Source organism: Epinephelus fuscoguttatus, linkage group LG2 (genome assembly GCF_011397635.1).
Source record: "Epinephelus fuscoguttatus linkage group LG2, E.fuscoguttatus.final_Chr_v1".
NCBI classification, from domain to species: Eukaryota; Metazoa; Chordata; class Actinopteri; order Perciformes; family Serranidae; genus Epinephelus; species Epinephelus fuscoguttatus.
This window is the reverse complement of record NC_064753.1, coordinates 25537699-25759802: the sequence shown is the minus strand read 5'-3', so window position 1 is coordinate 25759802 and position 222104 is coordinate 25537699. Positions and strand designations below refer to the sequence as shown.

Genomic DNA, 222104 nt, shown 5'->3' with positions numbered 1-222104 from the left:
ATCTGGAAAAAGCATCCGTGGGGATCTTTTCTTGTACGAAGTCTTTAAACTACAACTTCAACACTTTTACTTTACAGTTTGTGATGTTTTGTCTTTGCATAAATATCCTGTTTGAATGTAACTTTGTGTCACATTGCTGATGCAGGTCTCTCTTCAGATTGAAACCCAGTATCTCAACAAGAAAACCTGTAATGTTTCTGTAGTAAAGATTAGTTTTTACTGGTTGGGGCTGGTTGTCCATGTTAGCAAACACAACAAAAATGGTGCCTAACAGTACCTACAGTACCCAAAAGCTTTTCTTTGGCTCACAATTATAGGGGAACCTATTTTGGTGCTTTATGGTCTCCATCTTTTAAAGGGACAATACAGTGCCTTTGTCAAATAGTGCTATGTAGAATCACTGAAGATGCCATGTAGCACCATATTGTTTTTAAATTTTGAGCCAGGGCCCTTGAATTAAGCCAGATAACACCATTGACGAGTCAACATACTTCCAATACCACATTAGGCCACTTAAAATACACTGCTCACTGCTTTAATGTGTTAACCTCTGGAAATACTCTGTTTGTAGACTATTATAATGTAGTGTTGTTCTTCTTTCCCAGTTAACTAAATTAAACTGGAGAACCAGTTTAGAACTTCTGAGGAGCAATACAGGGACTATACTGTCCTCGCAATGAGTCCTCATACAGAGCTAGACAATTAGCGAACAGTCTTGTTCTCCAATAACCACAAGGCGTGACTTTTCTTGAAAATTTAATGGAGACCAGTTACTGTCAAACTGCAACAAAAATACAAAATGCAAACACAAATCAGATTCTGAGTAGTTATCACACTGACATGACTATATCTGAAATATCGTTAGCCAGTTAGCAAAGTTAGGCTACAGGTCATTTGAGCTGAATTTACAGCAAAACAAATGTACAGAAAACATATTGTGCATGTCATATCTATAAAATGTTAACCCAAAATATTCACGGACAAATAGTGTCCAAGGCAACAACGCTGAAGACAAAACTGCAGCAGGAGAAGCGGTCACCATATGCTCTTCACCATGTGCTCGTTGACTCTGAGGGAAATTCTCTGCTCTACAGCTACTGCTATTGAGTAACCAAAAGGGCCACTGCAGTCCACAAAACCTATTTAAATATTATATGCGCTCAAATGGAGGGCAGAACAGGGACATTAAAGGTTCTCTACAGGTTCCTCAGCTTAGTTTACTTTAGAGGAGAAAGAACCAGTATAGAGAACCTCTAAAGAACCACACAGGGCCCAAAATGTTCTGTGTGGCAGCGGTGCCAAAAAGCTGTGGTTCCCAACTGGTGCAGCCACAGGGTTCATGTTTCTCCTTAGTAAGTAGTTCAAGGTCCACACAGTTTAAAATATCCAGCGTCATACTTGCATTTGGTCATGTCACCGAGCGAATTTGCTGTCTCTGTTGAGTAGCTGTCTGTTAGTCACTCAATCTATAGTGAAAAACACCACTTAAAAATAAAAGCTCTGTGCTGGAAAATCATTGTACTTAAAAATAAATGTGATTTTTACAAACTGTGTTTGCGATTCACTTGCAGTCCATTCAGAATGGACTCTTCACCCACTTTTGGACTGCAACCCACCAGCTGGGAACCGCTGCTATATATCACCTTAACCCAACTGAAAGCACTGCTGAAGAACCAACAGTTTTCTGTGTATATGCTCAACACTTCTCATTTCTCATCCGGGCCAGGGATCGGCTGTGGCGGAGTTCAGATAAAGATTAAACAATCAAACAAACATTATTAAAATAATGAATATCTTGAACCTTGAACCAACATCGGGTAATAAAGCAAAAATTACTTTAAGCCTCTTATTAGTGTAGTTATTACTGTGCTGTAATAAAATAATAAAAACAGCACAAGTCACATTAATTCAGTTCAATTCAACTTTATTTATCCCTGCAAGGAAATTGCAGTGGCTCACCACACAGGTCAACAAATACACCCACAAAAAGTACAAAGAAGAAACAAACAAACAAACAAACAAAAACATTGATAATCACAAAGCTAAAATCAATAATAGACTTTAAGCTTTAAAACTATTTGTGCAATGGTAATATGTAAATCATAAATGAATAGAAATACACAAAAAAGTAATGACAAAAAGTAATGAAGTTTTACAAAAGCCTTAAAAAGGATTTATGAAGAATAGAGAAGACATGTATATTTTAATATTGCCAAGCAAAGCTGTAGTTACAAACCAATTTCCACACAGCTGACCAACTTCATTAAGTTAAATAATAGTTGAACTGAGTTTAAAGGAGAGTGTGATTTTGGTTTGACTTTAGTTCACCTGGTTAAATAGGACAGTGTTGTTGGTCACTCATGCTTTGCTTTAAAAGGAGGATCTGCTGTTATGTAACTGTCTTGGTAAGACAATGATTAAAGCTGGTGTGCTGTGCTTACAGTATTTTCCCCATCTCATCATTTTGAAAGTCAGATGACAGACTCAGAGAAGGAAGAGAAAGCAGCTAGGTGATCAGCATTTTCCCTGTGGTCAGTGATCCACAGCACGATACAGCACTAAAACACTTGTCACCATCATTCACAGATCACAAGCTACTTCTCAGAAGAATACAATGAAAAATAAAGGTCAGAGGTAAACTAAAAATGGTCAGATGCCACCGTGCATTGCTATGCATGCATTATCAAAATATAGCCCTCAGCATTATTTATTTATTTTATTTTACCTTTTCTTTACTGGGAAGTTCCATCGAGATCAAAAATCTTTGTTCAAAGTTCTCCCACAAAACACAACCCATAGACGTGCAGATTATAAGACAGTGGGCCCCTGGGCACAGACAAGCAGAGGGACCCTTCCCTTAGGAAGAAATTACATTTCATTTTTACAGTTTTGATCACAGCACTAACTTGAAAGTGATTGAGTTGCACAGGGGCAGTGCTGCCTTTCCTGATGATGATGGGAGTGAGAAGAAAGACATCAGAGCAATACAGACAGCAGACTTTGATTTGAATTATCTGGAATCACTTATCCTTGTCCAGTACATCCCTGACAGGCTGCTTAACTATCACAGGGCTGACAAACAGAGACAGGCAACCATTCATGCTCACATTCACAGTCAACAGTTAACCTAACCTACTGTGAGGAAGCTGGAGAACATGCAAATTCCACACAGAGCACCCAGAACCGTCTTGCTGGAAGGTGAAAGCACTAACCACTTCACCACTGTTCCACAATGGGTGTATGAGACAATGGGCCCCTGGGCCCAGACATGCAGAAGGCCCCACCACCTCTCCTACACAGCAGCAACACACACAGACTCTATAGATAGCCTCTGTTTTTGATAATGTTTTGTGTCACTGTGTAGTCCTTACATATCTCTCTGTGATTATGTGTCTCTTTGTGGTCATTCTTTGTCCAATAGTTGTCCAATAGACCAATAGTTGCTTTGCAACTCTATGTAGCCATTCTAAATTCCTTTATGATCATTTCTAATGTTTTTGTAGTTGCTTTGCATCTCTGTAGTCATTTTGTGTCTCTTTGTAATCATTTAATCATTTTGTGGTTCTTTGTAGATATTTGTGTCTCTTAGTTATTGTAAGTCTTGTTGTGGTCATTTTGTGTCTCATTGTAATCAATTTATGTTCCTTTGCAGTCATTGTGAGCCTTGTTGTAGTCATTTTGTGTGTCATTGTAGTCATTTTGAGTCTTGTTTTAGTCATTTTGTGTCTCTTTGTAGTCATTTTGTGTCCCTTTATGGTTATTTTAAATCTCTTTGTAGTTGCTTTTTGTCTTTGTAGTCATTTTGTCTCTTTGTAGTCCTGTGTCTCTTTGTAGTTCTTTTGTGTATATTTGTAGTCATTTTGTGTCTCTTTGTGGTCATTTTGTGTCTCTTTGTAGTCCTTTTGTGTCTCTTTGTAGTCCTTTTGTGTATATTTGTAGTCCTTCTGTGTCTCTTTGTAGTCCTTTTGCACATATTTGTAGTCATTTTGTGTCTCTTTGCAGTTACTTTGTGTCTCTTTGTAGTTGTTACATATCTGTCTGTAACAGTAATTTTTGTCTACCGTAGTTGCTCTGCAACACTTTATAGCCATTCTATATTCCTCTGTGGTCATTTTGAATCTTGTCATAGTCGTGTTGCGTCTCTTTTTGATTGTTTTGCCCCTTTCTGTAATAGCTGAAGCTCTTTGTGTTCCTTTTCAGCTGTTTTGCATCTCTTTGTAGCTGTTTTATGTCTCTTTGTGTTGTATTTCCTGGTCAGTGCGTGTCTCTTCAAGTGAAATTTTGCAGGTGAAGGCTGTGGAGGGGCCCTGAAACTTCAGGCGCCTTAGCCTGTGCCCAGTAGGCCTGTTCAGTAATCCATCCATGTGTGCTATCATTATATCAAAGGTTATTTTTGATGATAATCATAAAATATAACTTACAATGACAACAACAGTTACGTTGCAGTATTCTCATACAAAAATAAATACCCCAAACATTTTGTTCTGTACATTGAGGACAAAGTGGTGATAGAGAGGGTGAGTTTAGCATCACCTAGTGTTCAGACTGAAGAGGTGGAGATCCACTACACCACACTCTGTCATTGTTGGTGTGTTTTTACTGGTTAAATCCAGATTCAGACGGCTGTCTGGCTTTAAAGACCACATTTATGATTGTATTAACCACCACACCCACAGACTGGACGAAAAAAGGAAGAGTTTGCGGTGACGGTTTGGTTTCGTTACAGATCACATGAGCTGCATTCATGTGACCAGCTCACGTGCTCTCACACGTAAATATGAGCGGAGGACCGTTTCTCAATCACACTGTTGATTAGTCCCGTGTAGAGACAGGAGGGGGAAACTGGAGCTGAAGATTTAAAGTTCACACCAACAGCTGACAAACAAGCCTCAGGTAAATGATTCATTTTTGTCGCTTTGTCCTCAGTTTATCAGTTTCCGGTTATCAGACGTTAGTTAGAGAGTGTTTACACGGTGAGTTAGCAGTTAACAGCTAGCCTAGCTAAATCTGGCACACTTAACTCAACGTTACACACAAACTAAAGGAAACACGTCAAACTGTGTGCTCAGTTAATGTTTTTGTACCGACTAATAATACAAAAAGCAGTTTAAGTCATGTTTGTTTTTATAGCTCAAACGGTGGTTGTTGTTACTGACTGTGACCCATTTCAGGCTTCATGGTCAGAGGTGATAAGATAAACGTTGGAAAGCAGTTGGAGCTGATTTGATAAGAACACGGAAACTATATGTGAAACCAGGTGTAGGCAGCACCTCAGTTAAAGTAAGAAAATAACCTAAAACCTGAAGTTAAAGTGAATATGAAACATAATACTAAACAATGATACAACAGAGAAATGGAAAGTGAAACTATCTTTTTATGAGGGTGGGAGGCAGCCATTCTGTCCTTTGCTTTAACCAGACAAAGGAAAGGAGCTTTTATAGAGTTATAAACATGTCTGTGACACAATCAGAGAGTCACAGCAGAGCTAAATGAACCGGAACAGATTGGTCTTCATGTGTAAAATGACTGTAGAGTCACTACAGCACCATTTCCAGTCCACACTCAAAAGAAAGGCAAAAAAATATGAAAAAGTGAAGTCTGTACATTTGCAGTTATAGAGTAAATCAAGCATGGACTTCCTTCCTGTCAGCAGTTCTTCGGCAATGCGACAGGAATGAGGAAATGACTTGATTTACAGTCAGGGATTGTAGATTTATCAGATAGTGTGTGTCCTTGGTGATACATGTTTGCAGGCAAGATATAAAAGGTATGTGTGTGGTACTTTTCATGTTCAAGAAATTCAATACTTGTTCAGTATGTTAGCAGTTTCCTCCAGGTCTTTGTGCTGGATACACAGACATAGCTTGAGAAAGAACATTACAGAATGTTGTTTGCCCCACCTGCAGTTAAGCACTTTATTAAAAACTGGATTCTTGTTGTTTGGCAAACAAGGCTTGAGTTCTGCATCTTTCTCACCAGGTGAAGATGACATATGCATACTGATAGGCGTTGTCCTGTTTAGTGTAGATGTGAAAACATTAAGTATCCCAAGAGGAGACAAAGTAGCTCAACAACAGTATTTGAAGGTCTCCTCCAGTTGAACTCAACCCACTGTTATAGGACTAAGGTGAACATCATTTGCTCCACTTAAATAAGGAGGAGGTGATAGTGAAGTTGCTTTAAAGCTGACTTGTCTGTTTCCATCTTGATCTTAAATCTCCCACACAGGGGAACATATTACCAACCACTTAGCCTTCAAAAAAACGTTGGTTAGCACCAGCTAGGCACTGAGCTAAATGCAGGGCTGTTTTGACATTTTGAAGATGCAAGAGTTCTGCTGAAGAAAGGCCTGACAGCCCTCCCACGCTATGACTCAGCAAGATAATGTAACCTCCGTGAGTCTTGCTCTGTGGTAACCGTATTGAATGTAATTGACATGAGACTGATTCCTTTCGGGCAGGTCAGCAGGCTGAAGTTTCACTTCCCCAAACCACTTTCATATCACAACATTGTGTCATCTACAAGGCTGCGTGTGCTTGTGTTTGTGGGATTGGTTAAACCACAAACTGAATAAGCTGAATCGTTTTTATATTTAGTTTTTATATGTTACACACAGTTTACAGCTTGTACAACATGTAGCTGGTTCACAGTTATAGAGCATGGTCTAGAATAGAAAGAAATACCTGCCAAAACACCTTATAAACCACCTGTCCATGTTTAAACTTATATTATTATTGCAGACATAAACTAAGGACAATATGTAAACTGGGTGCTTTTTTGAGTAAACTTCTGCCCCTCTTTAAGTGACTCAAGTTTGTGCTAATGATCTATTCTGGTTGTTCACTTTTGTATTGATGTCTTGTTCTGTGTTTGTACCTCATACCACAATTTGTGATCCAGAGAAAACACATCTGAATATGAATCAGAAATCATATAAAGTTGTTTACAGCACATGCAGTAGAATAAAAGCTAACCCATTCACCCCCAACAGCTGAACAACCCATTCAACTCTTTTTACAACCACAACCTAGTAGCTGAGAATACAGTAATGACCAGCCAAGGACATCACTGTTCACTTTTCTTACAATATACAGAATATGACAGAACAGTTCTTTAAATTGTGTTATTAAAAAGTTGAGCGCTGGTTTAGATTTTTTTTTTTATTAAAAGTGAGTGGAGTATGTTTAGTGTGATTTCATAAAACAGATGTCATTGTATGAAGGGGAAATTTCTTCTCTTACTTCCCCTTGTGTACTTTTTGCTCATGACATTACGCTGGCCTCAGTCATGTGATATCAACCGATTTCAGTGGAATTCATATTTTCCCTCCCTCCCTCTGACAGTTTTCATTGGGTCCTCTTCTGCTTTCTCAGTCACAGAAACGGGACATGCCTTAACAGGTGTGCTGATGTTACAGGTGACTAACAAGACGGGCTCTTGTTCTCCAGAGCAGATTTGTTTGGCAATGAGCCACTGTACACAAGTCTAATGAGCTCCTACGCAGGCCTGTGTAAAATTGTGTTTGGCAACAGTAGTCTTTATTGAAATGCATAAAAATAGCAACAGAATCTTTTGAATGTTTATAAAGAAAAAGTCAACATTTTCTGTGTCTTTTTGTCAAAAGGCTTTTGTTCTCCACTCCTGCTGTTCAGGTTTTAAGATTAGGTAACCTGTCGTCCTCTATGAGAGTTTGAAGCTGCATGCTGGTTCATCCTACAAATTTATGAAGAAGCACAGTGTCTGCACTGGTATTGATTTTACTGGACTTAGAGCGTCCTGCTTATCCTGAGCACAATCCATGCCTCTATTTAATAGGCTACATTATGGTCTCTAATGGGTCCCTGTCTGTAGCTGATATCAACTCTCACCAGTACATTTCATCTCTGATATGGTGTTCTCATGTACCATCTGAGAGCGTGGGAGCATTTGAGGCTTGCTTTTACCTAAAACTGCATATTCTGCATCATTTTTTAAAATGATGCAGCTTTTTAAATGGGAACTGAAACCCAGTCCATCTTGGATCGAAAGTCCGAAGTCATATTCTAGATTAAATCTAAGGTACTGGCTGAAATCATAGTACCCTTTGTTGTAGGTATGTGCCTGTTGATACAGCATGTTAAACCACTGGAAAGACCACTGGGCATGACTGAAGATAAAGAGGTTTTCTCCACTTTGTGTATGCATGCTCCACTTGTAGTTGCAACCAGAGTGATGTCTAGTCAGCTATGAACATTTTCTTATCAACACCTAGTTTCAGGACTCCAGTTTAAGAAGTATAGGCAAGTGTTTTTAAGCACATCTTTGCATTGCCTCAGGTTTGTATTGATTTATGAATGTGGAAGACGTAGCTTTCGTTGTGAGACATTGTTATCCAGTCAGTCTTCAGCACTTAAAGTTGAGGGAAATCAAAATACACATTTTGCCTGGAGTTGAAATAGTCGGTGTTTAATTTAGGGTTGCGTAATCGTGCTTAGGTTTAGTGGTTGAATCAGAATTTATGCAATGAAATTACCATGGCTCATGTTTCATTTTCTAATGTGAATAACAAATAAATTTCTCCTCTTCATTTTGTATTTTTCAGTTAAAATGTGGCGTGCAGCCCTCCTGTTATTGGCTGCCAGCTTGTCAGTGAGCCTGGCCAGACCCCACCTCAAACCACTGTCCGGTGACATGGTGAACTACATCAATAAGCTCAACACTACCTGGAGGGTGAGTTGTTGCTTTTGTCTTACAGTGGACTTTTGTGTGTGGTTCTATGCGACTAAATTTCTCTCCTCCCCTGCAGGCTGGTCACAACTTCAAAAATGTCGACTACAGTTACGTCCAGAAACTCTGCGGCACGATGCTGAAGGGACCCAAACTGCCAGTCTTGTGAGTCTCACTCATGACACACCAGAAATGCACTTCAGATTAGTTTTCCATCATGCGTATAGAACAGTGAGAGTGAGTATATGCAGTGTTGCACATCCCCCTATTATACATGGACCGTATACATTTATATGTAGAAAAACTTGCAGTGGTTTCAGTGTCCTGGATCAAGCCTTGTCAAGTCTAGGTAGTAATACTTGACTCTGTTTACTACTCTAGGGTTCAGTATTCTGGAGACATGAAGCTGCCTAAAAACTTTGACTCAAGAGAGCAGTGGCCCAACTGTCCCACTCTGAAGGAGATCAGAGACCAGGGCTCCTGTGGATCCTGCTGGGTGAGAGAAAAACTCACTGCTCAAAAGATGTGACCACATTTCACTGGGGCTGAGCATTAATATTTTAAGAAACAAATTATCTAGGGACTTTTGTTAATGATTGTGAATTTGATTGTGGTTAGTAATGTGTCACACATTCCGGGACTCAAAATATCATGTGCATTTGCATGCTAAATTTGAGCTGTGCATGTAATTCTCAGCTCTACATCCACCGGTGCACATCACTTACAGAAAATATGTTGTGCAGGGCTCTCAAGCAATGACCGTGAGACTCTCACAATTTATACTTTTCAAACACTCACCTCATTTTCTCACATAGTGAAAAACAAATTTATAACGTTGTGGCTCAAAAATTGGATGCAGACAGACAAGACAGAGCAGCAATGCAACAGCAGCACAGTGTAAAACCTGATTTTTTTTTTTTTTTTTTTTTTTTTTTTTGATGCGCATCAATTTGTGCTGTTACAGGACCAGTAAGGATACCGTAACTTTATCCTTACCATAACTGGGAAAGATGAAGAAACATTGCAGCAATTAGTATTATATGTCATATACAATTATAAGTATTGTTGAATATGTGATGTCTGCAATGAAATCCTAGTATGATAAAAACATTTCCATAATAGCTTTGCCGAGTGCATTAGATTTCTGCTCAAAATGTTCCAGACTGTGACTATATAACCTTAAAGTATTATTACCGTACAACATAAAATTCAGTGATAGTGTAACACATTAAAAATGGCCACAATTTTAAACGCCCATAAATTCAATGCGTTGCTGTTCAGAGGTTTACTTACATTTTTAATGTAGTCTTGTTCTTGTTGAGGTTCAGGTTCAGTCTCTTTCATGACCCTGATTATGGCCATGTAAAATTTGAAGTAATGTTACTGTACAGTTATTGAGAAAATTAAAAGGAAAGTCAGCTCAAATGACATTGTAACAATCTGACCAGTTCCTCATTTCCGACTTGTCATTAAAAAGAAAATGTTGCAGCGGGTGTTTTTTGTTTTTGTTTTTGTTTTTTTTGTTGTGACAAAGGTGTTGGCAAATAAATACACAAAAAATTGTTTTGGTGCAGGTAAAAAAAAATTGATGCATGTAAGTTTAAATGCAGCATGGCCCAGCACATAGACAGTACACAGAAAAAGGTTTTCGATTTGGAGCCCTGCACACACACGGACCCATGCTAAATATAGGTATTCACACTCACAACTGATAGTTTAGTTAATTTTATTTACACTGTGCACCGCCCTAAATTACAAACGTGTTTCAAAGGGCTTTGCAGTCTATACAGTAAACAACACCCTCTGTCCTTTTAACCCTCAGTTCAGATGAGGAAAAACTCACACTGAATTGTATTTATGTGTCTGAGGCATGTTTTGGTTCTTCTGCCCACAGGCATTTGGTGCTGCAGAGGCCATCTCTGACCGTTTGTGTATCCACAGCAATGGCAAAGTCAGTGTGGAGATCTCCTCTGAGGATCTGCTGACCTGCTGCGACAGCTGTGGCATGGGGTGAGAGGCAGGAATGTGTGAAAATGTTGCTACTGTGTTGTGAACAAATTTTCCTGAGTAGATGATTTCAGTGGACTATCAAGCAGAGCTCAGTAGTAAACTGCATGGTTTCAAGTTTGAATAACTGAGTATTTAATGTGAGGAGAAAATGAATTGGCTCCAAAAGAAGCTCTCCAGTGAATGATCTGATAAGAACATAGACTGATAATTTACAGGAATGTACCGAACCAATACGGAGAATTAGCATCTGCGCCAAAACTGAAATTATTAAGCAGATCAGGTATCAGCTGTGACATGACTGATCCACAGGAAGTACAGTCGTCTCAATGTAACCTTACATAAAGATGAGTGAGATCCACGCAGAGAGGTAAACTAATTTGAAAGTGCTAATGAATGAGTTCTTGATCAGTTGATACAGCACTAAGAAGTGGGATTCAGAGTTGCTACTGGGAAAGGAAAAAGTTGGATCAGTGCCTCCCTGATGTTGTACAGTGCGACCTTGTGGAGTTGAAGGCAGGGAGTGTGTAGTGGTTGTCTGTAAAAGTGGAAAACAAATTAACTTTCCTTGTTTTCTGTCTGTCTTTTTAGATGTAACGGTGGCTACCCTTCAGCTGCCTGGGACTTCTGGACCAATGTGGGACTGGTCTCTGGTGGTCTCTATGACTCTCACATTGGTGAGTTTTGTGTGTGGCACTCTCACAGTGATTCGCACGTGTGGTATCTACAGTTCTGAGACCTCGTTTTTAAAACAGTGCATCAGAACCATACTAAAAGGGCACGTGCAGACAAAAGCTGTGTACCCAATCACGACAGTCAGTGGTATCCATACCCTGGGATGTTATTTGGAGATCAAAGTTTGATAGGTGAACACAAAAAGTTTTGTAATGGTGATCTTGGCCTGCATTATGATTAGGAATCATATTGAGGATAAAGTGGCTCTACAAGTAGCGTGATATTAAGTTAAATTAAATATGTGAACGCAAGCCTTTATTTCTACAATCTGGCGTACACCACCTCACCCTCTGTGTCGCCATTTCCCCTGTCTCCAAAATGTTCGTACACATGGGTCAGAGATCCCATACGGGTGTGCACATTCTCGTATTAAGGTTGTTTTTTTATATACGTCACATCTTTTATGTGGGAAGTGGTGTATGACTCTTAAAGGCCTCATTTTGTGGCATATTCTAATGAGACCCCTGACCTGTTTTTACTCTTTGTGTCTCCAGGTTGTCGGCCCTACACCATCCCTCCCTGTGAACATCATGTGAATGGCACTAGACCCCCCTGCACTGGAGAGGGTGGAGACACACCCCAATGCGTCCTGCAGTGTGAACCTGGATACACACCTAGCTACAAAGCAGACAAGCACTATGGTAAGACAGCAGGAAAAAACTACTTCCATAAATGAGCTCTGTAGGAGTTAGTGTAAGTCCAGACCTCACCTGCAGCTGTGCCCGGGAACCTCCCAAACACAGCAAAATGGTGAAGAGAATATATTTTAGTTTATTTAGAATTCCTGTCACTCTACCAGTTATAGTCTTAGGTTTTATTAAATCTAGAATCATACATAGTATTTGTTAGATCTTTGATAAAGTCTAATTGTTTCATCTATTTATCAAGTCATGCTCCATTATAACTCTTCTATGTGCCATAAGAACAGTGTTTATGTCTCACACACACAGCACAGGGTCCTAACTCAAAGTGCGTTGCAGGTAAAACGTCCTACAGTGTGCTGTCAGACGAGGAGCAGATCCAGAGTGAGATATACAAGAACGGTCCAGTAGAGGGAGCCTTCATCGTCTATGAAGACTTCTTGCTGTACAAGACTGGTAAGCACTTGAGCACCATCAACAGACAAATGTAGCATAAACATGTGGAATACTGAGCACTTGTACACTCACAACCTGTTGAGCACAGGATGAACTCTGACTGCACATTTTGCTCAGTGGTTCTGTAAAATGTTGTTTCTGACAGTCTCTTGAACTCAAACTCTTGCTTGACCCTCCCCTCTATTGCCTTGTTTTATTTTTCTTGTCTCCAGGTGTGTATCAGCACATGACTGGGTCTGCTGTTGGTGGCCATGCCATCAAGGTCCTGGGCTGGGGCGAGGAGGGTGGTGTTCCCTACTGGCTCTGTGCCAACTCCTGGAACACTGACTGGGGTGATAACGGTGAGCAGAGGCACACATTTACCACTTATGATCTTTATAACTAACATTCAAACAACAATAAATGTTAGCTCTCCTATTTACATTTATTAAGGAAATGGAATATTAGAAACCCTTCAGTGTAAAACAGTCTAATATAACACACTGAAGCCTCGAATGAACACGTTCAGTCAACATCCCGATTATGTCACAAACTTTTCATACCTATTCAAAGCCTGGATTCCCATGCACATTTTAGCTGAGACTATTTTTTCATAGTGGTATTGTGGAGTTGAATGAGATTATATAACTACTTGTCGGCAACAAGTTAAATACCAGTAAATCAACTAGTCCATCATGCTTTGCTATGTAAAACTCCTTGTACTGTATATACTTGACAGCTGCTATGAATTTGAAACCCAAATGCACATGCCATATGTTCTCACACTTAAAGCTACAGTTGGTAACATTTATAAGTTATAACTATCTCTGTATTTACACAGCACTAAATGAGACTGATAATATGTGAAAGAAAATTATACTCCTCTGCCTACTCTATTGCCTTGTAACATTTCTAATGGCCTTATTGCACATGATCGATACAACCAATCAAAGCCGAGGACTTTCAAAAGCAGCTGTCACAGTTCATGACCTGCTGTCAGACTGTCAAACTAGGCAGTGCTGATCAAATGTGAATCAAGATTGTGTTACTGCATTGTGTATTTCCCACCTCAAATGTTTTCAGAAACATATTTCAGTGTACTGTTTAGCTGTAATATGAGAGTTTGTGACCTGGCCACAATGTTGAAACCAGTTGGTAACAGTTAAATGTATACTAGAATATGTTTCCGAAAACATTTTAGGAGAGAAATGGACAACGCAGTAACAAAATCTTGATTCATATTTAATCAGCACTGCCTGTGTGACAACTTGACCACAGTTCAAGGAGTGATTGACATGACTCCGCAGCTGCATTAGGGTCTTGACTGCGACTGGTACTGTGGTCTGACTCTAGCGAATACCATTTTAGAGTCAGTAGGAAGAACAGGAGGGGCATGATTATTTTCACACACTGTTTCATGGTCTTCTCTCAGAATGTAGTGACAGTATGGCACAAAGTTATTTTCATAAATGTTACCAACTGCATTTTTAAGATATGATGGTATTTTATACTTCCAAACAGACAATGACTGGTGTTTGGTCAAAGCTATTCTCTTTCAGTTTGTTAAACTGCCCTCTGGTTTGTCTCTGGTCTTCAGGTTTCTTTAAGATCCTGCGTGGATCAGATCACTGTGGTATTGAGTCTGAGATTGTGGCGGGGATTCCCAAATAAGCTCAAAGGTAAGACAACAAAACAACTTGTAATGGCAATATAAATTATTGACATCAAACAAATCTGTTTACTGTGTCCCTGTAAAGTATAACACTGCTATTCTGTTGTAACCTCCCAAATGTAATGTCATAAACCAAACTAGAGTGCATATACTTGTATTTGTGGACAATCCACATGGCTTTGAATTAACTGTCGGCTAAGTACCACCATAGTAGCTTCCATTTTAAGTCTAAGAAGCGGTTGTCTTTTTTTTTTTTTTTTTTTTTTTTTTTTTGGTGAATCTTCAACAAAAGTTGGATTTAACATGAACTTTAACATGAAGTCTGTGATTCTCTGATTCTCTTGCAGGTTTTGAGCTGCGGTGACGATTACATAATCACTAGAGGGCGACACACTCAACTTGCCTGCTCAAGAACTCATTTAACAGCTTTTAGTCATTTTTTGTTCCAGCCCACTGATCATGTTGCACACATGGTGTGTGTTTTCTTTTGACAGCAGACAGAAAAAACTCAAACGCGAATGATCTGTTGCAAGGTCTCGTTCCTTCACCTCTTAAAGCGGGGTCAATCAAAAGGTTGCACAGGAGGAAAAAAATGTTCTGAAGACACGCATGTGCATTTCATTTTATCTGAGGTGATTTGAAACAAACTGTCACTGCTGAATTTCATTTGGTCCCCTGTCCTCACCTCCTTTTTCTGCACCAGTGGAAAGTATAGGCCTTTTTTTTAGTAATACAGCCCATTATTGAAAGACATTGAAAGACTCTGCCCAGTGCAGCACAGGACAGTTTGTCTGAATGTGTCTAATTTTTAATGGTCACAGCTTTCATATTTGATGTTTTCATTATTTCTCAGTGCCACTCTATGATGTCAGGATGTACTCATTGTGATTGATGTCTGTTAGTGTTTTTCAATTTCGAGTGTCAGATTAGAAATGAATGTTTTTTTTAAATTTGTTATGACTGTCTGCCTGTATTAATCAAAATACTGACTGCAGCTTTTATGTTCTGAATAAATAAAACAGTATTTGGTTCCCAACATGGTGTTGTTACTCTTGAATGGGCGTGCTGGCATTTTAAATAAATTTGCATTTTATCTGACTGGTATGTAAACCTGATGGGACTGACTCCCCAAGAAAATGTGGGTCAGTGTGATAAGTACATGAAAACGTAGATGTGAGCCACAACTATTGTGATGAAAGTTGATAAAATTTGTTACAGGATTTTTCTGCATCTAATTTTTAAATCCAAAAGGAGTAATAAAAAGTAACTCCAACTCACTCCAACTTACAAACTCCAACAAGCAGTTAGCTTTCCTACCTGTTTTATGTGTGCAAGACCAACTAGAAACCTTGGGTCTTATGCAAGACACTATATACAAACCCATTTTCTGTTACTTTTGTTAGTATCCACAATTTGCTCTTATTTTGTTAGTGCCCAATGATTTATGGGAGTCACTAATAATTTCTTATTTTTCTCTTCTCTTAGAGAGAGAGCACTCTTACTCATAAGAATCCTAAGGTACTAAGATAAGACAAAAAACATCTAATTTCCAGTCCAGAAATGTGAGGACAATTTAAAAACATGCATGAATGTGATAAGAAAATTCAGATTACTATGTTTGAGAGAAATTGGATTAATACATTTCAAGGATAAAGAAATACTACTATACTTGGTCCACTGATTGCAGCTTCTATCAGTTACTGTGCGCCTTCTGCTGACCTGTGATGGAACATAACTAAGTACATTTACTCAAAAATTACTGAACTAAAATACAAGTGTGAGTATCTCAATCTCATGTCACCTCCTCTGCCTCACCACATTTCAGAGGTAATTATTGTACTTTTTAAACCACTAAAAGTATTTGATAACTTTAGTTTCTAGCTACTTTACAAGTTAAGATTTTGTACTCGCACTTGTACTCGTATTCGTCGTCCTCCGCTTATCCGGGTTCGGGTCGCGGGGGCAGCAGCCTCAGCAAAGAAGCCCAGACAGTCCTCTCCCCAGCCACATCCGTCAGCTCTTCCGCGGGAACCCCGAGGCGTTCCCAGGCCAGCCGGGTGATGTAGTCCCTCCAGCGTGTTTTGGGGCGGCCCCGAGGTCTCCTCCCGGTTGGACATGCCCGAAACACCTCCCAAGGGAGGCGTCCGGAAGGCATCCTTGCCAGATGCCCGAACCACCTCAACTGGCTCCTCTTGATGTGGAGGAGCAGCGGCTCTACTCCCGAGTCCCTCCCGGATGTCTGAGCTCCTCACCCTATCCCTAAGGTTGAGCCCAGCCACCCTGCGGAGGAAACTCATTTCGGCCGCTTGTACTCGCGATCTCATTCTTTCGGTCACTACCCAGAGCTCATGACCATAGGTGAGGGTTGGAACGTAGATTGACTGGTAAATTGAAAGCTTCGCTTTCTGGCTAAGCTCCCTCTTCACCACAACGGACCGGTTAAGCGCCTGCATTACTGCTGACGCCGCCCCAATCCACCTGTCAATCTCCCACTCCATCCTACCCTCACTTGTGAACAAGACCCCGAGATACTTAAACTCCTCCACCTGAGGAAGGACCTCCCCCCTGACCTGGAGTGGGCAATCCACCCTTTTCCGGTTGAGGACCATGGCCTCAGACTTGGAGGTGCTGATTCTCATCCCAGCTGCTTCACACTCGGCTGCGAACCGCCCCAGCGAGAGCTGGAGGTCACTGTTCAATGGAGCTAGGAGGACCACGTCATCCGCAAAAAGCAGGGACGAGATCCTCCCGTCACTAAACCTGACACCCTCCACCACTCGGCTGCGCCTAGAAATTCTGTCCATAAAAGTTATGAACAGAACCGGTGACAAAGGGCAGCCCTGGCGGAGTCCAACCCTCACCGGGAACAGGTCTGACTTACTGCCGGCCACACGAACCAGACTCATGCTCCTTCGGTACAGGGACTGGATGGCCCTTAGCAAGGGGCCACCAACCCCATACTCCCGGAGCACCCCCCACGGGATGCCCCTGGGGACACGGTCGTAAGCCTTCTCCAAATCCACAAAACACATGTGGACTGGTTGGGCAAACTCCCATGCCCCCTCCAGCACCCTGGCGAGGGTAAAGGGCTGGTCCACGGTTCTGCGTCCGGGACGAAAACCACATTGCTCCTCCTCAATCTGAGGTTCAACTATCGACCGGACCCTCTTCTCCAGCACCCTGGAGTAGACCTTACCGGGTAGGCTGAGGAGTGTGATCCCCCTGTAGTTGGAACACACCCTCTGGTCCCCTTTCTTGAAGATGGGGACCACCACCGGTCTGCCACTCCAGAGGCACTGCCCCGATGTCACGCAATGTTGCAGAGGCGTGTCAACCAGGACAGCCCTACAACATCCAGAGTCTTGAGATATCCAGGACGAATCTCATCCACCCCCGGGGCTCCGCCGCCTCGGAGTTGTTTCACTACCTCAGCAACTTCTGCCCCAGAAATTGGATGACCCGCCCCCGAGACTCCCATCTCTGCTTCCTCACTGGAATACGTGTTGGTGGGATTGAGGAGCCCCTCAAAGTATTCCTTCCACCGCCCGACAATGTGCCCAGTTGACGTCAGTAGCTCCCTGCCCCCACTGTAAACAGTGTGAGCAAGTTGCCGCCTCCCCCCCCTGAGGCGCCGGATGGTTTGCCAGAACCTCTTTGGAGCCGATCGGTAGTCTTCCTCCATGGCCTCACCGAACTCCTCCCACGACCGAGTTTTTGCCTCCGTGACTGCCACCGCTGCGCTCCGCTTGGCCAGCCGGTACCCGTCAGCTGCTTCCGGAGACCCACAGACCAACCATGCCCTGTAGGCCTCCTTCTTCAGCCTGATGGCTCCCCTCACCTCTGGTGACCACCAGCGGGTTCAGGGATTACCGCCACGACTGGCCCCAGCGGCCTTGCGGCCACAGCTCGCCACAGCCGCCTCGACAATGGCAGAGTGGAACAAGGCCCATTCGGACTCAATGTCCCTCTCTGCCCTCGGGACGCGGTCGAAGCTCTCCCGGAGGTGGGAGTTGAAGATCATCTGGACAGGTTCTTCCGCCAGGCGTTCCCAGCAGACCCTCACTGTTCGTTTGGGCCTGCCAGGTCTGCGCGGCGTCTTCCCCCACCATCTGATCCAACTCACCACCAGGTGGTGATCAGTTGACAGCTCTGCTCCTCTCTTCACCCGAGTGTCCAAAACATATGGCCGCAGGTCAAATGATACGACTACAAAGTCGATCATTGACCTGCGACCTAGGCTGTCCTGGTGCCACGTGCACCGATGGACATCCTTATGTTTGAACATGGTGTTAGTTATGGCCAAACAGTGACCCGCACAGAAGTCCAGTAACTGAACACCACTCGGGTTCAGATCGGGCAGGCCGTTCCTCCCAATCACGCCCCTCCAGGTCCCGCTGTCATTGCCCACGTGAGCGTTGAAGTCCCCCAGCAGAACAATGGACTCCTCGGTCGGGGCACTGTCCAGCACCCGTCCCAGGGACTTCAAAAAGGGTGGGTACTCTGAACTGTTGTTCGGTGCATAAGCACAGACAACAGTCAGGACCCGTTCCCCGACCCGAAGGCGCAGGGAAGCAACCCTTTCATCTACCGGGGTAAACCCCAATGTACAGGCAGAGAGTCTGGGGGCTATCAGAAAGCCCACCCCGGCCCTCCACCTCTCACCCGGAGCAACTCCAGCGAAGGAGAGAGTCCAACCCCTCTCAAGGACTAGGGTTCCAGAGCCGGAACTATGTGTCGAGGTGAGGCCGACTATATCTAGCCGGTAGCGCTCAACCTCTTCCACAAGCTGCGGCTCCTTCCCCGCCAGAGAGGTGACATTCCATGTCCCAAGAGCCAACTTCTGTAACCGAGGATTGGACCACCAAGGCCCCTGCCTTGGTCTGCTGCCCAATCCACAATGCACCGAACCCTTCTGGATCCCTCTGCGGGTGGTGGGCCTGCAGGGGGACGAGCCCATGTAGCTGATTTGGGTTGGGCCCGGCTGGACCCCATGGGCGAAGGCCCGACCACCAGGTGCTCGCCCACGGGCCCCAACCTCAGGCCTGGCTCCAGGGGGGGGCCCCGGTAACCCTCCGGGCTGGGTACATGTGTCCTTGTTTGTATCCATCATGAAGGGTCTTCTGAACCGTTCTTCATCTGACCCTTCACCCAGAACCAATCTGCCATGGGAAACCCTACCAGGGGCAAAATGCCCCCGACCGCATAGCTCCTAGGGGCATTATGGCACTCAAACTCCTCCACCACGATAAGGTGACGGTTCTCGGAGAAGATTTTGTACATAAACCAAAAATATTATGATAAAAAAGTGCAGCTGAAAAGATAAGTCGATTGATTGGACAATTCAGTGGCAACCATTTTGAGTCATTTTCCATGCAAAACCATTTTATGGTTCCAGCTTCTCAAACATGAGGATGTGCTGCTTTTCCTTTTCAATAGTTAAATTGTTTTTAATTTATTAAATTTAAACTTATTTACACTTATCTGTATGAGTACTTTTAATACTTAAATACATTTTCCTTACTTTTATTTAAGAAACATTTTCAGTCCAGGGCTTTTACTAGTAAAAGAGTTTTTATAGTGAGGTATTAGTACTTTTAAAGTAAAGGATCAGACTATTTCCGTCACCGCTGCTGCTGACATGGCACATGTTTTGCTATTGCTGAGTTTTTGATTTTGCTTTACTACTACCAGTACTGACACTGTGGAAAATCACATTAACTCTGTTTAAGTTTGTTTACAAGTCACCTCTGCTGAAGTTTTCCCTCTTACAGCCTTTTTTTTTTTTTTTTGGGTGACATCTCTTCAATGCTCGGGTATGTACCTGAGTATTTACATACAACACCACACTTGCCACCACACTAGGGGGCATTACCTATGCTAATATGAGACTCATGATCAAGTGGGATTCTTCATTCAGCATATCTGGGTCAGAGCAGATTTGGATGGAGTTGACTTCTCTTATTTTTTTTCTCTTAACTAAAAATAAATAGAAGATAAAAGAGAAATTTAAGAGAATGTTTCTGCATGAGGCCCATTGTTTCTAGTTTCTGGACAAACTGCTGTGTTAATGATAAAAGTTTTTTGTCTTCACAGTTAAAATGTGTGCTCTTATTTTTGTCACTTCCGCCTTGTTGTCAGCAAAAACAAACACTCCCCCTTCGTAGTAGACTAAAGGTTGTTTGATTTGAGCACAGGCGTCCACCTGTTATCCAACATGGACAGCCATGCTTGGGTTTAACTTTACATAAAACACTTTGAAGAAGCCTCCTTTACAAGAATATAAAGAAAGTGGTTGTCTTAAGAGGCTGAAACGCGGTTAAAGTGGTTATGTTTTGAATCAATAGCTGAATAAATACCGGAATATAGCTGAATAGAATCCAGGATTCTGCTTTCAGTTACCGTACATCCGGGACACTCCGGCTCCTAAAACAAACAGACATCCCAAAGCACGGCTTTTTACTGGTCGGGCGGAAAGTGCTTATTCATTACTGACAGAGGGAGCCACGGCAGCGAGGACAACGAGAGATGGAGAGAGGAGGCAGGGCTTCGTGGATGAAATATGGGCCTGTTGTGTCCCTGCTCGTGGTTCTTTTGGCCGTGTGGTTCCGGTCACCCCAGGATGCAGTGCTGGACGACCGGCTGGACACCGTCCTGTCCTCTCTGCTCCGGGCGGAGAGCAAAGTCGGCATCAATGGCGTCGCCAGACCCAAAGTAGCCATCGGTAAGTGCAAGTAGTGTGAGCTAGCTAACCTTGCCTAGCTTAACCTACATTTAGGAGCGTTTCTGGGTTAATAAATGATTCAGTCTGAGATGATTTTCATCCGTAATAACTGGCATTGAATCTAGAAATATGCTCCAGATGGAAAAATGCATGAAGTGCTCCGACTCGCTAACGAACAGAAGACTGAATTTAATTGCTAACTGGAATTGGCTTCATTCAGCTAAAACATAATTAAGTGGACTTTTAAAAGGCACAGTGACAACTTTATTTCTGTGAACTAACAATAACCTCAGTCAACTTTGCTATACCTTCCCCTTTTTCACTGAATATCAGTAAATGACTGACCGAGTAAAAGCAGTGCAGTGCAGTGAAGTGCAGTGGAGCATGAACTGAAAGAGGGAGGTCAATCAGGGGTGACTGTGAATGATTTGCACAGTCATCAGATCTCAGTCAGGAGTTAAGTTGTTAGCAGAGACCCTCCATCAACCAGCAGAGCACCACAGACACCCAGTGAAGGGCAAAGACTGCTGTAATGGAAGGGCAGGGTGGTGCTGATATTTGCACCATGAATATGGGTTAACTTTATTTAAGTAACTAATGTCTCCCTTATGTCACTTGCACAGATGGTAGCCTCAGTGTGACATATCTATTATAACACGTGGATGCATGGTATTGGATTTTCGCCGATATCCAACATACTGATGTAGATATATCCCTTTTTATCCCTACCTAATTTGACTCATCATCAAGTCTCTTCTGTAGTGGAATTAACAACATATTATGCATGCATACTCATATCATGATGGCCCTCCAGCAGATGAGGACATGAAATACAATGCTTTTCAGTGTATGTAATATTCATTTATTGTGCAAAATAAGAAAAAGCATTTTGGCCAATTGTGAAAGTTCATTTTAAAGCCAATACTGGCCGAAATTATCATGCATACCTAATACAAAATATACAGGATAAATGGCAAAAGCAGGTGTTGAATGTTAGGGATTCACTAAACACTGTTGCTGTAGTTTAAAAACAACCCTATAGGTTTCAGGTTGGGTTCAGTATGCTGACAGCAATTTAATAACACCAGTGTGCCACAAGAGAAAAGCACAACTGGCAGTTTGTGGTCTCCGTCTTGCGTTGAAACTGTGGGCACAAGGGGATTAGCAGTACTACAGGGTGGAATTTATTATCTGATAAACTGCGTCAGACAGGTTTCAGCAAACAACATAATTAGCATCACTGACAGGTGTTTTGGCCCTCATGATCTAATCCTAAAATCTTGTCCTTTGAGCCTTGTTAGAAGCAACGCAACAAAGGTAATCGCTCTATCTGTCCAACCTTTACCCAGTTAATCAACAGGCTCAGCCACGCAGTCAGACCTGTTGTATTGTTGTTGTTCAGCATCAGATATAATAAGATCACATGTCAGCCTTGTTATACAATATTATAATTTGATCTAATCCTTGTGTGTTGATATTAGGTGCTTCAGATGGTGAACTATAATTAAACACTGCAATACAATGACAAACACTGCCCTGCTGACTCTCAGGCAAAAGCACCACTGCTGCTGATGATATGACCAAATATACACATTAATTTTTCTCTTCTTTACAGTAAATTGTCAGAAGAAATTTGTAGATGGCTGCCTGAGAGCTTTGAAAAACAAATTGCAAAAATAGCAGCTTGAAGTCAAGCTACTGTCAGACTAAGTTAAATATTCAAAACTAATTCAAATTTAAATTCAAATCTGCAACAAACATGCCTTTTAGCTTCTCTAACAGGTTGCCTACACAGGAAGGCCCTCAGGGCTTCCTGCAAAGCATGCTGACCTATGTTCAGACTTGAAGGAAAATGTTTGTAGATGAAAGCTATGCACTGATGATGTTTGGCCCTGCAGCTGAAACTCTATTGAGGTATCGGATCATTGACCAGCCACGGTGGCAGATAGATTACACTGCATGTTTCACAGCAGCTGCATGTTGTGTGGATTTCACTGTGCTAAGTTTACTAAAGCTGCACACCAGCATTGCCTTTTTCTTTGCTGTGTTTGTACTGTAAAATTTGACTGTAGTGTCTTTCCCCCGGTGGCCATCTCTTAATCTTCTCCTCCTTGCTGGCCACAGATTTTAAGTCGTATACCTGCCTCTGGGCATGATTGTTTTCACATATTTATCTCTGTCTTCTCTCTCTGCCCCTCTCCCTCATCCACAGGTTTTGGAGGATGTGTTGACCTGATAGTGGACGGGGTATCGTTGCTTAATAAGATTGGCCTCCCACCCACAGACCAGCCCCTACATCATGACTACATAGAAAATGAAGTGCAGCTGGCCCAGAGCTTTGCCTATTTCTTTGCACCGGGAGCTGCTGCAGAGTAAGTGTTACGTGTGTGTGTTCGTGTGAATAAGAGTTGACTATTAGATAGTTGTGTTCTAGTTAATACATCCTGAATTCACAGTGTGGTTTTATAAATACATGCGTGAGTGAAAGAGTGCGCATGCAAATACTTGATTATGTTTGTCTTTTCTGTGCTGTGACTGGTTCGAGGAGTCTTTCTGTGTATATGCAAGGTGTGTCAAAGTCACTATTTCTTTTTATATGCAGGGTGTGTTCAAGTATGTTTTTGTGATTGAATAAGAGGGGAGACATAAAGTAGATAGTGTGCAAGTCTTGAGACCAACCACGAGCAAATTTTTCCCAGTTGCGCGCCTAAGGCTATTGTGATCCTGGCTCAGTCCATCCCCTTACACGCTCTTTCTCACACACACATGGATTCCACTACGAATGTGTCACAAAATAAACAACCTAAGTGAAAACTTCGGGGTTTTTTTGTTTTTTTTTTAAAAATAGTTTGGTCAGTGCTTATCTGTATTTTTCTATCTCTGTTGCTGTTCATCAGTTACTAACTCGTCTTCCCTCTCTTTTCATTCACCGGCAGCTGCTCTTGTTCTGGCTCTGGCGCCTGGCTCTGAGCCCTTGTTCTTTGTCTGGAACTAGCACCTAAAGGCAGCATGCTTACAAAATCACCATGGACAGAAAGGGCAAGGGAATGTGTGTGAGAGACTGAAAAAGAAAAGCAAATGTTATCTAACTCTTAATTAGACATAGAAACCAGGTCTTTTTCAGCTCAGCATTTAGATTTATTGCTCTTGCGTCTTTCTCGCCTGTTTTTTTTTTTTTCTTTTGGGGGGGGGGGGGTTGTAAAAGCCATAATTCGGATGCACTTCAGCCAAAAAAAGATGAAAAGTTAACAGCAAAGTGATATGTGTGAAGAACAGAAGAAATTATTGGGTGTCTCTGCCAAAAGTAGCCCGGGTCAAACCATATATGTAATAAGTTTATTTTTCTCAGTGTGTTTTGCTTTCAGTTCGGTTTCTCCTCCATTCCCGTCCAAGCTTATCCCATAAAATAGCATACCTTCCACAGGCCACGTGTACCGGGAGCCTTCCTGTGTAAAATTCTGGCTTCTTTTTATCTTTTTATCTACGGCTTCACTTGTAGAAGTACCAGACATTTTAGAAGACATTAGGTTGTCTTTTTTGGCTTTCCAACACCTCTACTTGTGTACATTTCTTTCTTCCTTTTCTTTAGTTTTGTTCTTGCCTCCCACTTCCTTTCTCTTAAATTTTGACACCCTTGATATGCTTGACAAGTGAATTTTTTTCAGCAAACTCAGAGAAGAGAAACGCTCTGTTTAACAGTACTTCCGTCTAATATTTACAAAGAGACTGGCTGGACAAGTCTCTCGGGTTTAACTACAGTGGTTTATGCCTAGTTCAAACAACACAACTTTAGCCCTGATTACCCTGCTTGGCGACAGTTTTTAGAGTTCCCTAAAATAAAAAGCCCCAGATCAAAGGCAAATCAGTGTTGGCTTGTTGGTCGCGAATCTGCGCTCAAGCGCAATGTGTAAACTGTTCAAAGACATGAGCTTGATGAATCACAGACGCTGCCAGGGCTTCATATCTGGACAGTGCATGTACAAACAGAACTGGATACAGCGATGGAAGCATGGCCCTGTTCATTCCTATGAAAGTTGCTCAGTGGTGCGTGAAGCCCAAAAAGTTAAACTTCCTAGATATAAAGTTAGCCAGATCTTCTGCATCATTGGGCACATAGAGTAAGTGCACTAGAGACCTAGCTAGTCGGTTTGTATCGTTTGTATGTATCCACTGACTTACAGCTGTCTCTTTCCCAATGTAAGTCTATGGGAAAAAGTGTTTTCGGAACCCATGGCATCACGTGACAGACCTGGAAGTTGTAGGAACATGGTTTGCCCACCATGTTTGTCCTGTTCAACACATACTCATCCTCCTTGTGAAAGATCTTCTTGTGTGTGACCCTTGTCATTGGTTGGTCACGTAGTGAAGGGAAAAAAAGACAACTTCAAGACTCTTGATTACAAGACAGCTACTGGTGTCATCTGAACAGTACAGCAATCTGATGACTTTGAAATTCATGTAGTATGAACTTATCTTAAGGAAGTGAAAGGCACTGTGGCAGTACAAACTACAACAGTATGACAAGACAGAAAGAAGGCATGTTTAGAGGAAAATGAAAACTGAGTTTTAACATAGTTTCACTTTTTTTTTATTTCTTTTTGTCTTGCAGGCGTTTCATGTTGAATGATACTCTATTCAGTGAGCTGGTGGAAGCATCCCGTGACTTACCTGGAAACAGATGGGCAATAGGCGGCAACGCCCCTGCAATGGCTGGTCGCATGGCAACTGAAGGGTGTGATATATTGCTCGGGGGAAGTTTTAGCACCGATTATACAGATGTTCTGTCTGAGCACATTACAGGTACAAATACACACACAAGCACATACTGGCACATCCACCTCCAGCTCCTCTGCCTTCTGTATATCTCCCCACCCCTGTCCTTGTCACCTCCATTCCCCTGTGCTAACCAATCTCTGTCTCTCCAGTGGCAGGTAACATAGTTGAAGAGCCAGACATTCATCTGATCCTGGAGTATCCAGCTGGGGCTAGCTGGGGTCAGTATACTGCTCGTAGAGCCAACAGGTAAGTGTTAATTGAGCATTTGGTAGATATTTTGAGAATCTTGACAGGGCAGTAAGGCTAACTGTCAATGTGTGTGTGCTAGAGCCAGAGAGAAATTTTCCCATCATGCACAGTCAGCTGGATTTAATGAATGGTGTGAGTGATTAGAAGCACTGTGTGTGTACATACATGTTGTCATGGTATTTGTATCTGACTGGCTGACTTGGCTTTATAGGTATATCATCCACAGTGATGACCATAACCCCTACCTGGACTCCATGGAGCACTTTGCTGAGAAACTTGAAGACTTTAAACCAGATCTGCTGGTGGTGGGTGGACTGCAAATGATGGATAACTTCCCCTTCCAGTCAGGTAAGAGGACACTGGTGACAACCTTGTTAGTAGTCGTTGATTTGGAACCTCTAGCAGCAGTGTTTGCTGCGTTGTGTCGCACAAGTGAAATGTGATGGTGCTGAACATTTGTCAGTTGCGTCTACATTTTGTCTGAATTTCCTCTCTTCTCTTTCCACCTCTTCCTTTCATCATTAAAGGGGAGCGAGATGCTCTCCTCTCCCGCCTGGCCAACCTGCTGTCCTCGTCGTCTCCACAAATTGGAGTCCATTTCGAGATGGCCAGCTTTGTAGAAGAGAGTATAATGGAGGACCTACTTCACTACGTCATTCCACATGTATGTATGACTTAACAGTTACATCAATCAACAAATTTAATCACATGCTAGGGCAATTACACAAACACAGGAGTTAAAAAAACAAAATGTTCCTCCCAGAAAAATAGAGTGAAAAGGTACAAGATGTGTGACAAAGCATAGCAGGGAGATTGAAAGTAGATTTGTTTAGTTAAATGTGTTGAATGTAGTTCTGAACAAAACAGTGCGTGACTGCATTTGCCTTCCACAGTTTGAATAGTTTCTTTTTGTCGCATCTGTTTTATATCTACATGTTAAAACATGGAAGCTTCACACCTGCAGCAGCACAGAAGATCAATACAATCAATCTGCTGAATTGCAGGCTATGACATACAATGCAATAGCTTCCCATACTGAGTGAGCAAGGAAGCTGCACAGGTTATTACTTCTACAGCTGTGAAGCACAACATAAAGGGTCACGCTTTTTAAATAACCTTAAGTTCTGTTGGCACTATATTGGGGTGTGTCTGTGTGTGTGTTTGCCAGCCGCTAGGTTGCTCACCTGGCAGCTATAACTCTTCCGCTAGTTTCTGCTTAGTCTTAGTTTTCTGCTCTTTACGCCATCATGGTCAGAGCTGGAGGACACATCACACAGGTGAGGCTTCTGCTGCCACAACTCGAGAAGGTTTTACTCGAAACATTTCTTTTAACATGTTTTGCCTCCATGGCGAGCTGCTATCCATCTGTTTGTTTTGGATTAGCGCTCATGCATCATTTCATGCTGCATTTCTGTTGGTTAGTTAGTTGATGCAGGTCTTGGCAGCAGTCACACTGTGAGATCATCACAAATTTCTGACACTGTCTGAATATTATCCCAGGCTGACTTTGATCGCAAAACTGTGACAATGGTCATCATTGAACCTTTATCTGTGAAACATAGGACCACCATTTTAGAGCCATGACCAAAGATATCGTCACGTTTCATTCATGATGGTCAGCTTTTGTCCGGGACAACCCAAAATCGCACAGTGTATACCAGGCTTTACACAGAGGTGTTTTAGAGATCAAACTGTAGCCTTTTTCAGAATAAACTACACACGCCATATTGATCACAATGAAAGAATATGTTACTCAATACAATTTTATTGCTTCTGTTTGTTTTTATGAAGATGCACAGCTCAGATAAAGGGATGTCCTTAGTTTAATTACTCTTCCTGATTCTTTTTTCTCAGGCGGACTCTTTAGGGATGAATGAACAGGAGCTTCCCAACCTGCTTAGCCTGCTCAAAGGCTCCAACATTAAAGTGCTGTCGGACCCAAACCCTCGTGTAGCCACTGTCCTTGACCAGATGAGGGAGGTCTATCGCATTTTAAACCAGCGCTACAGGGACGCCACTGCAGAAGATGACACATACAGTGCTAAAGCTAAGCCGCTGACTCGACTCCACGTCCACACTCTGGCCTTTCAGGCCATGATTGTGACCCGCGGCTCCCAGTGGAAGAACACCATGTCAGCCACCGCCAAGGCCTCTCTCACAGCTAACCGCCACGTCTGTGGCTCCAATGACATTGACCTCAGCAAGGCACGGCTCATCATGGACGACTCCTTCTCTGTTAGCCGGCGGGAAGGCAGCCAGCGTATCCCTCTGCAGGAGACCCGGCCTGTCAGCTGCTGGGATGAGGACGACTACGAGATTTGCGTAGCACCAGTGCTGGTATGCACTGAGGTTTACCAAACTGCAGGTGGAGGGGATAATATCTCAGCTGCTGGCTTGGTGCTGCAGATCTAAAGAGGGACACTTAATGGTTTATCTGTGTCTAGTGCTCACTACATGTTCCTAAACAATGTGACTCTGGAAACATGATCTAGGTGTGATGCAGTGTGCCTCGCTACCGATTATATCAGGCTAATGTTGACGCCCTGGCACTTCATGGACCAGGTGGACCATAAGGAAAACTGATCATCAGTGGTAGGAGTCAGGTGATGGGGGGCAGTGGTTATTAATCAGGTTACATCAGCAGGTTTTAAATATATGGGCTCAGACTTGATTTTTGAGGTAGATGCAGTAAAACACAGGTAAAGTCTATTGTAACCAGACTTCCTGCAGTTAATTCTCAGTTAGGTGTGCTTGTTTTTACATTGGGATGGAGGGCTGAATCACTAATTTCATGCCTCTTTCTTTAATGCTGGTACATATAATAATATGTATCTATGCAATCTCGACCTGATTGCAAAGCTCTTTTGCATCAATTTTTTTAAATTTCTAGAACCAGACCATTGAAAGAGACACTGCCCTGATCTGTACTACTGTGATTCAACACAGTCGACATCTTTACCAAATCATTGTCACCCATCATCTGACTCCTGTTCTCCTCTACTTCTCCAAGGCCTTACAAGACTTGGCCTTCAGTCAGGATTAGATAAAGAGGGATGAGGTCTGGATAAGGTCCATTTGTACCAATTTTTTTAGGTTAGAAGCCGACAGAGCCGCACAACTTCAGCTGTATGATTAATTCTCTTTGTGTCTTTGTGACTCCACTATGCAGCAGCCTTATCCAGAGTTTTTTTTTTATTTTTTTGGAAGCATGCTTATCAGGTGCCACCTACTTAAATCTTAATTTTGAGTAACTATACAGGGCTAAGACCACCCCTGCCTTGCAGCAAATGCATATTCAACCTAAGGCTGAAAGGTAGTTAACATAGCCGTTTTAAAAGATCACATCTGAAGCCTTTTTTAATGCGACGGCTCTATCCTGCCTCTTCCCTCTCCTATCTCATTCTCAGAGGCAAAGACGGATTTTAAGTAGATAGCTAGTGAGATTATTGCCTCCACTCTTCCTAATGTGAAAAATGTGCATACTGGTTCAGGTGTGTTTGTTTTAAATTTGTCATTCCTCTGTGGGTCTGTTGCAGTGCAATAATGCAAAAACAATGTTAATGAGATCTCTGTCGGTAGCTGGATATGATGTCAAAAACTTCCTCTCTACCTCCATGCACTGTTTGTTTCTCCTCTTTTCCTCCTTTACTCATCTCTATGTTCCTTTGTCAAGCTTTATTATTATCTGTTGTATCTATTCTTGTGTTTTTATGGCTCTTTAAGGACCAAATAACCAGTGTGGACTGCCCATTGCTGCAAAGAAGTTACTGGCAGTCAGTTGTAATGTTCTCATGTGATATGGCTGCAAACAGTGGAACACAGTCTCATCACTAGTTTTAAGGGGAAGCTGTGGTGTTACTCACTATGAATCCCCTTCATCCGTGGAACACAAAGTAGATATCATACTTGAGTCTTGTTAGTGAAAATGGGGCCCTGCCTCTAATTGGCCATTACTCCCATTTTTCTCTTTTCAGGGTTTAAATCACCTTTGTTTGAAGCTTTATGGAAAATGTTTTTCTCACTATGTATGAAACAAACATTCCACCTGAGAGCCAGCTTCAGTTATTTTTTCAATAGAACATACACGTATGTTTGACAAGTGCATTTTTTTTTCTTGATTAGACATTTCAATTTCTTAAAACATGTTCTCCAAATCCCCTTTCCTCACAGGGACACAGGTATTCATGTTCATGAATCAACGTAACAAGTATGAACTAAGGAAATCCCTTTAAGTCTTTCCTCTGTGTATCGAGACTGTACTGACATAATAATGTTTGATTATGCTGGAGGTAAATGAGCCTTATTCTGTTTTGTCTTTTAGTGTTTAGTGAAAAGGGAGTGTTTAATACAAACTTTTTTTCTATTACTGTAGACTTATGTTTTATTCTCTGATGTCTTTGTCTTACACAGTGTTTGGAAGACGAGCAACGGGTCATATTTATACTGTGAAGTGAACTTCAGCATGCATTCATGGTCGGATAGAGAACTGCTTGTGTTTGCTGCCATATCATGTACTTATCTAAGATTTAGATAAATCATGTCATCCACGTTCCAAAGCTGTGTTTACCTGTTCCATGCATGTTTACTATTCAATGCAGAATCACCTAAGATAAAATACTATGCTGATAAAGCAATCATTGCTTGGGGTCATTTATTGGTAAGGGTCACTGCTTTCATGGCTTCAAACTGCAGTTTTTAAGCTGATTCTTTGGACAAGTATGTGCTTTCTTGATTTAGTCCTCTGAACTCATTAATTCTTCAAGGTGAGTGCTATGGCACACACATCATGGATTGTTTGTCACAGCAATATCATTCTGCCATAATGGATGTTGTTTCCTGCCTTCACACTCCCAACACATTTCATTTTTTATTTTCCCTTTTTGTCCGTTAGCTGCATGTACTGTCTTGTCTTGTCTTGTAAATGAATAACCAAATTATGTCTCATTTTTTATTCCATCACTGGGCCCAGATATGATCAGCAAACAAGATGTATTCTCATTAGAGTTTCTCCGACGTCAGACGTCGGATTACTTTTAACTTTTCAGATTTTATATCGGCAAGCTTGTACTGCAGCTTAAGGAGGATTGGACTAATACTTTTAAATTACATTAGGAGCTTATTTTATTACTGCTGCATGTAGTCTGTACAGTATCTGCAGGGGTCCTTGACTGACTTAAATTATTCTTAGTGATTTTGTTAAGAAATCAGCCCTCTGAGAAGTCCTGTTTCATTTGCACAATAGTACCCTACAGTTTTGTGATGTTTTCATTGGTTCAAACGCAGTGTCGAAGTACTTGAGATCAGTCTTGGTCTCAAGATGAGCTTCAAGACCACTCTTTGAAACTCACAGTTTTGTCGTGGACTTGACACATTTTTACTTGGTCTTGTCACAGTCAAAGAAAGACCGTTACATTGATTCCACATAATTTGTTTTGTGTGTTGTGCAGTCTGGTTTTGGTCTCAACTTTGTCTTGTCCTGTCTTGGTCTTGGTCTTAACCCCTCAAAGTCTTGGTCTTGTCTCGTTCATGATACACTCTGCCCTCGGTCAGGACTTGGTCTTGGTTTAGGTGGTCTTGACAACAACCGTGGTCCTAACCCTAAGTAAGCCTTTGAGTAGACATCAGAGAGGGATCATAAATATAGCTAACAGCCACATGACCCTGATCTGCTTGGGTTTCTAATCTCAAATCTTCCGTACACAGGATTAAAAATGAACATTTTCCATGTAAAACAAGCCTAAACTTCCTCATGCTGCTGCAAAGTTTATAAGGAGCCTGTGCTATTTGAGGACCCAGCACTAGGCCTCAGACTCTATTTTGTATCCAGGTTCTGGGGTTGTGTCAGCAGCAACCTCCCTTTCTTACACACACAAACAATTTTGCATGAGCAGTCACACCTGAGTAGATCAGTTGTGTGTAATGACCATGACAGTGATTTTTAACTTAATCTACATGTAGAAAGTAGACTGTATCATGTACTTTAAAACTGAATGTTTGTGGAAAACATGTCAGAACATCTCTGTAACATGTCAGACTTGGAAATATGGAAAGTGAGGTTAGGTACTACATGTAAATGGATGGGAGCATAAAACTACTGCATGTTTTACAAAAAATAATTAACGACTCCTGCCCTGATACATTTTCCCATGTCTGCCAGTTTGCTAATACAACTTTATCTGAACTGAAAGACAATTCTGGAAACACAGAGTCAGGATTGAGACATGTACATTAATTTATTATACCATATCAGACCTCCAGGCCCACAATAACACATGCAGACACAAACACAAACAAACATAGACTTGTGTGCTTCGAATATTTCTCAACAACGCACACTATGACACTGACTACATTTCAGGGTCGATGGTCAGCTGGCTAATTATGTCTTCGTAATAGATGAGGTTATTCTCTTTGTCAGCAAATGCTGTCAGCATTTCCTCCATCTCCTCCTGAGTGAAGGGGTCACCTGATATAAGCACAACCATGAACAAACAAAACACAGCCATGTTTAAAATGTACGTTGTTTTATCAAAGTATGGATGGGTCTGTCGATTGGTACTTGACACTTTTAAAGTATCGACCAAAATAACCCAGTACAAAGTAGTATGGAAACAACTCCAGTCAAATTATACATTTGATCCTATTTTGCGCCAGGTGTCTGATCAGCAAACTTTCTGTTGCTGCCTTCTCCAGAGCTGCTCTCCTCCCGGCAAATGGTTAGCTCAATGTCTGCCTGGTTAGCAGGAGCTACAACAGCAGCAGCCGTTTACATCCAACACTGAGTGGTTAAACAGTCCCAATTAACTCACACTGACATGGAAATGGCTTGACTGTTGTTAAACCCGTCTATAACTGTTAGGTAACGTCAGCCGTGTGATGCTAACAGTTTGCCCTGACACTGTCAATTGCAGTATATTTGAAAGGGCAGTTCAGTGTGCTGAAATGCCACCAGAACGTTCAAAGGTTTGGCTATATTACACGCCACTCCATTCACATTATGTGTATGAAGCACTAATGGTGTCACTATCACTCTAAGGGCAGTAGTATAGAGTGCCCCAGGAATATGTCCTAAAACCCAGAAATGAGTTAGCATTTCTGCACTCCTGGTTCCCTCGTCTCGAAGTCAGAGGGTTTGAATGAATGGGAGAATAGATGGATGAGGTTTTTTGAATGGGATTTTGGTGAGATGCCTAAAATATGATGTGGAGTTTATTTTATTACTACTGCATGAGTCTATTTTCTGCAATAATCCAAAATCCAATGGAATAATCCCATTTGGCTTTATGACAAAGGAGCCAGGGTGATGGTAACTTCTACGTCGCTCTACAGAAAAACCCTAGAGCACTCTATTAATACTGGTATCGTAATCTTTTTAAACAATGCCCAGCCCTAAGCAAGAGAAATGATACACACACACAAACATATCTATGAGATTATCTACTTTTCACCACACAAATACATTTCTCTTCACATCACAAAGTAAAAACTGAAAGCTTCTGCTTTACCTTCCTGTGTCATGTACTTTGTCAGCTCCTCAGGCTCCAGGTATCCTTTCTTTCCTTTGTCTAGAACCTGGAAACAGTGTTATTGCCTTCATACTTTAACAAATATCAGTAAATAACACTGTGATATTAGTGTCACTCTGCTGACAGTATGATATCTACAGAGGCTGAAACTCAGACTAAATTTAGATACTGTGCAGTTGCTGGTACAACTGCAATAATGGAGAATATGACGAAACAGAAGCTGATCTCACCTCAAAGGCCTGAAGCAGAATGTCCTCAGGGATGGGAGGGAACCTAACACACACACACACACACACACACACACACACACACACACACACACACACCACTATTTGTGTCTGTTGCCAGTTTGGTAGAACCGCCCTGATAGCATTGACATGACATACAAAAATTCTGTGATCAAACATGGTATCATTAACATAGCTTCTTTTAGTAATTTCCAAGCTCAGTTTACACCCCAGGCTGAACTATACTGTGTTCATTTTATCAAAGAGGATCCTAAGGTACTATAAAATCTGAAAACTCGTACCAGCAACAGGTGCTCCCTCAGTAACATCTAGTTGAAAGTCATGCTGTATAATAGATTGTTTGCTTCAACAGGAGCACCCATTTGCATGATGAAATGGCCTTCTCTTCTTCTCATCCTCTAAATTTAGCATTTTTATTCATTTAGTTAGACATAATAAAAAAAAAGCACTGAGTCAAAAGTACACATCGGAGATAACAGAGCTGTCTTACTTGTGCTCCAGCAGCACTTTGGACATGACTGGAAGGAACTTGTCCAAATGGATATATCCTGCATGGTCCTCTTCAACCTGTTTGAACGGGACAAGGCTGCTAAGTTCTGGTCTTTTAACAACAAGCTGAGAATTTTCAAACAAAACTCTTCATAATATCATCTTACAGTAAGTAGTAGCAATTTCTAGCTCGTAAAAAAACTAATACAAGGTGGCATATTTTAATAACATGATGAAATATCTCCACACGTGTAATAAAGATTGTTGCATACATAAAAAGTGAACATCCCTATTTAAGACTGCACACCTGAGGAAAGCCTCAGATGATTAGTCTGACCGGTTGTTTAATTAATCCAAAATATAAGCAAAATATAAGTAAACACTGTCCTGACCTCAGCTATTAGGTCATGTAGGTCTGCCTGGGTGGGGAAGCAACCCAGGGAATACATGATGGTGCTCAGCTCCCTGAAAAACAAACAATCATGATAAACCACGCCACATGTGAAGACTCAGTATAATGGTGATGTTCTTCCTGAGAGATGTATTATGGCATGTTTTATTCACCTAGCTCAGGGGTCAGCAACCTTTACTATCAAAAGAGACATTTGTGGCCCCCAAAAAATTAAAAAATCTATGTCTCAAATCTGTAATCTAAATTAGCCTATACATTTTCCTAATAGGTCTAAATAAGCATTCATTTTACAGCAATGTAGCTGCTCTGCAATGGGCTGTTTATGAGTATTTGGTACTTGAACTTTGCAGCATTAGTGGTGAAAGCAAACAAATCGGTCCACTCATATGGGGTGCCGTTTGTAAAGTGTCTCACGCTGAAAATAACATCAACATTTTGCCACATTTAGCTTCAAACAATGTTTAAAAAAGTATTGTGATTTTTTTAATGTCACCTTTTACCACATTTACAGCAATATGTGTTAACTTAGAAATATATTAAATAGTTAAATCTAAATATTAAATGTGGCACCTAAATGTTAGATGTTAAATCTAAATATTAAATCTAAATGCTAAATCTAAATCTAAATGTTAAATCTAAATGCTAAATATAAATATAAATGTTAAATCTAAATATTAAATCTAAATCTAAATCTAAATGTTAAATGTTAAATCTAAATGTTTTGGGTGAAACTAAATATTTAGCTAATATGCAAATTCACACTGCCGGTCACCGGAAGTACCAAAATAAAAGCTCGAGATGGTCAGACTGTTTATAGAATCAAATAACGAATTAAAACCAACTTATCGGGGGAAATGGACACTTGAACATACATTAGCGTGATAATAACTACCTAAAATAACAAGAAACGTGTTTGGAGAGATTTTATTTGATGTGTACTTTGAGCTGTTAGTGTCCCTTCTGAGGGAATCACCTTGTTGTTTACAAATACTTCCAGGTAGAAAGGAATCAAAGGAGTTTAGCAACATATATATATGCACATCTCACGTTTTTCACGTCACTGTATCACCGTTTAGACTAATCTGGTGTTTGTAAAGCCTATAAACACTATGACTGAACAAACATTACTATCACGGTCTGAAATTAATAACATGGTTATCGAGATTAGCGGGCTACTGTTAGCTGTTGACTCACTAACTCTAAACGGTCCGTGAAGAAAATATTTTTTCCAGCGGATGTCTTAGTTACAACATGATTGAGCTAACTGGAGTAGTTTAATGTCGTATCCGCCAATGGGAGACATTTAACAGATGACGTCTTGATAGCTTTGCTGCTGCTGCGGCCACTGGTGCTTTCTAGACATCATGATTTCCCAAAACTGAATAAATACCACACATCGCAACACAAAACTGCTTTGCTAGCTCAATCATGTTGTAACTAAGACATCCGCTGGAAAAAATATTTTTTTCACGGACCGTTTAAGAGTTAATGAGTCATTACAGACACTGCTAACGGGGCTAAGAACTGACGGTTGTTAGCTTAGCTTAGGTTGTTAATCCCTCCGAAGGGACACTAACAACTCAAAGTACACGTCAAATAAAATTTCTCCAAACACGTTTCTTGTTATTTTAGGTAGTTATTATCACGCTAATGTATGTTCAAGTGTCCATTTCCCCCGATAAGTTGGTTTTAATTCGTTATTTGATTCTATAAACAGTCTGACCATCTCGAGCTTTTATTTTGGTACTTCCGGTGACCGGCAGTGTGAATTTGCATATTAGCTAAATATTTAGTTTCACCCAAAACATTTAGAGTTAACATTTAGATTTAGATTTAGATTTAACATTTATATTTATATTTAGCATTTAGATTTAACATTTAGATTTAGATTTAGATTTAGATTTAATATTTAGATTTAGATTTAGCATTTAGATTTAGATTTAATATTTAGATTTAACATTTAGATTTAGATTTAGCATTTAGATTTAACATTTAGATTTAGATTTAGCATTTAGATTTAACATTTAACATTTAGGTGCCACATTTAATATTTAGATTTAACTATTTAATATATTTCTAATTTAACAAATATTGCTGTAAATGTGGTAAAAGATGACGTTAAAAAAATCACAATACTTTTTTAAACATTGTTTGAAGCTAAATGTGGCAAAATGTTGATGTTATTTTCAGCGTGAGACACTTTACAAACCGCACCCCATACACTCACTGTGAAATTCTCCATTTTCCTCCGAGACATTTTCTCTTTTTGGATTTGGAATCAATAGCTACCCTCGCTAAGGAGATTCAGGACTAGCCATCACTACTGAGATTCACAAATTTTAGGTAAAGGCACCAGGCTGTAAACTTGATACACACTGTTGATGAGATGCTAAACATTTGTTTTTATTTACTGTTTACACATTTATACAAATGGAAAATGTAAGAATCACTTTAGATCTACAACAAAATAAAAATGAAAATGCTGAAAAGTAACTGTTATTCATTTCCATCTATTCTATTGTCAAAGCCACATGAAGCCACTGGAGAAGGACTAAAGAGCTGCATGTGGCTCCTGAGCAACAAGTTGCCTGATCCTGACCTGGCTCTACCAGAGCCCACCATCTCAAACACCCGCCACAGTAAGAGGCAAAATAAGGTATTTCCTTAAAACAAAACAAAACAAAACAAACAAAAACTACAGGGCCAGGTGGGTGTTCCCCTCATAAACTATAATAAATTCTAAATAGGCATAAACACAAACTATCTTTGATGGTGTGAGATCATGAGGTTCAAGCCCACCACATAGGAAAGACTGTATAAGTTAACAGTAGAAACAAATGAACTATCATCACCTGAGTCTGTACCGCTGGAGCTCACCTGACATCCACTGTGTTGTTAGACTCCTGGTCAAACACTTCAAAAGCTGCTTTAATCTTCTTGTGGACATCTAACACCACAGCCTCTGATAACAGAGAGGAAAACCAGGTACAGAAGCGAGAGCTTATTACTGGAGCAACAACTCAAACATTAACTCTTAACATATAACTTTAAACTCCTGAACGACAGTTACAAAAGCAAGATTATCATGGCGCTTTTACTGTTGTCTGAACACGAGAATTCAAACTGTTAGACAGACGGTACAGTGGTTAACTGGCTAATTCACAAACCCGTAGTTTGCTTCATCTCCGCCATGCTGTCCCGGTTGTTAGTCTGTTGCCTAGTAACCCACTGGTCATGTCAAAGAGCAGCTAGCTAGCTAAGCTAGGTTGATGACCGGAAGTGTAGTCTCAGACTCCGCAAACACCCACAGACATAATTTTAAAAAGGTAAGTGCATTTTAAAATACTGACACTATCTTTGTACTTAAAAACATAGCATACCACATCTTTTTTACTGTAGTGTACAGAGCTTTTGGCAAGAGCTACTCATAATAGTTTAATACACTTTAACTTAAGAACATATAACGTTAACCTACGTTTTTTGTCATTCACTGCATTGCCAACTGTTATATTTTAATGTCAAACTGAAATCTTCACAAGTTAAATTCTGAATCCTCAGCTGTTGCCTGTTTGCTACTTTTTCATGACCAATATGTCGCTTGTATTATACGTTGTATGGAGAAAAACCTTAAGAAGACGTTCCCCAAAGGTTCTCAGAAAACCTATAAGTAACCTTCAGAGAACCTCAGAGGTGTGGAGTTAAGTCAGACTCTAGTTCAGTCAATATAAGTCAAATCAAATAAGACTTACATCTCCATTTGGGCTTTAACACCAATGACTTGTGACTTCACTTGGACTTGACACATTATCTTAATTTACGGGAGTGTTTATTTTTTCTTCTACTGAGGAGGACAATCTATCTATCTATCTATCTATTTTAAGAGCCAGTTGCCCTTTTTAACAAATAATTACCAATATTACATTTTTTTAGCACATTTAAAATGGCCTTTTGGTGAGGAACACATTATGACTTGTTTAGGACTTTTGCTTAATGTTGATGATTTTGGACATGACACGGGACTTGTCAGTCTTTGACTTGATTTGGGACTTGCCTGTCTTGACTTGGGACTTTAGTGCAAAGACTAGAGATTTACTTGTGACATGCAAAAAAAATACTTGGTCCCCTATCTGGACAAACTTCAGGGAATGTTCCCTAAAGGTTAAATAACCTCACTGTCTAGATCAATATTATGGAAACAGAAACAAGGCCTGAAGTGATGATAAATAAGCAACTGACTTAAAGTTAGGTGAAAGACAAGTTTTACGTTTTAAGGATGACAGATCACTGAAACAATCCATATGTTGGCAAAAATATATAAATAGCCCACGTTGACTTTACAGAAAGGAAAAAAATTGTAAGCATTGGGGAGCAAACCAGAAAGTTTATAGTGACACTGGGAGTCCAGTCATCATTTATCATTGATATGTTGAGACTATGATATGATGTCATGATATATTTTCTGCATCTTACTGTCATCTTTTGAACTGTGTCAAACACTTATGAGAAACTCATATGGGCTCTACCTACCTGCTGAGGACAATATAAGGGTTACCACACGTTATAGAAATACATGATCAGTTTCTTCTGACAAATCAAAAAAAATCTTAGAAACAGAAGACAGAATTAAAGGCAGGGGGACAAAAAAAATTGCTTTATTTTCTCCAGCTGTGTAAATGCAGAAATGGTTAAAAAGGGTAAACAAACAAAAATAATAACAAAAATAATAACACATAGTAAACCCTTTCATACTGTAAACACATTCAAGTTTGCAGATAAAGACTGAATTAAATGATATATTAAATAACATGTTATTTCAATGGGGGCTTCCTGAGAATCCTCATCAAAATAAATGCATGGTAGATCTTATACAAGTGTATCGAAAGAAATAAAGACTTTTCTCTGAATAACCTCATTTTATTCAGTAAATGAATTAAGTCACTGAATAGTCTGAGGAAATAATAAAGGAAGACCAAATGTAATTTCATGGCTAAACCGACTCGTCTGTAAAAGAGACCAGTTAATTAAATAACAGTCCTGGTGCATAACTGCTGGATGCAAATCCTAAAACCTAGAGTGGGTCAGACACAATAAGGCCAAGCATTGTGTACATGAAACAGTCTCTACATAGAATGACACAAATACATGAAAAATGTTGATTTTTTTTTTAATAACAAAACAGTCTAAATAAATACAATTAAAGCAAATAAAATGTACATCTTACACTTTTCAAATCATGAGATGATCGACTGTTTCATTTGCTGGGAAAAGAAAGAAATATTCAAAAGTACTAATCCATATTAAGGATGGCTTTGTTTTATCAATATGAGTAATATTGCATTTTGAATTCAGGACTTTTGTCCTCTTACAGCTCAAGAAAATGTTGCATTTGTAATTATAACCAACAGTTACTGGTTGTAGAAAAAGTTTCAACATACAGTGACAGGATACTTTCAATACATTCATCTTCTCACCAAATTAAATGGTAAAATCTCAATCAAGGGAAAGATCATTTGTGGGGATGAAGATTAAGAAGTCCTCTTAGTGGTATTTTTATCTCTATCATCAGTCTTTTGCTGACTCTAGAGAAATAATAATGTGAACCAGTATGTGTGTGTGTGCATTCACATCTCTGGTTGCCCCTGATGAACAGGGACATGGTGGTCCTGCACATGTTCCGCTGCTGGGGCTTCTGGGATATGTTGTCCATACTGTTCATCTATTTGATTTATGGCCTCCTCTTCCTCTGTCTTTACTTCGTGTTGAAGTTGCTCTGCCTCTTGATGCTGCAGCTCTTCATGAACCTGCTCTCTCTCCTCTGCTGCTCCTACCTTCTCCTCGTCAGTGATGGGGTTTGACAGCTTCTCCTCTGCGGCCACCTCCTGCTCCTGGTGAGGTGCGTTGTTGTTGCTGGAGTCCTGTGTTGGGAAAAGTGACAACCATAAATGAAACTGAGAATAAAATTAGGTACAGCTCCTCTTTTTGGAACCACTGTGGCGTCGGTAAAGATTTTGCTTTCAGTCACGCTTGCTGTTGCTGTGGATAACACTATGACGTCATTAAGTCTAAATATCACAATTATCACAATAGGAATGTTTCATATCATATTAATAAAAATTATACTGGTATTATCATGAACAAGGTGATATGGCACACCCCTACTTAAAGGCAATAATTACTTTACATCAGAAACAAGTGTGTAAGTGTACAGTACCTGTGTGTGAGGTAATGCTGGAGACAGCAGCTCAGATGGGGCCAACAGGCCGTCCTGGTTCAGATCCTGAGTCTGGAGTAAAAAATCTACCATAGACACCACCTGGATTCAGAAAACACCAACACACACAGATAAACACACGTATTTTCAAGTCAGACCAACAGACCAAACAGTGTTGCAAAGTGTGGTGTATGTACAAGTAGACAGCCTCTCCTCCTCACCAGCTCATTGGCTTGTGTTCCAGGTGTATGATGGGAGTTGTAGTCTGAAAGCAGCTTCATCATTTCCAAACCATCCAGGAGACCACTGCGGTCGAAGTCATAGAGACGAAACAGGAAGAACACCTCTGACACAAAGCAGGAGAAGACTGACATGTTTAATACCAAACACATTTGATACACTGCTGGAGTATGACTGCAGATGATGTAAAATATAACACTCCTATACACACACACACACACAGTAATATTAACAAATGATTGTTTGGGACACTTAAAGGAACCTCTGGTCATCAGATATAAAGTAAAATTAGAATTACAGCCTCGCAGTTGTACATCTACGCGAACTGTCAAGTTGCAGTGGCAGTTTAAATCCATGTCTGTCCATGCTCATATGTAGCCATGACAGCAGACAATGCTTCAAATATGAATGTCGCTGTTAAGAAGCTACAACTTCGGGGTGTCGGTGGCTTAGTGGATAGAGCAGGCGCCCCATCCCACTGAGCAAGCAACGTCTGTGGACGTGATATCAACTAGACTTGGACGTCCACAAACGTTTCTTGCTCAGTGGGATGTACAAGGCTGTTGCCGCAGCGGCCCAGGTTCGACTCCAGCCTGTGGCCCTTTGCTGCATGTCACTCCCTCTCTCTCGCCCCTTTCACATTTGTCTGTCCTATACATTAAAGGCTAAAAATGGCCAAAAAATATCTTAAAAAAAAAAAAGCTACAACTTCACATACTTCACACACATCTTCAACCTGGCAGCGCAGAAGATCTATACAAATAGCGCAGTTTGAAGATTAATGTAACCAATTCAGTGTCAGACCAAAACTCTCTTCTGAATGGGATTGATGGACAAAATGGTAATGGTAGCTGAAGGGACAGCCCTGTGTCAGAGTGTGAAGTCTACCTTGCTCCGAGGTACTGATTTCTGGTCCTTCTTGGCCATCCTTCAGACTGGATTGAATGAAACTCTGCCGCAATCTGTCGTATACACAACACAGAGTGGATATCACATAATCAATAAAACATTTAGAGCTAAGAATTTACGCTTAAGTGTCAGGTTTGTTCAGCCCTGTGACAACTTAGTTATGTTTTGCTATCTTACTGTATCAAAACTGACTTGCACTGTGGGTGCAGTCGAGAGTCTGTATTATTTTCAGCCACAAGAGGGCGACTTTGTTGCCACTTAGAATAACTGACTCAGCTCCAGGAGGAGGTGCCACCTCATCAAAAAGCATTGTGTTCAGAGGAAGGTTATACCTGTATTTGCTGATTTTCCAGTTTGCCTCATTGTCTTGGAAAGCTCGAATCACATCTTACATAAAGTAGATAGAAAGGTGACACACATGGGGCAACAGTGAAACTCAGAGCCTGTGAAACAGTGGCTAAAATAGCAGGTTTCAGACCACTCTGTTGACCAAAGGTTATATCAGGAGCTTTCAGTCCTTTTCTGTCTTGTCTTTTAGAGTCTGTCTGTCTTGATCTTGAGATGCATTTTTCATCCAATGCACAGACCTTACATTAGGTTGTGCTCACATCCCTGGCATCATGGTTGAAATACTGCAATACTCATTAAAAAGTTAACATTTCTAAACAAGAACTGCCTTAGTTGCCATCCAGTCAGCTCCTCGGCCTCCTGTGAATCAGTGCGCATTGTTTGTGTAGGGAGGTGCACATACCATCAACTGCCTAACATATTTGTGTTCATAGCTAACATGATAACAGAGTCGTGTATACATCTCTCCATCTTATCAGCCAGGGATAAGACGCTTGCAGCTACACTGTCACCAACAACATACTCTATTACAGTGCGTCCACAAATAAAAGTGGTTGTTTTCTCATTTTGTTCCCTGAAGAAATTAAACCTGTGATTCATCATGGGCGAGTTCACACGACTGTACAGTAACAGAGACGTGAGTGAGGTGAGATACAAAGTGTGAGACACTGTATTTGCAGTATATTTGAGGATAGCCTATATTTTTTCTGTGTAAAGGAAAAATATCACTAATCGCAACATGTAGCAGTGTTATTGCACATGTAATCTTATCAGTTTATGGTGCAGGCAACATCATTAGCACAACACAGCAGCCAAAGTCCACAGAGTAACCAGACAGCAGCTGCTTAGTCAACTCAAACAGACTGCAGGTTGACAGTAAATCAGCATAATCCATATTCTGTCATCCTCTGAGAAAAAGATTAGACTTTCAAGCTGCATTTAGAGAGCTATGTTTGAGCACACAGAGATAGGACTGCACCAATCTTCCTCTTTTTGAGGAAGCAATAAAGAGCAAATTCATAGTTTAAAATGAGCTGCATGCATAACAACAGCACATCATCATCATCATGTGTCATTCACCTGCGGTCCTCTTCTCCAGAGCCAAAGGGATTGGCTAGCGCTGCTAAAGCGGGGCGGGCATCAACTGATTCCTCCCTGAGAGATAAACAAATAAGAATGCAAATGATGGAAATTTTTCAGTATTTACTTTTATTTATGTTCTTCCCTTTTTCCATTAAGCCAATACAACAGAGAACGCTTGATTCCTCTGCTGGCAATAACAGAGCTGTACCCTCCATACATGTGGCATACTTCATTTACTATGTTTTACAAGATCTGCATCAAATATCCAGTGTTATATGTAAATCTTGTCCATTCTGATATCACAGCCCTTAGTCACATGTTAATTGTCAAATTAATTTATGGCTATAAAAAAGTGTTAATTATGCCCAAACAATCTTGCAGTATATTTGGTTAATAATGGTATATCTTGGGGAACATGGGAGTAAGGAGGTAGAGTTACCTTTGTGATCCAGGTAGACCTGGTGCAGCCTGGCACAACTGTATAAACAGGTACAGGGACAGAACACATGGGACCGACCTGCCCAGGTGAGACTCCATGAACACACCTACAAGCACACAGCCATGTTATAGCCTCATATCACATATGCACAAAATTATTTGATAGGATGACAGAATTTATCTGCCCAAATGTCGTAGATTTACAGAGGAATTATGACCAGCATGTGTCTTTAAAAGGTTGTAAAATAATAAGTATACAAATACTCTCTCTTTGGGACACAGGAGAGTTTCACAGGTGATGGTTTGTGGTTTTATACAAAGTGGAATATCCCCTTGGCTACCGCCTCAGAGCATTTGCCTAGATACATTGAAAAGCTCATGTTCTGTCATGGATGGATTACTGAACAGGCCTAGCAGGTGCAAATCTGCATTTCCTAGGATGCCGAAGGCATGACTGGCCCTGCTCTCCCTCTGACTGGCTAGTCCTCATTGCTTTGTAGGTTGGATTTAAGTTTAGGCAAGAGGAGTGAGATTGTTTAGGGTTAGGTAAAAAAGTCAGGGTAAGCCAATCAGAGACAAATTAAGGCAGAGTTGGGTGGATCATGTCTTTGCTATCCTAGGAAATTATACTTTGCCTACAAGGCACAGTGAAGGCCAGGGCCCCCCTGACACTTTGGGCCCCTGGCCTTCGCTTGGAAAATGTCACTCAAATTAAGTATCCACCAGTTTGTCAAAATGAGCACAAAGAGATGGAAAGATCTGAAGAGACATGAAATAACTACAAAGCAACAAAAAACAACAACAAGGAGACATGAGATGATTACGGAGTGACACAAAACAGCAACAAAAAAGACACAAAATTACATGAAAAAAGTGCAAAATTAGCCCAGAGACACCTAAACTACTACATAAAGATACAAAACAGACACAAGAAATCATAAAATGACAACAAAGCAACAAAAAAACAACCACAAGGAGACACAAAATGATTACAGAGCAGCACAGAACAACCACAGACACAAAATAATCTCAAAGAGAAACAAAATTATCTTAATAAAGCACAAAATTAGCCCAGAGACACCCAAACTACCACACAAAGATGCAAAACAACCACAAGAAGACATAAAATGACTTCAAAGTGAGTCACAAGATGACTACGGAGTGACACAAAATGACCACACGAAACACAAAAGTACCTCAAAGAATAAAGCTCAGAATTAGCCCAACAACCACAAAACCACAAGAAGCTGCATAATGACTAAAAAGAGAAGCAAAAGCACCACATAAATCTGTGTGTCTTGCTCCTGTGTAAGAGAGGTGATGGGGCCCTTTGCATATCTGTGCCCAGGGGCCCATTGTCACATAATCAGCCCATGAACCTGGCAGTCAATTGTAATATTATATTATCATATAGTCTATCTATGTGTAACACCTGCACCCTGCAAACAAAAACAATCACTGTATAAATTTAACTGTGCTGCAATCCTGCAGCCTTTGTAAGTCGCACAGATGGTGGCCCTTATGGCCCATTTGGCAAAATCAATTAAAACCTTTATATCTATTTATAGCTCAGCACAGTCTGTCAGTGAAGATGTCCACGTGCCTCCACTGTTGGCTGTAAATGTTACACACAGATTCAGCTGCTGGCTTTGGGATAGATACAGTATGCAGTACAGTGAATAAACTAGCTAACCTTGCTGCAGCTTCCCCATGTGGAGTAGCAGCGATGCTAACCGCGCAGCTCACAGAGCCAAACATGACCCACGACTCACACCAACTCACTGCAGCATTATGAGCACACACATTATAAACACTGGTGGTGTCTGATAAAGTCAAACTGTCTCCATGCTCTGATATTACAGTCCTGTATTCAAACTAAATTAAATGACAGGATGACTAGCTGTAGCCAGAACTACTTTAGCCTTCTGACTGCGCATTTATAAAGCTATAAATTAAATATGTATGTGAACGGAAGTAAGACACATAAACCCTGAGTGAGCTCTGGATAAATACACGCTGTCACCACTAACTCTGTACTCACAGATGTAATTAACCTACCTGTCTGCATAGTTGACGTGTGGACAGTAAAAGGCTTTAATTCGGGCAGGTTAGCGTTTTAACTTTCACATCTGGAGAGCACCTCTGCCCCGCACCGCCCTGCTGCTCGCGCCTCCCGGTCTGCACTGCGCAACGGCGGCGGCACGCGCGCTCCCTCCCTGCCTGCCACGGAGACCGGAGTGTTTTGGTCAATGACAGGGTCCACGTGGAAGAGCAGAGCTGCCGTCGTGTCAGCGAGTTTGCGCAGGCAGCCTCTCTTTGTGCTCCTCGCTCCTGGTTTTCCGCCACGTCCGCACCAGCAGACGGATTCCGGTAGTGCGGGAGGAATCTGCTCGCATTTCATATTCAGGCTCAGCTTCAGACCAGCTGCACCGCAGTGGACCAGTATGTGTAGGGATCTCTATATAGTGTTACATTATGTATTATTATTATTGTTGTTATTATTGATATATGACAGTACAGTTACAGGGGTCATGATTTTAGTCACCATGGTACAGTGTGGTAATTGAAAGAAAAGATTTTGCACACTTACACCCATGCTCTGATGAAGGTCTATTAGACCAAAAGTTCAAAAATAAAGTGAAACGCTGCATAGATGTGTGCAGAAATCTTTTCCACAAATTTTGACTTACTAATGTTTCCAGCACCTTGCCAACACCAAGCTGGGTGGAGCGGTGGGTGCTCTGCAGTCGTGGTACAGTGTAAAGTCCAACATAATGAGAAGCAGCTTCTCTCAGTCCCACCCAACACTCACACCCTTCAGTGTACAAAGTGTTTTATGTTTTATCCTGGTTTTATCTAATCCAGCTGGTCACGGGTCCATTCTGAATGGACCAAAGTGACTCACAAACATGTCAAGCTTGTAAAAAACAAACTTTATTTTTAATTACAGTGAATTTGCAGCACAGACTTTACATTTTGAGGTGCTGTTTCCTGCTGTAGAGTGAGTCACTAACAGACAGCTACTTGACAGAGATAGCAAACTAGCCTTCAGCAGTAATGCACCCTAAAGAACAACATGTAGTAATAAAAAGTATACAATTTGCAAATAAATGTGCCAAACTGGAAAACCCAGTGTGTGAAGCAAAGTATTTGCATCTGTCTTTTACAAACTAAAGCAGGACTCAGTAATGCCAGAGGTTTGTACTACACTCATTTGACCACAAGATGTCACACTAACTCTTTACAGTAATTGACTTGCTTCATTTTAGGCATTGTATAGTAAGTTGTGTCATACTTGCATCTGCAGAACATTGATTAAGATGATAAAGAATGTTAATAATTAGATCACAACTGCATTGGAAAAAATGCCAGTGTGGTATCATTGTAATTTCAGGAGGAGACATGTGTGACATTTCAATAGTTTCATGGTTCATTTGTTTAGTTTCAACAGTTTAATTAAAGAAAAAGAAAAATAATGTTCAGAAATACTGCAAATACACGCACGCACACACACACACACACACACACACACACACACACACACACACACACACACACACACACACACACACACAGGTCAAGGTAAGTTACCCAGTATATTATGTCATAGCCGTGCAGTGTAATCAATATGCTGATCTTCCACTGGCTCCCTGGGGTGTGTGATCTGTTTTCTGTGCATCACATGGCTTGATACATGCTCAGTGGACAAAATTCAGATCTTTTCAGTGGCCACAAAGGGAACATTTTTCGTAAACACACCTGTGCTGCTGTCTCCAAAAACTGAAAAAGCAGAAAATTAAGGATCTCATAGAGAGAGAAAAAAAAACAGTTTTATTACCATTTTTGTCATCTGGCAGTTGAGTTTTGACAGGTTAATTTTCTGTTCTCACCTTAAAAACAAAGATGTGTACCTCTGTAAGAAAATGTCACCATGGAGTTTCATGTAGGGATTCTATATATGATGATAAAAATGCCAGGGCTGTTATCTGACTGGAGTTTCTTGGCCTAAAATGGACAACATGTCATATACAAGAAGCATCCCTCAAAGTTCAGCAGAGTTCAGTGTGTCATCTGCAGACGTTGTTGTGCCTCTAAGCAGCCACTAGGAGGCAGACAGACTACAGAAAGATGCACCAGTGAGTGACTGTTAATGAATCTGTGAGGATCTGAGCATTTAAGACTGAAGGCACATTGGATGGGAGACCATTAATAGTTGCTTTGGCTTTGGGACATCTCAGTATGCATGCTGCATACAGTTCAAAGTCAGAGCTCAAACACTCACTGTCCTTTTTATCATCAGTGAAGTCACTATAAATATGGCCTCTTCTACACAGATTACATTCTTGGTTCTCTGGATAAACTGAGGAACTTAAGATTCAACACCATCATCTACACATCTGCATGCTTCAAGATAAAAGTCCTAAACTATTTTGATGAATTGTTTCTTTTAGGTCTCAAACTCAGGATAACATAGCAACATTTTGAAGATAAAACAAAGTAATATATTATTTCCCGTGTTTTATTTGATAGATTTGTTTAGATTTTATTTTTTCCATCCTTCTCTCTCCACCTCTCATCCACCCTTTACCCTCTCTAGTAATGCTAGGCCTTACACTCAAACTGCTAAAAATAGAAAAACTCTGGAGATGTCAGCGCAGCAGCATGGCGAACACATACGCACACATGCAGTACTTAAGTTTTTAGCCTTACTGCAGTTTTTCAGGATTGGACTGAATGAGTAAAGCAGTGCTGAGAGGGAGGGTAAGTAAACTGCACGGGATACATAAAATAAAGGTCTGAGAGATTGAAAGAAGGGAGGTGCATAGGGAAAAAGATGAAAGGTGAAGAAATAGAAATTGAGTCAGGACAGCAGAGAAAGACACTCTTTCCCATCCACACTGTCCAGTCTGTATGAGCTGAGTGTGACAGGAGGTCAGTTTAAACAGTGTACCACTGATGTCATCATTTTGGGATATTTGTTGATCCCAAAGGAGAAATCCATCTTTGTGAGATCTGGGCTGTGTGGTTGAAGGACAGGATCTCTACTAACGAACCTGCTGCCATGTCGCCTCAAATCAGTGTGATGAGACAGCTCAGTGGCCAGAGTTTTAATCAAGGCGGGTTTTACACTTTGGTTTCTAGTGACTGTGGTCAAAAGTGCCACTGACGTCCATCTGAAATATTGTCCAAATCAGGGCCGTAATCACCTATTTAACATTTGGAGGGTGGACCAACCCTTGAGTGGGGTCTCGGGTGAATTCCTTCCAGCAGAAGAGCTAAACTGATCATTTCAGAGCAAAACCTTAGATTGGGGTTTCTCCAAGTTTTGATGACTGAGTTTTATTTTATGGAGCCAACATATATTTGAAGGCCATGTATGAAACGTGCACACACTTTTTGACTCCATGACCTTTTCATGAAAACACACAAATAAAAATGCACACTCATACATACAGAAGTTGTACACACATTTATAAGGGTCAATGAGGGCGGTGTTTTGCGATCCACTGGAAACTTTGAGAGAGCCCAGTCAACACTTTATAACCACACATGAATTGGTTATAGTCATATAGACATACTTATGCATGACTCACTGAGTGACTTGGCACTGTATGGGCTCATTATTCCACAGCAGGTTGGTGCACGGACATCCTATAGGATGTATACTGCACTGTGCTGACACTCACTTACAGGAAGGGAGATTAACATGTAATTGGTAACATGAGTTGCTGCACAGTGTGTGTGTGTGTGTGTGTGTGTGTGTGTGTGTGTCATGGCAATTTAATAAACACTTTTTATACCCACAAGACACTGGAGTAACCAGCACTGATAGGCTAAGGGTGCTGTGGGATGATGTGGCTTCCAGTCACAGATTGTGGTGTGCTGTCAGAACTGTAACTCTGACCCCTTGAAATTACATTTGTATATTATGGAACTGCATTCATAACTATGTTGTGGTGACAAAGTAATGCTGGACTTGCAGATAGGTTGTTTAGCAGTGGTGTAATGTAATGAAGTAATAATACTAGTACATAAGTATTTTTTGAGAGTTTCTGTACTTTCCTCAAGTTTTTATATTTCTGTCAACTCACTTTTACTCCACTACATTTCTATTTATTGGAGTAAAGTATTTTACTGCAGTTTTACTACAGTAGCCAATTCCATGTATGTGTACGTCCTAAGTGTTTTTGTTTCTTTGTTACTACGAACTAAAGTCAGAAGGTTGGCGCATCAGTATAAGTTGAATCAAAGGTTTATCATGTGAGGGAAAGTGCAAACAATGTCAGATTCGATGCTACATACTACCATTACATTCCTCTCGACTATGAGACCGACTTATGATGGAAGCAGGAATGGCTAAATGGTTAAATGTTGAACGTTAATCAAAACAGTAATATTAAGAATATATATATGTATGTAATGCTTTAGTCACTACAGTGTATTGTGAGATTGATGAAATATGTCGTCAGCAAACATTTTGCTTAAACATTTGGTGTTCAAATTTTTGAAACTTGCTGGGTATGTTAATCAACAACAACCCCAACTTGTGTATATTAATTGTGAAATTACCAGAATACACACCAAAGAAGGGTGTCATGCCTGAAACATCTGTGTGGCCATATCAGGATTAAGAATCCAGCACCCAGTCTTTCATCATGAGTGGAGTGCACTGTGTCTTATTTTTCACTCATATTTATTTTCATGAATACCTTAATAGCGTCACACTTTAAATGTTGCTGCATGAACTGTTGGACAACATTTTCTCCTTTCCTTTCATAAAGAATGGTCCAGTGTACTCCATGCTAAAGGAGATAAGAAAAGAAGCACCTCTCCTTTGCATTTAGAGAATTCAATCAGCTCTTATCGTGGCTGCAAGTTTGATACAACCAGGTCATGGCACTCAGTGGGGACTTTCTAAGTAAAAAAGATTATTCATCTATAGCCCAGGTATTTTTTTATGTTGGCTCAGTGTCACACTGTTGTGGCTTGTTAGGACACTTGAACAGAACAAAGCCATCATTAATGTTTTTAGTGACACCTGTGCTAAAAGGCCCGGTAACACCACCTGAGTGTTCTACTAATAATAACCCTCTTCTTTCTAATGTAACACTCGACTGACCTCCTCTGGACTCTCAGCTCTTGCTTCAAGTTAAATTAAAAAAAAATTTGGACCTCTCCATCTTTTGGAAAAGATGGAGAGGGGAAAATAAGGGTGAAGAGTTGTAACCTATATCTGAGGTAAACAAACACACCTGTAAGACCAGCAACAGGAGTGGATGCATTATTAATCAGAAATTAAAATGTAGACCATAAAGGCATGTCAATAGCTTTGGATTTTCAGATACAGAACTGCCTCCTCACAATAATGTCTCAGGTTCCCTCCCAAAAGCAGATTTCTGTGTGGAAATGCAGGTGAGTAAGACACTGAACTAAGCTGCGTTTGTGTTTTTAAGAGTTTTGACCTCAATTATTGTAAAATGTTCCCATCAGGTCAGTCAGTAGTACTGTTAAATTATTAAACAAAGAGCCAAAATGCATCAACCCTCCAACTTTAGAGAGCAAGAGCAATGTTCCAAGATGCATCATCCCTCTAGGTGGAGAAGCTCATCTCTAAAATCCAGCTCCTGCACATATTCTCAAGCATGGCAGACAATTATTAGATGTGGAGATACTGCACATTACAGATATTTAATTTGCCTGTACGCAGACCAGCAACATGTAAAATATTTTTGAGTGTATATTCTCTTTCTAAAATTTGACAAAACAACTTGCTGTTTACTACAAACTGTGTTTTCTGATGGCTGTTCCCGCTTCCCAGCACCATGTCACGCAACTCCATGGCTCTGTTTGTCTTTAGCATAGCCCAAGTGCATTCACATGCATACTCACACAAGCCTGTACACTAGGGGAACCCCCAACCCCCAACCCCCAGCACACACACACACACACACACACACACACACACACACACACACAGGTCCTATACTGAAGCCCTCAACTAAGTTATGTAACATGGATTAGGTTCCACTATTTCCTGGCCCCTACAATCAAAACTACGTGAGCTATTTTTAACCCTGGACCCCAATATAATATCAACACACTCTTACCATAATAATGACAATACTAAAGGTCATAGCTGCTCATGTGGTCATGTCCTCCAAACATTGATATCCACTGCATGGGCCTCCTGTGACAACACCAACAGCCAGTGTCACTTCATCGACACATCTGAGGTCACAGCTCACAGCTTTGGGTCTGGGACTATTTTAAGGCCATCAGTGAGTCTGTTTTTACTTTTTGGAGACAATGCTTGTTGCTAAGACGTGTTAATCAATCAACTCTAGCATACTGAACTGTAGAGGGTGTTGAGCAGTAGTGGCATTAGTGCTACAGATGCTCATTTCACCTTAGCTTGCATTTTAAAGGTCCCATGTTATGCTGATATTCAGGTTCATGCTTGTGTTTTGGGTTTCTATTTGAACATGTTTACATGCTTTAATGTTCATAAAACACATTATTTTTAATTTTTTGTAAAAGGTATTTTTTTGGGGGATTTTTGCCACTATAGATGGGACAGTTAAGCGTGAAGGGGGTGAGAGAGAGGGGTGGGACATGCAGCAAAGGGCCACAGGCTGGAGTCGAAACCCAGGCTGCTGCAGCAACAGCCTTGTACATGGGGCGCCTGCTCTATCCACTAAGCCACCAACGCCCCATAAAACACATTATTTTTTGCATACTGTCACCATGGAGATACCTGTATTAACCCTCTGTCTAAAACTTTCCATTTTCGCACCTGTCTCTTTAAACCCCCCTCCTGAAAAAGCCCCATCTGCTCTGATTGGTCAGTGTTTCAGGGTCTTCCACATCTGTGTTCTTGATGTCTCTGCACTGTCATTGCAGCCGTGGGAATGACTGTAATGGCACTGTAGCAGCACTGTCTGTCTTTAGAGACTGTTTCACTGGAATTGCATTGTAAGACAACAATTTGGGTCCATGTTTACTTCCTGTCAGCTGGTTTCATTCACATACACTGCAAAATATTCCAACAAGAAATATATAGTGACCAAATCTGGGGTATTTTCATGTATCAAGTTTAAAACAGTGATGACTCATTTAAAGCAAGCAGAAACCTTTGGGGCTGAAAAATGAAGCCAACGCTGAAGTGCCAAAAACTGCAGTTCCTTGAATGGCCACTTGAGGCTGGCTCCAGAAGCCAGTAAAATGCCCAACTGTACAGCAGAAATAAATATAAATAAAATATATAATATAAAATAAAAATTATTTTGGTCTCTGTAGTCAATTTCCCTGTTCATGACAACAGTACAGGGGGGTGAATTTTATATGATATATTATATTTACATTTGATAAAGGCTTAAAGTTATGCGTGACGGGCTGTCTGCAGATGGTGTCCTCAGCTTCTCATTCAGATACTGCCCTCGTTCCTCCACATCTCCAATCTCTCATCCAAATTTGGCCACTTCTTGCTCCAAAAAACTAAGATGGCATCAGCCAAAATACCAAACAGTTCACCAAAATGGGTGACTTCATGGTCGCTACATTCTTAATTTTATACAATCTATAGTTTAAAGGCACTGTATCTGAATGTGCATTTCCCTGTGGATTGAGCATTTTGATACTTGTAGTGTATTTATATATGACACCTACACCTGCTTTATAATAAAAAGACGTGGAAATCTTACTATTTACAATATATGAACGTCATTTTGGGAAGTGAGAGCATTGTTGCGAGGTGACTTAAAGCAAAAATGGACATTAGATGGATGGACACTGACTGCTAATACCTGTTGCTTAAAACCTGTGCGAGAAGGAGAAAATATCTAAAAAATATTAAAACACTGTAGACTCAGATTGGGACAAAGTTTGCGGGTCCTAAGAGCCAAGGGTTTTGTGTGACTGACCTGCAACGTACGTACCCACACATACCCACACACACACACACACACACACACACACACACAGGACAGTCCCATGCTATGAGTTTGTTTGAAATAGTTGCTGTCACATTCCACAAGCTAATTCCTCTGGGGTACAGGTCATTACAACGGGAAAACCAGAGGAAGCACTAATTCTCTTACAGTGGTTTCATACACACACACACACACACACACACACACACACACAGACACAGTGTTGAGTTTCTATCCTAGTCAGACTCACATGAGGAGGATGTTTCTCTTGCACACTGGCAACACATACTGTACTTGCGCGCGCACACACACACACACACACACACACACACACACACACACACACACAGAGGGCAGTTCCGCTTCATGGGCATTTAATTGCAGGCTTGTGTCCAGCCAGGACACGATGTCCCAGGGTTATTTCTCCACAGGCATCTGAGGGGGCACCATCACACTGTCAGGACCAATCACCTGTAAGAGTAACTCTACTGCTCAGATACACCTGCATATTCTGCACACATATGTGCACACACACATTTACTGTGCTGTGGAGTGCTCGCACACACTGTCACACTCACACACACACACACACACAGACACACACACAGACACACACAGACACAGACACAGACACACAGACACAGACACACACACACACACAACACATGTAGCCTACATTCAAAGTCACGTACAGATGCACTAACAAGGGATTCAGTAGTGGTGGAAAATTCTAAGGAACTTTTTGCGGTAATTAAAATGGTAATGGTCGTGTTGTCATGGTAATGTCAGAAAAGGTCAGGGGGTTCACAGTTTTCCACAACAGTTCAGGTTTTCCTCCCTGGGTCTCGAGTGTGTATCTTCTTAATTCAGGCCTCTGGGCAGCTTTTTACTTAGTACTGTAATGGCACTTTTTTAATACCTCCCTCTAATTCCATCCACCAGTTTCTTTTTGCTTTTGCCTGCTTTGCATACACTCATCTTTTTTTAAAATTAAGTAATACTGTAAAACGCAATTTAAACATCTGAAAACTTGTTGTGAGCACAGAAGAGGAGCTCAATTGTCAAAGCTCTAAAAAGCCTGTCAGTCTATGAAAATGTTGTGAGTCATATTCACTTAATGAGTGGAAGGTGTAAGTCATTATTCCCCAATTAAGCGTGTTTTACTTTGGGTAAAGATAGACACTGTATGAACGAGACAATAATGATTGATAAATGAATATAAATACAGCTGCACACATTTAAAAATCACCACTGGTGCGTGACCACACAAGTCAGCTGTTGTTGTTTTTCTTTGCTTGATTCATAATTAAATGTCTACACGATACCCCGGGTTTCATGATCCCCAGAACTGTAAAACTAATATGCTGTTTCAAATCAGCGGAGCACACATTGTTATGAATTCTTATTGAAACAAGGTTTCATTCCATAGCACAGAAGCATTTGTGGGGGGTTTTCTACCCATCAGACAGACTGCTGCATAACACTGATAACAAATGATGGAAAATAAGCTGAAACGAGTCTTCTATATTTGGTCAATGCAGAGTAAATTGACTGTGACTAAGTATCAGCATCACTGATTATCATACACCAGACTGACTGCTATCATTAGGCAATCAGTTTCTAAATTAGCTGTTGTAACACCAGACACTAAGATATACAGACACACAGGCACGTAATATACAACTGAAATAATATTTCTGTCAAGTGTTAGTCATCACTATTTTTTTTTGCTCAGAGGACCACCCTGTGGGGAGCAGACAGATAACAATATGGAAATATGCTCATACTAGATGCATTTGAATTGGCATAAAGTGCTTAAATTTCAACTAAACAATGTCAGAATTCAGTCAGTGAGTTAACGCGAGAGATTAGATTATCAGGACATGAGATCTTAAAGGGACAGTTCACCCCAAAATCAAAAATACATATTTTTTCCCTCTAACCTGTATTGCTATTTATCAGTCTAGATTGTTTTGGTGTCAGTTGCTAAGTGTTGGAAATATCGGTAGTAAAATTGTCTGCCTTCTCTCAAATATAATAGAACTAGATGAAACTCAAGATAATCCACAGACCTTGTTGTGAGCTGTTTCATGTAGGACAAAGTGTGCATCTACTTGACACTGTTAGCTCCCCTGAGCTAGCTAGCGTTACAGCTCAACTGAGGAGGACGCCATAAATGTTTACATCTTGTACTGTCATGAGCCTCTTGTCCATGAGTAGATGCACACGTCCCTCTGCACCTTAATAAAGTTGGACAGTGTAGTTTGGTAGAAGGAAAATAGTTCCGACATAAAACTGTTCACAACAAGGTCTGTGGATTATCTTGAGTAACCAAGTCATGATTTCTGAAAAGGGACATTTGAGTTTCTCAAATTTTTCAGAGCTTTGAGCACCACAAGCCGAGTGCCATCTAGTTCCATTATATTTGAGAGAAGACAGACATCTCTACGGTTGATTTCAACAACACTCAGCAACTGACACGAAAACAATCTAGTCTGATACATAGCACTACAGGTTAGAGGAAAAATATGTATTTTTGATTTGGGGGTGAACCGTCCCTTTAAATTACAAGCTGACTGTTATGACTATGCAATGAAAAACAAAGAGACACCAGATCGAGGAGATGCACACATCATTAACAACCTGGGCACAGAAAAATGTTGTTTCCTCAGCGCTTCTTTGGCGTGGGTAGAGGTGCTAAATAGCACCACTGGCAAATACAGAACTTTCTTTGTATGGTTCTTTACAGGTTCTCTACTGGTTCCTCATGATTAGTTTACTTTAGTTTAGTTTAGTTAACTGGGGAAAGAATAAAAACAGTATATTAAAATAGCCTACAAACATAGAGGATAATACATTGAAACAGTGGCTCTTAATGTTTTAGCACGTGCATGAAATTAGTACAGTTTTGAAGAGGTAATATATTGTGTTTCTCAGTGAGCATGCAGTACAAGATTCTGAATCTTTTAAGCCACATTTTGTAAGAAGTTAGTAAGAATCATCATCATTTTTTTTTTTTAAAGTAAAGGTGTTATTTAGAAGCATATTTACTCATCCATGGTATTATCTGGCATCATTCAAGGAGCCCAGGCTAAAAAATTTAAAAACAATGTAGTACTATATGTCACCTCTAATGGTTCTAGCACTGTATAGCACCTTTAAATATGGGTGACATGACTCAAACAGGTTTTCAAGTATTTTTAAACCTTAAACTGTAAAATGAACTCAACAATGGTCAGATAAAGGTAAAGTAACGTGTATAAATACCTTCTTTAATATGGCCTACTACAATATATCATCAAACATCAGGGCATCATTAAGTTTATGTTGAACTGAACAGCACGATCTGCACGCTGTAAGAGAGCTGGGACAAATCTGGGCTGTATGTCTGCCCACGCCAAGCAGTAGGTGTTTGGACAAATTTAGACAGGTGAGGCGAGACTCTCATTATGCACGCGCACGCACACACACACACACACACACACACACACACACACAAACTGTATGTGCATGTTGTAAGCATGAAACTTGCACATAAATACACATCACAACCCACCCACACACACACTCAGTCAGACACAAACAGCCACACACACAGTGTCTATCTTTAGCTGCATAAATAGGCGTGTAATTAATGTTTAGATGTTGGAGTCATGAGGTGGAAACGTCAACATTTAAACTGCTATTAATTTCTCATCAGGGGCTGAGAGACATCGAGACGGAGCATGGATGGAAAGAGAAAGAAGGAGAGCGAAACCGGTGGAGCGTGAGAGATGAATGATACCAGATCAGTGTTCATAATGAGGGCGGCTACTCAGGAGGTGGAGTGGCCGTCAGCTCATCAGAGGGTTGGTGGTTGGATCCCTGGCCCCTGTACTTCACATGTCCAAGTGTCCTTGGGCAAGATACTGAACTCCAAACTGAGTGTGTGTGAAAGGGTGAATGCTGGCTTGTGTTGTACAGCACCTTGAGTGGTTTCTTAATGCTGCAAGCAACATAGCAACAGGCTACAGGTCATTTTCAATGGAAGCTGGTGACATGAGGCGGCAAACTGACCCCCAACACTTGTTGCTGCAGATGCGGATGATGCACCACAAATCAAAGTTGAGCTGGCACAACTTTTTCAGCGCTCCAATGACAAATGGAAGTGTCAGCCAATCATATGTTTTTGTTTCTGGCTGTGGTACTGTGTTATTCAGCTTAGTTAGCTGACTCTGCTCTGGCTTTATGTGCATTGCAGCGCACACAGAGATGCAGTGGGGGGGTGGTGAGGATAAAAGGGGCTTAAAACATTGATCAAAAGCATACAGTAGATATTTCACTGACCTAATACAAACTTTATATGACATTCAGTAGGGGTGCTTTGTGGCAAATAGCAGGCACACACACACAGCCCTGATGACGTAACAACGTAGCAAAACTTCAGCGGTGACTCTGTGATATTGTAGCTGGTCATGTTGTGGTGTGAACACAGCATAACACAAGGAAAGCACTATGTAAATTTAGTCTATTTACCATATTGATTGTCAGCTCATAAAAAGCAAGTTTGTTAGTAGTATTGAACACTGTGTAGACCACCCATTTTAATCCTGCCTCAACATCTCCAGGGCCTTCATTAGTCTAAACATCAGGCTGTGATTCATCCATTTGACTGTTCTGATCACCAGCACACACATTACTCCACAATCTTTAGCTCAACAAGTTGCCAACTTTGGTTTCAATCAAAGGGTGCACGCCAAACTTAAGACTGATTGCCTGTAGCTTCTCAAACAGCTGCCACTTTTCACTGCTAAATCTTACTTTAAGACAACATTTATAGTCTCCCTTTAGATTTACCTAACATGATGAGCTTATTTCTGCATATTTGATCACCTCATTCAACCTGGTTTAGTCCCTTCTTGCCTCCCTTCTTGTCTTCTCTGTAGAAACTACAACAGAAATAAGCATGTGTGTGACACTAATTAACTTCCGAGCTGAGACGGCTGAACAGCTGAATGAGTGGTTGACTGATTGTTTTTCTTTCAATCATGTTGATGCCTATGTCAACTTCCCAAACACCCCCACACATGAAAGTGATTATTTTCCTCTGTCTTACAGTTTTAATTTCAAGGAGCTGATTGTAAGGAACAAAACATTTTCTGGTAACAGGCCTTCTCAAGTTTAGAGGAGATATGTTGGTACCCAGAGAACCCACTTTCATTCAGATATTTTGAGGTGAGAGTTCAATGAACCTTTTTGAAAATGCCCATGCCAGCTGTTCCCTCGCCAAAATTAACCTAAATCTGAGGTGTTATTCAGCCCACAACCTTACAGGCTATGCCAACACAGTTGATACTAATGTATTGGTAGTTTCACAAGATACCACTAAGTTTGCTGGCTTAAAGAAAGTGCCACAACCTCTCCCTTCACCTTTCAAAATAAGAAGTCTGGTTTGAAGTCAAGACCATGGTAATATAGGTCAACATCCTCGAGCAAATAAGATGTGTTTGATTGTATAATATATATAAAAAAATTATATGAAAATATTAGGGGTGGGAATCATCAGAGGTGATTGATATCATGAAACTTAAGTCACGATACAATATAATTAAGTAGTTAAAGGTAAAGCTGTTTACACCTTCAGCAAAATAGACAGTCAAGTGTCAGGTGACTCATTATAATTGTCTCAGTCCAAAAAGGTTTAAGACTGAGAATACAGCAGAAGCACCTGGGCCTCTATAAAATACCGAGAGACCTGTATCACTGCCCTCCTCTATGGGGTATAGTAGTAGCAGACTTATGGCCAAATGATCACTTACCTCTAGACATGCAGTAATGTGTCAGCAGAAGTTGATGGGGACTTCTGAAACTCGGTAAACGTCCTCCCTCTCGGTGTGAGAAGCACCTCCCTGTGTCCTGCACCTCCACCCCTCCCTCCTCTCTCCACCCCTCTCGGTGTTATCCCACCGCTCCACCGGTGCGCTCAAAAGCGGGAGCGCAGACTGAGCAGAGTGGATGCGTGAGAGCTGACAGAGGAGCAGGAGACAGACCAGAGCAAGCTCTTTGCAGTGGCATGTGGATGCAATAAAAAGTAGCCTTCTAGTGCCCCATCAGTGTCCGATCAGAAGATACAAGTATAGAGGAGAGGAGCGGAAGGAAAACGGAGCTCCTGTTCGTCCCCCCGCTTCAGCACCGCAGGGAGGAGACACGCAGAGGAGGAAAGATTCCCCTAAACGCAGTGAAAGCGTCGGATGAGGAGAAGAGGAGAGCGGAGGGCATTGGATAGGTAACAACAAGGAGTGAGTACACACTTACACACAGAAGTTGCTCTCAAACTTATGTCGCAGTTTAAGATTCACCACAGCTGCTCACACTTCAACCTAACATCATTCTGTAAAAAATGTTTTCCATGTCACATTAAAAACACACAACTCAGTAAATATTACATGACATTTTGAAGCTCGTGCAATTTCAGGGCCGGCCCTAGACTTTTGGGGGGCTTTAGCAGGATTTGATTTGGGGTCCCCTCCTCAGTGAAATGTGTTCTCATGGCACTGAACCAACTTGTGAATTGTAAGTATTAGTTAACATGGTTAGTTGTAAATTACCATAGAACTTCAGTTAAAAGCCTAGTCCAAATTAAATGCCTAGTCCCTTTTACTATACATTTTGACAAATAAACGCCTGTCTCAATTAGACGCCTGCTCTGGTTGCCAAGCAGCTCATTTTTTTCCCTATAGAAGTTCTTCGGATGTGTAAAACTGGGTTGTTGGCTACCTCAAATTATGTGTCCATTCCTTGATTACCCTGTAAGTTATTCATATTCCTTTGGTCCATAAGAGTCCTCAGATCAAAAGGGTTTTTCATAAGAATTAATCCAAGTGTGAGTGTGTTTTAACAGGGTAAATTAGTGGTGTGTGTGTGTGTGTGTGTGTGTGTGTGTGTGTGCCAGGTGCTGTAATCCTCGAGTGTTGTAACTCACTCTCTCTGATGTGCTGTCTGTCGGAGCTAGATCAAATGAATGATTCATAATTGATATATTACCTGGAGCCTCATTTTGAAACAAGTAATATGCATACTGGTTTAAATAAACAATTTGATTGTAGTTCCTGATCTTTGCCGAGCAACTGTTTTGTGTGAGAGGAATTAAAGGCCTGTCCCATATACAGGTCTGTTGGTTTCAGTGATTTAAGCAAATAATAGCCTGGGCTATTAATTGAAGTTTTACAGTATGTGTGCTCAAAGGCTAAAGTGAGACCTATTAGCATTTATACTATCATTAAATAGACTCCTCAGAGTGCTCGTTTTGTAAAGGGTGTAAATTATTTACTTAGCCTACCTAAATTGTCCATTTCGCCCGCCTTTAAGCTTTTTGTTTTGTCACAATTTGTCGGCAAAAATGGCACGAAATATTGACGGGTTTCGTTTGGAAGTTCAGTTTTGATTTTGTCTCTTGTTCATTAAAAAAAGTCTGTATAAGAGCAACTGATTACGTTGCTTAATAGGTGCTGGCGGCTCTATGAAAGCTGCTCCACTTGACTCTCCAACTGGTGAGAGCTGAAGGTGTGTGTGTGTGTGTGTTGCTGCATAGTGTGTGTGCGTGAGTGTGTGTGTATGATAGAGAGAGATTGTCTCTGACTCCAGCACCTCTGCTTTCTGCACAGCTGCACCGACTGCATGTTTGTTTCAATCCATTAAATATTTATGCAGCTAAAATATTTCAGCTCGTCACACAGCCAACATAAACAGTTCTTTACAACACCTAAACATCTGTTTCAGTTGTTACACTAACTTATTCTGATATTCTGGTACAAAACTAAATCCATCTCATCTCAGTTTCCTCTGAGATGTGTGTTGTTGTGAGCGAACACAAAAGGAGGTGGAGTGCTTCTATAAGATGACCCTAATCAACGATTATTTCATTTAGGTCACCAGCACATACTCTGTATGTTTTGGTCAAACCCTCATGTGGAAGCTTATCAGCTTGAGTGCTTTCAGTCTTTTTTCATTCTCATCCTAATAGCATTTTGTATGTCCAGTATAAAGGCTGAATCTTTTGAAGAAACAGACATACAGTAAATCAATGCTCGTTGTGGTTTATGTCAGTTTGTGGGTACAGCGTCACCTGTGACCTTGTCGTACAGCAACAGGAATATATTGTGGACTACAGAATTATTTGGAGGGCATATTATTTAGCATAATTTATTTTAATGAGGGGAAAAAAATCACAGTTTTACAATATAATTTGGTGGACCCCAGAAAGATTAGCGGTGCTTTAGGGCACAGATTCAAATTTTCACATCTCTCCTCTGCTCTACTGTCTGAGTGATCATGAACAGACTCCGCCTCCTGACCCTCCTCACCTCCTCTCTGCTGCTCTTTTCTCTCTCCCTCCTCACATACACACATACACACAAGCACACTCATGCACACATAGAAACACACATCCATACTCTGGGCCACAAGGGTGTCCAGGGGTGCCAGTAATATGTGGCTGATTTGTTATCATTACATAAAAAAATCAAACAAACAAGTAGCCCACTTACTAATGTTGTTGGCAAAATTTAAATTTAATTTTTAATCAGTTATTAGCCCCTGTTGTGGAGCACCTGGCACAATCTACTGCAGTAGGGTGTAATACTACGCACACCCAAAGTTAGCAGCTACGTGCCGTCATCTTCACCTTACTGAGATGACACCTTACTGCTCTGGGCTGTTTTAGTTTTGAAAACATAGTTATATGTAGACATTTATATGTTTATGGAAAATATTCATGCACATTTTTACCTGTCATGTAGCAGGAATATGGCTGTGTATGTTCATATACATGGACATACACAGCTGTAAGGAGCACAGTATTTTTTGTTGATAATGTAGAGTTAATCCTTTGTTTACACCGTGGCTCAGAGAAGTGTCTGCTCAGTAATGAAAACGCACTGCAATCAATATACAATAATCATATTATCATTTCAATTTTTCGGCCTAATTTGGCACACAAATCACATTCTCTGCACCTCAGCTCTCTTATGAGCACAGCTGGCGTGTAGCTCACAGCCAGGCCATGTTTCCATATACGAAACACAGCCGTTTATGGGCTTAATGAGTGAATGAATTAATTAAATATTAGAGTAATTTTTGGTATAGGTGTATTTAATAAATAGTTTAATTTAAAACCAATACAGAAGCTACATAAGATATGGAATTAAAAACGTATTTGTCCTTAAAATAAGCTGGTTTATTTTCATAAGAGTGTTCTTGTGTTTCTAGCAAAACCATGTGATAAAAATCATTGTGGCATGTCTTAAGTAACCTTACAGTGAACATGTCATAAATGAATAAAAATAATATACAGGGTCTTCTGATTCTTAATTAGTCTACAAAAGTTCTGCTCAGTCATGATTGTGGTGATTAGCACTGCCCCTTCACAGCAAGAGGGGTCCTGGTTGGATCCCAGGAGGGAGCCCTTCTGTGCGGAGTTTGCATGTGCTCCCTGTGTCAGCGTGGGTTTTCTCCAGGTACTCCAGCTTCCTCCCACAGTCCAAAGACATGCAGGTTAATTGGTGACTCTAAATTGCCCGAAGGTGTGAATGTGAGTTAAAAAAAAAAAGGTGTGAATGTGAGCATGAATGGTTGTCTGTCTCTATGTGTCAGCCCTGTGATAGTCTGGCAACCCGTCCAGGGTGTACCCTGCCTCTTGCCCAATGTCAGCTAATTCTCCTTTACAATGATTCACCACATGATTCTTGCAATCAATTTCAATTTCAATTTATTTGAAGAGGACCATGCATATTAATGAATGATTGGTACAAATACATGACGTCATGTAAATATGCCAGATTTAGCTAGAAGCGTATTTCCATCCGTAGTCCTCACATTAAAAGACAGACAGACATACCATAACAGTTAAATCAACAACATGTAAAGTGCACAACAATATTAGCAGCAGTTATACAGTAGATTCAACAAGGGGCTACAGTAGAGAACTGTATGAGAGGGCTGATCAATAATTCATTCATGGGTGCAGATTTGATGAGTCAATAGCCATCCTTTAAGCTGTTTTTGTTAAAAGTAGTGCGAGTGGGACTGTCTCTGATTGAGGTTGGGAGACCGTTCCAGCCTGCACCGCCCTTTATAGTAAGGGAATTTTGACCTATAGAGGTTCGTCTGGACTGCACCTCGCAGTCCCCTCTGGAGGCAGATCTGGTACTGAGCGTGTTGTCTCTCTGTTTAAAAAAATCCTAGGCACACTCATTCTGCAATTCATTCATTTATTTTCTGTAACTGCTTATCCTGTCATGGGTCGCAGGTGTGCTGGGGCCCATCCCAGCTGACATTGGCTGAGAGGCAGGGTACAGCCTGGACAGGTCACCAGACTATCACAGGGCTGACACATAGAGGAAGCTGGACTACCTGGAGGAAACCCATGCTGATGCAGGGAAAACATGCAAACTCCGCACAGGGGATTCCCCATTCTGGGTTCAAACTAGGAACCCTCTTGCTGTGAGGTGACAATGTTAACCACTGCTCCACCCCTGATGTATATTCTCCGTACATATCCTCTCCATACTTACAGTAACATCAGTCTGATTTCAATGAAACAACCTTTATTGGCAAGGATGTGTATGACAATATTCCCAAAACAAATAAAATTGAGTCTAGAATGAAGACAATCAACGTTCAAGAGAAACTGTCTCCACTAAGATGTCTGTCGTCCCCTCTCTTTGACTGGACACAAATTACATCAGGACTGAATGACAAATGTAAAGCTGGGTTGTCTAATTTTCTTTGGTCATAAAACCTACCAACCTACCTACCACTTGACCTAGTAAACAGAATTTTCATTATAAAACAAAAACCATACCACACTTCCTACACTCGCCTGCTTAAAAGGAATGTAGAGGTAAAATAAGTTCATTCACAAACTACAACACTTCATCGCCCTCGTTCTTTATCCCTCACTGTCTCACCAGACAGATCAACCAGCTCCGTCTTCCTTATTCACCCCTGCTTCCTTATTTTCTTGTCTTTCAAACCACATCCATCCACTTACATTAAAGATGCATAAAACTCTCGTGGCCCTCTTTTCAGTGTACCTTTTATGCTCAGCTACTTACTGTATCTTATAAAAGCACGCACACACATTACACGCCCAAGTGTTGCAGCATGAACGGGAGAAAATGCCTGAGGACTAAATGCTGCTGCTTGATTCATGCTCTCACCAGTGTCAGGATTTAGAGGCCATTTCAAGGCCTCGTCTGTGATTTATTTATAAGGACTTCTAAAATTAACAGCTGAAAGTGTTTGACTGGAGTAAGATCGCAGAGACAGGGAGGGGGAACGTCGTGGAGAAGAAACCTCTCAATGCCATTTTCCCGTTTTTCTCTCACAGTGGCAGCTCCAGACTTATTGGACCCTAAATCCGCCACTCACAACACCAAGCCCCGCCTCTCCTTCTCCACAAAGCCAATCACACTGACTCCCCGGGAGGAGAGTGAGGTGAGAGAAAAAAGAGCCAAGTCCAGATTTTAAAAGTAACTCTTTAAATCTATTTATCCACAAGCTGGTTTTTCCACAGTGGTTGTTTCAGGAGACCTCCTGTATGTATGTGGGTTGATTGCTCAGTTGTAGTGTTTACGTAGGTGGTTGCCACAGTGATGAAATGGAAGACGGTGTCAGCCATCTTTCTTTTGGTGGTTCTGTACCTGGTGATTGGAGCAGCAGTCTTCAGATCCCTGGAGCAGCCTCATGAGAGGTAGGCAGGTTCAATTAATCACTTCCTGTCTGTTTGCCTCACGACCATGAAAGCCATCTATCCATCATCTATTCATCCAGTCATCCATTTATTAGTCCCTCCTCTGTTTCCTCTGAGACATTTCTTCATTGCCCCTGTAACCAGCATGTTTTTAGCTCAGTGTGAGGCAATATGGACGATTTATTATTATATCATTATTGACCACTTTTAAATCTTTATTTTATTGTGAAAATATTGAGAATCTTGTCTTTATTTAGGTTTTTAAGTGTAAATTGATTTGATTTTTAATTGCAATTTTTCACTTCTAAATCTAAAAACCCTTTGACAAAGGTACACAGTTACTAAATGACAATGATTTGTCTAAATACTTTATAAGGAAAAATATTAGTCCACGTGCTGGTGGATTGTGGAGTCAAAAGTATTATAGCCTTCTCTGAACGTATAAAAATGTTTAATGTAAAAATATATTCAAATGTGTGAATGTAAAAATGTTTTCATCAATTAAAATGTTTAAATGTGTAAAAAATATGTGAACAAATAGATTTAATCTTTGAATCCATGAGGCCCTGTGTCCACACAGCATTTTTCTTTAGCAGAAAAGTGCTGGCAGGGCGCTGGGGAGCACTTCATCCCAGCATGTCATTGAAAAAAGTGCTGGTAGCACTTTTTTAATGACATGCTGCACGTGGGTTTTGTTTCTAAGACAATATCTTGAGGCTAACATTAGCCAGGTAGCTAATGCTATATTAACAGAGGGTTGACCACACAGTCAACTTCAAGCTTACAAACCGAACAGTGATAACCAAACACATGCAGTTTAACTAAAACAGCTCAAACTAATTTCCTCATGTGTATGTGTGCGTATGATTCATAGGTACAACTCGTTCGAAATTTGGTTCAGTATTGAGGGAGGCGGATGCAACCGGGAGTCGCGAAACGAGCCAAAACGGTAATGGGGGCAAATGTGTCCCGTATAAGTTTGTGCATTAAAAGTGCTTTTTTTCGCCACTGACCGGTTCAGATCGCCAGTGCTATCTCTGTAAATAGCATACTAAGCATTTCCCTTACCTCTGGGCTGTGTGATGTCACGAGCTTTGCTCCACTGTGCCTGTAGCTCTCTCTACTCGTGGGACAGCCGTTTTCTTGAGGAAGAGGTGTTTTGGGATTGGATGTCTTCTCTTCTTCGGCTGGCAATAGTCATCTTGGGAGAAGCGAGCACTGCAGACCTGATGGTCTGCAAGGCGCAGTGTCTGTGGATCCATTTGTAGCACAACTAGCCACAGCTTCAGCATCTCGCCGTCCGACAAAGGCAGCCTATGAAAGCTGTACGGGGTGTTGCGCGACATCCTGTTCTACCAATTTTAGAACAAGTTGTACCTATGAATCATACGCACACATACACATGGGGAAATAGAGCCCAGGTTGAAAAATACCGAAGTTATCCTTTAACTATCTCTTTAAAACCAGACCAATATTAAGGTTCTCTTTTGAAAGTGCTTATGTTTGGGAAGTACTGAGCATTCCACTGGATAAACGATACTTGGATTTTACTGCACAGGATGTGTCAGAGTTTATGAATACGTAAATATGTTTTCCGTGGAGGCATGTGAGAAAAACAGTGTTTTCTTCAAGAACTGTAGATAACACAAAATAATTTATTGATTCACAAATGGTCCTTTTTGGGGGGAAGTTTTCATTTAAGTAATACCACTGTAGTAGAAAAAACAAACATTGAACTCCACTGCAGTATAGACGTGAACCTGCTAGTTTGCTTTCACTGAATGTCTTAAAGCCAAAATTTCACACGTCTAGTACTTTTCACACAATTTAAACAAAATCAGCACTTTTAAGTGAAGGAGAATTTTCTGTACAGCCATCAATTATTGACACTAACTGTTTTGAATTATGAGTTTTGAGAAGGGAGGACTGTATCACAGTTAAGCCTCACATACTTCATCTCCTTTCTCTCTCCTAGCGCCCAGCGTTTGGCCATCCTGTCCCAGAAGCTGGAGTTCCTATCTAGACACTCCTGTGTCAACCAGACCCAGCTGGAGGAGCTGGTTAAGGTGAGCCTTATTTCATATCCATGGGTGGTTTATGAGACAATGGGCCCCTGGGCACAGACATGCAAAGGGCCCCACCACCTCTCCTACAAAGGAGGAAGATACTCAGACTTGGTGGTAGTTTTGCATCTCTTTGTCATCATTTTGTGTCTCCTTGTGGTTGTTTTGTGTTTTTTTGTTGTCATTTATGTCTCTTTTGAGTGGTTTTGTGTCTTGGTGCAGTGGTTCCCAACTGTTGGCTCAGTCCAAAAGTGGGTCACGGGTTCATTCTGAATGCAAGTGACTCACAAACATGTCAAGTTTTTAAAAAAACACACTTTATTTTTAAGTACAGTGAATTTCCAGCACAGAGCTTTTATTTTGAAGTGCCACGTCCTGCTGTAGAGTGAGTGAATAATGGACAGCTACTTGACAGAGACACAAAACTAGCTTGACAATATGGCCAAATGCAAGTATGACACTGAATGTATTAAACTGCATGGGCTTTGAACTAATGACCAAGAAGAAATCTGGACCCTTTGGCTGGACCAGCTGGGAACCACTGTATTAGTGGTTGTGTTGCCCATTTTCGTGGTTATTTTTTGTGTCTTTTTGTGGTTCCTTTGCATCGCTTTGTGGTTATTTTGACATTTTGAATCAGCACACTAAGCACGAACTACACACTGAGAGTATAAATGAAACACACTTGCTTTTTCTCTTACAGGGCACAGCAGTTTGCCATATGGTTTTGTCATACATGTAGTAAACACTTATACACACAGGTATCCAAATGTGTAAAGTATAGATGTTTATTCCAACATAACACACTATCAATACAAATAATGTAAGTAAACTCATTATTTTTCACATGTTATTAGTATGGAAAGGTAATTAGCAAAATGGTGTAGCAATGTAGAGATCAATGCTCACAGTTTTGCTAGAAGTTTGTTATCAAACTGCAAACTGAGTGTGAAGCAGAGAACGTGCATTCCGTGCGGCACGCTTGGTACGTGCGTTGGCTGCAAATGTTATGTAATGGTTTCAGAGACAGTGCTTTAATAATTACTGTAAGTGTATAAGCACTCAGGAAAAACTTTGAGTAATGTGTGTAGTGTACTCAGTTGTAATTGAGCTCAGCGGCGGTGCTTTCAGCACCATGGACAGCTCATGCTGCTTCACAGAAGTAGAAGGAAGAACTGTGGCTGTCTTTGTTTTTGTTAGTCTGGTCCTGCTCCCATTCCTGAACTGTAAAACCCTTCAGGGACTCGTGCATTCACCTTAATGCACTCTCTTTGACAGCACCCGATTTTCACCTCGCACACAGTCGTCTTAAGTTTTAAATATTTTCATCTTTAATTCATGAGACAGGCAGGCACACAAACACACATTCCTGCCTGCACTGCCAGAAGAAACACAAGGCTCCAAAGCACCTGCTTAAATGTTTCATAGTAATGTTATTTACTGCAGCAAGAAAGTTACAATGTGTGTGTTTTAACCAGAATTTAAGAGTGTCTGCTGGCTTTGATAACTGTTAATCTGAGCACAAATCTCTCTCCCCCCCTCCAGCAAGTTGTGTCTGCTATCCGTTCAGGAGTGAACCCTGCAGGGACGCTGACCAACCACAGCAGCCTGTGGGACCTGAGCTCTGCCTTCTTCTTCGCTGGGACTGTCATCACCACCATCGGTAGGACACACACACACTAAAAGTTTGCAGCTTTAACATTGCACTTGATAAGAGCATGGATGTGAATGACATGCTACATTTGGCTGTCATAGTAAGATCCTGTGATTTGACTCTGAAGGAGGATATAGCCAAAGTTTTTATGAAGCAATTTGAGGAGCATTTGAGGATTGACATTATATCGATATGGCACACTGATTAACAAGAACATCAAAAAATGTCACTTCATATCAAAAGGGTGCCGACCCCTGATTTAGACCATCATAAGTACAGGCAAATTAGATTTTCTGGTGTGAATGTTTATTTGTCTGATGTGTCACCCTCCTAATTATGTTTAATGACATAAATTCAAATAATTTCAAGTCATTTCAGGTTAGTAAATGTTTATGTATGCACACACTCCTCAGAATAAACCTGTAATAGCCACTTATGTAACCTGCTGCTGTGAGAAGTGGAGCGGTCACTGACTCTGTGTCTCCTTCCTGGATATAATCAAACTAGTACTCAGTTATGTTTCCATTCATTTACAGTGTGTGCATGATTTGATTATAAAAGTTACGTAACACATATAAACACAAGCAGACAAACAGTGTTTCATCTCACCTGTTGCTTTGTTATATTCGAGTATGTGATCACATGGCTTACTTTGCTGTGGACACTGAATTATTAATCGGTAGTTTCATTAACTACGATGAATGTTTTCACTGTTGTGGGGGTATAAAATGATGATATATATGTTCTCAGTCTCATAGGTGTAGATTTTGGGGGTGGTAGTTGGACACGTCCCTCTCAATATTAGAATATATGCTTTTGACCCCCAGTATAGCAGCATTAAAGTAGCAGAGGTCTTTCATTCTGACAAAAGTGAAGACATTCGCATCATAAGTTGATGTGACAAAAGGAGCAAATTGGTGCATAAAGCTGGAAATTAAGTGTTTAATGCTCAACTTTTTCTGGCAGAGGAGCCCCAACCCTGTTTCATATGCCTCCTCTCTGTCACTGAAACAAAATCTACACCCTTGCTCAGTCTGTTATTTCTTTCTGTCCTCTCTGCAGGTTTTGGGAACATCTCTCCCCACACAGAATGTGGAAGGATCTTTTGTATCATCTATGCGTTGCTGGGGATACCTCTGTTCGGCTTCCTGTTGGCTGGTGTAGGAGATCAGTTCGGCACCATATTCGGCAAGGGAATCGCCAGAGTGGAGAAAATGTTTGTGGTGAGTCTGGAGTAACATACAAACACGTAGGGTGAACAGATGCGCAGATACTTCACCTCACAGGAGAAGTCATATAAGTTTATAGTCTGCAGGCGGAGAGTCTGTATAAGCTCCCCTGAATAATTTACATCAAAGCACTCTGGACAGTTTCCTCACCCACAGCTTTTAGATCATATTTACAAAAGGCAGACATCTGATTTAACTACCAGGTTATGTACTGATCCTGCTTAATTTTCTGGTGGGAAATCATTTGAGTTGTTTATTAGAGAAATCAATTCAATTCAAGCCATGAAAAAAAACACCTGCTACAAAACGCAAAAAACCCCCATTGTAACCCACCTGTTTTCACTTGCTTTTAATTCAGTCTAAGGCTGCTCTGTGGATTTTGTAAAGTCTCCCCTTAAATAATTTCTAATGTCCTCTCACTGTTTTTTAAAAATCTGTTGTCGCCTTTAAAGCTGGTTGTAAAGCCACACAACAGTAGGCTGGTCTTTAATCAGCTGACGTCAGGACTCAAACAGAGCGTATAAAGTCTCTCAGTCTTGGGTCCAAACTCAATGATGCTGTTGTTGAACGATGCATTTTCAGGTTGATTTATTTATTTGTCAAACTGTCTGAATCTTTCGTTAAAGACAGTATAACGAAGATGAGATGGATCAGGCTAAAGGTGAGGCCCCAGTATTAACGCGTTGTAACGAGCCTCCAGATCCTAATAAGAGAGACAAAGTTTGTTAGTTCTTAAAGCCGAAGCTGCTGTGATTACTTTGCTTACTAGTCTTGAATGAAAGGAGCAGAAATCTGAATCCAGACTGTGTAATTCAGAATGATTTGCTCGTCGAGCCGCTCTCAGGGCACCCAAGGGACTCTGTAATGAATATTATGATTACGGCTGAGGACAGAGGACAAAAGTTCATTGTGTAATTTTGTGTTTGTGTGCATGTTTGTCAAAGCCTTATTGCTCTGTGCCCAGACCGTGTGGCACGGCAGCATTATCCTCACTGAATACTGTAAACGTCTTTTCTTTTCAACTGCACCCAGGGGACCAATTTGTGGAATAATGCTATTACGGCCTGCAGCATCTGTCTGTTTTACCATTTCACTTCAGAAACAGTTGTCGGTCATTCTTCCACTTTGGGCCAGACTGAAATATCTCAATGACTATTGGATGGATTGCTTTAGAATTTGTGCAAACGTTCGTGCTCCTGAGAGGATTAATACTACTGATTTTGGTGATACTCTGATGTTTTCTTTGTGTTTTGAGTTAAATGTCTGAACAATTATTGGATGAAAATTTGGCAAGTCCATCTTAGGATGAACTTGATTATAATCACTTTGGTGACCCTCTTGACCTTTCAGTTAGCGCCATTTAGTGTGGTGATTTGATTATCAGATCAAATAGCAAAACTCATGACATTCAAATCTGTCTCAGCTATACTTTGTGTTTAATGCTAAATAGCAAATGTTAGCATGCTAAAGCAGGATGGTGAAAATGTTAAACATTATACCTGCTAAACATAATTATGTTAGCATTGTAAGTTAGTATTCTGATATTAGCAATCCTCACAGAGCCGTTAGCATGACTGTAAACTCTTGGACCCACACACATGCCACATCTCTTACCATCTGGAAAATGTGGGTGCTGCTCTTGTGCCAGGTTGAGGGAGTTCCAGGGGTCCTCAGAAACATGAGGAATAGTTTATTTCCACAATTCAATTCATTATAGAAGTGAGCCTGATGTGAGTAAGAGTTGTAAGAGTGACTATTCTGATCAAAGGTTTCACTTCCTCCACAGCCATCTCCTCAATTGTAGTTGACAATGGTCTTTATCATATCTAACAACCAAAATCTTTTCAGGTGGATGTGCCTGAAGCAAAATTTTATCAAGTGGAGTCAGACGGATCTAATGTGCATCAATTTAGTCGTTCTTGACATGAAAAAGGTTGAGTACCATAGGAATGACCCCAGCAAGGGACGTATTTTGGCATAAAAATATATATTGGATCTGGTTTCTCTATGCCAAAGAGGCAAATAATTAGGCTTTACAGTACAGCTTTGTCCCACTCACATCCAAAGATCTTTAACAAATGATAAACACTGAGGACAAAAGCTTCATGTACGTTTGCAATGATGGCAAACAGACCAAACAGATCAGATCTCTATAGAAGTTGTAAAGGTGCCTGTTGCATCATATTACTCATTTCATCTTCCCCTCTCTGTCTCCTGCAGCACTGGAACATCACTCAGACAAAGATCCGGGTCATCTCCACCCTTCTGTTTGTGCTGTTCGGCTGCCTGCTGTTTGTGGCGCTCCCAGCAGCCATCTTTAAACACATCGAGGGCTGGTCTGCGCTGGAGTCTCTGTACTTTGTGGTCATCACCCTGACCACCATAGGATTTGGAGACTTTGTGGCAGGTACAAACACAAAGCCGGTGATTGAATGTGAGCACAGACGGACATGTTAAACCTGTTTGTCTCTCTGCGTCATGCCTGTACGTCTCACCCAGTCACTGTTTCTGTCTCCGTGTGTATAGGTGGCTCAGAAATAGAGTACTTAGATTACTATAAACCAGTTGTATGGTTCTGGATTCTGGTGGGACTTGCCTACTTTGCTGCCATCCTCAGCATGATAGGAGACTGGTTCAGAGTCATCTCCAAGAGGACGAAAGAAGAGGTATGAGACTCCTTCATTCATCGCCTCCTTCGTATTTTCTTTTGCAACGTCCTTTTGTCACTTGTCGCTTTTTCTCCCGACCTGTTAATCTATCAGTGCAAACGTTTCCACCCTCTCTGTCTCTTTAAGTACAGTGACACACAGGTTATTCCTCCTACCCGGTTGCAGTGCCATGCCTCTGCCTCAACTTTTGCCCTCAGCTTAACTTCATTTCAATGATAAGACTGTTTTCTAATCCAATCCACCGTCTGCCGCCCAAACACATAAACACTTAAGTCTTATGCCATTACCATGAGCATCTCCAGAGGGAGCGTGAGAAAGAGGTCATTTGGACGATGTGTGATGATGTCCCTATCAGAAAATCTATCTAGGAGTGTGTGTGCTCTGAATATAGCACAAGTTATGCAAATACATTGTTTCTAGGGGGGAACATCTGTGAGTTTTCGCAGGCACTCTTAATTGAAACTCTGGCAGAATAATACAGGTGATACTTTCCTTGTAAGTAGAGTTCACAGGTGTTTATGTTTTAGTGAGAGGTGAATGTGAATAAAGATTCAGTCACAGTTCTTAACTAAGAAACACTTTCTCATAGAAGAGCTTCAGGGAACAAGGTTTGACAAGAACAGGCTGACATGACATGGTGTGCCCGTTAGTTAAACATAATTAGTTGAGTGATATTGGTTTGCAACTGCTCAGTGATGGTGTATGATGCATTGTATGCTTGTGTGTGTGTGTGTGTGTGTGTGTGTGTGTGTGTGTGTGTGTGTGTGTGTGTTCATCAGTGCTCCCCATGCGTTCTCTTGCTGAAGTCCTGCTGTGATACCTCATCATCTTACTGGCCTGTAAAAGTGTGTGTGTGTGTGTGTGTGTGTGTGTGTGTGTGTGTGTGTGTGGTTATCGTGAGGCAGAACTAGAGGCAATATTTGAAGTGTGTTTTCATCGCACTGAGTCCTTTGTTGCCCTGAGGTGAGACCTGAATGGCTGCTGTCCCATTTTAATGAGATATAGACCCAAAACTGAAGCATGTGTCCCATTGAGTCATTTAATTATCCTGGTCAACAGGTTTTTTGCTTCAGCTCTTCCTTTCTGTGTGTCAGTCTGCCTTTTTCTTTTTTGTCCCCGTGCTCATCTGCTAGTGGTTTGTCAGCCTGCTGTTATTGTGGTTTTTAGAGGAAGACGTGGATTTACTTGCTGTTTCATTAGGAATTAAATCAGAAGCAATACTGGGAAACCTGACTGTATTCATTAGTAGTAACTGGTCTGTCATTGTGCCCTAGGTGTCTTTATACTGTTTTTAACATTCGTAGAAAAGGTACAAACCATACTGTACAGTTCGCCTTCAGCTGTTCTCTCCTGTTACCTGTACTTAAAATGTCAGGGGTAAAAACATTTAGTGATAACGCAGATCCTTTTTATTGAGGCGTTTCATAGCCTTGCGTCACAGTTGTTAAACTGAGTAAAAAACAATACAATGTAGGGAGTAAAACTGTTTTCACTGAGTGAGGTGTTTCATTCATTTAGATTCAGTGTGACAGGACACTCAGTTCCTGAAGAATATAGAGTTGTCTACCTAAGGTCATTTTTAATATTCAAATATTTCAGTTTTCAGATGATTAATAAGCATCAATGAGCTCTCTTCAACATAATGAACGTCTCTGCTGTACATACTAATGCTATTTTGTTGTTTTAAGGTGTACTCAGCTGTGTGTGAGTGTGAGGGTGTGTGTGTGTGCGTCACATTTTCCATGGCTGATTAATACTCTGTGCAGTCCTGTCTAGTTGCAGATACATTGTTTCAATGTAATTGAGTTGACTTCCTGGTCAGTGACGTCCTCACTCCCTGTTTCTCTCTCGCTCGATATTTTCTCTTTCAAACAAAAAAATGTCACAAACTGGTTCACTGAATGTGACAAGCAGGGAGTCCACACAAAATATTAACTTAAAACAACCATAGTTTATCAAACTATGACTAACTCAAGTGAACAATGGAGAGTGTAGATCAGCAAAGTCAGTAATGAAAGCATGGATCATGCATGGATGTGTGTCAGGTGTGCTGAGGAGGTGTTAAATGTTCAAAACCAAAAAGGCAATGATGCAGGGTACATGTCTGCTGCAGCAAAGGAGAGCAAGTTAACACATGGGGAAGCTTTCATAGCTGGCAAGGCCTAGGTGAGCTTAATCAAGCCAATGATCCCCCCATGTTAGCAGCACCGTGATGCAAACACACGAGGCCCCTCAGCAGCTAACCCAGAGTGGGCCCCTTCCTGCAGCACACTGCAGGTGATACTTATCATCTTTCATAGTGAGGATACTCATCATTTTACACGCACAACGATCACTTTAGATCACTGGACACAGATCACTGTGCTGAGTAACTGTTGGAGCTTTTTAAACATGACAAACTATAAAGTGTCACAACTGCTGTTAAGCTGTCAGGAGCACACCAGGTCTCCTTTACCTGATGCTGAAGCTGTTGGGGCACATGGTGGTCTCTCTTTAATCTGATGTTAACAGTACTGTGGTCTTTGCCTTATATAGCCCATTCTTCCTGTCGATCACTGTCTTTACAATCCCTGTTTTATTTCATTTCATGTTACTGACAGTGTCATGAAAACAGGAATTATTTGCTCAGCAGTGTGTAAGACAGTTTCAAGAATCCAACCTGCCATCCATGTGTATCCTCTGTGCTCTCTGCTTACTTCACTCTCTGTGCCTGTCATTGCAGGTAGGAGAGATCCGAGCTCATGCTGCAGAGTGGACGGCCAACGTCTCAGCAGAGTTCAAAGAAACACGGCGACGTGTTAGTGTTGAGATCTACGATAAGTTCCAGCGTGCCACCTCGATTAAACGCAAACTGTCCTCTGACTTGGGATCCAGTCCTGGCCCTGAGCTCACTCTGCCGAAGAGGACCGTGTTGGTCAATTTCAACGATGAACGAGACAGAAACGAGAGGGAGGCTGGGCAGCAGGGCCTTGTGACATCTCCGTCTAGAAATGGCGGTTTGCTCATCAACGGTTTGGACCCAGAGAGAGGAGACAACTCAGTCACTGAACACCTCAAGTAGAAAGAAGACAATCAACACCTCTCAAGATCTTTCCAGTCGTCATCATAGGAGGCATCAGTGCTGAGAATTAAGTTTTTTATTCACAAAGGAAATAATAATGAGAACATGGTACTTTGTGACCCCAGCAGGGACACCATCACCCTGCAGGGATGTAAGCCTTGTTAAAAAATACCTTGGATTTTTGACAACGGGACACTTGTCACCACCCTCACCCTGCCAGTGAAACAAAGAGCAAGAAGAAGAACATCCAGAATATGAACTGTTCTTGTTGAAAAAATGCATTTACTGGGTGTCTGTCAACTAAACCTCACTCAGATCTTGGAGTAAAGCAAAGTCATCCATAGATGAAGATTCAGGATCGGTTAAAAATGTTCTGAAGGTCAAAGGAAATTGACATTTCCACACACTGCATACATAAAATTACAGCATTCGGTGAACTAATATGCTCATAGTGCCTGTCTGTGTTTGCAGCAACCCTGTATTTTACATTTTAGACAATTTATGATACATATTATGACACAGATTTACAACTTATGAACAGTTTTCTTTTAATTTAATTTTCTTTCTTGATTAGACAGTTGATAGTATAGAGGCAGACAAGAGCCATGGGGGGCCATAGAGAAAGAGGGGGATGTGGCATGTAACAGAGGTCCTCGGCTGTGATCAAACCTTGGACGGTGCAGTTATATGGTGTTTGGCTTTACCCCTCAGCCATGTTTTTAAGAAAGACATCGCTGTCTGCCTTTTGAATGCAGAATGACACTGACAATCACAGAAGACTGAACTGAAACAATAAATGACATGTAAGAGATGATACTTGTATGGTTTACAGATCCTCGTACTCAATGGTTCCATCAAATTAGCACCCACGGATGTTGTAACATACTTAATGTTAAGTTACATAGGTTAGGTTTTGGAAAGTAGTTACATAGGTAATGGTTAGGAAAAGAAACATGGTGATGGCTGAGCTTAATTTAAAACACTTTTGACTTGGTTTCACTTGGGACACAAACACTGCTCTCCTGGGGGAAAGTCCTGTGTTGTTTGACCACATCCACCATCCCAATCTGCATCCTTACACAGAATTTTTGTCTTTAAATGACTTCCTTCTTTACTCCTGTGAGCACATTAGTCACGTGATTGCAGCATTGACGATTACGTTGGTTTAAAAGATGATTTTTTTTGGCTTTTTGCCTTTATTAGATAAGACAGTCTAAGTGCGACGGGGGAGAGAGGGGTGATGGCATGCAGCAGGGGGACACAGACTGGAATTGAGCCTGCATGTGTGCCGCTGTAGCAAGGACATTGCCTTAGTATATGGGACACCTACTCTACCCACTAAGCACCCCGATTATATGGGTTTTAGATGAATTACTGGCTTGTGATTACGTGGGTTATATACAAATTGTGGCGCAGTACTTTTCGTAGGAATACATACAAAGAGTGCATGACAACAGCCTGACATGGAGGGATGTGATATCAGATTTGTAAAAATTACAGAAGATGATGAACTTCAAGATGGAGGCCTTTGAAGCAGAGAGACGGATATTATGCTACATGACTGTTAAGAATGTAAAGACGTTGAGATGGTGAGATATGATTGTTGTTTGAACTACATGAGATGAAGCAGTGTGCTACTGAACTACAAAGATGGAGGACTGTGATGTTGATCAATATGCAAACTCTGAACAAAGTGAATCTCTACATTGAGCTCATATTCAAGACATATTTATCTGATTTCCAACCTGGGAGAAGTTGATAACTTACCAGAGAGAAATTTCACTCATGAACCAAAACTGTAATCAACTGAATGTATTCTGGAATCTAGAGGGTTTCTTTCTGGTTTCGTGATGCCCATTTTAGAGAGTAACTTAAAGATACACTATGCAGGACTTTCCTAAAAAAGTGTATGAACTCACACGGAAGTGATCCCTCTCAGTCATCACTCATGACCCACTACAGGAGTGTGGCGGTGTGTTGTTATGCCCACTGTCTGTACTTTCCTTATTTTCTTCTTACCTTCTGTGTTAGGAAAACTTATGGGCGTGTTCTCCCATAGCACTCGGGTGCAGCTGGGGCTTTGTAAACAGGTAGCAATCAGGCATACAGGGCACAGCCCCCCTCAATATCAACAACATGTGCATTGGTAACATGAAATTAACAGGATGCACCAGGATGCTGGAAATTTAGTGTTTGATGTATCATATGTCATATGTCTCTACCTTGTCTTTAAACAGGAGGATGTGTAGCTTCTGATCAGAGCCAATGATTTAAAGAGTTTGACCAATGTGGTTTCCAGTCATGTTGGTCCTACAGTCCTGTTGTTTGGACTGTAGTTAAGTCTTTACTCTAAGTTTCTTTAGATTTTTTTTTACTATGTCTTCATCACATCATTTTGGTTTTGAATGCCACCAGCTTTTCTTATTTTTACAGAAGAGGAATGAGTGTGTCAGTCTGACTCTGGATGTAGTTTACAAAGAAATTGTGCTGAATGTCATTTTATGAGGAGATGTGTCAAACCATTGCTGTGCCTTAAACTCTTTACTCCGCCAAGCACAACACACTGTGAGGTGGACAGCTGATGTAACAAGTGTTCATGCTTATTCATGTGTTATCAGTGACAATGTTGTTTACTTACACTGCTGAAAACTCGGTGTGCTGGGGTTTATCCTGGTTAACAAACTTAAGTTAGCTGTCCCACTGGCCTGGCTGTATTTTCTATAGTAATATAATTTATATGGCTCAGTGGATTAAATAAGAAAACTTGATTCTAGGTTCGACTGTTTTATCTGTTTTAGTGGCTGAGGGCTCATGTTCACATATTGTGTTTCTATTTACTCTCTGCTGACAAACCTGAAGCTGCTATTCTCTAGTAGCACAATGAGGTGTGACGTATATTCATTTTACAGATTTCATGTCTATTTACTTCCGGTCAGCTCTACAGTAATGTAACATTCGCCTCCGACCTTAGTGATCATATTGACAATAATGTTTTTAAATAAAGCGGTTACCCAGTTAGCAAGCTTAACTGGCTACTAAAATGAAGAGAGCATCATTAAGTTTACTAGGTGGGCAGTCAACTCTGTAGAGCTTTGGTGCTCACTTTTGCATAACAGAGTATGTCCATAAATTTAAATTTAAAGTGCAGAGTGTAAAAAAGAGCCATAGCTGCCTAATGTTAGCTTAACTCCAAAAATCGGGCTAGGTTTGTTACTCTGAATGACTGACGTAACGGTTACCTTCTCAGACACTGAGATGATTATCGAGATGATCAAAATCACTTTACAAAAACAAACAGTAAATATGTTATTGAAATACTAATTGACTGACATACAACGTCTTTCAAAAGCCAGCAGTAAACTCCATAGAGCTGACCGCCCAGCGTTTAGGCAATGGTTTTATTTTACACACGGTGCTTTAAAGAGCTGAAAAAAAAAAAGATTGACTGACGTACACTGTCTTGAGAGAGCGAACAGTAAAGCTCCACGGGACAGAGTTTATCTAAGTTAAGGATGAAATAGAACTGTGATCACTAAGGTTAGAGGTGAAGATAACCTTACTGTAGAGTTGACAAGAAGTAAACAGACATTACGTTCGTAAAAGGTATACATCACACCATATTGTGCAAGTAGAGAATAATGTAACGCAATGAATTCCTTCTCTGTGTGATGCTGGCAAATGAAATGTATCTAAACTCTATAGATGGATAATGCCATCCCAATCTTAGGTGTCACCGTGGATGCTTAATGCCCACCCTCTGGTTCCCCCCAGGGTTAATGCCATTAGCTCAGTCAGCACTGTTGCCGTTGTTTGCACTGTTTGTGCTGTTACCAGCGTCAGCTGCTAGCCGCTGGCTCAGCCACATCCATGTTGAAAGCCGTGTGCAAACAATCGTGGACTCTGAATCATAGATATACTCTGAATGTTGTTTACAGCTCCTTTAAGAGTACGAGTGGAAACATCATTCCTTTGTGTTTACATCGTTGATGGTTTGAGTTACAGATGTGAATTTGCACATTGACATGTCAGTATATTGATGTTATACAATATAAATTCAGTTTGACTGCATAGCTTTCACTCCCTCTCGGTCTGTCTCTCACATACTCACACAATGAGGGTTATCTTCCATTTGCGTACGCCTGCCATTGAAAATGCACTTTGATTTAAAAGCCTTTGAACAAAACAACATGCCATCCACTCCATCCAATCCTAAGGCGTTGACTTAGTTGTTGGTATGGCATCAACAACAACTACACAGTTTAACACACAAACCTTTCTCTCTAATGATCTAAGCAAGAGAATTTAACCCTCAGAGTGTTACCCACATACACAAGGAGTATGTACCATTTTATATCTGATGGCTAGACCAGGTCAACAACTTAACGAAATGAGTCACAATGAGAATTTACAAAGAGGGTTTTGAAGCAATGTAGTGGATATAATGACAAAGAAAACTAGAAATATGTCTATGGCGCAGCTTGTAGTTTGACACCAACAATACAACAGCAGGTTGAGAACAGCAGGTAAAAATCACAATGAATCAGAAAACTTGCTGCAAGAATTCAGTACAGATTCAATTATTTGATCTTTTTCCAGTTCTGATCGACTTGTATCTGTGAGAAATTACGCTTTACTTCTACTGGATGCTCTGATGGGTCTTTAAGGACCCCACTGGACGTTAAAAAGGGTGATGGTGCAGCAGGAGAGTCCTGTAGATGTTTTTGACTTGTACCATGGCAGACTATAGCAGTCTGTATGAGTCAGTACTAACACTGAATGGAAACAGTAGTGGCGTTACACTGTGTAGTAGCTCGTTGGTCTTTGCCTTCTTCCTGTTAGCAAACATATGACATTGTTACACAATCATCCTTTTTTAGCTGTGCTAAAATGAAACTAACTTTTTTTTTCTGTTAGTGTGCTGAATATGTTGATGCTTTTTATGATGATGAAAGCTGTATTTTTCTAAACTGTATGTTTGTGCTTACAGATGTGAGTCTGGCAGAACACATTGTAATAATAATAATACTGTCTGTAGAGCTAATCCAAACACAATGTAACAAAGACTTTTGTACGATATCTGACTTTAAAATATACAAGATTTTAATAATTTCTCTGTTTGCTGTGTTATTCAAAGTGTTCGACCTCTGCTGTTGGTTCTGTATATCCAGAGGAAGAATACACGTCTTATGATCAGTCAGTAATGTCAGTCAGTAACTGCTGCCGTCCTCACAGAAATTCCCAAACAAAATATAACAGAAGCTCTTCCATCTCCATAACACAAAAGTTTAAACTTAATAGGTGTTGTATTACATCATGTTTCAGCCATGATAGAAAACTTTCTAAATTACTCATATAGTACAGTATGTACATCACTTAATGCGTCAGTGCTGCAGAATTACTGCTAACATGTGCAACACCTGCAGGGGAACACTACCTAAATAAAGAATTCCAATATGTTATTGTTGTTGGCAGAGGAATGTTCAATTAATATTTGTGAACATGAGCTATTCTCTCACTCTATCTAGCCAGAAACCAGAGAAGTAAGTCTCAAAATTATGATGTCATAGGGTATAAAATCTGGAGCTGCTCCATGGACAGTGAATGGGAAACTGATTTTGTGGACACACAGAATGTTTGTTTTCTTTTTTTATATTATTTTCCCCTATGACATCACAAAATTTTAGCAGCAGTTTTGGGATTTGTGAGAGTTGTTCATGTTTACTAACATTTTTGGACAGTCTCAGACCATAGGAATAACGTGCATGAATTTTGAAAATGAGTATAGTTTCCCATTTAATTCATTAACACCAGATTAAAAGCAATGTTTGATTACTGGTTTAAAGTTTCAATTCTGTTGTAACTCTAAGTCCACCCAGCATTACTGATGGGTTGTACATGTATAACCCACCCAACGGTGATGTCACAGTGTACAGAAACATCCTGGAGTACACTTCTACATCACTGAAGCAAAGGGAGTAGTTGAAAGAAAATCAAATTGTTCAATTGACTGTTCAATTGCTCTAAGAGACATGAATGAATTACTGAATGGGCCTACTAGACACAGGCCCAGGGGCCCAAAGTGTCAGAGGGCCACGTGGCCTTCATTTGCAAAATGTCACTCAAATTAACAAATACAGACCAAGTACAGTCAAAATGACCACAAAGAGATGCAAAGGAACTGCAAAGATGCACAAAATAACTACAAAAACAGGCAAAAACAACCACAAAGGGACACAAAATTACCTCAAAGACAGCAGCTATAAAGAGATTCAAAACTACCACAGAGTCTGTGTGTCTTGCTCCTATGTAGGAGAGATGGTGGGGCCCTTTGCATCTCTGTGCCCAGGGGCCCATAGACTTATAATCCGCCCATGCTTAGAGATGTAAGGCAGGCAGACATACTGCGTGCAGTGAGAGGGACAGGTGCATGTTGATGTTCTGAAAAAAAAAACTGGAAGTTCATTACTGTGGCCTGATTCGGCGTGGTCAACAGTTTGAGCTGCAGCAGAGGCTGTGACACACACCCAACATAGGCAATTTAGATTTTAAATCTTTTGAGCAGCTATTTGCTGCAATTTGTGTAAAACTGGCACTACTTATCTTGATGCCCATTCTTAATAAACTCCCATAAATCCACCTAGAAATCATAGGAAAAAAAGTTGCTCCTTGCAACTCCAGAACTGACCTGTTTTGAAGTTTTCTTTAGCATCAAAGTAATGTAGTGATAGCTGCCTCCATGGGCAAAGATGTCTGTATTTCTTTTATCTCTGTGCTGGAAAAAGGTGATGCAATGCATCTTTGTGCAGAAATCGGGAGGTATTAACATAAAAATTTGAAGGGTCGTTTGGTCATTGTTATTCAAATCTTAGCAAACCACACCCAAATGAATAATAACTAACACCATTTTGTCCTTTAACCTTGCATGTTTCTTATTTAGTCATGAATATTTAGAGTTAAATGATAAAGAAAAAATTCCAGGGGCTTAAATATTTCTTTCAGACATGTAATGACAAACTTATTCTCACCACTGCCATCATAACTCTGTTTTATTAGATATTTGGAAGCACATTAATCAGCATCCTCTCTCACACAGTTCACTCTGGTGAACCACTGAGTAATTATGAGTGTTTAAACTTCCTGGTTGATAGAGTGGTCTGATGAGTGTGGCTGGCCAGTGGCAGCAGGTCTTATGATGCGTGAGGTGAAGTTATCAAAGCAGGAAGTACATACCAGAATCAACAGCACACAGTCAGACAGATACAGTACGCTGGCTCATTTCACCATGACATTTTCTCCATTGTAAGAGCCCAGCTCGACAGCCAAGGTCGGCTCACCTAAAACTATCCACAGTTAAATAAGCCTCAGCAGCTGAGATGTTAAAATCTGGGTGAATTGGCCCCGTAAGAAGCATGACCCCTGTGGAACAACCTCACTGACTCCTCGTCCATCCTGCCACACCAAGATATGCTTCAAAGCTTCATGGAGCAGAGAGCACTGGTGTTTATCTTCTTTTGCCTTTTTGCCACAGCTCTATATTTGCACCACAAGTCTTTGAAAGTAATTTCCCTGAGGGTAGTTAATGTTTGAAAACATTGTAACTACAGATGAACTGAAGCGTCCAGTGGCTTTTATGTTGGTCTCATTCTGGTTTCTATTTTTAGTTCAGTGCATGTTGAGGCCATTCTTTACTAGAATGGTGCTGTGAAAAATACCTGGGGACATCAGTTATTAAAAATAGCCCCTTCTGTGTGTGTGTGTGTGTGTGTGTGTGTGTGTGTGTGTGTAATTGAACATTATATCTCCATCCAAGAGGAGACGATGAGTGCAGGGAGGCAATCCTATGAGAGTTAGACATGCTTTAGCTTCAGTGTGAATTCAATCCAACATGCTCCTTTATTTCTCTCTTAAAAAAAAGCATTTGCAAGAATTAATTTCCAGTTTACTCACTTACTAGTTCTTTTTCCATCTGAGATCCTTTCTCGTCTTCTCTTCCTCTCTCTGGCCTTACTGTCTCTTCTCATAGACACCTCAGACATGTTGGCAAGTTGCCGTGACAGCAGACAGACAGCACAAACTGATTCACACAGACTTTGATTCCTATAACTCCAACGGGACATGTGCTTCATTTAACCTGCCACAGATGCCACGCTGTAACTTCACTTTACAGACGCATCAGATGGTACCTAGAATGAGACAGAGGAGAGGTATGCACCAGATTGAATAAGAAGAGATGGGGGGGGGAAAGGGAAGAGAGGATGAAGGAATGTTGGTAGGGATGAGGTAGGGAGGATGATGGATGAAGGGAAGGGAAAGGGAGGGTGGGTCTAGAAATCTGAGACAAATAGAGCAGAAAGGGTTGACCAGGTATAAGTAGGCTTTGCAGGTGATCAGAGGTGTGGTTGAGACGTGGCCCTGCTCCCGAACCTAAGTTAACAAGTTAACTTCATCATGCCAACCCATCACATATTAAGACCATAAAGACGATAGTGGTGGTTTGCCATGTTTCTTTGTAGATTTTGTTGGGCTTTATGTGAAGACTTGGTTCACTTTAAAGGGCCACTTCACCATTTTTTTTTTATCTACTTGTCACAAAGAACCTGTGAAATCAACTGTTTGAAGTTTTCTGTATTTATAGAGGACCATTGTCAAGTCTGAGAAAATGACCCAGGTGATTTTCCTTTGAGAAATCTCAGTCTGGACTGGGAGGTGACAGTTTTAAGGAAAAGTCTGTGATACAAACAGGTTGCATGGGGTTTGAAAGAGTTTATCAGGTGGGGAGGGTGGAACAAAAGGTTGCAGGTTGCATTATTGAAAAACTTGGAACTTGAGTCATACTAGGGAGCGAAAGTCTGTCTCTTGTCTCCCATTTTGAAGCCTTGAGTTTTGCATCATAGCTATCACCATCTTGGGTTTTTTCGATCTGCTTGCTCTTGACTTAAGCGGTTTATTTACTTTCTCCTCTTGTGCACTGAGTTGAACTGCCAAACAGAGTAATTTCATTCACCAACGGGCTTAACCATAGTTGATACACCATGCCGAATGGCCCCAGAAAAGCCGACAAGGATGACTAGTGTCAGCGGTGTGGGACACTGCAAAGTCTGGGGGCTGCTCAGGGTACCAAAAAAGTTTATCTTGGGTGCATCATTGTTCATTTGGATATGTTCTGCCATCATACATTTGTGTTTGAGGATGTTGTGAATAGTACAATACTCAATGGACAGGTCATTGTGATTTAGTGTCAGGCCTCTGCTCCTCAGAGTTGATCTCATCTAATTAGTGGTGTCAGCTAACTGATTCATCACCTGGTCGTAATCTGTCTGTGTCTATATCTGTTCTGTGAAGCACTCATGTCAGTAGCACTGATGGTAGTCAAGGACTGAAACATTTGCTGCTGTTTTTATTCACTTTTTTTTTTTATTAGTTTTTGCATGGCTGTTCTAAATATATTGACTTTTTTTTTTTTTTTTTGCATCAATCTCAACCTGTGAACCTTTTTTGTGGCTGTCCAGCCCAGTAGCTGAAGGCCTGACATTGACTAGTCTTTTATTAGTGTCAGCTATTTTTCTCACTGCCTTATTCAGAGTTTGTTGTGATAACTCACCTTTTTATTGAGAATTTATAGAGGTTTACTTGTGCCTTTATTAACTGTAAATAAATATCTTAATAATGCTTTAAATGTCAGTGAAGACCTGTCAAATAAGCATTGCTTTTGCTGGTTAAACACTCTGTCTGATAGCTAAAAAGCTGACAGGGTTTTTTGCAAACCTGGCAACCCAGGTTTCCTATTGATAGATAATAATGATCTATAAAGCCTTAGTAAAATATTCATTAACCATTAATAAAGCCAGTGGTTACAACTTTTAAGCCCTCCATAAAGTGTGACTTGAAAGTGGTATCCATGTGCTACATTGCTGCGTACATTTGTCTCAGTCCCTCTAAAAAAAAAAAGCTACCTGTGTTTTATATTTTAACACTGTAGATTACATAACTTAGTTTCTAAAGTAATTTATATGCACTACGTGAGTTAAACTCCTCTTTTTGTCTCTTCCCCTCCGTCCTGTTCATACAAACTGGTTGACACTTCCTGTCGGTGACTCTCCTCTGGCCCTGAGAACTGCTGCTTACACAGTGTTGCCGGGTGAAGAATGGGACAAATCATGCATACAGCAGGGGGATCGACGGTCAGTCAGTCTGTCAGGTTTAAAGACAGACACACACACACACACACACATGCATACACAAACACACACTCTCCAGTCTGAGTGCCAGTGATAACACAGCTCAGCGCACCCATCTCCTCATTTCCCGTGTCCTCGTCCAGAGTTGGTTCTGGCACTGCAGCTTCCGCTAACAGCTCCAGCCAGAGACATCAGAGTAGGACGGTATCCGCTCTGAGGTGTGTGACTGTGCCGTCTCCTCTCTGTTCCCATAACCCAGCACGCCCTGCTGCCCCTTCACCCACTGCCAGGCAGTGAAGACAGGAAATACACAAGTGAATGAGCAAACCAGGTGAATGTGAAACCTCAGTGACGCTCTAGCAGGAATCTGATAAACATCTATTGTGTCCCATCTTAATGTGTCCTTGCATGTCGTCAGGAAAACAAGAGGTCAAAAGGTCGGCACACATCAATACCTTCAATGCTAAAATCAGAGGAGCAAATCAATGTTATTGATCCAAAGCAGTGCTCCTTAGATGTGTCGTAAAGGTTCACCCAAAGAGGTGCCACTCATCATTTCTGACACAGTTCCCATGTGTTTGTATTGTCACAGTCAGTCAGCATGAAGGACACTTAATGGTTTAAGTTGTGGGACGCTGACATGCAATAAGCTGCTGTTAATTAAAAGGTGAATATCTGAAGTAAACCCCAAAATTTAGAAAAGGGAGTTAAGACAAGAACACGTGGTGTTGACTTCAGCTGTTTTTCTCTTTAGTTGTTTAAATGCTTTTTGTTTTTACTGTTTCAACAGCTGTTCTTACATTTCAGTTGTTTTAATGTGTCTGTAAAGTTGCAAAGTTGTACTGTAAAACTCAATCTAAATACAGTGGCTGTGGCTGATGCAGCAGTCCTGAGACCAGCCCGTCACTTATCATTTTAATATCACAGACGACCTCATAAAGCCAAACAGAATTACCGTATGATTACCAAACTTCATCACAGGGAAATTTGCTTCCTAATCATCTTTTGTAATATTACACAATACACTTCCTTGTGTCCTTCATGAGCAAATGCTAATTTGGTGCGCTTTAAAATTGGTGTGTGAATGAGGAGGTGCATTATTTAAAAGGCTGAGAACAGCTGGTGTATCCTGATCAACATGTGGACTTTAACCAGATCTGGAGGGAGCCCTCTGTGGCCTAGACTCACAAGTCAAGTCAAGATCTCTGATTGTCTGGTGGCGAGACTATCTGTGGCCTGACATCCTGCAGGGTGTGAAGTAAGGAAAGGTGCACTGGAAAATGATATGTTGACTCTAAAATTCAAAATGAAGATCTGATTGCGTAAACAACACATCCATCAGTGTACAGCACAACACTTCCCTGAATGTAACGGTTTTTAAAACATTATCTTGAAAAGTAAGTTCTTGACCAAATTTAAACCAGATTTTTTGATAAATCATCTTTTTCTTATTAAAGCACTGCAGGTAAGTGTAAAGGTATGTAGTATATGTGTGGTCCTGTGCAGAGGTAGTTTTCATGTGGGAACTTGGTTATTAGAGTCAGGTAGGTTCATCTGCATTTTGCCAATAGGTTAAGTGCAAGTAACAAGACAGTGTTAGGTTTAAAAATTTGTAACATCAGAAATGTGGACTTCACACAGACGATAGGATTTCCACTGTCATGGAAAATCTAAATTGGCATCGTACACTATTATCATCATCTTTGGAGCAAAAATAACCAAAACTTAACATTTCTTTCACACATTAAATGCACAGTCGCTTGAGCTGAATTTATCCTTCACTGCTTTCTGTCCTTAAGAATGTCTTATAAGATTCTTTTTCCTGCACTTGGCAGATGAAGATGTGTCCTGCACCAACTGCCACACTCACAAATCACACTGCTCTACATTCAAACAGCTTCCCTCCACATGGCTCAGGTTCTCCACCCTGTGGTGGCAGAGTGTACCTGTATTACAGCTGCATGTTCACGTGTTAATACTCTCATGTGCTTCCCGTGACTTCCTGTATGTTTTCAAGTTATCAAATTATAGCAACAAAGTTAAGACGCCCGTGTATTTGTAACAAAGAGACCACACAAGCAGTTATGAAGCAGTTAAGGTTTAGTATTAAAAAAGGGGGGAAATGAGCTATGAGGCATCATTAACTATTTACAATGATCAGTAACTACATAAAAAACAAACGTATAAAATGCAGATCTGGTTTGAACATTTGCTGCAAAAATTAAAAAATAAAAAAGTTTAACAAAACTTTTTTTGACTTTATCTATAAAAAAATCTCGAGTATAAAAGACAGAGCAGAAAAATCTATAAAAACTGAGTTAGCTGCCATTAGCGATCAGGCGATATATTACAGGAGTGACAGATGGATGATGCATAGCTGTTATATATCATCTACTATGTACAAAGTTCAGGACATTTCTCACACATGTGAAGAACAAGAACAGAACAAAAGAAAATATAGTACAACCTGTGGAAAAGACAAAGTGTGACATAGTGAAGACATGACAATGGAGGAACAAACAAACCAGCTGGGTTTACATTCAGAGGAATCACAAAACAATCATAGTTTCATTCGTTCTAAAACACTCAGAAAAATAATGCATCTGACACAGTTACATTAAAATCACCAAAGATAGCACGATAAAAGGTAGTGGTAGAGTTTCCTCTTTAACCTGCCTCTTCATCTTTCTTTGGGTAGTGGTTTATTTCTCATGAGTTTAACTTTTAAACCAACATAAAATGAAGAGAATGACAGGTGGACTGCAGCTGTGTCTTTTGCAGTCCAGGAAGAAAGTGATATGGGAAACAAAACCAAGTCACACATCCACACACACGTCCAGCTAACTTCCCACCCCCAGGTAGACAGAGAAGGTGCATCTTAAGTGACTGACTTTACTTTAAAGGGGAACACCACTGAAAAGAAGAATTCCAATGTTATATAGCTGTCTAGTTTGCTCCTTTTAAAATACATGTATTTACTTTAAAGTTCACTGTGTAAAAAGTGAAGTGTGATTTGTGTATCTATAAGTGTGGAAGTGTACATTTCTACAAATAAATCACAAGTACAAGACTGTATGTGTGTGTGCATGTGTGTACATCAATCTACTGGACATGACAGTTGTCTGCTTGTTCTTTCTCCCCGCCACTTGGGGAGAGACATTTCCTGTTGGAGCTGTCTGCAGAGGGACTCTGGAGGGGTATGGGCCCCAAAGCCTGTGGAGGAAGAGCAAGATGAAACAGACGAGAATATTAAGAGAGTGAGAGTAAAACCACAACCAGATTAGAGGTGACCTTCTGGATTAAACACATGCAAAGGGACACAGTCATCAGTGTGGGTCGGTCCTCTTGAGTTTTGACCAGAAACCTCTACATTCTCTACAACTAAATCACCCAAGTTTCACTTCATCGCACTACTCTTCCACTCCTCAAACTGTGAAAGCAGCAGTGGTAGGCGAGGTGCGAGGACAGATCCAGTACTTTTACATATTTAAACATGTCTGGAGGGAAGCTTTTATATTTCAGCTTGGTCTCTGGGTCATCTGATATTTTCCTCAATATGGAGGGCAATGTCAGTTTAAACACACAAACAAGAAGAAACAGCGATACTAACATTACTGCAGGCACAGTCTTGAAGGAAAACAACTTAATGAAGCTGATTCGCTGCATTCAAGAGCTCGCCATTTCTGTTGACTAGTGAGTGTATGTTCATTTTGTGTTGCTGGCTGCTGGGGATAGACGGCACAGGTGGAATACTTTACTCTGTGTGTGTGTGACAGAAAGAGATGGTTGCTGCTGCTCACCTTGCCGTCAGGTGCAGTCTGTCTGGCAGCCAGTCGAGGACTGCAGCGCTTCACTGTGGTTCTCCTCATGATGAATGGACTGGCCTCGCCCACAGGAATATCAGCAAAACCTGAGAGTACAATAGATGAGTTCAAACAAACTGGCACCAACACTGAAATGGCTCGACTCTGTTATTAAACCTGTTAGGTAACCTGAGCTATATGATGCTAACAGTTAGCAAACACCACAACCCATACAGTCTGTGGTGTGGTGAAGTCGACAGTGTATTTGATGGAGCTGGACGTTTAGCGTGTTATAACATCTGAAAGTATGGCTGTATTACACGCACCACTCCATTCACATTATGGGTATCAAATGAAGTACTCTCTTTTAAATATTACCCCTGCCTAAGAGTCATACAGTAATTCAAACCAATAGAAATTAAGGCAGAGCATTTTAACAGTGCAAGTTCCCTAACATGAGAGGGTGTACTACTAAAACTAGGACTCACACTGGAACTCACTGGCACAGAAAACTACAGGTGCCTTTTTTCCAGTATTGGTAACTTGTGACACAGTTGTAGCTACATTACATTAACAGCCAACACGTACCTCTCTGCACCAGCTCAGGAAGTCCCTCTGGTCTGAACTCCTCATCTTCCTGTTCAGCTCTTGGCTTGGGTGTCGTCACTGCGTTGGCTTTGATCTTCTTTGTCAGGTTGTGCAGGGCCTCCTGGGCACTGTCCTTATCACTGATGTCACCGTGACCCCGTTTCCCTGACAATGACCCCTGAGGAGACCTCTGAGGTGTTGAAGGAGCCATGTTCTCAGTGTTGTCATCCAGTTTCTCTTCCAGATGTTTAGAGGTAGACTTCCTTCCTGAGCGCCGGGGGCGAGTACTGTCAGTGCTGCTGGAGTGGATGTTAGCTTCTTTAGGACACTGGTTAGCAGTGAGCTGCGTCAGCTGTGTCTTCAGTGCATCATTGGTCTCTTCCAGCTTGTGGACTTTAACCATCAGGCTGCAGTATTTATCCATGCTCTCGTCTGCCTCCATACTTTTCTCCTCCAGGAGTTTGTTTAGTTCATCCAGCTCACTCTTCATCTCCTCCAGCTCTCCGTTTCTCTCTTCTAACTCCTTCTTCCTTCCCTCGAGAGCAGCCTCAAGTTCTTCCACCTCTTTAGTTTTTTCTTCTGCCTCCACCTTCTTCTGCTGCAGGGCAGTCTTCAGGTCTTCCACTTTCTTCTCTCTCTTCTCAGCCTCCATCTTCAGCTGGTTCACCTCAGACTGCACCTCCTCGCTGCTCTTTCCGTCAGCTGTAAAACAAATGTGACCCATGTTTACGAAATAATTCAGCTGCACCTTTTAAAGAGTCAATCTTTATGTTTTCAGGCAGTGAAGGTCGGAGCATTTAAGTCTGTAATCCTTCGTCAGATATTTTTAATTTTAAGACAATCAGCCCTCATCTTTCAAATCATAATTAGCATCATATAATAAAACAGAATTATTCCATCATCTATATTTTTCATATTACTGGCCTTTGTCTGTAATTTATTTTGTAAACTGAGAACGGACCAAAAGATCTAATTAATTCAACTGCCCTCGCAATGGAAACCTCAGGGCTACTTAAATAAAGCAGAGTATCGTCTGCGTATAGCGAAATTGTATGCTTCACAGGACCCACCTCTAATTTTGATTTACTTAAAAACACAACTGATGTCTGTCTCCAGATTGAGAATTCTAGTCTGTCCTGATTACTACCAAAAGCTTTTTAAATGACACAAAACAATTTTTTAGATGTGTTGTCACACCTGGGCTGTTTAACATCTCTTGCTTCTCCTGCTCCAGCTGTTTGCAGGTCTTCATCCAAAGACTCATCTTGCTCAGGGCGGAGTCTCTTTCTTTAGACAGACGAGCAGCCTGAGATGTTAGCTCGGACACCTGAAATGGGTGGACATAAAGTTTAAAGATTTAGTCATGTGGAAAATAAATACATACATAAATAAAACAAGATGTCATTCTCACTTATATCTTGTGTGTAGGGTCATTTCACTAATTTTTTGATACATGCCGAGTGGTTGGACAGTCACAGAGGCCATACAATTTCTTAAAAGACACCAGTGTAGTTTTATTTTACTTTTCCCACTGAAGCCTGTGAATGCATCACCTCACTCGTGTCTCATTCAAGGCTATTTTAAGGATGATTTAAGAACAGCTGGTGGAAACTGCTGCTCTGACATTATGAACCTGTTGTTTTGAACAGTGCATGTACTTAAGTGACCCATTCTGAAATTGTTGGATTCAAATTTTTTTTATAGGACTGAAGGTGACACAAACAGGTAAAAGTAAACTAGTGATTATGCTTTAAATCGACGTGGTGAATGGATTATTTGTGTGTGTACCTGCTCGTTGAGCTGTGCTGCAGACAGCTTGCATGTTTCTAACTCCTTCTCCAGAGAGGACACTGTAGACTGAAGAGTCTCTTTCTCTTCTCTGAGTTTCTCTTTCTCTTCTTCTGCTCTTTGCTTCTCTTGTTCCAGTGAAGAAAGAGCTGCAGAGAGGTTATTTTTCTCCATTTCAATCACAGAAAGGGATGACTGCCATTCCTGTTTTTCAGCCTCTAACTTCTGGTTCTTCTCCTCTATATTTTCCTTCTCTTCCTTTAGTGAAGACAGAGTTTGTTGCATGTCACTCTTCTCCTTTTCTACCAAGGAGAGGCTCGACTGAAGCTTCTCTGTCTGATCAGCTAACGCCTCCCTGTCTTGCTCTAGTCGGCCTTTCTTTTCTTCTACAGATGCAAGAGTGCACTGCAGATTATCTCTCTCTTGTTCCACTGAAAACAGGGTTGAGTGCAGTTTCTCTTTTTCCTCTGCCAGCCGTCTATTTTCTTCTTCTATCTGTTCTTTCTCAGCCATAACAGACGAGATGGATTTTTCTGAGGCATGTCTGTGCTCTGCCTCCTTCTGTAGCAGTTCCCTCTCTTCCTCTTTTACTTTTATGAGTGTTTTAAGCTCCTTAATTTCTTCCTCCAAGGCCTCAATATTATTCCTCAGATTATTTCTCTCTTTCTCCCACTCCGCTCCCTGAGAACGGAGCCCCTCTCCTTCCGTCTGCCAAGCCTCCAAAGAGGACTGCAGACACGTTTTCTCTCTCTCCATCTCTACCAGCAGAGACTGCATTCTCTCTTTCTCCCCTTCAGCTTCTGCACTCTTTTGTTCAAGGCTGATCTCTCTCTGCCTCGAGGCTTCCAGCTGTGCCTGGAGGCCATCCACTCGTCTCGTTTGCCTCTCCGCTTCCTCTCTCATTCCTTTCTCCAGCTCTTCTACCCTGAATTTCTGTCTTTCCTCTTCTTCTCTTCTGTCCACCTCTGCCTTCTCCAACCCTCTCTCCAGCTCCTCCTTGGCGATCTTCAGTTCTTCTATCTCTCTGTTTTTTGCCTCCAGCTCTCTCTCCATGCGTTCTTTCTCAGATCTCAGGTTGTCCAGCGTGGCTGAGAGCTTGGATAGTTCTTCACTGAGCTCGCTCTTCTCCTCCTCCACCTGAGGGTCAGGAGGTGGTGAGGGTTGAGGGCAGAGCAGCAGAAAGTTTGTAAAAGGAAACACACCAAGGGTGGAGGAGAAAATCAGGATGGAAAAGAAAAGAGCAGCATGAGAGAAGGGAAGATTAAACCTGATTAATACATTGCTTAGTTTATGACAGTCATGTTTATTATGATTAGAACATTAAGAAAACCATCATAGACACACAGCAAAAGGCATCAGATAATATGAATATGAATATACCTTTCTCCTTTCCTCCTCCAGATCAGCTTTGTCTGTTTCGGCCTGTGTAAGAGAATAAAATATCTATCTTTAATACTAAGTGAGCAAATGTTGAGCATTTATTTAACCCCCACATGTGAATTTTATCCAGGCAAGGCAGATGTAGTGGTTGTTTCTTTTGACAAAGCCATGTTTACAACAGAATACCTGTAGCACAGCGTCCTCTAGACTTTGCTCTACATCTTCCTTCTCACGCTCTAGGGCATCAATGCGATCCTGCAGGGAGTCAGACTTCCTCTGGGCAGCTAGAGAGGTAGAGAGTCATATTTAGGTCAACACCTCACAAAAGCCAAGATTATGTGCAACTTCATATGATAGTAAGAGTCACCTTTGAGCAGCTCTCCCATCTTCTTTTTCTTCCTCTCGTCCGACTCAATGCGGACCTGGAGCTTTTCAATGCCAGTCTTCATCTGCCGGACCTCATCTTGTGTGGAGTTCAGACGAGAGGCAATCTCTCCTTTTTCCAGTAAAGAGGACTCCAAAGACTGTGAAAGACGGCACACTTCTCCCTTTAGAGCCTTGAGGAAAAACAGGACAGCAATAAAGAGGATGAGAAATTGAACCGCATCTGAACTTTCTGAGGGTTTATTAGTCCACGCACTCCGTACTAAAGGCTTGCCAATGCTCTGTAAAACACAAAACGTTTTATATTGACTTTAACTGACTGGATAGAGAGCAAGCTTTGAGAAAACATGTTCTCTCATTAAATTTTAACACCCTCACCTCTATAGTGCCGACCATGGACTCAGTGCTGTGATTGGCTGAGGTGTGGTTTTCTTTGATCTTGTCAAGCTGCCCAATAAGTTCCTCTCTCTCTCCACTCTGTTGGGATATTGCCTGCTCCAGTGTCTTAATCTGCTCCAACAGCTGTAATGAAAGAAGGTAATGGAATGAAACATCAAAAATCAGCAACAGAAGAAACCAGGTATTTTAACTGACAAAGGATTGTGCGCTGGTCCCAAACTCTTTAATGTTTCATGTACATACCTGTTGCCTCTCTGTCTTCAGTTTCTCCATGCTGCTTTGCAGGGCTTCATACTCCTTCCTCCCTGCTCTGATGTCGTCCTCCAGGATGGAAATTAGGTTTCTGGTGTCACAGTTAGTCTTCTCCAGATTGTGAACTTTTTCTCTCCATTGGCTCAAAGACTGGTTCAGATCATCTCGCTCCTCGGTGCAGGACACAAGTTCAGACCTTAGCTGGGTTGTCTGAATGAATAGAAAGATTTAAAAGACTGATCAGTAAGCTTAAAAAAAACACAGCATGTTCAATCATGTCTTGCTTTAATTGATAGTTTTCCCATATATGCACATAAACTTAGCCCTTATACATAGTAGTTTGATGTTTTAGCATGTAAGCTTTTGGTGCTCACCTCTGTCATGAGTGTCTCTATCTGCTGCTCCATGCCAGAACAAGTCCTCCTCTGTGTCTCCAACTCAGCCCCCAGTTTGGTCCTCTCCCCCTGGAAGGTCTCCAGCTCAGACTCCATGCCCAGGATGTGCTGCTCCAGGTTGGCTTTCTCTGAGCGAACTCTCTTCAGCTCACTCTCCTGCTGAAGGAATTTCTCATCCCATCCACCTACAGAAACAAGAAAATATCAAATCAATACAAATGTCCAATAACACAATACAGACGACAAAGACTGCATATTCCTTTATTAAACATGTTGTTCAATTTAGGGTCCAAAATTAGAACTCACCAAATGTGAGTAAAAATACACAGTGGTGAATAAGACAAATGAGGTCAACCACTATTGAAGGGTTGCTGAAATAAAACTACTTCACTACAACTGACCACGTTTGTTTTTGCATCAACACCGAACTCTGAAGGTGGCATGCAATGTATGACTAATATTTATATCACAATGCTTTGACTGATCCTTGATGTCCACTGTTGCATGGTTAAATTGCGTTTGCTTTATGTAGCTCGCTACTCAGCTTGATTACCATTGGTGCTGTTTGGGTACCACAGAGGAGAATTTTTGTGAACCATAAAGGGTCTGCAAGTATGTGTTGGCACATTGCTGGAGTAGATCAGCACGGTCAAGTACAGTCCAAAGTAATTTTACTGAGAAGTGGTGCTTCACAGATGAGGGGGTGACACACAGCCAACACAACAAGCTGCAGTTTTTGACACAGATAGGGCAGGAAGGGGATGATAAACTGTAATCTGAAAAGGAGGAAAATATAGGAAAATATTTACCTTTGGTCATCTCCAGTCCCTCCAACATCTCCATAACATCAGCCAGCTGGAATTTAGCTGTTTGCAGCTGCAGAGTTAATGTCTCCTTCTCTTCTGACAGCTGGGCCAGCTAAAAAATGAGCACACAGCATCAGTCAGTGTAAAATTATATTTATTACCGATATGTAAGTGGTATTGGGCTTTCTGCAAGTTATTCCTCCTACCTGTTTAGCAACGTCTTTCTTTTCCTCCAAAACGATGTTCAGCTTATGTGCCGTACCCTGTGCCTGCTCCTCTGCTGCGTGAACTTTCTCCTCTAAGTTCTGAACCTGGACTTCCAGTTCGGAGGTCAGCTCCATTCTGAGTGCAAGGTCAGACCTCAGCAGGTCAAACTCTGAGCGCAGGGTCAGGAGCTCTTGTTTTGGGATCATTTCCGTGAAGTGGTCTTGTGTCTGGAATGCCTCTGTATCTGACAGACATCATTACTCAAATTTTGAGCAAATATTTCATAGTGTGTATCAGACTGCATCTTGATCAGTGTTCACTGTCAAGCCTAAGTCCCTGGAAGTTTAAAATGGGTTGTAACATTTATCTTGGCCTGAGCAAGAGCCCAAAGCTTTACTTTTTTAAGTTTCAAAAAATTGGATCCCCTTCACAAGTTGAATTACCACCATTTTTGCAGAAAATGCTGAAATCATGAGTCTAAAGTGGCAGTGTGAAACAAAGTCAATAACCCAAGAAAACACCCAATTATTGAAACTGCAGTCATAAGCACCATTTAATTACTCACCAGAGAATTCTGACTCTCTTGTCTCAACAATGGAGGATGATGGCAGAGAAAGCTCAGTGATTTCAGGTTTACTTCCAAGGAAATCTCTGGTGTTACCGCTGTCTTCAGGGAGCTGCAAGAAAGAAGACAAAATTAAAACTCTATGCACAACATTCCTTTCTAATAGAGAAATCAGTAGCAACTATCTGATTACATTTATGATAAAGCAAATATTTCCAAACATAACCCCATGCCAGCGTCAGGGCTAAAGGACATGAAGTATTACCTGCTCTGAGGACTGCTGCTCCTCGTTACTAGTTGTTTCCTCCCGCTCCTCGTGCAGTTGTTCCTGGATCATCTCTTGCTCACTGATGTCCTCCTTCAACACCAGTTTTGCCTCACTAGCAGGGTCAAGGGAGGTCAGATTAATACATCATGTAATAAAGCACATACATTGTGCTTTTTCTCATCATACAGCTCATTGTACCTGAAGGCTTCATCAGACTGGAAGGAAAGTTCACCCAGTTCAGATATCATGGTGCTCAGCTGTTCCTTTACTGGAATGGACTCAGAGTTGGTGCTTGTATCAAGTGTTGGCTCAACATCAGTCTGTCCTGATGCCTCAGCTGGGAAACGTTAAAGATCATTTAATAGAAATGTATGTATTCAAATTGAAGCAGCAGCTGTGGTTCATGAAAACCTTTAATCTAGTTTTGGTTTATGCTCACCAACAGTTTCTGTCTCCTCAGACTCCATGTAGCTGATTGCATCTCCCAGCTTCTGGGTTCCCTGCAACTCTGAGAGCTGCTGTATGAGGCCCTGTTGTTGGCCCACCTGTTCCAGCAGTGAGTCGTACTGCTGCTTGAACACAGTCATGTCTGTCTGTAAGGCCGCCAACTTCTGGTGCAGTTCTGCCTGCTCCGTCTCAAACTGTTGGCTCCTGTAATACAATATGAAAGTGATGCTATTATTACTCCAGCTAAAGTTAGTAGAAAACAAAACATTTAATTAGGCACAAAAACATACATACATACATACATACTGACAATTTTAACTCTAGTGACTTCTAAAGATACACGTACCTTTCTCTGTTCTCCTCCTCGGTCTTCTTGTCCCTCATTTCAAGCTGCTGTTTAAGTGAAGCCACTTCAGCTTCATGCTTCTCCATGCTATCCTGTAACTGCAACTTCTCCTCAGATAATTGGTTCATACTAGACTGTAGTTTGATATTCTCATCGGTCAGTTGATTGTAGTTCACTTCCAGCTGAAGCTTTTCCTCAACTACTCGATTCAAGTTAGCAACAGAGTTGTCTTTCTCGGAGGTTAGCTCACTTAGTTTTGCCTCCAGTTGGGCTTTCTCCTCGTTCATCAGATTAAGTGCAACATCTAGTTGGGCTTTCTCCTCGATGACCTGTTTAAGGGTCGATTCAGCTTCTTGTTTCTGCACAATCATTGCATCGATGTTCTGCTTTTCCTCTGTTAATTTCTGAATGCTGGTCTGCAGTTGTTTGTTCTCCTCAGATAGCTTGCATAAGCTGGCTTCCAGCTGTTTCTTTGCTGCATTTACTTGAATCATTTCAGTTTCCACTTGCTCTTTGTCCTCTGTTACCTGCTTCAGCGTAGTCTCAAGGTTGTTTTTCTCTTGTTGTAACTGGTTAAGATCATTGTCTTTGCCCTCAGTTATCTGCCTGAGAGTTTTCTCTAACTTGACATTTTCCTCTGTGGTCTGGCTGAGTTTAGACTCTAAAGCAGCAATGCTCTCCTCCAGCTGTTTTTGATTGACAGCCTCCTCTTCCAGGCGTGTTATTTCACAGCTCCTCTCCATCAGCTCCTCCCTGGCTGTGACATACTGTGTCTCCAGCACCGAGTTCTGGGACTGGACTTCCTCTAACCGGGTTTCCAAGACAGAGACCTGAAAAAATTAGAGTTTAAATCCAATTAGGGATGAGACACATTTAAATTAAGTGATTTTGATATGACTTTTGTGGAAGATGGTGGCTGTACCTGGGCTTTGCTGTCCTCCAGTCTGGCCTCCATGTCAGACATCTGGGTTTGGTTGTGAGCCAGCTGAGCCTCCAGTGATTCTATGGTTCCCTTCAGCTCCTCCACCTTACTGTCAAAAGAGGTCATGGCAGTCTCGTTGTCCTCCAGGTCCATTTGCAGCATCTCCAGCTGCACCTTTATGACATAAAAAAAGCAACAAGATTTCCAACACATTCATTTACCAACACCACGTTATCAGCATTTGTTGCCACATATAGAGTTTTATTTTTGGAGCTGGACTGTTCATCAGGAGCTCTGTTGGAATAAACACCTTTTAGTTATACATACAACAGAGCGTACTTTGGATACAGAGAGAACAGCAGAATGCCAGGTGGAGTGATAGTACAGCAGCACTCTCATTTTTGTCCAACTTTTTTCAACCGACTTTACTCCCATTTTTTTGGGAAGATGACCTCTTCTGATTTACCCATTTGTTACAATACTCCAGGCAAAACTAACATATCACTGTTTCCTCTCTATGTATAAAGATTGTGGACACATAACATAACCAATCAGTAACCAACCTTGATTTTGTTCATGGCAACCACCTTCTCCTTCAGAAGATTCGAAGTTTTGGTCTGCTCTGCCTGTGCTTCATTGAGCTTCTCCTTCAGACTCTTTATCGTGCCGTCTCTCTCTTCTATGCCGCGCGAAGCAGCCTTCAGAGTCGTCTTCATGGTCCTGATCTCCTCCCGTCGAGAACTGGCTTCTGTTTTAGCAGCAGCTGCTGATTTCTTAGCGGCTTCGAGCTTCTCTTTGAGGATCTTTTCTTTGTTGAGGAAGCTTTCAACCTCCAAGGCATGACTCTCAGACTCTTTGCTCATCTTCTCTGTGAGCTCTTTGACTTCTCTCTCCAAAGTACAGATCAGATTGATTTTCTCTGTGAGGGTGTTCTCCAAGTTAGACTTGATTTGAAGAGTGGAGGAGTGACTTGTCTCGAGAGCTTCTAGACTCTTCTTAAGGTCAGCGAGGGACTGGTTGGCCACATCCAGTTCATTCTTCAAGACTGGAACCTTCTCTGCTGCATCTTTGCTTGCAGTCAGCTCTTCTTCTAAGGAAGATATCTGCTCCAGAAGGTTGTTGATCTTCTCAGTAAGAGCCTGCTGGAGGTTCTTCAGAAGAAATAGATTTAAGTTTATTATTCGTAAGCACAGAACATTGTATATATGTAAAAATCTACTACTAAACATAATACATTTTTGAAATAGTACAATAATTTACCTCCACCTCTTTCTTGGTCTCTTGAATTACATTTTCCAGCTCAGCCTTTTCCGTCTCTAGAGACAAAATCTGAGCTTCAGCCTCTCTGAGCTGCCTCTCCTTCTCTTTTGTGTCGCTCTGCAGATCCTTCAGCTCCTCTTCTAACTGCTTGAGCTCTTCTGTTTTCTTCTCATACATCTGTTTGTGTTCCTCATCACTGTCTGACAGTGTCTTAATTTGTCTCTGCAGCTCAGCTCCCAGCTGCTCCTGGACCTTCAGGAGCTGATCTGTCGAGCTCACCTGAAACATGAAGAGAAGATTTAACTATATGGCTTTTCATGGGTAAGACAAAGGAAAGGAAGAAGTACCCAACATAATGTAAAAGCACAGAGCATTGTAAGGTCAACACTGCCGAATGTATAAAAAGGATGAATAACTGGTAATCTGTTTAAAATAATTTCTGTTGCATTCCACTTCAAGCACACCTGATTTTTGGTGAGCAGCAGCTCTTGCTGAGTCTCCTCCAGCTGCAGCTTGAGCTGCTCAGCCTCTTCAGCCTTTGCTGAAACACTCTCCTCACACTGTTTCAGCAGGGCAGCCTTCTCCTCTGCCAACCTGAAGTTAGACACCAAAAACAGAGATGATGCATGTTAAAAGCAAGATACAGTTAAAGTTTCCCCAAAGTATTCAATGGAGGTACAGTTTTTATATCATACTTGTATGATAAGACACTAATTCACTCCTAAGTATTTATTTGTGGCTGTATTATACTTTGAAACCCTGCTATCTTATGTTGCACAGTGACACAGGGCAGCAATAACTCCTCTTAGACGTAGTCTCAGCAAAAACTAAACTTTAGAAAGTTTGTAAATGGTAGGATGTTGTACTGGAAAAAGTGTTAATTAAAATTATTAACTAAACAACAACAACAACAACAACAACAACAACAACAAATGAACCTCCCACCTGGCAGTTTGCTCCTCTTGCTGTGCAGTGGCCTGAACTAGGCTCTCTCTCAGCTGGCTGATCTCTGCTTGTCCCAACTCGACCAGCTGGTCTTTGGAGCGAAGCAGGTCGCAGGCTGTCTGGTGCTCTTCCTGCAGCTCTGTATTGGTCCTCTCAGCCTGCTCTGCTCGAGTTATTTCCTTCTGCAACCGCAACTCCAGACTTTTGACCTGCACAGGGGGAAAAGTAAACACCAGATTAAACTACTCAACAACTATCAGTTCTATTGTTTGAGGTCCGGTCAACTTTTTTTTTTTTTATAAATATATTGGGTATCCTGTGCTGCTACCAAGACCAAAATCTCAATAACACTACAGTGTAATTCAGTGACGCAGAAAAGTAGTTTATCGTCTAATTCCATTACAAAACAAGAAGGAGGAATTCCATGTTTTTCAATTAACACATTCAACATTTCACATGTACAATTAATACAAATAAAATACAAATAAACCAAATACAATGAATCACCTGTGCTTCAAGCTGAGCCACTTGCACTGCGACATTCTCCAGGTCTTTGGTGTGCTTCTGTCCAGCCTCAGAGAATTTAGACTGGAGCTCGTTGTAGTGATGCTCTCTCTCCTCCAACTCTGTGCTCTTGTTGAGGAGTTCTCCCTTCAGTGAATCGATGTGAGCAGACAGACTGGCCTTTTCTCCCTCTGCACTCAAGAGCTGCTTCTACAATAGTGAGCAGAAATGTATTCAGCCCACAGAATCTCCAAAGCAAGCGGTAATTAAAAGCAATAATACAACACATCCGAAATGCAGTGGGCAACACGGGTTAAAGTTTTTTTTTTAATCAAATGGACTTAAAGGAACAAATTGTCATCTTTAGTTATGATTTTCTGTGCAACTAGAATCATTCAAGGTTTTGTAAACCCAACATTTAACAGGTTTTGGGGTGGGCAGCTAAACAAACAGGTTATTTCACTATATGTCTGTGTGCAAAAAATGACAACCTATGTTCAGTACACAGGCTTAGCAATTTGATAAACTGTGTGATTTATCTTTCCTAATAACTTAAGTAAATATATTAGGAACCACGGCACCTTACCTTAACTTCATCATTAGCTTCATTCAGCGAGACGAGACTTTTCTCCAAGTTGCCAATTTTGTCGGTGAGGTCTTTTTGCACAGCCTCAGTTTCATTAATCAAGGTCTCCTTTTCTTTCTTCCACTCCAGCAGAGCTTCATGTTCTTGTTTCAGTTCCTTACTCTCACTCTGACTTGCAGTGAGATTGGATTTCAGCTCTTGGCACTCCTTCTCCGTTACTGTCAGCCTGTTGGTCAGCCTCTCCGTCTCTTGCTTATGTTTCTGCAGTTCATTCTGAGATCTACAGTGAGATAAATACATTTATGATGATTGAGGAGCATGTTAGATGTAGCACAGTTTGCTTTTTACTCTTTCACAAAGCGTGACTCAGCATTGTTCTTTTCTACCGTAAAACTATGCTTACTTGTCATTTTTGGTCTCTGCATCAGAAAGTGTCTTCTTAATGTTTTCCAGCTCTCTGGATGAAGCCTGAGTCAGCTGCTCCAGTTTGGACTGAAGTCTCTTCAGCTCGTCCGCCTGTCCTTCAGATTTTGCTAAAGAGCAAAAACAAACAAATTAAAAACTGAGATTCTCTGAAATAACTGCTACCATTACAATTCCTACAAGGAATATACCTTTGAGGTCATCTAGTAATCCCTGGGTATGTTTGAGGCTCTGGTCTGCGCTCTTCTTCTCTTCCTCCAGCTGACTCAAGCGCCTGCTGCTCTGATCCAACTGAACAGTCACACTGTTCTTTTCTCTCTGCAGCTCCTGAAGGGAGGAAGACATGTAGAGAAAACATGAGTGGTAGCAAAGAATGATTGATTAAATTTCCCCTCAGGGGGATTAATAAAGTATATTTCAAAAAAAAAAAAGAAAAAAGATGCTGACATAGTGGGGAAGAGTGTGAGAAAAAAGGTGGAAGGAGACGTAAAGAAAAACTGAGAAAAATAATGTTAAATAGGTAAGACCTATTTGTAGTGTTAAAATGAACACATACTGAAACCTTTAAATTTTAACATTAGGTGGATATTCTACTGAAAGCAACCCACCTCCATTTTCTTGCGGAGGTCCTGTTCTTTGGTCTGGCTGGCCTGGAGGCTCTGCTCTGACCTCAGCAGTCTCTGTTTATGCTCCTCCACTTCCTTCTCCATCTGGCTTTTCTGGAAGCACATCTATAAAGGGGCAAGAGCAGAGAAGACTTAAGATGAGAAGGCAGACGTACATCCAGGGGCAGAAAGTCTGAGAAGTGTGACACAAATGCCAGGTACAAATGCCCTTAACCCTTCAATAGACAGAAGTTGATGTAAACAGCTGAGACTACAACTGAATTTCCTTTTTTTAAGCATTCAAACATTTCAGAAAATGTGATCTGAAAAGGTTAAAGTCAGCGTTCTCTGCATTGCCTGCAGTTTGCAGACCTTGCATACAAACATAAATAGTTAATACTGCATCAGACAGGCTCTCAGAGGTGAAGCACAGGACACAAGTGGAGCGACAGAAAACATAGTAAATGCATCTAACACTACCACACCCCGAACTGTATTCCACTCCGCCTAAACTGAGTCTCATACTCAGCCATTCTTGTAGCCAACACCAAAATAAATTTGGACATTAGCAGCATCACTGAGGCAGCCAATCATATTAGCTACACATCACAAAGACTAGAAGCTTATATACAACCCTCAGAGAGGGTTCAGTGACTTCCAGCTTATCCAAGTTGTTGGCTGTGTGAAGAAAGAGTGAATCAGAGTAGATGAAGGAAGAGCAGATCGGATACGTGCCAAATTACCTTCTCCATGTCAACCTGCAGTACATTGTGGTCTTTTTTGGACTGTTGGATCTCTTGTGTTAGCTTGGTTCTGGTCTGGTCCAGCTGCTGTTCCAAAGCCTTGTGAGACGTCTGCAGCTGGGCTAGCTCCTATACGAAATATAACAGAGACAGATTCAAATTTTAAGATACATTTCTATTTATGATATTTAGTAAAACCTACAAGCATTAAAGGTCTGATACTGATGTTCTGACTCCAGGTTGTCGTACCTTTTGACTGTCTTTCTCTTGGTCCTTGAGTTTCTGCTCCAGGGCTCGTTTGCAGCTCTCAGCGTTGTGCCTCTGACAGCTCATCTCCTCTGAGACTTGCTTCAGCTTCTGCTCAACTGATGAACACTAAGAACAATAAGCAGAATCTCTGTCAGTCATTTGCATGTTTTCTTGTCTTCATCTGTCTTAGCACCTATAAACTTAGTTATCAAGCAGAAATAGGACACAAACAATAAGTATCCCGTGTTAATAAAGTGTCAATGTACTCATCATCGAAGCCTACCTTGGCTACAACCTGCTGGTGTCTGTCTGTGGCCTGAGTCAGCTCATGGCTGGTCTTAGCCAGGTCTCTTTCCCGTTCAGTGAGGTCTTTGCGGGCCTGGTTCAGTTGGGTTTGTAGTTCCTGCAGTTTGGAGGCCTGGTTACGAATTTCCTTCTCCTGAGTGGACAGATTCCTCTCCAGCTCTGACACACGGCCACGCAGCTCTGATGAAGAAAGAGTAAAAATTTAAGTCCTGTTGCTGGACATGATCAGGGTATTCAACTCCAAACAAACCAGCTACATTCTTCAGCGGTAGTAGATGCACAAAATAATAGGCTCCCCAATATTTCACGTAAAACACACTATAAAAGATGTTATACCAAAACAAATTATAAATAGTCCACCTTGGTTGATGCTCTTCAGCTGCTCCATCTGCTGGGAGGATCCACCCGGACTCTGTACTGCTCTGGTAGAGCTCATCCTCTGGCTGGTTTTAATAGGCGTCTCCTCGTGGGCGTCCCACAGGGATGTTCCCCGCCTCTTCAGAGGTGTTTCCATTTCCATTCCGTGAGACTGGCGGCTCTGGCCCTGATCCTGCTGTTGCCATGGGAATATGGAAGATCCAGTTTGGCGGGCAGCAATGTCCTTGTGGCTCACACTGACTGAGGACTGACTTAACAGCTAGAAGAGAAGAGACGAGTCAACATCATGAACTCCAAAACACAAACAAACATGATAAATATATTTTAAAAATGTACTCACTTTGACCTGCAGGACTTTGACTTCAGTCTCCAGTCTTTTTCTTTCTTCCACCTCTTGGCTGTATTTCTCCTGAAGCTCTTCTAGTCTGTTATCTAAGGAACACAAATACAAACATCATGTTAGGGCAAAATGACAAACTCATCCTGAGTCACTCAGACACGAATCAATGACTCATATACAAAAACCCCAAGTAGATGACAAGGGGAAATATGATTAACATTTGCATTAATACCAGCCTGACAGGTGAAAAGAAGAAAAATCTAATAACATGAATTTATAAAATACATATAGCAGGAACTTGAAACAGAATAAATACAAACTGAAATACCCTGCTTTCCGTAGGCTGGGACAGGAGCTGGGGTAGCAAAAGTTTTCTGTGGAGTATTGTAGGGTTGAAGGTCAGAGGAGGAGGATGACAAGGAGGAAGAGCCAGCAGGTTGCGAACGATCCAGTTCATTTTTGTACCTGAGCAGATGGAAAGACAACAAAACAAGCATTAACAGTCAATCAGGAGTCATAATTTCAGTGCTGTCCAATAAGTCAAATAGTTCATGATCCATTCATATTAAGCATGACTAACTCAGGACTTGACGAAGCAACATGTCACAGGAGCTACGTTATAAAGTCTCCCTCTCTTCTTACATAAAAATGCCTATCAACAGACACTGAACTCACTTCTTGAGCTCCTGCTCCAGTCGCTCTATGGTCTTCCTGCAGGAATTCAGCTGACCATCCAGGTAGTTCACCTGGGTTCAGAAACAGGAATTAGATATGTTTTTTCTTCCAATACATCTGATTTTATAAATACATCATTTGTTGGCTTCAAGAGTATCTATAGAATGTGAATATTGGCTGTTGATTATCAGTGATCTAATTATTGAATAGCAATAAACTGCAGCAGATATTTCTTGCTTTCTCTCATACGTAACTGACCTGCTGCTCTTTGACTCCGAGGTCATGGACAGCCTTTTGACGAGCTTTCTCCAGAGAATCACAGGACTCTACTAAAGACTGGTTCTCTCTTTTCAAAGCAGAGGTCTCATTACGTTCACTGTCCGCCTGGAGAGGGAGAAACAAGGACAATTAAAAAATTGTGTGTCAGAAACAGAGAGGAAGACTTATTGCCCCAAAAAGGCATTCACTTCCATGAGCACTGTTGGTTTGAGGGATACCAGTAGCGCTGCTGACACCTTTTTCCCCCCATAAATTTTTTGTGTGTCTGTGCATTTTTTTCAGGTAAAATTTCCACTTCTGTTAGGACATGTTAACTGTGCAATATCCACACTTCCATCAGTAAAAAGTGTCAAATCAGCCATTCAGTCTGTCTCTGTATTACATTCTGCTTCTTTTTGATGCTTACTTATTATATTGCTTTGTGTTGCACAGTTTACTTATTTTACATACTTATACATTGTTTTGAACTTGCTTCCCGTTTGCACTATCCCTCTGCTGCTGTAATGTGCACATTTCCGCTGTGGGACAAATAAAAGATTATCTTATCTTACTCTGCAACAGTAATTTCCCCAAGGAATTAAATGCTGTTTAAATCATCTGCACTTATGCAATTAACCTATGATCAGTCCACTCATCTGTTCCTCTTGAACACTGACCTTCTGTTTCTGTTTCTGCAGGGCAGCCTCCAGGGAATCCAGCTGAAACTGTTTCTGGTTCCTGTCCTTCTTCAGTTTGTCCAGCTGGCTTTCCATCTCCTGGATCTTCTGCAGGGCTTTCCCTGGAAGTCCATCCTTCCACTCCTCCACCGCCCAGCTCATGGTCTAAACCTGACTACACGCACATCAATTTATTTGAAGGGGGAAAGACAATATTGCTCTGCACAGTGCCTGAGCAGCTTGTTAATGACACCTATATGACCAATGAGTAACGTTAGTGTGATAACATGAAGTATAAAGCATATGATGACAACCAATGTTTTTGTCCTAACAAGAGTACAACAATGGCCTGAGAGTTCAGAGGTAAATCACATTTTCTATAGTTTTAATGCCAAAAAACCTTGGTATTATTAGACACAGGTGAATTTGTAATCGGTTAACGTTACTAGAAATAACAAAAACACTGTTTGGCTTCCTAAGCCTGGTGTTGATGCATAACACCGACACTTAGTTTGTAAAAACATACGTAACAGTAACGTTAACGTTTACTTTGAGACTAAGTATGCTAACGTTAGCCACCGTTATTGGTTATATCAAAGCGTTATCTTTAACCAACGATACAAACCAACCATTGTGAATTTAGCATAACGAACTCAATTTAGCGTCAATTTGAAACGCTACGTTAACAACAACTGTTTCTGCTGAACTAACGTTATTCCTAATATCCTAATGTTAGCTGGGTTAACGTTAACGTCACGGGGCTGATCGTGGTTTTGACAAACAGTAAATTTTACGCAAAGTTCGACCAGTTAACGGTTGGAGATAATAAATGTGTTGTGAACTGACACGTGTTAACTTTAGTTTTCACTCAAATTAATTAATACAAAAGTTAAAATTAAAGAGAGCTGTACTTACTTTGGGCGCGAGGTGTCTTTATCGTTCTCGGACTGTTTGGGTTGTTCTCGTTGGAAAATTCAAACTCCACGCGAGTCACTCAGCTGCATGCCCATTGGCTAGTGTGTGTGACGTCAGTCAACGTCCTCTTTTTCTTCTGTGGGTCTTATGGCGGATTGCAATACCAGCTTTTAGGTGCATACCGCCACCCAGCGTATTGGAGTATACAAAACACTATCTGGTTTAGCAAATAAAATAAAACAAAATAAAATAAAATAAAAAATAATGTTTGTTTTTTTATTTCCATACATTTCCACTGCTGTGTAGTAATGATGGCATCACCACACCAAACTACAATGGAATATATAAAGGAAGCATCTTAACTTACACTGTGCTTTACAAATTATTTACAAATCTATAGCTTTAGTGCCTTAGCAATAGGGTTCGACCATAGTCTTAATATATAAGTCTGATACAGATTTTTTTTTTGTGCTGAAGCTGCTGAATGTCAAGATATTTGCACAGTGTGAAATTTCTATAAATCTGACCACACTAAGTAGCTGATGTATTGTTTTTTTTAGAGAACGGTATTCTAGTCAGGGTGGAAAAGCCCCTTAACTGTCATTTTAAATGAAGTAGGCTCATCACTGTTTAGCTTGTCTCTGAAACCTGGCACCTCTTATCCTTTACAAGTGAATCAATATTAGATGTGTAAAGTCATCCAGTGGGCTGGACTAGACCCTTTGGTGGACTGCCAGTGGGCTGTAGTTTGACACCCCTAGGTTAGGAAGATGTCATCCACAGAGAGACATAATTTGAAATGCAAACTCTTACTCACTTACTTGTTACTTCCTGCATTATAGGGTGTGGTCAGAGTTTAAATAAACTTTATGTTGGGACGACTAGTTCATGAGACATGCGTGAGACTGCATTTCATATTGGAGCTAAAATATTCAAGATCCTCACCTTGAAGATACATAAAATTTGCACGGCTGACTAATGAAAAGGGTTATCCTTTTAATTACCTCACAAAATGGTCTGCCTGGTATGATGACACAGTACTTACAATGTAGCAGTACAGCTACCTGGTGACAGTAACAGTTCCCTGGAGTTAAATCATTTTACAGATGCTTTATAATCGAATCAACTGGTTGTAGAGAGGCAGGAGGTTATGATGTCTACTAAACTGACTGTAATCTATTCACCTAAACAACTGCTGTTTCTAGGTTTAGACCTAGAGCACACCTTTGACTGGGTTGACTCAAAGAAGTGTACCACAAACAACAATGGAATATCTCTGAAACACAAACAGTGGTGGCTCAGGACCAAAAAGGCTTTAAGGGTCAAATATGTACCCATGACAATAGCACCGAGAAGCTTGTGATATCCACCTTACACTGCCATTTTGTTCAAACCTCTCTTGTAAAGGGTAAAATGTATCTCAAGAGACTTACTGATTGAATAAAAAAATAAAATGAGTATATTTATCAAAGCAAGTGCCATACTGCCATTTATTGAGTTCCACTGACATGGTGCAGAATGAATCAGAGGCTCAGATTTTAGTTATGCATTCCAGTAGAATAACATTCATGCCTGGTAAAGTAACAGCTCAATACAGAAACAGCAGAAAACATCTGGGTGGCCTTTCATCTGGTTTTATACGTGCAGCATGAGTATGGGTTTTACTGTTTTAAAGCTCGTGTCAGTTTTTTTTTTTTTATCATGACATCACAGAGAAAGGAAAACAAATCGTATGCATGTTCTGAGAGTCCAGCCAGAGATAAAATGATGTCCTCAAATCTGGCAAACAGAGGGTTTGGGTGGCTTGTGCTAAACAGCCTGAAAACCCTCTTTTCAATGTCCATCCTTTGTAAAAAAGAAAAAAAGTGGAACAAAGTTGTTGAAATGGTGCTTTTGGATTACCTATGCAGGACTGTAAGGCAGGCACCTTCTAGATGCATCTTTGCAGGTGACAGAAAGAGTCTCCACTGCAGGAGTTGCTACAAATACAGGCACCGACCACAGGCAACTCATAATAATGCTATTTCTAACCCTCAGTAACCCACATTCATGTGGAGCATGAATCTGCATCCATAGTAAACAAGGAGAAGCTACAGGTGTTAAAAAGAATAAAGGAATTAGATCTGTGACTGTAGCTCCTCTGGCGGTGCACGGCATGAAGACTGCAGGCAGGCCAACTGTCCACTAACAGAAACTGATACAAAGGAAATAACATGTGCTTACAGGTTTGCCTTTTTGACATCATTTTGTCACAAAAATTGTACAAAATTCGAGTGCAACAAGAACCCTTAAATAAGGCCCTGGTGATACTCTTGGCATTGCCTCATCTTTTTAAAGCCTCCTTGACACACAGCATGCTAAGTCTTATTTTTATATAATGATTCAGTCAAATCTACAGCAGAGAAATCTACACTTTTAAGACCTGCAACTGTTCCTTCTCATAATTTTAGGGTCAGGGTCGTTTAAAACCATCACACACAGGCAACACTTGTTGTCAACTCAATTTCTGACATAGATTTTATGAGATTTGTGTAGTCAAGGTAATATTGCCTTAAAAAGTTGCCATGTTGGTACAGTTTATGTGTTGTGGTTTAAATTGTCTCAGTCTCTTTAGCTTATAGAGTGCAAAATGAACACTGCACTAAAGCAGAGATTAAAGGGAGATGCAATTCCCTTTTTAAAAAAATATTTCAGTCACTCTTTTTGATTATAAAATTAAAGGTCCCATGTGTAGCATTTAGGGGCATCTATTGGCAAAAATATTGAGAACTATGTTTTCATTACTTTACAGTCACCTGAAACTAAGAATCATTGTGTTTTGTTACCTTAGAATGAGTCATTTATATCTACATATGGAGTAAGTCCTCCGCCATGTTCTACAGTAGCCCAGAACAGAAAAATCAAACACTGGCTCTAGATGGGGCCATTTGCATTTTCATGTTAGCCACCATAGTTCTCCTGTACACAAGAGAAGTTTCAGCTCTGCATCTGCTGGATGCCACTAAATCCTACACACTGAAACTGTACAAATGAACGGTGAGGATGATATTCCTCCTTCATCACGTGCATGTAAAATGTATATTCTACAAAGTTATAATGCATGCTAATATTCTGCCCACTGCTGCTAAAGTGATTTCATTCCCCAGGCAATGACAATCCGGATTCACAATGCTTTTGAGAAAACACTAAAAAAGGTAAAATAATGCATCTCTTGACAAAAGGCAACAAAAGCTACAGAGTTGCGCCTTTTTTCCTGAGAGCAACGGGGGCTCCGATCCAGGGTCATTGGTCAGGTCATAGAACCAATGTCTCTACTGTGACATAAAAAGCAACCTGACCTCAGATCACCGCCCCTCTTTAGATATACACTGTGAATAGAGAATTGAAGCTGGTTCCTTGTCAATTAAACCTGTGGCCACTTTGGTCAACAAGCCTCGTATGAAAAAAACAACAACACACAACATAAACAATAAAACATGCAACACTTTTCTGGTTCTTTAAAACGAGCACAACATACTGTAAGACAAGCCAAACCACTGGGTGTTCATTCAGGAATAGATCTTTGCATCTCCTCTCCTTTGCTACAGAGTACCTGATGCATGGTCAGTCATTATTTTTTCACAGTTTAAACAAAAAACACTGAAGCCCAAAACTCTGATAGAACAAAATACATTGGCTGGGAATAAGTAGTAATGCCCTTCATAACAACTACGAACCAGTTTGTACAGAAGTCCTAATCCTTAAACAACTCTTGTAGAGCACAACTGTGCGACTAAAACTACTGTCAAAGACGTAAATGGTGCTCAAACTGTCTGCTGATGGATCTACAGAACACAGTGAGTGACTTCAGACTCACAAAGACAGAAAAATTGGACATTCCACATCAGAAAATGGAGTTCTATAGCCGCTATATGAAAGCTTTGTTTCCCCTGAAAGACAGCTTTAAAGGCAGTCTTACAGTTTGTCCACTGAGTGATCCTTTGTGTGTTACAGTATGGGTGTTGGATGTGTGTAATGAGCTTCAGCACACAGTCAGTATTTCAGTCACTTTTTTCATTCCAAACATTTTAACTCTAATTCGTCTGTTTTAAACTCCAGGTCCGACGGGCAGTAGAGAGCTGCAGGTACAAAACGTGGTCATCCTCAGCCAGAATATGTTGACAGTAAAAAAGAAACCCCGCCTACAAAAAGGCATGAAAAACAAGAGAGTGGGCGACGAGGAAAGGAGAGGTATAAGATGCACGGCATGCAGTTGTGATGTGTGTTTGCTGCTTTCAGAGAGGATCCTCCTTGTTTACTTCTGCTCCTCGATTTCTCGTTTGACTTCCGCTACATAATGGTGATCCTTCCCGTGAGCCACCTCCATGATGGCAACCGCCTGGAGACAGACAAAAAAACATTTTAAAATAACTCAAGGACACAGCATCCACTCACTTTGCCACTTATTAATATGTAAACATGCCTTCTTCAGAGCTCTGACTCCTTGTTTCTTTTTCTCCAGCCCCAAATAGAGACGTCCCAGTTTCAGATACATAGACGCCACATTCAGAGAATAGGCCGGGTAGTGAACACTGCAGAGAGAATATAATTTATACATCAAGCTGAGCAGTGAATACAAGAGGAAACAAGATATCGTCTATAATTAATGTTACAATGGGTTTTGTTGTAGTGCTACAAAAGTTTAAAACATATAAAGCCGAGAGAGAACAACAATAAAAAATAAAAGATGTGGTAGATGTGTGTGTTGTTAACCACGGAGGGAAAATATGCTGAGTGTGAAGAAAAGGAACACAATATAACATGTGTTGTTGTGTATATATTGTAGGTGGGACAAAGAACATTTCATGGGAAAGTAAGTTATAAGTCAATAAAACATTAATGGGATGATTCTGAGTTAAAACAAATGATTAAAAGACTAAAAGAGGGATTGAAATCCTCATTCTTACAAGAACTTTGTCTTGACAAACTCAGAGGTCTGGAGAAAATCTCATTACACAACTGGGGTGACTTTTCTACAGGGCTTTATTATCTGCATGTGGACTGAGACTGACAGTAGTGCTGCTGGTACAACTGACTGACTTCACTGCATTACTGCCTCCCTGCAGAGGCCTCACAGATCAGTTTACCTGTATGGCTGAATGATCTTCTCTCCGTAGCTCATAGCTCCGTCCCAGTCCTGCATGTAGAGACAGACACCCATGGCCTGATACATCATGTGCAGCATGTAGACGTTTGTGTCTGCAAATATAGCTCCCATCTTCTCCAGGCTGAGCTCACACATCTCCAGCAGCTCACTGGGGGGTGCCAGAGAGTCAAGGAATGATGAAACACACAATGTGGAGAGGGATGACAAGGCTGGCAAGTGAAAGACTGTCCTCGATAAAGACAGAAGATAAACTGACATGCTGAGAGGGAAAAGACTTCAGAGAGAAAAACGTAAACAGGAGAGTGAAAAAAAAATGTGGGAAAGAGAAATACAGCTATAAACAGAGGAAAGGATATTCTTGTAGTGTTTTGCTCTCCTGAACTCCTCGATGACATTCTTGGCATAACGGACCATGGATTGGATTTCCCCTGGTTCTGGTGGAGAACTCAGCTTCCTGATCTCCATTTTTGCTTTGTCCTAGAAAGAGATGCAGAGAATTTATGTTCCTGTGTTCGGCAGATGTGGACAGTAGAGCTAAATTATATTTCATTCTCAAACTCATCCAAATCACCAAGGTGACACATTTCAGTCCTTGGCTGGGACTGAATTAAAAGCATCAACCTTCCATAGCCTTTGGTAAATATGAAGTGCATATGATGTACATAATAGTATGTCGTATAGAACTGGGATGCAGCTTCTCACTTTTCTTCACAGTGTATAATACAAATTCAAAGACAGGCAGACTCTCTTACAAGACCAGTGAGGACATGAACAAGGCATGAACCTGCTCTCTCTCCAGCAGACAGCAGAAACTGAGGCACGTGAGACACTTTCTAGGAAATTCCTCTGGTCAACAATGCAAAAATGTTCTGCATTCTGTATATTAAGACAGAATTTTTGTGAGGATGGGGACCTCAGGACATGCTGATTTGGCTTGGACAATAATGAATTAAATGATGCCAGTCAAACAAATCGGTTCTGACAGGATACTTTAATCTCCAGTGCAGGGAAATTACAACAGTGAATGTATGTGGTTCTGAAAATTAACAAAAGAAAAATATATTTAAACACAGTTCTTCCAAATATATGAATTTACTAGGCCCGGACAGTATCAAAGTATTAGGGTATAACGGGTTATTAAGAAATTCCGAACAGAAGCTCCTCTTTCTATTAAACTGATACAGAGATGCTGTATTGAGGAGATGTAGTACAAAGCACATGCCACCAGAGGTCAGTCTCTATTGTGGAACAGGAAACTGAAGAAATGAGAGTGGTGGGGTTTAACCCAGAAATGCATCTGCCTCTGCTTTGGAGTATTGCCACATACAACTTTATCCTAAGATAACTTCTTGCAACAAGTGTCACCAGGTCTTCCAGCAAAAAGGATGCTCATTTCCTATCTATCTATTTATTTATTCTTTGGGTCACAGGTATTTAAAGACAGTAAAACATGTCTAAGTAGGCTAATTGCATATTAGAAACACAGCGTTGTAGACTAGACAATGACATACATGCTACAATGACTTCTATCACCAGTAGCTCAGCTTATGATTTTTTTTTTTTTTTTTTTACACAAATATCTTCATGTACTTTAAACCCCAGTGAAATACAGGGAAGATATAAAGGTAAGAAAAATAGATCGCCCAAGCCAAAAATTTACAATCATAAATTTAGGCTAGCCTATCTTTTCACTCAGGAATCATTTTATAAACTCAAACTGGGAAAAAAAAATGCAAAATTAAATGGTAATTGGACCTGCACTTGAATAGTGGCATTCTAGACTTTCAACCACTCAAAGCGCTTTTACACCATGAGTCACATTCACCCATTCACACACACATTCATCCATTCACACACACATTCATACTGAGGCTACTATACAAAGTGCCATCTGCTACTCAGCATTTAACACACTGACACTGATGAAACAGCCACCAGGAGCAAATTGGGGCTCAGTAACTTGCTCAAGGATACTTCGGTATGCAGGCTAGAGGAGCCGGGGATCAAACAGCTGAACTTCCAATTAGTGGAACTGCTCTACCTCTGAGACACTGTCAAGTATGCATGTTAACATAAAATAAACTTGCTGAGCTGATTTTCACTTTACTCACTCATGCACACAAATCCTGAGGGAGAAGTTAAAAGGGGTTAATGGTCTCTGCAGAGCTTAACTGAACTGTCTGTCACTGTTCTGAGGCTGCCGCTGGAAATGTGTGTCTCGACGTTCACACCAGTCATCAGTGAGCGTGCAAAGGTGCTTTTGTACAAATATGAAAAACTTAATAAAGTAATGGTACCTTGGACTTGGTGGTGCACTCAGTACACTGGCATGCGAAGAAGTAGGAATCTAACAACCTCTCTTTCCTGTCCTCTGTTGGATAGAGCAGGTCTATGTAGCTGTTAAAGACCTACAAAGGGAGAGAGGAAGAGATGAAAACAAAATCCTGCGTCAGTCAAAACAAAGACTGTAATAAGAGTCTGTATTTCTTCATGATTGCCTGTGGTCTTTAACAGCTGCTGTCACTAAGAACTATGGGGGTTTGCTAGATGAGTGCAGTGTTTACTCACCTCGTCTCCAGGGTTTATCTCTTGAACAGCTCTGACCTCAGCCACTGTGCCTTTATAGGTCACTATGACATTAGGACTACAGCTGTGATTCATCAGTGCTACACTACAAGGACAAAAAGGAGGAGAGGCATAGAGGTTAAAAAATGATTATGAAATCAGAGAGTTGTGATCAAATTATCACATTTAACAGCTTCATGATGTTGGGATTACATTGTGGTATATGTATATAGTATGTATGCCTCCACCAACTAGTCAAGTTGCAGTTTACATCTGTCTGTTCAGACGTAAATAATGTATGTAGTGAAGACTTTAACAGAATTAAATAAACTGTATTAAGAGTATATTTGATGAAATGAGAGTCATCACTACAATGACATCTGGTGATTAATTTCCAGTGAGAAACATGCTGTCTTCCCTCAGAGACTATTTTTACAGAGGACTGATATAGAGCTTCGTCACATGGCGCAACGACAATCACGTGAACACGAGTGACCTCATGGTGAACTAACAGAGGAACAGGAGAGAACAGAAAATTGGAGCTATGACAGTAGAAAATGCTTCAAATATGGATGTTGTTGCAAAGAAGCTCGAGGTGATCTTGAGGTATCGCATTCAAAAGAATGTGATGTACATATGGACAACCCAAAAACATATTGTCTCTGGCTGACGCCAGCGCAAAAGCATAAAAACTAATATAACTGAGTGAATCAGGAGCAGCTGAGACATACACAGATTGAAACTGCACAATAATGAGAGAGTAGGAAAGGAAGGGCACTGAGGTGGAGACTGAGTTCACATGTAAGGAGACGGAGTGCGGAAAGAAGCAGGAAAAGATCATTTGACTTCATTTGTAACATGCTGACAAACACTGTCCTTTCCAACTTAATTGGTAGAGTGAAATACACTGACAAATGGATGGGCTGTTAAATGATGATGAAGTACTGACACAGCCTGCTTACTCAGGAAAAACAGCTGATCCCAAATGGGAGAGCTCCTCGTCCTCTATGGTGAAACCATTACAGTTAACCTAGAGACAGAAAGACAGAAAAGAAAGATGTGAAGACACCAACAAACAGGTGGAGACAGAGAACAGCAGGGTGAGTAGTATGATAAAACAACTTGCATCACCCACGACTCACATGTGCTGTAACACCCCCCTCCACTGAGGAGGAGGAAACCCAGTAGTAGAGATTAAATGTAGCTGTGAAATAAGAGGCCAAAGAGGCTGTCTGTGTAGCTTGGAGTAAGAAGGAGACAGCAGCACTGACAGACGGATCAAATTAAAGCTAACCGCTGTCGAGTTTAACAGACAGGACCTGTGTCTATGTATGATACAAATCCTGGTTTCACCTCAACATGTGCTTCAGTGTGTATTCGCTAACAAGAAAAGGACAACATGAGGGGAGGAAGATATAAAAGGTGTGTGAGCACAAGGATTAAGCACGTATGAGTACAAGTAGAGCACACATGTAAACACACTATATTTGCACACTGTGTGTCTTAATCTTTTGTGTATGTTGGTATTCAGCAGCGAGAAAGGTTAACAGCTGCCTATGTGTCAGCAAAAACATGTGATGCTCTCCTAACAAATCACACGACAGTAATAAAACACACCCAACCCAAATCCTGGATCATTTCGGGAACTCAAGGTTCTTTTAAAGGCCGACTCCATCTGTGCTCTTTTATGAGTTTTTCAAATGGCAACACCCAACGCCAGAAGAAATAGGCAGAAAAACATTGAGATTTGATATAATAATGTATTTATAATGTATATTAGTGTTGTCTAAAATATTGATTTATCAATACATATCAATTCTGAATATTTAAAATGGTTCCGATACTTATTTTCTGCAGTGTGAAACACTGGTACCAGCTGTTCTTTCTGGCTCTCTCTTATTGTTAGTGTTAAGTCATTCTTATATTCTCTGCTACTAACCAAGGAAATAAAAGTCTTCATTGTCATATTCATCTTTTACAGAAACATTCAATTTTATGCCCTCAATGTCAATTTTTCCACACGATATTAAAATATTGAATAAATATTATAGATATTATTATATCGAAGTTAGAAATTATGACAACAATACTGTAAATATCAGCTAATGTGCTAATTCAGCATTTACACTGTTGTGATCAAAATCATCATAATTTTTAATCTGTACATTTTTCGGTTGCTAACTACTGCATTCTTTCACCTACATAAACCATCCAAATATCACAATATTCAGCTCTTCAAGGACATTTCTGCTTAGACTAAACATTTTTCTACTTCTTCTACTTTTTAAAATATTCAGCTTTCAACCAAACAAATGTAGTGCTACAGCAGTACACTGCTCAGCTTCTGTGCCATTACTTCTGTCTGCTTTTCCAAACTGGGAGATCAATAACACATAATTCTCAAAGAAGGCTTGGCTCAGTATCAAAGATGCACATTAAGTGGCCCAGGGGGGTTATTAGAGTTGTTTTGAAAAAATGGAACCACCCTTTAAATCAGTGTATTTCTTGTTGGGGTGGATTTAGTGTTATCTAATTTTACCTGTGCAAATAGCTCAGTGAGGGCCTGTTTGTCTGGAAGGTCACTGATGTGTCTGGAGTAGAAGTGGTGCAGCGCTGCTATGTCTGTCTGGTTCATCTCGTCCTTCTCACTGTCCATCTTATCTAAATCTGGAAAAGGCACAAAACACGGACAGAAAAAGATCAAGAGAGACAATAAAGATAGACAGGATGAAAAGTAAGAACAAAGACAAAAAGGGACAGAGAGAGAACAAAAGAGTTCAGCTGGTTGTGTTGAACACTGGAGCCTAATTGGGCCACTAGCTGGACTTAAGATTTGCAATGTTCTTAAAGGGACAGTTCACCCCAAAATCAAATGCATGTCTTCCCTCTTACCTGTAGTGCTTCAATCTGGATTGTTTTTGTGCGCACTGATTGATTTAACGTGAACTGGTACTCTGTAGTAATGACATAATTTGGTTGGTGCCCTTAAAAATTACAGAGTTCGGTACCCAAACCTACTTTCTATACCTGCCAATCGTATCACCATGCACAAGGGAGTGTACATCTACTCATGGACGAGATGCTCGTGTATGTGACAGCCTAACGTATACAGTAATGGCATCCTCCTTGACTGAGCTGTAATGTTACTGTGCTGTGACATTAGCTAGCTCAGTTGTGCTAAGTGAGCTAGCAGTAGATGCATGCACCTTCTGCGTGGTGATACAGTTAGCAGGTGTAGTTTAGTAGAAAGATAAATTCCAACATGACACTGCTCACAACAAGGTCTTTAGAGCATTTTGAGTAATGGTCATGATTTCTGGAGAGAGACATTGCTGTTGAATTTTTCAAATGTATTTTTTTTTTCTTTGAGCAATACAAATTTCCAACACTCTGCAACTCACAACCACAACAATCTAAATTGATAAATAGCTCTACAGGTAAGAGGATAAATATGTATTTTTGATTTTGGGTTGAACTGTCCCTTTAAGTGTTTGAGGAAGTGCTTTCATTTGAAAGAAGACGAATTACTAAACAGGAAAATGAAGACCACGCTGGTATGAAAAAACAAAACAAACAAACAAAAAAAAACCCCACACACATAATAAAGGCAAGACATAAAAAATAAAGTGTACTATTCATTCAGAATTTTATCAGTATGTGTTTTGTGGTTGTTGCTCCACATAGGAATCACTCAGTGTTACAAGGTGTAGAATGTCCCACTGCTGTAGGCCATGTGTCATTGTCAGTCACACACACACAGACACACCCACACCCACACAGACACACACCCACACCCACACCCACACCCACACACAGACAGACAGACTGGTGGCAGCAGGCAGCAGCTGGCCACTGATTTGCTTTGTGTGCATGAGAGACAGGTGTGAAGGTTAATTCTGTGACAATCCTCTGATGACACATCTGAGCCTGCAACAACCGCTCAGACTAAATGATAATACCAGGTGGAGCAGACAAGACAGTTTGTGAGCACTTACATGCAACAAAGTCTCGTCTTGAGTGTCTAACAAATACGCTCTTTTATCAAGTTACAGTGTTTGATGATGCCACAAAGCTCAGCTTCCTCTGTTGTATTTAAGTAAGGGCTGACATAACGGAGCACATATGTTAACATGTTAGAGCTTCTCAGCCACAGTCTACCAGAGAAGAGGGTTGAGTACCTTGCTCAAGGGCACAGTGGCAATAGTTTTTAAAGGAGGGTAGAGAACATGAAATTACAGCACCCAGAATCTTGGGATTTAAATCCCCGAGCTCTGCAGACTTAAAGTGAATAAAAAGAGACAGAACCAGGACTGGAGGCTACAGCAGAGGATATTAATAGACACACTGCTACAACTGCAGAGACACAGGAAAAAAAAAAAAAAAAAAAAAATCACACCATGTGTAACTAAAAGTGCACACAAATGTAACTAAACATACACGCTCATGTATTCACACACACACACACACACACACACACACACACACACTTACTTACGGGCTTCAAATTCACTGAGCAGTAGCAGCCTTTCTGAAGGGGTGCGCTCTGTTGTGACTTTCTGCAAGTAAATTGTTTTTGGTCAAAAATGGGCAAAATCATGACAATAAAATACCAAATAATCTATTTTTCTTTCCTCAATGTTTATGCTTTATTATAGCTAATGGCTTTGTTAGAGACTTTCAGGCCAATTAAGAAGACATTAAAACACAATAAAACGCCAGCTGAGCACAAATGGCTTCAGGAACTGTGGTGTTCAGTGGCATCAACACAGAGGTAACATTACAACGCAGCAAGGCTATGTTCACATGGTAAGAGTACAGTTTGCTTTGATGTGACTCACAGAGTGTGTTTAATGTGATCAAAGCTGATGTCACCTTTCTGAACTGCAGTACTTGAATAGCAAAGCCTGACAGTGGTGATGCTTCTGTGACATGACTCATGCAAAAGTATACAAATGAAACTGATGAGTTAAGTCATTGCTTTGCTGCTCCAGCGGCTCACGGCTGGTTTATTGCATTAAATATGTTCTAGCTCATAACATTTACTTATTATCAGGCCAGCCACTGCATATTATTTGACTCTTTATCTTCTTTTAATGTATCTTAAACTAAGGTTTTAAACTGTGTTGACTTTTGGTCACAACCTCACACAAATCCTTTTAGCCATCCGCTCTCAAATACTGGCTGGTCCTTTTGAGTTTTCTTTGCACTTCAGACGACAGGAAAATCACATATAACTAATAACATTACTGCTGCTTCATTCCCTTCAGAAGTGCTGGTGAGTCAGACACAGTAGTACACCAACTTTCAAGGGGAGGAGGCAGGTTGGACTTGCCTGGGTCCAGACCTGCCAATCTACCCACTCCACCAAGTTGGCTGATTCTTCTGGCATTGTGACATGAGACAGCAGTTTCTCAGTTAAAAAAAAAGATCCAATGAGTGCGCCGGAGGGGGACTAATGACATTGTCAAGCTGTTGTCAAACGGTGCACTGGAACCAGTGAGGAGAAAAAACATAGATAGATGCTGCTATTTAGGCTGCTCTAAATCAAACTGTCTTCACATTATCAAACATTGTAGTTTGCTTTTACTTCGCTCCAACCCACTTTTGAAACTTTGGCAAAACCAGTATGTTACCCATCAGTGTGGACTTAAAATTACATTATATTTAGGTGGATTTGTTTGGTTCTAATGATCGGTTAGGGAAAATTGATTCCCCCTTCCTGAGGTTAGAGCAAACACAATGTCAGACTGAAGATAGAAATGAAGTGTAACAATTCTGTTTAATATCAGACAAAAGTCGTGCCTGACGTTGCTAAGTGACCACAACCTTCTTACCAAAAATCCCAACTTCGTGCGCCATGCTTAGAAGCCAATTTTCGTAGTAGCCAAACAGTGAAATAACAACTTCTGGGACTTTTTCCCATAGACTTACATTGCGAAAAAGATGTCTGTAAATTCAGTGGAGAGATTTTTTAGCGTCACAACCCCTGGAAAATGACTTGTTAGGGATTTGGTCTGATAACATTAAGAAAGTCTAGGAGAGCTGCACAATTACATCATTTTATTCCCATTCAAGTTAGCAGAGGGCTAAATCGGAACTTGACTAGTTGTTTATCTCATAGTGCAGCCATAGTGCCCTGAAAAACATGCGCTCGGGAACAGTTGCCCATCACTCTTGCTTTTAAGGCTGCCTTTTAAGTTATTATTAACTTTAAAAAATTATTAATTTTTGCTTTCATCTTTGTTCTAGTTTTGTTTTCAGTATCATACGCATTAATAACCAAAGACTGAAATTTCAAAATGCGTTTTCTCACATTTCTGTCTGTGTCAGCTCCTCACAGTATTGATTATAAACTGAGGAGGATCATGTATAATTTCACATAGATCTCTTTTCTCCCTTTGCTTGCAGTTATGTTTAACATTCCCTGGGAAAATATCCATGTTGCTCCAAATAAAAAAAGTCATCTCTGAATGTTAAATGTTCCTGCTCCACTTTTTATTACTTTACCTGTTTCATGATGATTCGAGCCACCAGTCTGACAGTCTCTGATGGACACCAGTTTTCCCCATAGGCACACATAGCTACACACTCCGGCTTATGCATGGACCAATCGCCTCTCTGCATAAATACACACACAGAAAAAGACAGAAATAGCAACAGTTAGTGACCCCTCATTATTACAGTGAGTAATCCCACTCAACAGGACACCACATGTGAGACAAAAGGCAGAAATGTGAGAGAAAAAGAGAGAATTAAATTAACACAATGGATGATTTTATTATCACAAAGCAAATTATCCATCTATCGATCTCTCCTCTCTGTCATAAACGAAAACTCCCCAGTTTTACTGCAGTGCACAGAGTGTGTTTTGTGCCATGAAACTATAAGTAGACAGAGGCAGAGGGAGGACAGACCAAATCGTCATAGCAACAGCAGCGTGACCGTGTGCTCTCTCCGTCTCTTGCTGCCTGCTTGGAGCTGTGCTGGAGCCGCTCTCACTGTGTAGTCCAAGGTCTCAGGGTGAATCACAAAAATTATAAAAGAAGTTCTTTCAAATTTACTCTACGTCATTGGTGCCGGTGAAGCAAAATGCTCATCCTTTGGTAATACGTGAATGTGCACAAAGGGATTGAAAAATAAGTCACCTGCTCGATTGGTACATTTCTGACAACAATAAATGGCTTGGTCTCTGCCTTTTCTCGTTCTCTTTGTCTTTCTATTTGAAAAATGAAGACTAAAACGGGTATTTGTAGTTAGTACCACAAAAATTACTGTGTTCGGCGTAAAATGTAGTCACGATCAGTTCCTGTAGTTAACTGTGGAAACTGGGACACATCAATCGCACACAGAAACAAGAGGCCCTCCTTGTAAATGCAAAAAAGGAAAAGAGAACATTCTTACCTGACAGTCAATGTTGCAGTAGTAGGCCTGCTTACATTTGCCACACTTAAAAAGGTCTTCTCTCCTGTAATGACATAAAGACACAACACGTTACTCCACTACAGCTGTAAAATAACACACCTCATCTGGGACACATGATGCTTCTAATTGTAATGCAGTGTTAAAAGACTTTTGACTAATATAGTTTTTACCCCATGACATTTAAATACTTGGTATATTCACTGCTGAAGGTAGATAATACAGAAATTTTCAGTTGCTGTTAAACATGCTCGTCAGTGACAGTGAAAGCTAACCCCAGAATCACTCTCATTTTGGAATGAGCTTTTTTGGCTTGGCAGTTTCGCCTCACTGTATTTGCAATTTTTCAGCGCTGTGTCCATGATTTTTTTGAGGTCATGCACCTGGTTGCAACCCTTTCATAAAAGCTGACCTCACCTGTGCCCAGGAACTTCCCAAATACAGCAAAATAAAAATAAAATATGAATATATAGGCAGAGTCTCTGCAGATAAACACACTGCAACACACTTTTAGTGGGTCATAAGTGATGATTGAGAGGGATTACTTTTGTATGAGCGTATTAGGGCTGAATATTATATAAAAATTTTTTACCAGTACCAATACCAATACCAGTGCCCTTAAAGTGATACCAATACCAATAGTGCTTTTTTTATATATATATATTTTTTGTCTACTTCATTTGATAACCATCATGTGAATGGAAACATTCAGTTGCATGAAAGGCCACCTAGGCATGTAGTATAGCCATTCTTGTGGATGTTTTGGTGGCATCTTGGCACGTTGAAGCCAACTCCGTCTACTGGCCACGACTTCACCACACTACAGACTATATAGGTTGTAACTGCTGCAGTAGTGGACTAATCACATGTTGCATTCAATTAAAGATTGTCTGCGAGCAATACCATACAAATACTATTTTTTTCTAGATCTGGATACAAAAAGGGTCAAATGTAGGTTTCGTTTGGGGAAGTTTTGTTACTGCTATGTAGTGGGTTATTTCTGTCACTACTTTTGAGGTATTGAGTACCAATACCCAGGCAGAGAGTCTATACATTGGATTTAATAAAAATCCTTTATAGCATACCTTTAAACTAGCGGTGAGTAAGACAATCTTGCAGGTTTGTTTTAGCACTGTAACAAAACGTGGGATGCACAGATGCTCAACACATAAGCCCAAATACCAAGAGAATTAGTTGCATAAACTTGAGTGTTATTCATAAAATTTCCAGTTACATTCATAGCCATTTCTACAGACATTTCCAGCTTATGTTCATGCAAAAAGAAGTCATTTTGTAAAACAACAGGTATCAAAGATCACTATTACAGCAAGACACATACTCATTCAGAGTGTTTCTGACTGTATAGGAGCAAATACACACACACACACACGCACCCTGGCCTTCTCATTCATTGCTTGGCTCCTCCTCTCTGGGGACACATGGACAACTATATTTAGCACCCTAACCTTTTACTGCTCTACAAACCTTGATGGCAGCCTGGGTAGGACGCATGTGTGAACGAAAGTGTGAGGGTGAGGGTGAGAGTTCATTTAACTCTTAGAAGTCTCATAAAGAGTGCCATCAGATCTCAAACAGGACAAGTAGGCAAGATAAAGGGCTGAACTTTGAAGGTGCTGTGCACTGCAGTTTAACCTGATTTGATGTTTTTGACACAGTATGCCTACACACACCCACACATGTCAATACTCTGTACATGTTGTAGGCTGCACTTTCCAGCCACTCCACAGCCTACACGGTTACTGGAGCAGGAGACTACAATAAATGACTGAAATTCATGTTCAGCTGATGAGTGAGTGAAACTTTGAAGCTAAGAATAACAAAGGCAGATTCTGATATCATGAAAACTGCAGGTTGGCTTGCTACGGCTTGGCTTTCAGGTGCATATAGGCATGTGTGAGATTTGTAGTTTAATAGAGGGTGCTGTTTAAGGAGCAAAGATGGGTAAAAGTGCACACTGTGACATAATGGACAGGTTGAAAAGTAGTGAAATGCTCCTTAAAGTGAGCATACTACCTGTGATTATCTTATTAAGGACTATATGATAGCATATAAATAGACCCATTGAGAGTACAGGAAAGTAGACACACTAAATTCTGGCTTTAAAACTACCAGAACTGTTGTTGTACGTGAATGTTAGTGTCGATTTCAGATTCTCCTGACTCTGCAGTGCTACAAACAAATGCTGCAGTGTCAGTCAGGTGAGCTGCCTCACCGCACTGACCCATTTAAGTCTGCACCAGCTCGGTAGGTGTCCAGAGGTTCACAAGCTAACCTAGCTTAGTAAAGAGGTTAGCCAGCGTTCAACTGGACACACCACGCGCTGTGTTTCTGTTTCAAGCTAGGCTAAAAATAAACACCAGCCTGGAGGTAACTGTCGCTGAGGTGTTTTATCAGCTGTTTTCTAGAGGTAAGATGTTACCTGGTGAAGCAGTGCTCACAGTGCGCTCCCCTCTCATTCACTGTCAGCACGTACGAGTAGGCAGGGCAGGCGAACACCAGCTCCCCCACCGCGAAGTGCCTCACCGCCCGCAGGCCTCTGCCGCGGTCCGGGCTCAGGAACCTCTCCGTCCCCTCTATACCTTCGTTCTTCATGGTTTCTTCTGTTTACGGTTCTCCTGTCAGAGCCTACCGACCACCACCTGTGTGTGCTGACTGCTGTCTCTAATCAGCTTCTGCCAGAGACCCGTCTTCTTCCCCGGTCCCCTGTGTGTGTCCCGTGTGGCTCTCATCGCCCCCTGCTGGAGAGGCGACGGCACAGGCCGGCAACTAGTGTCCACCTAGGTTATTAAAATTAAATATAACTAAACTAAAAAGCAAAACTAGACGTGAAAAAACATTTAAAAAAATAAATACAATAAATAAATAAAATAGAATTAAATATTTAAAATTAGACTGAACCAACGGAAACTATTTTGGGTATTAATAAAACTAGGTAAAATAAAAAATAAAATAAATATTTATATTAGTAGTTAGACCCTGCAGGTATACAAGACATATCTCTAATTTTAGTCTGTTAATTTGTCATAGGTGCATATCTTTATTAAGACTGGGATGTCTACATGGCTGTTGCCTGCTCAGGGTATTGTGTTTCTATAGTAATACCTATGCTGATTTCTTATTTCTTAAATCTTGCCCCTGCCCCATATTATAATAAAAAAAATAAACAAAACTGATACTAAAATTCACAAAAGAGTAATAATCAGTCGATACACTAATCCATGAGGCTGTAAAAAATGTGTATCTACCCAAGCATTATTATTGTTATTAACCTATATTATTTTCAGTTATTTTATTATTTTACTATACTGTTGTACCTACATGTCAGTGTCAAAAATTATTTAAAATTTAAAAGATTTAATTGAAAAAAAAAAAAAAAACTCTCAACACTAAACTAAAAATAAACATTTTTAAACAATGAAAATAGACTGAAATGAGAAACCCACTCTGGGAACTAACTGAAACTAAACTAAATTGAAAACAAATATTTAAAATGAAATAAAAATAAAAAACAAATGAAAAATACATAACTACAATAACTTTGGTGTGCAGTATACAGTATGTGTAAATTTCAGTAATGAACAACATGAACTGAAGGCAGTGATGGAAAGTACCATGTGCAATTTTGCAGTCCTTGTACATTACCACAGTATTTCTATGTTACACTACTCGTCTACATTTTAGATGCAAATAATTTACTTTTCACTCCACTACATTTATTAACAGCTGTAGTTACTCTGCAAATTTAAATTCAGAAAATATAATCAACAGATAAATTATTATATGTTATGATGGATTAAGCAACCCGGCAGTTTATGCACTAGTTAAAATCAACCCACATTTACCTGCTGCAACACCAAATAGATGTACACTAATGCATCAGGTAGTAGAAAACAATTATGATTCTAAGATGGGCCATTTTACATAATGAGTACTTTTATTTTTGGTACTTTCCTTAAATTTTGTTTTGCTTTCATCACTGACTGATGGACTCTGTGGTGAACAGATGCGCTGTAGCTGTCTGCTCTGATAATCATTCTTAATTTCAGTCATAAATTATATACTTGCTTGTCTGCTCTCATTTGTTCAGCTTTTTGTCTTTGTGAGATCATGTCCCCTCTGGTTTGACCTATTCTGTTTTCTCTAATGTTACATGATGTCATGTTATCACTGCCTGCACTGACAGTCTGTTTAACATTGAACATGTCCTATGCTTTACATGATGCTTGCCTTACTCCTCCTCACAGTATCATCCAACATCAGTGTCTAACCACAGTGCACCTGCGACTGAATGCGTGCAAATCTCTGCAGCCGCGTTTCAAAGTTTTTTGGAAAACCTTTCTACAATCACATGTAGTGGTGTTCACACGCTTTTCTTTTTCATGTTGAGGAATCTCAGAAGAACAAAATGACTCCGTTCAGAACCACAACTGTGTTCTCCAGTTCTTATAAAATATAATTTAGACGTCTTCTTGTCCCAAATGCCTCAAGTGTGTGTCCATATCACGCACATTGCATTATAAATGTGTCACCACATCAACCTTATTGCTTTTGGCCCAGTAACCTGCCTCTGCCGGAGGGATTATTACCCATCTGCATTGTTCTGAAATTTGAGGGTTAGCAGACATGTAGACTTTAAAAAGGAATCCACTGGTTAAACTTTAAAAAATTAAGGTAAAAAATTGCATGCATCATTTTAAGTAGTTCCAATCCAAATAAATAAGTAAATCCTGTGAGTTTTTTTTACAATCAGACAAATCCAATTAGCTTAGTTCAACCAACATGATTTGCTTTGACCCCAAAAATCTTTATCAAATGGAATCAATTCAATATTTATCCAAAAGTTGTGGTGATACTTGGTGGTCAACTATTTTATTTAAGATATTCTAACTCATTTATTTCAGTTCAAAGAACACCTGCTGTGACTGGCTGTGAGCAAAACCATATACCATAGATATATTCATTTTTTAGATCTGGACACAAAAAGGATTGAATGCAGGTACCCAGTCCTGGAGTCTATACGTTGGTTTTTATACATAAAAGAAAGATATTCTGACTAACTTATTTCGATTCCATACTACTCAAAAGTGTCAAATGTGTTTTAGATTTTGATCAGCTTATTAAAACAAATTGTCAGTTAATGAAACAAACATTATTTTATGCTGAAAAAGTTCTTCGTTTTAAGCGTATCCACTAACCCCATGATTCACTTTTTAGTGTAGATTAGTTCTACAGGACATTTGTACCACATATTGTGTGATTATTGGGACTACAACATGTAATTAATTCATTAAATGTGCAGTATTTGACTGTTTCAATTATACATTCTTTTTGCAGTTCTTACCTATTCTACTTTTGCATTTATATTGAGTACACTCATAGTAGGATGCACATATTGGTACATATTTTATATATTTCTATTTCTTACACAATATATCCTCCTTCCTTATATACATATTTATATATTGTAGTGCACTGCCCTTTTCAGTTTGTTTCTTGCACACTTCTTATGTCTACTTCTATTTTCTTATAATTTCTCTAGTATAAGACCAACTGTAATGTCTCCCAACTTCCCCTCAGGGATCAAAAAAGTATTCTGAATCTCAGAAAGGTCTACAAGGACTTTTATTGCAATTATTCCGCCCAAAATGCTGCCTTTTTGCACAGCAGATGGATGGTTTCACTCAATATAAGACCCAAACCAGAGTGGTAACATTCGACTGATGGATGGAAAAAGCTCCTTCTTTAAATATTTACGTGTCAGAACACATATAAAAACAATGTCCATCCTTGAACAGTGAAGGTTCCTGCAGTTAGGTCCAGTCCCACAGCTGCATAAATGTGGAGACTGCAATGGAATGGTCAGTATACTCTGACTGTTTGTGTTGGTGCTAACTGTATCTGTTGTGAGCTCTTACCATTGAACCCTGAAGCGAACCAAAATATTCGACACCGTTTAGTTTATATATATATAAATGCATTTATTTAAGTTAATCATTTCTCCTCATTCAAAGTTGAATTTCTGCAGTATCTATAAAACAGGGGACAGTTAGAAGCGCTGTACAGTCTGACAACAAAACTAGGAACCGCGGCTGAGTACACTGTGTATATATGTACATACTGTACACACACTGATGTAGGTATATACAAAAATATACACTTTTACATGTGTGACCCCTTCGTGCCATGTCACCCACCACTTTCATTCAATAAAGCCACACTCCTATTAGAAAGCACGTCATCATCCCAAATAGTTCATTGATTACCAGTTCACCTTTTATCTCTCATTTCTGGCTGATGAGAAATTTGTCTTATGTGCGCATTAAACCCCTCTGACGCCCTGACTCACACACACACACACACACACACACACACACACACACACACCGACTGTCACTCGTAGCGAAAGATGGAGGAGCTTAAGCAGTCCTGAGCTGGATGTCTCAGCAGGGCTTTTCACATATAAGAGAGGGCTCTTCTTCGGTTAATCCTAAGAGGGGATTTGAGGTGGGCTGAAGGGGGAAGACATCCCTCTTGTTAGGACAAATCACGGCATAACTCTGCTCCCTGTTTGAGGGAAAAGCTGAGAGAACACAAAGCTTGACCTTTTGTACCTCCTCTCTTGTTAAACGCCATCAGATAAAGCTGTTGATTGTTTCCCTTCAAAACACAGTGAGTATGAATAAAGTCCTACTGGCTCAGTGGGGAAGACGGTCATGTGCGGTGACTGGTGTTCAGTTATATGCCCCCCTTTTAATGCTAATAAAGATGCCTGCAAGATTGACAATATTCATCTCTTTGAGGAGATGTTTTGCAGACAATTTTAAGACATCAAATAAGGAAACTGTCAACTTTGTACCCCATGTTTGTCACAAGACTGACACCAGATCAGCAGCTAAGAGACGTCCTCCCCCCAGCGTGCCCTGCAGGTTTAACTAAGACTGGGAAGAAGAATCAGATACACAACATATACTATATGCAAATGTGCAATGATTTCTCTGTTGCGACTCATTCTGCATTTCGAAAGACTTTTACCCCTTCTCATTCTTCCTCACACAGAGAAAACAGGAAGGAAAACTTTGGCACATTGTGCTAAAGATGTAAACATTTAATCATCCAATCAAAATGAGGCGCTGGACTACTTAATTATTACAGTCATTTTCCTCTGTGTATAACATAAAAATAATAAAAAATAAAATAGCAATCTTCTCATCTTCACAAGAATAAGACTGGTTTTAAAAGAAAAGGCTATGAAGAACATATCTGAACCGGTGTAGCAGACAGCATTGCCATGGTCACTCAGGTGTGTGCAGCGTGGTGCTCATGTCTTTTCACTTTGTACTGCCTGGTCGAATCAGCAGTTTATTAACAACAGAAAGAATCAAAGGTAAAAGAAAATGTCTGACCGTGCATCAGAAGTTTACAACCTAGAGTCCTTCTTTCCTGTTCTGGTTCTGTACTTGTTGCCCACAAGAAGTGTGACAATAGAGGGCGCTATACACCACTGAAAATAACATCGTGTCATCTTCACTCACCCATGGACAAGGGCCAAATGCTCTGAAAATGACGACCTCTTAATTTGACAGACAACATGTAAGCATTGAGACACGTTTATATGTGAGGATTGCCACACACATTTTGATGACAGAAAAAAAAAGGCCACAACATTTGTGGATCCACTCCATCACCAGAGCAAGACCTCACACACTCCTATCAAACTTATGAAGAAGATGTTAAGTAACAATTAAAAATAATTACCTAAAATGATAGTACCTGCACCCAGTTTATCTGAAGACTTGTGACTTCTCATCAACTTTAAACCCGTCAGGCTCAAAGTTTGATCTACAACTCAACGTGAGGAGAGATGTGTCACGTGCTGTACTCCACCAAAGCCTCTGATGTGACTGCAGATACTGTTTGGGTGCACAATTACAGGAAAATTAACAACTTAAATTCCAATCAGGTATTCAGTTTTACAATTATTGATCTGCAACATTCTTAAGAAATTAAGACACAGCTGAGAATGGTCAAAAATTAAATCACATTTCCAGTACTTAACCGTACATCAACCTGCTGCTTAACATTGAAATCCAACAGAAACCTCAAAGGAATATTTCTCCCACAAAATGACCATTTGAATATCAGTTAGTCATGCTGCGTTACCTTAAATGCATGAAGAAATGCTTGTTTTTCCTCATGTCTCTGCAGAAAATGGTGAACATATTGATTTGGTAGTTGTTTCCGGACTAGGTTTGACAGAATACAAACTCTCACACACAACTTAAGCAGTGTAAGTCTCATTTATCCAGTCATGTGCTAAGTACTTCCCAAACACATGCACTTTCCCTAAAAAACTACTGTAAAAAACAGTATTGGTGTCTGGCTTTGAAGAGAGCATACATATGTTTCACTTTACACTTTAAATATTAAGGTTGTGGCAAAAATGGATGTGTTTGGGAAGTACTGAGCATAGGGCTAGATAAATGAGACTTGGATTTTACTGCATGATTTGTGTGAGAGTTTGTAAACGAATGTTTTGGTATAGTTTTTCTGTTGTTAAACGTGGTCCCCAATCAATCAACAACTCAATATATTTGCCGCTTTCCATGGAGGCATGCGAGAAAAAAGTTTTCTTTACGAATTCAAGGTAACACGGCATGACTAACTGATATATATATGGTCGCTTGTGGGTGAAGTGTTCCTTTGAATCAGATTTGGGCCCTTGAGTCTAGTCACCATGGCAACAGATAACTTTCCTCAAATCTAGGCTCACCCTTGGGGTCTGGCCTCATACCCGCAGGTCCTGTGCATGGCAGCACAATGCAGCAACCTATCAAGTCAAAGGATAGGCTTTTCAGCCAGCTGCAGTTTCAGCTGACCTTCTCAGCTCCTCTCACTCTGCTTACAGTCGCGTGGATGTATAAGACAAAGGCAAATGTCAGGTACAAGGAACAAAATGGCAGAAAACAAAGTGGTGGGACAGAGGATGGAAAAGCATCAGACAACACAGCAATCGTGACCAGCTGTCTTTGTCAGATTTGGTAACACAGTACAAGAAAAACAAAACGCAAAAATCAACATTGACAAGTAATGATGTGAATGTGAGCGAGAAAGAGCAATATAAAGAAAGATTTGACACATTTCAGGCTGCGACTTCGCTCTAAAATAAACTAGGAGACGAGATGTGATTTTTATAGGCCATTTCTGTTTTACAGTATATCTGTTCAAAGATGTTTAATGCTGTTGCCTTGAAGCTGCCAGGGGATGAGACGCTCCAAATTTAATCAAAACCAATTTCCCCAAACTGTACCATCATTACTCATCAGTGACTAACAGCACAGAGGATCATAGCAGTTAAGATGAACCCACGCTGCACCCAGGAAAGACTCGTGTTGCAGAGATGCACAGCAGGCATCAGGTAATGGACTAGCAAACAGATACATGTACTGTCAATGGCATCAGTAACACTATCAGGTAACAAAAAAAAATGCTGTTAGGTGACACTGAAATCTTGTTCTATAGAATAAAGTAGCTTGCCAAAATAAATAAAAAGTGTTCTTATTAGTACTTCGTATCAGCAAAAACTGAGCGGTCCTGCTTGTGCAATCAGAAAAATCTGCTCACCTCCAGCAGAAACAGAGTGAGGACAAACAGTAAAACCTTGTTTATTGCAGTTTCAAACTTCCGAACAGATGGCACATCTAACAGGCACAATGAAGGAGAAAAAAAAAGCATATTGATGGAAACCACTACTGACCGAGTGTAAGTGTGGGAGCTGGTTGGTGAAACATGCAGCTGGAAGGAGCTCTTCAGAACACATGTGCATGCACGTTTTATACAGGAGAACATTTTCTTTCTGAACGACATCTGTTGTCAGACTGGAATAAGCAAGGTTTTACTCTGTCAGCAAAAACGAGGGACCTGTGATGTCAAGTCTAAAAACGTGGTGTCTGGTGTTTCCCTCTACTGCTGTGCAGGAGCAGGCAGGTGTGTGTTGAAAGCACAGAAACAAACATCTCAATCATGTTCAGGTTTCTTGTCATAGTGATATTATAAATGTCACTGTTATCCTCTCTCAGCCAACACCTGTTATCGCTAGAGAAAAAGCTGCAACGTTAAATCCAGTTTGGGTGTTATTAATAGACAATAACCTTCCTACAATGGCAATATTAGAAAGAAAGGCAAAGAAAATTATCTGTGCAGGAGAAGAAGATGTATAAACTGAGCCGCTCCACAGGGAGCAGTTAGAGAGCAGCGAGAGTATGTAAAGAAAACTCTTTTAATCGCTCCTCTGGTATTCCTGAAACATAAAAACATCCATTCGAAATTTGGTTCCTTTTTTGACAAAAGTAAACAAATAAAACTGTTAAGAGATTTTTTTTTTCTGTGTATTGTTTCTTTAGAGACATGATGGTGTAGAAGTGAAGATGCTGTGGCAGCCAGTGCTACGGCTTGACGACAAACAGTAAATCCTGAGGGGTGGCTTCAAGACACTTCCTGGTTTCAGGAACTGCACTTCCGGCCAGAGCAAACCGGCGTCATGCCCCATCCAACGCAGAGAGGCTCCTCCCCGAACCCCCTCCCCGAGACATAATCTGTAGGAAAGACTGTGTAGCAATCAGCACAGAGCACACAGCGTTCTTCTCCCCACTTTGCCTCTCTTTTCTCTGTTGATCCTGTGAACCAATGAGAGTAAACGAGAGGAAAAGCTCAAGGAATCGAGTCCATTTCCTCCCTTCACATCACTCTACACCCAAACCACAACCTGAAGCCTCCATCTGCCGCTACAGGCTCCAGCTCAGGGTGGTGAAACAAAGACAGAGAGAGCACTGGAGAGGAGAAACACCAACATCCCATTCTTTCAAGAACGAAAAAAAGCTCCTGCGAAACCTCTGTGGAGAGTTAACAGCAAGAAATAAAAAATATTAATAAGAAAATAATAAAATTACAAAGTAAAAAGAGTTCTACCTCACCAGCATTAAAGAAAGTAAAAGAACAAAATTTGCCTCTGGAACCATCAATGAAAAAACACTGAGGTATGTAGTTTGGATGGAAAGCCTCTTCATCGTTTTTATCCTCATCATGATCATCACTGTCACCATCCATCCACCAAATACAGTCAGTTTCCTGTTTACTCATTTATGGTCTACAACCCCCTCCCCCGGTGGGTGTGGCTCTTTGTTTTTATGGGAGGGGTGAGGGCGGGGGAGAGGTGTATAGATGTGACTGGCTGCACCTCTGAGGAGGAGGAGGAGGAGGAGTGAGAGGGATCCATTTACCCATCAAGTTCATCTTACTCCTTGAGTCTGTTTCCATCTCTTCATCCAGGTCTCAGAGTCTGTTGGTGTGTCTATCCAATATCCAGCTCTTCCCAGGGTCGGTAGCGCCCCCTATGATTGTAGATTGAGGGTGAACTTCCACTGTTGGTTGAGGCTCGGGCTGCAGACCTCCACAGTGAGTCCGCCCATCCTGGCACTGCGGCTATCCAGACAAAGGTTACTGCCCACGTGACGAAGCTTCGAGTTGGACTCAATCTGCTCCCATTTCTGGTGAGACACAACAAAGCCAAGACATAAAACACAAGAAGTATAGAAGTGTGCACTGGTATCTATGGAAGCCCATGTCCTGCAGTGTGATGAAAAAAAAAAGTTACTGTTATGACATAATGAGAAACTTTCTTGAATTAATGAGGTTTTTTTTCTCAAAAAAAAAAAAACAAAAAAAACCAAACTTACTTATTGTCTCAAAATAATGACGTTCTTAAAATAATGCGGAACTTTCTCAAAACCCTCTCAAAAAATGACCTCATATCTCATACTCAAGATACTCATCTTAAAGTAATGACTTCATATCTTAAAATAATGACGGTGTCTCAAAGTAATGACTTACTTTCTTAAAATAATGAGAAACTTTATAAAAAACCATCTCAAAAAAGTGACCTTCTATCTCAAAATAATAACTCTGTGTCTTAAGTAATGACTTAATATCTCAAAATGAGAAACTTTCTCAAAATAATTACTTAGTATCTCAAAGTAATGATTCAGTATTTCAAAATGAGACACCTACTTAGAATAATGACTTAGTATCTGAAAATAATGACTTAGTGTCTTATACAGTCATGACTTGATATTTAAAAATGAGAAACTTATCATCTTAAAATAATGAGAAACTTTCTTAAAATGACTAAGTATCTCAAAATAATGAGAAACTTTCTTAAAATAATGACTTGGTATCTCTAAATGAGAAACTTTCTTAAAATAATGACTTAGTATCTCAAATAATGAGAAACTCTTAAAGTAATGACTTAGTATCTCAAAATAATGAGAAATGTTCTTAAAATAATGACTTAGTGTCTTGAAATAATTACTAAGTATCTCAACATAATAAAAAACATTCTTAAAATAATGACTTAGTATCTCAAAATAATGAGAAACTTTCTGAAGATAATGACTTAGTGTCTTGAAATAATGACTAAGTATCTTAAAATAATGACTTAGTGTCTTGAAATAATGACTTAGTGTCTTGAAATAATTACTAAGTATCTCAACATAATAAAAAACGTTCTTAAAATAATGACTTAGTATCTCAAAATAATGAGAAACTTTCTGAAGATAATGACTTAGTGTCTTGAAATAATGACTAAGTATCTTAAAATAATGACTTAGTATCTTGAAATAATAACTTGAATAACTTGAAATAATGAGAAACTTTCTGACTTATTATCATTTCTTTCCTTCTTTTCCTAAAATTTAAATCAAACTGGCAGAAACAGGCTTCCATATTTATTTGTTCTGATTGATAAGTGAGGGTGCAGCTCTGGCAAACAGTCCAACCCAAGTGGACATCTTTACCTGTCTGCTGTCGTTCTCTCGACAGCCTTGTAGTTTGATGAGGGAGCCGGCTGTTCTGTCCACCACAGTCAGACACAAGTCCATGTGTTTGACTGACTTATCCTTGGTCAATGCCCACTCCTTTACATGAACAGATAACATGTAAAAATATTAGCATCAACGCACCTCTGCATGCACACATACCGTTAGGGTAAGGGATGTTCCAAGTCTTTTCTTTATATGGAGCTGTGTCTAATATCATGTCCTGATCTGAGGTCTTATTTTACAACATAAAGAGTGAGAGCTGAATATTTGTTCAAAGAGAAAAAACTGCATCCCAGCTTCTGTTTGTATTTGTCATTCTATTTTTTACTACAAAGAAAATACATAAACTCTTTTCAGCTTTCAAGTTGAACTTTTTCACTTGACTACGAGACTGAGAGTAACGCTGGCGTTAAATTGGGCTTAAATCAAACAGAGGACGTCTTCATCAGATGTGTTGATCCAATACGTCTTAGATTAAAAAGAAGACCATTTTTCCCCCCTCTTTACATAAACACATAAAAAGGAATACTGTTGCTCTATTTAAGTTTGTTCCACACTAATTTAACAAACTGCAACAGATAATCGTGGCGGGGTTGAGTGACCTCATTTCAGTATCTGTGTTGTATCACACTCTACAGTATTACTGACACCCACGAGAGGAAATATTAATGTGCATCAAGACGTGCCCCCTCAAAGCACGCTGCCTAAAGAGCCGTTATGCCATTTACATTTACATAATTAAATAAGAGCGTCAGTTAATTTCAAGCTTGATTTGAGAGCGTTAAATTTGGTTTTAAACATGAAAAAATCTACTCAAGTGGCAAGTTTTGCAATTCTGCAAAATGATGTACAGTCAGTGGTTATTAACTCTATGTGACACCAGTTTCTCCAGTAAAACCACTACACCTGTTGTTCTATTTTAGGAGGGAACTATTTAGGAAAGTACAGACCTAAACACACTGGTATAAGCTTATGCACACACACGCACGCACGCAATACTCAGTGCAATGCAGTACAATTATTTAACTGAAATTTTCTTTTCAGTATCCTAATTTATTCTTACATATGCACATACATATATTTTTTTCATACTTACTTCTACTTTCTTACATTCTTCACATTTAATGTGCTCCAAGATATTTGCACTTTGTCCAAGAATATTGTTGAATTTTTCCATGTAAATATATTCTGTATAGAAGCTGAGGCTTCAGTTTACAAATAATTTTGCAGCAAGATTTGCATATAGACTCTGTGCACTGACTGTAAAAACATTCACTACATACTCACTTTTTACTTACTACAGGTTAAGGATGACACAAGGATGGCTTTAAGTCTCGTCTGACCTTTGTTTGAAAGTATGTTTTCTCTTTTTAGCAACTGCAGACTCGCTAAAAAACCCCAAAAACCTAACATTGTGCAACATTTGACCTTTATCAGCCGAATCCTGCAACATACCCCCTGTGCTCTCACCACCACGAGTGCCACCGCTTGCCACCAAGGTGTCTTTAGAGCAAAGGATTTAACAAGCTGACCTGTGTGTGTCGTCGCTGTAACGCTACCTGGTTTCCCCCGGCGTTGTGGCATTCATAGACACCCACCACCCCATCAGCAAAATGACCCAGGGTGTCCAGACAGTTTCCTCCCTGCTGCAGCGCTCCAAATGCTATGTCCTGGTGGTCTGGGACTCTGAACACACCGAACACACTTCTGTTAAATGTATTGACGTTATTATGACCGCATCAAAGATATTAAAGGTCCTGTGTGTAGGATTTAGAGGAATATATTTACAAAATTGGAATATAATAAGTTTGTTTTCTTAATGTATATAGTGAAAATAGTGAAAATAAGAATTGTTGTGTTTTTGTTACCTTAGCATGAGACATTTCTATCTACATAGGGAGCGGATCTTTGTCTACAGAGATCGCCATGTTGCACTGCCATGTTTCTACAGTAGCCCAGATCGGACACCAAATATCGGCTTTAGGGCCATTCATGTTTTCGCATTGGCCACTGTAGTTACAAGACCCCCCACGATGGGAAGTTTCAGAAAACACAGATTTTTTAATGTGAAACTATAGTGTGTTTTTACTAGTTTAAATCCCCAGCTCTGTTTGTTTCGGAGAGGAAGAGACCTCTGTGGATAGTTCAACTCCTGGTAAAAACCTCCTGAACGTCTGGATCAGAAAACAGGTGAGCACACATTAGAAGGTGCAGGACGAGCGACCCATCTGTGATGTGCTGTACAGTGTAGGAGTAACACTGATTTGTAGCTTTATTCAGTGTTTTTTTAAATCACATAGTCTGTTTGTTTTGGAGAGAAAGAGACCTCTGCAGGTAATTCAGGTCACAGTTAAAACATCCCAAACAATGAACACTGAAGAAATTCTAATCGGGAGAAATTTCAGCTAGTTGTAATCTGCAATCTTCACCACTAGATGCCACTAAATCCCCCGAAATCTTACACACTGGACCTTTAAGGCTTCATTATTCAATAGTAATTAGTAAAAAGTAACATTAAACATGAAAGAAAAGGGTGAGCTAAATAAAAGAACAAAGTTTTTGTACCAGTTTCTTCTGATAATAAGGAAAATATCACCTTATGAGATCTGAAATTATTCAAATTTAGATATCTGTTATATTTAGGGGCTGTACCAAATAGCTTCAAAGCTTTTTTCACAATGTTGACATTTGAATTCTAGATCAACATTCGAATGCTCCGCAGGCTCTACAAATATCATTAGTATGATACTATTTGTAAAATTAGTCTCCAGTGGTGGCTGCGTGAGATTCTTTGTGGTCATAGTCAAAAAACTATTTGCTCTCCCATTTGCTGTGCACAAAGGGAAGCACGCATCTGTATTAACAGGGCGGTCCAGCAGCAATCTAATAGCACCATAAATTACATTTATATAACCACAATAACAAAAATTTAATTTGGCTCTAACACTATTACAGTAAATTACTTCAGTCGTTACACAAAAAAAAGGGGTCATTATGCATCTGCATTCACTTGGCGCTCCATCATCACTTTCATACCAACTGTAGGAAACAACTGTTGAAAATTAATTAATTTGAGATGTTCTGATTTATTTTATTGCCATTTCTGTCGCAGCATAATGATGCTATGAGCATAAGGGTGTGATCATTATTTCATCTATATTTTATGTCTTTATTGGATTAACCTGCTGCCTACATGCATTTACGTTGATGAAAAAAAGTTGATTTAATAAAAGCAGTATGACTCATTGAATCCGATGAATCACTGTGGTCAAATTGAGGATGTTGTTCAAGGATTTTGTATTATTTTTAGGGTGATTACGTCATAAAATATGACGCCAGACTTCCCTCGAAAACCTCAACAGAAGCTCTAAATGTAAAAAAAAAAAAATTCGGTACAGCCTTAGTTACATTTCTACATTATTAATCTCACTCATGTAGGTGACAAATTGCAAACCCTCTAATATTTAATAATGTGCCTGAGTCATAATTGCCAGTACAGGTTAGTCATTAGTGTCACCACAGTCATTAAGCAAGTCTTATTAAAGTATAAAACATTAGATCCCAGCACACAGGAGATCACAGTCATACTGACACGAGCTGAGCTCTCTTACAAACCCAGTCCTTGTAACACTGAAACTGAAACTCAGCTGGGAGGTTTTCCTATATGTAATTTAAGTCTAATAACATACTGTATCATACCATGTACCCTATCATATCACATAAAACGCTTTAATTTTCTTACCGCAGTTCAGGGTAGACATTCTCCAGGTACCATTTGAATGGCTTACATCCTAATCTCTTCTTCATCTCCAAACGACTCTGGATGCTGAGACAGAGCGACAGAGACAGTGAGAGAATTAAAGGGTGGATCACTTGTGGTTCCTTAAACGTTTCCCAACACTGATTAAATTATAGGCATTCTGGGAGGGCAGATAGTAGAGGCCGAGGGCAGGTTTAAGGCTGCACGGTCTGGGGAAAATAACTGTTTAGGCTGGCACTGGAGGGAGATGCTATGAACTGTTCCCACAAGGTCACATAATGAGCATTTTTATCTTTGTCCAGCTTCTATATAAGGATGTGAGAGCCTTTACTGTTGTGGAGCCTACTGTGAGAAAAGTGGAAGTGTGAATAGTCATGAAGCAGGTAACAGAAAACACACACACAACATACAAGGATCCAAGAACAGAACCTTTTACAGTTTAAACAATGATGATGCACGGGCTGGATGTAAACAGAAGTGTGGCCGAGTATAGCAGCTTGTCAAGCTATACAGGGCATTAACCACCAAAGATCGCAAATGCTACCTTAACAAACTGACTTTGATAAATGGTGACTGACTTCCAGATCGCTGTAGATTTGAAATAGATAAAAGGAAAAGTGACAGATAATAGAGAATCTAATCGTGCATGGACAGAATTGTTTGCTTTCATCCCAAATGCTGCAAAATTAAAGTTCCAAATAATTATAAATAGCCCACTGCAAAGCTGCCACTTTGTGGTAAAACATGTAAATGAATGCTAATGTAGATTTAATAAGCTGTGTTACCATCATTGTAAGATTTAAATTTGTTTGGTGGCTCCAGACAGATTTTTTAAAAATTAAAAATGTCTCTTTTAGTAGTAAAGGTTGCTGACCTCTGTTCTAGCTGATTACAATTACGTCAAATATAACGACTGACTCAGAGTTTTGTGTCTTGAAATCATAAATCCTCCTTATCCAAAGACAAGCCCCGCTAGATCAGTGGTTCCCAGCTGGTCCAGCAACAGCGTCCAGATTTCAGATTTCTCCTTGGTCATTAGTTCAAGGTCCACACAGTTTAATATATTCAGAGTCATACTTGCGTTTGGCCATGTCGTCGAGCTAGTTTGCTGTCTATGTCAAGCAGCTGTTCATCAGTGACTAACTCTACAGCAGGAAACGGACAGTAATTCACTGTACTTTAAAAATAAAGCGTGTTTTTTTACAAACCTGACACATTTGCAAGTCACTTGTGGTCCATTCAAAATTTTGGACCACAACCCACTAGTTGGGAACCACTGCACTAGACCACTATGAGGTTTGGGTTAAACAAACCAGAAGACTACGTCCTATCAAGGAACTGTATCTAAATAGCAGGGTGCTGTTGGCTTGCTAGCTCAGATAGTTCAAAGCTCTGTAATATAGTTGTCATGCAAACATGAATTCTGCTTCTGTAATGTACCATGAGAACTTTTGATCGTATCCTCAGTCCAGTGGCAGTCAACACAGCTTGCAGCCAAACACGCCACCAGAAATTCGGTTTAACAAGTGTCCGTGTTAACTGGTTCATTTGAGCTGAGTGTTTAATGGTTGCTTGTAGAAACTTAGTGTAAATGGTTGTTGTAGATTATAAACACAGATGAGTGTGTATTTCTTGGCCAAAAAGAGACTGGTCTCTGCCACATTCTTCTTGACTGTGCTTGACTGTAGGGATGTATTATATATGAGTGCACCCTCCCAGTGTTTGCATGCTCTAGACTCTGTGTACCATGTTGCATCGAGATTTATTACCAACTGTAGGCCACTACCTCATGCCTTTAAAATTTCGTCGAATTTTCATTGGAATACCAATGAAAAGAGAATACTCTTGTGTACATAGCTATTCTTGGCCTACTTCCAACATAACTATGTGTGTACATTAAGCGAAAAATTGAAAATGGCTATGCTCTCCGTTTTCAGGACATGTGTTTACTGTCTGCACCAAGGGTACGTACAGAGTTTGGCAAGCAAGCATTTATGTATGCAGCTCCTTATATGTGGAATCTTCTGCAGAAGGACTAAAAGTTGCACTCTTGGTTTCTGTTCTATGTTGTGTGTCTGTAACTTATGTTGCTGCCTGTCTTCGCCAGGACACTCTGGAAAAAGATTCTTAATCTGAAGAGGTTTTTTTAGTTAAATAAAAGGTTGAATAAAATGAATTAAAAAAAAAAATGTTATAAGTCAAATTGAAGGCTTTTACGAGGACAAATACATGTTTTGCCGTCACTGTGAACAACCACAACACACTCAGCTGAGTCACCAGTTAACATGATCCCTCTTTAAAGCGAAACACCTGTTGCTCTGAAACAGTCGTGATCCTGTTGAGATTCTGTAGAGCTTCAGTCCGCTGTTGGAATATCAATTCTGACAACAGAACACGCAACTCCCAGACATTGTGGTGCTGGTAACAGTCTTAATTAAATGTTTAAAGTTCTCTAACTCGTCTGGATTGCTGAGGCAAAACGCCACTTTCATTGCCAACATGTGCACGCATACTTTTGATGCATGCTATACTAGTAAGGCTTCTGTATGGCCTATCCATCGCTCCTCTTTACCAATGCCTTCTGTGTCCGTCATGTTCTCTTGCTTTGGCATCTGCTGTCATAATTTAACACTAATCCCTTCAGCCTGTCAAATAATACAGCAGTCAGTCTTTTGACTTTCTGCCCTCTTTTAAGCCAAATTAACTGCCTCATTTCACTTCACTAAAAGGGTTAACTGACTTATTTTACAGCTGACATGCTGCTAATTGACAATCCAATTAATATGCCCATACACGTGGCTGGCTTTGTAATTTTATGATCCAGCTACATTATTCTGTCTGACTCCTGCAGGGCTCATACTTCATGGTACTTACTTTCCATAGGGGACGTTTCTCGCTGAGGGGACAGCAGCGTAGTAGAAGTTTTTATACTCATCCATCCACACCTCAGCTGCTCTCCTTGTGTTCCTGAGAGAGAGGTGAGAGAAGGAAAATGAGGCAAGGGTGTCGAACAGGGAGGATACATCTCCACAGACATAAGACAGCACAGTGCCACTGGCTAAACGGAAATGTGAGTGTGTTTTTATTTTTCTAGTTACTGCTTCACTGGTCAGTGTGTGTCTGTGTGTTGTCATGATGTCCAATGACATTTTGTCAAATCTCCATTTTTTCGATGCTGTATCACAGTACCGCCAGACCCTGTGTCAGCTGGAGTCAAAGTAAAACGCAACTTGATCATATATTCTTTATAAAACAGGGGCTCGCAGTCTGACACTGAGATGAGACGAGGCTGGATCACTTTGATGCTGAAGAAAACTTCATGAAACGTGAAGATTCTCAGGCAACTTCTGGAGTTACATGGAGCTTCTTTATTTTATATTCAGGATGGGATGTGCTGAATATAAAAATATGTGTATGTTAAGCATTTAATTAAAAAACTGTTATTTTCTTTTTCATTCTTTTGCTGCGATTTTAGAATTTTGTAATTTATGCATTTCCTTTGTTTGTCTCCTGCACAGAGAAACAGGTTGGAGAAAAGGTTGTTGCATCAATGCTCAAAAAACCACAGAGACACTATTGGTATGTATGTGTTTGTTTGACAATAGCACAAACAATGATCTACGACCTACCGCAAGTTAAGTACTTATGTAGCGCACAGCCGCGGTGTTACACAAGCAGCAGGAACGATCCTCATAGATTCACTCATTCATGTCGTTTAATTTGTGAGACAGCACTGTGTTCCATTAGATTTCATTCACGTAATGTGGTAATGTGTGGCTGATCGCCAAGTTGATTATTTATAAGATGTTGTTTATTTGTTTGCCGGCTTATTGGCTTGATAGCGTCAATGATATTTCAGAGGTTATGTGTGAATGAAATGATTTTAAGTCATGATTTGGGTTTATTTATGGAAGTATTTGATTAAGATTTGATTACTTTTAATAACTTACAGTATCTGTTTGAAGACAGGGTCACCTCTAAAGCTCGGTCGATTGTCTCAGACTCTCAACATCCCCTCTATTTTGAGTGTCAGATGCTTCCATCAAGGTGGAGGTTTTGCCTCCCTAAATGTAGCACTCAGCGTTACAAATCATCCTTTGTCCTGTCTGCTATCCCTTTTCTAAACCAGCGGTGACCACTAATTGTCCATGATTTATTCCTGACAGTGTGTAATACTGCATTCTGTGTGTTCTGTATTGTACTGTCTGTTTTGTTTTATTTATGACAACTGTCTATATCCCAAATTGCACCCTTTCCTTTATCTGTCTGAGTGAGAAAGTGCGATAGTTTATATAAGCCAGACTGTTAGAAACACATATATTAAGGCACGCTATCACTTGCATGCAGACCACATGGAACCACACATGTTTTGAAGTTGCCTGCAGGGTGCCACAGGAGTATCATTTGAAGCGGGTCAAATGAGGCATGTCAATTAGTGCCTCTGGGCATCAGTATTTGATCAAGATTCTCCTCGCTGCCAGAAAGAAGGCTATCACAGAGAACTAGTTCAAGATTGTTGCACCAGATTAGAAATGATGGCTGACCATTACAGATGATATCCTGGTGACGGAGAATCTCACACTAAAATTAAAAGGAAGATTTTTTTTGCAAAAGGCTGAGGGAAACAGTTAATATGTGAATTTAGGAAAGGCATAAAGAGTAATGTTGTCTAAAAAGACTGCAGACTTGTTCCTCCCTTTAGGCTTTGTTCAACTTTTTTTGTATTTTCTTTCCTTTTCACCTTCTATAATTACACTCTAAAAAGAAAGCAATAAAGATAAAGTAAAAAAAAGAAATGTATGCAAATTTGCTGCAGCTGCACTATTTTATATGCTGTACCTGAGGTCTGTCTCATGAAGTAGGATTATTGAGTTGGCATAACTGAGTAAAAACCAGAACAGACATTCAGTCTATATGTTCCACATTTGGAGCGAGAATATTCACTTTTGGTTTCACCCTGCAGTCATTGAGCTAAATGCATTAGAGCTGAAATGGCTTGTTTCAACTGATCAACACTAAATGTTCATCAGCAGCCATTTGGATAATTGTTTCAGTTGTTCCTATGTTGTTGTATTTAAGCAAAATCACCAAACATTTCCTCCTTGCAGCTTCTTCTTTTGTCTCTAGTGATAATAAACTGAACGTCTTTGGGTTTTGGACTGTCAGTCGAACAAAACAAGCAATACGGAGACGTCACCTTGTGACAGGCATTTCCTATGAGGCTTGACAATTTTCTTTTAAGACCAAATGATTAATCAAGATTAATCAACGGTGAATACAACTGTTAGTTGCAGCTCTAAACTTTATTAATAGTGCACCATGAGACAGCTGACTGTCACAAAACATCTGAAGAAACTGTGACAGCAAAAACTGACAGACTGACTTATGACAGCTATGTTCCCTTCCAGACGGGTACAGAACTTGTACCTGTGAATCTTAAAAGTGGCACCGTGGTGACTCAGGTTTAGAGAAGCTGCCTTCTTTGCTTTTGTCTGGGAAACTGGACAAATACCTGACTACGGTATATTCTATATGTTAATTCTCACAAACAAGCCAGCAAGGCTGGTGCTCAGACAGGATGGAGTGATGCATTAACACAGTGAACCTCTGCTACAGTGAATGTCTCAAACACTGTTTTGCCTGCATGAGGCTTCTGCTATGTCCAAATGCATCTACTGGACTAAAAGCTCCCAAAACCACCAACACTGGCAACTGAAGATCAGTGAACTTCAACTTCTCGTGGTGGAGGTGACACCAGACAGTGTTTCAGTATTTTTCACTACAGCTATTTTCAACATGCAGCTATATTTGTCTTCTGCAGAAATCTTTCATCCTGATCCACCTGCACCCCAGCTACATACTGCAGACAGCGCACTCCGAGGGAACTTCATATGGGGTCTTCACATTGATTCTAAGTTGGTACTGTCTCCACATGTCAAGTATATGCAATGTGGACCCTGTTTACACTTGGTTTTAAAATGCCCCTTGGGCAATCTCAAGCGGACAGCGCTAAATCCGACCTCATAGCATTGTGATCTGATCATTCAAACCACTTGCCAAGTTGGTCTGCGACACACTTGACCGCCAATCTTTTGTTGTGTAGCGCTAATGCATCCCGATGCTTCCCCCACCAGGACATAACAGGAAATACTTCATCAGTGCAGGATGTGGTTATTGTTTTGCTGACAGTGTGCCAACGCTCGAGGTCATTGCAAGTCACAAATGACTTTGTCCTGCCAAACGGTTGGAACAGATGGTACATGTATAATGGGTGTTAACATTTAGTACTTTTTTTTTTAGCCAGCCGGGGTGAAACAGATCTGGCACTTGTCTGGCAACAGACTGATGTAATAACTGTGCGCTGGGCCCTTTGACCTTCTAGTAGAAGTGATCGTAGGCAGTAACGAAATCTAAGCAATAGCTGGACACCTCAGAGACATCTGATGGACACAGGTGTGAATGGCAATGTGTCTCGGTTGTCCACTTCTGTTCAAATCACTGAAACACATTTTAAAACCAAGTGTAAACAGGGTCTTGGATATTTGGGAAATGCTACTCTCAGAGCAATTATAAAGCCGTCCAAACAGACAAAACAGTTGCTGTCTCGTCGCTCCCCAGGGTCACCGCCAGCAGACACAGGGAGGGTGTCTGGGGTTTCATTTAAGACTGAAGGGCAGCACAATGAACTGAAGCAGCCTCAAAGCACAGACGAAGCCGTTCTGCATGGGGAGTATCCATTCATGAGGCTGATACACGAGAACATCACTGCAGCCATCGATAAATAAACTATATTTTTTAAATGTCAGACAGGGTTATGCAACTACTTTTGGAACTGCAGAATAGTGGTTGTCATGGAGTCTAATTTCTCCATCCCTGATATGTAATTTCCTTGAGCTAACTTTGGTATGTATGCTGAGAGGAAGGTGAAGATTTGTCTCGCCCATCTGATCAACATTTAAATGAGCCAGGAACTTGTCATGTTTTGTGCACACTTCCCATTTAAAATGTCAATATTAAATATTTACTTGTTTATCAGTTTCACTGTGTATGATCTGATAATGCCTCTTGTGAGGGTTAATTTGATTAATATTTTTGTCAAAGTATAATTAAGTGCCATTTAGCTCCAAATGAGGGGAGACTGATGCCACTTGGGCCAAAGTGGCACTAATTCCAGAAATCCTCCCTGACTGGCCACAGATAGCAGGTGACAGGGTATGAAAGGTTTTTTCGAGACAGCAAACATGTTGGTCTGTTTTTTACTCACTAGGTGGATGGAGGAGGGCCAGTGTATTGTGTACTGTGATTATTTTTCCTACTAATTTAGTTGCTTCCTGTGTTCGGGGGGAGTGAACATGTGGCCATCTTGTTGAGCTGGAGCCTATCCCTGCTGACATTGGGCAAGAGACGAGGTACACCCTGGAAAAGTCGCCCGACTATCATAACACATAGAGACAGACAACCATTGACGCTCACATTCACACCTACAGCCAATCTAAAGTCACCAATTAACCTGCATGTCTTTGGACTGTGGGAGGAAGCCGTAGTAATTTTTATTCTTATTCTTATCATTATTATTATTATTATTGTTATTTATTGCCGTCTCTTGTATTTTTGTACTTGCATGCCTAGTTATCTAATTTTTTTAAGTTTAATTTTGAAATCTTTAATCTGACTCTTTTTCCTTGACTGCTGTAACACTGGAATTTCTCAATTATGGGATCAATAAAGGTGTATCTTATCTTATCTTAGTATCCGGAGAAAACCCACACTGACACAGGGAGAACATGCAAACTCCACACAGAGGAACTCCTCCACCCTATGGTTCAAACCAGGAACTTCTTGATGTAAGGCGACAGTGCTAACCACTGCACAACAGAACAACTGTACCCAAAACTACAGTTAAATCATTCCACAACCAGAAACCATGGGTTAACAGAACTACCCTGCAGCCAACAACTTAAGAAGAGCTGAAAAAGGACTGAATTGCGGTGCACAAGCTGAAGGAGCTGACACAATCACATTTCACCGGAGTTGTACCTGTTACGATTTCATGTGAGAAATTAATGAGTCAATGATTGATGATCTTAATTCTCCTGGTCGGTGATGGCAATCAAGAAACATTTAGTCATTTTCATCTGCAGCTAACATCACAAGTATCACTCAGTATCTCTGAGTGGCCATTTCAGAATTCAACTTAAGATAGGGATGAGCTCATTCTGAAGACACGCCACACTGTTGGTCTATTACGCCCTTCACTTCTTGTTGTTTTTCCTCCATAGTGCTGCACATCACTGGGAGGACCAGAGAAACCTCAACCACTTCAAATTCCCTGTTATCTATTTGTTGCAGTTGTTAATCAGGGCCGTGAGGGTTTGTCGGGCTCGTTTCCAGGGCCTGTTACTTGTGGTTGGCGACAGTTTCAAAGCAGAGATCCATATCTTTCCGTGTATCCTGTTTCTCATTCTTGATCTCCGCTGATTATGTTGTCACATTTATCAGAGCTCTAAAGGGAAGCCCATGCAAAAACAGATCTTCTATATTTAAGAAGTGCATTCTTTCTAAATCTGAAGCCAATTTTCCCTGTGATTACTTTTTTATTGTTTTTTAATTGCTGGTGCTTGGTTTTAATTATGCCTCACTGGTTTAATTCTCAAAGCTATAGTAAAATGCAATAATGTAGGTTTCAGTGTTTACAACAGCGCTTGATAAAAGAGGCAAGGGTACCAAACAATGTTAGTATTAAGTCTGAAGAGTGCTGTATGGGGGGAAAAAGAAAATAATACCCCCCAAAAAACTGGATCTTTTGCAGTTGTATCACATGATTTTCCTCAGCAGATGAGGATTGCCCAATAGGCATGTTCAGATTTAGGGACAGTTTCAAATTTTGGGAAATTCATTTAATTGCTTCAATGTGGACAAGAGGAGGAGGGGATCAAACCACCAACCCTGAAATTAGTAGACATTCATTAATAATACGGTTAAATCACGACTTAAGAGTCCTCCTCCACTCAATAATGTGTTTTTCTTCTGTTTATGTCCCCGAAAATGTCTGAGCTTGATTATATGGACTTGTGTCTGTGCAAAGTTTGCCACTAGAGAGGTGTTTTCACATTCCTCTACTGAAGGGGGTGACATCTGTACACGTTGGATTAGGTACGACACTAACATGAAAGCTAACTACTGTCTAATACAGGAAACACGTATTGAAGGGAGAACAGACTTCAGCACAATACCAACAAAGAAATCTGAAAACCCCAGCACAGTGTCAGTACAGAGAGCAGAGTTAGCATTAGCATAGTCAAAGTTTTAACAGCAAACATTCCGGTGTGTGCAGTTTGTTGTCGTAAACCTAGAGCTTTCTTCTGCTATCTATGATAAACCCCATTGTAGCAGATATTATTGTCTGTTTCACAACCACTAACGCAGTGTCAGCCACTGCCAGTTAGCCTTTAAGCTAATAAACAACATAAACGAATAAAACATGCTGACTACATTTATTAATCTGATACATCTGGTAGTCGCTGATTTTGGTGCACAACACACTCCTCATCTGTGTCTGACTGAAGCTCAAACATATTTGGCTGAATCTCTCCCATGTCTCCTCTCATGCTAACGCTAGTCATCTTGATGTGCCAACCTAGTGCAAGCAGCAGTAATGGGTGCAGCAGAAGCCAGATCCCGAATTTCTCAAGGAGGGAGAAAGAGCGGATCTGCTTGCAGTGCCTTTTCAGTTGTTTTAAATATTATGTGGAATCATGCTGAACAAAATAACAGTATACTTGAAAACATGTCTGAAGGAGGACTTCAGTGGCTCATAAAGAGAGGCACAAGATATCCAGTATAGATTAAACAAGTGGCAGCAGTGTGTCGTGTGTGTATGGATAATATTGTTCTTCAGTAAATCGATGAATGAGCGTGATGGGAGGAGCTTGGATGGTTAATAAGTGTTCAACCCTCTTGTGTGTGCATGTGTGTGTGTGTGTGTGTGTGTGTGTGTGTGTGTGTGTGTGTGTGTGTGTGTGTGTGTGGCAACCCAGTCTCACTCCCTACTCTTCAAATACCGACGCGTGGTCAGTGGCCCTCAGCATCAGACACTGATGTACCAAGGCATCTACCATAGTATAAAAAGCAAGAAAGTCTGCATAGGGCGAGGAGAAGGGGAAGCTGATGGGTCAAACAAACTCTGGACTTTCACCCAGGAGTCTGTTATTCATGTCCTGTGTGCAATCAAAAGTCAATCAAGTTATTTTATTAACATAGTGTGCTGGTATGTGTACTGTAGCACACAGTGCTGATGACATATGATGTTACATTACGTTCGTAGAAAATGCACCTATTTTAAGTCAAACCACAATTTTTTTTTTAAAACTTAACCACTTTTTGCTGCCTAAACCTTATAACACAGTGTTTTACCAACATTCTAAGTTTATTTTAAAAAGACTACATGCATTTAACGAACTGAAACTGTCCACTTCCTGTGAAAACTGATGGTTTTATGAAGAGACATAATACATGTAACAGGTGGCGACTAAAGTAGATACAGGTAGGGTACCTTGCGCGTCATATTTTAACGCTGATGGCAACTGACTGAGCATTGGTATTTGATGAGTTGGGAGTTAGAAGGTGTGTGTGTGAGAGTTACCTTGCAAACACAGTCCCACTCCCGCCGGGGAAAGTGTATGGATGTTGCTTTCTGAAGACATGGCCAACTCTGCTACAGGGTATGATCTCCAGGCTACCACCACACTGCCACACTCGAAATGAGATCTCTGAAACACACAAACACAAGCGCACACACACAAACACACAAGGTTACCTTTGTTCTGACAAATTGTTTCCATAAAAATACTACAGCTGATTATTATAAGCAGAGCGTAAGAAGTCTTGTGGTGTCGTTAACTCAGGACGTCTGCACCTCATTAATGTTTTCAGTGTGTTGATGTTGTCATGTTCCCTCTCCAGCACTGTCTGCATTTGAATAAGTCTAAACGAGCACACAAGTAAATCAGTATCTGAATTGTCAATCCATCTCCGAATCATTGCACCGTCTCGAGAAAACATGAATCATTCTGTTTATTCGCGATGATTTCCCAGCTGAATTCAGACAAAGGCAACAGGGAGACACAGCTGTTATTATCTCATTGTGCTGTTTGCAAATGATCTCCATTGTGTACACTATGGTTATTTTCACTCAATACCGACTGTAATCATTATCACATTAACACTGTAATTTTCTGAGATCAAATGCAGTCTGGAAGACTCTCTTAGCCAGATATGGCCACCAAATTACTGAAGGATTTTCTGCTCCTTTTCATGATCCTGGCACGGAAACCAAAAAATGAGCTCATGAGTTGATCGCACCGTGAGAATCATCACTGGTGCGAGACAGTGCAGAGTTTACACGTGAGCAAAGCTCTGTTTTTCAGAACAAAAGCATTTAGAATAAACCAAAAATACAAATATTTACCTGTTTAAGGCTTAAAGGAATAATTTGACATTTTGGGAAATACAATAATTTGCCTTCTTGAAGTATGATACCACCCACATCTGTACTTCGACTATGAAGCTGCAGCATTTAGTTGGTTTAACTTAGAAGACTGAAAACAGAGGGAAGCAGCTACCCTGACTCTGTCCAAAAGGTAAGACAGTCCACCTACCAGCCCCAAAACACAAATTGTTATTTTTACATTTTACTTTATGTTCCGATTAAACAAATGAGACATAACACTTTTTGAAAGCAATTTCACTATCGTCTGTATAAATTTTATCTCAGTTGGTGTGCACTCCTGTGATCCTGATCGTTCAGTGTAAGCATGGGCAGATTATGAGACAGTGGGCCCCTGGATACAGAAATGCAAAGGGCTCCACCACCTCTCCTACATGGGAGGAAGACACACAGACTTTGTGGAGGTTTTGCATCTCTTTTGGTCACTATGCATCTTTTTGTGTGTATTTGTCTTCTTGTGGTCATCTTAAGTCTCTTTCTGGTCTGTATATGTTGATTTGGCATTTAAGATTTTAAAGATGAAGCCAAGGGGGCCCCCTGACACTGTGGGTCCCTTGGCCTGTGCCTGATAGGCCCGTTCAATAATCCATCCCTTGGTGAAAGGTGGTCATTCAACTCAGTCCGAGCTGTCTTGCGTCAGTCTTTTCCTTGTTTGTACGTTCCAAAAAAGGCAATCACACTTATAGTATCTAACTTTTTAGTCCTGGCTAATGCAAATACTTCAGTGTAGTTCAATGACATGAACACTGTCAACATCCAAAAGCTTCACCTAAATAAGAAGCAGCACAGTAAACATGAACGAGTCTCTGTGGAGGCACAAGAGTGTGAACAAGTTTCGGTTTTCTTGTGGCGTGAACAAGAGTCTGTGTTTAAGTCTGCGTGTATCCAAAAACAGGGACTTATTTTAGTGAGAAATTTTAACTTTTGAAAACTGTAATCTTCTCATTCCTACAGTCTCCTCTCACTCAAATAGCGCAGCTAGCTAACCTTCGGAGGCTGGTAGCAAGTTGAGGTGACATATCCAGAATGTACGAAATTCTTGGTGCGAAATTGTATGAAAATACAGTAGGAAAAGACTATTATTAAATTGATGCCAAACTGACAAGAATGCTGTTGACATATGACACCTTTCATCTTGAATTTCTAGAGTTATGTGCTTTTGTGGACATGTGAGGAGTTGTTAATATGTCTCATATCTTTAAGTGAGTTTGGTGTCATATTTTACACTTGGAGCAGGATGGGTAATGATCTGAAAAGGAATCCAGTTGCAGTCTTGCAAATATTGACCCTGCAAGATGTCCAGCCTGTGCTAAATCTTAAAGAGAGTGACTGAAAACTGAAAGCATTGTTTTTAGATGTGAGAGACTTTAGTCTTTCAAAGGTATTTATCCTTTCAAAGTCTCCTAGTGTATGGTAGGCATTAGAGGTGCTGGTAGGCAGACTTTATGACTGTTAGACAAAGACATGCTGGCGGTTTCCCCCATTCCCAATCTTCGTGCGAGGCTAAGCTAACTGGCTGCAGCTTCATATGTGCTCACAGACATCTCTGGTATCAATCTTCTTATCTGAGTCTCACAAGAAAGCTAATAACTGCATTTCCCAAAATGTCAAACTATTTCTTTAATGCCTCTGGCAAAACTTCTGACACGCCTGTCACCTCTAGAGGCTGATATTTGGGGAATGAGACAGTCTGGGTGTAACACATTACAGCAGCGAAGTGTATTGATGGTAAATGTTGACAGCTTATTTTCTCTACCTGCCACTTTACTTTCCACTCTTAATCACACACACCACTATTTGTTTTCTCCTTTCTTTCACTCACCTAGATTTTCTATTCCTCTGACATCCAATTACTGTGTCGTACTTTCATCTCCCAACCACCATCATCTGTTTACTGTGATTCTACTGACTCCATGCTCCACCGTGACTCTACTGAATTAGCATTTGCACTTTTTAGCAGCACTTACCGAGGTTCTCTCCTCCCCACACATCCATCATCATGTCATACTTTCCCAGCAGCTCAAAGTACTCCTTATCCATGACAAATAAACCTCCTGCTATCATCGGAGTCCTGCAGGAGGGGAGAGAAAGAGGGCAGGAGGATGGGGCGAGGAAATGGGCAAGATTAGTAGTAGGTGGAAACTGGCACACAAAAGTGAGTCAAACATGTATGATGACTTCAGTAGATGTGCGAGTGTGTCTGTCTTACTTTATAGGGGCGATTGGGTTGCCTTGTCTGGATCGTCTCTGATCCAGGGTCATGTAGTCCCATTTAAACACCAAATTCCAGTCAAAACCTGCCAACACACACACACACACACACACACACACACACACACACACACACACACACACACACAAACAGAGGATGAAAGGACAATGTCAGTATGACCATTAGCTGGGATTAAGTAGAGGTCTGGTTATCTAATTAGATTTGGCAGGTTCAGATCAGTTGACTGGATACATCTGCAGCTGCCTGATCTCACATGTCTGTCTGTGTTCATGTGTCAGCACAGAGAGAACAGCTCATAAATCTGACCATGTGCATGGCTGTGTCCTAGTTTTACTCTATACAGTAATACTAGAAAGCAGAGGAGGAGACATAAAAGTCAGTTTATCTGTATGAGTGTACTACATACTCAAAATGCAGTAGGAAATAGTATCTAAAAAGTACCACAGTAGACCACATATTGGGCCATGGCCTGAGGAAAAAAAATTACATACACACTAAAAGACGAACAAGAAAGCTTTCAAACCATCTGGGGCCCATTTATAAATTGCCTTCAGGACTAGTGTTGTAAAAATATCTATGTATCAATACACTTTCTGCAACAGAGGTCATTTAAAGGGAAATTTTGGTTTATTTCAACCTGTCTCCTAACATCCTAAATTTGTTTATATTATTATTTGTCTATATGTTCTCTGACATTTATCCTAACAACATGAGGTGGTCTTTGTGGAAAAAAGCTTGTTTAGTGGACTAACTTTGCACTTGAAGGTATGCCCTTTCACTTACGTTTTAACAGGTCTGACGCTACTATGCGCCCCGGCTGTATCTAGGCTAACGGCTAACATGCTAACTATTATTTTTATGTCACTAGTCACTTGAAACAAATTTAGGACGATAGGAGACAGGTTGAAATAAACCGAAATTTCCCTTTAAGCCATTATTGTAGATGAATGTGCAGCAATATCTGTGTTGACTTATACTGACTTATATATATATAATTACTGTCAATATTATTATTATTATTTCACCATTTATGTAATATAATTTATGTAATAAATCATTGTAATTTATGTAATAAAAATGTTTATATTACAGTGAAAACCACTTACAGTAATGATGGTTACAGTCCGAAAGGATTAAAAAAGCTTCGGACAGAATCATTCACATACAAATGCTGTTTAAATAATTTATAGTGATCAAGTAATCCTCTTACAGTTTCCATTTTGAGTTTTGTCATACATGACAAAATATGGAAACAGTGAAAAATGCAGTCTCCTTGAAGCTTATGGCTGAGGGAGACAGAAGATGAATGCACACAGGGACAGCACCTGTGGCTGAAACCATCCTTGTGAAGTGAATCTATAACACCCCTTTAATGCCAATGTAATAAAACAGCCGTACTGTATTGTGAAACAGTCAGTAACATTAAGTAAATAGTGAAGCTGTCCGATTCATCACCTTATACTCATGTAATACCTACAACATAAATGTCTGACAGGCAGTCGGAAAGGAATGCAGATGAGATTCTTCAGGTGCATTTCTTTAAGTACCATCATTAGCAAATTAACATGATATGCTAACAGTCAATTTTTCGTATCACAGTATACAATTTACATTATATATTTATAATTATTTATATATATATTTATACAACAGTGCACCACTGCAACCCTGTTTGTAGAAAAAAGGAATCAGTATGCAGTGTGGAGGGCACAGTTTATGTCCGGTAAGCTGTTAAACTAAACATGCACTGCGTGTGTGTACACAACCAAAGTGTTTGTCTTGGGCGTGAGAAAAAGTCACAGCAGCCTTACGTGAAAACTGCTTAAGAGCACAGGATCTCAAAACACCAGGTATTAACACTGCTGAACTGACACACAGGACATCGTGTGTGTGTGTGTGTGTGTGTGTGTGTAGCTCTCTACTTGTGTACCGTACCTCCTTTCAGATCAGCCGACGCTCCGACATACTGGAAGTTGTCCATGTTGATTACATCAATGATGGGAGAAACTACTCTGGTCTTGTCCTGAGAAGGAAGCACAGAGACAAAATATTTCATCAGAGCGTTTTCAACAGACTTTGGATGGTAATAACAGAAAGTGTGGTGCATTGATAAAAAAATGAACTAAAAGTCTAAGATGACCATATTTTTTGTCATTTTCGAGCAGACGTAAATATTTCCCTCAGCACCAGTGACTCATGTTGTTTAGTTTATGCTCTGCATTTAGTTTATCACTGTGTTTATGAAGTGTAACTGAAAGTAAAGCTGCTCTGTCTCTTCCACACTAAATCACTCCCACAGAGCCACATCACGCAGGAGTTTGGAGACAGAATTGCTCAAGTGGCCACAATGACAACAACAGAACAAGCCTCCAGGTACTGACTGAGTTTATTTATTTTGGGTTGAAACCTTTTGATATGACACACGAGGTTTCACCCACACAGACGGCACTTCTTCTGATTTCTGCTTTGTATTGCGTGATTCATTATTTAGAAGTGCAACTAAAGCAAAGAAAAGCAAAGTCAATTACTTTGACAGCAAAATGTTTCAGATTTGGCTCCGGGTGCTTATTAACTGGGGAATGACAAAACACCACGTTTGGGAGGATCAAATGCAGAATCAGACTATTTTCAGACACATCAGATAAATATTTAACAAACAACCTCCATTTTACACAAAGTGCCCCACTTCTGAGGTTACGTTTAATCAAGAAGTTCCCTCTCAAGTCATTACTAAGAGACTTCACTTTAAATATCAACACGCTGTTAATCTGTAATAGAGTTTATTCTGCTTAAGGATTTTCCTTTTACAGCTCGCAGTGGTTAGAGAAGAGGGAAACATAAACCTGAGAGAGGTCTGTCATTTTAAATCAAATAAACCTGCATCTCTATCCAACTGCTCTGACACTGGACTGTTACTATCCCAAAGGATAAATCGCATCTCGCCAACTAAAAGAGACATCCAGGGCACCTATTTAACACAAATTGCGACCCGACCCTCGGGAGACAATTTGAAAACTTAACAACTAAATTGACCACTTTAGAGCATTCTGAAACACACATCTTAGTCATCAAAACTTTTAAAACCTCCGATCTGGGAGTTCTTTCATTCCTGTTCTGTTTGGTTTGGTTCAATTGAACTCAAGTTCGTTTGCCCGCTAAGTGCGGTTCATTTGGGCAGGTGTGAACACAGCAATCGCACTCGGGTGTGCAACACAGCAACCGGAGTGAGACCTTCTTGAAGAGGTGGTCTCGGTTCAGTTACAAACGAACTCTGGTGTGGTTCATTTGTGGTAAGAATGTGTTCCGACCACGCTGGTTCAACAAGCATGAGCATGTTACAGTCCTGGAGGATTATTAATGTGCACCTCCTCCTGTACTGCCTTAAAATGCACATTCAGCACATCCAATGCATCAAAACACTGTTTTCTAGTTGGAGCCGCACTTCGTTTTCAAACTGCATGGTTTGACTAAAATGAACAATGACGGCAATATAGTACACGATGAGCAGCGCTAAAATCAACCCTCGTAGTTGTCCCTCCATTGTGACATTAGAAAGTGTCGCAGTTATCTTGCCAAGGGTACTCTTCTTCAACGTTTTGTTTACTTCCTGGATTTTTCCCACATGGAAAATTCTGACCAATCAAGAGCAGCTTTCTCACACAAGATATTTATATATAACACGAACCAACTCTAGGCAATTATGCAACTTTGTAACAAAATCAGTCGCTGATTTGGACCAAAGCAAGACAACTTTAGGTCTGAAAGCACTCTGAGTGCCATTTTTGGGGGCTAGCATATAATTGAGAGCCTCAAGGAAAAAGTGTACATACACTTCGACATTTTCATGACATACTATAATAATTTATGAGATTGTATGACATACTATACTATGACTTTTTTTATGACATTTGTTTTGAGATATTTCATTTCTTTTATATTCTATATTTGGCAGCAGCTCAGTCCATAGGAACTCTGGTTGGGAACTTGAGGGTCGCCAGTACAAGTCCCCGTCCAGACCAAATATGGAGCATGGACTGGTAGCTGTGGAGGTGCCAATTAACTTCCTGGGCACTGCAGAGATGCCCTTGAGCAAGGCACAGAACCCCCACCTGCTTGGGGCACCTGTCCAGGGCAGCCCCCTCGCTCTGACATCTCCCCATTTAATGCATGTATAGGTCCTGTTTGTACATGTGTGTGTATTTCGGGTCTGTGTGTGTATGACAACAGGGTGAAAAACTGAATTTCCCCTCAGGAGTTAATTAGTATAATTAAAAGATTGAAAATGAATTTCATTTTTTGTTTTACTGTCCTTTGTATCACGACCATAGGCAAAGGCTTTTCTGTAATATTTTATCTGAAGATGGACCGGATTTGTTTTTAATGTCTGATGAAGGCAGACTCCACTATTTATTTTCAGAAAAGGTATTCCTATTAGCTAAGTTCATCCAAAATGCATACGAGCAGCGTAGGAGTACACTATATGTGTGAAACACTATTACCACCTAACATTAATATGTATGTAGGTGAGAAATGTCCATGGGTATATATATATGTATGTATGTATATACATACATACATACATACATACATATATACATATATGTATGTATGTATATGTGTGTAGGTGGGTGGATGCATATATGAAAGCATCATTTCCTGTGCTTTCCTTTTGGTTATGTTGTACGGCTCCTTCATGTCGATTTAAGTGTCTTGTAAGCCCATGAGGGCTGGACACCTTTGGTGTATGACACTTGGAAATAAAAAACAAACAAACAACAAAACAACAAGTATATAAACTTACAAAAAAAATAAATAAATTAAAAATTAAAAAAAAACCCTACTGATTCACTGTCTTATAAAGCTGTGAAAATGTGCTTTTATACTGAAAGAGTCCAAACATTCCTGTGTTACTGAAGTCACGCGCTCCTCGTTTTTCCACATGAATGTTAACGAGACACTGACTGACGGACCAGCAGCTCCGGGGGTGCTGCTCTGTAGCTGACCTCTGGCCTCTTTGTAAAAGAGGGAAGGAAAAAACTGGCTCCCCTATAAATATTAATGACAGCATCAGTACTGTGAATGTATGTTAAGCACTGTAATACAGCACATCTTTAAAATACTGACACAGACTCCTCAGAAGCCTTCTACTCTGAGACGTTACAGTTTTGTGGTTGGGTTGTTTTTTCCCCCTTTTCTTACATGATGACACATTGTCTGAAAACATGGTTACAATGGAACTATAAAGTGCACACGCCCTGCTGATGGAGAATGAGCATGCCAAAAAATATAACTGAAATCAATGCAGTTTATTAACAGTAATATATTAATGCTTTACATCCAAATATAAACAGCTGAGGACTGGTGCCATGTATTTTAGCTGTCACTTTTAAAAGACACCTGACAAGCAGTGTTTAGAGAAAAAAGGAGGTCAAAGCCAGAGCGACTTACAGAGTGTGTGCGTGTGTGTTAATCTTTGAGCCTCAACAATCTTTCAAACAAAAATGTGTCTTATCCTTTGTTTTTCTGGTTGGACTTGTTCAACTTTTACTTTCTTTATATGTATGATAATGTTTCTTACTGATGTACAGGGGTGTGTGTGTGTGTGTGTGTGTGTGTGTGTGTGTGTGTGTGTGTGTGTGTGTGCTTACCTCAGCCACTCTCTCCAGTAGCGGCTCTAGCCAGTGGTCATTACATTCACAGTGAGAGTCCAAGAAGGTGAGGACGGGTGCCGTGGCGGCGTCTGCACCACGAACCCTCGAACGCATCAGTCCTGAGAGAAACATCAGTCACAAAAAACCCCATTTTGAATGATTCAACCCTCAAATCATAAACATGGAGTGAATAATTGCATTCATAAAACAGCACTGAGATGTTCCTTTGAATAAAATAAAACTTCTTTTCTTCTTCTTCTAACTACCTTCTCTGCGGTCGTTTCTCAGCACACGCACTTTTTCAATCTTCCCCAGCAGTGCTCCATCCTCCGCTGAAACACACACAAAGCATGCATTTATACACTGATTTTATTTGGCTTGTTTGTTTGTACAATTTGTTTGCGTGCATTACTCACGGTTATCACTGTAGTCGTCGACCAGAATGATTTCTTTGACCAAGTGAGAAGGGCTTTTCTTCAGGACACTGAAAGAGGGGAGAGGGAGAGAGAGAGAGAGAGAGAGAGAATTTATAGGAAGATAAAACGAATTAAAAAAAAGTCCGTAAATCAAAATAGAGAAGGTTTTCTTTTTTTGAAGTGAATAGCACACGCTATTGACCTACCTGACCACAGTGCGCAGCAGTGCAGAGCGAGCCTCATTGTGAAAGGTGATGACAACGCTGGAGGCCGGCAGGTCTGACTTCCATTGTTTATGTCTGCAACTACACATACACACAAGAAATAATCAACACGAGGAATAAAAACACAGAAAAATGCACAAAAGCATAAATTCATACATGTGTACAGACAAATGCACACATGCACAAACACTCCTACGCACAAAAGCACACAGCTGAATGTGTGAGCAAAGCTGCAAGCTGGAACTGCTCCCTGAACACAGTCTGGATACAAGAACACAATAAATAGGCTTCAGCACACACAGAGGTGCACGTGCGCACACACACACACACACACACACCCTCAGAGAGTAATGCTCTGTTGAAGCTGGGATTGACAGGGTGTTTTGCAGACCACAGGGCAAAAATCCCATGAGATCATGTATATGTGTGTGTGTGTGTGTCCAACAGAGACAAATCCTGCCCCGACTTAAAAGTGAGGAACATGGGTGATAGGACGCTACATGAGTGAAGGAGCCGGGGGGGGGGGGAGTGAAGAAATTCTGTTGCAATGCTCTGTACATGCTATATATACATCACATGAACAGATGTGTGTGTGTGCATGTGAGTTCCTGTTTCAAGAAATTAACTTTCACATATAAATTTAAAGACTGCCAGCACAGAGTTTGGCCTTAGAGGCTTAAATACATAACAGATGCACAGTACTGTTTAAAGGGACAGTTCACTCCAAATTCAAAAATACATATATTTCCTCTTCCCTGTAGCGCTATCCATCAATCTAGCTTGTTTTAGTGTGAGTTACAGAGTGATGGAGATATCGGCCCTAGAGGTGTCTGCCTTCTCTCAAATATAATAGAACTAGACGGCACCCAGATTGTGGTGCTCAAAGCGCCAAAAAATACATTTGAAAAACTCAACACTAATGTCTCCTTCCAGAAGTCATGACTTGGTTACTCAAGATAATCCACAGACCTTGTTGTGAGCAGTTTCATGTAGGAACTATTTTCTTTCTACCAAACTACACCAATCAACCATATCCACGCCGAAGGAAGAGTGCATCTACTCATGGACGAGAGGCTCGTGCAGCGTGCTCATGACAGCTCAAGATGTAAACATTAATGGCGTCCTCCTCAGATGAGCTGTAATGTTAGCTAGCTCAGTGGTGCTAGGTGAGCTAGCAGTAGATGCACGATACACGCAGTGATAGGGTTGGTGGGTGTAGTTCGGATTATCTTGAGTAACCGAGTCATGATTCCTGAAAAGAGACATTGCTGTTGAGTTCTTCAAAAATATATTTTTGGCAGTCTGAGCACCACATGCTGAGTGCTGTCTAGCTCCATTATAATTGAGAGAAGGCAGACATCTCTACGGCTGATACCTCCACACTTTACAAGTCACACTAAAACAGTCTTAATTCATAAATAGCCTTAGAGATAAGAGGAAAAATATGTATTTCTGATCTGGGGGTGAACTGTCCCTTCAAAGAGACCAGTACATGTTGAATGTACAGTTGAGTTGTCTGTGTGCATGATGTGTGCGGTCCTTTTGTCCCTCCACCACATCTGTCAGAGCAGCCCTGGTTTTAAAACACTGCATTTAACATGCAGCTGCACCAATCTTTAGCTGACATCCTTTTGAACACTGCTGGTGCTGCTGTGTGTTAAATAGCTGTAGAAGTTCTTTTGATCTTGTGTTGAAAGCACTGATGAAGCGGCCCTGGCCTGAAAAACAAATACATAAAAAAACCAGCTAGGCTGTTTCTTTTTTTTTTTTTTTCTGGGAAAACCTTCACAATCAGTTCTGCTGCGTGCTGTGCAAACGACACATCACTGCCAGATCAATAGGAGACACATCCCCGCTCTTTTAGCAGGCTAATGGCTCTGGCTGTCTCAGTTAGGTCAATATATCTGTGTGGCCAGACCACTGCCTTTATAAAAATAGTCTTTGAATCACACAGTGTGCATCCAGACAGACACTGCAGGAATAAAGATCACAAATTGAATACGATGTTGTGCGGGCACAGTCTGAGCCGCGTGCTCTTTTCTTTGTGTCTCAGGTAAATTTGCAGCTCTATTAGTTTCATTCACAAAAATGTAGAAAACAATATAAATTCTCCAATAGTTTTTCTGTATTTTGGTATCACATTTAAACTCCTAATTCATTTTGAGTGAGGCATTAAGATTCCAGTCACATCTGTGTTTTTCCCGTGTGTCTGTTAAAGACTTGTGCGACAGGTGACTTGGGAATTTTGTTAATTTACCTGAAGAAAAAATTGGTGAATGCCACAAATTCTCTTCAATAGCTTCTACGTGCCACTTGAGAACAATTCTGTTTGTACAAGTGGCTCTTGCATGAGACCCGTATTGTTTGTTTAACAGACGCAAGCAAGTATGTTCAGTATCGCATCAAAAATAGGCATTAAATGTATTACAACTTGCTAGAAACTAAAAACAGCAATTGCAGTGCGACTAATCCTCCTGCTCAACATTAAAGTGATCAATGTTTATTTGTATCTTCAAAGAAAATTACTTTAAACACCCTAAAAATTATCCTTGAGATGAAAAACTTTCCATGGTGCCTCTTAAGAACAGGTTGAGGCACAGCCAGAAAACAAAGCCTGTTAGAGTGAGGACGTGTCCCTCTTACTCAAAACAGGTTCAGTGTGTTTTGGCTCAACAGATGAGTCAACCAGTCAATGCACTTAGAACAGAGTTCACACACAGACCCACACACCAAATTCACTTCACTTTCCATGACTTTTTGACTTGACCTTTTTTTTTTTGTTTGGTGAAATTACACGGCTCGAAATAAACATGTCTGGATTACACCTCAAAATGAGCTGATATCAGTTGCATTCACAAACATTTAGGAGAGCTCTCCGAGAGCTCCTAACTTGGCATAAAACATTCTAGTAGCAGGGAGTCCAAGCTAAGGAGTGATTAGGAAACTCTGAGCAAGAAAGGGACAGAAACTTTTATCTTAGTGCGGAGGTGTGGTTGACACTGTTGCTAGGTATGAGGCATCCTCTTAAAGGGTGTGACTGATTGCCCTCTCGTGAGCCTGTAAGGTGTGGACACCCGGTGGAAATGAACTGCGTCACAATATGAGGCTGTGAAAAAGCTGTTACCGTCAGTGTGATCACTCTGCTGATGGAAGGCTGCAACAGACTCAAGTCATCAGTGCTGCACTGCTGCCAAATATCTGAGTGTGGTCATCACTTTCATCTTAGCATTACGGCGTTATTGCAGTGGGTTGGAGATGTGATCCTTCTCTAATGAGATCGACCACAAACATTATCCCTGCACAATCTAATCTGCAGCATTTCATTATCTCGCTGTCATTCTCCCACATCTTTGTCTTTACACCATTTTCTCCTCTGCTGAAGAAACTCTGAAGCATTTTAAAAAGTCCTCCACATTACTTCTAACAGTTTTTAAACTTGGGAGCTCTCTTAAAACTGCAGTTGGTAACTTTTATGAAAATAACTGTCATATTTGCGGCAACTGTCACAATAGTCTGAAAAATAATCATGTCCCTTCTCCTCTTCCCACTGCCTCTAATGGCGCCCACTAGAGTCAGACAGCATGTCAATCACTGCTCGTGAACTGCAGTCAAACTGTCAAACTAGGCAGTGCTGATCAAATATGAATCAAGATTCTGTCACTGCATTGCCTTTTTCTCACCTCAAATGTTTTCAGAGACATAATTTATTGTACTGTTTAGCTGTAAAATGAGAACGTTTGTGACCTGGCTGCCATGTAGGAAACGGTCAAGTGCAACACTCACCTAGGAGACCTACTTTTTCATTTAACAGCTAAACAGTAAACTAAAATTCATTCATTTTCTGAAACCACTTATCCTGTAAGGGATCACGGGGTGGCTGGAGCCTAACCCAGCTGACACTGGGAAAGAGGCGGGGTACACCCTGGACAGGTTGCCAGACTATCGCAGGTCTGACACAGAGACAGACATCCATTCACAGGAAGCCGGAGTACCCAGAGAAAACCCATGCTGACACGGGGAGAACCTGCAAACTCCGCACAGAGGGCTTCCCCCACCCAGGGGTTTGAAACCCCCAAACAGGTCTCAGAGGGTCCGGGTTACCAGGATGCTGTCCAGTACCCATTTTTCTTCTACTGAATCCCCACAGAGATGTGCTCTTTCTCCTCGTTTATTTTGTTTGTACGCAGATGAATGTCAGACTAATCACGCATCAAGATCTGTCCCTAATTACATACGCAGATGACTCTGTTATTGTAACCCTTCCTCATGGACCAGAATATGATCATGGCTCAGTACTGGATGAATTTGTTAACTGGTGTGACCAATCTGTCCTCCATATTAATGTGTCTAAAACCATTAAGATGTTTATTGATTTTCAGAGGAGGCCCTGCCTTCCTGCTCCTTGTGTGATCAAGGGGAAGCCGGTGGCAGCAGTGCAGCAGTATACTGTAAGTATCTGGGCACTGTCTTAGAGGACAAGTTGAATTCTGACATGAACACTGACAACATCTGCAAGAAGGCAAACCAATGCCTATTCTTTTTAAGGAAGCCGAGGAGTTTCATTCTTCTATCATTCATTCTTTTATCATTGTCTGTTGGTTTGGTAACGTGAGCCTTAAAAACAAGAACAAGCTGGAAAAAGTGGTCAAGTTGTGCTGTAAGATCACTGGTGTTACTTTTAATAACCTCCAATATCTGTATGAAGACAGGGTCATCTCTAAAGCTCGGTCTATTGTCTCAGACTCTCAACATCCCCTCCATGTTGAGTGTCAGATGCTTCCATCAGGGCGGAGGTTTTGCCTCCCTAAATGTAGCACTCAGCGTTGCAAATCATCATTTGTTCTGTCTGCTATCGCTTATTTTAACCAGCAGTAACCACTAATTTTCCATGATTTATTCCTGACAGTATGTAATACTGGATTCTGTGTGTTCTGAATTGTACTGTCTGTTGTGTTTTATTTATAACTACTGTCTGTATCCCAAATTGCCCCCTGGGGATATTAAAGTTTTACCTCAACTTACCTTACCACCCAGGGTTCAAACCAGGAGCCCTCTTGCTGTGAGGCGACGATGCTAACCACTGCACCACCGTGCCACTAAAATATGTTTCTGAAAACATTTGAGGTGATAAATAGGCAATGCAGTAACAGAATCTTGATTCACATTTGATCAGCGCTGCCTAGTTTGACAGTTTGACCGAAGTTTACGAGCAGTGATTGACATTATTGACAGTAGCGGTAGCGACTCCTCGACTCTGATTGGTCATCAGAAACACTACACGGCAACAGATGAGGCAGAGTAATGGGACTGTTTCACAGCTTATCTGTCTCATGTCATTAGTTTTTTGTAAAAGTTACCAACTACAGCTTTAAGGGCTAAGATCCTCTCTGAATAAGTTATCTTTATGAGGATCTTGTCTTAAAAGTGAGGGAATATTCTTAGAATTCCATAATAAGGAGCGACTCTGTGCACTAGAAACCTTTGTGAATATGGCTCAGGTTGTCTGAACTCATGATCTGGTCAAGGACTCATTTTAAAATCATTTGACACACTGTCACTATATTAATCTACAGTGAAAAGGTCTTGAGGGGACAGTTTGCCCCTTAAGTACTTTACTTTTATGTATTTATGCTAAGAAAACAGTCCACAGGGAAAACAAACAAACAACAAACAACAGGTGAGAGCAGGAGCTGTGGGATGAGACAAGACTCTGCTCAGTGGAAAAGGTCTTGCCAACCTCAGAGAGCTTTAAGGCAAAATTATTTTAACTTTACAAGGACTGAAACAGCATCATGGATTAAAATAGGCAGTTTATTTTCTCTGCATGACCAATATCCTGTATAATAACTAGGGAGGCAACAAGAACACTTGGCAGACATCAGAATCAAGCTCACTAAAAAGTAATATTCTAATAAAGGGACCCGACAGATACAGCGCCATGGTTTATTTTTGTCTCCTCATCCCTTTAACAAACAGAACAATCGACAGCCACTACCAGGGGTTTGTGTTATGAATGGAGCAGACAGTCTGCTCTGCTGCTACTTCCTGGTTTCATCTGATAGACCACAATAGAGGGAGTTTCCAAGAGATCTTATCCTGTCTGGTACCAATTAGTCAAACAGACAGACTGCAAAGGACAGCGTGTTCACACACAATTACACATAAACAATGAAGGTTAAGAGGGACGGAAAGACACAGGCAGAGTGTGTAATGGCAGAGATACATACTGGTCATGTCTTGTGTCAGGCACGGCTCTGTCCATGCGGAGTTTGTCGCTCTCCACCTGGTTGAACTTGTTCCTGGCGTATGGATCCTGACCTGGTCGCACCACTGTGGCTCCGACATACAGATCCTGGTCAAAATCCTGCCAGCGGACCTTACCTGAACGCACACAAACATAACATAAAACATGAGCCTATATTTGGGACAGGCGTCTATATGGAACAGGCTTTTAATTCGTTTAACACACAACTGTTGATCAGCAAAGACCAGGAAATACAATCAATTTGTTTATTTAAACCAGTATGAATATTACTGGTCTAAATATCAGGCTTTGAATAACATATCAATTATGAATCATTCATCACAGCATATCAGAGAAAGAAATTGTTACAACACTTTTTTTTTTTTTTACAGCACTCAGGGATTACGGCACTGAGCATATCAACACAACACACTTTATCCTGTAAAACAATATTCATGACTTCGATTAATTTTTATGAAAAACCCATTTGAGTCTCTTGATTGGTGCACCTTTACAGACTAAAGGAGTATGAATAACTCATTGGGGTTTCAAGGAATGGACCCATATTCTGACTTTATGACAGCTTCAGTGAAAGGGGAGTCACCACTTTTTTTCTCCATCGTGACAGTAAACCTGAATAAATTACACTTTGGTGTTCATGGTTTGAGTAAAATGAACTGAACGATTGAACTGTGAAGAATCTAACCGAGCTAACATTGTGTAGCATCTCCATATTGACAAAGTTTAAACATTTATATTTGTTTGTGCGATCTAAGCAGCTCACAAACGTTAGCTCAAGTGGGGAGCCAACAACCTGTTTTATACATCCAAAGAACTTCTATAAAGAAGAACTGCTTGGCAACCAGACTGGGCATCTAATTGAGAGAGACCTTTATTTGTCAAAATGTGGGCTTGGAGGGACACACTATTTTGGGGTTGCCTTGTTTGCTTCATTTGCCACATTTGTGGTTTAACTGAGAGGACGGGTGCAAAGTAATGGCGTCAGAAATATTGATTGATTTATTTGACAGAGTTTCAATACTCCCACAGTTTCAATACACCAGTAAGAGCTTTCATACTGTCTTACTGTTAATGTTTACTACACTCATTCTACTGTTCTCTAGTACTGACCGAGAAAAGAAAAGTTTTGTCAGTCTTGCTTTATTTACGTTTCAGTTAAAAATGTAACCTGTATGTCCTCAATGTCAATCTTTCCTATTTATTAAAAGTGGTTGCGAATATCAATATTTCTCGTGGTATTGCATCGAGCTTGGAAATTCCAGTATCCTGACAACACTGGTGGAAAGGCTCAAAAATGTAAAAAAAATTCCACATATTTCTCAACTCAAAATAAAATCCAGCACTACATGGTATTTTAGGAAAAGCAAACAAGGTGTTGGGTGAACAAAAACTGTACTGTACCAGTGTCGACAGCTTACAGGATTGATTTATACACCTTTTTAGCCTGTACTGTAATTTATGCTATGGATGAAGAGCAAACGGGGGAAAAAGTAAATTCTCATTCCTTCTTTATGTTTCAACTTTTAGATAAATACTAAAGCACCACAGAACAAGTATGCCCAGGTTTTAATGAAAAAAAAAAACACCACATTTTCCATGCAACTCTCTGGTGAAATACTTATTAAATAAACACAGCGTATCCAAAAATAAAAGCCGCCACCAAACATGAAGTTTAAACCTTCACAAAAGGCTGAAAATGTGTCTCAGGAATGAATGGGATTATACATCAGTGGGAATATGAAATGTCGGCAGCAGCCTGCCTGATGCAAGAATCCTTCACGACTGACGGGAAGGAAACCTCGCTGCTTCAAGCTGCTGCTTGACAAGGCGGCAACATGGCACTGAGGAAAGCTGACATGAGATTTATGCTGCTTATATGCAAAACTGTGCACAACAGAATTCAGAAAACAAGGCCAGCTGACTTTGGTGAAGCTAGAAAACACAGAAGAGCATTTATTATGCACTGCACTGAGTTAGTGAAAAATCCTACTGAATTTAGTAATTTACTGCAGCCTACAATATAAGTTTAGAAAACATTATCAAACACACAGGCACACACACTCTCGGTACACGTTGTGTCTGTCTGACCAGATTACGGAGATCATTGCGCACTAAACAGAGAAAGTTGTCATGTTTAATTTCACAGTTTATCACTGACTACTGAGACACAGACACACACGAATAATAATGCAGCTAATTAGCCGGGTGCAGCTGCTATGCTAATGACTTGTGTTAAGCATATGGTAGAGTGAGATTACACTATCTCTCAGTATGGATGAGTGTGTGTATGACAGGCAGAGACAGACAGACAGACAGAGAGAAACGGAGCCTGACGGGGAGGAGAGTGTGCATGCATCTGCCCTGACAGCATGTGAATGTGTCTGGCATGCTAATTAGCTAAAGCTTGCGATGATCTGCCTGCGACTGTATAACAACGCCTCTGAGACACTGCTGTACGTGTCAGAGTCTGTGATGTCCTTGCTGATATCTATGTTTAGTGGCAGCAAGTAATTAATCTAGTGAAATTAATGTTTCAAGTTCTCACGTTGCGAGTGTTTAGCGCAAGACTTCTCAAGAAAATCTTTCACTCTCTCTTTCAATCCTGCTTTTCTTTGTTCGCAGAATCACTAAAAGCAGATTACCGCTCACTTTCTCGCTGGGATTACTCATTCAGATGTCATTTTTCCAATACCCCCTTTGACAGATATACCCTTGCAGACCCAGCTGGGGGCATGCTGTACTGGTCTATACTGGTTAAAAGTATGGTCTGTTGGTTTTCACTCTCCCTTGGCCTCTCGTCACCGAGCTGTTTCCACCCACAGCTGCTTACTGCATGTTTTTGTTTGTTGCAACACTTTCTGGAAATCCCTTGATGCTGTCGTGTTTCCAACCGATGGTAACTGGCAGGCAAGACTCACCCTCGATCTGTACTGAACCATGAACCCTCCGCCCACCCGCTCAGAGAACACCAACGCTCCAAGTGCGCACACACGTCTTGTTTGATTCACTCCCTGAAAAGCGATCCAAATAGACCTGAAAGAGCAACTTAACACCAGGCTGAAAAGCGGTGTTTCGCACCCAGCATCACTGACAGATGTGCTAAGATGCGGTGAGAAGTGTGCTTCATCGAAACTGTGGCAACACCGAACAGTGAAGTCATGGTGTCCTGAAGTACGCCTCCAAAGCACTGCAGCAAAGTGAGAACTAAAAGCACTGGAGGTCAGCGAAAACCAGATTTTCAGAGGGTGCAGCGACTCTTCAAAGACGATCAATTTTAATTCAACTAAAATACAGAGTTTCTGAAATTGACAAAACAATTTTAAGACAAGAAGGGCTGAAATAAGTCGTCAATTAACAAATTAATCAATCGACAGAAAAATAATAAGTAAGTTTTTTGTTTAATCATTTAATCTTCTTCTTTTTTGCCCATTTCTGTTTGCTATCGTTGAAAACTTAATATCTATGGGTTTGGTAGTAAAAAAAAACCAAGAAATCTGAAGATACCATCTTGGGCTTTAAATAGCCAGTAGGACTTAGTGGCATGTAGCGGTGAGGTTGCAGAACTGAAACTTCTACCGTGTGCCTAGCTAGATTTGTCTGCAGGAACAACATGGCAGACTCTATGAAAGAGGACCTGCTCTGTATGTAGACAGAAAATGGCTCTTAGGTAACGAAAACATAACAATTCTTATTTTCAGGCGATTATACACTAATTAAAACATACATACTGATATTATATACCATTTCTGCCAATGGATGCCCCTAAATCCTACACACTGGACCTTTAAAGATCCAGTATACTCTGTCAGAAGTGTCAGTCAAACTGTAGAATAGCTTCATATCTTCCTCTTCCTTCGAGCATGGTCATTCAAAAAAAACTATAAACATTTTTATTTCCGGCACAGTTGGACAACACGTCCTACAAATTAGCTCTGCTCGAACATAACCCAACCCTTAGGTAATTGCATCAGTCATTTTTCACTTGACATTTTCAAGACTAAATGATTAATGATTAATTAAAAGAAAATCAGCGGATTCATTTATTAATAAATCTTGAATTACCACCTCATGGTTGCATAACTCTGCCAACCAGTCAAGTTGCAATTTATATTCGTGTCTGTCCCTACTCATAATATATGCAGTGAAGATTTTAAAGGTATTTAATTAACCATATTAAGTGTATTTTTCTGGTGAAATTAAGTCATCACTATATTGACATTTATGATTCCAATGAAGAACTTCAAGTGAGAACATGCTGTCTACACTTAGAGACTATTTTTTTATGACTTAACAGACAACTTCAGACAAGCTCAATAACAGCAAAACCAGTGAGCTTGTATCACCAGAGGAACAGTAGAGAGCACAAAGTTGTTGCCATGACAGCGGACAATGCCTCATAAATGAACGTTGCTGCAACAAAGCTACAAATTCTAGACCGTGGATGCTTCACACCCATCTTCAACCCGGCAGCACAGATTATCTATACAGTCAGCAATTCAGTATCAGACCAAATGTCTCCCCTTCAGTTCCTGAGTTATGATGCTGAATAATGGCCAGACAGTTTTTGCTTAACATTTCAATGTCACAGTGAAGCTGACCTTTTGGATATAAAATGTCATCACTTCATCATTTTATTCTATCAGACATTTGTGTTCAATTTTGTTATAATTAGCATATAAATTCTTGTGTTATGGCCATAAACATGTTTTGTGAGGTCACAGTGACCTTTGAGCTTTGACCACCAAGATCTGATCAGATCATACTTGAGTCAAGGTGGGTGTTTGTGCCTAATTGGGAGAAAGGTCCTCCGGGTCTTCCTGAGGTATTGCGTTCACAAAAATAAGGAGGTGCGGAGGCATTTAAAAAAAACCTTGAACACCAGGTCCATCTGTTGCCTTTTCCCCCAGGACATTTAACGGAGCAGGTTGGTACAGTTGCCATCACAACACCTAAAAGTGGAGCTTAGGTCACCTTGTAACAGGTGGTCCTTTAAGGGTGTAGAAGACCACCCACAAGAGATGAAGTCTCCACAATTCATCCACTGATGAAGACCATGAGATGTGGTTGATTGCTCTGGGAAAAGCTAGTAAGTGGTCCTTGAATTTATTTATTTGTGTTGTTAAAGTAGGATTTCTAAGGCCAAGAGGTTTTGGGGACTAGTCCAGATAATTATGTGTACCTAAGATGTCAACAGTATTCATGATTTGGGTGAAAATATATGTGTGAGTTTAACATTCAGTGTCTGATTGTACTGCAGCGAGCATGTTCGGTATATTTTGTCCAAGAGCCTTGAAAAAGAAAGTACTCTGACAAAACCAGTTCCTCAAATATTTATTTTTAAAAAGGTTTATTTGGTGCATTGCCATATTTTAAATGCTTTACAAGATTTAAGAAATCATTGTTTTAACTAGACGCTCCCTTTTTGAGTGAACTGTTTTAACCTTATTCTGATGACAAATGAAATTAGAGTGAGCAATGATGCACTGCTCAACAATGTGAGCACTCGCTTCTTCACTCTCACTGCTACCACATTCTTTCATTATTCTCCATCTTTTTTATCCTTCACTCTCCCAGTCTCCTTTTTCACCACTTTCCCCTCTTCTTCCTCCTCCTCCTCTTGTGTGTGTGTGTGTGTGTGTGCGTGTGCTCGTGTGTTGTGGGTGATGCTGTGATACGCTGCCTTCGCCGTAATCGTGTAAAGTCACCCTGAAGTTGAAATGCCCCCACTTCAACATTCAAATTGGATTCCATTTCCACCGCTGGATCAGATAAGAGAGTGTGTGTTCAGCTTTTGCAGGTCACGGGCTTGTGAAGGAGGGGCGGCTGCTTTGAGTCAGGCTGCGGATGAGAGCTGAATGAGAAATCGCGACTCAGATGCTCCTTCTGCTGTGACTCCTCTGTTCTGCTTGGCGCTGTCGGACCCTGAAACAATGTCTCTCAAAGCCTGGGTGGAGACGCATAGCTGGGTTTGCGGCGATATTAAAATGGATACTTGAATTATTTTGGATAGCGCCGACATTTGAAATTTGCATCACACCGCTGGCTTTGTTGAATTGTCTTCTCTTTTCTCTGTGGCTGTTTAAACATGATAAAGGTTAAGGCAACTGAGGGTGTTCATGCTCTGCTGGTTATAAAACTATGCCACTGTGCTACCACATTTCAAAGAGGAAATGGTTTTGGTTGCGGGGGCATGATGTTTCTGGATACATGACTGTGGTGTGCAGTGTCAGACATTCACATGTTTTACAGCTGGGATGTGTTCGTCATTTTCCTTTAGTGCAATAACAAGCGGACACAATGAGACACTAGTCAAGTGTCTCATTGTGTCCGCTTGTTATTGCACACAATGAAACACTGGTCAAGTGTCCCGGCTACGAACATGACCACAGTATATATTTGATATAGGGCTGTACTCAATGGTTCAAAGCTTCATTCAAACTATAAATTAGGGATTTCCCAAGTTTTACAGGCCAAGGACCCCTTAGCTAAAAGAGTGATGGAGCAGGGACCCCCTACTATATACTATACTGAATATTATACTGTGTGGCAGGAGGTTGTCAGGCACAGGGCTGTATCAGCCTCAGGCAGCAGTCTTTATCTGTATTTGCTTTTCAAGTAGGTGAGGAAGGAAAAGATGAGTTGATGCAAAAGGCAAAATATACTGTATTCATGTGTGCTGGTCACAGCCACACATGGTTATGCTTCCCCAAGTCACAGTCTTTAAACTCATTAGTTTGTTATCTACACAGGTTACTTTCATGTATGGTCAACCATACCTGAACAATTCACATCACACAGTTGGTGTGACTTAAGAATTTGTTCATTTGCTTTTAACCTTACATTGTTTAATTTAAGTGTACACATTCTAGCTTTGTAGGGTTACACAGGCAAATTGTTTGATATTAATCATCTGTCTCTTTGTCTTTGAGTTACCGTGGTTGTTTGGGGAGGCCCCTTCCAGGTGGCTGAGGGCTCTTAAATCCTGGAGCCAACTCACTGGACCAAACCATGTGCTGCGATGTCATGGAGGAGATTTGGGTTTAGTTAGTTTTGCTTTGCCGTCCATTTTGGTTACCCCTGTGTAGGGGTACTACACAACCACTTTATATGCTCCACCGTGTGTCATTTTGACAGGTCAGTTTGTTCAGTTAACACCTTGTTTAGTTATTATATTTAGTATAGTTATGTAACGTTGATCTCTTTTGTCATCCTAGTTATTCATTTCTTGGTTTGTACTTTTTCCTGCATTTTTCTGAGTAAATTAAAAACCCACAATGTTGTCAACAACGTTTATGACTGCTGTCATTAAGTGTCATTTGGTTTTTGTAATGACATGTTGACATTGTTTGGGTTGTTTTGATTATGACAACTTGACATTAATCAAAGTGACATTACCAGAAGTTGCCTTTGTCATGACAAGTTGACATTAAATTTGTTTGGGATGTCCTTATCATGACAACTTGACATTAACCAGGATGACATTACCAGAAGATGTGTTTGTCATAACAACTTGACATTAACAAGAAATGCACTTCTTTTTGTGTTTATGACAAGATGACATAATGATTATTATTGTTATGACAAAGACATCTTCTGGTAATGTCATCCTGATTAATGTCAAGTTGTCATTATAAGGACATCCCAAACAAATTTAATGTCAACTTGTCATGACAAAGACAACTTCTGGTAATGTCACTTTGATTAATGTCAAGTTGTCATAATCAAGACAACCCAAACAATGTCAACTTGTCATGACAAAAACTGAATGACACTTAATGACAGCAGTCATAAATGTTTATGACGTATACATAATGTTTATGACAAGTTCATGACAGTGTCATGTCACCCTTATGTAGATACCTTCAAGTAGAGTGTTACCGATTAGTCTACACTAACATTATTAGTATTAAACTGTTTTTAGAATTAGATTTGAGTGGTGGCTGCGTAGAATTGTTTCTGACTTGTGTGATCCAAACATTTCCAATAACTCCACAGTGTTGTGAAGTCCAAAAGTCAAAATTTATTAAATAAAAGAGATAGATGTAATTATTTCCAAAATTCACAGCAAGTTTTAATCTAATGAAATATTCTACTTCAATCCATTTTTTGTGTGTAGCCTTTCAAAAACAACATTTTCACTGTGCTTAAAAAGCAGTTTGCTCTCCTGCTTGCTGCACACAAAGGGAGGCACGCACCTGTGTTAATGAGGCGGTGTAGCAGCGATCTAACAGCACCATAAATCACATTTATATAACCCCAACAACTAAAAATTTATCTCAGCTTTAAGTTAATTGCCATTTCTGTCGTAGCATAATGTTGTTATAAGCCTGAGGGTGCAATAATTATTTCATCATTATTTTATGTCTTTATTGGATTAACCTGCTGCCTACATAGAAAAAGACTAACTCATTTAATCCCATGAATCACTTTATCCAAAGAGAGGATTCTGTTTGAAGATTTTTTTAGGCCGATGACATCATAAAACATGCCCAGAGACATCCAAAGCTTCATTAGAGAACCTCAACAGAAGCTTTCAGCGTTTTGTTAAGACACAACACATCAGCTCCTTCCTTCAGATACTCAAATAACCGTCTTTATGAGTAGTACTGGCACTAACGTCATCATGTAGTCATGTAATTTAGATGATGGATGATGAAGTGAAGTTTCCTACCTGGCGGCAGAGTCTCTAGGCTGTTAATCTTGTCATCAGACATGTGAGCTTTGCTCCTGCTGGACAAGTCACTGGAGCCCCAATCATCCTGAAACAAACCAAACAAACACACACGCACAGATTAGCATGGATACACACAGTTTAATATGAAAGCAAATACACAGGAGAGCAGCTGAGAGATATGTTATTCAGCACACAGACATTTGGTTTTTTTTTTTGTTTTTTTTTAGATATCAGCTAGAGCATTTTGGCTGTAAAATTTACAGTATTATGAAGCTAATCAAACTGTAAAACATCACACTGGAATTTAGTTTAATCAACTAATCTTTGATCACAAGTTTCCCACGACTTGAACTCTTTTGACCCTTCTCTTTCATACTTTGAAGAAAGCAACATGATGGAACTTGCTGTGTCTCTTTAAGATTAGACCTAGTTGTGTCTTTACGCAATAATGAAAACAATGCTTACTATGACATCAAATACAGTCTCAACCCCCTTACTTTTATAATTCCACCAACCACAGCTGACAGTCATTACAATCAAATCAGAAACAGACTTTTTAAAACAGTAGTCCATGAATCTAACATTCGTCAGTGAGACTGAACAGTTGTTGGATATATACTATCTTGAACCAGCTTAAACTGTTTTACATTGCAGGAGAAATGTCACAGGAAAGACAATGAGTGAGCGTTATAGGCTTCGATGACATGTAAGTGCTCCACCTGCACCTACATTTCTTTCCAAACCCAGAGGAGAAAACATATTTTGGAGCACTTCACCAGTAAAAGATTCATAGTAATGTTATTGTACGAAAGTTATTTATGAACCAGAGTATGTCTCAGACAAGTCCACTGTGGTCAACTCCATTTAGACAACAGAATGTCCAGCAAATGTGATTCTGTTGCCTCATGCGTACACTGTATCATAATGATACAGTCATAACAGCCACCACGATGTCACCCATTGGTTTGTGAACTCCTGTTCTGAAGCCTCAATTTGGCATTTAAGTCGTCACCATCTCGGATATTTGGAACCAGAAGTGACAAGGGGGTGGAGCTGTGGAAGAGCGAGGGGTGGATCTGACTTACAGACCGTGGTGACGCCTCTCAGACAGCCTGTCAATCAAAGCAGCCACACCCTTGTGTATGTGTAGCTATAAGCCTTAATAACATTTGATCAGGTGAGTTTTATAAATATTCACCCCTTGTAAAGGTGCCATTAACGGGAAAATAAGCTATAGAGACCAAAACTATTTCTGTACCAGGCTGTAAACATGTTTATTTCTGCTGTAACGTTGGGCATCTTAACCTGGGTATGCAAGCGGGGAGTCACTAACTTTCCTTTTTTTTTTTTTTCCTCCTTTGCCTGTGTCCTTGTGTATTAATCTGTGTCCCCTCTCTCAATTCAGATGTTTTTGCGGGTCCGTGAACGCAGCACAGGCAGAAAACCTCATGAGTTCATTTTTTTTTTTATCTCCATAGAAGTTTGTGGAGTTTTGAGTCACAGGGTGGATATTTGATCAGCTGATTTGACCACAGATGATCAGACCAGATCAGATCAATTGATGAGAGAAGCCACTGCTGCAAAATACTTTTAGACCAAACACAATGAACAGATAAGTTTCACTTTTACTGCACTCCGTCTGTGTGTGGAGCAACGAATAAGCAAACAGTATATATATCCCAATAGTGCAACTAGTGAACAACTGTTTTGGAGCCAGCCTCAAGTGGTCATTCAAGGAAATGCAGTTTTTGGCACTATCACACCAGCTTCATTTTTCATCCCAGGAGGTTACCCCTTGGTCCCAAGACGTTAAACAATCAAGGCTTCTTCTAGCAACAAAACACTGAATGAATAAATCAGTTCATACACGTTTCATCCCATTCAGTCATCAGTTCACTCACTCACCCCTGCAGTCATCTACAGCCTGATCATCAGTGGCTATTTAGTTTCAGTTCATTCACTGTTTGAATCAGTGACAAAAGTCTGAGATGTCTGCAGTGATTCAAAGGTCTAGAAACATGCAAAGTCATCCATTCTTTCATTCACTCACTCACTCACTCATCTGTTTGCTTTCATTTCCTCCTGCCCATTCATCAGGTCATTCGTTCATTCACTCCACCAATGCACTGAGAAACACAGTACACTCACCATACAAATGGACAGATGACCGAGCCATCCCTCCTTGTGTCCATTTATGTTACCATTAAAACCCACTGGATCAATACACTGGGAGGCACAGTAATTAGCACCATTCATTCCCTGTCCGGTCCATTGCCCTTGACTTAAAAAAAACTATTGTCCAACTCTATTATTTGCTCTGTAGTTCCCTTTCACCTTCAGCCACTCCAAAATGCTTTATTGATCTGTTTTCTTTACTGCCTAAGGACAGCCAATGACAGGGTGACATCACAGACCACCGCAAACACAACTCAACAGTTCATTTCTTCACCTCAGAAAAGCGATGAAGGCTAGAAAAATGAGTTTCACACCATTTTTATGCTTTTTTAGGCCTTTCCATTTCTAGTATCAAAATAACTGCTGTTGTTTTCTGTGACTCTCGCACATCATTTCACTCGGTGCCAGCTTTTCCATTCATCTGCCGGGGACACTGCGTCAATCTGCTCTCAAACTATAAACATCTTTCAGTGACTGAAATAAGATTAGACTGTCCGACACCCACAGCTCCTATAAAAAAATAAAAAATAAAGAAAAACCTACATAAAATCAATTTCTATATGTGTTCATGACAGCTGAGTGTGTGCACAGTCAGATGGTAATGCTCAGTGTAGGATGAAAACCAAAGCTGGCAGTATATACTGGCTGCAGAGATACACTCTGACAGGCTCTGAGGGAAAAACAGGACACGTTCTCAAGTGAAATAAAACTCCAAATTGGCGTCGGACTTTTGCTTCATTGGACTGTTTTGTCTTTCTGACATTTTAAGGTGAACCCTTCAAACCAAAATGTTTCACGGCTCTGCGTTTTGAGCTGGTTATAAAATACTTGACTTCAAGGCTGATCTGACGAAAGTGCCTTTTCTCTTCTCTCTGTGTTTTCACTGCTTTAGAGTGTCGCTAAACAGACAACGAGTACACTCACATTTGCATGTGCTGACATCTTTCACAGTGTTGTAATTTTATCAAATTTAGCTTTGTAAACACCACCTTCACATGATTGTATGCCCCTCAGATCTGGTGGCCAATTACTACTCTCTATTCCACGTACCCAGTTAAAAACTAAAGGTCATCAAGCATTGTCTGTTGTTGGTCCTTGACTGTGGAGTAGTCACTTACAGTTAGATCTTCCCCCTCGAATAATACATATAAACTCGTCTTAAGACCGATCTCTTTTCTTTAGCCTTTAAATTATCATTAATATGACAAACTTGACCACACTGCTGAACACATGTTTTTCTGTCTTTCATTTTGTTGATTGGGCAATGCTTTTTATGTTATGGTGTTGTCAAAATATTGAACACTTTACTTTCATTGTCCTATTTATGAATGTTTTTGTCTGTATATTTGTATATCGTCCCTGTATTTCTATTTCTTTATGAAGCACTTTGGAAACATTTGTTGTTTTTAAATGATCTCCATAAATATATCTGACATGACTTGACTTAGGTCATTTTAGACATGTTAATGTGATACGTACAAAGCATACAAATGTAACATGTTCACGGTCTATTGAAACTTAGGACTGCTGCTTTTTTATAGTAATAACATTAACGATGGCTCTCTTCTATTTAGAGCTGCAACGATCAGTTGATCAATCGGTTGGTTGATCAACAATCAATGAGAAAATTAACTGATTATTATTTTGATAATTAAAACAATAGTTAGTTGCAGCTCTATTTAAAGTTTCACACTTACAGGCCCGGCACAATGACTTTATATATTTATCTTAATATTTTAATTTTTACATCTTAAATACTAGTGTTAAACATGACAGCATAACGTACATTTCATTTCTACTTTATTTTGTTTATTGCTTTATATTTACACACTTTTATTTCATACGCTTTTTCGTATTTCCTATTATTCTCTATTCTTCACATCGGAGCAGCTGTAACGAATCATAATTTCCCCTCAGGCATCAATAAAGTATTTCTGATTCTGATAGTTCTATTAAAGTGTCACTGTGAGTCAGCATGCACAATATGCAGCTAAATGGAATTCAGCCATCATTGATTTTGTTATTTAGATCTGTGTGACGTTTAAAAATGCCTCCCATGAAAACGGCCTATATGAGCAATGCTGCAGCTGGCACACTTAAATGATATTAATGTTATTAGTCGTACCTGTGAGGAGTCAGGATGTCCTGTGTTTAAAAGAAGTGTGAGCACTGCATCATTTCAATTCAGCACGAAGTCTAAACTACTGATTAAAACATAATACAATCTCATTCTGCCAAAAATTATTGGCATTTAGCTCAACAACCTAACTTTTCCTCCATGGTATCATCTCTGTGTAACTCCAACCTGCTGACAGCCTACCAAAAGATTTTTGTTAGGTACGATAGATTGAGCATCTGTTTTCAATTTACTATCAATTTATAAGAAGGCCATTAAAATGGCAGACAGCTGGCTGAACAAGCCGCCAACAGTCTGTTGAATATCTACTACTTTAGTGCTGGGAGTGCTGAGAAGCTATCAAAGTAAACTGATGCCGTGCTTCCTGCAGGAAACACTCCGCTTTTGCTGTTTTTTTTTTTCTTGACAGCACTGATTTATAATGTAATTTTAATATGTTCAAAATGTTAATATGTTAAATACGATTTGGGAATTAAAAATCTGTTTCAAGTCCCACGTCTTTCGTATGCTTGCATTCCCTTGACACGCTCATGAAGAGCCAGTGCTGGGAACAGATCAGTAAGTAATTTCCCCTGCTGCGCTGGTAAATGCTAAATATTTATTTTATGACTGCAGCTTTAGGTTTCAACTACAGAAGTTCACCATTTAACTTTTTTTTAACAAGCAGACAGGTGAGGAGACCGAGGTGACGGGGAAATGAGAGGGAGAGAAAGATAAGAACATTTAAAAAAAAAGGAAAGGAGAGAGAACTGGAAAAAGTGATGGGAAAGAAAGTCCAATTCTCCAGCTGCATCTGTGCTGTGTGCTTCCCCTCTAAACCCCCCTGTGATTTATGGGAATTGTAGTCCATCACAGATCGCACCGAGAAAGAAAGCATTAGGAGATGATGAGAACAATGCAGAGCTTTAAGGGCCAATAGGCATGATTGATCAACAAATGGTTGCTATAAATATGACTTATGTCTGATTGAAAGATGATTTAAAAGGGTAAGTAGAGAGCAGATGTTGGAGAGCTATTTTTATAACTCACATCACACGAATGGCTCTGAAAACCTCTTAGTGATAATGGCCCCACACTGTTTCTGCCTCTGCTCCAAACACAAACATGATTGATTGAAACTGTGCACACACAGAAAGACATAAACAACACACACCTCGGTGTGCCAGCTACAATCACAGGTATTAGTAACTACAGCTGTAACCGTTCGTGTATTTGAACCATCACCGTCCACGGCACACAGAATACAGGGTAAACTTATGTACATAATGTGAATTCAAAGTTCATAAGCTCCATCAATGCCTGCAAACTTTTAGCTGAAGCTGTTAGCAACATATGCTAAGGTGAGCAAAACGAGCAGATTGGCATACCAGTCGGTCACACTATGGGGGGTGGCAATGAAATGCCGGTGCTGGAAGACCTGCCTGTGGGTTCCCGGTCAGCTACAACAGCAACGGGGAGACAGTTGTGTGTAAGATGAGGACAGTAGGACGCAGGACTGGGCAATGAATATTATATTGATATCGTGATATGAGACTAGATATCGTCTGCATACCATCATCATTTGCCTTTGACCATTTAGTCCTTAAATTCACATTAGCGATGATTATTTATCACAAATCTCAATATGTAAATATTTTGTGAAAGTATCAATAGTCAACCCTTAAATATCGTCCAAATATCGCTATCAAGGTATCTGGTTAAAAATATCATAATATTTGATATTCTCCATATCCCTAGTGTGTTGGTGTTGCTCCACTGTTGCAGGGGATGTGATAGAAACACATCCAACAAGCTAACGCACATTTGATGGCATCACCCAGATGTGCCGATCACTGGGATGATAAATGTTTGGATACTTTGAATGTATACAGCCAAGGTGTAACTAACTGACATGTCTCCTAATGCACAAGTTCTATTTTTTATTTCTCTACTCATTTGTATTTTCAGTTTCATATAATTCGAGATGCTTATCAGTTTTATATCCTGTTGGCTTTCAGGAAAGTGTTTGTACAGTGTAAAACAAAAGTGTTTACCAAATGCTCCCTCAGTCCACAGCAGGAACATTTACTCTCGCTTTGACACTTTTACTATTACTCTGTATCACCTTGTTTTAACTGTTAGTTAAAGCTATGGTGTTTACATAGTGGCATATTCAAACCCAAGACTTCATGTTGTTCATGAACAAAGTCAGTTAAACCAGGGGTGTCAAACTTATTTTAGTTCATGGGCCACATACAGTCTGATTTGATCTCAGATGGGCTGGACCAATAAAACCATTGCACAATAACCTATAAGTACCATCAGCTTTTGTGTAAAGAATTACAAGTACATTTTGTAGACGTAGATGCTCACCCTTTTACAAAACCGATGAACAGCCTGAGATGTCTTGTGTTACATATCTTTAAACATGGTCACAGTAAGTATTCATTGTTACATCAGAGACTTGTGTCCTGGTCAGGGTGGAAAAGCCTCTGAAGCAGAATTTTACATGAAGTATACACTGTTTTACTTGCTCCTGAAAGCTGGCACCTCTTAGTCCAGTCATCTAGTGGGTCGGATTGGACCCTTTGGACCCCTGATTTAAAGGAATAGTTTAACATTTTGTGAAAACACACTTATTTGTATCCTTGATAGATGAGAGGATTGATACTACTCTGAAAGCAGGTGGAAACAGCTCGCCCTGCTGTTTTTTTCTCTTCAGTCCTTCCCTGTCATCATATTTCTCCTTCTTCTTGTCTCTCCCTCCATCTTTCTCTTTGTCATACCGTCTTTCTGTCCTTCACATCTTTTTGTCTCCCTCACTCCGCCTATCTCTCCTCTGCTGCGTCACTTTGGCAGTCCTTTGCTTGGTCTGCCATCTGACAGATGGTCATGACACAGAGGCAAAAAGACACACTTCATACACACATTGAATTTCAAAAAAACACACTCAGCTCATTCAGGGGAGGACAGTGGAGTCGTCTGTCACTGTGGTGTAAAGCCAGTTTCCGTCCAGCTCTCTGGTCAGTGAGAGAAGAGCTGAAGTTACCTAATAAATGCTCCACTGTGAAAAGATAATGTTACACAGGAAGGTGGTTTAAAATATCTGCGTGAGGTATAGCTCCTTTTTTGTTTTGTTTGATTAGACTTGTTTAATCTGCCTTTTAAGGATTTTCCTCCTGTGGAGGTTGGTTTGTTTTTCTGGTTTGAGCCACCTAGCAACTCCCGTGGGTGTCTGTGTCCCTGCGGTGTGTGTTTATCTCCGTGCTTTGTTGTTGGTTTATGTAGGGCAGCATTGAGCATCTCACTGCAAACGGTGCGATAAAAACGTTACATTCATTAAGAAAAGAGGGATAATTTTGGGTCTTTTTATGTCGTGCCACAGCACACGGTGACAGGAAGCTAAGAGGACCAGTCAGAAAATGACGCCTGACAGGTCATGAGCAACGCTCTCACAATGTGACAGGTACATGTTGTATGTCAAAGCACCTCCAGTCAACTAACTATGAGCACACAGCGAGGCTGTCAGAATCAATTTCAATATTCAAATTTCAGCCGGATGTCAAAAGAGCCTAAATCTGCCTGTTGCACATGTCAAAAACATCAATTTCTGTCTTCCATTTTACAGCTGAACGCATCTCTGGCTCTCCGTGTCGTGACTTCATATGAACTCAGAGGAGAACTGAGAGTGGTGCTCCTCTTAACCTCTCCTCCGAGCAATGTCTGAAAGATTTTTAAATCCCCTTCAGTGAAAAGGCAAAACACACAGACTCGAATCTTTCAAGAATTTACATAAACGGAAAAGCCTCATGCTATCAACCAGCAGATTTCCTGTATATTTAACAAAACAAAATCTAATCTGAGGTTGTTTTGCTCTATATTAAGCCCATTCAACATCAAATTTTATTTCCAGATGCAATTACCAGCCCTAATAAACCTTTTTTATCCTAAACTGAAGGATCTACGCAGAGCACAAAGAGCTCTCACACCTGCTGCTCTGATAATGGGATGGACTTTAAACCCCCAACAGATCAGACCAAGCATGCGTGTGTGTGCGTGTGTGTGCGTGCATGCGTGCGTTAACACGTGTCAGCTCATATTTGTGTATATAGGGGTTTGCGAGCTCACGTGCATTAGTGTGTCAGTCTGGTCACACGCACGGGTATCTTTCAGAGAGCGAATGTGTGTGTGTGTGTGTGTGTGTGTGTTTGATCCAGTCTTGGTTGAGCCTCTAATAGTCGGAGTATAATCCACAGTAATCTGATCACATCCACTGATAAACCCGGAGCCAAGAGTTCACCAACACAAACACACATGTATGAATGACATGCCCCTCCCCAACACATACACACTATTCAAGCGCTCTTCATTTGAACCGTGCCTGAAGAGAATCTTTTCACATCTTTACTCTTTGTGTTAATTTGTGATCGAACACAAGTTACTGAGGGACTTTTCCCTGCAAAGATTGAAAACTGAAGCCAAAACTGGTCTTCATTTCAGGGCTCAAATCCAGATGAAACCATCTTTCTGATACAACGAGCAGTGCCAATGATCTGATTTGCTGTGTGGGCTTAATTCATCACAAAATCCCTCAAAAAGACAACGGCACGGTACAGTGCATCAGGCATCAGCAGCAGCAGAGAGAGAGGAGGTCGAGAAACACACTGATGGACGGCAGCACGCAGAGATGATACAATATGCTGCCGGAGGTTGTCATTATTTAAAACCCTGCCTAAATTAAATTTGTCACTCTGTTTAATATTACACCGTTGCATTTTGTATTGGTTGTACGCCCGCGGACTGCAGAAATTATCTTGAAAACAGGCCGGCGCCTTCTGTTGTTCAACTGTGAAAGGTCCCTGCTTACCGAAATTAAATTAGTGAGTAAATGAAACTAATTCATTTCTGAAGAGTCTACAGTCACACCAGGCGTCTGTGAGGCTGCACTGTTAGCTTAATGCTAATGCTCACAACGAAAATGTTATTATGGCGATGCTGAGCAGGTATATTGATTTACCATGTTCAACAGCTGATATGCACTGAACACAAAGTACAGCTGAGGCTGATGGGAACGTAATCAGCTTTGCAGGTATTGAACTAATTAAAATGTTGACCGTATGACTGCGATGAAAACTCAGGGGATCACCAAAGTTATTAGCCCACAGTTCATCCCGAGGGTGACGTAAATGTCTATCAAAGTTCTTACAAATCCATCCAATATTTTTTGACACATTTTACCACAAAACAAAAATTTCAGCCTCATGGTGGTGCTAGAGGAAAAGTCAGGAAATCACCACACGATCACCATTAAGAGTCATTCTCTACAGAGGTACGTAGTATTTCAATTGAAGGAGCAGTGTGTAGGATTTAGTGGCATCTAGTGGTGAGAATCAAAGATTGCAACCAGCTGAAACTTCTCCCATGTGCCGAGGGTGAAATCCTGGTTAGGATTCAGTCTTCATTAGTCTTGAAGTTTTTACCAGGAGCTGAATTATCCACAGAGGTCTTCCTCTCCAAAACAAACAGACCTGGTGACTTAAACCAGTTAAAACACTGAATAAAGCAGTTTCACGTTAATAGCCGTTTCTCCTGTGCTGTTCGGCTCATCACATAGCGGCTTCTGACCAGAATGGCTGATGCGAAAACATGAATGGTCCTATCTAGAGCCAGTGTTTGGTTGGTCTGTTCTGGGCTACTGTAAAAACATGGCAGACTTCGTGGACAAGGACCCCCTCTCTATGTGGATTTTAAACAGCCCATTTTAAGATAATGAGAATTCTTGTTTTCAGGTGATTACACACTAAAGAAATCATACTTCTTTTATTATATTCAATTTCTGTAAATATATGCCCCAAAATCCTACACACTGGACCTTCAAATAACTAGCATTTGCTAATTAGTGCAGCAGCCAAAAACTTCAGAATACAGAAATACTGTTTACCAAAGAGTCCTAAGAGCTACTATTAAAAAAATTAAAGGCCACAGAAACTTCAGTTTTCAAAGAAAGCTTCTCCTAATTTGCCTCATCTCACAGCTCATAAAAGCAAACTCGCTTCAGGGATCTCTGCAGGTCCTGAACTTTAAAGTTCTTTTAGTTTATAGATAAGGCATGTGTAGATGTGAATGAGTATCTCATGGCCAATCACTAGAAACAAAGAGAGCTGTGTTTGCTAGAAGACAACTAACAAGATGGAAAATGAAAATAAGCCTGCCACATGCTTTCCCTGTCTCCAGCACAATCGCCCCCACCCCTCAATGAAGTGGTGGGGAAACAAAACCGGGGACATGCTGAGTATTCTGTACAAAAACGTGACATGTTCATCTGCAGGAGCGTCATTGAGAGTGCAGACGTTCACATTGTAACCGTGTTAATATCTGTGATTCAGGCCCCCTGTGGTGATTCTGTCCTCTCTGGCTCGCACGGCAAGTTGTTTATTCAGGAGAAGAAAGAATCTAGAACAAGTCACATTTTTTCCTCCTCTTTAATCACAGCAATGTGTCCTCAGGCCACACACACACACACACACACACACACACACACACACACACACACACACACACACACACAGTATCTTCTGGCAGTGGTTCAGCATAAAAGGATAAGAGGAGTGAAAGATGCTTGTTGCTGAAAACAAGTCTTAAAAACCAGCCATAACTGGGATGTCATTACACACAGGAGGAGTGTGAGGTTAGATGAGGAGGGAAGATGGAGACGGAGGGTTTTTGGCATTTGCGGCCATTTGCTCCTGCCTCCCACCCAGCCGAGCTTTCCGGCAATGTGGTGTTGAAGTTCAACCTGCTGAAATGAATTTTTTGTTGTGCCTCCGTAGCAGTAAACTCTGGAATAAAACCGCCAAATTGCATATGACTGAACTTTTCACCTGGGAGCACCCCCTCCTCCCAATTTCTCCTAACTTCATTTCATTTTAATCTGATCTCAGCTCTCCTCCTTTGTCACGTGGAGGCAGCTCCACCCGTCCTCTCCCCTCACTGATCCTCCTCCTGCTTCTCCCCTCCACATGCGCCCTCCCACTGATCAGCCCTCATCTAACACTTCTTACTCTCCCTCCTTTCTCTCCCTCAGGCACGAACCAAACATTTTGATTTTCAGTCCGTTGTTTTCTCAATGCTGCATTACCCGAGCTCCTCTTTACTCACCACCTGCAGCAGCCACAAAGAGCTGGCGAGATCACCCAAACCTCAACTTACAACTTTATTTAATCATATGGATAACATATGAAATGATGCTTTGGGTTAAAGGCCGTAAATCAAGTGAAACCATCTCGTCTTCAACATGCAGGCTTTTCAGGAACTCTTTGGACTCTGCTCAAACTCTGCATTTTTTAATTTATCCAGCTGCTTTTGCGAAATACTGCTGAAGGGGAAACATTAGTGGGAACATTTTGCACACGGCTGATTATGCTCTCACCGTGGCTGGTTGGCAGACATGCGAGAACATCCCTGTGCGAGAGTTAGAAAGGTAGACAGACTACAGAGACAAGAAAGCAGAGAGGTTTTTCCATGTCTGTTATGTCAAACTGTAGCATTAAAGGCCTGTGTGGTTCATCATCTGACATTTAAAGCAACCATATACTTAAAACTAATTACCTGAAATTCAAACAAGATTAAAACAACTTTATTTTCTCCTAGGCTGAAGGAAATCAAACTTAATGACTTATTTTCTGTTGCTTGCGACTGATTCCTTCAGACAGAGGAAACAAATTAATTATTAAAACAATTTTCTCTTGTGTCATTATTATATGGGTATATGTTTATGGTTTCTTTTGAGATTGGTTACAAATTCATAATTCACAAAGAGCCTATTAATAGAAGAAGAAATCAATCTGCTCCTCTGTGTGGAAGGAACTGGTTTATTTTTCTACTACACACATGTAAATGTAAAATACTCCACAAAGAAGAAACAATGCATGGGACTGACAACTTTGATCCAGCAGTAATTAAGCTGTCAAGTATTTTTGTGTGACTTAACAGGCAGACTTTTTGCTACAGTACAATGAAATTTGTACAATGAAAGCCAGGGTGGATTAGTTTTATTTTGGCATCATAGGGCAAATATCCCATAATAATTGTAATCAAGTGGTCTGAGAGAACACAAGACTTCTGCTCCTCCTCTTGGCTCTGTTTTCAGGCTTTAGATAATCAAGCAACAAGAGACTTTCTATTGGCTGATCTACAAATGCAGATGCGTGTGCATGTCCCTTCAGATGGTGAAATCCTGATTTAATGGTGGAGAATCCTGCAGAGAAAATTACTATTTCAGCATTGGCAACAACTGCCTGCACTGCAAAGCAAACCAAAAATGAAGACGGAGTTAACAAAAAGAGAGTCTGACAATAAGCAAAATAAAACATCTGTCAATATCAGCAGTGTTTCAGAGATAGACAGAAAATGTTGCTTGTGGCTCATGACTGCAGCTTCAAGTTCGTGTTTATGTAGCAAAAAAAACAAACAAAAAACCTAATGTCAGAACTGGAATAAAATGGAAATCTGGCTCAGTTTCAAATTCATTTATTGAACAACTAGGCTTCAGTTGGCCTATTAAATCAACTGACAGTCAGCTATCTCTCTGTTGCTGCTGTTAACTATACTTAGGTGAGCTGCAGCACTGAATGACCGTCTCTAAGTAACTGTCTGACCGATAGCACGAGCTAACACAGCAGCAGCGGCTTACATCCGACACTGAGCTGTTTAATGGTCCCAACAAACTCACACTGACACTGAAAGAGCTCGACTCTGTCGTCAAACCTGTTAATAACCATTAGATACAGTGGTGGAAAAAAGTTTTCGGACACCCCATGCATTTGTGAAATATTGCATTAAGAATCACTCTTAGGTCTTCAAGTGCAATTTCTTTTAGTACAGTCACAGCCAAAATACTAAATAAATCCTAAAAAGCCATTAAAAACTTAAAATTGATTGGTTCCATAAAAATACATAAGACATTTTGAGTATTGGGTCATTTTGGTACCAGTGATGAAGGTTGTTCTTTTTATTAAAAGACACAATTTTTGTTGCCAAGCTTCATGTCTACATAAAGCCAGCACATTTGAAAGTTCTTCAGACACAAAAATGGCTAAAACAAGGAACCTAATGCAGGAAATACGCCTGAAGATAAAGATTCTCAGCCAGGAAGGGTACAGCTGCCGCCAGATAGCCAGGAAGTGCAGATGCAGTCCTTCAGCAGTTGGATACACTCTGCAGAAATACAGACGAACCAACAGCTTGGAAGACAAACCAAGATCTGGGCGTCCAAGGGTTTCTTCAGCAAGAAATGACCGCATCCTGATCCGCATGTGCAGGCAAAACCGCTGAATGACATCACAGGAGCTTCAGCAGCAGTGGTCAAACCAAACTGGTCTCCAGTGTTCTACCCGCACTGTACGTGGCCGACTTTTAGATCATGGCTTAAGGTCCTACAAGGCTATCAAGAAGCCCCTGATCAATGAGAGACAGAGGTTAGCCCGGCGTCGTTGGGCCCAGGCACACAAGAACTGGACAGCCAGGAATTGGAAGAAGATTTTGTGGTCAGATGAGTCCAGTTTCCAGCTTTATCTTTCTCCTACTAAAGTGAGGGTACGCAGAAGGCCAGGCGAAGCATTATCTCCAGCACGTACAGTACCTACTGTCAAGCATGGTGGAGGCAGTATCATGGTTTGTAGATGCATGAGTGCTGCTGGTGTTGGTCATCTCACTGTCCGTGATGGCACATTGAACTCTACCAAGTATTGTACCATTCTCGAAACCCACATGCTCCCTTCTGCGCGTGCACTGTTCCGTCAAGGTAAAAACTGGATGTTTCAACAAGATAATGCCCCTTGTCACACATCCAAGGCCAGTAGAACTTGGCTGCAGGAGCACAGTATCCAGAACATGAGCCCCATTGAAAATCTGTGGTGGATTATCAAAAGGTCTGTTTCAAAGCATAAACCAAAGAATTTAGAAGAATTAAAAGCAGTAATTCAAGAAGAATGGGACAAGATTACCCCTCAACAGTGTGAAAGGCTCGTGGGGAACATGCCAGCCAGGATTAGAGCTCTATTATGTGCTAATGGCAGGACTACTAAATATTAATTTGATGATGTGATGGTTTATTTATTTTTTGTTCAGTTTTGAACACATTCTCTGTTATTTGTTGACTTTGATACCGACAATGTTGAGAACTGACATATTGAAACTGTCAAGAATTTAGTTTTGTTAGTTTTTCTTGTAAACAATAAACAAAAAAATATAATTTGTATTTGTTTGTATCTGTCTAATGCAGCCACACCTTTTGAAACACAAAAAAGATTTTTCCACAAATATTTCATGATAATATTTGAGATTGTGTAAAATTTTAAGGGTGTCCGAAAACTTTTTTCCACCACTGTATGTTAGGTATGTTAGCGGTGTGATGCCAACAGTAAACCTCATTGTTGTGTGTGTGTGTGTGTATGTGTGTGTGTCCATAGGCGGCCTCTCAACTGTGCCCCAATGTGGAGGTCACACTCCTGCAGCAGTCATCTCATGATAAACAGAGAAAAGGACAGCGGGGTAATGAGGCGCTGAGCAAAGCAATATACTGCACACAGCTCTACAATAAATTAAGATTTTACCCATTTTAAAATGCTCTATACGTTGTGCCAGCCAATAGTGATGTCCAAACGAGTATTCAAATGCTCACGCCTATCCCTACTAGCTAACGTTAGCTAGAGCCTCAGAGTGTTTCCTCCACTTCTCTCCCCGCTGCTACAGACCACCTCGCAAGGAGGAGAGCAGACAGCAGCTCCAGAGATGGACCCCCAGTTAGCGACTGCAGCAACCTGAATCCAGCCAGCACAACAACAGAATAGCCCCGACTCCCTGCTGGATCAGCAAACTTTCTGTTGCTACTGTCACACAGGTAAGACCTGGCCCTGCCACTGGGCACCAATCTGCTGTGACACCTTGTGCAAATTTGAGCCACTACAGCCACACTACTCTTCCAAGCTGCTGCCTGCTTTCCCCTTAGGGAACAGTCCACAGCAGCGTGGAGCGAGGCGGAAAGACCGAGAGGTGGCTGGGTAATTTTTGTTTTATTTGTGGTCTGATGAACCGAGAGAGAGAGCGGTTCTAGAGGGGGCTGAGCAAATTCCAGCGTGCATCTCTACAATGAAATAAGATTACATAAATCATTGTATTGGAAACACTGGGTTACTAATTTGTCTTCCTCTGGTGGGAGGGGCTTAGGACAGAGACAGGAGAGCTGCAGAATGAAGGTGTGTGGGGTTTTTTCAGATCTGTGCCTACCCCAGCTTTAAAAAACTAAATAAAAAATTCATGCTAACGGTGTGAAGGAGGACAAGAGGAGAGAGTAAATCTACCCGACTTTCACCCAGCTCTGGACGACAGATTGAGGGAGTTGGAGTTGTCAGCCACTCCTGGATAAAAAACAGCACTGATCTCCATCTTCTAACTTTCTGACGTTTAATAAGACCCGACAGTGGGGGAAAGTTATCCGAAACATCACAGAGGCATCAGAAGTGTGTCAGGCAGTAACACACACACACAGACACACACACACACACACACACACACACACAGACACACACACATATCCCCACTGATGCACGGCTGTAGGAAATGTCTGCTCTGCTTCAAACACATGGAGGAGCTCATTAGGCTCAGTGTAACTCTAAAATAATAAAACCTCCATACAAGAGAGAAAGATGGAACAACAAAAAGTGTGGGGGGGGGGGCTGTTTGTAAAATCCACAAGACTTCAACCCCGAGGCCCCGTTGACTTCAGTCGGTTGAGAATTCAGACTGCACTGAGCAAACTGTGACAAGTCTCACCAGGGTGTGTGTGTGTGTGTGTGTGTGTGTGTGTGTGTGTGTGTGTGTGTGTGTGTGTTTGTGCGTGTGTGCGCTAGTGAGTGAAAGAGATAGAGAGGGAGAGACTTGGGGGGTGTTATTCGGCTCAATGGAGCAATTGTGTGTGCTGGCCCCCTTCCCAAAACCCCATCTGCATCCTACACACACACACACACACACACACACACACACACACACACACACACACACACACACACACAGAAAAACACATGCAACGAAGGATGCACACACATACACACAGCCACACATTCTCTAAAGTAAAGTGAGACCACACACACAAAGCAAAATCTAACTAATTATCTTCAGTTCCTGGGTTTTTGTTTAACACCGGCTAAAGTGAGTGACGTGTGAATCAGCCCAAATGAAGATGTCCAGTTAACAAGTTCACTCTCTCTCATCCTGTCATCCGGAAGCAAACTGGTGAACGAGCAAAGTTAAACCACAACATCACAGCTGAAACATTCAGGAGGCGTTAAAATACTGTATGTGAGCAACAGGTAGAGAAGATGCATATGCAAAGACTTGGTGCTGGAGAGTTTGCTCCCACTGCTTTGTCATTAATCAGAGGACTTGCTGGTGTAAAAAAGACAAATGCACTCTTGGTGCTCAGAGATGGTCCACCGCGTCGACCACATTTCTCAGGAGGAACATCCGGTTTTAAGCATTTGAGCTGTCTGCGGCGGTGATTCTGCACAGCTGCAGCTCAGCAAGACTAAATGAGACCACTGGGTACTGTTTTCCTGGGTCCAGACCTCTGAATCCATCGACTCCACTGAGTTTGAGTTCAAAGATTCTGGTCTGGCATTGTGACATATCGGTATAAATTGGTATACATAAAAACATCTAATGATCGCCGTGAGGGGACTAATGATTGACCAATCAGCGCCATTGGTGAGACTAACACTGTTGGCAAGTTGTTGTCAAGCAGTGCACTAAAACCAATGCGGAGTAATAACAAAAGTGGTAAGTGAGATAAGATAGACGCTGCTACGGATGTTGAAAGTCGGAAGTTGAAATATCTTCTCAGTATTGCCTGTTTCGTTCTGTATAGTTTGTTTTTCTTTGCTCTGCTCCACTCTAAAACCCCAGCAGAGCAGGTATGTTGGCTTACGCATGTGCATGACTACACGTCTGAGTCCACTCCATTTCAGCGCACCAGTGCACTCAATATGTAATGGCAAAAGCTGGAAAAGCTGTTTAAATATGTCAGCAAGCAGCAGCAACCACGTAACTGTCAACTGACAAAATAAAAACAATGTTGCCCAACATGTAAAAAGCCATGGTAGCTTTCCTAGTTGACAAATAATTGCCTGCATGGATAATAATTTTCACAATATGATTTTACAGAAGCCTGAATGACAGTCATCAGTTCTCTGTCTGTCTTAGAGGCGGGATAGCCGGCAAATGGTGTGCAGACTCGGCCTACACAGTGCACCATAGGCGCACGCCTGGTTGGTAATGGTGCGGACCCACAGTGGACTTAAAATGATGTTAGATTCAGGCAGATCAGTGGGTCCCAAGTCACTGGTTGGGGGAAACAGAATCTCCCTCCCCCACTGAAATCAGTAAGAGTCAACGCAATGTCAGACTGAAGATAGAAACAAAGTGTAACAAGATCATAATTCTGTCTGATATCAGGCAAAGTTACTGTCCTACACAAGAAAACTTTTTCGCTAAAGCTGTAATGATCAGTTGCAAACAGTTTGATGATCAATTCACTGTTTAGGTCACTTTTCATGCTTAACGTTTCCTCACTGCTGCTTCCTATAAAAATTTTGTTGCTATATGTGACAGTAAATTAAATATTTTGAGTTAATGAGTCCGACAACCAAGACATTTAGAGTTGTCAATGCTCATGTGACATTCTGGAACAAATTTGAGCAAGGTCTACACAGACTGTCCCTGAGACTGTCCCTGAGTTTATAGGATTTAGGGGCATCTTTTAGCAGAAATCATATATAACAGCCATAGCTATGGTTTAATTAGTGTATGATCAGCTAAAACTAAGAATTATTATGTTTTCATTAGCCAAGTATGAGCCAGTCATATTTACATGGTGGATCTTCTTTCACAGAGTCTGCCATGTTGCACCGCCATGTTTCTACAGTAGCCCAGAGTGGAAAGAGAGTGGTTTTCAGTTGGTTGCAATCAGCAACGTCACCGCCAGATACCACTAAATCCTTCACACTGCTCCTCTGATTAACATCATAAAATTCTGACAATTTAAAAAATAATGTATGACTAAATGCTGAAAAGGTGCTAAATGTTTATGTGGACCATCTATTGAGGGAGAGGTCATGGACATACATGAGTGGAGGATGAAATGCAACGTGTGACGATAAAATTTCTGTGCCCGTCTGAACTACCGCAAGGCTCCATTAATCACTGATTAACATAATTGTTGGATGCGGCTGTGAGTTTTAAGATTAAGTTGAAAATAATTAATTTGATCAGAGCTGTAAGTACAGATTATTTTCATTATCCACTAAGCTGTCAATTCGGGTTTTTTTATCAGCTAATTAATTGCCTGATGATGTTTTCAAATTGATTTGTCCAAAACCAAGATATATTTAATTCACAATAATAGAAAACAAAAGGAAGAGACAAATGTGAGAAACATCTGAGATGCTGGGGAGTTTGCAGACATTGTAATGAAGCTTAGCAAGAGTGTGGGCAGAGAAAAATACATATATAAATCGCACATTGTCGTAAAAACCCCAACTGTGACGCACATTTTGAATGCATGTTCAAAGAATGCTCCAAAATACTGGCATATCCACGTCTTAATCGTCTTGTTTGGAGAAAAAAAGCCTAACTCATGGTGTTTAAATGACCCGTATCAAATTCCATGTCACATATTCAGAATCATAGTGGAATATTAGTGTGTGTGTGAACAGTCATTGTTTAATAATGATGGCTGACTGCAATCAAAATTCCCGGATCAATGCGCCCCAACTGTACAGCTTCTCATTACACATTGTGCTAAATTCCCACGTCAAGTACTGCCCATTAATACTTGGCAGCCATTAACTGGTAAAATGACCAGTGAGGCCAATCTCCCAACACTTGTGTAAGGTTGGCCTGTTGCCCTGAGCGACCAACCGCTCGCTCATCTGTCTGTCTGCCTGTCAGTAACGGTTCAACAGACACAATAAACTGAGCTCAGGTTCATGGTGTCAAGGTGTCTGTTACATCTTTTGTTGTACTGCACTGTAGTAGTGCCTGTGAAGACACACACACACGCACACACACAAACAAACACACAAGTCTTTTCATGTTGAGTGAGAGGGGTCAGAGACAGGACCTTCTGTGTTTCTGGACCACAGAAGGACATGAAAGAGCATCAAAAGTGGGAGATAAAAAGTGAGAAAGAATGCAGAGAAGACAGCTGGAGAGTACACTTGATTCACAGCTGATGACAGCAGTGGTGAAAAGATCTGTGAGAAACAAGAGAGGTGGAGCATTCAGACCCAACGAGTCATCACTGCTATCATGTGGTCTTCATTATTTTTCCTGAATTAAAAGACAATCCTTTATCTGTTGACTGAGGAGCACTCAAGGGAGTCATAACACCCCCATATGGAGGCATGATACAGTCAAAAGCTGACAATCATCAGCGTAAGGGCCAGAGGTGGAGGGCTTGAGTCATGTGACTTGATCAGAATGAGACTTAAGATGCAAATCTGAGGACTTAAGACTTGCCTGACTTACTTTGATACAAGACTTTAACTTGATATTCATGACTTGGGACTTGACTTGAGACAGATGACTCACAAACTTCATCAAAACGTTTGTTAAATATTGGCATTTTTGTAGATCTGTATTGAGAGGTTTTGTATTTAAAACATGATTGGGTGATTTTTAGTGCAATCTGTGCAAACCTGGCAACCTACTAGGACGTGGCAGACCAGCAGAGGCCAACGCATGCAGCAGCTATCATACAGGGGGCTAGTCTTACTTAATTACATTTAGATTCAAGGACTCTGTTGTCGATCAGAGTAGTAGGAAGAAAAGAGTGGTATGCAAAGTCTGCAGCTCAAAAGTGAGTGACACGACCACCATAACAACCAACATCATTCGTCACCACAAACCCACACGTGAATGAACATGACAGTGTCTTTGTAGCTAACTTATTCGCTTACTGAATCATCTGACTCCGTATGACTTGACTTGCTCGACTTACAGCAGGGACTTGACCTGCTTGAATCTCGCCACAGTAACTTAAGACTTGCTTAACACTTGTGTGCATGTGCGACTTACTCCCATCTCTGGTAAAAAGGAAAAATGTTGAATTTAAATCCCTGAAATTTCAAAGTGCCAGATTTTCACAAGGCAGTAATGATTATATTCAGCATTGTGAAAGCTGCTTATTCCCCGCTGTTAGACAGCAGGAGTTGGAGAATTAATTTGAACAAATGACTCCTGATAATGGGAAAGTTCAGATTCAATTTTCAGAAGAGAGGGAAGGCGCTGCTGGAGACACCGAAAAAAGGGAATGCAAAACAAGACAAGGCAAGAGGGAGAAGCAGAGGAAAGATGGAGCAGCGAAGGAGATGGAGTGAAGTGCTGAATCATCTGAGTGTGTCAGCAGAGGGGAAAAAGTAGGCCAGGGTGGAGGGGCGCAGAGGGTGGGGATGTTAAAATCCCCAATTCAGTTGTACAAACTCTTTCATCAACCACTTGCTTCCTCCCTTTTCTTTCCCCACACCCCCCTCTTCCTCCCTGCTTTCTTTGATGCCCCTCCTCCTCCTCCCTGCTAACAGTAAATGATTGTCCCTTCCTCGACCACAGCGGCGGTCGGTGATTACTACCACCAAAAATGCTCCTTCTTGCTTCAAGACAATCTCCACGTTCAGGATTGCTTTTATCATACTTTTATTACACAGAAATGATTGCGATTTGTGAAAATTGCGGCTCCAAGTGTTCCATAAAGAGAACATAAAGAAGATTTTAAGGAGAGGTTTTGCTCTAAAAAGGCAGGAACAAGACAGCTGCAAATAGCTTTGGCAAGGCTTGGATGAATTTACAGTAAGACCCCTCCGAACAATGCTGAGGTCATGAATTTTACACTGATAGCCTCTGAAATCGCAACACAGCACGTGTTGCCTCATACCATAGGAGGTGTGTATGTGTGTGTTTGGTTGGAACGGGAAGGAGCTTTAAATATTTCTTTCCCATACAAGGAGAAAAGATTTCTGTACGCCTGGCAGGGGAAGCTGTGCTTTAGTGAATGGATATCATGTATGGATGTGAGCTGTAGTGGTGTGTCAGTGTTACTCAGTGTGTGTTTAGGTTGAACCGAAGCCAAGAATTCTACAATCTCATGTGTGTGTGCTGCATACATTTATGTACATATAACCTTTGCTCTAGATTTAAAAAAGCTCTCCTTACACACTCTACTTGTTAAACACACCAGGTATTACATGAAGCACACGTGCAGGAGCTCGACTCCCACTCCCACTGATATTATGACGCACTCCTGTTTGGACATTAACCAGACTCGTTCTGTCTTTGACCTGGCACCAATAACATCCTTTAAAACGTACCAAAGCACTCTCCTGTCAATACACAATGCTATAGATTGTGTACTTGATGCCGTAGCAGGTCAAATCCGGTGAGTGTTACTCAAACGTTAATGTACAACGAGGGCAAAATGATGTAAATATTTACTCTCACAAACTAACTGCTTTATGATGTCCTGAAGAGGTCAAGACATGAAGAATGCAGTATTACAATATGATTAATGATGGGGCTAGCAAGAGACAGACTGGAAAATGAATGGTCAAATCAAACTGTTTTAAAGCTCCTAGTATGAATTGAGCTCAAAAACACAGGATCCTTCAACTCCCATGACGCAACTCAAACCTGTCTTTCATTCAACCACAGTTTGTAACTCCAGCTTTCTGTTACAATTTTGCAATCTCCAACCCCAAGCTGAGATAACTCAGATGACTTCACTGTGATGGCATCAGGATTATTTTCTCAGCCTTGACAAGGCTTCTTAGAGCCAAAGACGACATTATGAAACTGTGGTTCTAACCACAATAAGGAAAGTGATCTTCAGCTTTGATGAACGACCCATTTAAAGTCTCACACGTCATATTCTGTATTTGTCAAAACAAGTTTTTTTGTGTTAAGTGTGGCATGTCTACACTTCTGGTGCATCAATAAGTGTTTCTATGCATGTCTTTTTATACACATTTCAATTATTTTACATAAAAATCCTAAGTGAAAAACATTGAGATTTTGGAAAAATATCGAAATTTCGCAGCAAACTTTTTATACTTCTGGGAGGTGGAAAAGTTTGTGCATCAGTAAAATGTAAATGCAAATAAGTGCAATGGAAACATACTCAGTGAATAAATGATGACGCACAGTTATGACCTCCCATCACTGCATAACTCACTGCGAGCTCTCTTTGTCATCTCTGGAGCTTTTAATACACTACGTACGCACTAAAGGCTGTTAGCTCTATTATTAGTTGCTAAAATCCTCTCTTTCCATTGTCCAGTGTGCTCTCTGTTATTATACGTCTATTGCTTTCCTCATGGACGTGTAAAGAGAACGCACAAGGGGCCTCGTTCATTCTTATACAAGTTGTTCTGTGGTGCATTATCAGGATCGTCCACATGGTGGAGCACATGGAACAAGTGTACAAGAGACTTTGCCAGCCAGGCAGCTAATTTCCGCTGCCCAAACTAGCTACTTCTGATTTAGCTCTCCGTTAACTTGAATGGGGATAAAATGATTTAATCGTGTAGCTCTTCTAGACTTTTGAAATGTTATTTGACCGAATGGATCAAATCCTGCTAGTTAAACGAGTCATTTTGCAGGGGTTGTGACACTCAACAAGTGTATCCACTGATTTACAGGCATCTATTTCACAATTTAAATCTATGGGAAAAGGTGTTTTTGGGCCCCATGGCATCAAGTGATGGCCCCTGAAGTTGTAGTTACACGGTTTGGCCACCATGTCGAATTAGCTTCAAAGTCTGGAGCTGTTCCTGGTGGCCTTGTATTCTTTTTTATGATGTTTTACTGGTGCTCTTTTAATTATGTCACGTCATTGCACCCTCTTCTTCTACAGTGGTATAATGACTGGAAAATTAGTGCAACCTACTGCTTATCTCAATGAACCAACTCCCAGTAGTGGATGGATAAGTGCTAAAATCATCTTTTTTTAAACGATTTTCAAAAAATCAGTTAAAATTAGCATTTAGATGGCCACTCAACTATAAATACATCTGGTCACTGTAGGTTTGCATTTGACATGTGTATGCAGTCATGTATCTCTCTGTGTATGTTATAACCCTTAGAGCACACGCCAGGAACAGGACACCACCCCAGCTCATGTTACGCTAAAAGTCACGAACATGTTCAACAGACTGAAGTTACAGAAGGGGGAGCAGATGTAGGACTTTTAACGAAGGTTAATTACACACGCCGACTCTTGTTCTGTAACTCTGCTGGCACACAAAGGAGATCTTTTCCCTGTAATGGGATACAGGCCCTTTGAAACAAATTGCTACTCTCATCATGCGGCTCTCCCCGGGGAAAGCATACGTCTCATTTTGAGTTATGACCTATAGTTTCGGTAACCAGACAGTGACATATTACAGGCCTTAATCAAGCCATTTTTATGAGCTGGGCTGACAGTTAAGGGGTGTGTACTGTTTAAGGGTGTGTTGTTCAAAGCTACATTCAGTAGTCATAAACATTTCGCCAAGAGTATTTATCAGTTACACTGTGTGTGACAAGCAAACAGCAAGTAGAGGCGTTTAATGTTTCAAATGAAAAGGAAAGGCTGCTGATGCTGCACCGTCTCGACAGGTGCGAACATTACAGCACACAGAACAACCTCATGACAACTTGTGTGCTAAGAAAGGTCTGTCCAGTGACGCCTGAAAGTGTACACCTGCTTCAGAACTGGAGAATATCATGCATCCCCTGTTCATTTATCAAGGTCAACCCAGTCTTGCTCACAACTTGTCAAATACAGAGGCTTGGTCAACAGCCCTCTGCATCAGACACAGACACACAGAAGCACCCTTTAATGGCGATAGGAGATGAACCAGGCAGCAGCATTTATTTTATGCTCCGGGCAACTATCAAAATATAAAAAGCGATAAAGTATGAAGATATGGTGGGAGGAGAGGAGGATGGATCAGACACGGGAAGATGACAAAATTTAAGTCTTGCAACATGCTGTTGGCGGCAATTGTTACAAGCTTCCTGTTAAATCAGCAGTGATAAATCTGTAAAAAAAAATCACTGTGTGTTACACTTCACTTTTATCAACCTCTGTCAGCCCAGCAGAGTTTGTACAAACTGTATTATCATTTTTGTACTTATCACAGCTTATATTGTCTCATGTTTTTTCCTCGATCATATCATTGAGAAATTTGAAGTGAAAACTGTCCAGTAATACAAAGAACAAATGACTGCAGCTGTTTGCTGGACACTAAACTGAAATCAGTATGTTAGTACAGGCCGACCAGCTGCTTTAAGACAAGAATGATGCATTGCATTTAAATGGCTTCCATTGCCAGAGTTACATGGATTTCTTTAAGGCTGATTTATTTAAAAATTCAACTCAAGTCCGCTCTCCGCTCTTAATCCCCCATCACCTGCACCTGGTCGCCAATGCTTTTTAAAATGTGTCCTTTGGGACGAATGTTTGAGGTTTATCCCCCCTCCCCTCCCCTTGACGTTTGCTCGTTTGTAAGAAGAATCGATCCGGACTGACTGAAGCTGACAGAGGATACTGTGCTACGGCCATACAGGAAGGATCAACAAATCTGCTCCTGTCTTGGAGCTCCAAATTGAGGTATTCAGTAAACAGACCAAGTCGCAGTGAGTATACAGACATTTACTTTCAGCACCATTTTCCTACTGCAGAGTGATAACTAAGTTTGATTTAATTTCTAGTGTGCTGCTGTTTTTAGAAACTTTGAGAACAGTGAGTAATAGAGAGAGAGAGAGCTCGGTAATCTGCCAATAACAGAAACAGCAGACACAGCAGTCCGAGCCAGAATACAAATTCTCTGGTGCCACAATCTATCTCAATCCTGCCATTACGGTTTTGAAAGTGTAATTTCATTTAGCTGTGTTCATACATTTTAATCAGTCAGCTGACACGAGCCACGCACACACACAGCCACCTCTGTTTACTGTTCATGGCTGCAGATGCTTGTGCTTCTGTAGTTACACACTGTCAGGTCAATCATTCGCAGGAAGGGTGGGACTCTGACCTGAGAGAGCATCCCACACTGTCGCAGCTGCCATGTTGTTAATGGACGGCGGCAGACAAAAGAGTGACAGCAGAGAGGAGAGGGAGGCTGTGTCAGGAACAAACAAAACTGACAGACAGCAGACTGTTGTAATTAAACAGTCTATGTACTCACAAATATTGAGGGCGTTACAAATTACACAGTCTGACAAAGATTATATTATCCGCAAGATAATTACTCTATCTCCCTCCCAGAGCTTGGCCTCTGCTAGCCGTACCTGCATCTGTAAAATAAATGTTAGCAGCAGACTTGGCCTCATCTCCGACATGACGTCAGACTCCAGAGCATTATAACATGCAGCAGAGAAGGCGTGAAACAGACCATTTCAAACCAACTCAAGCTAAGGTGTTAGATGGTTTTAGCTATTCTTAGCCCATCTTGATGGGGTCTGACACAATCACATCTGCTCCACCCCCACCGCGCTGAAAGCACAGATAAATCAAACCTACCTTTTAAGGCAGAAATGCACACAGGACACAGAAAAAGGCAGGAGGCCTGCTGGCCCAAGAGCTCAGGATATTCTATTACTCCCTTTATGTAGGGGGTTTCGAAAGCTGTGGGTAAGGGCCCAAAGTGGGTCACAGGCCTGCTTCTGGTGGGTCTGTACATGACGACAATTTGATGTTTTCATAATTGGTTCCCAGGGTGATCGGCTGAATTTCTGGCCTACTTAAACAAAACAAACAAATAAAATGGAGAAAGAAAAAAGGCAAAGAACAAGTGGTACGAGAAAGCAAGCATGCATGAGAACAGAGAAAAGTATATTTGTGCAAGACAGAAACACAAAGAAAGCAAATAACCAGGGGAGAAAGGAAATATGGATGGAGAAGAGAAGTTGGGAGAGACAGAGGGAGGTGAGCGCATTACCATATGGCCTGTTGGAGAGAAACTGAAGAGTTTAACATCATCGCACGCTGAAATATGTCTGGAGTCAGGGGACCAAGCATTGCGCACACACACACACACACAAACACATACACACACAAGGTATTTGGACATATTTGTTAGGCTCCAGCCCCCTAGTTACTGTTGCTGTGCCTGTCAAGCTCACCATTCTCCCACGCACACACATACACAGATTTGACAATGATAACTGTGGCACATTCACCACTTCAAATGTTTAGAAATTAATACTACATACTGCGTGCTATGCCGAATTAAAGTATTAAATCGATTTATTTTGAAGTGTGCTAGGCCAGGCTTGGCTGTTAAAAATATTACTTAAAAAGACAGTTCACCCCCAGATCAAGATTATATATTTTTCCTCTTACCTGTGGTGCTATTTATCAGGCAAGATTGTGGAGTGTTGCACACATCCATAGAGATGAACTAAAATATTATGGGTAGTAGGACAAATGTATTTACACAAAAGTCAGCATGATGATTAATGATCCACGGAAGACATGGAAATAAAGTAACATTATTGAGCTTGCACTGCTGTGGTTGCTGGAGTGTAAACATGACCAAATCCAAGCAGGACGGAGCTGCTATAGAAGCATCCAGCACAAGGTTTCACCCAGTAGAGACAGGACAGGGTTTTTCTTTTAACCTGTAACCCCACAAAATAATGTAATAGCCTATGAAAAGCCCCAAACTTTAGAAGCAGTGCTGGTTACAGTTGACTTTAAAGCAGTCAAACAGTTCGATCCATTCCATAAAATTCCACTCTTGTGGAGCCAAGGGTTTATAGCAAATGGTCAGTTCATATATTTACAGGGAACCTAAACACCTTAGTGGGTTTTCGTTCTAAATAATGCCACCTCAACAGAGAAGAGAGCCGAAAATCTGTTTCAATATTTGCCACTCAGCTACAAACTGTGTGCTGGCCTGGCAGCGCTGGTAATGCTGACTGAAACTGATGGGTACAGCAGCTTATTTGGAGTAACAAAGAATTTCCTACCATAAATCACTGTATGTGAACTCATACAATTACAACTGGCACAGTCTGTAAAGTCCTGAGGCAGCAGAACGAGTCTAGTGCTTCACATGAACCCTCTGCTGATTGGACTGAGTTTATGTTAAAATAGAGGGTTTATGTTAAAACGGGAGCATCGTGTTGAATGTATAAATGCATGCGTCTATTTTTACAGACCCATCATCTAAGGTTTCTGTCACCAGAGGGATACGCCATACAGTAGCAGTCTGTTTTTAGCACCAGACTAGCAGTGCTGTCTCAGGAGTCCTTTTTTTGTAAATGATGTGATTTTCAGGCTCTTTTTCCTTCAGAAATTCAACCACTTGGACAGACGACTCCTATTCATGCTGCCTTCGAGCTGGCTTTTCACCGCTTTCTCGAGCCATCCAGGTCAGACGGAGCAACTGAACTTGAAGGGATGAGTGGAAAAAAAAACATTTCTGTCTTGCCAAATTGTTTATAAGTCGGTATATAAACACAGGACAGCCTGAGACACAAACACAAAAGTCCTAAATCTGCTGACGTGTCCCTCAGAGGAGAGCCCACAGGAAAAGCCAGAGAAATGGGAGAACACGTAGTCAAAGACACACACACACACACACACACACACACACACACACACACACACACACACACACACACACACACACACTAAGGCTTTCTGATTATTCATTTCACCCACATCCATCCATTGTGTCATGACCCTTCATATGCTAACGTTTGAGGCTGTGGAGCCTGCACGTAAACTGGTCACTTTAATTCCCAACCCTTTCGTCTGTCATTTACACATCGGCCATCGATTCTTCCTCATTTCAAACTGCAAGAAACCGTTAGAGCCGAGTCAGCACCTCTGCTTCCTGACACCCACTGCAACATAAAAAGACACTTTACAAGCTTCTTTCTTGGAATTGACCAATATTACAATCTTCACTGTGGAATTTGGACCTTTTTATGGGTGTTTGTGTGTAGCAGTGTGCCTGACCATGTGTGGGGTAACGAGGGCGGAGAGGTCACATGTAGTTTCTGTAGCCAGCACTCTACACATTACAGGCAGAGTGTGAATCATACAGTGACAATAACTGTTTCTCCAGGGTGCAAAGGGAACCCAGTATGATGCCGCCACATGCTACAATGAACTGAAGTCTTACCATTCTTACAGCATCTTGTTTGTTTAATGTCTGCAGATGAAGATTAATCATAGCTGTCACACCAGCTCATGGGACACGTTTCACTCGACAACTTTTGTCGTCGGGGGTCACCAACAATTATCACCACCCAGTAATCTAAGTTCGTCAGCTGGTTTCTTTGAAAATACTCTAACAGAAGAAGAAAAAATCAATCAACCAGTCCCAGTACCTAAGTGAATGGACAGCACTGGACTAAGGGTCAACTGGCTCAAAAGCCTAAGCCAGAGTGACTCCTATCTTTTCCATTATTTCAGAAGCAAGAAACATTCGACTCCTTTGGAAAACATCCCGTGGAATATGGACTTAATTTTTCTATTATAGTATAAAGTGTGTTAAACCTTGCATTAACGTACAGCATCTACACTGGTTTGCACAAACGTCCAAGCATAGATTTTGATGAGGACATGAGCCAATGATGAAAGTGACGCAGACGAGACATTTAACTAACATCAAGGTTAAGAAATGGTATGATCCACTTTAGGGGTGTCTGAAACTGTATTACAAGCTTCTTCCAGGCATGACTATGAGCATTATGCTGCAATATTTACAATTACAGGTAAGAAGGATATGTGGTTATTTTAAAGTTATTTGTATTTGTGGCACTCACTTGGATGACGCTTCAGTGTACAACTATGTTTTGTGCATTCACATATAGTTCATGCAGTTACATATAATTCTATGAGCCTTGGTTATGGGCTCTATTGCTTTGCTTTATGATCTACTGAGGTGATGAAATTGTAAATGTCAGATAACTGCTGTCTCCTGTTTTGGTTTTATGTAAATCTGTTGATGCTGTAAATTGTCTACAATGTGATAATTTGATGTCTTGTCTTGTTTTCACGTTCTGTGTAGACCCCAGGAGGAGCAGTTATTACCGTGGTAACAACCAGTGGGGATCCTGAATGAATGTTTCCACCCTGCCAACCTGTTGTGGTCACCTTTTCTGGGGGGTACACAGGTGAAACAAAAAGCCGTACAAATTGTGCCTGGTCCTGTTTATCCCCTTTATAAAGAATCATAAAATTGTCCTTGGGAAGATGCTTTAGAGCCGCTGCAGCAACCAAGAACATTTATAGAGGTCTTTCATACCAAATACAATAACTTTGCCAAATTTATAACACCATTCGCACTGGAACCATGTCCATTAATGCTGTCTGTACTGTGCATGTTGTTTTATTTATTGCATGTGATTTTATTCTGATTTGTTTTAACAAACAGCTGAAGCCGGAGGCAAATTCAGGAAAGATTAAAAAAGGGAGTAATTTTGTAATTTAAATCCTGAATACAGGACTTTTAAGTATCTTTTAGATATTAGGTAATCCTTATCCTTGATATGGATATTGTGATATTTACACAATGAGATTTTTGATAAATAATCATCAGTAATGTGGATATAATGACGAAGTGGGTAAAAACAAATAATACAACAGCTAGAACTGTCTGGCAAGTTCAGAAAATTACATAACTGTAATGTGATACAGCCTTTACAACAGGGAAATACAACTCTTACAATACTACGATATCTAAAATCTGAGACAATATCTAGTCTTCCATCAGATCAATACATTGCCCAGCCCTAATATTACATGTTATAATTTACCTTTTTGTTGCATTTATTTTCATCAGCCTGCTTTTTCCACTTTTCCTGCAATCATTTCCTAAATTTTCCAGAGTTCCTGTAGGGGACCTCTGAGAGCATGTCTATGAAACTGTCGGCAGCAGTGATACTGACAGCTGCGCCAACTGAGGAAAACTGTGGGTTGCACTTACATAAAACACAACCTGTGTGATGATTGCATTACATTCAGTGAAAAATGCTGAAATTTACCATTGAAGAACAAGAAATAAATGCAGATGGGTCATGTCACCTTAATCACAGTTATCAATAAACAGTCAGAGGGTGCAGTGGGTGCTGGGTGCTGTCAAACCATGACTGAACCATAATAAGACAATAAAAGCATTAATATGACACATATAAAATCTGCAGAATCAATTGAAGAAACATCTGAAAGACAAAGCACATCACTAAAAGCTGGTTTTCAACAGCACTGTGAGTGTTTTTGATGCATCTCTCTTCACAAGCTGACATTTTTACTGAGTAAAGCTGAAACAAATAGCAGTTCATTATTGAATGGCCATGATGTGATGCAGGGCGAGAAATTAACACCTCCCACCAGACCAGTGTTAAAAAAAAATCTATCTACCCACCACTTTGGCAGATGGCCAGACATTATTTGGACATTTCTTCAATTTTCTAAAAATCGGTTACTTAGGCTGCTGAGTTTTATCACAGAAGGGCCTTCACTCGCTGTGCTGTTGTGAAAGGCGCTCTACATACAACACATCTAATGGACCGACTCTATGATGTTTAATGGTTGACTAATTCTTTGAGAAAACACCATCACTGGGCAATTCTTCAGTATTATCTTTAATGTATCATATTGTGATGTAATAATACTTAAATGTACTTAATTGTCTGCTGCTATGGGGTCTCTCAATAAAGCAGCTTCACCTTTAAAAAAATGTTTCTCTGACATTGTTCGGCTATTTGTAGAGGGGCTGCTAACCCAGCTCCTGCTAATGCATGCTCAACTTTGGTTATAACTTAAGATCCAGATGTTCAAGAGGGTTTTACCATGAACCAAGTCATAGGCAGACATCTCTTCTACTCCATAACAAATGAACCCAGGGATTTAAACCAGTAAACACACTGAATAAAGAAATATTAAAAGTCAGTGTTTCTCCAACACTGTTTGGCACAGCAGAGGCTGGAGCTGAGCTGCCGATATTGTTTGCTCGGCTTGTTTCTCTGATAAGATCCAGACGTCTGAAGTCAAAGATACTTTATCTGGTTAAGACATAACCGAGATCTAAAAAGTGTATTGTAAAAATGAGGCTTAAAACTGAATACAAATCAATTTATGACAGCTTCTGGCAGACAATAACTCTGACGTATGCACAAAGGCGACATGACAGCACTGACATGTGACGGTGACCAAGTGACATGGACTGTGACCTTGATTAAAAGTACAGAATTCTCTGGGTTTGAAGATTGTTGGAAACATTTGGGATAATGTAAGTACACAACTCAACAAAATATATAACACTGGTGTAGACATTTTTAGACGTTTTAATGCAGAGAAGTTACAGATTATATCTTTAAAATCTCCCTCAAACCAACATCTGAAATAAATTATTTCTCGCACTGAACATTGGGTTTTAGTATTCAACATAATTTTCTCAGTCAGCAGTGCCATTACATACTTAAGTATAATTTCTTGTAATTATTGTGAGTTTGCCAAAAAATTCTGTTTCAGAAAGCAAAAGGTAAAACAAAGACATGCACCTCATCTGAGGTTGAGGCTGACGCACAGTGTCAGCGTCAGGATCCTGTGACCCAAATGTGACAGATCCACACACATCTACTGAGAGTGTTTCAGGGTGAGGATGAGGTGGGAGGCCAGGGTGCCTGCTTGCATGTAGCTCAATCCACCCTGCGTTACATTTGTTCTGTAAGTTGGCGGCAACAAACAGCTGAATGCGGCACAGATGGGACGTTCAGACGGAGATTTGGTATCCTTAAAGAAACAGGTTGAACTTAAATATTCTGTAGAGAGCTGATACATACACGGTGCAGTCTGTTTGCCTTTTGATTAAGTCATGTCAGCTTCAGATCATAGTGCACACTACTGCTGTCAACATAATGGAATTATAACTTTGATATAACAGCTTGAAAGATATCAATATTTATACAATTTCAGTGTTTCCCACAGAATTAGAAACTATGCGTGACTGTCTAACTATGTTTTCATTTGTATCAGTCTGTGTCCACTCTTGCGGGTCCATGAACGCAACACAGGTGGAGCTCATCTTGAGTTCATTTTTTCCTCAGCAGGAGTTTGTGGAGTTTTGAGTCACGGGGTGATAATTGCTCAGTCGATCCGATCAGAACTGATCAGAGCACATCGATAGATGAGAGGAGCAGCTGCTGCAGAGGCGAGTGAATGCAAACTTTCAGACCCAGCGATATGATCAGATTAGTGTCACTTTCACTGTGCCTGGCGTTGTGCAGCTCCTTCTGTGCGATACAATATTCTCTCTGAGAGTGTAAGGCAATGAATAACCGAATGGTAGGTGTATTCCAACAGCGCTTCTAATAAACAGTCAGCTCTAAAAGTAGAAAATCAAAACATGACAGCAGATGTTTTAATCATGGCGAGCCACTACAAATGAGTGAATGTGTGGGAAACCCTGCATTTTTAACATTGAGGGCATACGGTTTGAAAGTTTGAATGTTCGACATGACAAGGACAACTTTTCATTTCTCGGCTAGTAGTAGAAAACAGCTAAATAACTCTAGTAAACATTGACAACAAGAGAGCAAGAAACCGTAGTTGGTATCAGCGTACTAACAGCCGGAAAATTTTCAAGTATTCAGGACCGATATGTATAAATAAATCAATATTGTTTGACAGCGCTGGTGGACACAACTCTCTTTACTCTTGAACTGCCAATAACAAGAACCAAAGGTAGAGCTCAACTTTTCTCTTGATTTTAAAAAAGACAAATTTCCCTCACACAATTTTTCTTTTGATAAAATGTAAGTGCATCACTTTGTCCTTCAGATATTCAAATCATGAACCCTGATGAAGACATTTCAGTTTGTCTTTCTGCAAGTGCAGCTACATCAGAGCAGAAATAGGAAAAAGCTTGCATTTACCAAGAGACACATCTTTCTGCATTTTCTAATCAATTATTTTCATCCTTTCCATAATTCCCGTCACACAAAAACAGAGAGCAGCATTTCCATTAAAGCATTACACAGCCCAGTAACAGTGACTGGAAGTGCACCAACTAAATTACATAAGTATATGGGCAGTTGCTGCACTTGTCATTTATTTAGTGATTTGAATGTCCTTGCCACAAAGAGCGCACAGGCAAAACACTGAGGCCTCCTGTGCTCCCTATCGGGCCTATTTGAATAGTTTAGCCTGATAACGGGAACACAGATTATTGCTGACCTGACCGTTTCCTTCCCTGAGAACTTGTGAAGACATCAACGTTGCGGCGCAGCTACGATAGCTCGCCTCTCAGTGACAAATTGAATAAAAGAGGGCTGCTCTGTTTTCTCTTGATGTCTGAATAAAAACAGATCTTTGAAAAGCTCTCGCCTCAGCACTGGTCCCATGAACAATGGATATCCTGATCCCTTTCAACTTTTCCATGAATGCTCGCTGCCTGCCAGGGAAGAAAATCATCCTAAGAAGAAAATAATCCAGTTTAGAGCGCGCTCACAGATGCAACATGCCGTTGTATTTAACCACAAGAAAACTACCAATGACTGAGAGGGGGTGGATACAAAAGATAGATAAATAAACTGGAGTTCCCATGCCACAGATTAGGAGGTTGTGAAACTATCTGACAGTTTGATATCAACAGATTAGAGCTGCTCTGTGAAACGCCTATCTTTACTCTGCTGTTAACTAAACTATTTGTCTCCTTTCTTGGCGATGCCTCAGCCTATATCTCCTGGTATCTACACAGCTGTCTGTCTCTGCACCGCAGTCAGTCATTGGGTTTCAGGGCTGGCAGGTTGGGACTAACTCCTTCAGACTGGTGGAAATAAAAGCTGCCAAACCCGACACAACCCACCATTCTCCTGCTTTGGATCCAGCCGCCCTCTTTTGCTACCACTTTTCCCTTGTCTCATCATTTTGTCTTCATCTTTCCATCATCAACCCCTATTTCTGTGTCCTTCTTGTGAGGCCTAAATTACAGTAAGTGCTTCAATTGAATATTTGCCAGGCCTGGCCAACTTTATTTAAGCCTGCTGTTGATCCACCTGTCAAGCTTTCCGTTCTCACATGGCACATATGCACTTTGAATGTTAACACAGTGGCAGATTTACCACTCAAACGGTTTGGTAATTTTGAATCCATTTGTCACTAATTTCAGAGAGAGGCGCTTCCAGCTGAGATAAAAACTACTTGCTAACATAACTAGCTAATTGGTACTTGTACTGCAGCCAGCTAGCCCTACTTTTATAAGTTTGATAAGGAAAGACATAAAGATGAGACCACAGATGTATAACAATAACTAGGGATGCGCACGATTAGTCGTCTAAACGATAAAATGTCCACCCCCTTGCTAGTCTGCACCAGAAATTTTAGATGGTTATTTAAACCAATTACTGTTTTATTCATGTACAAAGCTGCTTAATTGCCATGCAGATGCCCACCGCTAGAGGGGGCTACAGAGCTGTCGGACAGCAGTCCCCCTCCCTGCGTTAATGCTCGAGTAGACTGGAGTTTTAAAATAGCACGGTGGGAAATTGGAGAGATGTCCTCTCGCAAAACCAGCGCGGTTTGGCATATAATCACTCGACTGGAGCAACGCGCAACCACATTCAACTCAAGCATTTGGATATTAACCTACATGGAACGACGGCTGCTGCTGCTTGCGACGCTAGCCACACTCAGACGCTGTGATCCCGCCCAATCTGAGAAGATAATGCAGCTCATCATGACAATGACCTCGTAAAATATGCTTCTATGTAACTTTGTTGAAGGTAAAGTCTTCAGGACGTTAATTGAATATGTTGAGCCTGAACACACCATGCCAGGACGCAAAATGATAACCTTCCTTTTTTTTTTAAGACTAGTCGACTTGTCTTAAAAAAAAAGCTGACTAAATGAAATCCCTGCCGACTAAATGAAAGGAAATTTTCATTTAGTCGGCAGGGATATTAGTCACCAGGAACATCCCTAATAATAACTAGATACAGGATGTCAAGATGGTGCCTATTCAGTCCAGTGGAACCGCTTGCCTGGCAGGTATGCCAAAAAAAGTTTCTAGCTTTCAGGTTTAATCTGCTGTATCACTGAGTTCCTGCTCAGCTCAATGACTTTACATTGTGATGATGTCACAGATTTTCAAATCACTTTTCTCGGCTCGAGGAAAGTTTAACAAATATAAAACCCCTATGAATCAAAAATTCATAAGAGAAAGAGTCATATCTGACCTTGTTTGCAGGTCAAGGCATCCTGGCAATAGTTTTACAGACATCTCTTGTATAATAGTGATTTATGGGGAAAATGCTTTTTGGGCCGCAGGGGATTTTTTTGCTGCAACACTCCAAGTGGCAACTGGGAACAACTGGAAGACTTAGCAACATTTCTGGGGGACCTAAGCTAATCAAGTCAACACTGGCTGGATGAGTTGATGATCCAAGTAGAGGACATGGAAATAAAGGAGCTGTACTGCAGGGTGGAGCCAGCTAGTCCTAGTACTGCAAATAAGATAGGGGAAAAATGTGACATCAGACTGCTATTTCACTCTCCAAAGCTTGACACGACTGCTGTGCCTAGTTACAGTTGCCAAGCTATGATTGGATAATCTATCCTCAGGGGCGGGGTTTAGCGGACAGCTAATTCCCCATATCAACAAGGAAAATCTGAAAGGGCCAGTTGAAACAGTAACAACTTCTTTCCTCCCACGTCACTGCCAACTGTCCCATGAGCAAGGCACACTGCCTCCCACAGCACACACATACACACAGATACACACACACACACAGTCTCTCTCTCCTGGGACTCCCAGCTAGGCAGTTGCGTAACTCCTGTGACTGTGACGCAGTTTCTTGGGTTCAAAAGAGTATTTTTGTTTAATTATAGCCTCGGAAAAATGAATGCATATAAACAACAACAGTGACACATCTTCTTTGGTGTCTCTATTTACACTCTGAATCTGTTGAGCATCTGTCAGAAGTGATCATTACTTACAAGAGACACACACACACACACACACACACACACAGTCAATACTTCAAACAAAAACCTGTATATCTGAGAGGGATTCAGTACCCAGGGATCCCCAGCTTAATTTAAGCCTTTTATCGATTCAGTGTTTGCTCCATGGAGCTGCATTTAGTTAGTTTGTAATAATGGATGTGCTCGCTGGCTGAAATTTCACTGTATTCTGGCATTATAAACATATTGAACTGCTGAGGCCTCAAGTGGTTTTAAAGCCACAGCTCTTTCAGCAGAATGACTGTACTGCAGTTGCACAACAGCAGGGACTCTAAACACATGTAATCTACATTATGAGTGAAGCAGTGTGTGTGCATAAATGTGCACATAAAGGCCCGACTGTAAAGATTACAGATACACTGCTGGGTCTGTGTGAGATAACTGGCGATGATGTTGTGTCTTACTCCAGACAGTCAGTGCGGGCTCCTGCATTTAGAAGCAGAGGCCAGCATCCATCTCGTTCTGCTCGTTACCCACTGAATAACAGACCAAAGACAAAACACACACTAACAATGCCCCATCATCACCTTCACCCTCACTGAGAGTGTGCGGTGCAAGTGATCCATTTTTCTGACATTTTCAGCTTTAAACCAGCAAAGCACTGTGAGCCGGTGGAACCACACTGCCTGCGATGAGAGACAGATGAAATGATAAAGCCGTAGTTTGAGACTTGCATGGACAGGCAGAAGCTGAACGCCTAGAGCTGAAGATAACAGAGGCTGCAACTTTCACTCACGAGCTCTGGACCAGCCAGCGTTAAAAGCTCCCTGAATCCCTGCTGAGCCGATTCATGTGTGCGCCTCTCCACAGTTTGCTGGAAGAAAAGCACTGAACCCACTTCTGAATCCTCTGCCACCGACTAGAAACTAATCCAAACCTCTGGCTAATCACAACACGCTGAGAAATACTTGCAATTCTACTGCTGTGATCCACCTTTGGGGGAAGAGCTGAGCTCCATATCAACAGTGGACAGTGTGTGTGCGTGAGTCAGTCTGGCATGACTGTGTTTACCACATGTGTATGTGATTTGTTCTTTCGCAGTCATTCTTCCCGTTGCCATTATTCTTTGTCCAAGTGAGGACAGCTTGTAGTCATTTCAGGTTATTACTACATCACATTTGTGCTGATCTCCGTTTCTATAAGACAGACGTGACCATGCCACACACCAAAAAAACCATACTCAGACCGTTTACTTCTTTGATAAATACAATTACCGTCGGCCTGTAGCTGTACTCAAACAGCTGATAATGTTCTTAAAAAATTCTGTGTTTGTTGGTTTTTCCTGTGGTTCGGTGCCACCCTCCGCTATCTGCCTTCTAGCTCCCATTCTCGTGCCGCTGATTAGCAGGAAAGTGGACTCAGTTTGTGGGTGGGACGTTGGTCTCTCAAGAGCTGGCAGGAAAAGCCCTCTGAGGTCTGTCCAACAAGGAAGACTTTAATGGGGCATCCTGGTGAGCCGGCAGGCTCATGTTTGCAACATTATCCTCCTGTACACAACAATGAATGCACTTACAGATACAGTCCAGCTGCTGTTGGTCTCCCAGAGCTTCCTGTCATTCTACACACTAGTTGTTGTGCATGGTCGAAGGAAAAAAGGGGAAACGTCACTTTCGATCCATAAAGTAGGGTGGTCCAGAGACGGTTCAAACAAAATGCATATCCAGCAGAAGACACAAATGCAAAAGCTACAACACATTTTGTTTTCTGTTAATGCGCTTGTGTTTTTTCAGTTTGCGAAGCGTTTTGGATATGCAGTTTCTTTGAACTGTCTCATAATACTGTAGAAATATGACAAAAGGCCTTTGATGCAAAAATTAAAGGTATATTATGCAGGATTGTCAGATTCTGTTTGTTAACCCACGCTCGCCAGCAAAAGTCAGGGTAAAAGCCACCTCAGATTCACTCGTTTGGCATTTTGCTTCACTATATTTGCATTTTTTGGTGCTGTGTCTCTTGGATGCCTGCTGCTTACAGTCTGGCACCTGGTTGCTACGTTTTTATAAAGCCCGACCTCACCTGAGCGCTGTCCTGAGCACAGAAAGAAAGAAGAACATGAGAAAATACAGGCAGAGGGGAGAGCGTCAGCAGAAACACACAACCCCACACACACTTCTAGTGGGTCATAAGTGATGATTAAGAGGGATTACCTCTGTATGAGTCTGCATGATATCTCTCTAAGCATGATGATATATTTCTACACTCTCCATATTTCTATGATTTTCCTTCCATGACTATGGAAATTATGGAACTCATCTAATCCCCCTAAGTTCTGGGAGCACCAAAATGAGGCTGCACATTGTTGATGGACAGGTAAACCTCACGCAACATGGCTCAAGTCTCAGCTCTGATCCTGTCTCATTTTACACTGTACGTCATGTAATTCAGGCCAGTAAACCTGAGAGATGCTTGGGAACACGCAGCATCACTGTGGACACTAATAAAAGAAAGACAAACTTTCCCAATGACGCACCAACCCAAAATATATGATCAAAGATATGAGGGATATTTTGTGCAAAGGTCTGCTCGTGACCTCTGGAGACACATGGTGACATTTCAGCCTTTTTTTATTGTAAGAAAAAAAGTCTTGCAAAGAATTTGACAGACATACCAACGTTCATTTTTGCACAGCACACTGCAGTAGCTTACAGGCACTGATACTGTGTTTAAACAGTGTCTTAAATTGGCACACAGACTCTAACCAGAGGGACAGTTTTCCAAATAGGGTACTTTTGAACAGATAATAGTAGAAACGCTCTTTGGCGGGTGCTTTGATCTTAAGAGCCACACTATCATGGGTGTGTACGACGGAGCTGGAGAAACTAGTTGAACTAATTCCTCTGGCAGAGACAGTATTCTTTGGATTATTCAAAAGTGGGCATTTGAATTTAGCTGCTGTGAGAGAGTGTGAGTCCTGCTCAGTCAGGCTCAGAGCTGCTGGATTCACCACAGTGGTTGCAGGCAGTGCGATGACACAACAACATGTAGCTTTGTGAGGTGTAACGGTGGATGCAGCCACGATGTGTGGACAGTAAGAGGGGGATGAGGGAGTCCTGGGCTGAAATGTGTGCTGCATATAAATAACCTCTGGTTTTGCCAGACAGGTCAGTTGCTTGGAAATCTTTGTATTTAAAAAAAATTCTTCTTGTCTGATATTCTCTTCAGACATCAGCAAGTCACCATTATGTCACGTGTGACTGATGAAGGAATGAACATACACACTTGTGAATCACACTTTGAAGGCAACTATCCAGAGGCAGCATTTATTCATATCTGGCAAACATATTAGGTTGTTGCGTACCTTTCCAATTTACCTATATTACCTCTGGGGATGGTTTCAGTTGAGAACCGCTTCCAAATTGTCGGATCTATCTGAATCATATGCCTCCAAGCTTATCAGTTATTTCTCTCAGTGACAGCATGTCGCACGTGTCCATGCTGCAACAACAAGGACTCAACGCAGAGAAGAAGAATCACTCCAAAACATGGCTGAATTTTACGAAGAAAGATGACAACAGTGCTGCTTGTAACGTCTGTAAAATGATAATTTGAGTGGAAACACTGGCAATATCTGTACAAATAGGCTCTCATTGTATCCATTTCAGATGATGAATAAAACAGTTGCATTGATGCTGAAAACCTGTGTCGGCCTGCTATTTTCCACACAGAAAACTGATCAGGAATCAATGAGGGAATCAATAGAGAATGGGACCTACATGCACAATTGGTAATGACATAGGTACCAATAAAATCTTATCTGTTATTCACCCCTGTAGGTAAAAGATGAAAAGGTAAAGGAACCAAAGGGAACCCCTGAGGAACTTTTTATGACATTAGCACTAGTACTGCAATTATTAGTTGATTAAGTTACTATTAAGACATTTTAATATGAAGATTTTATAACATGGTATTTTGGATATATTTGGGCTTTGGACAGTCATTTAGACAAAACTAGTGATTTAAGACATCATGTTTCATCATCACATAATCTGCAGATGCGTTGATAAAAAAAAAAAATAAAAAAAAAAAAAATCACCAGCCACAGCTCTAAAGAAGATCAACTACAAATTTTACATTTTGAATTTCCTAAAATTACATTCGAGGGACACATTAATCACCAGCGAGTGTTCAAAAGACGGTGGCTGTAATTTTGTTTCATGGGCCCTTGTTTCAGGAGATTTGGTCCATCTTTGTAAAGCCTTTGTACGAACCCTGAGTGCTTTTGAAAAATTCACTACAAAGTTTGTTTCCTGACAGCAGTGAGAAATTATTAAATGCCTCGAGTCTTCCAAAGAAAAGGGGGTGGGGGTGGGGGGGTGGGGGGCTGGAGGGTCAGGGGTGGAAAATAGCACTTAACCTGTGCAGCTCCACCTTTGTTTAAACAGATTAGATCTCCCTCTGTGTAAAGACACCAGCCAGGTGCAGCCAATCATCCAGGATCCATATTAATGCTGCCTGCAATCCAACTCCAGAGAAAGTTGCTTATCATAGAGTGTCACTTTGACCCCCCTTAACAACCACAAATACACACACGGACAGACACACACGGACAGACACACACACACACACACACACACTCAGCTATCAGCCTAATGGAAAAGTAAAAGGGTTGCTCTGGTTGACTGGAGCAGAGCAAACACAGAGAGACGGATAGGACAAGACAAGAGACAGGTGGAATACACACAGGACGTTCACACACACACACACACACACACACACACACACACACACACACCAAAATCTAGAGGGGTGATAGAGGGAGAGTACTGTGCACACAACCACCCATGCCGAGCAGTTCATACATACACACTGCAGGTTACACTAGCCTATATTAGCACAGGCAGACACACACTCATGGTAAGTACAAGCAGGATGTTGCCCCAACACAAAAAAGTGACTGTGCCCCCACACACACACACACACACACACACACACCGAATATAGACGTACATACAATGGGAACATGTCTTCCTCTACACCTGGAACATATTACCTTACATTTCATGCATGACATCCTATGGCATGTACATGTACAGGCCTGGTATATCATGACTGGAATCCATGCCTCCACATACACCAAGTCAATCTTACCAGCTATCTAGTTTGAGAAATGTAAATCAACTACATGACACAGACAGGAAATAAGAGAACCACAGAGCAAACTTACGGATGTTGTTTGCATGTACAAAATGACAGAGTATTAGGTACACCTATTTAAAACTACTGCAGTCTAATACAACAGTCCTACATAGAGTTTGTAATGTTCAGACTGTTTCAGAGAACTGTGTGCTCATTCTAGAGGCTGCCGTTTGTGGCGACGTCGAACTGTGTTGAGTTATATTGAAAGGTGCCACAAGTATGGCTGCAAACAACAGCTTTTTTAATTGATTTTTCTGCCAGGTAATTTTTCAATTATTGTTTGGTATAACAGCAGAAAATACTTTAAAATGGCCATCACAAGTAGAGTCCAAAGCGGCATCTTCCATGGTTTGTTCTGTCCAACCAACAGCCCAAAAGCCAGAGATATTTTACATTATTATAACTGAGTAAAAGGAAAGAAGCCCATTCAAACATTTGAAAAGCTGGACAATTGTTTGGCATGTTGTGCTTGGGGAATTACTTCAATTATTGCCACATGTATCAGCTATATTTCTGAATATTTGGTCACACTTTTTGATAAAATGGGGCAGACAGAATATCAGATACATAAAATTGTATCTCTATAACAGCCTCAACAAAAACTGTTCATAAGAGCATTACAGACTGCCTTAATCTAAATTTGGTGTTCTAAAAATCTGGTATTTGACTGTATATCAAATAAAAATCAGAGAGCAGGGCCATCAGCTGCCAGCAGCCAGGTTAAATTGAATCTATGCATCTTCAAAGCCGTTTTTAAAATCACATTCTGGCAGCATGGTGTAGTGATCAGTGATTTAACCCCGGTGTTAATCTGCACACTTCCTGATCTCTGCTCATTTCTGGGAGCAGCAGCAGCAGCTTGTGCTGACGTGCTCTATAGGCTAACCCCCCCGCCCCGGCCCTGTGAGCCAGGCCAGCAGCCTAATATTAATAACAATCACCGTGCATGCTTGCGGCTTTACTCTAAACTCATATTAACCGGTGCCGCTGCGTTAAAGTGGCTGACAGGCTGCCCGGCGTGGACGTGCTCCGCTCCCACTTCCACGATAAGGCAATCACCGGCGCAGCGGGAGGTCTGTGCACGCCGACCGGCCAGCCCCGCTACCCTGCTGCCCTTGTCTACACTCATCTCCACCAAATCAATGCCTGCCCACTGATACTAGCAGGCCCTTTATCACAGTCTTCACAGCATCGGTGCAACCGCAAAAAAGCGAGGAAAAGAGACACAACAGCGCCAAATCACACCGCTCCATCTTCGCTTTGTCCTGGGAGCAAACATCCACACGGACACCGACACGGACTGTGTGGCCACAAAAAGCAGTCGAGGAACTGAAATCCTACCTTTCGGTTCAACGCTGTCCCCGAGTAGAAGTAGTAGGCTATCCCCAGCACCCACAGCACCGCAAAACATAACAATATCCTCGATTTCCTCCGCATGGCTGCCTGCTCGTCTCGTCCTCCCGCCTGTACGTTTCGTGGCTCTGCTCCGGTCTGGTCGGGCTGTAGCGGCTCGTCCCGGTCGGCTGTGTCCGTGCAGGGCGCTTCGGCGTGCGGCTTCGGCAGGCTTCGTCAGTCGGTCAGGGGGAGCGGAGGGAGCAGGAAGCAGCCAGCCAACATCAGCGGGGTTAGAGGGCAAAGGCTAGCCGACTCTGATCCAATCAAACGCCGGCTCAGGCAGCCCTGGAGGAGGGCCGGGGCTGACAGAGAGTCGAGCCGTGCCGTGCGGGTCCGTGCTAAAGCCGAGTGGAGGGGGTGGGGACAGTTATGGAGCGATGATTGTTGTACAATTTCAGTTATGTGGCTCCGGGAGCTGAGAGAGAGAGGATGTGATCATCATGCTACATGGTGTCACTGTCTGCTGTGTGCAGCTGCAGCAGCTCTGAGGAGACGCTAGGGGCGCCACACACACTTTAAACCGGGTTAAAACAATCCCTTTATCTGCTCTGGATCTGAACCAGGCCAGCACAGATAACCCGAAGGGTTGGGACCAGTATCAATTATCTCCTTTCTCCTTTCTTTCTTTCTTTGCTTTCCTCCCTCTCTTTTCTCTTTTCTATCCTTTCTACCTGTGTTCCTACTTTCCTTACTTTCTCCCTTCCTTCTGGTGTTTCTGTTATTCCTTTCTGTGTTCCTTCATTTCTTCCTTCTTTTGCTCATGTCTTCCTCTGTTCCCTCCATCCATCCTCCTTATTTTGTTCCTTCCTTCCTCTGTTCAATCCACCCTTGCTCCTTCTTTTGTTGCTTCCTTCCTCTATTCTGTCCTTTCTTCCTTTCCTTTCCTCTTTTTTCCATCCTTTCTACCCGTGGTCGTTCTTTTGCTCCTTCCTTCCTTCCTTCCTTCCTTCCTTTCCTTCCTTCCTTTCCTTTCCTTTCCTTTCCTCCTTTTTCCTTCTTCCCTTCCTTCCTTCCTGTGTTCTTTCTTTCCTTACTTTCTCCCATTCTGTCTTGCTTCTGTTGTTCCTTTCTATGTTCCTTCATTTATTCATTTGCTCCTTTCTCCCTCTGATCCATCCATCCTTCCTCCTTCGTTTGTTTCTTCCTTCCTTTCTTCTTCCTTCCTTCCTTGTTTTCCTTTCCTCCTTTCCTCCCCATCCTTTCTACCAGTGTTACTTGCTTTCTCCCTTCTTTTTCCTTTCTGTGTTCATTCCTTCCTTCTTTTTTCTTTCTTCCTCCGTCCTACCCATCCTTCTTCCTTCTTTAATTCCCTCCCTCCTCTGTTCTATCCTTCCTTACCTCCTTTCCTCCTTTTTTCCATCCTCTCTACCTGTGTCCCTTCTGTCCTTACTTAATCCCTTCTTTTGGTGCTTCTTTTGTTCCTTTCTGTGTCACTTCCTTATTTTGTAGCTTCTTTCCTTCCTCCCTCCACTTGTTGCTTCCGTTTTCCTTTTTCATTCATCCCTTCCTCCCTTTTTTTGTTTTTGTTCTTCCTTCCTGTGCTGCTTCCCCCATTGTTGCTTCCCTTCTTCTTTCCATCCTTCTTTTCTTCATTCCTTTGTCTCTTCTTTCCTTCCTCCCCCTGTGTCTTTTGTTCTTCCTTCTTGTGTCCCTTCCTTCCTCTCTTCATTCTTTTTTCCTTCCTTCCTATGGTCTTTGTTCCTTCCTTTGTTCTCTCCTTCTTACATATGTCCTCCCCTTCTTCTATCAGTTTGTGTTCAATCCTCCCTTTCTCCCTTTGTTCCTTCCTTCCTCCCTTTATTGCTTCCCTCAGTCCTTACTTCCTTCCTCCTTTTACATCTGTTCTTCCCTCCTTTTGTTCCCCCCTTTCCTATGTTTTATCCTTCCTTGCTCCCGTTGTTTCCTCCTTCTTTCCTTACCTCCTCCCTCCTTCCTCTCTTCCTTCCTTTGATCCATCGTTAGTTTCTTCATTCCTTCCCTCCCTTTGTTTGTGTGTCTTTTGGTTTTGGACCACAAACATAACAAGCAGTGTGATGACATCACCCTGAGGTTCAGGGTATAGCCAGTTTTCATTATTTAAATTATGTATTAAGAAAAAAATCATCAGAATAATCAATAATGACATTGACCTTTTGTTGGAGCTCAAAGTAAAATGTCAAACCAAACTAAAACAAACACAGTTACAACCATAAAGAATTAGTTTTTCAGTCCAGCTCTGTTTTTCTGGGTCAGCTGCAGCTGCACTACGTCAGTTCTCAAACCAGTCTGGATCACACATGTTGAGGCTGAGAGTGATGTGTAATTAGATGACACTTTGGTCAGAATATTAATTTTTATTTATGCATGTTTTTGATTTTGTATGGCAAACCAGAACTTTATATTTCAGCAAAGACCTCAAATAAAACCAGTGAAAGGCCAAATCACTGAATGTCTAAAATGTTAGTTACAGTGTGAATTTCAGAGAACATTTTGAATAGTGCCTTGTTGCTTCTCATTGGTTTTATTTAAATGTCAGAGGGATCACACAAAGTCTTGAATATGGCAACGATTCTCACAGTAATTAGATGTCATACAGCACAGTTTATCAGATGATCTGTGCTAATTATGAGGAAGAGAAAACACACAGTAACAGTTGACGTTATGCAGCAATAAGGGTCGTGGTTTGAAATGTGGTTTCAAACCTCAAGTGCTTTTCTGTAGCTAGATATGTGTATGTTTGATCAGATTTGATTGATACTTGCTCAGCAACATATGCAAACAATCACACCATCATTGTTGCTAAATCGTAATTGGTGCCAATAATATTTGATATCACCTTTTCCTATCCACTTCAAAGCAGTCAGAAGAGCACAGACAAAACAAAACCTACAGAACAAGTCTCATATCAAATAAGGAAAACAGCTCTAACTTTGGCCGAGGATTGTAAGTCTACATAAGACACCACTGCTCACACAGGATGTCAGTGGTGGAATGTAACTAAGTACAATTACTCAAATACTGAGCTTAAGTAGCTTACAGTTTTGAAGTACTTGCACTTAACTTGAATATTTTAATTTTATGCTAATTTATACTTCACTATAGTTCAGATTCAACTACTGAACTTTAGTTAGTAGTTACTCTACAGTTTTATTAGCTACCCACAAACCTCAACCAGCTATCACAGTGATGTTAATGTATCACTAATGATAGTAATATAATAATATAACACTGACAGGGCCCATTCTAACAAATGAGTACTTATAGTTTTGATACTTATATAGTATATTTTGCTAATGATTCCTTTTACTTAAGGAAAACTTTAAAGGCAAGACGTACTTGTAATCGAGTATTCATACAGTGTGGTATCACTACTTTTACTTAAAGGAACACGTCACCCACAAAATGACCATCTGTATATTAATTAGTGATGGAGTGTTACCTTGAATTTGTGAAGAAACATTTTCTCACATACTTCCATGGAGACAGTGAAGAAATTCAATTTTTAATTGATTGGGGATAAGGTTTACCAACAGCAAAACTGTACTCACCAGCCACTGTATTAGGTATGCCTTGCTAGTACCAGGTTGGACTCTCTTTTGCCTTAGCCTGCCTTAATGGTGACACAGATTCAACAAGGTGCTGTTGTGGGTAGCTAATAAACTGTAGAGTAACTACTAACTAAAGTTCAGTAGTTGAATCTGAACTATAGTGAAGTATAAATTAGCATAAAATTAAAATATTCAAGTTAAGTGCAAGTTCTTCAGAACTGTAAGCTACTTAAGCTCAGTATTTGAGACCTCACCTCACCTCACCTCTGCAAGAAGCCGACTGAAAAGCCAGAATGGTTTTCTGGGCCTTTAAAGCAGCACAAATGGGCCTCCATATCATCCAGTAACTTTCAGATACAAAGAAGAGAAAACATTGAGTGTCACCTCATCCTTGAAACTCTTTAAATATTCTGAGACATTTCAGACCAGACTGTCGTGGTCATACCACTTGATATTTCTATGGTCAGCGGCACTCAGATAAACCCTCTCTGAGACAGACCTCAGCTGGAACACCTTTGGCTAAAGGAAAAGGTCCAGCTCATGCTCAGAGTGCTTCAGTCTGCAGCTGACATTTTTCATTTTAATGGTGACAAAAATGTGATTTTTGACTGGAGAGCAAAATGGCCTGCAGTCCAAGTTAAAAAATACCATCAATACACACTTTGTGCTGTGCCTCCGAAGAGCGTCCCTGTAGTATTACACACACACACACACACACACACACATTTATTCATTGCTGCTCTCGCTATGGTGGTCTGAGGAGAGACTCAGTGTGTTTATGTTACCTACAGTAGTGTTAGAGCATGGATGGATGGAAGTCAAACTGAAGTTTGAGGGAGAGAAGTGGAGGAGTAAGTAGCAGAGAAACAGATGTGGTGCAAATTTAGCAGCACAGAGGTGAAAGAGCTTTTTATCTTTTGCCCTTTGACTCGGATGCCCTGAATAACTCTTACGAGGGTCTCAAGTTACCCCGGAAGAGGTCAGTTTGGCTTCCAGAAATAGAGACGAGGCGCAACAAGTCGACCTCTTGGCTATGAACTCATCTTAACTGTAATGTAGTGCTTATAAAGAGTTACTTTAAATGAGATTAACATGCATTTATCTTATTATCGTCGCTTATATTGTATATACAAGAAGGTTAATGCAATTCTTTGATTA

At 40.8% G+C, this 222104-nt stretch overlaps 8 protein-coding genes across 10 annotated transcripts; 3 read left to right on the top strand and 5 right to left on the bottom strand.

The window, feature by feature from the left end:
- The first annotated feature begins 4735 nt into the window (after positions 1-4735).
- ctsba (cathepsin Ba) lies at positions 4736-15232 on the top strand. Its single transcript, XM_049599882.1, has 11 exons — positions 4736-4893; positions 8582-8709; positions 8786-8871; positions 9088-9202; positions 10601-10716; positions 11305-11390; positions 11943-12089; positions 12429-12545; positions 12758-12886; positions 14122-14203; positions 14544-15232. The coding sequence occupies exons 2-10, from the start codon at positions 8587-8589 to the stop codon at positions 14193-14195; spliced, it is 993 nt and encodes a 330-aa protein (XP_049455839.1). The 5' UTR covers positions 4736-4893; positions 8582-8586; the 3' UTR covers positions 14196-14203; positions 14544-15232.
- Positions 15233-20697: 5465 nt separating this feature from the next.
- On the top strand, positions 20698-30576 carry adpgk2 (ADP-dependent glucokinase 2). Its single transcript, XM_049604820.1, has 7 exons — positions 20698-20917; positions 23130-23289; positions 25527-25717; positions 25843-25939; positions 26154-26290; positions 26470-26606; positions 27797-30576. Exons 1-7 carry the CDS (start codon positions 20722-20724, stop codon positions 28352-28354), a joined length of 1476 nt encoding a protein of 491 aa, XP_049460777.1. The 5' UTR covers positions 20698-20721; the 3' UTR covers positions 28355-30576.
- Positions 30577-32157: 1581 nt separating this feature from the next.
- On the bottom strand, positions 32158-37897 carry efcab2 (EF-hand calcium binding domain 2). Its single transcript, XM_049600207.1, has 7 exons — positions 37785-37897; positions 37495-37579; positions 34598-34670; positions 34207-34283; positions 33699-33741; positions 33448-33514; positions 32158-32408 (listed from the first exon to the last, which is right to left on the bottom strand). Exons 1-7 carry the CDS (start codon positions 37807-37809, stop codon positions 32290-32292), a joined length of 489 nt encoding a protein of 162 aa, XP_049456164.1. The 5' UTR covers positions 37810-37897; the 3' UTR covers positions 32158-32289.
- Positions 37898-39256: 1359 nt separating this feature from the next.
- cgref1 (cell growth regulator with EF-hand domain 1) lies at positions 39257-46259 on the bottom strand. The gene is made up of 7 exons (XM_049599556.1): positions 45905-46259; positions 43848-43953; positions 43406-43480; positions 41957-42030; positions 41050-41174; positions 40829-40930; positions 39257-40532 (listed from the first exon to the last, which is right to left on the bottom strand). The coding sequence occupies exons 1-7, from the start codon at positions 45912-45914 to the stop codon at positions 40239-40241; spliced, it is 786 nt and encodes a 261-aa protein (XP_049455513.1). The 5' UTR covers positions 45915-46259; the 3' UTR covers positions 39257-40238.
- A 13479-nt stretch (positions 46260-59738) lies between these two features.
- On the top strand, positions 59739-81256 carry LOC125881588 (potassium channel subfamily K member 2-like). Its single transcript, XM_049564776.1, has 9 exons — positions 59739-60053; positions 65144-65250; positions 65394-65506; positions 67482-67572; positions 69115-69232; positions 70286-70446; positions 72673-72859; positions 72979-73118; positions 75844-81256. Coding segments are annotated over exons 1-9 (1257 nt in total). The 5' UTR covers positions 59739-60052; the 3' UTR covers positions 76183-81256.
- A 7198-nt stretch (positions 81257-88454) lies between these two features.
- On the bottom strand, positions 88455-107838 carry cenpf (centromere protein F). Of its 2 annotated transcripts, none has more exons than XM_049602235.1 (38): positions 107775-107838; positions 106860-107034; positions 106183-106308; positions 105925-105995; positions 105578-105714; positions 105250-105341; positions 104892-105168; positions 104509-104711; positions 104226-104351; positions 103977-104105; positions 103237-103359; positions 102820-102955; positions 102609-102738; positions 102206-102485; positions 101623-101829; positions 101116-101324; positions 100635-100764; positions 100171-100449; positions 99474-100061; positions 98911-99084; positions 97989-98818; positions 97635-97846; positions 97394-97532; positions 97193-97307; positions 96928-97039; positions 96362-96606; positions 96159-96267; positions 95329-95534; positions 94946-95164; positions 94682-94825; positions 94287-94476; positions 94106-94203; positions 93920-93961; positions 92540-93676; positions 91949-92078; positions 90752-91453; positions 90161-90270; positions 88455-89573 (listed from the first exon to the last, which is right to left on the bottom strand). In XM_049602235.1, the coding sequence occupies exons 2-38, from the start codon at positions 107019-107021 to the stop codon at positions 89463-89465; spliced, it is 8430 nt and encodes a 2809-aa protein (XP_049458192.1). In that variant the 5' UTR covers positions 107022-107034; positions 107775-107838; the 3' UTR covers positions 88455-89462. The 2 variants fall into 2 exon arrangements, with proteins under 2 accessions (XP_049458192.1, XP_049458201.1); XM_049602244.1 differs by having other exon boundaries at positions 96362-96600.
- Positions 107839-109255: 1417 nt separating this feature from the next.
- On the bottom strand, positions 109256-125629 carry smyd2a (SET and MYND domain containing 2a). 2 transcript variants are annotated; one of them, XR_007451754.1, is made up of 13 exons: positions 125345-125629; positions 122887-122950; positions 121993-122103; positions 119981-120041; positions 118025-118152; positions 116448-116515; positions 115489-115591; positions 115218-115328; positions 113277-113397; positions 112901-113075; positions 112237-112345; positions 109953-112152; positions 109256-109897 (listed from the first exon to the last, which is right to left on the bottom strand). XR_007451754.1 is itself a non-coding variant. In XM_049604555.1 (12 exons), the coding sequence occupies exons 1-12, from the start codon at positions 125515-125517 to the stop codon at positions 112069-112071; spliced, it is 1308 nt and encodes a 435-aa protein (XP_049460512.1). In that variant the 5' UTR covers positions 125518-125629; the 3' UTR covers positions 109256-112068. The 2 variants fall into 2 exon arrangements, 1 of the variants encoding a protein (XP_049460512.1); XM_049604555.1 differs by having other exon boundaries at positions 109256-112152.
- A 3636-nt stretch (positions 125630-129265) lies between these two features.
- Positions 129266-217870, bottom strand: galnt2 (UDP-N-acetyl-alpha-D-galactosamine:polypeptide N-acetylgalactosaminyltransferase 2). Its single transcript, XM_049598037.1, has 16 exons — positions 217366-217870; positions 174524-174611; positions 165815-165968; positions 159570-159668; positions 159364-159431; positions 159214-159279; positions 158945-159066; positions 155232-155319; positions 153273-153360; positions 153031-153134; positions 150200-150326; positions 142432-142524; positions 139540-139623; positions 137357-137483; positions 135774-135893; positions 129266-134468 (listed from the first exon to the last, which is right to left on the bottom strand). The coding sequence occupies exons 1-16, from the start codon at positions 217459-217461 to the stop codon at positions 134313-134315; spliced, it is 1680 nt and encodes a 559-aa protein (XP_049453994.1). The 5' UTR covers positions 217462-217870; the 3' UTR covers positions 129266-134312.
- Positions 217871-222104: the final 4234 nt, after the last annotated feature.

Excerpts from the sequence above, each read along its gene's own strand:
- cgref1 (XM_049599556.1), bottom strand. Across the intron at positions 41,175-41,956 it reads AATCAGTACCTCGGAGCAAG|AGGTGTTCTTCCTGTTTCGT; the intron begins GTAGACTTCACA and ends GCTTTGTGTCAG. Across the intron at positions 40,533-40,828 it reads CAGCATTACCTCACACACAG|GACTCCAGCAACAACAACGC; the intron begins GTACTGTACACT and ends TTCCCAACACAG.
- cenpf (XM_049602235.1), bottom strand. The coding sequence starts at position 107,021 with ATGAGCTGGGCGGTGGAGGAGTGGAAGGATGGACTTCCAGGGAAAGCC. Across the intron at positions 106,309-106,859 it reads TGCAGAAACAGAAACAGAAG|GCGGACAGTGAACGTAATGA; the intron begins GTCAGTGTTCAA and ends CTCCCTCTCCAG. Across the intron at positions 100,765-101,115 it reads CAAGAGGAGCAAACTGCCAG|GTTGGCAGAGGAGAAGGCTG; the intron begins GTGGGAGGTTCA and ends GTCTAACTTCAG.
- efcab2 (XM_049600207.1), bottom strand. The coding sequence starts at position 37,809 with ATGGCGGAGATGAAGCAAACTACGG. Across the intron at positions 34,284-34,597 it reads TACATGACCTAATAGCTGAG|GTTGAAGAGGACCATGCAGG; the intron begins GTCAGGACAGTG and ends CCGTTCAAACAG. Across the intron at positions 33,515-33,698 it reads TTCTGCTTCAGGCCTTTGAG|GTTCTAGACAAAGGAAAGAA; the intron begins GTGAGATCAGCT and ends CACTGTTTCCAG.
- galnt2 (XM_049598037.1), bottom strand. The coding sequence starts at position 217,461 with ATGCGGAGGAAATCGAGGATATTGTTATGTTTTGCGGTGCTGTGGGTG. Across the intron at positions 165,969-174,523 it reads CCTAGAGACTCTGCCGCCAG|GTAAGGTCCGCTGGCAGGAT; the intron begins GTAGGAAACTTC and ends GTGTGCGTTCAG. Across the intron at positions 142,525-150,199 it reads AGTGGGACTGTGTTTGCAAG|GAACACAAGGAGAGCAGCTG; the intron begins GTAACTCTCACA and ends CCTCTCTCTCAG.
- ctsba (XM_049599882.1), top strand. The coding sequence starts at position 8,587 with ATGTGGCGTGCAGCCCTCCTGTTATTGGCTGCCAGCTTGTCAGTGAGC. Across the intron at positions 9,203-10,600 it reads GCTCCTGTGGATCCTGCTGG|GCATTTGGTGCTGCAGAGGC; the intron begins GTGAGAGAAAAA and ends TTCTGCCCACAG. Across the intron at positions 12,546-12,757 it reads CTTCTTGCTGTACAAGACTG|GTGTGTATCAGCACATGACT; the intron begins GTAAGCACTTGA and ends TCTTGTCTCCAG.
- adpgk2 (XM_049604820.1), top strand. The coding sequence starts at position 20,722 with ATGGAGAGAGGAGGCAGGGCTTCGTGGATGAAATATGGGCCTGTTGTG. Across the intron at positions 23,290-25,526 it reads GCACCGGGAGCTGCTGCAGA|GCGTTTCATGTTGAATGATA; the intron begins GTAAGTGTTACG and ends TTTGTCTTGCAG. Across the intron at positions 26,291-26,469 it reads TAACTTCCCCTTCCAGTCAG|GGGAGCGAGATGCTCTCCTC; the intron begins GTAAGAGGACAC and ends TCATCATTAAAG.
- LOC125881588 (XM_049564776.1), top strand. Across the intron at positions 65,251-65,393 it reads CTCCCCGGGAGGAGAGTGAG|GTGGTTGCCACAGTGATGAA; the intron begins GTGAGAGAAAAA and ends GTGTTTACGTAG. Across the intron at positions 72,860-72,978 it reads ATTTGGAGACTTTGTGGCAG|GTGGCTCAGAAATAGAGTAC; the intron begins GTACAAACACAA and ends CCGTGTGTATAG.
- smyd2a (XM_049604555.1), bottom strand. The coding sequence starts at position 125,517 with ATGAAGAACGAAGGTATAGAGGGGACGGAGAGGTTCCTGAGCCCGGAC. Across the intron at positions 122,104-122,886 it reads ACTGCAACATTGACTGTCAG|AGAGGCGATTGGTCCATGCA; the intron begins GTAAGAATGTTC and ends GTATTTATGCAG. Across the intron at positions 112,153-112,236 it reads GAGTCAGAGCTCTGAAGAAG|GCGGTTGCCATCATGGAGGT; the intron begins GCATGTTTACAT and ends GTCTGTCTCCAG.